At 41.4% G+C, this 227,758-nt stretch overlaps 8 protein-coding genes across 36 annotated transcripts; 6 read left to right on the top strand and 2 right to left on the bottom strand.

Moving 5' to 3' along the window:
- The first annotated feature begins 13,995 nt into the window (after window positions 1–13,995).
- On the top strand, window positions 13,996–119,705 carry nbeaa (neurobeachin a). Of its 16 annotated transcripts, XM_085420780.1 has the most exons (61): window positions 13,996–14,941; window positions 48,228–48,459; window positions 52,598–52,698; window positions 55,163–55,258; window positions 55,422–55,543; window positions 58,364–58,490; window positions 60,270–60,389; window positions 61,255–61,401; window positions 66,090–66,287; window positions 67,230–67,363; window positions 67,927–68,035; window positions 69,936–70,088; window positions 71,959–72,127; window positions 78,668–78,747; window positions 79,209–79,271; window positions 79,653–79,750; window positions 82,000–82,092; window positions 84,625–84,733; window positions 84,842–84,923; window positions 85,180–85,303; window positions 85,433–85,625; window positions 86,497–87,183; window positions 87,312–87,755; window positions 88,455–88,672; window positions 88,850–89,003; window positions 89,472–89,495; window positions 90,637–90,817; window positions 92,318–92,442; window positions 92,550–92,618; window positions 92,759–92,927; window positions 93,236–93,621; window positions 94,032–94,168; window positions 99,537–99,691; window positions 100,499–100,625; window positions 102,336–102,455; window positions 103,362–103,495; window positions 104,084–104,145; window positions 107,094–107,158; window positions 107,622–107,730; window positions 109,350–109,516; window positions 110,055–110,179; window positions 110,265–110,411; window positions 110,519–110,551; window positions 110,874–111,010; window positions 111,143–111,260; window positions 111,441–111,543; window positions 111,625–111,740; window positions 112,539–112,651; window positions 112,909–113,049; window positions 113,157–113,276; window positions 114,483–114,635; window positions 114,769–114,933; window positions 115,011–115,100; window positions 115,696–115,888; window positions 116,330–116,401; window positions 116,770–116,925; window positions 117,270–117,440; window positions 117,632–117,733; window positions 117,910–118,106; window positions 118,219–118,370; window positions 118,470–119,705. In XM_085420780.1, the coding sequence occupies exons 1-61, from the start codon at window positions 14,624–14,626 to the stop codon at window positions 118,558–118,560; spliced, it is 9,096 nt and encodes a 3,031-aa protein (XP_085276906.1). In that variant the 5' UTR covers window positions 13,996–14,623; the 3' UTR covers window positions 118,561–119,705. The 16 variants fall into 16 exon arrangements, with proteins under 16 accessions (XP_085276906.1, XP_085276898.1, XP_085276905.1 ...); XM_085420772.1 differs by lacking the exon at window positions 110,519–110,551 and having other exon boundaries at window positions 13,997–14,941; window positions 115,711–115,888; XM_085420770.1 differs by lacking the exon at window positions 110,519–110,551 and having other exon boundaries at window positions 13,998–14,941; window positions 92,553–92,618.
- A 1,095-nt stretch (window positions 119,706–120,800) lies between these two features.
- Window positions 120,801–132,672, bottom strand: sertm1 (serine rich and transmembrane domain containing 1). 2 transcript variants are annotated; one of them, XM_085420767.1, is made up of 2 exons: window positions 132,415–132,672; window positions 120,801–124,098 (listed from the first exon to the last, which is right to left on the bottom strand). In XM_085420767.1, the coding sequence occupies exon 2, from the start codon at window positions 124,091–124,093 to the stop codon at window positions 123,752–123,754; it is 342 nt and encodes a 113-aa protein (XP_085276893.1). In that variant the 5' UTR covers window positions 124,094–124,098; window positions 132,415–132,672; the 3' UTR covers window positions 120,801–123,751. The 2 variants fall into 2 exon arrangements, with proteins under 2 accessions (XP_085276893.1, XP_085276894.1); XM_085420768.1 differs by lacking the exon at window positions 132,415–132,672 and adding an exon at window positions 125,887–125,984.
- ccna1 (cyclin A1) lies at window positions 125,977–151,775 on the top strand. Of its 2 annotated transcripts, XM_085420766.1 has the most exons (10): window positions 125,977–126,329; window positions 128,333–128,414; window positions 146,743–146,889; window positions 149,430–149,649; window positions 149,739–149,833; window positions 149,980–150,206; window positions 150,333–150,537; window positions 150,647–150,760; window positions 150,860–150,993; window positions 151,129–151,775. In XM_085420766.1, exons 3-10 carry the CDS (start codon window positions 146,743–146,745, stop codon window positions 151,178–151,180), a joined length of 1,194 nt encoding a protein of 397 aa, XP_085276892.1. In that variant the 5' UTR covers window positions 125,977–126,329; window positions 128,333–128,414; the 3' UTR covers window positions 151,181–151,775. The 2 variants fall into 2 exon arrangements, with proteins under 2 accessions (XP_085276892.1, XP_085276890.1); XM_085420764.1 differs by lacking the exons at window positions 125,977–126,329; window positions 128,333–128,414 and adding an exon at window positions 142,244–142,693.
- A 923-nt stretch (window positions 151,776–152,698) lies between these two features.
- On the top strand, window positions 152,699–159,494 carry sparta (spartin a). Of its 4 annotated transcripts, none has more exons than XM_085420755.1 (8): window positions 152,699–152,931; window positions 153,136–153,961; window positions 155,607–155,801; window positions 156,510–156,666; window positions 156,931–157,125; window positions 157,228–157,389; window positions 158,148–158,238; window positions 159,251–159,494. In XM_085420755.1, exons 2-8 carry the CDS (start codon window positions 153,167–153,169, stop codon window positions 159,492–159,494), a joined length of 1,839 nt encoding a protein of 612 aa, XP_085276881.1. In that variant the 5' UTR covers window positions 152,699–152,931; window positions 153,136–153,166. The 4 variants fall into 4 exon arrangements, with proteins under 4 accessions (XP_085276881.1, XP_085276880.1, XP_085276883.1 ...); XM_085420754.1 differs by having other exon boundaries at window positions 152,699–153,031; XM_085420756.1 differs by having other exon boundaries at window positions 152,734–152,784.
- A 962-nt stretch (window positions 159,495–160,456) lies between these two features.
- ccdc169 (coiled-coil domain containing 169) lies at window positions 160,457–165,408 on the top strand. 6 transcript variants are annotated; one of them, XM_085420759.1, is made up of 8 exons: window positions 160,457–160,544; window positions 160,643–160,725; window positions 161,004–161,114; window positions 161,502–161,542; window positions 162,638–162,736; window positions 163,158–163,211; window positions 163,923–163,999; window positions 164,383–165,408. In XM_085420759.1, the coding sequence occupies exons 1-8, from the start codon at window positions 160,468–160,470 to the stop codon at window positions 164,579–164,581; spliced, it is 741 nt and encodes a 246-aa protein (XP_085276885.1). In that variant the 5' UTR covers window positions 160,457–160,467; the 3' UTR covers window positions 164,582–165,408. The 6 variants fall into 6 exon arrangements, with proteins under 6 accessions (XP_085276885.1, XP_085276884.1, XP_085276889.1 ...); XM_085420758.1 differs by having other exon boundaries at window positions 161,502–161,572; XM_085420761.1 differs by having other exon boundaries at window positions 160,462–160,544; window positions 160,630–160,725; window positions 161,502–161,572.
- Window positions 165,409–170,074: 4,666 nt separating this feature from the next.
- Window positions 170,075–217,733, top strand: dclk1a (doublecortin-like kinase 1a). Of its 4 annotated transcripts, XM_085420750.1 has the most exons (17): window positions 170,075–170,306; window positions 170,880–171,275; window positions 172,291–172,640; window positions 185,823–185,922; window positions 191,423–191,530; window positions 200,826–200,920; window positions 208,095–208,176; window positions 208,825–208,997; window positions 209,622–209,741; window positions 211,161–211,307; window positions 212,070–212,203; window positions 212,379–212,456; window positions 212,630–212,726; window positions 212,828–212,908; window positions 212,998–213,111; window positions 213,240–213,313; window positions 214,428–214,635. In XM_085420750.1, exons 2-17 carry the CDS (start codon window positions 170,915–170,917, stop codon window positions 214,483–214,485), a joined length of 2,172 nt encoding a protein of 723 aa, XP_085276876.1. In that variant the 5' UTR covers window positions 170,075–170,306; window positions 170,880–170,914; the 3' UTR covers window positions 214,486–214,635. The 4 variants fall into 4 exon arrangements, with proteins under 4 accessions (XP_085276876.1, XP_085276874.1, XP_085276878.1 ...); XM_085420748.1 differs by lacking the exon at window positions 213,240–213,313 and having other exon boundaries at window positions 214,428–217,733; XM_085420749.1 differs by lacking the exons at window positions 170,075–170,306; window positions 213,240–213,313 and adding an exon at window positions 170,662–170,782 and having other exon boundaries at window positions 214,428–217,733.
- On the top strand, window positions 217,692–220,351 carry rfxap (regulatory factor X-associated protein). The gene is made up of 3 exons (XM_085420753.1): window positions 217,692–218,117; window positions 218,237–218,347; window positions 219,804–220,351. The coding sequence occupies exons 1-3, from the start codon at window positions 217,692–217,694 to the stop codon at window positions 219,906–219,908; spliced, it is 642 nt and encodes a 213-aa protein (XP_085276879.1). The 3' UTR covers window positions 219,909–220,351.
- A 303-nt stretch (window positions 220,352–220,654) lies between these two features.
- On the bottom strand, window positions 220,655–227,229 carry smad9 (SMAD family member 9). The gene is made up of 8 exons (XM_085420747.1): window positions 227,119–227,229; window positions 224,832–225,381; window positions 224,011–224,226; window positions 223,585–223,845; window positions 223,376–223,486; window positions 222,574–222,795; window positions 221,633–221,889; window positions 220,655–221,259 (listed from the first exon to the last, which is right to left on the bottom strand). The coding sequence occupies exons 2-8, from the start codon at window positions 225,025–225,027 to the stop codon at window positions 221,116–221,118; spliced, it is 1,407 nt and encodes a 468-aa protein (XP_085276873.1). The 5' UTR covers window positions 225,028–225,381; window positions 227,119–227,229; the 3' UTR covers window positions 220,655–221,115.
- Between the last annotated feature and the right edge of the window lie 529 nt (window positions 227,230–227,758).

Raw genomic sequence — 227,758 nt, 5'->3', positions numbered from 1 at the left:
GTCTCCAGCAGCACTGTGAGGAATCTTGGAGCCATTTTTGACCAGGATATGATACAATATAAGCATATTTAATACATATGCAGGACTGCTTTCTTACAATATCTATAAAGAAGCATCCTGTCTCAGACGGATGCTGAAAAACTAATTGTTTATGCATTTGTTATTTCTAGGTTGGGTTATTTTAACTCATTATTATCATGTTCTTCTAAAAGTTCCCAGAAAAGCTGTCAGTTGATACAAAATGCTGCAGAGAGAGTACTGACAGGAGATTATTCCATATTAGGGGCTCCCTGTTATATCCATAATCAAATTTAACCTCCTAAGACCTGAACTCTTCCACGGCATGCATTTTTAATTTCAAACAAAGGATTACAAGATTTTTGTTTTTTACCTAATTTTTGTTTCTAAGAATGATGAGAGCCACATATGAGGATATTCATTTAAAATTTTGATAAAACAGTAGCAGTATAATGTCCTCGTAAGTGGATATCAGGCCCTTGTAGAGCAAAATTGAGTATTTTGGTCTAAATAACCCAAAATGTGATGTCCACATATGTGGACCCCAGGTCCCAGGAGGTTAAACCTCTTCCCCTGACATACAAGGTCTTGAATAATCAGGCCCCATTTTATTTTAAAGACCTCATAGTACCACATCACCTCAGTTTACTTCCCACCTTCCTGACCCTGGTTCTGCTGGAGGTTTCATCCTGTTGTAAGGGTGCTGGCTCATATGGAGCCATCTGATTGTTGGGATGTTCTCCAGAATCCGGGAGGATCTATACCTTCCATTATAAGGGGCCTTGAGCCTTGAGGCAACTGTTATTGTGATTTGGTGCTATATAAATAAACCTGAATTGAACTGAATCAAATCTCTGAAATGGTGTCATAAAATATTTTTCACACTGAAGAACTCAGTTTGCAGGGATGAACTTTTAGAACTTTGTTGCTGCTTATCTGCACCATGTTCACATTATGAAAAATGCAAGACAGACAGACAATGAAAACATATGCATGTCCTCTGAGACCGGCTAATCTAATGTCTCTTTCCAGACATCCACGATAAGGTCATTAATGAATAAATTATCCAACAAATGAATCATTGATGAGACCATGTTGGCAGTTCTGTGTAGTATCCTCAATTACATGTTCAAATTGTTCCATACAACTAAAGCTTCATTTAATGAAATGAAGTGTGCTGTAAGTAATACATACAAGGGAGGCATTGTGCCATAAGAGAAAGTGTTTTTTCTGCATTTCCAAATTAACTGTTCGTGTTGCTTACCTATACATCTAATGTACAAATGAAGTATCAGTGTTTTTGTGACTTACACAGAAAAGCAAAGCAGAGTAGATAACATATACATTTTAGCCAATGCTATGCAGCACACTTTTATCCAAGTTGCCTGAGTAAAATCTGAGTGAATGACCAAGCCGGCCACATTCAGAATGATCTGGCTGAATTGTAATGGCACCTGATCGAGCTCCATTTCATTGGAGTAATGGCTGACATTTCGAGTGGTTATAGGAGTGAAAGTGCAACTAATAGCTCAAATGATGGCTTCACTCCATTTACGCATTCAGAGAACCGTACGAGTCATCCAAGCAAGCGCAATTTCAGGAATCAGGTACAGGAACAGCTAATAGAAATCCAGTCATTAATAACATCTGTTTCTGGCAACTTAGTATGTTATTAAAATAAGTCTAATGGGTGTTACACTGTAAAAGTCAAACCCTCTCCGAGATTTAGTCCCACTGTGCATCTGTCTCAGGGGCAGCCATTACTTGTGAATAAAGTAAAGGTCGTTTGAGGGATTATGGTTTATGTGAAAGTGTCCAGAATCCTCAGTGAATATTCTCATACACACAAAAGCAAAAAAGGCTAGGCAAAACAAGTTTGACTTTCTTCTGCATCTGCACATAAATTTATGCACAGCCAAAAGCAAAGTTTTGGCATGACTGCTCTGTTATATGACCCTCCACAGATGATTAACTCTGTTTACATTCAAAAGCAGCATCTATACATACACTATTATAAATGATAAACACTTACAGTTAAACTTAAAAACACTGACATTTACAACGAACATATTTGAATTTAGAAAATGAGTCACATCTTCTGCAGAATGTAGTTAAATGTGTGTTACTGCATGGCAGGAGTCTGTGGGAAATGTTATCAGAGCAGTGCCAAGTGCACAGCACAGTCAGGTTTTGCTACACTTGCAGCTGCAATCCAGGCCTAGTTTTTGCTATATGCAGAGGCGTGCCTGCATGTCTTTAAAATGTTTTTATATTGCATTGGTAATTGTAGGCTGGACCTTCACTAAGCTGCCAGTAAAAGGTTGTTGGTGCAGCACAACCTGTGAACACAACTAACTCTCACACTTAACACTGATCAATAAGAATTTTGTCTCCGTTTGCACAAAATAATCGAAACTCTGATTTTCGTCTCGATGCATTCTCAATCATCCAGGTAAGTAAATCTCCAAAAGTTGATTCTGTTCATCTTGACGTAGCGTTTCTCCCACTGAAAACCCTACGTCCATATGAACAGAATCAACTTTTGGAAACTCTGATTTTCACTTCTGGAGTACATCCGGCTTTCTTAAATATTTCCATCTGCCTAATTTCCAGTACAGTCACTAAGAAAAGTGAACCCACTGTTCAACAAGTTAAGCTCTTAAGTACAATTCCCAATATCCCACTGCCTCTAAAGCTCACACCAGCGTGGAGTAAAAACTCAATATTCTTTTAGGTTAAGAGTTAATTATCCCACAGTAAATCCTGGTGTTCTGCTTCACCATTAATTCAGCCTGATTTTTATGGAAATCTTGAGATCTGGAGTTTTTTTTTTAAAGTTCTGAGGATGTGAGCCATGCAGAGCCTTCATTTTCATGTCCCTCTTCTGTGGAGCCAGCTCCCTGCTTGGATTTACTTTTAAGATTAGACTCAAAACTTTCCTTTCTGACAAAGCTTATAGTTAAGGCTGGATATGATGACTCCGAACCCTTGGTTACAATGCTGTAGGATCAAACTGCTGGGAAGGCTTCCAATGATGCACTGACTCTTTCTTCTTCACTCATCTTATTCCACTCCTCGCGTGTTTCCACCAATGACTGTATTTACTAATTTGCAACTATAAAACTATGGCTCTCTCTCTCCCATAGTTTGCCTTTCGTCCCATCTCACTTTGCTCTCTTCATTTCCCATCATTTCCTGTTTCTTCCTGTCAGAAGGGAGGTTTTCCTTCCCACTGTCACCAAGTGTTTGCTCATAGACAATGGCGTGTCCAGCGGGGTGGCCTGGGGGGGCACAGGCCACCCCCCCCAACCAGACTGGCCACCCCAGGTGCCACCCCAAAGGCAAAACAATAAAATTCAATCAAATATCAAATGTCCGATTATGTTTTCACGGTGACGCTCAGATATCCGAGTGTAAGTGAATGCAGCATCGGCTTCTGCGCTATGTGCATCACGTTAGCAAAGGTAGGAGAGCCAAGCACGAAAGACGTCACTGCAGGAAACAATTTTTCGGTGAAAGAAAATGAGGACAGAATAAATGTCCCGGTAAGTAATATTAAGTTTGTTGAGTTTAGTAAACTTCGGCGAAATTAGAATACCAAGGAAAAAATAACACTTAAAGAATTATTGCAGCCGTGGAATATTTCAGACAGTATGCTACTGAGGGGAGCTAACATAAGAGTTATGAGTTATAAGATGTAATCTAAGTCGTAACATTGCTGTATGGAGCTGCAGATTTGGTTGCAGGTTAACATAGCTGGACTGGCCATCGGGCTTATTTGACTTATTTTTTATTTTTTTTGTAACGGCATGAACAATGAGAGGTGGTGGATTGGCCAGATGCAGGTCGATGTGTAGAAATAACTCCGTTGTTTGGTGGTGGCTATGACGGGGCTTCCACAGAGGCAGCAGGTGGATGAGGGAAGGGGAGGCAGGAGGAGAGCCCCAAGGCAGCCGCCAGTCCGAGTGTCAGGTGAACTGAACTTCAGGTAAGAAGTTATGACCTGCAGTCTATCTGGGTCAGATATAAACTAAGTTTAGGTGGAGTTTATTTTCGTTGTGCTGACTTTTTACTGTCAGTTGCAATAACTCATACTGCGTTCTAGCCAGCTTGGAGTTTTTATACAGCTGTTCGGTTGCTATGATGTTACTGATAGTGAACTTTATTTTATTCATAAGGTTAGTTAGTAGAGTTGCCAACGGCTCCTTAAAAAAATGGAATGGTCCCTCAATCAGAGAAAATATTACACGTTTCGTATTGAGCTGAGAAGAGACGCAGTTTGTCCCGAACTTCAGCTAGAATGGAAAAAGACACAAAGCTGGATTTATTCTGTCTTTACGCTGCACAGCTGCCTCTTCTCTCATCCTGCCTCTCCTGTTGCTACTTCAATCATGAAACTGATCGATGATCAGCTGATCGGCTTTTCTCTCTTGTTTGTTTATCGCCCACTTTGCGCCAGAAAGACGAAACCAGCAGATGTTGCGCTAAACAACAGCAGCACGTTTAAGCTTGATCGGCTGTTGTTAGAATTTATTTAATATTAATTTCTAGTATCAGCTGATGTTTGCTGGAGCCACAGCTGTAAAGCTGCTGGTCATGATGTCGGTTTGGATATCTGGTGAGAGGGAAACGTGAAGACCACCCACCAGGATCCTTTTTTATGTAGCTGACAGCTGGTAACTGTGCAGGGGCGGGTCTAGCAAAGTTTTGCCAGGGGGCCAGGTAGGGCATTAACAGGGAAAGGGGGCACAAAGAAATACTTTTCTTTTTTATTCTCATTTAAAATATCTAGCTTTTATTAAATAATTATCTAAATCTTACAACCAAAGTTTTTATCTGACGTAAAATGTATAGAAATCATACATATACCAAAAAGACTGTACATCACTGTCACAACAGGGTTTGTTTTCATTCAAAGGCTTTATGGCTTTAATACCTGGTGGGCCGGTCTGTAGTCAAAATGCCCGATTTTCTGTCCCAGTCCAGCCCTGCAGGTTATACTGGCAGTGTCACCATGCCAGCTGAATGTATTTCATCATCAGCCAGTGTTGTTCTTTATCAATATTACCAAAGTTTACCATAAGGCAGCATAGAAAGTATTTACTTGCTTTCAGGTTTTATTCAAATATTAGTCTTTTCAGTTGTTTCTCCACTTTTTTCCTGTTTCAAAATCAAACACCAGTTTGTGAGAAGATTATCTTCTTTTTTTAACAGGCAGAGAAAGTTTTACATTGGAACTGGCTAATTTGTCAATTGTTTGCTACAAATGTTCGTATTTTAATATTCAAAAATGTTTTTGCCCAAAACATATGTGCAGTATATGTCAGTAAAAATACTATGCAAATATTGCTGTCCTTGAATGCTGAGTAAACACTGACAAAGCACTGATTGTATCTCTTGTACTTTATCAACGCAGTATCTAAAAACTTTGCACCGTAGTGGTTAAAATCTCATTCTAATAAGAGTTAAAAGTGCATTTGGTTATTAGGTTTATAGGATTATTGAATTATGGTTAAGGGTTGGTAGAATTTTTTTTTTAAACATTATCTGCCAATTAAATCTGCCACCCTTCTCCAAATCTGTGCCCCTACCTGGCCCCCCCAACAAAAATTTTCTAGACACGCCACTGCTCATAGAAGGTTGCTTGATTGTTGTATTTTTCTGATATTGTAGGATCTTTATCTTATAATATAAAGGGTCTTGAAACAACTATTGGCTGTAAATTGGCAGGAGATTAAAAAAAAGAAATTTTATTGAATTTAATCCTTTGACAAATTCTTGTTAAGACTATGATGAAGAGTTATGCAATATTGAATACATTTTTTATGTTTTTGATGATCTGTGTACCTAAGCTTTTCTATAAAAATTGAAGAGTTTTTTGTCTCAAGCAATAGCTGAGGAGCTCCATGTCCCAGTAACCCAGAGACTTTTCCAAAGAGCTACTTCCCGTTTGCAAACAAGAAAGTGAGTGGTTTCATAAATTATGGCCTGTCATCATACAGATCATGAAAATGACAAATAATGCCATAGCTGACAGTTAAAAATATATGATATTGGAATATTTTGTTACTCTCCATTAGGTATTCTTTGTATTTAAAATTTTCTTGAACTAAAACATTATCACACTGCACACGTATGAGTTCATCCAGGCAGCGCATGGAAGGGAATCATAAGAGCAAAGATGGTCTTATCTTCTTAAGCCACAGAGGAGCATGTAATCCTTAAAACAATACAATGACCAATAGTCTAGTTATTAGATTTTAACAGGCTGGCTTTTTCCTCTATGTGTGCTTTTTCCTTCAGCCCAATATAAAAGTGATTTTTAAAAAAAAAAAATGCTTAACCTATGATAAGCTACCCTGTGGTGTCTTTTGTGAATCACCTTCTCAATTCTGAAAGTATTTATCCTCAAGATTGCAGAGTATCCAAGTAAAGGAGCTGATCAGAAAATCTCATTTAATATCAGAATGTGTTTTAGCCTACAGACTTTATTTTATTGCACATAATTTGTTATGGCAGGAAAAGCACAGGTATTATTGATAACATCAAAAATAACTGCACACTAAGTGCTTTGTTAGTTTCAAGGTCCTCGCATTGAGGAGAAATGTCCTTCACCTAGATTTAATCTATTGATCTATTCCTTCATGTGCACAATAAGTTTTAGAAAAATAGGCATGACAAATGGACAGTAATTGCACTATGAGGGGACCAGTGTAAAGATGACTGTACTTTTGTAAGGAAATCTTTCACGATTATCATTGTAGTACTGCTTATTCAAGCATTTCTAAAAAAAATAAAATAAAACAACTTTTTTTTAAATCAGAAGAGGAAAGTTTGTAATGCTTGTGAACATTTTTCCTTCACGTGGGAGAAAAAGATAGTTGGCCGATTCACAGAAATCGAATTGAAAATCTCAGAGTTGCAGTGTTGTGCCACCTCTGCAATCAGTGTTTTTTTCCCCATTTCCCACCTCTGTCATGGTCTCCTTTACACACACGCACAGGCACACACATTTATGGACATGTACTAAAACGAAAATGTGCAAGGCTATCTTGATAGTGACTCATATCTGTCTATGTCTATGGAAACAGGAAGTTATTACCTGTAACTATGTCACTGTCTGAGGTCATTCCTGTGCACATCAGCAAGTCTGCTTTTCAATTCTCCTAATAGCAGAGACAGAGACAGAGAAGCAGAACAGACAAAAGTAACATCTAAGTAATTCAATCTTGAACACTGACTCAATCTTTAATATAGACTCAAAGATCTGAATAGAACAGGAAGATTGCATAATATAAAACATGAAAAGAGAACCAAATAAAAACACAAAAATCATTTATCTACAGAAAGATCACTGAACTGTCTGCACAGCCTGGATCGATAATGCATGTCACTAAATCTTATACTCACGTGAACTTAATTTACAGAAGCACTGATCCTATCTGATTAATCAATACATTAAATTTTTTAATGCGGCCTTATATGTACTGAATTCAGCAGCTACTGAACCATCTCAGCATCATTATAAGCTGCCTGAAGTTTCCATGTACTCAATTTCTTATAGTTTGTCCAGAAGTATGCAGCAGAGGTCTCAGCTTTATCTGTAAATACACTAAACTTGCAAAAGGGGGCGTTTGCCTGTGCATCTCTTTAGTATTGCATATAAATATCTTCATCATCTAACATTTGATATGTAATAAAATGTAATTAATATGACCCCTCGAAAAGTGATATAGTGACTCCATGGTGTAGTGGTAACCACGACTGCTTGGCAAGTGGAAGGTTTCTGGTTCGTATTCACCTGGAGACACAAATCCCTTTTAAGGTTGTGTCAGGAAGAACATCTGGTGTAAAACTCTGCTAAAGCAAACGTGGAGTTCCCTGTCTTATGCGACTCCTTCTGATACCCTACCATTGAAAGCAGTTTTATCAGAAAATACATTTTAAAAACATAACTACTGAAAAAAGAAAGAAGGACTGTTGTCGTCTCAAGTAAGCTAAAAGACAAAGTGGTGAAGGACGTTGGGAAACCTTATTAATTAATGGTATTTATATAGCGCTTTACTAGTCCCTAAGGACCCCATATCCAGTCATTCACCCATTCACACACATGTGATGGCAAGCTACATAGTAGCCACAGCCACCCTGGGGCGCACTGACAGAGGCGAGGCTGCCGGACACTGGCGCCACCGGGCCCTCTGACCACCACCAGCAGGCAAATGGGTGAAGTGTCTTGCCTAAGGACACAACGACCAATGTCCAACCGGCAACCTTCCGATTACAAGGCGAACTCCCAACTCTTGAGCCACAGTCGCCCCATAATGAGACTTGGTCTATCTGAATGTTACCTGACATGGATCGTATCTTGTGACTGGTGGTGCTGTGGCTTGAGTGGCTTCTCCTGACAAACAGGAAGTGGCATTTGGACGTTTGTGCCATCAGATTCTTGAACAGCTGACCTATTTTTGACAGTAATAATAATTGTTTTGCACATCAGGTCATCCTACATATTAAGCCAGCATATTAAGCTATAGCTCTTTTGCACACAACTCTGTTTCGAATCTCCATATTTTGTCTCTCTTTCTGTCTTCATTTATTTACTTGTACTATTTGTATTTATATGTTCTATTTCTATTGTATATATGGGGGTGGACAGCAAACAAAGAATTTCATTGCACAGAGAAATGCCTTTTCCCCTTGTGACACATGACAATAAACACTTTCATTTCATTTTCTAACTTATTTTTCATTTATATTTAATTAATTTTTCAATTTTTTTGTTTTAAAAATTTATAAAAAAATTTTTTATTTTTTTGCAAAGTTTTTTATTTACTCTATTTTATTTTTCTCTTTCATTTTTTGCCCAAGTGGACTTTAGAGTCCTTTACATATAGAACAGATAACAAGCAGTGGCTCATCCAGCCAGTAAAAACTGAAAATGTGGCATTACTTTCATGCAACTTTGTATAAATAATCACTTAGTTTTTGTTATCAACAATTTTTATTTATTTCATTTTAAACTTCAATAACAGAACTTAAGGATAACTACATAAATAAATAGTTTAAAAAAACAAACAAAAACAACAACAACAACAACAACAACAACAACAAAAACACAACAACAAAAAACCCCCCAAAAAAACAAAAAACAAAGGAAAGTTATCCTATTCTTTCTTCGCACACCAATCCCCACACCACCACTCTGTCATTACTCTTCTATTCTTCAAGTTACAGAAAGCCAGCTTGTAAAGGGGGACCAAATACAATCATATTGATGCAATTTATAATAATCACTTATTTTAAAGACAAACAGCTGATAGTAGTTTCCTGTCAAACCAAATCTAGCTGCAACTATTATCAATCTAAGAATCATCCCTAACATTCAAACTGTATTGTCTCCTGTATGTGCTGATCAAACCTTCCCTGACAGACATCACCTCTTCTGCACTCTCTCTGCCTGATCTTCACTGAGTCCCAGTCCCCTCTGAAGCTCGAGCTCTCTGATCATCAGCCCACACAGGACGCTGGCACTACCTCCACACATCTCTACGAAGGTACACTGGAACAGAGAGGATAATAACTGCCCGCCTGCAAGTACTGCAGCTCTGCTGGAGGTGAGGGAAGGAAAGGCATGAGGTGGAGGACAGATGAGGGGGAGAGAGACTGAGAGAAAGAACGAAAGAGGGGAACAATGTTAATGCTTTTACCCAATCGCCAGCCAGATCCCGGTTAAGACCTCTCTTTCTCCCAAAGAAGTCTTTTGTGGAATCATGACAAAGCTGAAAAAGCAAGCCTTTGTCTGAAAACAAAGAGAAGTGTGTGCGCGTGTGTGTGAGAGAGAAAGAAAGAGAGCTTGCTATTGTAGTTGTATATCTGTGTGTGTGTGTGTGTGTGTGTGTGTGTGTGTGTGTGTGTGTGTGTGTGTGTGTGTGTGTGTGTGTGTGTGTGTGTGTGTGTGTGTGTGAACCCAAGTGTGTTCACATCCAAGAGCAAAATCACATGTATTGGCTTGAGAAATTGCTTCTCTTGAGTGTGGGGAAGTGAGTAACAGATACAACTGTTGTACGCAGTGTGCGTTTGTTGGAGTGTGTGTGTGTGCGCTTGTCTCCTTTTTGCTGAAGATTGGGTCGGGGGAGGGGTGTGTATGATGGCCTCTGTTCATCTGTAACATTCTTTAATGATTTCACACAGTGTGAAATACACTTGCGTGCACACACACACCATTACAAAATGCCCCTCCCACATCACCCCCAGCTCCCACTCCTGTCAACGGTCAGCATCTCAAGATATGAAGCAAGACATCCAAGAGACATCGCGTCCTCTGTGAAAACACACTCAGACATGCTCCAGAAGAGTAATGAATCAGCCTCTATAGCTGCCTTGTTAATGGAAATCCAACCCGGCAGATGTGGCCTTCTGGAAGAACACGTGGAGTGTAAAACAGGCTTATGTGTGCACACACAGGTGCCAGTAGCCACGGTCTGTTCAGCCACCAGAGGATAGTGTAGGTGTGTGAGTTATGTGTTTGTGAGACGCTGTGGCTGGACCTGTGAGTCACTGCTCAAAGAGACTCAAATGAGTGCATGACCTAAAAAACCTAAAAGGAATAAAATCCAGACGCGGTTAAGCAGCCGAGACATCGACTGAATTGATGGAAATGGTAACAATTTGCAAGAAGGGTACATAAACTGACACTTGAATTCATGCATTAAAAGCCATCCAGTCATGTAAAACATCATGAATTGTCATGAATTTACTTGAGCTAATAGCATCTCCAGCTTGCACTGACATCAAGCCTCATTAGATTTTCTAAAAAACTGATGAATAAAAGCAGTGGATGGATATATATATTAAACAAGAAAATGTGAAATAACTCAAAACATGTTTTATATTTTAGATTCTTCAAAACAGCCACCCTTTGCTTTGATTACTGCTTTCCACATTCTTGGCATTCCCTCTGTGAGCTTCATGAGGTAGTTACCTGACACGGCTTTCCAACCGTGTCGAAGGAGTTCCCAGAAATTCTGAGCACTTGTCTCCCCTTTTGCCTTCACTCTGCGGTCCATCTCATCCCGAAACCACCTCGACTGGGTTTAGGTCAGGAGTGTGGAGGCCAGGCAATCTGGTGCAGCACTCCATCACTCTCCTTAGTCAAATGGCCCTTACATAGCCTGGAGGTGTGTTTGTGGTCATTGTGCTGTTGAAATATAAATGATGGTTCAACTAAACGCAAACCAGATGAGATGGCATGTTGCTGCAGGATGCTGTGGTAGTCATGCTGCTTCAGTGTACCTTCAATTTTGAATCAATCCCCAACAGTGTCACCAGCAAACCACCCCCCACACCATCACACCTCCTCCTTCATGCATGTCGAGACCATCCGGTCACCTTTCCTGCGTTGCACAAAGATACGGTGGGTGGAACCAGAAATCTCAAATTTGGACTCATTGGACCAAAGCACAGATTTCCACTGGTCTAATGTCCATTCCTTGTGTTTCTTGGCCTAAACAAATCTCTTTTGCTTGTTGCTTTTCCTTAGTAGTGGTTTCTTAGCAGCTATTTGATCATAAAAACCTGATGCTATTTCTAAATGTCACCTGGTGTTGTTGTAGCCCTCTGCTTCAAGCTTCTTCATGTTGTACATGCCTTGGTATAACAAGCATTTTCTTTTTGAGTTACTGTTACTGCTTTCCTATCAGCTCAAAGCAGTCTGACCATTCTCCTCAGACTTCTGGCATAAACCCAGAGAGTTGCTGCTCACTGGATAATTTCTCTTTTTCCGACCATTCTCAATAAATGTTTTGAGGAAAATTCCAGTAGACGAGCGCTTTCTGAAATGCTCAAACCAGTCCTTTTGACACCACCAACCATGCCACATTCAAAGTGACTGAAATCACCTTTCTATCATTTGAACTGCAGCAGGTTATCCTGACCATGTCTACATGCCCAAATGCATTGATTTGCTGCCATGTGACTGGCTGATTAGACCGAGCAGCTGAACAGCTGTACTTAATGAAGCGGCTGGTGAGTGTATGTGTTTAGTATTGCCAACCCATCCTATTAATCCTAAGTGCATTTTGGTTTCTGTACCATTAATCATTTGTTAATCATAAACACTAGCAAAGAATTGCCCTGCGGGAGGTTTTTCCAGGCCTGCGGCTGCTGTGTAGAACACAGACATGTATGTTAATTTATCATGTTCTTCTTTTTATCTTCATTATACGACTGTTTACGGTCAGGTAGCAAAAAAAAAGAGTTCATGGACACCAAAGAAATTAATAATAAATAGGCTAAATATATTTCTTCGTCTTTGGAAGCTGTGGTGCAGGCGCTATTCGCATCACTGCTTGTTTGATATGCGCAACATCATATTCCTGTGACACGTGTCACTGCATTTTGGCAAAATTTATTCGTAAACAGCAACTTACAACTAACATACACGTTCGTTTTGAGATCGGCTGCGATTTATAAGGATTTGGTGGTTTTAAAAATGTTTTCCAAAAGAACTATAGATGTTGATATCAGTATCAGATCGACACTAGAATGATAGGATCGATATTTTGTTCCTATCCTCTAAATACAATATGTAGCCCACCGAACTGTGTTAAAAACAATTTTTTCCAGAAATGTAAAAGTATGCATCTATAACCTTTTTTGTGTTGACTGTCATGTCTATTTTGGTTATAGGTCATTTAAACAACAACCCAAAGAGCTTCAGGGACAGGCACATTTACCTTTCAGCTTTTCATGTATTTTTATGTACGCTGAAAGGAGTGCTTTGTTGTGTTGACCAATTTTTATGGAATGTAAAAATCACAGTAACTTACTGGTCATTAAAATGTGTTCATAATTTGCATAAGTCACACCACACTGCTCTTCCCTACATAAGCTGGCTTTATAAATTAAAAGTGTTGGCATTCGCAATACCGGCTCTGTATTTACTCATTATACGACAGATATAAAAGAATGCAGTATTACACAGCACTACCTGGTACTCTAGGCAGCTTAAGTATTACGTTTCATCCAGACATGTTTAGGAGGAGTTACAGAAATACAGATATACACTATGATCATATAGGGTAAGATTCATAAAGGATCAAGTCATAACTATAGCTTATGAAGGAGCCATAAACACAATGAAGCCATGGAAGACATATAGCCTATAAAACATTTTGAATTTGACACAAAACACATTCACTTCTATTACTGCTCAGGTTTTTAGTTCCTCTCTCATAAACACACCTGAACCTGAGTAGATCACCAACACATGGGCCATGTGACAGCTGAGATATTGTATTATTGTATGCAATACCCGTCATATATGTTAATTTAATGCATAATTAAATGCCCCCCCATACACACACACTCACATACACACATTATGTTATATTATTTTAAGATAATCCACGTACAATTACGAAAAACAGTTTCCATGGCAACTGCTTGTAAACACATCTCCAGGCAAATATTTGCACATTCTGTTAGTTTCAGCCAGAAGGGATACAAAAACAGAGAAGTGAAAATAGAAGGTTTTTTACTTTATTTCCTGTCATACAAAGATATCAGAACAATTAGCCGTAGTATTATTATTATTATTATTATTATTATTATTATTATTATTATTAGTTAGGCAGTATAGTAAGGACCACGCTTTGCAAACCAGAAGGCAAAATAAGGATGGAGAGGTGATGAGGTAAGGAAAGTGTGAAAGTGAAAAGACAAAATTAATTTCTTGAAGGGGAAGACAGTTGATGACGACATAAAAAAAAACGGGGAAAATGAGAAAATCACACAAGAACAGATTAGTGTCAGGAGAACAATAGTGGGATGCTTAATGGATAAACAAAGGCACCAGAGCTGAACTGGGGGACAGAGGTAAGTGGGACAAATGGATGGCTTCTGAATATATAAACAGCCTCTGTCTGGAAACCAAGCGCCCTAAACTCCATCTGGATTTACCCCTGCACTACACCCAAAATACATCTGTGGAGGTTGACCCAGCCTATTTCTGCTACTTAAAGAAATGTAATGAAAGTTCCATCATTAATCCATGTTCGCACCCTCGCACTATTAAATATTTACAAGTAAAACAATATTTATATATTATATATATTTTTAAAACTCACAATAACACACAGTTGTTTCGACTGTGCTGTGTTCTGTGTGAACCCATGCATGGATGGCTCCATGTTATTCCGCTTCAGCACCCTCCCAGAAATCCCCACACTGCGCATGCGCGGCTTAAGCGCGCTACCGCAGACAGGGGGCGTTAACATGGCGCTGTCTCCTCCACGACCGCACTGACTGCAACCTGCCAATGAGAGAGAGAGCGAGAGAGGAGAGACAGAAAGAGGAGAGAAAGCGAGAGAAGCGTAGGTTTCCATTCCTGTCAAGCTTCCATCATTTTTTTCTCCTACACCTATGAGTCCCTACACATTTTCAGGTGGATAGGGTGAATTTCCAGAGTTTTTCAAACGCCGCTCCCCCTTGTTTCACCTGCGCAGTGGATGGTTTTTGTTCGGCGGCAGCAGCAGACGCCCGAGCTTGTAGAGCAGGTGTGAGGGACAGCGGCGACCGCTCCTCTCCTCCCTGTTTCCGAGGGGAAATGTCGAGCGAGAAGCCGGTTTCAGTACCACCGGGCTCTGCTTCTTCGCTCACGGACACGGACCGAGAGTCCCATCCTCCGGCGGGCTCCTCCACGCAGCAGCCGCCGCCACCGCAGCAGCAGGTCGCCGCGGGCTCTGGCTCCGGCACCACCGGGGAAAGGATGGTGTCTGCAGCCGGCTCTATGGTCCTCCCGGCTGGGGTGATCAACCCCGCTGTTCCGATAAGGAATATCCAGATGAAATTTGCCGTGCTGGTGGGCCTGATCCAGGTCGGGGAGGTTAGCAACAGGGACATCGTGGAGACGGTGCTGAACCTGGTGAGTGGGAGCAGGACCGAGCAGTCCTGGAAAACGCTGAAAGGAAGCCATAGAGCACAGCACAGTCGCTGCGCCCCAACCCGCTATGTTTTATTTACGATGCTTCGCTCTCTCCTGGTTGTGTGGCTTTCAGGGGATGATGTCATTTGTTTGTTCGAGAGGTGGTTGATATTTCTCTTTTATTTCCTTTAGATGAAACAAGGCCGCTGTAAGAAATAATAGTGTGTTATATTTAAGACCAGAGAAGTTGAATGAAGCATGTGACCCCACCGAGGCTCTGAGGGTAGTCTAATCACCGGCCATTGTTGACTAAATGACCCGTTTGCGGTAGCTACAACAACCGGAGACATTCGCAGTCAAACTGTGGGGGATACTGAAAAAGTCTATGCAGGCTATTCTCCTGACCCCGATATGTACCCTGAAGTGATGCATAGGCAGATTGTAACAAGCCGCGAGTGGTTTTAATGTTGCGCACAACATCAGGACCCCTACAACGTACTCCATTCGTGTCCCTAAACGGGCAAAATCATGCATGTGTGCACGTCCTGGCAGCACAAAAACAAACAGATCCAACGCGGACAAAGGCCGACTAGCATTATGCTACCATCGACATATGTGTGTGTGTATGAGAATGGGTCAAAATTATGCACAGGCCTATTGTTGGAGGCAGGGCCCTGCATCCCGAGCCCAAAGGAGTCACATATACGTTTGTGTATAGGTGGCTTTGGAGCTGTTAATGGTTTATATTACTCTGCTTCAAGCAGCCATTATTTCTGGAGCACATATACGTTTCCACCCCTCTTCCATCTTTACCCCTCCATCGGAGGCTTGTGTCGGCGATGCAGGGCCTAGATCAGAGGATTTAATCCAGCTGGGTTTTTTTTCTTCTTTTTTTTCCCATGACTGGTGTGTACTGTTACGAAACAGATGAGCAAAATGTACAGCCGATGTAGGTCTGGAAGACTAATGCTTTTGGGGAGAGGTATAGGACGTGTGCGCGTTGGCTGTGTCCCCCTCCTTCATCTATCAGGCGATGGCGTGTGCTGCATGATATTACATGCATCTAGCATGGAGAAGAGGAGGAGGGGGTCTGATCATTATTGATTTTCTTTTGAAGGTAGAATAATAATGACTTGATAATGAATTTTTTACCCGATTACAGTGCAGCGAGTCTGACGGCCTGTTAACTCACTGGATGCTTGGAGCAGGACAGCCTACAGTTGAGCCAAACCAGTTTGATCTCAGTCAGACTGTGGTGAGCCATTCTGATTCAGGTCGCCTCTCATCTCCCCAATCGATTATTGGTACTACGGGGAAGTGCAGAGGGGCTTTCGCTGGCTCACTCCAATCTTGTCTCCTTCTTTTACAACCCCCCGGGTTGCACAAGCTGATAACCATCCATCCTGTTCCACAGCCTCCTCCTTCACTCTGGAGGGACTGAGAGGAGTGATGCTGCCTGCATAGACTAGGTTGGCAGGGCAGCGCCATGCATTTAAAAGCAGGTGGAGAGGGGTTGAGGGAGGGTGGGGGAGGAGAAGAGAGAGTGGAGGAGGAGGAGGTGGTAGGATGCTGCAGTGGCTATGTGCTCAGAAAATCACCAGCTGATGCAGCGGAAGAGGACAGGACTGGTCCACATCAGATCAGTGAAAGCCCATCAGAGCATTCAGCTGAAATGCACTCTGCATCATTTTCTGTAAATAACCCGCTTTTAAGGCCTTAATGTTTATTTGCAAGTGTTGCATTAGGCCCGACACGCTGACAAATTAAAGCAGCGTGTGTTGGTCATACAAAGCTTTACTTGCTAAATCCTGAATTGAACAATCAGTTCTGGTTGCAAGGCTGCCAATAGCTAAGCCTGTTAGGGAATTCGGCTGCCCAGCTCCTTAATTAAAAGAGTTGAAACAAAGAGGTGTGGAGGCAGGAAACCTCAGTGGTCATGCTGCTGGTACAATGAGTCCACTGTGACCCAAAAGCTGATCCATTATTCCAATCAGTGTGGGAGACCACAGCAGCCACATTCTCCTCCACCGGGGCTTTATTGATCAGATCCCACTGCGGCTGGAGTGAACAGATGGGCCTGTCTGCTGTATCAGATATGCTCCTTGGTCTGTACGGCGACATGAAACTGTGTAGAAAGAAAGAGAAGAACAGTTGAGAAATCAACTTTGAGCCCGAACACTTCAGTGCTGCCCTTGTTTATTCTTAATCTTTTAATAAGTCCACACACATAGACTAATAGACCTTCACTAGGTGTGGGGGGGTGCTGACAGCAAGGTGCTCAGCAATTATCATCAACAAGGCATCACAGTTGTCAAGGCAACACCGGTCTTTGATTGCCTGCATCCAGACGCTCCACCACCTGGTGTTGCTCTGCACTTCCGGACTTCTCACACAGCACTCTTCCACAGCGTTTCTTTGCTCTCCCTCTCTCTCTAGCTGCCTTTGTCAGTCTCCTGTTTATGTGCTTAATATATCTTAAAGTACAGAACAGGCGATGAGTTACTTTTTTACTTATTGTATCTCCCATTGGGGTTAAGATTGACTTGAAATCTGGCAATTGTTAAGTCCATAGCATGTGATTTTCATACCTCGCTGAGCCCTATGTGGAGGCATCTATGATGGATGTGTTTGTGTTCTAATTTATTCAGTCTTTCTCTTAAATTTGTCACCTGTCTGTAGGTAAGTAGATGTACATCAAACCGCCTAATGTAGATTTTACAGATCAATGGTTCTCAGTCTAGGAGTTGAGGCCCTTTCCGAGGGATCATAAGATGATTAATAGGGGAGGGGAGCAGTAAGCAGATTTATTTTTTCAGACGTTCATTTAATCTTTTGCTTTTTTTTTCTATCCTTAAGAATTACTGAGTAGTTTTACATTTTTAGGTCCCAAGTAAAACTGGGAACCCAGATCTCTTCAGCTGACCTGGAAATATTCAGCTGGTGTTGCAGTAATTTAAAGTTTAGGCACCACTCTTATGGGCAGCCCTCTCCACGATGGGATACTTCAGTCTGTTTGATTGGGCCCATTTCACAGTTGAGTTTTCCCCTTCCAAGAACTTCCTGTCGTTTGCCTCACTGCACTGTTTGTTCTGTAGATTTTAACCCTAAAATCTTTCCAGTTAATGTTCAGCCACTTCTTCCACCCAGTCGCTGGTTATTTGTGTGACACGTTGTGATGCTGATGGAAGAAAGCCAGGTGAGAAGCAATTTTTGTTGACAGAGAGAAGAGTGTTGATGTGTGACTTATCTGTCTGAACCGTACTGTCATATCTATTCTTTGTTTGAAGAACTGAGACATATATTTCAAATGCATCTACAGGCAATACTGTCAGTCCCTCTGCCTCAGTACAGCACCAGCTGGGCTTATTTATAGGCGGCTTTATCTAGTTGTAATGCTTTTTTTGGGATCAAAACGGCGTGTTTATCTGGGATAGAAAATGATTGGTGACACACTCTGGCTCACTCTTAGTTTTTATGCCACCTTCTTTGCTTTTCCTTTCCTCCTTTGCCATCCTCCTCGGTCAGATGCAATATCTTCTGGCAGTGTCAATCCCCACCTGAGCCTCCTCAGTGGTCCCACTGACTCTCTGTTAGCAAACGTCTCATTATTCTTGTCCACACGTTCCACAATCACCAAGGTCACCTGATCCTGAGTCCTCAGCCGGCAGAGCGAGACTCGGCACAGCACACCAAGTCAGACACATCCTGATTATAAAAATACACCGAGGTGAATGCAGGCACACTTCAATCCATTCATCGAGGTTATAAATGGAGGAACAAATGCATCACAGAGACTCGCTCTGTGTCTTTGAATCTCTGTCTGGTGCGCTGCGACTGGCATGCTGATTTATGCTTCATGGATTTGTAAAGGAATAGGTCACCCATTTTCAAGATGCATTTTGTGCCATTGTACTTTGCCCTGAGGTGGTTTGAGACATCAGCACAAAACTCAGTTTAAATGAACCGTTTTTCAAGGGTGCCCTGTGGCTGCATACCTAGGGCATAGGTTAACTATTTCCCTGCAGCACTGTGATCTTCTTGCATGGCCTTGCGGTGGAATAACAATGCGTCATCTGGTGCTCGCACAACCGTGGAGATGAGCGTATTAACAAGCATCAGCTAACAGACTTGAACAGTCATTTAAATCATGTGCTCTCTTGCTAGCGTGGTTTAAATGGACTTTTGAGTATAGTGAGTAGTTTTAAAGACACAAAGACAAAGATCTGATTGAAAGTTGTTGTTTTTTTTAACCGTTCAGTACTGCTGGCCCATATTGGACTGTCATATAATATAAGTATTGGTATGTATATTGTCTGATATGCACACATATGTTTTAAATCTGCCAGCTCCACTTTGTTTTTTCAAAAACTGTTTTCCCATCTTCTGCAAGATGATATTGAGGTGGTTATTTTTGGGAAAGATTAGCTGCTGTAAAGCTGCAGAGAAGCTTACGGTTGCCAGTTTGTGCCTAGGGTCCACAGGCAGTAAGCAGCGTTAGCTAACGATGTAAACAGTGCTGGACAAAAACACTGCATGAACGCTCTCTTATTTTGTTTCCCTAAATGAGTATACTATATATATATATATATATATATATATACACACACACACACACACACACCCCTATGTAAGGAAGAGCTAGAGGACAGAAGGTGTGGCTTCTGCTGCAAGGTCATGGATGACTTTGCTATCTATCACACAGCTGGGTTGTCCTGACCTCTGCATGAGCCAAAGGAGAGACAGGGAGCATGAAAGCCAGGAAGAAAACGATGATGTGGAAGGATGCTCATCTTGTACTTTAAAAAAGAAAAGAACAAAATGCGGTTGAAGGAGAAAGATGGTGAACTAAAGGGTGAGAAATGATGAAAAGGATTCAGAGCGGTTCAGTTTGTGATTGTCCTTCAGGTGCTCTTTTATTCTTGAGTGTAACATAGGTCCAGCTGTATGATGTTCTGTGGGGGTCTGATGAGTTCCAGCCCCCCTGCGGAGCCTCATCATGCTGTGGGTATCACTGTTCTCCTCTTTCCTCTGCTCTTTTGGGTACAGCAGGGAAATGTAGTTGGGAGTCCCATAAACCAGGGAAAATGTGAGACTTCGCTCACATTTAAACTTGTCACAGCGTGGAATTAACTTGTACTACTTTGTTAGCATGGCTAGCGTTCTTCCAGAGCCGAGATCTGCACCTCTCAGATTCTCCCGCAGTCCGGACAAATCTACAAACTCTTTTCATAGTGTTGCAAATTTCTGGGGAAGGAAAATACCCAATTAGAAGTATAAATGCCAGGTTGTCCATTAAACTACAAACCTTGTTGCTCCCAAATCCTCTTATTACCAAGCTCCTCCAGAATGATCTGCTTCTGAACCAAAGAATCTCTTTTAAGGCATAATGCTGAGGCCCGCTTTCATTATCATTTCTTTTTCAGCCTTTTTAGCTTGAATTAAAACACGATTTGCGCTAAACTCAAACCAGACTGATTTGTATGCGTGTGTATTAGGCATCCGGGCTAAAAACGTTCACCTCTCTGTCTTAAGGCTCCTAAATTCTGCTTCGCTTCTCTAAATTCCTTCTCATCCTTTGTTAGCAGCTATTTCCAGATGTGGGGTTTTTCCAAGGATAAGCCGTGTAAGATTTGGGTGAGCGTGTCTTCTGAGAATGGGAAGAAAACAAGGGGCAGAGGTTTGGTGGGGAGGAGGGAGGAAGTGGCTTCTCTGTCACTTCCTCCATCCCTCTAGATTGTTCATCTCCTCTAAGCACATCCACTTCCCCTTACCCACTGGTGTAATCTTGTCTCGCTCTTTGGCTCCCTGGCTGGGTGAAGCGGCCGTTGGATGAATGTAGATGATCCCTTTTATGATTAGGTAATGGAGCTGTCTGCAGCGCCACCTCTCACTGGTTCTTATTCTCGGAATACTTTCTCCGTCTTCTCGTCTTTGAGCATTAGAAGGTCTGGAGGGAGACTTTGTGTTGTCCTGTCATCACCTCTTACCTACTGTTGCTAGGTTTTTGTAAATGCAACTGCAGATGGAAGAGAAGTGCAATAAGGAGATGACATAAGGCGCTCAGGCCTGGCTTTTACCTGCAATGCTATAAATTGTCATAGAGGGGATTTTATGTCTAGAGTTTGATTTCTTTAAAACACCATCGGCATAGGGGTCTTAATTAAGCAAGAGCAGGTTTTATGAATTATGAATGAATTGCATAAGGGAAGCACATGCTTGTTGGCAATTATCGAGCTGAAAATGTAATCGCTTTTGAACCGAACAGTCACCTTCTGTGTTTGCTGTATGCTTTAAGGCTCCATTATCAATCTTGATAATTTTTTGATTGAATTTGTTATAATTACCACTCATAAATAATTCAACTTTTATTGATTTTTTTTAATGCCTCAATATGCTAATATGAGATTTGTTAGGTTAAGGACTGAACACTGAGTACACTTCAGCAAATCTAAAATGTGATTCAACACATGATTCGCATCATTAGCAAAGTCATTAGCACAGAGGTTCAGTTACTTTTTCCAGTCTGCGCTGTGATTGACGACCCAAGGTTTTCAATAAAGACATTAAAAGGGCAGCTGTTTGTGTGTTATTAGTTTAGGCGTAAATGTGACCTGAAACCTGAAACACTCAGCCCTGTTAGTAATTCGCTGCATCAAAAGTATCCGTGAATAGAAGTAAGGTCCGCATATTAATACTGTGTAAAGTACTTAACCAAAGATAACCAACTCGTCCCTTTGCATTTGTAAAAGTGTAACCAGCTGGACTTTGAGATTTCTCTTAAATTCCTTAAGATATAAAATATTAATTGATTAATTTAATATCAGCTTTTTTTCTCTGGCCTAATGCATAATTCATTTTCACAGCTTCACATTAAGAGCTCCAGGAAGCATATGTTCTCGATTGTTCTGGTTGTCCTCTGCTGTGCTCCTTGCTTCAACACCATTGTGTCTGTGTGTCTGGCTGCTTCATGCTTTTGTGTCTGCCTCTATTGTGTTTTGGTTTTTTTTGTGTGTGTGTGTGTTTTTTTTTTTTTTCTCCCCCAAAAGTGTGCATTGTCTGCGTGTGATTGTAGTGAGATGGGAGGGGCCATAACAATATAATTCCTATGTCATCTTAATACAAAACATTTGGATCAAAAACACTGTTGAGAATCTTGTTTGTTTTGCATCGGTGTATGCGTGTGTGTGCGTGCATTTACATCTGGCACAATGACAATGCAGTAATCTCCAAAATTATAACAAGCTGCTTTGTTTGATTTACCTGGTTTTTGTGTGCCGGCGAGGGTGCGCCCCCAACATCCCAGAAAGAGGAGAAATGAGTGTTCCTACAGAACCCCTGCTTTAGTTTCCTACACCTTCATCTGCACATTTTCTCTGGCAACACACACACACACACACACACACACACACACACACACACTCTCTGCTCTCTTCCTTTTTGTAGCCCACATCATTCCCTGGCAGGGGTGATTTTATATTCATGCTGGCCTACTTCGCCTCACTCCCTTGGCTCTAAACACACACACACTTGCCTTACTGGAAGTATAGCTAACTGTGTACCTATTCATCATGCTGCATATTGCAGTGGCCGACGGTTGATTATAGCCAAGTTTGTAGTGTGTGTGTGTGTAATTTTAGTATTCTATATTAGATATCTAGGATCTCTGAGGTATGTTCGTGCATCCCCTACAGCCTGAAAACGGTGTCAGAAGTTGTCATTTAACACCACATTACACTGGTTAGTAGTTCTGCTCTGCATCACAGCAAATCATTGTCTGCTTTTTGCTTTCCACCCTGTTACACAGTGAGTGAAGAACATATCAGGACGACATGGCCACCACATGACATAGACTTGAAATAGTGTATATATATATTAGACTTAAAACTTGTTGTTTTTTTCCTAAGTAAGAATAAGAACACTAGTTACCCAGGCCACAGTGACACTGTATGCTTTTTTTTGTGTGTGTCTTCCTTTTTTGTGGAGGTGATGCCGTTAGCGTAGCAGCGCTGGTTTTGGCTCACAAAATGAAGTTAGGAGTGTGAGCCATGGTTCATATCATCAAGGGAAATAAGAACAGTATCATAATCTACTGTAGAGTCCTTATTTGGCAATAACATTGTGTAGGTGGGCTGGATATCAGTCAGTAGTGTTGACAACTGATAAGAAAGCATTTCGGGCCATGACAAATCTTACATGTGGGGTCTTTCCAGTGCAGGTGCTTGGAGTAGGTGCTACGTGGAGCGTATATTTACACGATCGACCCTCTTAATCAGCTGTTCTGTGTCCATTGAGGTGTAGGATCAACTGGACTTACGAGGAGAATCATTTTGCGGCAGCTTTGGCTGTGGTGTCAGTTGTAAATGTGCCAACACGACGACAAACACAAAGACGGTTGCTGCAGTGTTGTTTCCTGTGCAAGCCTATATGCCGGGTTTGAAGTCGTTTATAGTGAGAGGACTGCTACATCACCTGTAGCAGAGTTCAACTAGTCTGTATTAAGCCAGGGCCATTGAAGCCTGTTCTTCTGGGTGGGAATGTGTAAGAACTTACTTTGTTTTACATCTAGTAACCATCTGGTACAAAAGTTTATTGACTGATGTTTGGATCTAGCACCTTTCTAGTCATCTATGTTAGCGTGGGCAGCTAGAAATACTGTATTAGGTGGAAACGTGGAAAAGCCAATACCGGAAATTATAGTAGCCGACTAGTAACCTGTCGACCTGTTTTTTTGTTTTTGTTTTTTCCTTGTTTTGTATTTAGTTTTTTCGTTTGTAGCTCTAACAAAATAATTGCAATGACCCAAAAACCAGCTATACATATATTAGATTTCATTTTGACTGGTTGTTTTTAAATCAGTTTGGTTTCTGAATTTTTGCTTTTAATCCAGAGTTGATTTTCCTGTTGATTTCCTTATTTTAGATGAGGTTTTATTAGTCATCAGTGTCAGAGTCAAAATTTAGGTATTGCAATAAAAACACAGAATGTCTTGAAATCAGTGCCTCATCAGACAGGTTGTAACATTTTTACCAAACTAATAAAAACTAAAACTAAGGATTTTTTTTTTGTGTTTTTCCAAATTCAAAAAATCATTTCAGTTAGTTTTAGTTAACTATAATAACCTCAGCCTCAAAAACAGCAGTTACTGCAAAAATCAGCCTCACTCCATTTATTCTCTGGAACAGAGAAACTGTAAGCACATGCAAAACAAACCCTCTGAAGCATATCAGGGTGTATATGTGTGTTAGATCACAAATGCTGCTATAATCAATGCTCTTGCAGTATTTGCATTAAAAGCAGGATAAAATATAGTCAGTGGGTAAAGTTAAAAAAAAAAAATGTCATCGCTTCACTGAAAGTCTACTCCTCCAGTTTACATGTAAGTATAAATAATGGCTTTTCTTAGACTGCTCATTAGATAAAGAGCTTATTTTTGTTGTTATGCTGCTCATTTGAGGCAGTTATTCCATACAAGTACACAAGAATATTACAGATAATATATATAGCACACATCTAATTAAAAAGTTAAAACACAAAGACAGTGGCAGGCTCACTCTCGGTGCCCAGCAGCCAGTCAGAAAAGATGCAAAACCTAGTACATCTTTGAATTTAACAGACTTAATTGAACACCTTTGGAAACGCTTCATGACAGTGTGGCCTGTTTTGCCTGACCTCTGTATTTGCCCACCAACCAAAAGTTGAAAAGGTGCTGATGTTTTGGTATTTCTCCATAGGATGGAAGAAAAGAACTAATGATTGATGGAGAACAAGATGTTTGTAAAGCCCATCCTGCCCTTAGCTAGAAGCATCTGTGTGACATTCCTAAACCTATTTCATAGTAATTGAGGAAAAATAAACCATGTCACAAAAGGCTCAAAATCCACTGAAACTCTTAACAGCATGTGGAGTAGTGTTTGTGATGGTAAAGTGCTAAATTATCACATTTAAAAAAAGCTGTGCTGTCATAAGACCTTTTACAAAGCATATAAAAAGAAAAAAACTGTTTTGTGACTTAAATCAAATATGTGTAGAAAATGCATTAAAAAAATCACTCATTTGTTTTAACCTGAGAAAATAAAAGCCAGTTTTCAACTAAGCTGGGTGTGCCATTTTATTTATTTATTTTTCAGCAGAAATTTGGTTTCAGACAAACACTCACAGCCACACAACATGTAATTAGCATTGAAGCGCCTCGTAAAGTTTGCCAAAGTAAACCATGGGAGGACCACCGTCATGAAAATACTCCTAACAATAAACCCAGTCACTCAAATCACCTTCACACAACTATATATGAACACTTTAAAGAAGCTAGCAAAGGGAAAATGGTCAAAGCTAAAGCTAGAAGGAACACAGAACTAGCTAGCAGCCTCAGTATGAGCAAAGCATCAATGCAATTACAAGGAGAAAAGCACCAATGTCCCGTAAACATGCTGGGAAATGATTTAAAAACCTGACATTGTTATATAAATCTGTTGCAGTTGCTTTTGTTTGGGAAGGTAAAATATGTCACATAAAGGTGGCTGTAGAGCGGCTCATTTCCAGTGAATTATTTATAACTAACTGTTTACAATTAATTATTTATAGTTAAAGAGCACTTTATTTTCAATTGTTTCAGGGAGAGAAGATGATCCTGCAGCTTAATGCAATTTGGAGGAATTGTAAAGTTTACACATTTCTTTTATAATGAAATTAAGTTCAGGCACTGAAGAAACGTCATCATGTTGCCTAGCAACCATTTCCCAATAGGCTAAAGAGACCTGTTTGTAGCGTTTATGCACCTGTAACATCTTGTGTTGTATCATTTTAATTCCATAACAGTGTCATCTCATTAATTATCCCCAAAACTTAAATAATCCATGATATATTATGACATCAAGATGTTGCCTAGTAACCAGCCAACAACTAACATCATGAAGTAAACAATACTGAAGCACTGGCATGTACTGGTTGAATTAAATTAACTCTGACTAGTTGTACAAATAAATATTGGAGAGAAAAAAAACATTTATGTTATAATTGACATTTATAAGTTTTTGGTATTTATGAGTAAAATGACACAAACCAGTTATTCAAATAAGACGTAACCACATGTAGAAATGTTCGTTTCTGATACCAGCAGGACAACCATGATCCTGTAGCACTATGTCATGGTTTATCCTCACCCCTCCTTCAGGCACTTTCACACTCGGAAACCCTCGAGGAGAGAGGTACAAGAAGTCATTTTGAAGCCAATATCTGACAGTGTTGGTGACTCACTGTACTAACCTCCAAAAGCCCCTGTGCCTCACCAACCCACCCCTCTATATCCACTGACCCCTTACCCTGCACTCGCCACATTCAAGCTCTGAATGCGGTCAGCTCAGGGTAAGGGTTGGATTATTTTATCTGAGTGCAGAGATGGAGGCTCTTATAATCAAGTTAATGTATGGATTCAATAGATGGCTGAGTCTCACCCTGTGCATTGTACCGTGGGGGTCACGCATGGAAATTGTTTCATTCCCAGTTGCACAGTGACCTAAATGAAAAATCTGGCATTGCTGACAAGAATCATACAGACATCGGTGTGTGTGTGTGTGTGTGTGTGTGTGTGTGTGTGTGTGTGTGTGTGTGTGTGTGTGTGTGTGTGTGTGCATAGATAGTCAGATGGATGGATGGGTACCTAAAATGTGATTTTGTTGCTTGCCTAAGGAACTGGAATTGCACTGAAATGTTTATCTCCAAAGCTGCTACAAATGATTCATGAGATGTCTGTATTTGAATGTCACTGCTGACTCCTGCCAGGAGTTATTCCTCCCATGACATAATTTTAGTCACTGCAGTCTTTCTTTTTTTCTTTTCTAAAAATCCTAATCTTTCCGTGTGTTTACTCTCTTATTTCAAGTGTGAGGCCTTCTTGGCAAAGAGAGCGTGCATGCTGGCATGGCTCTGTGATATTTGAGAATGGATTTTGTGTTGATATGACCTTTTGATTGGAAATAGTTTGTGTGTGTGAGTGAATTTGACATTCATGAGATCATTATCTGGGTTTTTATATTTTTGTAACTTTATCATAACCGACACTTAAACATTTCGTGTACGTGCAGTTATAATTTTGAAAGCTTAATATTATTTCATTGTAGTTAGACTGGAATCGGGAGTTGGATATCGGCCACTAATACCTAACCTAATGGCAGCTACAGTGAGACATTTATTAATTACTTTCCTCGATTTGTTTACTAATAAACAAATCCATATGTGTAGTGGTGGATGACTTGTTATGTAAATATTACTAAATAGAGTAAAAAAATGACTTAAATAGTGGTTTTGTAATTGGTTTCCAAGGTAAAAATTGTTAAATTTTGAGTACATTTTGTGTGTAAGGAAGGCATTTCTGGTTAACTTAATACCACAAGTTTTTTTTCATAAACGTTGTTGCATATGTAGTTTTTAGATGTTTTTAAATGTAACTCCAGCTTATATTTTTGGGTTCTAGTTGCCCTTCTTTACGTCTCAAAGTTAAGTCTTTTGATTAGGTCTTTCTAGCTTGCTCACACATCCATTAGTTACAGTGGGGCAAAAAAGTATTTAGTCAGCCACCGATTGTGCAAGTTCCCCCACCTAAAATGATGACAGAGGTCAGTAATTTGCACCAGAGGTACACTTCAACTGTGAGAGACAGAATGTGAAAAAAAAATCCATGAATCCACATGGTAGGATTTGTAAAGAATGTATTCGTAAATCAGGGTGGAAAATAAGTATTTGGTCAATAACAAAAATACAACTCAATACTTTGTAACATAACCTTTCTTGGCAATAACAGCGGTCAAACGTTTACTATAGGTCTTTACCAGGTTTGCACACACAGTAGCTGGTATTTTGGCCCATTCCTCCATGCAGATCTTCTCGAGAGCAGTGATGTTTTGGGGCTGTCGCCGAGCAACACGGACTTTCAACTCCCGCCACAGATTTTCTATGGGGTTGAGGTCTGGAGACTGGCTAGGCCACTCCAGGACTTTCAAATGCTTCTTACGGAGCCACTCCTTTGTTGCCCGGGCGGTGTGTTTTGGATCATTGTCATGTTGGAAGACCCAGCCTCGTTTCATCTTCAAAGTTCTCACTGATGGAAGGAGGTTTTGGCTCAAAATCTCACGATACATGGCCCCATTCATTCTGTCCTTAACACGGATCAGTCGTCCTGTCCCCTTGGCAGAAAAACAGCCCCATAGCATGATGTTTCCACCCCCATGCTTCACAGTAGGTATGGTGTTCTTGGGATGCAACTCAGTATTCTTCTTCCTCCAAACATGACGAGTTGAGTTGATACCAAAAAGTTCTACTTTGGTTTCATCTGACCACATGACATTCTCCCAATCCTCTGCTGTATCATCCATGTGCTCTCTGGCAAACTTCAGACGGGCCTGGACATGCACTGGCTTCAGCAGCGGAACACGTCTGGCACTGCGGGATTTGATTCCCTGCCATTGTAGTGTGTTACTGATGGTGACCTTTGTTACTTTGGTCCCAGCTCTCTGCAGGTCATTCACCAGGTCCCCCCGTGTGGTTCTGGGATCTTTGCTCACCGTTCTCATGATCATTTTGACCCCACGGGATGAGATCTTGCGTGGAGCCCCAGATCGTGGGAGATTATCAGTGGTCTTGTATGTCTTCCATTTTCTGATGATTGCTCCCACAGTTGATTTTTTCACACCAAGCTGCTTGCCTATAGTAGATTCACTCTTCCCAGTCTGGTGCAGGTCTACAATACTTTTCCTGGTGTCCTTCGAAAGCTCTTTGGTCTTGGCCATGGCGGAGTTTGGAGTCTGACTGTTTGAGGCTGTGGACAGGTGTCTTTTATACAGATGATGAGTTCAAACAGGTGCCATTCATACAGGTAACGAGTGGGGGACAGAAAAGCTTCTTACAGAAGACGTTACCGGTCTGTGAGAGCCAGAGATTTTCCTTGTTTGAGGTGACCAAATACTTATTTTCCACCCTGATTTACGAATAAATTCTTTACAAATCCTACCATGTGGATTCATGGATTTTTTTTTTCACATTCTGTCTCTCACAGTTGAAGTGTACCTCTGGTGCAAATTACTGACCTCTGTCATCATTTTAAGTGGGGGAACTTGCACAATCGGTGGCTGACTAAATACTTTTTTGCCCCACTGTATCTAATAGCATCCAAGAAAATCTCCTCCAGGATGATGGCATGCACCAAAACAGAAGTCATCAGATAAATTGAAGCTATGAGAGATAAAGTATTAATGTATTAAATCCCCTAAAGGCATGCAAATAATGCAAAGGACAGAAGGAGATGACTTGAAAACATGGTTTATGTAAAAAAAAGAACTGGCCAAAACTGACTTGATTTGAATCTAAAATGATCAACACCAGCACAAACTTCAATTGGTTGTCTTTCAAGGTTTTATTTCCAAAGCACGAGCTTCTGACAACTGCTTCTCTCTTACCGCTGTTTTTGTTTTACTTCAAACGCCTCATGTTCACCACTGTCCAGCGTGGAGGACGAGTCTGAAGTAAAGCTGATGGACAGGCCTGTACTGGTACAGCACCACAACAGATGTGTAGTTGAGGCCTGAGCTCATTCTTTTGGCCGTCTTTTATTAAAAAGCACATTTTGGAATTGTTAGAGAATAATTATATAATGAAATACGTCAGAGCCGAGTTTGGCTTCAGCAAATTTGGCTTCTTTGTGTTCAGTTTTGTAATTGTCTGGCTTGACTTTTGATTGTCTTGGGTGTGTGGGTGTGTGTGCACACTGTGTGTGATCTTTTTTTTTTTTGTACAATAACGCAAAGTACATCATGGTCCGCTAACCCCTCAGCCGTATTTTGTGTGCGCGCGCATTTGAGTGTGTCATTCCTGACTGTGTCTTATGATGATGGATTACTGAGACCCACTGGAGCTGCTTGCTCCCGCTCTTATCCTCCATCAACTGCGGTTCAATGGAACAGTACTCTCCATTGTTTCAGCTGATGGCGAACATGCACGGAGGCATGCGTTTGTGTGTGAGTACTCACACACACACACTGTGCATGCACACATCCTATCTGATGTAGTGCATGCACGACAAACCAAACCAAGCAAACAGATTAGCGATCCTGAATTGCCACCAGCTTGATGCGAGGCAGGTCTGCTGGGTCTTATCTAGTGATCTTTGAACTTAACATCAGCTAGTCTACAGCGGCCTCATCTCACAGACACACAAAGACGCACACACTCAAACGCATTCCGTAAAAAGGCAATCATCACATAACTGAATATGGAGCCAAGAAGAAACACACTTGCACATATAAAACGCCAGACTACTTGCATACTGCAAACAAGTTGCTCTGATCAATCATTCCTTGCGGAGGCTGAGAAAGAACAAGGAGCACATAGTGACTTACACCCAGTGAGGTGTAAGCAACACGCTGGATGCCCTGTAGGACTTCACTTCCTCTCAGCTTTGAAATTATCACATTTTGAGTGAAATCAGGAGACAAGTTGCGAAAGGCCTTGTTAAAGTACAGAACGCAAGCCTCGAGTGCTTCCTTCTGAGGCTCCCATGACATAACGCACAAGCATGCCCTTGTTACTTCCTGTCTTGAGGAAAAACTGAAAAGAGAAATTAAGTTACATCAGTTCCTAGACAGAATCTGCTGTTTCCAAGTGGAAGAGGAGAAAAATGCTGAAAGAAGGGTCCTTAAAGTTCCACTTCAGCACCTCACGGTTTAACTAATGCCTTCACCCGGCTTCAGCAGCATCTCTCATTTGTTTGATGCAGTCCTTCCCACGGTGAGAACATGTCCTTGATTTCACTTCTCTCCTTGGCCCTTTCTATTTTTTCTCTCTTTGAGCCTTTCTACTTTAGATACTTTTTCGCTCTCCCACTCGTGACTTCCAGGCATTTTATTTTATTTTTTATTTTTTTGGCCTTAACACATAAATCATAAAAGTTGTGTTCTGGTAAAAGGCCCAGGCAGTGCTTCCTTACTGCAGCTCTTAGGTTGTCTCCAGAGTGTATGAAGAAGTTACACCCGTGTTCATTCATTCCTTTGGTTTCAGGTGTTAAATGAGCAAAGCTAAGTGCAGCACGTGGTGACTCTGGCATATTTATTTAACGATTTATCGATCTGTACTTTCCAGAAATGATGAAGCTAACGCTGTTGCCATTCTGTGAAAAAACATTTCTTTTACAAAAACAAGCAGCTCAAAAGGCAGCCGATTGCCTTAATTGCCATCATTAACTTGATTAGCTTAAAAGTCAGTTTACATTCTGGTGCTGCCTCTTGATTACAGTTCACTTAAAATACTTGATCTGATATTTTCTATGAACATGACAAGCTTTTCACCTCTCTCGTGGCATTAAGTGGAGAGCAGTCCTTATGGTGTCACAGTTTTGCAGCTTTATCACAAAAGTAAATAAAAACACAACCAGCGTAGAAGAAATCGGAACGACTACGAACCTCGAATTTCTCAGATGACGCCACTCTGGAGGCTACGCTTGAAAGACACACACTAAGTTATTAAAATTGTATAGTCAGTTCCTTCAGTACAGAATAAAGTGTCATTGGCTGCTCCATTGTCACATGGGGTTGCCACAGCAGGTGGTGATGCGTGTTTGATTTGGCAGAGCTTTTACTCCAGATGCCCTTTCTGACACAATCCCAAAAGGATTTGCGTCTATGGCTGGAATCGAACGAGCAACCTGCCACTTGCCAAGCAAATGGTTAGAGACGACTACACTATAGATTTAAAGTGCAGCTGTTTGACTTCATACACGTCTTTGTAGAAAGGATATGTTGCTGAGGGTGGCTGCCGCACCCAACAATAGCACGATATGACTATACCACTTTTTTATTTTTTCTTTGCGTCCTACTTATTTATTCCTGGGTCCAGGACCCAGTTAACACTAGATGAAAGGGATCAACCGAACAACAAGAGCAAACTGAACTGAAAAGGCCATCGACTGAATTGTGTTGTATAAAGAAAGATGTAAATTTATTCATGAGAAAGTGCATCGGCTTATTATTTTAGCTGAGAGGCACGGTTCTAGCAGTTCAGCGCTGTCAGTCTCAAGCACATGCTTTCAGATTTCTATGATAAATGGTTTTATGTAGGGGATGCACATGCATTTTAATTTTATATATCCAACTCCTTTTTTTAATTCCCTGGCTAAAATAAATAAATTAAAAAAGTAGCACCAGGCAGCAGGCTTTTATTGGAAGAAAATCCAAAAATCTCAAACTTTCATTGGCGCTCAGGCTTTCCTAATCTTCAAATTTATTACATAAACTTAAAAAAGCATTTTTTAAAGATCCCACTGATAAATAGCCAAACGAGCTGTGCCTAACTTTAATCAAAAGTCTGAGCTACTGTTACTGCTATACTTACTACTCAGTACTGCATCATTTCAGTGTGATGTTTTTATAGCTTTTTGAATCGGAAACGTGGTTTTTAATAATGTGTTTGTGAAAGAGTATCAGGGTGTGATCTATAACACGAAAGAGCAAAAAAAAGTTTTTTTTTGTTTTGTTTTTGTTTGTTACCCAATAGCATGTGACAAGGCTTATTGCAAGATCCGTTACTAAGCCTCTTTAGCCAATCAGGTGGCAGACATTTTAAACTGCAGTTGGATGAAGTCAGCTTTGCGATCACTTGGCTGCAATCCTCCAATCCCTGCAGTGTGTGTGTGCGTACGTGCACATCTTTCTGACCTGGATTTTTTTCCCCCTGAATATAATATCAGCCGTGCTGAGTATGGCTCTGCTCTGCTGCGGGGGCTCCTGCAAAGAGCGGGGCTTTCGCATCTTTGGTCGTATTTTGCCGCCACGCACTCTTAGACCTTGAAAAGATCCTGGTGGTATTAATACAGCAATTAGTGCAGTTGCAGCTTCAGCTGTTTGTCAATGACTTTTTCCGCCCAAATGAAGGATTTCCAATGCAGCTTCTCTTAGTCAGTGTATCTGTCAGCAGAGAGAGCAGGAGCTGTCCGCTGTGCTGAAAAGAGTCCGCTGTATCTGTCCGTCTTCTCTCTTTATCTGTCATTTCCCCCAAGCAAACATTCACACTGTTACTCTTTCTGCAGTTTTTCCTTTCTGCCCTGTTGGTGACATCTGACCTCACTTTATTTCCATCTCCCTTTCCACTCTTGATCTCTTCTTCTGTTAAAAGCTCTTTTTCCCTTCACTTCTGCTCCAGTAAACAGACTTCTGAAAAATCTTTTTTTTTCTTTTACAAGCTACTCAAATGCTAATGAAATGGTGGCTCATTATTATTGGATTATTTTGGGAAGACTCTCCGCATCCCTGCAGTTCTCTTCCAGTTATCTCCTCCCTTCTCTCTCTCTTTTCTCTTTTCTTTGTGTTTACTCATGCTGTCATTCATGTGAATTGCTGCTACTGCTGTGTGTTGGTGACGAATCAAGCGAGAGTGCGAATGACTAAGACCTACAAGACATTTTGCAATGAATTGTTTAAAGGCCTTTAGCCCTGTGAATGCTGAGTATGTGTGCTGGCTTTGGCCGACTTTAACAGCGGCGTCCGAGTGTTTGCGCTCACTTGTCTGCGTGTGTGCACAGTATGTTTTAAGCTAGCACTTGATAAGGTTTGAGTCAGGAAGCGGGAAAAGGCACACTGAACTGGTCTGCAGCGAACTGGAGACTTTGTAGTGGCTGTCATAAGAAACACATCTCAGCAGGTATTACTGTCTTATCTTGCCTTTTCTCACTCCTCTTTTATGCAGCTCTCCCTCTTTGGTTGCTGGCGGTGCTAATAGAAACAGACAAGCCGGTACATGGGAGTGCTCAATAGCTTTGCTTCTCTTTGATGCATGTACAGACGCACATTCATGCTTATTTTTGTGGAAAACGTGCCCAGGGTACAGCTCCTGGCACTGAGAACCAAAATGCAGTTGTTTTTTTTTTTTTTTAAATGCATTTCTTTTTTATGTAATGCAAATGTAGAGCTTTCACTTATTTGCTTAATTGGAGGCAGCACATGCTTGATTGGAATTCGTCACCTTACCCACACAGCACCCTTGACAGGATTACACTAACTGATGGGAAACAAGCCTTCTTTGCCCATGGGCCTAAATATTTATGCATACAGGGCTTTACCCAAATTAAGTCCTGAAATGGTACAAGGACTGAATACCTAATTTTTAATTTGGTGCATTATGGCTCAAAGTTATTGCATACATTAATGCAACACACACAAAAAAACACGCCTATAAATACATTCGTATTTGCCTTATTCAAACCAAATGTGGCCCGTGTTTACTACTACAAGTGGGAAACATGATAAGTGAGAAACGAGCAAATCGTTTGGGGAAACATGAAATCTTACAAGCCCTGGCCCAAGATAAGCGCGTCGGATAAGCACTCTCAATCAGACGTTAAGCCCAGTTTATTTTCTCCGGTTTTCTGTGTGTCAGACCTGTGATTGGATGGCTTATGTGTGAGAGGAAAAAAAGTGAGAGGGATGAGAACAGTGTTGATGTTGCTGCATGGAGCTGCTGTATGTGGCTGACGTATCAGCTTGTAATAAACGGCCATCTGCACTCTTCTTCGGGGAAAACGCAAAGTGCGTATTAAGAAAGTGCATTTTGTGTGGCAAGTTCTATGAGATGTTTAAAGCTCCCCGATGCTTTTTGTTGTTTTCTTATAGATGTATACTCACATGTATTGGTGGAAGATGAAAGATGGTGCTCTGTTGCCACATTAGCTTCAATGCAGTTTTTGAGTGGCTGGTTGAAAACATGTCATTTTGTGTCAGCTCCTAAAGAGATGCTGTAGTTTTTTTGTTTATTTATTTATTTATAAAATGAGAGTGTTGAGTCTATGTGAGGATATACTATACCATGCCTAGTAGCAGTACGTCCATAGTGATGTCTACCACACATTTTTATTTCTCTGTCCATCACCATTTTCAGGTTAGCATATTAACACGCACTGTTTACCTGCATGGATTACAGGACTACAAACAGAATGCAAAAGGAACCAGAAAGCTTCCCATACCTAAAATTTTGGTTATGCTTTATTTTCATTAGAACTTGACCAATAGATATATATTGGCCCAGCTGACATATCGGTCCATATTGGCTATTTGCCAATAAATGCTGATAAATAAAAATCTTAAAGTAAAAAGAGTTTGGGGTCTTAGAAATCCTGCATCCGTCATTCTCATTCATATGCAGACTAAATTTCCGTAAACTGTTCAAGAAAATAAAAAAAATCTGACTCTTAAAATCAGTTATAGACGATCAAAGTTATTTCCTCCTTAGAAAAATGGGAACGTTTATGAGTCAAGCTGTCTAGAAGCTTTTAAAGCATTACAGTCCAAAACCGAAAGTGCACCTGTCAGCCTGGACGGAGGGAGAGGAAGGGAATCATGTCAGTAGGATTCATTGTTTCAGGCCCATTAATGGCTGTGGCTTGGCAGTCCTTTAAGTAGTTATTTCAGTCACAACTGATGTGGTGAACTTTAAGTATATAAGTATAAATACTGCACATCCGCTTAGTGTACAGTACCAGTTTGTGTAGTTATGGCAGATTTTCATGCCGTCAACTTATCGTCTGGTTTTGGCGAATGCTGTCATCTTCATTTCTTTGCACAGGCTTTACTGCCACTCTTTTGTTTTTGTCCTGCATCTCCAACTCATCCCACATGCCTGCGTCTTTGATTTTTTTTTTTTCTTTTTATATTTGTGACCTTAAAAATAGCTACGCTGATCACAGGGTGACCTCACCAGTTTTTACTGGTCCAAACCACCCATATATCCACCCCCCTAGTGTGGATTTATGTAATTCTTGCAGTATCTGGTGTGTGCGTGTGTCTGACATTTCTGCAGTTATCTTCACTTCTCTCTCTTCATCGCACTCCAAAGCTTGAAGTGAAAGCCCTACACTTTATGCATGACAGCCTTTAGATATTCCACACACTCATGGCTGATCATGTTTATTTTGCTGACTCACTGGGTGTGTGTGCGTGTACGTGTGTGTGTGCTGACTGTGTGATTGTGTGATTGTTGTTTTGAATGAGGCTTCATGAGTTTCTCATCCCATCTGCCATCTGTGCAGACGCTGTTACGAAGGCCCATGGGAAATGCAGTCTTGGAGGCTATCCCCTCCTCCCTATGTGTCTAGAGGCTCCAGTCAGTCAACATGTCATTGTTAATCACAATCACAGAGGAAGAGGGAGAGACACATGCATTGCCCTTTTTATTTCAACATCTCATCCTCTTTTCTTTCTTCTTCTTCTACTTTTTATCATGCTGTTTTCTCTGGGGGGTGGGGGTGGGGGGGTGGAGGAGGCTGGATCCTGTTGCAGCTGAAACTGGATTAAAATGCCAACTATCATTTTTTTTGCCATTTATTTTGATTGTTTACACATTAATTATATTTTTGTTTATTCTATTTGACTGTATTGGTCCTGGTTAGCTATATATTTTTCAAAAAATAACCCCCTTTTTAAAAAAAATATTACATTTTATATCACACTGTTGGTTCACAGAGCTTCAAAATAATACATCGTATTCATCCTGCTGGGTTGTCTGATTACATATCCAAAACACTACCATTAGTAGTTAATCACTTATAGAATTAATCAAATCTCATTCTCTCTCATAGTGCAATCCATTAATCAACTTTTTTTTAGAATATGTTGTTGGAAATATGCCTGTCTCCTCCAACCACCGTTGGGCCCCTCATATATTTTCAACCTAAAGGTATAAAAAAACAAGATTAAGAAGAAGTTTATCCTGTGAATCTGCGCTAGTGATAAAATTAACTGAGGCTCTTATCAATGCAGTTTTCCAGAAAATGAGGTCATGCAGGATACAGAATGTGGATTATTGAGTGTTTAGTGGCCAGTTTCGCCCTAGTGTAATCCATATCTTTGCAGAGATTTGCTATGGTCATCACTGGAGCACTAAACCCTCAACTGCTCATTGTAAAGCTGCGGGCAATAAAATCGCTCTGCCGGCCTGATAAGAAAAGCACAATAGCATTCGGCCGCTGTCTCGCCCTCATTTTCTTTTTCGCTCCATCTCGCCCGTTCGCTCTCACAAACGCACTCTTTCTCATCACTGTTTCCCTTCAGTGCAAGCCGCTTCCTCTTGCCCCTTTGCAGTTCACACCATTCACTCTGTTGTTTGTTTTTCTCTCATCATCTCCCTCTCTGATTCCCCCTTTTTTTCCCCTTTTTTTCCTCGCTCTCCTTCAATTTTGCTCTCCTGCGCTCTGTTGAGCCCTCTTGGCGAAGCGTTAAGTGTATAATCTGTGATCTCATGTCTAGATGGGCCTCTCGTCTCCTCTCACTCTGCACACAAAGGGCTTGAATGGCCACGACTCACTCAGGGGACACAAATGAGTAATGACTCACACATGCGCGCACTCTCACACACGCCAAATAAACACACACGTACACATGGCCGCACCTCTCCAGCACACTCCCGGGGGCTTTGAAGTTGCATATTGATGATGCCATTTCCAAAGGCTCAATTGAATGTGCAGAAGCAGAAGAGGTGGCTATTGACCGTCCACTCACCTCCCTGACCTGTCATCTCTCTGACAGCCATAATGAGCAACAGGTGCCTCTTTTGCCAGGTTTGGCCTTGATAGTTATCCAATATTCAACAGTCAGTCGTAGTAATCAGCCAGCATAATCGCTTGTTTGATGTGCCATCACAGCACTACATAATGGGCTGCGGTGGGTCTGTGAGAGATTGTTTTCGATTAAATAATAATTACTGAGATGAATTTTCACATTCAGTTAATGCTCAGAATAGCTGTGTTTAAAGGCTTAAATTAAGGTGATAAAATAAGAATTTTAATTAAAAGGATTTGTAAACGAACTAGAAAGTAACAAAAAAATTAACGGTAAATAGGTGCTTATAAATGATGAAGCACAATCATTAACAAAAAAAATGGCATGTGGTAAGATAGCTATTGTCTTCATGTCACGTCAAGACCTTTTCATGTCAAGCTAAGAATAAGCAGAGGCAGAAGAAGTCAGATCACTAATGCCTGAATGGTGCTTTCGTTTAAGAGTGGCGAGAAATGTGTTTCCTGTGTCGTTGTTATGTCTTATCCTTAATTTATGCCGCGATTCGTGTGCAAGTTCTTGCCTACAGCGAGCCCACGGAAAGCGGTTTTCAACCAACACAGACGTGCTCCCATGCAGTCATCCAAAATCCCAACTGCACTTTGCTTGACGTGGATGACACTGTGGGTCAGTCGAATGTTGATTGGTTGACAGGTGGGCTTGAAAATGGATGTGACAGCAGGTTTCACAGAGAATGGCAGAGACAAAAAACCATCAAGGATAAAAAAAAAATGCAGTAAGAAAAGTGCAGACAGTGGCTACAGCAGATATTTATCATTGTTTTTAACACTTGGTCTCACTTCAGCTCTTTGTTATGATTGTTATTCATTATTCATTCTTCTTCATGGCTGGCTGACAGACTGATAAGACTAGCCCGGAAAGAGGTTGTACCACATATTTTCTATACTGCCCCCATCTGGCAGTAAATACTCTCTGTGTGGAGATGAGCAGTCAAAAGCTGCCGATGAATAATTTCCCCATTACAGGGACACTTGAATAGAACAGGGCATTTTATGAATTGCTTTCATTGCATTAGATTACTCATAAGTTTCATTTTCATTTACACAAAACCTTAAAAACTTTCATTTTTATTTTTGGCCTTCATCATATTGGACACTGCAGAGAGAGTTAACAGGCAAGGAGAGTAGGAAATTCAGGAAAATGGTCTGGGGCGGACTCAGACCCATGTGATTCACCGCTGATTTCACATGTCTCCGCCAAAATCTGGCACTACCAAGATGCCTCGAAATTCCTGGAAGCAATGACATCAGTGACTGCAGGAGTGGCATCTACAAGGAATACAGTTGATTCACAGACACAGCCACAAATTCTCTCTGTAATGATTTTCTCTCCATAAAAATGACCAAACTTATACAGCGTAACGTTTCATTTTTTACTATTATAAATAGGAAAGTGTGATTTGTTCTCAAAAGGCACCAAAGTTACACATTGGTCAAATGAGCTGCACCTCAGAATGACATTGAGCGACTGCTAGCAGGTAATATCGCTGATTAAGAGACTCGTTCCCGGTGGGTGATGGGCTCCGCCAGGGCTGCCCTTTGTCTCCGGTTCTGTTCATAATTTTTATGGACAGGATTTCTAGGCGCAGCCAAGTGGCGGAGGGCTTTCGCTTTGGTGGCCTCAGAATCTCATCTCTGATTTTTGCAGATGATGTGGTTCTATTGGCTTCATCGGGTGAGGGCCTCCAGCTCGCACTGGAACGGTTCGCAGCCGAGTGTGAAGCAGCGGGAATAAGGATCAGCACCTCCAAATCTGAGGCCATGGTTCTCAGCCGGAAAAGGGTGGAGTGCCCACTCCGGGTCGGGGATGAGTTCCTGCCCCAAGTGGAGGAGTTCAAGTATCTCGGGGTCTTGTTCGCGAGTGATGGGAGAAGGGAGCCGGAGATCGACAGACGGATTGGGGCTGCAGCTGCAGTAATGCGGACGCTGCACCGGTCCGTCGTGGTGAAGAGGGAGCTGAGTGTAAAAGCGAAGCTCTCAATTTACCGGTCGATCTACGTCCCTACCCTCACCTATGGCCACGAGCTGTGGGTAGTGGGGCGATCGTGGCTCAAGAGTTAGGAGTTCACCTTGTAATCGGAAGGTTGCCGGTTCGAGCCCCCGGCCCCGGCTTGGACAGTCTCGGTCGTTGTGTCCTTGGGCAAGACACTTCACCCGTTGCCTACTGGTGGTGGTCAGAGGGCCCGGTGGCGCCAGTGTCCGGCAGCCTCGCCTCTGTCAGTGCGCCCCAGGGTGGCTGTGGCTACAATGTAGCTTGCCATCACCAGTGTGTGAATGTGTGTGTGAATGGGTGGATGACTGGATATGTAAAGCGCTTTGGGGTCCTTAGGGACTAGTAAAGCGCTATATAAATACAGGCCATTTACCATTTACCATAGTGACCGAAAGAACGAGATCGCGGATACAAGCGGCAGAAATGAGCTTCCTCCGAAGGGTGGCTGGCCTCTCCCTTAGAGATAGGGTGAGAAGTTCGGCCATCCGGGAGGGGCTCAGAGTAGAGCAGCTGCTGCTCCACATCGAAAGGAGCCAGCTGAGGTGGTTCGGGCACCTGACAAGGATGCCCCCTGGGCGCCTCCTGGGTGAGGTGTTCCAGGCATGTCCCACCGGGAGGAGGCCCCGGGGCAGACCCAGGACACGCTGGAGAGATTATATCTCTCGGCTGGCCTGGGAACGCCTTGGTATTCCCCCGGATAAGCTGGAGGAGGTGGCTGGGGAGAGGGAGGTCTGGGCCTCTTTGCTTAGGCTGCTGCCCCCGCGACCCGGCCCCGGACAAAGCGGATGAAAATGGATGGATGGATGGATGGAAGAGACTCAAAAGCTTGTGTAGTCCAAGAAATGAGTAGATCGTAGCCAAAAACATCCAGATAATTGCCGTTAAGATAACAAAATGTTTATTTTTCACAATTTAAGTTGGTTACTCAATGATAACGACATTATTAATGGCTTCATACTGTTAAGTGTCCCTTTAAGGCCTGATTATGTTAAACTCATTTAATATGAACAATACTGGGCCCCCAGGGTGTCATTTATTTTATTACTTAAAGCTTTTGAAATTCTGACCTGTCTTAGCTTGAAAATGCCGATGACCCTTGGAGCTGCTCTGGATTATCTGTGAGCAGTGTTGCTGGCGAGAACCGCTCGGAGGGACAGAGGGACTGTTTGTTTTACCGAGCTCTTATGAGAGCTGGTTTTGGCTGGCCAAGGAGCCTGCCCGTATAAGCCCTTTGTGGTGTGACGGTCCTGGCACCCTCCACCCCCACCCCAGCCTTCTTGAAACTCCCACTTCCCTGACACAGTACGGATGATGCCAAGCTCCCAGTGCCAGCTCCCGTTGGGGTCTGAATGAGCAGTGCTGCAAGGCCAAACAGTACAGCAATAGAAATGGGAGAACGGGCGTGGTTTCGGGCGGTGGGGGGGTGAAACGGCAACACATAAGTGAACAATTATAGAGCTGGTACATTGCAGGAATAACTGACTTTTATAATCACCTCAGTCACAGAGTGAAAAAGTGAGAACGAGTGGTGTCTGGCAGACAAACACTTCTCAAGCCCATAAATACACCACAATATAAGGAGATTACTCATCAAACATGAGCCCTGTGGGAGATATTCTTACATTTCAGACTGCTGCTGAGTATGTTTCAAGGTTAAACAGCACATGCTCAGTGATCAGAAGAGTGTACTCTACAGTGTAGGCATATAACAAGTAGGCTTCTGTTCATATGCATTCCAGTGTTTACCTGTCAAATGTGAACTCTAGCTGGTTGCCTTGCTCTCTTTTTCTGTGTATGTGCGTGCGTGCATGTGAATGGAACATCCAGCCCTGGACGGCGTGCTCTGGGAGCAATCGTTGCCGTAATGGAGCCAACGCAAACGTCTTCTAGCAGTTGCCAGGAAGACGGTGAGGTCAGCGAGTGGGTGGCACTGCCATGCCTGTTTATCGTGATGCATGAGGAGCAATGTGGCTCCCTCCCTGGTTTGTGTCTTTTACCCACCAGGGTGGGTAGTAAAGGCCTCTTGTGCGTGCTCATTGATTTGTGAGGGCATTGTCGTTATGGGTGGGAACCGACACTGTAGACACGTGGACCGGGGGTGAAAAGAAAGATTGAAGGTTACGAGTCTTTATGCAAAAGAATCATGTTCCCTCATAAAACTAATTAGGAATCTTTTGTGGCTGTGCACGATGGAGGCGGTGATGGTGCTTGAGTGCGCTCGAGTGTGCTCAGGCTGTTTGTGATGAGCCTTATTGCTATTTAGGTGGCGTGTTTATTTATACATCAATTAAAAACCCCATTCCAGCAAATAATGGACTCAGGCATCTATCACTTTTATTGAAGTCTCATGAAATGGAGAACATTAATTTTGACTGGAACATTTTTATACTGAAGAAGTCTTTTTCAGTCTGACTTTCCTTCCTTTTTACGTTTTGAGGTTCAGGCGGTTTTTGGCGGTGTCATCCAGGTTGTTGTTTTTCTTTTCTTTCCCCCCAGATGTTGTTTCTGGTAGAGCAGACATAATAATAATTATTCAGACACTTCTATTTCTCCCACTGCGCTTTCTGCACTCGCGCTTTCCCCCCTCCTTATTGTTTGTCACGAGACTCAATTCGTTGCAGTCGTTTGCATCACCCCTCTCATCTTGGTGTGATCTTCCTCACACGGGTGGGAAGCAGTATGCACAGCGAGATTCTTGTGCTGTACACATGTAGGTTTGGCCCGGGGATGTATGCGTTTCTCTGTTCAAGTTGCTCTGTATCCGTGAGCAGGTTTCTGCAGAAAAAAATAATTACGCCGCCTCCCCCCCTTAAGCCTCTATTACATGTAATACTGAGCGTCTTCAGACGGACAGGCTGTATAGATGTAATACAACACAGTGGTCCCCAGTGAGCTCTGTAATTGGGAACCTCAGAGGAGAAGGGGAAATTCAATGTGGGATGAGTTAATTCTTCCTCTTTTTATTCCATACCTCATTCAGGGGTCCACTCTAATCTGTGCATTCACGGAGTGCAGCGGATCAATTCTTATCACTGAAAGGGGGGAGGAGAGACATAGGGAAGAATAAGAAAGAGGCAGGAATGAGAGGGAGGTAAGAGCAAGTAACATGCTGATTGTACACTTGGAAGTGTTGAAGAATTGAAAAAGGTGCAGGTCTGTAAAAGGAAGGGAAAAGAAGCATGATGGATATTATGGATAAGGACCAACCTTTAATCTTATAGTTCTGTGAGCCTGAGACTCACAGAAAGTCATTGGATGGGGCAGCACATGACAAATGTTGGTGTTGCTAATGATTGCCGCACCTTTTTTATGTCAATATTATATATGGCAGCGTCATTTTTCTTTATTTTTTTTATTTTTTATTTTTTTCTTAAATGACATCAGAAACAGCAGTATGCGACATTACGTGATGGCAGAGCTTCAGTTCATCCTTTGTCGTTTTTTTTTTTTTTTTTTTAATAAATAGGACAGGGGGAATGAATGAGAGAAAGAGGGGGAGAGAAAGAAAGAAAACCAAAGGGGAGAAGAGACGGTGAGAAGGGGGGGGGAAGAGAGAGAAAAAAAAAAAAAGAACTCCTGGGTCACCTGTATGGAGAAAAAAAACAAACAAACAAAAAAAACAAACAGAGGAGACAGCAAACAACAAAGAGTAACATAATAATAGAGAAAACAAAGCACCATCACAATAAACTAGCTAGCCATAGATATCAATATTTACTAAATAATAAACGATATTGTGCAGCACGCAAGATAGACAGCGCACAGTGTGCTTTGAGGCAGCAGCCAAGAAAGCTTTAGTCCGCGTCTGTGAATACCCATGTGTGCATACCTGTGTGGATCAGCATGCTTGCATTCCAAAGGTTTCTCCATGTAATGATCTGCTAGGGAGTGTGGGGGGGCCACAGCCCCGTCCTCCAGGGTGTGAAGCGGGTATGGAGGAGATCAAAACTCCAGACATCCAGAGGCCCCCAGAACACAAGAGACCATGGAAGACCAACAGAGGGGCAGCCGCGCCACTGTTCCAGTAAGAGCTGAGGAGAGTCCCAGATGAGGGCTCGCCCAGCAGCCGCGGAGCAGAAGTCAGGGGGAGTTGCAGTGACGCGCCCGTGAGCTCCGCCGGCCCCCAGCTGTGCCTGAGTGACCGAGCCCCAGGCCGAGAGGCCGGGGGCACCCCACCTCCAAAGGGGCCCGAGCGAGCCCCAGGCCCCGACAAGCGGCCGCCAAGGAGTGAGCCGGTGTGTACCCGGACGCCCACCCCCAGACACAAAGAACCACCAACACAGCGACACCTGAGGGAGTCCGCCACCGGCAGGGGAAGTGGTGGTGGGTGGAGATAGGCCTCCAAACCTTGGAGGGCCTGAGGTGTCCCCAGAGAGGTGGCGTCTGATACCCAACCTGACATATAGACACAGACATACAGGCACACACAGACACAAACATCCATTCCCACCCTCATGCTCTCATATGCACTCACTCCACACTCAACCAACGTGGAGACAGACATAAAGAGACGCTGTACACACAATCACACTCCCCAAGCGTACTCTACAAACCGGGTCTAGGTACCCTTGCCCCTGGAGGGGGGAATTGCACCCAGACCCAGGTGGTGTTACCCTTTTCCCTGCGGTGGGGAGAGGCAGACCACCCCGACTCCGCAGCAGCAGGGAGGCCCCACACCCCAGACCGCAGTCGGACGGCCAACTCCTCCTACTAGCCCTCCCGCTCCAGCAGGCCGCAGAGAATGGGGGTGGGAGAAGACTCCAAACCTCCCTCCACCCGCTCATTGTAGTGTTGATGCATATGTGTTCTAAGGTGCAATTAAAACCCAGGAGGGCATGGAGCTACCTGCCAAGGAGCAGCAGGTAAGCGCATAGTCCCTCCTGCTAGCCCTCAATGACTAAGTGTATTTAAAATTGAGAGGTGGGCAACGACGTCAGGGGTGAGGTGTACACCCTGATGGTGATTTGGACTCCGTGATTGTGCCCACCCCCAAGATCCTATATGTATGTGTAATGAGAGTGTGAATAATGTGAATGTCTAAGTTGTGGGATAAAATTGAGGCAGAGGCAGCCAGAAGGGGACAGGGGGGGGGGTAGCCTCCTCTGCACCCTGGTGACATACCCCCACTCCAAGGCCCTGCATGTGTGGGTGGTTGTGGAGGAGCGGGAAGAGGGAGGCAGCTGGAGATGGGGAGGGAAGGAAGGGAGGGGCAGGTAACCCCTCCCTGGGGCCAGCTCCCCCGCTGACCCCAGTAGGCACTCCCACCCTCCGCGATCCGCCAGGGAAGGGGGGCCCAGGCCCATCAGACCGGGGCCCAGTGCAGTAGCGCCCCCCGGCTCCACAGAGCCCTGGACAGTCCACCCAACCCCACCACAGAGAAAACTGCACCCACCCCACCATCCACACATCTTCCAGACTACATAAGACGGTAAACGCCCAGGCTGAGATCTTCCTCCACCTCTCCTGTATCTCCCCCTCCTGCAGAGAGTTCCTGAAGAGAAGAAAGCTCCTGCAAGATGTGACCATCCCCCCCACCAGTTGAAGAGCCCCCCAGGCGGCTCGACGCACCGGCGGCACCCTGCTCCAGGGCCGGGCCCCCATGCACCCACCCACCCGCGTCATTTTTCTTTAAAGTGAGATCAAAGCCAGGTTTGCAGGAGCTTCGGTGACAAATGGGTTACATCCGTGTTCATTGTTTGATGTTTGTTTGTTTGAAATGTATTCATAAGTCAGGTTTTCTAAATTTTGACTTTCAACTATTATTATTTTTTCTAATAACAGTCTTTTGCAGTGCTGTAACTACTGGCTGTTAAACTGAAGCGTACTTGCTCAGATTTTGTCAGTTTAGGTAGCAAAACATCTGTGCACTAATAAATGGTGACAGCAGCGTGTCCCTTGTTCCATTCCCCAGCAGCTGGTCTTTTACTACATGTCACTCCTCTGCTCTCTTCCCACACATTTCTCCTGTCTGTGTTAAAGTTTGCTGTAGTGGAGTGTTTATTGGTATTCCAGCATAGGGTGAGCTTACATTGCTGGGTATGACATTTATACAGGTAGGAAAGTAGGATGACATAATCAAAGACTATGCTTGTTTGCAAAGTTGCTTGTAATTATAAAAGCTCTGAAGTTTTCTTGGTGTGCCTAAATGAGACCCACTGATACTGATTTATTTTTCCCAATTCTTATTTGCTTTGTAACTACAACTGACAGCATAAGCAGACAAAAATAAACTTTTCTTCATGGTAAAATGTTATTTTCATTATAAAATCAATCATTAAGTGTAGGATCTTCTCTTGCTTACCCTACCGAAAAAAGGCAGTGGTAATAGATTTATATAACAAAATAAATGTCAGATACTTGCATTATTTTTCCAGTATTTTTATAAAGTCAGCAGATAATAGGATATCGACCCTTTGCACTTTTTCCCCTTGTTTCTATAATTTTCCTCTTGCTCAGCTTTTGCTCATACCGAGGCTCTGGATAGCTTTAGCGTTAGCCACTTTTCCTTTGTTGTTTTTTTTCTTTAAAATATCCAAGTTCGGTTTGGTCTGTTAAGAGTCTGATTGGGTTTTGGAAAGGTTTGTGTTTTTACTCACACTGAGATGCTTCCACCATGCTAACGACATGTTAGCATTAGGCTGTGTGTGTGTGTTTGTGTGTGTGTGTGTTTGGTTGTGCTGCTATGCACGCATGAAATAGACTGGCTTGTAATCGGGCACATGTGAGATTGGCCAGTCACAGATGAGGCCCGAGAATTATAGAAATTGGTTGATTCTGGTCCCTAGCTGATCGATTCATGCGTCTGTACGTGTAATATTCAAACCGACCAAACATTTTGATGATGAAAATGAAAGTTGAACCAACATTGTGGTGACTACAACAACTTCAGTTCCCCTTCTGTGTCCTTGGATTATTTGTTAGCCCTTCTACCAACAGAATTGTTTTCTTGTCTTTGATAATCAATTAATTATTTTTTTTAAAATTCTAGTAGGTTAATTAACTTATTGCTCAACCCTCATCATCCCTGCGGTTATGATGCTCATACCAGGGACAGAGATGTGCTATCTGTAACAGGCTGAAACATAAAGTTTCATATGCAGCAAATGAGGCAAAGATGAGCTGTTCATAAACAGCTTTAAGGTAAATGGACTGGTTCTTCCATAGTGCTTTTCTACTCTACATGAGCACTCAGAACGCTCTATACAACTTGTATGAGTCACCCATTCACACGCACATTTCTATCTAAGTGCTTTCGAGCTAAGATTCACACACATACACACTACGATGAACACATCGGCAGTAACTCCGGGAATGCTCCGGAATAACCAGACGCATTTAATTCCTTCATTTCAATAATCTGCTCTATCCTCTATAAGTTCTCTTGCTGAGAACATTTGGTTCATCTGCAACAGGAGGTGTATTATTTGTCAGTGAACACAAACGATTGCCTTTTGTTTTAGACAATTGCCAGGAAGACTCTTGGTGGAAAACAGTGCTGGACACAATGAAGTGAATCTAAATGTCTCACAAGGTGTATTGATTCATCCGGGATGTGTTTAGCTGCTGTCGAATACAGATTTGTTGATTTGTCAGATGAATATTATTGTGTATTGGTTCTTTAAAAGTTTCATTTTGAAGCTAAGTGTGTGAAACTTTTTTTTTTTTAACAGTGATCCAAAAACAACACAGTTTGTAAATTGCTATGTGATCATCTCTTAAAGATAGCAAGAGTGCGCAGAGTATAACTTTACATTCCCCGCTGAGCTTGTAATAGTTTTTGCTTAAGGGTCGTTTAACCACATGCAGAATGAATTATTGAAAATAAACCCTTTATTGAACAGCACCAGCATTATCTGCGTCTTCCCGCTCCTGACTGCAGACAGCACACCACAGCCCTGCTGCCCCTCCAGTTTAATCACATTGTGAAACAGACCGACTCTCCTTGATTTATCGATTAGTTTTATTCTCTCATGCCGTGTAAACACCACAATAGTCATAATGTTTATCCTGTTTGCTGTCTTGCTAGCTTCTGATAATCTATTGCATGTTTCTTTTCCATCTGATTTAATAACCCCTGTGGTGTTCTCATAGCTTGCTGGTTGCTATGGCTACCGTTTCCTGGATAGCGTAGCGTGCTGAGGGTGAACTGTGTGGGTATGGCTGTGTTCATGTGGCGTGTTAGTTAATGTGCTAGCGTGTTGTTGCTGTACTTACCCAAGTAATTATAGTTGCCAGCCATTAAGAGACGGAAAATCATTTGCATTTAGTTTTTAAAGTGCGGTCTCCTCACACTAATGCCATCAGAGAGGAGAGGGACTGACATGTGCGTTAACTTTGTATGTGTTCAATTGGTGTTGTGCATCTGAGGTGGTAGAGAGGAAGAGAGGAAGGAGAGGAAGGACGATCTGTGTGTGTGTGTGTGTGTGTGTGTGTGTGTGTGTGTGTGTGTGTGGACGTTTATTTGTTGCAGCATATGAGGCCCCGGGCAGAAGAGATGCTTTCCCAACCACAATCAGCATCCATCAGATGCCAGGCTTACCTCTCCTTCAGACATAAGGTTAAATGCTACACTAAATCATTCACTCTTCGTGTTCTCTCTCTCCACCCTCCCCCCCCCCCAATTCCTGCTCTACGTCTGTTCCCTTCCCAAACCCTCCCCCTTCTCCCCCTTCCCACTTCTTCTCCTAAAGCTGGTGGGCGGCGAGTTTGACCTGGAGATGAACTTCATCATCCAGGAGGCGGAGAGCATCGGCTGCATGGTGGAGCTGCTTTCCCACTGCGAGGTGACGTGCCAGGCGGAGATCTGGAGCATGTTCACAGCCATACTCCGCAAGAGTGTGCGCAACCTGCAGACCAGCACCGAGGTTGGCCTCATCCAGCAGGTGTTGCTGAAGATGAGCACTGTGGATGACATGATTGCAGGTGAGCAGTGGGTACACATGGATACATGCGCACATACTTTGTATTTTGATCAGTTTTTTTCAAGATTGGACAACCTATAAAATGAGAATATAGTGGGATATAATGATAACTTTACAGCTTAATTCCCCTGAATTAACTCCACCCTGTAATAGCAAAAACCACGCCTGACTGTTTTTAGATAATTCCCCGAATTACCACAATTTTAATATGACCTCAAATTTGTGGCTTTGAACCAGGTCCAAACAGCTTACAGAGGAAGCGTCTTCAGTGTCCGTGTCCAAACATATTAATGTCTTTTTTACTGGGCTTGGCACTGTGAATTCATCCCAGAGTCAAACTGTCAACGCAAAAATTTTGCCTTCTGTGGGGTCTGAGGACACAAACAACTGGATCGTGCCATTGTGCACCTGCTCTCAGCACACTGAAAATTCTGGTGTTTTTTTTAATATGAAACATGAACACAGTTGTCAGTAACTACAAAGGATACTCTCTAAATTACTCTTCTTCCAACCTCATGCTGTTTCGGGACAGTGTAGGGGATCCAGCACACATTGCAGATACACAAGTGCAATTAGTCTGGAACGGGACTTCCAGAGAGCTTTCAAAAAACACTGGCAGTGGCACAGAGGTGGACTATGACATCACTTTGAAGAGAAGATCAGCCATATTTAAATAAAGGCTTTTGCTCTTTATGGCTGAAGAACTTACTGGTCACACTTAGTTTATGATGATGGTAGTGCTTGAGGAGAGAAACATGCGGATGTATCGCTTATTGATTCTAACTTATTGGTATTTGAAACAAATGCTAACAAAATATTATGATATTATTATTATTATTATTATTTAAATGGTTAATAGGCCTTAAATCAAAGTTTGGGATTGAACACAGCTGCCTTGGTTACCATTAGCTTTTACTTTTAATAGCATGTGTTTTTTATTCAGTTGCAGTGACACACACACACACCCACCTTATAGCTATTAGGCCACCAGCGTTATCTGTATGCATGCCTTCACAATGACTGTTTGCATGTGAGGCGTTCAGGGGACATCTTCAAACTGTGACTACAGAAAGTCGAATGTGTCAAAACTTTGTTAAGTTCTGGAAGAAGACCCAAAACGTCACCCATGGAATTTTCAGGAACCACTTATTTTGAATTGCACGCTTGGTGTAAAACTTCTCTGATACTGAAAAATAGGTAAGACTCAGACTAGAAGAGCAGAGTCTGTGCTAAGGTCAGTGTCTAAATCTGCATTTATATGTAATGAGTTCCTTCTGTAAACTCCAGCTCTCCACTGTGCGTCCAAGTTTCATGCACTTTGTTCTGCACTTTTTGCATAACCTTGCTGACAGAGAGGAAAGAAGTCCTCTACCAAGGCCAGTGGCCTATCTCTCTACTTTAACGAAAGTGATGGGGATCCATACCAAAACCTAATGGGCTGTTCTTTAACAGATGCCCAACCTCTCAACCTTGTAATCGTGTTGACGAAGCAACAACCAGCTGAATCTGTAAACGTGCCTCCACCTTGATGGAAAAAACTCAGATGTTTTTCCCTTATATCAAAACCTATTCCACGTGTCCATGAGTGTTTGCCCTGCAGTGAAACATCCATAAAACCCTTCGGTGCAGCAAAAGCAAAATACTAACCTCGATGTGTTTCTGTGTGCTCACTGCCATTTGTTCACGGGGCTTGATTGCACATTCACCTCTTTACATGAACGTATTGACCTTGGCTTCCCTTTAATGATGCCTCGGAGTGCACATCTTTTGCTCCACCCCCCCAGTGTCCTCTCTGCCCTAGCTAGCGCCGCAGGATGATGTGTTTTATAACTTCTTTGACTTATTACTGCTCACTACAGCAGAGTATACGCCACTTAAATCAATTTAATGCCGATTCTTCCAGAGAGCTGTGATTATAACATTTTTCCAAACCTATGCAAAATGACCCACATGAATTGAACACAACAAAAACAGAGCTTAGGGGTTTTGAATCTAGGACATTGTGTATTGCATTTTCCTCTCATACCCAGCACCTCAGTGAGATATCCCTCTCCTTTATTCCCTGTCGCTAGGCTTTGGCTAATGAAATATTATGGGAAGACTCTATTCATATCTAGCAGGCCTAATGGGAAAGAAGAGCCTTTCTAAGCAGATTGGCTCCCTCTGAGAGAGCTGTGCTGTCTCTCTGCCATATCCACACTGATCTGTTGTGGTTGTGTAAAGTGAAAGTCAATGAAGCAGGAAGGTCATTTGGGCTAAACAAAAGCCTCAATGTGGTATTTAATTATATGCTTGAATATTGAGAGGGAATTGTATTTAAAGTCTTGTTTTTATCATTCCATTAAACAAAAGCTCTTTCGCAGCCTTAGAGAGGGAGGTTTGCCACTATTGTCTGTTAAAATGTGAACAAATTAAAGGAATAGATTATGATTTTGGTGAATATGAATATTTGTTTTTTGTTTCTTTGGGGTTTATTTGCTAAAAGGAGATTAATACTACTCTGCATGCTGTTTTTTGTACTATTAGCAGTTAAATGACATGTGTGGTCAGAAGTTTACAGACACTCATCATTGTACAGCATCTTTAATTACTTTAAAAAAAGGGAAGTGGGTGCACACGTTTGAATTTGGTTTGGATTTTATCTAATCGACACAGGATCAACATTTAAAAATGTAGGGCCTCTAATATTTTCCTATACTCAAATCTTTTAAGTTATGCTGTAGCTTCTTCGGTGCCTTTTAACCCTGTAAAGCCTGATACAAGTTAAAGATCATATCTGCAAATTAATATTGAATTCATCAATTATTTTTTTTTATTCTCACAATTATTTCACAGTTCAGGCTTAAAGGGTTAACCTGACAAGTCCAAGGTCTGTTAACTTCTTGTGAGTGATTATAATTGATTTTGCCAGGTTAAAAATTGGTATTGGACCAATGCTCAGAACAATAGGAAGGAACTCTGTGAAGATTTAAGAAGGAGGATTGTGTAGATTTACATAAATAAACAATTGTATGTAAATACAGGATATTCAGATGCGTCACCCTCAGATGAGAGGATATTTGGTTAGGTTAGGATGTTCAGACAACCCAACAAGCCTGCCATGAACTGGAAACTGTTGGAACACTGGCTTCACTGGCCATAGTGGAGTGAGCTTTTGCCATGGACTGAGGAGATCCAGAACAAACAAGAAGCTCCTGTTCCAAATTCGACACCTTCGAGCTAGACTGGAATTTGCAGCTGTCCACATGAATCAGCCAAATGGCTTTTGGAGAAACGTTTTGTGGTCAGAGGAGACAAAGATTGAGCTAACTGGCCACAATGACATGAGCTTTCAAACATAGGAACGTTGGGTCTGTACCAAGAAGCCAACCAGTTTAGATGAATCCCACCAGTCCATCCAAAATTATATCAGAAGCTTTTTGATGGCTGTCAAAACTGTCTGAGGTGCACCCTGCTAAGTGATGTTTACCCAAGTGGGAGTAGAGGTGATGTATGTGTATAGTCGAGCCCGTATGTACAATTGTGACCCTGTGTGGATTAGAGAAAATCAAAACTCACTTCGTGTTCTTAAAGTGATTAAAGATGTAAGCTGTACAGTCATTGCACTCTGGAAAAAGAACAGTTCAAAGAAATCATTAAAAGCCCCAAATCACCACAACATGTAAACGTTTGACCACAGCTATATTTGTGAATCATAATTAACGCTGTCACAGCTGACAATGTATTTAGCCCTTTCTCAGTTGTTTGGCCTTCTATTCCCTGATGTATTAAGATCATTATGTATTAATGGAGCTTTATCCGTTGTCATGTGTACTCTGACCGTATTTAGCAGTGCTGTGAAAAGCAACACTCGTTGAGGTTTGAGGTTGTGTGTGTTTTGTTTACATGGCAGTAGCTCTGAGTACTTGGATGAAGCGCCGCTGATTTTTACTTCTCTGAATAATAAATTGCTCAACTGACAGTAGAACAACCTGTCAGTGTCTTATGCCCTCACCATATTCTATCAGAAATGTCAGTAGAGAGACTTCCAAACGCTGACTCACACACAAACTCATAGGAGCATGCACATTCAGGATATCTCTGCTGTCTTACACTTACTTTCTGCCTTTTGTTTGTGTGTGTGTTTTCTTTGTTGTCAGACCTTCTGGTGGACATGCTGGGAGTCATGGCCAGCTACAGCATCACAGTCAAGGAGTTGAAGCTGCTCTTTAGTATGCTGAGGGGCGAAAACGGCATCTGGGTAAGTTTTGGTGGTGATTTAAGAAGCGATTAGAATTTTAGATTGTGGGTACGTCTCCGCAGGATCTGTCATTTCCACGACTTCCATTCATTGTCTGTGTAAGCAGGTGAGCAGTGTTGTGGTCTAGGCTCCTTCATGCAAATCAAGGGCATCCAGCGCAACTCAAAGCCTCTATAAACTGAAAACTAGCTGTTGTCAGTCGACAACGACAGCAACAGCAACTGCAGGTCTTAAATTCTTGCAGAAACACATTTTGTTACACTAAAGCTACTTTGGGCTGCTCTCTTATTCCCCAAGGGGGCCGCGTGTTTGATTTGGCACAGATTTCATGCTGGATACCCTTCCTAACACAAGCCTCCCATTTATCCTGGCTTGTGACCCCCACCCCCATGAGACTGAAATTGTGTCTCTACCTGGTCATGAAGCAGGGCTATTTCATGTGTTTACCTCTGCGCCAGTCTTAGAGAGCTTATTTGGAAACGAGCTGCCACTTTGGTCTCGGTTTAAAAAGATCTGGAACCAGACAGCCCACACGAGTTCATCCAGTAGGGTGCAGATTATGGTTTGCATGGTTGTAGCTGTAGAGAATAAAGTACGTCATCCAATCTAGCGAGTTCTCCTGCAGGCCAATGCCGGGAAGTGGCGTGACACGCACCATTAGCTACGGGCTAAGACTCATGCACTTAATGGTTCTTTACAGTTTAACAAATATCAACACTGCAAAAATTTTTTTGATGTATGTCATGTGTTTCATATTGGGAGCATTTCTGATGTGGTGTACCTCAGGGGACAATTCAACGACAGAAGGAGCTTCAGTCAGAAACCCTTTGTTTGCTCAGATGGCAGCAGACCAACAAATATATCAGAACATTATTGAAGATTCATGTCTGGTTTGAGAGGAGCTGGTATTCACGAAGCAATATTAATTTTCTCTGCCAACACTGATGATTATTGGGATGTTGTAACCTTGGATATGTTTGATCTTTTTAGGTTTTTTGTTTTTACAGATGTCACATTTGCTGCTGAATTAGACATTTCACTGTTTTTGATTTACTGGTATTCACTTGCTGTGGAAGCTTAAAAAATGCAAACTATATTAGCCATACAGCATGAGTTTGTCTGCGTGTCATTAGTCTGGATGTCACTTAGTGAGATGTTTGTGCTAATGCACTAGAATAATGCAGGATGGGTGTGTATACCTTTGACTCCATATTAGGATTCATTTTTGTATGTTTGTTAAGACACTTTAGCTTGTGTTCTTGTTTTTGTTTTTGCTTGTAATTGATTTTATTAGTGTAATTGAAGAGAAGCATGGTGAAAAAAAAAAAAGTGACAGTGAAAGTTTAATCAGGTGTGAAGGTGAAGGAGCCAGTAGAGTCCAGTAGAGTCACATTCAGGACACATATAATCATCTGAACCGCTCTATGAAGCTGAATGCTTTGTTCGGGGATTTCCATTTCTTCTTCTTTACTTCTCCTTACCTCAAACTTTCTTTACTCTTGCACAGTGAGCCAAATAAACGTCTGTTATCACAACCTGCCAATTTGTATTCTCAGTGAATTGCTTTGCAGGCAATTGGAAGAGAGTTTGATTAATACATTTCCTCCTTTATTGAAACGGCAACACGAACCACTCTTGCACTTTGGTTGCTTCAGGCTTTTATACTGAAACCCGTATGCTGTTTATTGTCGAATTTCTGCTTAAATTGGCTTCTGCTATTGCTGATTCATGCTTACTTTTAGAGCTACAAACGCCAGTACCTGAAAATGGGATTAATTCAGGAGCTTAGATTTGGGAGTGCTTAGTGCAATCTCAGCTTACATTGCTTCTTGTTGTAAGCTTAACAGCTCCCTGTAGTTTGCTCATTGGCCCACCTTCTAGTCGGACGGTTTAGCTGACTCAGAGCGGATGTTTTAAAACTGTACTGTGAAGATTAACGAGGGTTTTATGAGTCTAAACCGTCTCCTATGACATCCTTACTGACTGTAGTTTTAGCAAGGTTTGCAGAGTGTGCGATGATTCGGTGTTTGTTAACTCATCCTGTGAATCCTTGCCACTTCTTCGGCAATCCCCCCTTCTAGGCAGGCTCCAGGGCAACCTCCATCAGCAACCTCTGGTCACTGATCAGCAGTCCACTGCTCTCTGCTGTCCAATATCTATCACTAACCCATCCACCTACCGCTGTTTTCCCATCTTTTCCGATTCCTCCTCCCCTCAGCAGCCCTCTCCAGAGACAGATCGATTAAGGGTTGCCATGGTATTGATGAGGTGTTGTCGGGGGTAGGACGGAGGTGATTGAAGAGTTATTGATCCAGCTGGGTTGTGGTAGAGATGTGATGTCACACCATGTTGTTGTTTTTTTTTTTTTTTTTTTTTAACAGTCTTACTCTCTCCTGTGCCCCTGATAGGGAGCATCTGTCACTTAATAATGGCAGTCACTTTGGTCTTCCCTCCTCTCCTCCAGCCAAGACACGCTATCAAGCTGTTGTCAGTGTTGAACCAGATGCCACAGAGACACGGCCCGGACACCTTTTTCAACTTTCCAGGCCGGAGTGCAGCGGTGAGACCGACCAGCACGCACTAACCACTTATACACCACTTATCTATCAGAATAATTCTTTTTTATCCAGATTAATCTATGCTTGTTTGCAGTCAGTCAGCTCATATTAAAGGGCATTTTCTCGTGCGTATGAGTGTAGTGATAGCTGATTGTTCTGCTCCAGGCTATAGCTTTACCACCAATTGCCAAATGGCCATACCAGAACGGATTCACTATCAACACTTGGTTCAGGCAGGATCCACTCAACAACATCAATGTGGATAAAGACAAGCCGTACCTCTACTGGTAAGTTCATTCATCTGGACTGTTGAAAAAGTTAAACATCTTCAAACGTGTACGTTTTCTTGAATTTCAATGAAAAATCAGCTCGAGTACTGTTAAAGAGTTTCTGTTAGCTGTGAATCTTGCACTTATTTCCCTGACTTGTTGACCTAATGATGTCACCCTGATATTATTGTGTTAGAGAGGCGTTAAATCGAGGAAAAGGAATCCAAACGTCGCCAAGTTGGGTTTTTTTATCAGCCCTCCGGGATCACAAAAGCACAGGATTTCTTTGTAGACTCTTGGTATGCTTTAAAAAAAAAAAAAACTCTAGATAGGTTTGAGAAAAAGAAAATGACAAAAGAGGCTCAGACATGAGCAAATTTCTATAGTGGCAGCACTCGCTAGTGTTCTCAGTTTAAAGAAATTTTACTTGTGTACGAAGTGGTTTTAGTTCGTACAGACGTCCCTGTGCTTTCACTATTGATCCAAGCAGAGGAGCCGACATAGCTGCACAAAGCAAGTTCAGGCCTGTTCCTTCTGGATGTCAAAAAGCATTATAGTTACAGTTGAAAGAAAACTAACCTGAGGTGAACACGGATGACACAGTTTGAAAGTGTGCTGCACTTAATCACAGTATGCGAAAGCACTTAATATACTGCAGACTGCAATCTGTCGCAATCTGTATGAACGCCATACAGGATAGGTTCACAAATGTGCATGTAAGAAAGGTTTCAATCGGTGCTTTTGGAAAGGTTGAGTGGACAGATTTCCGTCAGGGTGCACGCACGTGATGGGTTTTAACGTCACGTCAGAAACTGAATGAATCAAAAGAATTCTGGGTTAAAGGAAGGGGAGGTCAAACTGCTTGTGTGAGACAGAGGATGAACTGAAGTTGTTGTTGTCTTTAGGCAACAAAAGCTACTTTTGGCTTGTTCAGAAGGGTTCACAACAGCAAGCACAGTTTCCCTTGTGGGATCAACAAAGTGTCTGTCTATCTATTCCTAAGAACTCTCACCGTGGGAACTTGTCGCGGAGTCATGGGGTCAAAGTGCAGCTGTTACAAGATTAAAAAAAAAAATAAAAAAATCTGAAAATCAGACAAGCATTTTTTTTCATGTTTTCAATCATCACAACAAGTTGCATTTGTAGGTTTTTAATAATTTTTTTTAATACAAGTAAATACTCAGACGGCTTTAGACAAGTAACAAACTGTTAGCACTCGCTGTTGACTATCGCAAACAAATTGTGATAGTTTGTTTTGATTTGCAACAGGCGTTAAGACATTGTTTTAATCATGTTTCTGTTTAGACGCGTAATCCATATTATATTTGTGAAAAGGGAAATAAAAATGAGGATTTTTGGTCTAAAATCAGATGTAGAAAAATGCTGAAGTTGTTTGAGTCCATTCTTATGGTGTTTTTCAGCAATTTCAGTACTGCGAGACTCGTAGGAAACAGATCAGCTCTTCTAACACCTCACTTCCATCTTTTTGTCATCTTAGGAGTGTTAAAGTGTTGTGTTGTCAGCTGGCCACAGACACAGCGATGATCACATAGCTCCCGAATCCTAAACAATCAGATCTATTCAAATCTTTTTCCAGCGTTACATTTGTTCAGCTTTTGAGTGTCTTCAGTGAAACATTTAATATAATGAGTTAACTAGTCAGACTGAATGACATGGTTAGGAAGTTAATAGATAAACAGATAATAAATTAGAACATAACTTTAAATGTCAACACACTCCATTATAAGTGACCTGTTGGGTGGATGCCTCCTCCTCGCTGTGCAGCTCTGGCCCTCGCTGGCCTCACCGTTAGTGTTGCAAGTGCAAGCCGTTAGCTGCTATGAAGCTTCATTAGCTTTGACCTTTTATTTAATTGAACTCCCTCACGCCACTGCTTGGCTTCTTCTCTCTACCTCTTCGCTCTTTGACACTAACTAGCGCCGTCCTGCCTTCACCTCTCCTCCCTCTGATTCATTACGGAGGGAAACGGTTGTGAAGTCGTCTACGGAAGCGCGATGTGCATCCATATATCCTCCAGATACTATCTCGGAGATGAGTGCTAATCAGGAAAAGTGCTCGGATGTAATCTTGTTTCCTTAGTAACAGTTTGGTTTGTCAGGTTGTCATGGTAAGCAGGGTGCGAGAGAGGGAGGGCAGCCTCCTCTTCTCTGGCCCCGGTCTTATCATCCTCCCCCAGATGCAGCTGCTACTCCAGCTGCCTGTCTGATATTGGCCTCAGCAGCTGCATGAAGGCCGTGATAACGCAGTACGTGTCCTACTAATGTGTACCAGGGATTCACTTGAGAGGGATTTATATCTCCTTCCTGCTGTATGCGCGATCCTTCTGGGTCTATTTTAAAAAGAAAATATGTCTGCTTGTTTCAGGAAGAAGCTTAGCTGTGAGACTAGGTTTTATGTGGAGGTTACAAGCGCGGGAAGAGAAAAATTATGCGGGTAAAATGGAGGGATTACTGGTGTTTCTCACAAACCTACAATCTGGGACCCTTGGCATCGCTGAAAAGAAAGCACCTTAAAATCCTGCTTTTTGTGACCCTAAAAGATGCGATATGTGGCTGTGAAAGGTGCCTTGTGCATGTATTTCAGTAGTAAGGGTATCTTGAGGTGCAGTTGTATTTGTGAAATAAAATCCAGCTCTTTTAGTCTAAGCAGCTTCATGGTTCACATGCCATTAAGAGGGACAGCTCATTCATAAAGTTAGCCTAAGCTAATTTGTTTTCATTTACAGCTAGCTGAAAACTTATCACAGCCATTTTCAGACTCGTATCTCGACTCTACACCAAAGTAAAATGAGTGTTTCTCTTTCTCATTCTTCTTCAGTTTTCGCACCAGTAAAGGAATCGGTTACTCCGCGCACTTTGTGGGAAACTGCCTCATTGTGACATCGTTGAAGTCGAAAGGAAAAGGCTTTCAGCACTGCGTGAAATATGATTTCCAGCCCCGCAAGGTAAGAAAAAGAAACACCCATTTTCTGGAGCTCCTGTGCCACTTGTTAAATGACACAGCATCAGGAGAGTGCTGCTGCTCTCCCCCATCTCTCTGCACACACGCCGAATGTTGATGAGTCCAGATAAGGTCTGTCAATTAAGACCTGCACGCTGCCCCTGTACCGCGCTGTCAGCATTTTGCCACTGTCCCACACACGCGCTCGCACACATCCTCGCACGCGCACATAAACAAACACACATTACTTGATGAGATGGCCTTCCAGAGGATTTGCTGACCCAGTAGAATCCCTGCACCGCCTAACGAAGTTCCCAGTGGTTCCATTTGATAAATTTCAAAGCCACCGTGTCTCACAGCGTTTTGCCTTGTCGTGCACATGCGTTAATGCGTGTGTGCATGCATGTACGAGAGACTGAACGCTGGCAACGCACACTTTGTGCTCCCTACTCCCCATGTATACATGCACCTGCAAAATTATAGCTTCCCCACCCTCCCCTTTGCACTCCTGTTCCCCATTGCAGTCTCTCTCCAGGGAACCTGTGTGTATTATCACCAGGGAAGATGTTTTCTAATGAAGGCACACAAGCATATTGCTGTAGCCATGCACTATAAAGGTGGGCAAAGTGAAAAAAGAGAGAGAACAACAAGCGTTCTGTTGAGTAAATGAGTTCAACACTGTTGTAATTCATGTTAGCTGACCTTCTTATAGTGAGCTAAAGTAGAGGGCAGTGAGAGTGAGTATTCTCTGTATTACAAAGATATGAATTTTCACTAAGCTAGGAAATAAAATAAAGTCTTGATGAAAACATACAGTAGTGGATACAGCAGGAGGCTTTTGTCAATATCTTTCAGTAGTTTGTGTTTATTAAATAACAAGTGCAAAGGTGCAAGTAACACATTTTGTTCACCACAGGCTTCAACTGGTTTGCTTTTACAGTAGCTTAGTAGTCTGTATGATGCATTCAGCCACCAACAGAGCCATTGTCCAAATCAACAACATCAGTGTACCAGATATTTTGGAGCAATCAAGGCTGACAGTGTTTTTCCTTCTATTACTTGCAACCCCGAGAGATCCCTTCACTCTCTCTGAGAAGCAAAAGGGGAAAAAAAAAAAAGAATAAAAAAAGCAAATTATTTGCCTAACTTGTGAGCCCTTTTTTGTGTTTTTTTTTTTTTTTGTCGTTGTGTGTTTCACTCTTGGTTTTCCTCTCTGCTGTCACAGCACAACACCCCAACAAACACATGACAACAGGCTATAACTCGCTCTGCATTTCAAAAGCAGATGAGGTATAAAAATAGGAAATCCCAAAAAGTGCAATTGCAGCACGGGACTCAGGTGTCATCGCTGTGGACCGCCCGACCCCCGTAGCAGTAAACATTATACGCCAAGGCCGTTGCCGTATTTCTCAGTTCTCAGTATGAATGCGTCACCTTTTCACTAAGTTTCAATTTAGTTTCAATTCAGCCCTGAGGGTTTGGATGTAATGCGTCTGATGGACAAACAACTGTCAGTAATAGCCAAGGTGAGAGTAGAGGCAGAGGAATAAAATTGATTAAAATACCGTTCTGGTTGTATATAAAAACGAAAAAAACCAAAACAAGAAAGGTCTCAGTCGTCACGAAACAGTTCTGAAGAACTCCCACAAATATAAAAGCCTCGGGTAAATCAAAGAACATTTAGTTCTTGTTTTGGTAATTTGGTGCAGTGATGCTTTTCTTGTTTTGATTAATCATCTTGTGTGTGTGTGTTTTATTTTAATGTGTTTTTTCAATTTTTCAGTGGTATATGATCAGCATCGTCCACATCTACAACCGCTGGAGGAACTCCGAGATCCGTTGCTATGTGAACGGTCAGCTGGTCTCCTATGGTGATATGGCCTGGCACGTCAACACCAACGATGTAAGGGCGCTGATGTTGTTTGCTGTGGATTTTACGTGGTAGCGTGCACAGTTGATTATGAACGCGGAGTTCATTATTCAGCTGCTTCTATTTGACGATTGCTTAAAAAAATAGATTTAGCTTCAAAATAAGGATTTCCGCAGCACTGTCAGAAATCCAGTACTGGCCTGGCTCTACTTCACACCTCTCTCCTGTTGTGATATTGGCAGACATCTGAGGTTTGCCCTCTGCATTTGTCAGCAGGAACAAAGTTGTCCTTGGGCCTCTTTCCAACATAGCTCACCCAAACTCCAACTTCCAACTTTTCCATTTAGCAGGTGACAGGTAGCTGCACGGCCTTTGTTCCCCTTCCATCCTGGCCAGCTTTTGACATTTCTGCTGGTATTGAAGGTTGACGTTGTTGTAAGAAACTGAGGGAGAGGGTTTTGCTGTTCATGCAGCTCATTCAGAGACTTGAAATCAAGGGTCTCGGAAAACGTCGACGGTATCGGGGTTTGTTTGGTCCTGAGGGCCGAAGATAAAACGTTTGTCCTCATTTTGAAAAAAGGCAGAGGAGTAAAGATTTCATTGTGATAAGGGCTATGAGAGCGAACGGGACAAATGTAATAGCAGGTGAGAGTAGAGTTGGGACCGAGCGATTAGGAACCAGCAGCTATCAAAGGTTTATCTGTTTTCCACCATCCACTGTTTATAGCTTCAGAGATCTTATGATTCAAAATGAACCATATCTGTCTTTCAGATCACTGTAAAGATCAGCAAACTTCAAAACATATTATTTTTCTCCAAACTGTCGATTACTCTGATTACATTTCTGTTTGATTATGTCTGAAAGGTAACATTATCTTGTGCTCTGTCTTTCCTTCAGAGTTACGACAAGTGTTTCCTGGGTTCATCAGAGACAGCAGATGCTAACAGGGTGTTCTGCGGTCAGCTGGGGGCCATTTACGTTTTCAGTGAAGCTCTCAACCCAGCTCAGATTTTTGCTATTCACCAGCTCGGCCCAGGATACAAGGTGAGATAGCGCCCGCATCCATGCTTATCACCACTATAGCACATGTTCTCCAAATGCTTTGCAGTGCTTCAGTGTCACAGTTAGAACATCCCGGCCTCCTGACTATTATTTAATGTTTCTATATGCTGTCGGTTTCCATTCATGTTGTTGTTTATAACCTGAGGATTTTACCTGTATCTTCAAAGTCTGCACTGTGCACTGGTACCTGCTGTGTGCTGATTTAAACACAAACAATAACGGTGTTTGATTAAATGTAATATCATAAATCAAGGCGATCTTGAAATATTGGGGCCTCACCACAGACCACAAATCTTAATTATTGCACTATTTTAAAGTTAAAGGCAGGGTTGAACTTTAAAAAAACTAAGAAGGCTACAAAACCAACACTGGATAGAAGCTTGGAAAAACATCTGGTTTTCAGGACCCTGTTGAAGACATTATGAAGTACTTCATCCCAGTACTAGAATATGAAGTGTGTTTAACGAGCTGATTAGAAGTAGTATTTTAAATAAGAACATTTTTTTAGGCACTTCAAACATTTATCTGTTTATAAGACTTTTCTCTGCTGCTACTGTTGACGTGTCCGTTGTCTTGGTTTAAGTTGAAGCTACTTCTTGCTTTTTAGCTCTAATGTGTGAAGCCGTAACTTGAAAGCAGGTAAAAAACATCTGTACACATTTTTAACAATAATACCAAGTTTATTCCAGTATAGAAAACGCACGTCTTAGAAAACTAAATGTAAAAATATACATCAAACGTTATTGTTCAAAGCCAGGCTTTCTCATAGAGGTCATCAGTAATGTAATCTAAAAGGTGCAGGAGTTTTTCCATTTGATTCATCGTGCTTCTGTCAGTTTCAGTGTCATCAACATCAGTTTGTGAAGACAGCAGCAGATGATGTTGTACAGCTTGAGTTCATCTACCTTCCTTCTCAGTGAGCTTTTTGAATGCCTAGATTTACTCATACACCTAGTTTTTTTTTTTTGGTTGCACTCATTTCCTTGAGGTTAAAAAGGCACAAAAGGCAAATACAGAACTATCCATACATGCCACATTTTAACTCAAGTGTTTTTTGGTTTTTTTTTTTAGGACTTTGTGTTCCTGTGGTTATTAAAGTTATTTAAATGAGGCTTCACAATGTTGGGTGTTGAGCTCTGATTGCTTTAGAAATCACAGTTTCTGCCTTTTGGTCTGGCTATCAGTGGCAGCTGAAATGCCTTGCCAGCTGTCTGCTTCTTGTTTTGGCACACTCGCACGCCTCAGGCCACTTACGACTTGTTTATGAAGGTGTCCAAAGATGTCAGAATTTTAAAAACCGCGAGTCGTCATGGGGATAAGGCAGCTGATGTGATTTCAGCTGCTTATTAGAAAGAAAATATCCTTAATCAGATTTTGTTCTTTTAAATAATGTTTTTCTTTGGCATGTTTGCATGTATTAGATGGCAGCTGTGTGTATACATGAGCGATCTGGGGGAAGGAGAACAGGTGAATGGGATGCAGTAAAGATCTGGCCGGCCTGAAAGTGAAACTACAGGCGCACCGGTGAAGGGATTTGAAATTGTCACTGTGACGCTGACGGGGAAAGATGCAGTATATAGAATGCAGGAGTTAGAGCTGTCTCTCATATACGAGCGCTGAATCATACATGTGGCCTTTACACCTTTCCTTTTTTCTTTTAATCATCGAGGCATTTGATGAACTAGACTTCTCTTGTGCTCCTCGAAATGATCGCATGCATGGGGTTTGCTGTTTCTCTGCCATGAATACTGATTCCTCTCTCTGTCACAGCCCACAGTTTCCTGAGGCTGATCAGTCAGATGATTGCCTCTCTGCATGGCTTAGAATGGGCTTCTCAGATGCCCAGAAGAGACCATTAAATGGCTCAGTTGTTTTAAAGCCACAGGCCTCGGCGCTGGCATTGTAATGACAAGTGCGTGGGCTTTTCGCTCAGCCAAAGGAGGGACGCCAGTGGGTCTGTTTGTGTCACGCAGCTTCCTGTCTTAACTCGAATGTAGGTCGGTCCTCGTTCCCGTGGCTTCACGCATATGTGGACGTATGTGTGTGTGTTATACGTTTCTTCTTGGGTTTTGCCTAGTCTGTGTTTAATCGAACTGTATCCACATATATACACACAGTATGTGTGCGCGCAGCCGTATGCGGCTTCTTAGTCCCGGCCACTGTCAGTGTTACTGTTCAGTAATGAGGAACAGGAAGCAGACAGACACTCTGCTTTAGCACAGTGAGGGTGCGCGTGGTGTTCCGGTTCGACGAGGCTTATGATGGCTGACACGCTGTTTGTGCTAAATGTCTGCGTGCGCAGTTCAGCACTTCCATGTTCTCCTAATGACAGAAGAAGACGGGACATAACGTCTTGTTTTTCTGTGCGGGCCACGGTTGAAAGGAAGCTCTGGTGTTATTTTTATCTTCCTCTGCGTGTGTATGTGTGTGTTCTGTATATGTCCTGCCACTCATGTGTTGAATATGTCATTGGTTACACTGTTTATAGGAGGTCCAGATGTCCTCGTTGCAGAGCTCTGCCAGCAATCTGGCCACAACTTAATTAATGAACCATGCGAGTATGTATCTGGACACCTGCATTGTGCGCTTGTGTGTGTTGTTGTGTGTATGTCTCATATGTTTCATTATAGTGACATTCACAATCTTTTTTTGTGGTGCGAGTTGTTAATGTTGAACCTTTAGATTTCTGTGCAGATTAACATGTGTGACTAACGCTGGCTACAAATGTCTTGGTAGATTTCTGATATTTTTGCTCTAATTCAGTTTTAGAAAGTGTTTAGAGTTGACATTTAGTTTTGAATATTTACAGATAGCCAGTCCTAGATTTAGATTTTTTTTTTTTTTATAAATAGCTTATAATAAGTCAGGAAACATTTCTGTCAGATGCTGGAATTCTCATCCTGAAGAGTTGGCCGTCATTCAGTAAACTGTCTGGAGTTGCAGGCAGGCGAAGGATGAGCTGAATGGTTTAAGCGTGCGTGCACGGGCTCGTGCGCCGTTATCACTGCAGGCCATGTCGCATCTGCATCTGTCAGGTGCGAAAAAGGCAAGAGTTGTCGCTTTCATTCCTTTCGGTGTGAGGGGACACATGTTTTTAAGTGCAGCCGCGTAAGGCTTTACATATGTAAAAACCCACGCTTTAATGCATGTTCCTCCTTCCACCTGACGGATATCCCCTTATGTCTTCGTACTTTGAAGAGTCAGCAAAGATCTTTCACGCTTTCAGCAGCCCGCCTTCCCCCTTTTTACTATGGCAACCTGAATGCAAGCTCACATTTAAAAGAGCTGCGTCTATACACACACACACACACCTTGTAAGTACAGCACAATAAACAGGCTGACGCTGCAATAAATCTGCATCCTAATAAGTGCATTAATTTCACATTCAGGCTATACAATACTTTTGTAGGGCCCGCTCCAAAATAAACTGAAGAGGCTTTTTATTAGTGATTGTGAAGAATTATTGCAGAATTTCAGACAATTTTTAACAGATAAGCTTATTGACACACGCTGCTTCACAGAGGAGCTGTTTAACACGGGGTCATCAGCTCCCGTATCTGACTAAAGTAATATCTTCTTAATTCAGAAAATAGAAGCATGCTGTAATTACCATTAATTACTCTTGCAAACAATGCTGTGCTGTGAAGACTGTGTGAAAAGTGGCTTTAGATGCAGATTAGTGGCCTCTCCCGGCTCCTCTTTGCATGTCCATGCAAGGAAGCGTTTTGTGTTTCTCGTAACTGAATCAGAGAAGGTTTAGTGTAAATTTGTATTCAGCCCTTGGATGGAAATAAGGATGTTACATTTAGTGGTGCATTTTTAATCTTTTTTTACGCTAGACCTCAGATGAAAGGTTTAGAAGAAGACGGGCCTGCAGGTCTGTCATCGGCCCGCGGCTTTCCTGTGCAGTCAGGCTGAGTGAGGTACCTGGGGACCCAGACGCTTGTAGGTGGAGAGCGGCCCCCGCCTAGAGCTGCTGCAGAGGGTGGCAGATCAGTCCGCTGGCCTTTCATCTGCTGGGCTTTATACTTTGTGTGTAGCAGCACTGCTGCAGGACACATGAACCCAGAGACCTGTGCAGATAGACGGATATAGATACAGATGAAGTGCAACCTACAGTTCCTACAATTTGTGCGTGGACTAAAGAAATGCGTCTATCTTTAGACCGCGTGTCCTGGTTTCAACATACTGCTGTGTTACATTCGTCCATAATGTCAGTGGAGGAACAGAAAAGTGAGAAAATGATCCAAAGTAAAGCTATTTTAGATTCCAGGCTGTGTGGGTTTTTTGTTGTTTTTTTTGTGGGATAAATGTAAATAATGTTTCCCTTCTCTTTTGTGTGTTTGGTGTTGGTGGACTACAAAGAGAGAGATAAATTTGGATCTCCGAGTGCTCCTCTCCCACACATCCGCTCCCCCATCCATCTCTTATTCTGGGCTAATTGAATTAGTGCCCGGGTTAGCGCTGTGTTCATTAAGCTAATGCTGTGTTGTTTACACACGGCTCATGCTGCAATTAAGCAGACTCCATTTTGGGTGTTGAACTTGTGCACACAGAGACGCGCTTCTGTCGTCTCGGGGAAAGTCATTTGTCTGTCTGATTCAATGGTTTCCTCACACAACCCTTGACATCTTCTTCTTCCTCCTCCTCCACCTCCACCGCCACTGCAGAGCACTTTCAAGTTCAAGTCCGAGAGCGACATCCACTTGGCTGAGCACCACAAGCAGGTGTTGTATGACGGAAAGCTGGCCAGCTCCATCTCTTTCACCTACAACGCCAAGGCAACGGATGCCCAGCTCTGCCTGGAGTCGTCGCCCAGGGAAAACCCTTCCATCTTTGTCCACTCACCGCACGCACTCATGCTACAGGTTAGTTTGGCTTGTTTCTTCTGAGAGAGCTCGCTCTAAATCACAGCCCACAGCTCTTGATGTGTTTAGTAATGCATATGTGAATGACTGAAGTGGAATGAAGTGATTGCTCAGTGTGATTATCAAGCTAGTTTTTCATAGGCTGACTCACGCTCGCCTCAATTGCATTTGTGAAAAATAAGTGGTATTTACCTTGCTTGGAGTACTGTAGATATAAGGGATTTCCTCAGTATAAGATATTATAGCTGATATGATATTTAAGAAAATATAGAAAACAGATTTGATTTTGACAGGACTCTTAGATCTTAGTTTAACCTTCTTTGAAGGATACTGCTTGTAGTTATGTTTAAGCATATATCTTTCAAGGTTGATGGAGGTCTGCTCAACCAGTGGTGCTTTTCTTTTCTTAAAAAAAAATCTCCTGATTTCTGAGAATTCCCTCAGTTGCACAGTGTGTGAAAAATGCACCAACCATCCAGGCAGCAAATTCTCTATTTTATAATTATGAGGGCACAAAGGGAGTCCTGTTTTCTTATCCAGTTAATTTAGTTAAGGAAGGTCTTGCAGTCGCCTTTTTCATGATTTTAGTTCAGTGGGTTAAAACAGCTTAAAGTGGTACACAGGTACCATTTATAGCCCTAAGGAAATGCTCCGTTTTGAGATAATTAAAATTATTTTGAAGTAAATTGTTTCAATTTGTCTCTGTGGGATCTAAAACTAGTCTTTAAAAAAACAAAACAATAGATGCACTAAATGTGTGTGTGAAAAGAAGCGAGTCTTAAATTACCATATGTGGAATAAAAAAATGTCTGCAACATTTTCTATTGTTAAGTCTGCATATGAGAGCTGTTTGCTCTTTAATAGTGGAAGTGAGCATGTGATTTCTACTGTGTGAACATGTCAAATAAAGTCAGCGCTAACAGTCTTTTTTCCAACCCCCAGGATGTGAAGGCTATTGTTACCCACTCCATCCACAGTGCCATTCACTCTATAGGAGGCATACAGGTCCTGTTCCCTCTCTTTGCACAGCTGGACTACAAGCAGCTCAATGACAGCAGCGTGGACACCACTGTCTGGTGAGTCATCTGCATAAATACAGAGAACCTGATGGCTGTCTGAAGAGCACTTATATCAACTGCACCATTTTTTCTTTTCCAGCAGAGGAAATCAGGCTGAAGCTTCAAAATATTACATGTTTTGTTTGCTATGCAGTGCTGCAGCTGATCCTAGTAGGGACCCCGAAACAAACTAGGGAAAATGAGAAGAAGTAAATATAGACAATGGTTGACATTAGAGAAAGGTAAATGTCGTATGTGGGAGAGTTGTCTTTCTTTTAAAAGAATAACCTCGGTTGTGCTGCAGGCTACAAAATAATCATCTCATCTCATCAGTATTAATCAAGTTACATCCAGTATCGAGCAGCTTTGCAGTCCGATTATTTAAAAAATATATCATCAAGGAAATGACAATAAGAAACAGCAAAGCACCTTGCTTATTAAAAATATATGCTGGGGTATGTGAATGTGGGTCTGAAGAGTGATGAAGCAAACACGGCATGGATCGTCTTGCCTGCAGTAGTAAACATGTTTGTCCAGTAGTGATTTCAATGCAGCATTGCTGGTGTGTGCTTATGTTGCAGTGCTACTCTGCTGGCATTCCTGGTGGAGCTGCTGAAAAGCTCAGTGGCCATGCAGGAGCAAATGCTGGGCGGTAAAGGCTTTCTGGTGATCGGATACCTGCTCGAGAAGGTCAGTACAAGAGCCTCCAGGAAAGAGTTTGCATTCTATTTGAGCTCCATTAAGTTCATCAGGGTTTTTTATCAAGCTTTACTTACATTTCCGCTGTATTCTCTGCTAGGTAGCTTATATGTATATAGCTATTTAAACCTGATGCGGCGTGATGCAACAATATTTTTGTCATTTGTTGTTTTGTTAAAATGTTTTGGGCTATACTGACAGGTGTTTCTTTTATTTTATTCAGTGCAATATTAAAGGTCAAATTTATTGCAGTGTTGATTGCATTTCATCAGTATTACAGAACTGTGCAAAAGTCTTGAGCCACCTGTCTTTCCTTTATGTTTCGCTTCTAATGAGCCAGAAATTCCTGATATACATGTTTGCATGTATGTTTTCAAGCTTTCCGAAGGTCTTTCAAAGTTTTATTTGGACATTGGTTGCTTTTCCACTCATTTTCAGTCCAGTCCTTGTATTTGACCATCTTCAGAGAAATGCTTTTGTTTGTTAGTGTACCTATGAATCACGAGATAAACCAGTGTTGTGTCTACACATGAACCGCAATTTAGCAAATTTAGCATTTAGTTACTAGCAGCCTGTCACAAAACACATAATTTGTTTCCCATTTCTGCTGTTGAATCTGTAAATTTCCAAGACAAATCTGACATAAAATAGTATTATTAGTTAGTTAGTTCGTTAGTTAGTTATTTCCAGAGAGCTATTAGCCAATAATGTGGCATATTTCCACATTATACTGCGTGTACAACTTGGTGAGAGGAAAATGGACTAGTGGAGGACAAAAGCAGAAGTGGCAGGCTGAAAAATCATACAGCAGATGAACAGTATGTGAGTCAGGTCCTTAAGAAATAGGACAAAATCCAGCAAAGACCTGCCACAGGACCTGAGAGATGTATCTGGATCTTAAGTTGATCCATTTACTGTTCACTGAAGCCTCATCAGAAATGGTCTGAGTGGAAGAGTGGCTGTCAAGAAGCCATACTTAAGGAAGAGAAATGGGTGGGGAAGGCTGAGATATGCTAAATTACATTAGAATAATTGGACATAAAATCAGTGACAACAAGTCTTATGGAGCGATGAATCCAAATTTAAATATGTGAAGTTAGGAGAGAGGTACAGCAGTGTCTACAGCCATCTGTAAAACACGCTGGAGACTTTTACCATGCAGTACCATCTGCAACATCTTTATCAGTGAAAACATTTCAGCATGATAATGATCCCAAACGCCAATCTAGTAAAAGCATACCTGGATAGAAAAACACACTGAAACACTGTCGGTCATGGATCGGCCTCCCCAGAGCTCACGCCACAATATTACTAAAGCAGCGTGGGATCATATTGACAAAGAACAGAACAAAAGGCAGCATAAAAGAGCTTTGAATGTCCTTTAAGAAGGCTGGAGAGCTATTCTGCTTAAAGACATTACAGGAAAGCTTACCTAAGAGAGTCCAGGCTGTGCTAATAAGGTGGTCATATCAAATATTGACTTACAAGCTTTTTAGAATATGATTTAGTTGTGTATATGTTTCCCATTCTTCTAGAAAAACGTAAAGAAAGGAGCGTTGTCTCAAGGCCTCGGTGCAGTGTAGGTATTAGAAGTTGTTGTGCGAAGATAGAAATGTGCAGAGGAAAGAGTCAGCGATATCATATGCACACTTCTTAACAAAACAGATGGTGTAAATTAATTACCTGAGACCTGTGTTGAACTCTAGCTTAGGTACCTAAAATTATGTATTGAAAAGCGTCATTCAGCAGGTGATTGGCTGTATCCGTGGTTACACTGGCTGTACTGTAGGATGACAGCAAATAAAACGTTAATAATAATAATTTAAAAGAGTGTTTATCAGCTTTTTTCTTTTATCAGCTTCAAACCTATAATTGCGTGCTCTTTTCCTAGTCTTCACGGGTCCACATCACCAGGGCAGTGCTTGAGCAGTTCCTGTCCTTTGCCAAGTATCTGGATGGTTTACCTCATGGAGCGCCACTCCTCAAACAGCTCTGTGACCATGTCCTCTTCAACGCTGCCATCTGGATACACACCCCCGCCAAGGTCTGTTTATTTTCAGGCATCTCCTAAAAATGTGTGCGAGTGTGTTTTACATGACCTTGCTGCAAAGAAAATAAAGGTCTGGAGGCCTGTAAAAAAATAACCAGCAGAGGGAAGAACATAAAACATAAAAAGAAAGCAAGAGATACTGTTTTTTTCTGATTATTGTGTGCTCTAGGTTTGGTCTGAATTCAGGAAAAAAGAGAGACATGTAAACATCATAAAAGAAAGATGAAGGAGGGGCTGATATCTCTCACTGGCTTTTGCCCTTTACAATAATATAATAAACAAGGATGGAAGAAGACATTGGGGGGAGGGGCTGGGGCATTACACAGGAGAAGGACAGAACACGCGAACGAGGGGAAACAATAAGAAAAAGTGACATTTGAAAAGACCTCGGGACAGAGAGCGATGTGTTGTTCCTCTTTTCCTCCTCACTCTGAACTCGATGTGGCATCGCTGAAGGGCCCCTCAGCTCTTGCCTCCATTTATTCTCAAATCTTCCTGGCTCCCTGTCTCCTTCCCTCTGACCCCGAGAGCTGATTGGCCTCTGGGTATAGCGGTGCAGCCGACGGCGTCCTGGAGTAAAAACAGAAGCTATGCAAGCTTCTCAGGAGATGGAGGAGTGTGCGAATGTCAGAATGCAACACTGTACAAATACAGCGTATTGATCTTGGCTTTTATCTCAGAGATTCAAAGTGACTGAAGTATGTGATTACATATTGTTTTTTTGTTTGTTTTTTTACCTGCAATTGAGTGCCACTGCAGGAAAGACGATAAGTTCTTATTACATGATAATAATTAAGGTCACAATAAGAACAGCATAATAAACATACTAAGCAGCCCCACACACACAAGAAATCTTAAAATCCTTTAATCTTACTTCCTTTGTACCGTTCTGCCTCCCGCTGAGTGTTATTATTTTCTGCCTCTCAGTGTATTATCATTACCTTTGTTATTGGCGAAAATAGCCTCGGTCATGTTCAGGACTTAATGAAACACTTGAAGAAATCACATGTGAATCACATCGCCCGTCTCTCATAATGTGTCCCCTGCTCAGTTTTAAAAGAGCCCGTTTCTCCTGGTAAACACAGTCCTTTCAGAGAGGGAGGAATATATATTCTTCTTGTTTTTGTTTTAATAAGCCATTGTTGGAGCAGCGGAGCCCGAAGTGTTGCAATACGATCAAGAATTTTCGTAAGTTCTGCTGAGATGGTTTTAAATTGCACCAGATAAACAGCTTAATGTGAGAAATGTAATATAATGAAGGCCATTTAAGTCATCTGAGTGCACTCTCCTTTTTAGATGAGCTGTGATGTGGTATGGTCAGGCAGTGGCACCCTGCTAATTTCATCCGTCTAAACAGAGCTAACTCGTTAAGGCTGGTCCTTAGCGTCACGGTCACTGTAATGAGCTCAGAGATTTCTGAGCGTACAGCACGCTCCAATCTATGAAAGTGCGATTGAGAGGATTTGTTAGTGGAATATCAATAGAAGGGGGGGACTTTTTACTTTTTACTTTTTTTTTTTTTCTTTTTAAACGGAACATAAAAGGAGGAAAGGAGCAAATTAGCGATTGGAGAACGCACGCCTCAAATGCCAGAGTCAGTAACTGCCTCCTCATATGAGGCTCGAAGAGCTTCAGGCACAGAAACATCAAAATAACACAAAGCAGGAAAACACTGGTGCTTTTACTGGAGGGAAGTTTCCGCTGTGGCCGTCCTTTCACTGTTAAACAGCTTTTTTCATGAATATCATAAACACAAAGTGATGATTTATTTCTCTCCCCAAACTACTTGTCCGTCAACATGCGCATATAAAGACAACGCACGTACCGTGCATGTGTTGTTTGAATGTATTTTGTGTATTTCCAGGTCCAGCTGTCCCTGTACACATACCTGTCATCGGAGTTCATCGGCACTGCCACCATCTACACCACCATTCGCCGCATCGGCACCGTCCTGCAGCTGATGCACACTCTGAAGTACTACTACTGGGCAATCAACCCCCTGGAGTGCAGTGGAATCACCCCCAAAGGTCTTGGTATGTTTACAGTGCACACAGTTTGCATGAACACAAAGGCATGCTCGCTGTAAGAAGAAAGACAAGAGTGAATAAGGAGCAATGACCGTCCCTTAGGCTCACAGCTCACATGCTCACAGTGTTTCCATCACTTCACCACTAGGGACTCAAAGACAGTGCATACGGTGCACTCTGCCACACACACACACACACACACACACACACACACACACACACACACACACACTAGTGATAAATTGTGCGCAGTTTTACGGTTCAGTATCAGGTCCAAGGACAGTTTGTTATGTGGACTGAGCCACAGCTGCTCTGGCTTTGCTTCTTTTATTTTTTTTGCTAATTTGTCAGATCCCATCCTCTGTGATTCAAATATTTAAAGAGGCTGCTGTCACACACATCACAGAACTGATACAGTTACAGCCAAACTAATGCGCAGTTTAGCTGGTCTATTACCTTAGTTTAACAGACTTAACTTTCTAGCATTAATACATGACCACATAAAGGCTTCCAGTCGTCTATCCAGGAAGTTTCTTTTACTGTGTTTTGCTCTAAATCTCCATTATTTCTAAATTAATACGATAATTGTTACCTTTACACGCCTATTAATGACTTCCTTCTTTCCTTGGTTGTGTTAAAACGCTTCATCTCCTGCCTCGTGGCGTTGTTGTTTTTGTTGTCTCGGTTAACAAATGAATTTCACACTTGTCATGAAAATAGAGAGTAAATAATTCAGAGCTCGGACAGAAGATATTTGCTAGAATATACAGTAAAATATTCTCTTCTTAAAAGCCTGACAGTCGCCCGTTTGAACCACATCAGTTTAACATTTAAACGACTCTTAAAATCATGATTATGTGAGATTTAAGGAATGTTTTCTTTCACAGTTATGAGCAGTAATTTTGAGCTTCTTGTTAATCATTTTCATTTGATTTTTATTGTGCTGTAATAGTGGTGCACTTGCTTTTTTTTCTTAAAAGATGGAGATGGGCCTTGCAAAAAAATAGTTTTAGAAATGCAGCTCAAGAGGTTTTTAAATTGTGAAAGGGAGTTTTTTGCTGACAGTTGACAACTAAAGGTCACCTCAATACCCAAATAAGTGATTAATAACTTCAAATTGCCGTACAAATTTGCAGTGACATCGTACTCAGTCATTTCAAATAGTTAAAGCTATGAATGTATATACAGTAAAGAAAATGATCATTTCTGCTATATATTACACAGTTGTCTTGATGTATGCTCAATCATCCAGGTAAGTAAATCCCCAAAAGTTGATTCTGTTCATCTGGACGTAGTTTTTCAGTGGGAGAAACGTTTCGTCACTCATCCAAGTGACCCTAAAAATAAACTGAACTTGACCCAACCTAAATCTTTGGACTAAAATATAAATTTTATTAAGATATCTACATTGTGGGCACTTTCTTTTGATCACCAATACTTTCTTTTGCAGTTCTCCACAGGGTGAAACAGATTTATGCCTCCACAATATGAGTAATACATGTATACACACACAGACACACACACATTCAGAGTTTTTCCCAACAACCACTGGTGTTTATGGGAATGGCTGAGCGGCTTCTTTTGTGTATTTAAGAGTGAATAAGACCATTTCAGAAGCAGACACTGCATGTTCTCTTTTCCAACTGCTGCATTTTATTTCTTAAGAACAGAACAGGTGATAGCTGTGACACCTGTGTAAATAAATCTTTTATATTTCCTTAAATGTACCCACACCTTGTGCTTCTTGTGAATGCAGTTTTTTTGGAAAAAGGTCTCAAAGATTTGTCCATGGTTTTTTTTTTTTATAAAGCCACTATAAAACATATCTATTTTAAAATAACACAGGGCTGACTCAGATATTCAATTTTCTTTGCCTTTGTAATAGAGCAGGGAACAGCTAGCAGTGCTAGCACCGCCGCTGTTGTCACGCTCTGTAGCAGCAAAAGGTCGGAGGAAGCCTCACACTTTAATCAACCTCTCCTTTTGCCCGGGACCCTCCGCTGACTATGAGTACGCATCCCATGTCTCCATGGTAACAGACATGTGATTGGCAGATCCAAGGGAGCTTTTGGAATTTCTAATCAAGTGGCTGTCTGGCTTCTTTTCTGTTTGGCGATATTACTGTTTGCCTGCTGGGATTTAGCCCCATAAAAAAAAAAGGCGCAGATAACAGTATAGCAGCAATTAGCCTCAGACACATTCGTACTGTAGTTCAAAGCTAAAAGCAGCTAGTTGTGGTTTGAAAGCCTGCAAATGTATGCACTTGACTATACTGTATGAATGTGATATGCACTCATTTGCATAGTAATGGACAGTTATGTTGCTCATACCACGAGCTTTGTGGATAAAAATGCATTCAACTAGCTGAAGAATGGGCTTGAATCCGAGTTGGAAGGACAATTTTGTATTTTTAGTATTTTCTTTTTTATCTTGCACCAGACTTGGACTGAGCTTAAAATACCAAATTTCTTTAACTGTGTATTTTACAAATGGCTAAATTAGGTGGTGGTTAGAAGTTCCAAGGAAAGAGTGTGTAGTCTTCACAATAAAACCTCTTGGGTCTTTTGCTCTTAAATTGCATTAACTATAATCAGATGTCCTCCACTGAATTAAAAAAAAAGAAAGGAAGGGGCTCTAAATGAATTACACTCAGCGGACACTTAACGTACGACTTGTTAGTACCAGGCTGGAGCTCATTTTCCCTCCAGAGCTGCCTTAATTCTTCATGTCAGAGATTCAATGAGGTCCTGGAAGTCCTCTGACATTTTCTTTCTGCATTGACGTGATAGCCTCAAAGAGTTGCTGCAGATTTGTTGTGATGAGTCTTCTGTTCCATCACATCCCAAATTTGCTCGCCTGGATCTGGTGAATGGTGAGACCATTTGATGACGGTGAACTCCTTGTCATGTTTCATAAAGCATTTTGATATGATTTGAGCTTTGAGACATGGTGTGGTATCCGTCAGAAGGTGGTACACTGTGGTCTTAAATTGAAGGACATGGTGTGCAACAATAGTCAGTCAAGTCATGGTGTTTAAACCATGCTCAGTTGGTACCAAGGGACCTGAAGTGTGCCACCATCAGTCTGAACCGAATATACAAGGCAGGATGGAGCCGTGCTTTCAGGTTCATGTTTCACACTAAATTTTGATTTTGTCATTAAAACGGAATTGATCAGGTGATTATCAATTTTGGCAAGTTTTTGTTTAATCTCAATTGTCCCTATTAACCCAGTGTGGTCTTCTGTTGCTTGTAGTCGATCTGCAGTCAGAGATGCTCTTCTGCAATAATACCTTGGTTGTGATGAGTGATTATTTGAGTTACTGTTGTCTTCCTGTCAGCTCAAAGTAAACTGGCCATTCTTCAGATTGTTATGAGCTGACAGGTATACCTAATAAAGTGGCCAGTGAGTGTCTTAGTCATGACAAATCTCTTTTTTTTTTTTCTGTCTATACACTTTTTTCTTTATGTATTAAGCCTCGTTCAGCCAACTTCCGTGACTTTTTCTATGTACTTTGTGTTAATTGTTGTAAAATGGGCAAATCTTGAGGAAATTCATTTTCTTTTTAGATCAAATCTGAAGCGTGTGTTTGTGTGTGTGTAATTGTGGCAAAGGGCCCAAAGTCAGAACAAAATCGCACCACTTTAAACCTCTTTATCTCTCGAAAGCTTGCCATTATCCAGTTAAAATAAAAACTACTCGTTTGTTATCGTAAATTAGACTAGATAAAACTGTGCAGCCAGACTAGGAGCACACAAAGACGAAAATTAATTTCAAAGAGTAAGTGATGGTAATTAAACCTGCCCAAGGAAAGCTGTTTAGAAGAATATAAGCTTTATTCAAGGCGTCTTATGACAAAAGAGCTTTAAATAAGGAGGTTCCACTCACACCGCTTTCACCTGGTCATTTAATGCAGAGTGGCTGGGTAAACATGATGGATGGTCAGTGTCACCGTTCAGGCTACACGCACCAGCTTGACAGATAAGGATGATGGATCGCAGTGGATTGCTTGGGTGTCATGTTTTGGCTCCGTGAAGAGCAGGAGAACAGACTGAAACACGTACACACTCGCGTGATTGAAGGGCAGCAGAGCGTGACAAAGAAATGGAGGGACAGGCTTCACATCGTCTTCCTTTCACACCCTCGGCCTTTTATGTTTCTCGTGAGCCTACTTCTGCTGGCTAAGCAACAGTGGGTCAAGTCTTGTTTCTGAGAGGACGTGGTGCATTTTATTCCGTTTACAATAAACACTGTTTGCGATTGTATTTCTCTTCCTTTGAGGAATACATAATAAGGGATAGTTTCAAACACCCTGACACAGCAACGTGTGAAATGACAAATACACACAAACTGGACATCATAAATGTTTACTGGTTCTAATAAACAGAACAATTCTGTCGGGAGTGATGAGGACACGTAGCATTTGAGGTTTATTGGGTTGCATTGTGGGTGCTTGGTTGCTAAAGGCATCAATACAAAAAATAGAGTAGTTGAGGAAAATGGAGAATAAGTAAAAAAAAAAAAAGTAGGAAAGGAAGAAGGGAACTTTATCTGACTGCAGTGGGATTCAGAGGATAAATGTCCTTGTTTTTGAAGGGTGGGTCTTATATCATTCTTGTTTTGATCTAAATCAATGCATTTTTAGGCTTCCTGGCACCGCTTTCCATTAGCTAGTTATTTGGCAGCTGTTTTGAGCCGATTCATCACAGCTATAAATTCAACTGTATCTGACGTGCACATTAAACACTTAAAAAAAAGAATGAAATACAGTTACATCAATTAAAATTTAATGCCATCATCTGAGTTGTCAGTTTTTTTGTCTTAATCATTTTAAAAGTGATAGAGTTGTGAAGCTTTGACGCAGAAGAAACAAACACTATTGCTCTTTTTGCATGTGTGTGTGTAAGTTGCCCAGTTCTAGATGTATCTGCTATAGAAAGCATGCACCTTTTCCTGAACCTTAACAGAACTTTAGTAATTCAATTTTAGTTATATTCCGCCAAGTCACCACAACAGTCTCCTCAGCCTGCTTTATATTTCAAGGTAAAGACAGCACAATAATACAGAGAAACCCAACAATCAGATGACCTCCCTATGAGCAAGAACTCTGTAACAGGGGGAAGGAAAAACTCCCTTTTAACAAGAAGAAACCTCCAGCAGAACCAGTGTCAGGGACAGGCGGCCAGCTGTCGTGACTGGTTGGGGATGAGTGGAGGGATGCGGGACAAGAGACACACTGTGCCGCTCTCAAAAATACATTTTAAATCATTTTTGCATCATTTGGTTTAAAAAACAAAAAAAATGGCACAGCATTAAATCAACAGGGCGCTGCTTTCATCTTTACATAGTTCTACATTAAGTTAATCTTCATAAATTAAACTATGCAGATAAATAATAGAAACTCTTTCACTTCATTCATCGTACCAGCGTGATGGATGTGACTAAAACTCGTAGCAGAGTAGTCGACAGCTCTTTTCCCTCCTGCATACAGTGCAGATTTTGCCACATTGGAAAAATAATTGCTCAAGGGGAGAACATGTCTTTTGACAAGTATGTTGACCATTTTCCTGAAGCCTTCATTACTCACTGTGTTTAATGGGTGCACATTTTTGGCCTAAACGAAGGGGAATGTGTTGGTTATTTAAGGGCTTCTTTGTGTGCTCGGTGGATTTGCAGATGCACTGTACAGGCTCGTTTTTACGGACGTTTGAGTTCGCGATGGACAGTTCACGTTACAAAGCACTGCACTGTTTTTCTTGGTCTTCATGCATTTATCACACTGCAGTTTGTGGTGTGTTTTCAGGTGGTGGAATTGTTAGTCCAATAATCACACAACTGGTATGTTAACTCCAACTTTAATGGTTGCCTTCTTTCGTTCCTCCACACAAGAAGAAACCGACCCTCCAAAAACTTCTACTTCCCCTTCCAGCCTCCGCGTAGCCATGCCCCCCTTCACTGGACACTTGCGCAGTGGGACAGATACATCTTAAAAGAATAATTCAATGTTTTGCTTTGCACATGACTTCTTCTTGGTTAACATCACTTGAGTTAAAACCAGAGTATTTCAAAGCATCGGATGAAGACCTTTTATAAGGGCATGCTCTTTGCCTTCTGTGAAAGTAAACTTACACGGAAAATACTGTTGTGTTTTTTTAGCTCGATTATTTGTGTGTAAACCACCACAGCAAACAACTCATCCAGTACCAAAGCTGTAAAGTATATACAGTGGATTACAGCGGTTGTTTGGTTTGGATCACATTTTTGTGAATTACTGCGTCTTTGCTGTAATACGTTAGATTAGTACAATCATAAAATATCCAAATTGCCACTAGAGTTAATGACAGTTATTTACAGTCATATAGCAGAGTGAGTGTGTGCGAGCGTGTTTGTGTTAACGTGTTTTTCTCTGCTCTCCAGGAAGCCTAATAAAATCCAATATCAGTAAACACCAAGGCTCAGTGGTGGGCTTATTTAGCCGATCATTATCGAGTGTAAAAATGTATTTTTAACAGGAAATTAATTTTGTGTTTGCGCGTCTTTGTCTAGATGGACCACGACCGTCCCAAAAGGAGATCATCTCACTCAGAGCCTTCATGCTCCTCTTCCTCAAACAACTCATACTCAAGGTAAAATGAGAGAAACCGATTTACCGTGATCTTCATCGCATAAGATCCAAGAAATCGCTTCTTTTTTAGCTTTCTTTTCCTATTATGTCCTCTGTTGTTTTTTTTCTCCTGGGGACTGTTTGCTTAATCTAAAATGTGTGTGTGGAGAATTGCATTATAGATTTGCAGCGTGAATAAAACACTGTAGCTTTTGTGTTTGTGCGCTCTGATATTGATTTGTTCCTGTATTTGCGCGTGTGTGTGTGTGTGTGTGTGTGTGTGTGTGTGTGTGTGTGTGTGTGTGTGTGTGTGTGTGTGTGTGTGTGTGTGTGTGTGTGTGTGTGTGTGTGTGTGTGTGTGTGTAAGGAGGTTGTTACTGCTTCATGGTAAAAATGCAGCCAGAAACAGAATTAATGAAGCGGTGTGTAGTTAATAAGAGGTAAAAAATCACGAATGTTTAACTGAATGTCTGGTTTTCACAGGACCGGGGCGTGAAGGAGGACGAGCTGCAGAGCATTCTCAACTATCTACTGACCATGCATGAGGTAAATGCTAAATTCTGTATTAAAATAGACACTGAGAGAGGGCAAAAGAGGGAAACGGAGAGACTGTGAGAGCGGTTGAGTGGAGCTGGTGGCAAAATGTGCATTATAATTTGTGGGCTGAAGTTATGGTCCACTTAAACGAGTGAGTGTGAGTCAGCTTCAGTGCTGTGACCGCATGAAAAATGGAGCAACAATGAACTGAACAGAATGTTCTCTTCTGTAACAATTATATCTATTCTTGCTCTGAAATACCACCTGCCATTCTGTAATCCACCCCCTCCGCGTCCACCCTTACAACTCTCTTTGTCCTCTTAACCCTGTGTCCGTCTGTCCCACAGGGCTTTCTCCATCTCACCTGCTTCATCTTTCCTTTCTTTGCAGGATGAGAATATTCACGACGTGCTCCAGCTGTTAGTGGCCCTTATGTCTGAACACCCGGCGTCCATGATCCCCGCATTTGACCAGAGAAACGGCATAAGGTGAATGCTGCTCACACATCTGCATACATATTAAAAAGGTTTTACACAACACCAGAACCTGAAAAAATAAGTTTATGGTTAGAGCTATGCTGTTTGTGTCAACATAGGCATCCATATGCATCTATGTCGATATCTATATTAGTATTATATATTATTTTGTTATAAGAAAACCCATGATTTATTATGAATAATTTAATTGAAGTAGATAGTGTTCATTCAGAAAAGTGTAATATCTTTCATAAATCCCCAAACTGCTGCGTCATAGGTGTTGTGTTTCTTATTATTATTACTATTTGCCTCCTTGGCAAACTTTTAAAAGAATAGGAATGGTAGATGTGGTTTATACATTAAAAATCATTTTAGTTTCTTTCTTGGCAATTTATTGTTTGAAATTAAAACGACAGGATGCTTTCATAAGGTTTTATAGGTGCATAAAGGTTGAAAATATGGCAGTTTAACAAATTGCTACTTGGTTGCCAGGCAGCATGATAGCGTCATAATTTCAACATGCATAATTTAACTTTTGTAGACGAGTTAAAGGTTAGTGTCATAAAATAAAAATTGTACAATGCTTTTAAAGGGTGATGTAGGTGTATAAACGCTAAAAGCTGACCATTTTAACCTGTTGGCAGGTGGCTAGAAGGCAACATGATGATGTTATATTATCTGATGTAGATAAGAACCTTCGGGGGTCTAAGATTTACCTATGTGCCAAGTTTGGTTGCTCAGCTCCTGGTGGTATAGGAGGAGTTTGGGGACAAAGAAACAAATAGAGATTTAGTATATTGTAGTAGGATATTTAACAAGTGTCTCCATAGTGTAGTGAATTACACATTTGCTTGGCAAACCAAAGATTGCTGGAGAAACAAGTCGTTTTTGGAGTTGTGTCAGGAAGGGCACCTGGTTTAAAAGTCAAACACGCTGGCCCACCCACTGTGGCGACCCCTTGTGACAAGGGAGCAGCCAGAAATAAATGTTTAAGAGCAGGTCGGTCAAATCAAGGCATACACCAACAAAAGTTCGAATGTGACCTGCTGAAGTGTGAAGATTGCAGGAAATTAGGCCATCGATGTTTGACTTTTCACTTCTGTACCAGTAAGAATTGCGTTGCAAATTGTTCAGAAAGAAAAGGACCTGTTGTCCGAAAGGTTAAATTCATCGAGCCAGAGGTCAGAATCATCATTGGGGCCTTCTTACTAACAAAGGCATTGCATTAAGGTGGTAGGTGGGCGGATGTGTTTCTTTGATTCATAAGAAGAGATCCTTTGTAACAGCAGACTAATTGAATGTGGGAAAACTGAGATGGGATGAGCCCGACTGATATAGGATTTTTAAGATCAATATTTGGTCATTTATATATCTGACATATTGGCCAGTTTTTTTTCCTAAAATTTGATATGTGTAGATATTCAAAAGCCAAATATTACTTATGCTCTGCCTGACTGCCTAGCTGGTTTTATTTGTGGTGTTGCAAACGCCTGTGCCCTCTGGTGGACAAACTGTGCAATGTCAGTATTCGTGGTTGAAGGGTGTTTCTCCCATCTCTTTACTTTTTAAAGTTTCATTTATTGGATGTTATAAATCCTGATACTGATATATCAGCACCACTCTAGTAATTACCCTTGTGTCAGTCTGTTCTGTTCATCATCCATAAAAATGTGAATGTTTTCACAGTGGGCTGCTTTACAGTAATAGAAAGGGGGTGTGGAGAATGTGTTGGTTTTTGGTATGAAGCCCCTTTCTAAAACCAGTGAAAGATTTAGACATAGATTTAAAATTTACTCAATAGTATTAGTTTAATTGTTTAATTCAGATAAAATTCCTGTAGTTTCACATTATGTTTCTCGAGTAGCTCGAACTACGCAGGCTTTTTCAAAGACGTACCCTTGCTGTGCTTGTAATTCCCCCAAAGCACGACGACACATGGATGTCTTTTTGGTTGCTATGGTAATTCTTCTGTTGCTAGAGAGCTAGTTGCAAACTGTGGCTTGTTCCTCTTTTTTTTTTTTTTTTTTTTTTTTGATGTACTGTGTGCACGCTTCTTTGAAGAAAATGTTTCAGTCAGCGCTCGTGTTGCAAACTGTGACTCTTAAGAATGTTTGCTGAGTTTCAGGCAGCAGGTGTTTACTACACAGTGAAGAACCCCTAATTTTGCTCTTGTTTTTTTGTTTGCTTGATGTTTGCTATTGTAGTAAAGAAAGATGTTATAACTGTCTCTCTGACCTGTGACTCTGTCTCACATGTTACAGGGTAATCTGCAAGCTCCTGGCCTCTAAGAGTGAGAGTATCCGGGTCCAGGCACTCAAAGTTCTGGGCTACTTCCTCAAGCACCTTGGTCACAAGTCAGTACTGCTTGCTGAGCTTTCCTGGTATATTTCCTTTGTGTGGTTTTCTGCAGCACTGAAGTGAGGGAGTACTTGATATTTTCCTATAATCCTTTTATCTTTTACTGCTAAACCCCCCCCCCAAAATGCTGCATCAGTGGAGGGAGATGGAGATGTGCCACGCATAGTGTAGGTTTGAGTGTGTGGAAAGACACTGCAGTAAAGCTGCAACAGTGCAGTCTCCACTGAACCTTAGAAAGACTGTTTGTTTGTGTGTACACCAAGATAATGCCCTCGTCATCATGTCCAGGCGGAATAATCCTTTTGACAGTGTGCACTGGCAGGGAGGTGGAACCTTGATGAGCAGCAGTGAATGCTGGGGGATTTATTCATCCCATGTGACAGCCGCGCCTCTCGCTACCTGACATGAGAGCAGGCTGCCATAATGCACCTGAGCCCTGCACCGTCAGCCCCCCACCTACTTAACATCTGCTTTAGCCAAACATCCCGTAGGGCTGCCCCTTTCAGTCTACATGTCATTTCACTGCATATGGAAATTTAATATCGATCCTAATCAGTACATCAGTCTTAAATTAAATAGTAAAGCCAATCATGCATACGTTACAGTAAAGTAAAAAGTGCTTTTCCTAATAATCTTCAAATATTCTTAAATATACTGAACATTGTCAGGTGGTATTAGATTTACTGATAATCTGATTTCTCATATTAAAAAAAGAAAGCACAATAAAAAAATCAGGGTTCTGCTATGATAACGTCTTAAAAGCCAGTGACATTTTGAATATAAATGTCTGATGTAGCCAGAGCAAAATCTTTAAAGTTCATGCGATGTCCACTGTAAGAGCGATCTAGGTAGCTGTCGACTTTATATTTAAATAAATACACGTCTGCTGCTGTGTTTCTTGGGAAGGTTTTTTCCAGCTGTCAGTCAACTCAAAGTGCAGCTACTCCTAAAAGGCAGATGGCCTACTTTAATCATGCGGCATAATGCAGAACTGTGCGCAGGTCTTGAGCCATCCCTCAAGTCCTTAAAGTGGTCTTGAGTTCTCCAGGCTTTTCAAGTTTACCAAGTTCTTTTGGACATTGGCTGCTTTTTCAGCCATTTTCAGTCCAGTCCTTGTACCTGACCATGTTCAGCTGAGCTATCTGCAGCAGTATCTGAAAGTCATGTCAAGGAATAGGAGAAAATCCAGCAATAAACTGACACAAGACTTGGTAGATCTAGCTCTAGCTAGTTGATCCATCTACTGTTCCCTGAAACCTCATCAGAAATGGTCTCTGTGGAAGGGTGGCTGTCAAGAAGCCATACTTGAGGAAACGGGGAAAAAAAGAGTGAATTGTGCCAAATTACATAAGAAATGGACTAAAAATCAGTGGCACAAATGCAGAAACGCGCCAGATTTTGATCCACCATGCAATGCCGCCTGGAAAGCAGCCTTAATTGCCAGAATGACAGTGGTCCCATACACTGTCAGTGCAGTGAAAGCATGTATGGATGGGAGACTGTTAGTCATGGATTGGTCTCCCCAGAGCGCGGACCTCAACATTACTGAAGTGTGGGATCATCGTGGGAGAGAACAGAATAAAAGGCAGCAAACATCCACAGAAGAGTTTCAAATGTGCTTCAAGAATTATTCTATTCCTGAAGACTACTTAAAGAAATTACAACAAATTTTGGCTCAGAATTGTACAAACAGTGTACTTCCATGTGTGTTTGCACGTTTCAGTAAATCGCTGGATCTTTTTTCCATTTTCCCTGCAAAATATAAAGAAATGAGGAGTAGCTCAAGACTTTTCAACAGCACGGTAGTTTAATACCTGTCGTAGTCGTCTTCACTGCCATCCTCTACAATAGCCTGCCAGACTCGGTAACAGCTTCTTGAGTACGGTTACACTGAATCTATAGACTTGCCTTATTATGACAGCCAGGTATATAGACGATGCTTTTATTTATAAGCCATTTTGCCTCGAGTTTATTCCATTTTTTTAAACAAAGTTGGAAGTTTGAGCTGATGTCAAAACCAATTTCTCTAAATGAGAGTATGTTTTTGGAAAATATCATTTAAAACGGCACAATAGTAGCTAAAGTGACTCATTATTTTGACTGTATATGCGCGTGTGATTAAATCCTCCAAAGGCTTTGGTCAGGAATATGAAGGCGCTTCAAGCATTATTCATTTAATTCAATTGTAAAATACTCAGAAGTTATTCATCCCTGATTCCTGAGCCTCTCAAGTTTAAACCCTCTTATAAGCACAATTTTTACCCACCGTCAAGGTAACTAATAAAAGTTAATCATTCACAGGCATATGAGCATTGCCCCGCTGCCTTCTATGGTGTCGTCGTATTGTTAATGCCTCTTGTTAATTTCTCTTGTTGGTATTCAATTCGTATCCTCTCTGGTCCCATCATCGCTGACAGGGCCACATGGTGCCACCTGCCAATATCAGACCGTCACCCGGTCAGTGACAATCAGTGTCAGTTTCAACTGTCATAAAGCCTTTACAAATGTGTGTGTTTGTTTCCCTGCAGGAGAAAGGTTGAGATCATGCACACACACAGCCTATTCACGCTGCTGGGAGAGAGGCTGATGATGCACACCAACACCGTCTCTATCACCACCTACAATACTCTGTACGAGGTAGGTGAATGTCAGTAAATATTACAATGGATCAAGCCATCGGATCTGAGTTGTTGGGATCTGTGTGTTTAGAATTTAATGACTACTGTCAATCTTCTAACCGTGCAGATTCTGACTGAGCAGGTCTGCACTCAGGTTGTTCACAAACCACACCCAGACCCCGACTCCACTGTCAAGATCCAGAATCCCAGTAAGTGCATAAGCACTTCACCTCGCATCTGTGTCTCTCTGCGGTCTTTGGTCTGCCAGTAATGGAGTGTTTTGTTTGTTTTGCCTTTTCTTAATGCGAGTAAACAAACAACAAAGCGTAAATTGAGAAGCTGACACTGCTGCCATCTTCCACTTCTTGATCTCATTCCAAATGCTTTAAAAGTATTTGCTTCTCCTTCTCTCTCATCTTGTTCTTCTCTTCCCTTTACTTGGTTTTCTTTTTACCTCACACCCAGTGATTCTGAAAGTGGTGGCCACCTTGCTGAAGAACTCCAGTCCCAGTGTGGAGCTGATGGAAGTCAGGAGACTTTTTCTTTCTGACATGATAAAACTCTTCAGTAACAGCCGCGAGAATCGCCGGTAAAAAGCACACAAATCACTGTACCTGCACTTATCCAGCCGTGTTCATTAGCTCCTCACTGTGGCTTTTATTTTGAAATCAAACTCATGCTACAGCTCATCTCACATGCTGCCTGTTTTGTGCACCAGCTGCTTGCTGCAGTGCTCCGTGTGGCAGGACTGGATGTTCTCCCTCGGATACATCAACCCCAAGAACCCAGAAGAGCAGAAAATAACCGAGATGGTGTACAACATATTTAGGATCCTTCTCTACCATGCCATCAAATACGAATGGGGAGGATGGAGGGTCTGGGTGGACACCCTTTCAATAGCACACTCCAAGGTAAGAGTGGGAAATGCACAATTCAATAACAGTTCCCAGTAGTCTTATTTCGTTTAGTACAAGTATAGCTTGTTATTTCGATTATGTTATTTCTGCTGTATTTTAGATTTGGTGGTATGTCTCTGTCCTGGGACTTCCAAAGCCTTCCATGTACATACATGAATGCCAAAGATGGCGAGATTGGCAATAAGACCGAGCAAGAGCAGTGAAGGTGTCAATAAAAGCAAACGTGACATTAGTAAAAATCAGAAATGGCAAATAAAAAGGAGGAGCTGTAGTAGAGGGGAGTGCAAAGTGGCTTGCAGATCGGTAACAACTGCAAGCGAGCTAATGGGAGATTGTCCAATAGGAGCCTTAGATAGGGCTTAAGCTCATGTGGGCTGCCACTGATGACAGCTGTTGTGCAGCACTGCCGGTTGAGCTTGACTTTCTTGTCTGCTGTTTGGCTACAAATGAGCAGATATTAATGGGGATTTTCCAGGTGCTGATATTCTGATTCAAGCTGCTTATAAGCTGTACAGAAACCTGGTGATTTGTGCAATTTGACCACTGTTATGTGTTGTTTCAACATCTTCCAGGGCCAGAATGACCCAGCATTGAGACACTTTCAGAAACTGATCACCTCTCTTTTCACTGTTCAGTGACAGAACTTTAACTCGCCCTTTTTTCTCATCTCGGGGTAAAAGTGAAGGGGCATTATGGGTAATGGTCTAATGGCCCCGGAAGGCTAGTGTCCCAGTTTTCTGCACTTTGGTGTAAATGATCTATGAGTCTCCTTTGGACTACCGTGTGGCTATTGATGTGAAGATTCACTTTTGTTAGTGCTTGTGTGCCGATAACATTACCAGTTATAATCTACCATCTGTCACAGGTGACCTATGAAGCCCATAAGGAGTATTTGGCGAAGATGTATGAGGAGTACCAGCGACAGGAGGAGGAAAACATGAAGAAGGGAAAGAAAGGCTCAGTTTCCACCATCTCCGGCCTCTCTGCCACACCTGCGCCTGTCGTCAATGGCAACTTGGAGATCGATGACAACTCCCAGACGCAGACACCTGAGAGTGAGGCGGAGTACAGCGAGGGGGCCGGCGCAGACTCACGCAACCTCCTCGCAGAAGGCGCGGTGAAGAGACCTAACGGAGAAGCACTTACACCTGGGGAGCAAAGTGCAGGTCCAGGCGTGAGAGTGGAGGTCCATGACCTTCTGGTAGACATTAAAGCAGAGAAAGTAGAAGCCACGGAAGTAAAGCTGGATGACCTGGACCTCTCTCCTGAAGGTCTTGGTGGAAGTGTAGGTGGAGGAGGTGGGGGAGGAATGGAAAATGGACCTCTGGTTGAGGTAGATTCTCTCTTGGACAGTGCTTATTGCAGTGTGGTTCAGAACCTAAATGGGAATCTGGCGCCTAAAGATGACACATCTGGTTCGGGGGTTGGAATGGGGACAAACCTCGGGCTTTCAGGAGTCAGCCTGGATGATGATGGGAACATGGGTCCCCTCATCACATTGGCGGATGAGAAAGACAGTGTCCCGAGCAACAACGGATTTCTCTTCAGTAAGGTAGGATTAGTATTACTGTGCTGCCTAATCCTTCTTAGTCCTTTTTACTCTCCCAAATAATGTTTCTAAGTTTTCCTCAAACCTGAAGCTGTACTGTTTTCCCATTTTTCCCCATTCATTCCTTCCAGGTTGATGAGAAGTTGCTTCCAGCTTTGGCAGCCACAGACCCCCTTGTACTGCCCAGTCCAGATCAGCCCACTCCATCCGGCCCAGCCCCAGCTCACTCCACCACCAGCGCTAGTGATGACCTCAGCCTGCTGGCCCACATGACCAGCTGCGGCTCTGATTTAACACAAACCCAAAGCCACACTACCGGGGAACTTCCAGAGGATGGGCCCTTCAAAATCCAAAGCCCTCTTGCTGACATCAGCTCAATTGCTGAGGCTGAGAGCCAGACCCAGGGAACCTCTAGACCAGATTTCCCAGAGGGAGAGGGCACAGACGGTGCAGACGGAGAGACTGCAGGGCTTAAGACTGGAGGAGATACAGCCAGCACCACCTCTGACACAGAGAGGTCAGATGATGGGAAAGACAAGGACACAAAGAAGATCCAAACTACTGCAACCACTCAGGTGTGTTTAAGTGTGTTCAGCTGGTTAAGAGAGAGCTCCTCACATGTTGTGTACACACTGGTCAGCAAATAAACTAAGTAACTCTGCCATGAGGTGTTATCCTGCACATATGAGTGATTTTTTTTATTTCCTTCGCTGCATTTATCAAAATGTTAAAAAAAAATTATAATGTGAATGCATTAAAATAAAAATAGAAAAAAGTGTGTAATCATCCTTATAAATCACATTAATACCTATTGTCTTTCATCTAATACCTCATGACTTTCAAGTGGCTGCAGTGCCTCATTATGTTACCCTTGCTTGTTGGAATTTTGGGTAATAAAATCACAGAAAGCTGGGGAAAGTGCTTTTTCACCTCCCCCACTGAGATTTATCCTCTCAGTTTAAGGACTGAACAAGTGAGCCACTGGTCACAAGCCTGCCTCTCTACCCTGTCCAATGTGATTTGTGTTGTGATTAAAATAAAAAGTTCAGCAGCAGTCCTGTTTTCCCGGCCAAAAAGCTGAGAAGCTGCCCACACACGAGCTAAGTTTCAGCAACCGATCAGTGAATGCACAATGAGAGTCTTCTGTGTTTTTTGGGGGGCTTTTTTCCTGTGGTTTTGACACCTTAAATGAAATTGAATTTCATCGATGCGTGTATGCCAAGTCTTATATTAGACCAAATGAGCTTCACTTGCTTATTCAACAACTGTTACAGGCCCTCCACGGTCGCACTGCAGCCCAGTTGGAGAGGGACCTACGCGTTGATTTGGGTTTCAGGGGTATGCCCATGACGGAGGAGCAGCGGCGTCAGTTCAGCCCAGGCCCGCGTACGACCATGTTCCGAATCCCAGAATTCAAATGGTCTCCAATGCACCAGAGGTTGCTCACTGACCTGCTGTTTGCCCTGGAGACAGATGTGCATGTGTGGAGGAGGTGAGTTCGATGCTGTGTTCGCCAGGTGTGTGTTAGTTGACCATTTTTAGTCATTTTACGCCTCGTTTTAAATAAACTGATTATGCTAAAGATCTGATTCATGTGACAGCTATATTGTGTTTTCCTGTTAGAAACTATGTCTTACTTTCAAACGGTTTGCATTTTATTCTCTTCCAGCCACTCCACGAAGTCGGTGATGGACTTTGTGAACAGCAATGAAAACATCATCTTCGTCCACAACACGATCCACCTCATTTCTCAGATGGTGGACAACATCATCATTGCCTGTGGAGGCATTCTGCCTCTCCTGTCTGCTGCCACCTCCCCTTCCGTAAGTGGCTCTTCTGCACCCCTCTGTGGTAGGAGGGAAAACTGCAGGTCGACAGCTCTTTCACAGGCCTGTTACTGGAGCGTTAAAGCCCACACAGACTTTTTTTTTTTTTTTTTTTTTGTATGTGTGTGTGGTTTTTTTAGTTCCCCTTGCAGCACAGATCTTGTGTGCCTTGATAGGGCTATTTCCCTGAATTAATCTAGAAAATCACAGTAGACAAAATAAAATAAAAAAAAGACTTGTAAACGAATTTAACTCCCAATTAAACCAGTATGTGCAACTGTCAACCTAACCCTTCTTAACAATATTTAGTTCTAATCCCTTCAATTAACCGTTTTCGTTAGCTTGATAGCCTATTGTTTTAAGCGTTTTTGCATTTTAACCTTTCTTTTCCTCTCTGTGTTACATGTGTTTTGTGTATTTTCTTGTCTTTTTTTCTCTCTGGTTTTGTCTGTTTTGCATGTGCAGAATTCTAAGAGTAGTGCCAACACTGTAAGTTTGCAGTTTCTTCCTCTTTTTCTATTCTACTAATACTTAGCTCTGGTTTATTAACCATTGTGACTGACACTAACCCTTGCTTGTCTGACATCCATAGTGTTTCTGCGTGTTGTGCTCCTCTGCTGCTTACCTTATATTGTCTAAATCTATTGATTTCTTAGTCTCTGTTCATAAAGATTAAGTATGTCAACCCAGTTAGAATACTATGTGAATATATAGGGGGTGAAAAAGCCTAAAAAGCCACAGCATGGATCAATAAGAAACAAAAGGGAGAAGATTATTTGGGGGGTATATAGTCTGCTTATATATTTTACGAGAGAGAGTATTTCCAAACGTCCTTGGGGGTTTCATCTGCTAAGCCTGTCCCATTTGTATCAACGCTAAAGAAGGCAGGAGGAGCCGGACCCCAGAGGGGGTCAAAGGGAGAGGAGGTGACCCCTGTTCCTGGGGGAGGAGGCGCAGGGGGAGAGGTGCGTAAAGAGCTTGAGACTCTCATCATCACCAGAAGAGCTAAGAGCACCAACCCAAGCCCTTCTGTCTTCACCTTGTGTGTCTGTTATCCCCCAAAATGTCTGTGCTCACTTGCTCTGATGAGCCACCAGATGCTTGCGCTGTCAGCTCTCCACAGCCCTGCACGTCCTGCTTACTGAAGCAGAGACACAGAAAACCAGAAAACCACAGTCGCACCACAGTTTGATAAATCAAGGGGCCCATAAGATATTCAAGGCTAGCCCAAGTGTGTCCACACTACTGCTGTTAATGCTAAAAACCCACACTGTCTTTGCCACAACCCCACTGTCACCATGATATGTGTGTCACCAGGCTGTACTTTGTGTTTTGTAGAACACCTCATGTTGCCAAACGTCATCATTATAAGTATGTTTTTCACTAAACCAGCATGACACTCAAGGTTGCCTTCCGTGTTTGTTGTGCAACAGCCAGCCGTGACCGTTTTGGTCCTGCTCATTGCAAGGCGCGACTGCATAGGTTTTTTCTGTTGTTTGTTAAAATAATAAGATAACTCAGGATTTCTTCATCCCTCCTAACTTCTGAGAGCATCCAGTGCGTTGTGTTTAAGTGCCAGTTTTTCACTGAATAACTGGCGAGCACGTGTTGTGTTTTCCCTCTTTCGCAGACGGAGTTGGAGAACATCGAGGCGACGCAGGGGATGTCTTCAGAGACGGCCGTCACTTTCCTCTCTCGTCTCATGGCCATGGTGGACGTGCTGGTGTTTGCCAGCTCCCTCAACTTCAGTGAGATTGAAGCGGAGAAGAACATGTCGTCAGGAGGACTGATGAGGCAGTGCCTCCGCCTCGGTGCGTCCGAGTTGAATCTCTTCAGTGTTTATAAAATGTTTAGATGAGCTGATTCTTAGTCGAGACCAGCAGTTCTCAACTACGAGGGCCGCAGGAAGAAGTGCAGGAGGAGCATGGGTGACCAGGTCAAGCTAAATTATAAGGCAGCTGTTGTGTTTTGGCAACTATCAGCTTCTGAAGGCTCGTGCAAAAAAACAAACTGCTTCATGGCCTTGTTGCATATGACTGGAACTGAAAGTTACTTATGTCAGCATTAAGATTACTGAACAGTTTTCAAATTAAATGTGTAGTTTTAAAGTTAAACATATGAAAATATGCCAGTTTTTATTTCCCTGAGGTTTAAAATGCTTTTTTGTTTATCGCTATTGGAATAAGTATTTTTAAATTATACAGATATACTGTAGATAAGTCCATCCATTTTTATCTGCTTAGCCAATTCAGGTTTTGGGGAATTGGAGGCACCTTGGGTGTGTGAATGTGTGTGTGAATGGGTGGATGACTGAATGTAGTGTAAAGCGCTTTGGGGTCCTATGGACTAGAAAAGCGCTATACAAATGCAGGCCATTTAGAGAGCTTAGAGAAAGAGAGGGACAACCACTGGAGATTTGAAAATAAAAAAACAAATTCATTTTTTGCTAATTGGCAAAATAACCGCAACAAGCTTTCATTCCAAAATAATTGTTGATTCCCTTTACACCATGTTGGAGGCAGTCCTGGCTAACTCTTGCTAATAATTGGCTGTCTCTGTTGTGGACCACCTTTTTATCATTTAGCAGCTTGTGACAAATCCCAGGTCTCAATCCCAGATGACCCCCATTTTTCACAAGCTGGCTCAAGCTGACTAACAAGGAATCCATGCAAGAGGTTTATGTAAATAAAACATTCATTAGAGAGAAAACAAACATGAACTTGAGTGGAAAACCCAGGTGAGCTGCTTTAGCCGGTGAAAGCAGGCCACGACCGCCTCAGTAGGAGGTTCATCACAGGGTGCTTCCAGTGGATCCAGATTACTTATATTTAATCTCTGAGTCTTTCTGTCGCTGTACCTTTCTAAGGAGGAAAGATGGAAGGCAGTTCCTCAGTTTGAGAGCTCCAGTGATTGGTTAATTAGCTGATTATTGACTTGTTCAGTGTTTTATAATCAAGTGGTTTTTCTCACAGAAATATTTGATTGCTGGCAGAGCACATCAGTTTACTTAATTTCTTAGATTATTGTAAGTGGAGTATTTCTAGGATGACCTTACATTTCTGCTACACCATATTGTAATGTCATTTCTGATGTAGGGCAGAGAAATGATCACATCACAAAATAAAAATCGTTCTTTGTTTGTAATGTATGGGTGCATGTATGTGTGCTTTAAATAAATGCTTATACACGCTGCAGTCATGACATGCATGACTTCAGGACATCCCCTGTTTGTTTTTTCTTGAAATGTAAAAGCCGACTCCATTACACTATACTTACCTGTTTTTTTTCCTCTACCTCTCTGTCTCGTTCAGTATGTTGTGTGGCGGTTAGGAACTGCCTGGAGTGCAGGCAGAGACAGAGAGATCGGAGTTGCAAGTCCTCCTTAACCAGCAGCAAGTCACAGGACAGCCTCCACAGTGCCTCCACCGCCAGCAAGGTAGCACACGCATGAATCGAGGACGCATTCAGCAACACCTAAAACTGTCACAGAAACATGCATATGTATGACACGCCACCTTTTGATATCCTGTCTTCCATATTTAGCAGGATCCAGACAGACTTCTCCAGGATGTAGACATTAATCGTCTCCGAGCTGTGGTTTTCAGAGATGTGGTAAGCGTGCGGGTGTATTTTTGGTATATACAGTATTCGTCTGGTTATAGATACAGGGAGCAAAAAAAAAAAAAAAAAAAGAAGATGCCTGAGTGTTTCTCTGCTGAATAACTTTGTGTGCGTGTGTTGTTTTGCTGCAGGATGACAGTAAGCAGGCTCAGTTTCTGGCGCTGGCAGTTGTTTACTTTATCTCAGTTCTCATGGTTTCGAAGTACCGGGACATTTTGGAACCCCAGCGAGAGATTGGCAGATCTACCAGCTTATCCGGGAGAAGCATCCGCCACGAGATTAACTCTCCAACCAGTACAGGTGACCTTTGTTTTTCTTTTGCTCCATCATCCTCCACATGCAAGCATGATTTTGGATGTTTGCATTGTTTGACCAAACAATGATACTGATAAGAAGAATCAATATGACACCAATAAAATAAAAAAAAGAGAAAATAAGGGTGTTACTTGAAAAAATGCTTTAAAGCATTAGTCTTTTTTTTCAGTTGAACATCAAAGGTCAGTATGTTGTGGAATTTCTTGATAATCCAATCTGCACTGAGAAAATATACTTCTTTAATTGTATCAGTGTTTATCCATAAAAAAAAAATTTATTCCAAATTTCTCCAGAACATCCATCCACAGCCTTCCCTGACCGCGACAAACAGACCCCCACCCCTGTGGATGACTCCCCTCGTGCCGGCCTTCCACACACAGACTCGGGCATTGGAGAAGAGGGCCATGTGAGCGGATCGCTAAACGGTTCGGAGATGGGTCTTGGACTCGGGCTGGGCCTGGTGGGGAGAGAGACGGATAAAGATAGAGACAGAGACATCGGAGGAGGAAGTGGGGGAGGAGGCACAGATCTGTTATGCAGTCTGTCATCTGATGTTAGAAGGTCACAGGAGAGCCTTTTGGATTCTCCCCATAACCCCGGCTCCACCCCCAACGCTAGTCAAGCCCCGCCTTCGTCCATCTCCAGCATCAGTCAAACAAACAAAGGCATCAATGTCAAGGTGGGCGTGTGATTCCAGCATCCACATGAGCCTAATTCTGAGAAAACAATAGTCAGCACATATCTTTAGATCTCTCAGTTGTAGTTTCTTTAAATATTTGAAAATCACTGTGTTTTATTTTAACTAATAGAAATCTGGTTTAATGCAGTCCAAATGTATGTATCCATTTATGTTTACCCTATACTGTAGAGGTCACGTGAATTTTCTATTACTTTTATCGCCTGTATTTGTAGCTGGTTGATTACCTGAGCTTAGATGCTCCTTTCAGTGAGCTTATGTGTGATTAGAACATACTCACTTTTCCATGTTAGATAAAAGAACAAAATAAAACCACCATTCAAAGCAAAATTTAGTGATACGCCTCATAAGTATCGTGTTCTGTCTCTCGTTCGCTGCTCTCGGGAATGCAGGAAATCCTGAAGAGCCTGGTGGCAGCTCCCGTTGATGGAGGGGACTTGGGACAGGAGTCTGGGCCAACTCCCTATCACCCAGACCCTGCCTTGAAGACGCACCCCATGCTGCCCATGCAGTTCCACTCCTTCGACAGGTCAGTCCCAGTTTTTGGACCTACGTGGGGCGTAAAACAAGCAGAGATATTAGCTTCGGTGCAGCCTGACACATCCATCAGTTAAACGATTTTGGGTACAGAGTAGAGCTGGGCGATAGAACGATAACGATATGTATCGCGATATAACTTTTACTCGATAGAGAAATTAAGCTATCGCGATAGACCTCGTCGCTCTTGTCCTCAAAAAAAAAAAAAAGTCAGCCAATCCAAATTAAGTAACGCAGAGCCGAACCAATCACAGCCGCAGCGTCACGTCGCGTGACTTGTTACGTACAGCACAAGTGCCAAGCCGCACGTGTGTTTGTTTGGGAAGCAGCCAGCGGGTAATGGAGCCAGCGCGTAATGGAGGAAATGAGTGTGCCGACTAGAAAAATCAACCGAGCGTGACCGAAGAGAAAACAGATGATGGTTCCAATGCCGGAGAGATTGTCGAACGGAAGAGCCATAGAAGTTCCGTAGTGTGAAGGTATTTCGGCTATTTCAAGTCTGACAAAAAACAGAGTAGCGTGCACTGTAAATTGTGCCGAAAGCAAGTCTGGAAATACAATAAACTGGTGCATGCGCTACGTCCACACGTACCCGGGTATTTTTGAAAACGCAGATTTTTCTATGCGTTTGCACCTTTCGTCCACACGTAAACGGCGTTTTTGGTCACTGAAAACGAAGATTTTTAAAAACTCAGTTTTTGCATTTACGTGTGGACTAGAAAAACGGAGAAAACGCAGCGTCAAAGGTGTGCACATTTTTTGACGTCACACTGTGCGCCACGTTATTGTTTCGGTGAAATGAATTTCTACAATACTGTTACTGTTAATTCTCTCTGCAGTGTTTAAATGCTTACATATACACACAGTTACTGTCCGTCCACACATACGACTCGGTTCTGCTTCTATGCCCCAGCTTTGTTTACTTTTTCCCACCGAGGCTTCTAGACTTCTGATTGGCCAACATTTCTGCACGGTTAGGAATCTAGCGCCACCTGCTGCTTTGGCATGTTCATAGCAGCGTTTTCCTTCATGTGTGGACGGGATTATTTTTTAAAACGAAAACGGAAAATCTCAGTTTTCAAAAATACCCGTGTACGTGTGGACGTAGCCTCAGTCTCTGACTGGAAGCGCTAATTCGTCATTCGGCTTTTGTCAGACTAAAGTAACTGTTAAAACTGTTTGAAAAGCTCAGCTATACAACAAGGAGAGATCGAGAATTTCCTTTTAGTTCTCAGTTTATTTGATATTGACAAAAGTTAGTCAGTTTTGTCTGTTCTTCTGTAAAACAAACTAAGATTTATTTTTAGAATTAATATTTTGTTTCTAAGTGGAATTGACAATTTAGTCTGTTTTGTTTGTTTGTTCTATTTTGAAACTTAAACGCTTTAGCGGCTGCCTTTTGTGTAGTTTGCAATATTTGCCTTTATTTATCTGAAAAAGTCTCATGTTCCTTAAGTACATCTACCCTGTTGAACTTATTATGGAAAATGAATATTTAAATAAAAACAAGCTGCTGATTATTTCACATTTTACTTGTGAGCAACGGCACATTTAAATCTTACAAATATAGTTATTTGGCTTATATCGTGATAGATATCGTTATCGCCTGAAATGAAAAAAACATATCGTGATATGAAAAAATCTCATATCGCCCAGCTCTAGTACAGAGACTACATTGTTTAGTGTAGTGCTGTTTGTCAAGTTGCTTTGTACCAGTTTTAGAAAAACAGTGGGTGCAGAAACCAATCGTTGCCTCATATGTGGATAATTCTCACTTTGAACAAAGTTCTTTTGATGGTAACATTTACAAATACACACATTGTGCTCCCCTGCCAGCAGTCTGTGATATGTTTTGTTTGATGGTGACTACAATGGCACAAAGACAAGAAAGGCAAATGCAGCTGAGTGGTTTGAGTAAAATGGATGCATTAGTTTGAAAATTCAGTTTTAAAAAAAACCCCAGTAATGTTAATTTTTGTTTATCAGCAGTGATAGCAGGATAGTTTGGATTTTAGATTTAGATACTTGGACACGATGGGGGATGATAAGTTTAAAAAAAGGTTTCCGTTTTTTTGCTGACGACATGCTGATATCTCCTGTACAGAAACAGGAAACAATCACATCTGTATTATTAGTAGCAGAGGTGGGACCAAGTCATTGTTTTGCAAGTCTCAAGTAAGTCTCAAGTCTTTATCCTCAAGTCTCAAGTCAAGTCTCAAGTAATGTCAGGCAAGTCAGAGTCGAGTCTCAAGTCACTGGTGTAAAAGTCCGAGTCAAGTCTCAAGTCTGAAACTTTGAATTTCAAGTCCTTTCGAGTCTTTAAAAAAAAAAAAAAAAAAAAGCATGTTGCAGTTATGCTAAATGTAAATATTAGACCATGTAATTTTAAAATCTGTGTTTTTCTCAACACATGACAAAATAGTGAACTTAGAAAATATACACAAATTGTAAAATTGCACCTCTTTAAAATGCAGCTCAATTAAACCTAGCTCCAAGAATAATTTTCACCGACGGTTCTGAGATAAGCTGCATGTTATTCTTGGATGCGGTTGTAGGACCAGCTTTAAAATCGCATGACAAAAATATCATACATATTAAAAAAAACTGCATCACCAACGTAGCCTGGACAACATTTGCTAGTTAGATGAAGTCAGCTATCTCATTGTAGCATATTTATATGCATATTTATAATCATACGGTTCTTGGAGTGAGTGCATACACTCATGAAGTTTAGTAACTTCAGGTCACTGCAACAAGCCCAGGTACAGTTTACCGACGGATGGGTGCAGGACCTTGAAACGCACCGTGTAGAACGAAAGACCATCGTACATATCATAAGTTTACCAGTCTCACAAATTGTCGTCATAAATACACATTCCTTAACCGTTTATTAATAGGACCTTTGAGCTCAACGGTAATTAATTAGTAGTGGAAATAATTTCTGGTAGCATCACAGAAATGTAGCAGTGACAATAATACTGTATGCTGTAATCGTACTGGACAATTAGTGATACAAAAAACCTGTTTTATCCTGTGAATAAAAGTATATGTTTTTGTCAATGTACCATAATAACAGAAGCGAAACGCAATATTGTGTCAGGACAATTCACTATTTATGCACAATAAATAAAGGAGCATAGCGCGACAATTTCTGTTCAGCGCCAGACTTGCTTGTAACCTATATCACCAATTATGTTAAGAAAAATGACGCATTAACTACAACAGCAGACTGACCTTTGTGTAAATGCTTGGAGCAGACTAACCTGTGAGCTGGAGTGTTCTGGGACGTTATATTTGGTCTTAGAATGGCTGCAATCCAGGACACCCGTCGCCTCTTTGTTACTTCGGAAACATGGCTCGAACAATTTCTCTTCAACGACGTAATCCGATAACAACCGATCTCTTTACCCGTCGGCTTCCCGTGGCTGTCATGCGACCGGCTATTGCAGTTAATAATACAACGGCTTCTTGACATTTTTGTGTTTCTTTTTATCGCTGTATAACTGATTTTAATTGAAAGCCTAGTACCGCTTGCCACGAGTTCCCAGAATCCTTTGCGGTTCTACCCGTGAATGACGTCACATTTTCAATCTCTATATAATATGCATGTTAAATTTTATATTTGGGGTAAAATATCAAGTCTTTTCAAGTAAACCGGTTCAAGTCCAATTCAAGTCCCAAGTCATTGGTGTAAAAGTCCAAGTCAAGTCACAAGTCTTAGAACATTTTTTCAAGTCAAGTCTAAAGTCATAAAATTAATGACTCGAGTCTGACTCGAGTCCAAGTCATGTGACTCGAGTCCACACCTCTGATTAGTAGTTTTGAAATGCGTGCTCGCCCTTTCAGTTTTGACTGCTATGTTGACATTTTTGGAAGATTAATCAGATCTCCCTCTGTATCTCTGCACAAAAGAAAGACCTGCACTTGTTTTAAAAAAAGAAAAAGCATGTTCGCAATAGTTTTACCTACTTTGACATTTAAAATAGTCTCTAATATTGCTGCTAAGCTCCCAGTAGTCTCTACATCTGAAAAATAAATGTCCTTGTTGCTCCCTGATTTTTGTCAGCTGTTATGAATAAAAAGCAGAAATTACTCTTTGAGAGGATGTCTCGATATCTTTGGGGACATTACTGGGCCCTGAAATTCACTGGTACTAAAAGGAATGTGAAAAAAATGTAACGATGATGATTCATAGGTAGAAAAATTGAGTTTGCTAAAAGAAAGTTTTCTGTTTCTTAGGTCAATTAATACATTAATTAAATTAAGAAACCGTAGTTTCTACATTGAAAGACCCCTCCCTGAGCCTGCTTATGCTGGAGGTTTCTTCCTGTTAAAAGGGAGTTTTTCCTTCCCACTGTCCCCAAAGTGCTTGCTAATAGGGATCATATGATTGTTGGGTTTTTTTCTCTGTATGTATTATTATAGGGCATGGATGAGCAACTCCAGGTCTCGAGGGCCGGTGTCCTGCAGGTTTTAGATCCTTGATCCAACACAGCACTCGAGGCCTGGAGTTGTCTACCCACGTTGTAGGGTCTGCCTTACGATATGAAAGCACCTTGAAGCGACTGTTGCTGTGATTTGGCGCTATATAAATACAACTGAATTGAATTGATGTTTGCACATCTGTCTGAAGAAGAACTTACCCCTTGAAAGCCTAATAGGAAGAAGTTAGTGAGGGTGGTCTACCCTTGGAAAAACTCAGAAACTATTCTAACTTTATTGATATATACTGAGGTGTCAAAACTCATCATTAGTGTTACAAAGGACGTTTTCAAATGTCATCTTCGTGGGGAAAAGAGTTTATTCTATTCTATTTTATTTATTTGGTGCTGTAGCATACAGTAAAACCCAGTGATTTGACAGTCTGACCATGCACTAGGCGACAGTGGGGAGGAAGAACTCCCGTTCAACAGCAAGAGACCTCCAACAGAACCGGGCTTAGTGAAGGACAGCCATCTGACATGACTGGTTGGGGTTTAGGACGGAGACAAAACAGAAAAGAGGATCATAGAGAAATGGCAAACAGCAAATGGGATGCACCACATCGCATGCAGTGGTCGTATATGCATATATGGAGAATTCAGAGGGTAGTGGACGTGAAACACTCAGAGCGTCATGGGATGTCCCTCAACAGTCTGAGCTTATACTGTAGAAGCTTAACTTAGGGATGATTCAGGGTCACCTGACCTACAGGGTTTATTAGAAAGCATAGTTTTAAGATAAGTCTTGAAAATGGAGAAGGTGAATGTCTCCTGAACTATCTCTCACTGTACTTTTACAATAAGCCTATTTCAAGGTCTAGACGTAACAAATACATGGATACATGTTTGCCTGATGCCTTTATGTCTCGTCTTTCACAGGAGTGTCGTGGTTCCAGTCAAAAAGCCTCCACCCGGCAGCCTGTCAGTCAACACTGTGGGCACGCCCACCACTAGCGGAGGAGCCTCAGCTGGCAGCACACCCAACATTTTTGCTGCTGCAACAGCAACACCCAAGAGCATGATCAACACTACAGGTGGGAGAGAACACACAGCTGTAGCGCACACTTAACCCACCCATGTCTTTTTGAACCTACTCGTGTAATTTCGACGTGCATATATTCGATATTTTACTCATAAAGACTTTTGCCCAGTTGGTAGTGTGTGTGCTAAAGGAGATAGAGCACATAGAGAACTGCAGCATGACAAAGGTGTTTGTGTAAAAGGCCTCAAGCAGCTCAGAAACCGCTCAATCAAGCAGGGTTGAATTTCTTCTTTTGTTACAAAAAGTCTTTGAAGCTTCATGCTTTTGTCCTTTAACAGGCAGAGCAAACTGAACCAGCAGATCCTTTCAGGGTTAGTTTTAGCTTGTATATGAGGGCAGATGAAGGAAGTTGCAGACTGCGCAGCAACTATAAGATACTTATCTTATGGTGGACGTTGCACATATGGCTCATACTTAATACTGAATGCAGAAAAAACAGAGAGATATTGTCTATTAGATGATCCTTGACCCAAATTTAGGATAACGACAACATCAGCAGACTTGCAGATCATCCTTTCTGAGTAGAATCATGCTCAGCAGATCCACTGCAGCAGAGTGGATTTCTATTTGAGGCTTTGTCAGCCTGTTAGACATATTGTACTTTATCATACATGCATAATGGATAAGGAAGGGATTTGTTCTCTGGAATGGATTCTGTATATTGATTGAAAAGCTTTTTTCTCAAACCGGGGCCATTACCAAAAGGACAAGCAGCAGCATGTCCAGTTCCTTTATTACTACCATTACTGTTAACTTCATACTAATCTTGGTTCTTGTTACTATTTTCCCTCCTGTCCAGGTGCCGCAGATTCGGCCTCCTCATCCTCATCTTCCTCTTCATCTTTTGTCAATGGTGCAACTAGTAAGAATCTGCCAGCGGTGCAGACAGTGGCACCAATGCCAGAAGACACCATGGAGAATATGAGGTCAGAACTCTCGCCATCATACAGCCTTTGGCCATTTCATTTCATAGGTTCAGTTCCATCCTACTTTATTTTGTCCCCCTGTCTCCGGCTTTTGTTTTTTATGTTAAATTGTCTTTTTTCCTGCCTCATTCCTGTCCCTTCATCCTCCCTAAAGATTTCTCACTTCACTTACACGTTCATTACAGGATTATAGGGTAAGATGAAGTTTTTTCTGGACTGATGTGGCTGTGGACATTTTTATTAGGCTCATGTAAGACACACCACATTTGACATGCTAAACTAATCAACCGCAAAAGACGGGTTCAGGTATCGTTCCATCAGCTAATATCAGCTAATATTAATCATCTTCTAGCCACACATATTATATGTTGTCATGCACACGCACCCCTGACACTTCTCACTTACCGTACAGTATGATGCTCATCACCTCTGATATGAAAACTTTGTATGAAAACGTCACCACTTACTAATTAAGACCGTTAATGTCTTAGGCTCAACAGTCTTTTTTTTGTATTTGTAAACATGTAAATGAACTTGTCATTAACAAAAATCTGTTTTGTCTTCAGACTTTATAGGTGTCACTAAAAAAATTATGATCATCTGCAACATGAGGTCTTTACTAATTACCAGTTAGCGTGATTAGCAGTGTTCCTTTACCATTGTAGGAGTTTGCACTGTAACATTTTTGTTGTACTCTACTTAGACATGTTAGCAGATACAGTCATGTGTAAAAGCAAGTTTTCGCAGGAATCTGTGCAGTCCTGTGAAAAAAACTAAGTACACCTTCACGGAATTAAGAAGGTAAGTCGCAGCCAGGTGCTGCTAATCGAATGCACCTGATTAATTGATCATCGCCACGTGTGAGCATCTCTATGAAAGCAGATGCTTTGGCAGTTTGCTGCTCTGGAGCATTCAGGTGTGTTTAAGCACAATGCCGCAATCTTCCCCAAGTTTACTCCAACGTCAGAATGTGCAATGCTTAGGGAAACTGCAGAAAACTCAAGAACTACATCTCAGACTCCACATAGTAACACTGCTTAGGTTTGCAAAGCTGCACAGCTGAACAAACCACAACGAGATCAAGTGGAGATGTTTAGCTGTAATGCACAGCACCATGCTTGTCAGCACGGTGGTGGAGGGGTGTAATGTTGCTTGTTTTTCAGCCAAAGAACCTGCTTTTTGGCTCCTTTTGTTATACCAAAGTATTTTAGAGTAAAACATGAGGCCATCTGTCTGTCAGATAAAGCGTGGCCCAAATTGGGTCATGCAGCAGGGCAATGATCCCGAGCACAGCAGCAAATCTACAACAGAATGGCTGAAAAAGAAAATGATCAAAGCTCAGACCTCAACCTGATTAAATGTGGTGGGCCCTCAAGAGAGCTGTGCATAAATGAATGCCTGAAATCTTCAGTGAAGTCAAGCAGTGCTGTAAAGAAGAGTGGGCCAAAATCGCCACACAGCGATGCAAGAGACTGATAAGGAAATCAGGAAATCATTACTTTGCTCTGTAAGGTGAATCGTGGGGTTTACTTTCACAGGTTTTTCACAGGACTCCATATAGTTGTGTAAAAAGTTTTTTTCACATGGCTGCACATGTTCTTCTAAAAGTGCACACACACAGGAGTGGGTGGGATGCGTGTGCATGTCTCCCTTAATCAGTGCGCATGTCTGCACGTGTGTTTTTATGTGTGTGTGTGGTTTGTATTGCAGTGCCTATTGTGAGGTGGCGCAGTGTGCGCTGCGCAGCGGTCAGACGCCCCCTGAGCTCAAGTCTTTTAGCTCTCTGGCTGGCTTCCAGGCAGCCCCCCGAGATGCAGGACAGTGTTTTAGGCAAGGAGATACTCGTCCTGTCCCCATGCCCCTCCCTCTGCCCCTCCTCCACCACACACCCTCTGCCACGCCCAACCACTACTAAATGTTCCCAGAATGCCATGCAAGAAAGGGCCGACTTCCTCAACAGCTTCAACAATTTTTCAGTAGCAGAGTCAACTCTGTCATTTCTGGCATGGTCATCTCCTCACACTAACCCCAAACTCCAGGCCAGACCTGAGTCGAGATGCTTGTTTTAACCTTCACCGCAGCTTTCGCAAATCATCTGGTTCTCCGAGCAGGTTAAAACAAAACCACAATTGGTAGATTAGCGACCCAGGTCTGTTTCAGAGATCGCATTACCTACAAAGCCAGGAATATAAACTTCACTGCCATCGCGGCTCCATAATTGAGTCTGCTGCTTTGTACTCTTCATGTCTCAATTTCTAAAGAATGGAAAAGCATTTAAAATGCAGCTGTACACACATAAAGACGCAGTATACCATTCAAGAGACAAGTCTGGCAGTTTTTCAGGTTCAGTTTTTATCACACTTTAACCTTCACTCATCCCACAGTGCTAAGCTGACCGGCTAACAATTATCCTTTCTAACTCATCTTTTTCCTAGTAATACTAATACAGACATACTGCTTCCATACCACACCATCGTTTTTTTCTACATTCTGTGTCCGACTTGCACTTTTTTCTGTTTCCTTCACCTGCTTTTTCTCTTCTCCTGTGTCCTGTGCCTCCCTTCCTTGTTCTCACGTGTCTCCACATATTTCTTTCATTCACATTTGTCCCTTCTCGCCTACTGTATATCCCCTGAGATTTTTCCTCAAACGCTCTTGTACCCTCATCTGTATGTTGCTCATGTTATCGGCCCGCCTATCGTTTTCATCCTTGTCTCTCGATTATCTCCGCCACAGTATCACCACAAAGCTGGAGCGCGCTTTGGAGAAGGTGGCCCCTTTGCTCAGGGAGATATTTGTGGACTTTGCTCCGTTCCTGTCCAGGACGCTGCTGGGTAGCCATGGGCAGGAGCTGCTCATAGAAGGTACAGGTGCTGTACACGGCTCCTTTTTCTCTAACTGGCGTCTCTCTGTGGAGTCTCCTCATTCACTGTCCCTCACAGTAATGTATGTGTGCGCGAGACAGAGTGAGATCGAAAAAGAGTGAGTGGAGGGTTGAGAACGAGGTGGGGTGTGTGTGTGTGTGTGTGTGTGTGTGTGTGTGTGTGTGTGTGTGTGTGTGTCTTTGAACTGGCTGCTTCACCCATTCGTCAAGCAGGTAGGATTTTGCACTGTTTCTATTCAGCTAGCTAGATGTGTCAATATTTTTAGATAAGATTATGCCAGTTTTAGCGTTACGGGTGTAAGAGATTGTACTAAATGCGTTGCAGTCCTGCCTCTGCTCACCTGCTTCCTGGTGTCCCTCATCTTTTTCTCCACCGTTTGTTCTTGTCTTTTCTGTGGCATGCTTTTTTTAAACGATGATTGTGCACAGCAGCAGAAACCGCTGACACTACAGTGTCTTCTTGATGATATTTTTGTATCTTGCAGTGGTGTGTGCGTGCGTGCGTGCGTGCGTGCGTGTGTCACAGAGAATAAAAGAGAGGCTCCTGACTGTGTTGTATGTGTCTGTGCCACAGGTCTGGTCTGTATGAAGTCTAGCACGTCTGTGGTGGAGCTCGTAATGCTGCTCTGTTCTCAGGTTGGTAACTTCTCACCTCTCCTCTCTGTGTCTTGATGAAATGTCCTCACGCTTTCAATCAGTTTTGTCAAAACCTGACGTGCCTAAGTGTTTTTGAAAGGCTTTTTTTTTCGGGTGGGGGGGTTAGAGCACACCGGAAGCTTCAGAGTTATTGATCTGCCCTGTGAGGCAGGGACGACTGTGTAATAAGCGCATTGCAGATGTAATCTAATATCACAGCATAGTTTTCCCTCAATAATAATAAAATCAGGGCTAGAATTGTGACATATGCAAGGTTTAAGTTTTACATAAAAACACATTATGTCACAGACGTTACATCTTAATTCGTTTTGTCTGGCTCATTTATCCGTCTGCTATCACAGTAAGCCAGTAAGCTCAGTTTACTTCAATAAAACTCCATAAAACTCAAAGCGAGAGTGACACTTACCTTCGCAGAGCCTTTCACAAGTGGAACCTGTCACCAGCTTTTCTTTTCTTTTAAGTTGTAAAGTTTCTCAAAGCGCTCTTGTTCTTTTAGGCGTTCATTTCCATCCTCTCGCTCTCCATTTTCTTCATCTTTACCTATGTCATCTTCTCTCTCGCCTTTTGTCCTCTTACATCTTCAGCCGTGGTCATTTTTAAATCGGTGTTTCAGGAGCAACTGCTTTCATCTCGTACCACTCTCCACACTGCCCTTCTCTTTACCACTCCCTTTTCTTTTCCTCTCTGTTCCACTTCTGGGTGGCTGCTCGTCAGCATGTATAGTATTACCATTGGCTCCGGCCTTGTCTGCCATTAGAGACCCGGGAGAGCAAACCCTAGCCCAGAAATCGATCCTCCGGATGGGGGGATGTAACAGGAGATAGTCCCACGTGTCCTTCACAGCCTTAAGAGCCAGTGGAGCTAATGGAGGTCTGATAGTTTGAGGCTTTCAGCAGCACTCTTACCCTTCTCTACTCTCCATTCTCTCACAGACAGGAGCATTTTTACTTGTTTCTTTCATCTTTCCTTTGATCAGTGTTGCACTACTGTGCACTTTTCACACAGTCAATGGTAAATGATGAAACCGTTTATGTCCTCTGAAATAAAGCTTTTTTTAAATGTCTTTTTTAAGCCTTTTACGTGTTGATCAGCTCGTCCAGTCAGGGTCTGATGATGTAACAGCATTTACTGTGGAAGAATGAACAAATGTTTGACCAATTAAAGGAAATCCCCGATATAACAAATGCAGATGCCTTCACACAGGTTCACTGCAGTACTGTGTATTAATAATCAAGGGTTTCTGGCATGTACTAAAAAGCCAAGAAGGCATAGTTGTTGTTGTTTTAATTAGCATCATTGAAGATAAGTGGCTTTGAAGGAGGAATCATAGTTTAAAAGGATGGCCTGGATGATTTTAGATTAGTGGAAAAAATACTTCAGTATTATTGGTTGAAAATATCAATTACCAACACATATTTTATCACTGTGATGCTGGTCATTAGGTTGATGTTTAATGAAAACAAGAAGGCCAAGAAAGCAGGACACTTGTGTTGTCATGGTTTGAGGAAATGCTGGCTGCAGATCAGTTTTGTCCTGTATTGAAACTTCTCTATCCTGATGAGAGAGATCCTTTCCAGTATATGACAGTGCCCCCATTGCATGTCACGAGAGCTCAGTGAAAGTTTGAGTATGAAGGTCACTAGATCACAACGATATTGAACGCCTATAGCAGATGAATTCTGGGAGACCAGTTTTCTCCACTTTCACTATCAAGACACCAAATGAGGGAATATCGTTTGGAATAATCATCCCTCCTGTAGAGTTCCACGCGATCAATATCGGATCAGTGAAGCTGCTCTGGCATCTGCTGTCACTGCGTTTCTGAGGTGCTTTCAGCAGGTTTCCCAGGCAGGAACTTCAACCTACTGCAGGCTAAAAGAAAAATTAAATTCAACACTCCATTAAAACATGTTTATGGGAACTGAACCGTCATGTGTTTTCTTTGTTTTTCATCAAATACAAAGATATTCAGATGTAACTCTGAATATGGTACAAATATATTATAAATTGTTAATCCTGTATATACTGATATGTAGTGTAAGCTGTAGTAGATACTACATGTGTATATACTTTGCATTGCATTGCATTTGCATGCCCGTGCTATAATATTGTTTGGCCTGTCGGTGCTGGTTCCAAACTGATTTACTTGATAAACTTGAGAAATGTTTAAAAATGGGGCGGTAGATGTGGTTGCTAGGCAATATAACAGCATCATAATATAGCATCCTTTCTGATCTAGCACAGGTGACTCAGAAGGGAGTACGCTAATTTAGATTCTGGCAATATAAAGAAAATGTGTTTGTGACAAAATTATATGATACATTTTATAAGATTTCACAGGTGCATAAATGGATTATTTTAGCTTGTTGCTAGGCAACATGATGACGCCATAGTGTCTGATATGGATAAGAACCATCGGGGCACCAAGATGTACCTGCATGCCAAGTTTGGCTGCTCAACTCCTGATGAGCTAAGAGGAGTTTGCAAACAAACAGACACCCAAACATAGATTTTGTGTATCGTAGTAAGATTACCTGTGAGTGTTCAAGGATTACAATTTAATTCTTTAAAACAAAGAAATGGAGAGCAGAAGTAGAAGGCAGCATAGCACAGAAACACTCAAGTAAAATACTTGTAAATCATATGTTTTATTTCATATTTTATTGAAGTATTTGGGTAATTGTATATTGCGCCACTAGTCATTCTGATGCTCTGATCCACTTTCATGAGCCATTGTAAAACCAACAGTAAATGAATTAACATTCTTTAGTCTCCAAAATAAACTGACTACATGTTTAGAACATGAATAAAACCAGTATAAAATGACCCGTAGAGGTGTGTGCATGGCATGACCTGTTCATCATTTACCCTTTTTTACTCCCAGCTGTGGTTCATCGTACTCTTTTTGGTGTCTCTTCTACACTTAGGAGTGGCAGAACTCAATTCAGAAGAATGCTGGACTCGCTTTCATTGAGCTTATCAATGAGGGAAGGTAATCCATCACACTTAATGATTATCGCAGCACATCACTCTGTAATTCACACATTAACACTAATTCTGTATCAGTGCTTAACAACTAATGGGTGTGATAGAGCCCTAATGAGAACCTTGCCAGGATAAGTGCACAGTGCCATGTGTGACCAGCAGGAAGTCGAATCATTATTGTGCAATTACATTTACAGCTGATTTGAGCCGGTCTAATTTCAGTGCTTGCAGTTTTGCTTTTCCTTTTTACTCCAAACTACCCGAGTATCAGTGCAAACCCAACAAAGAAAGCACAAAGTGGAAAACGACAGCATTGCATTGAAAATGAAGCAGATGTTAGCTGAAATCATTAGCCATTCTTATTGCTGCACATCCCATCTTGTTGAGAATTTATGTTTTCTCTAAATAGAGATGGTTCCTTCCATTTTATTTTATTCTTTTGCTCTTTTTCCACTTACTCCCACTGCCAGACTCCTGTGCCATGCCATGAAGGATCATATTGTGCGCGTTGCGAATGAAGCGGAGTTCATCCTGAACAGACAGAGGGCTGAGGATGTACACAAACATGCTGAATTTGAGGTATAAGCACAAAATACAACTTCTGTTTGTCACTTGCTGTATGTATGCGAGCAAGAAGCCACAGAAACTGGACGATATGTATTGTTTTCAACGTTTTTAAAAAAATCAGCAGTGCAGATAAGTGAAGTCCTTTTGTTTTGTGAGGGCTTCAGGTAAATATTGTTCAGGTTTATCTGGTCCATTTTCCAGAAAGCAGGTTCAACAAACTAACTTTGAACTCTGGGTTGGACAAATTTAAGTTTTCAGCTCCAGAAATAAGGTCAGTAAACTCTGCGTTAAGAGCATGCATAAGTAATGGAGCAAAAAGCCATCATTAATGGAGCTCTGATACCAAGAGTCACCATGGCAACAAGTAAATAATAAGCAGAGCTTATTTTTATCCATTGGAATATGAGTGTGAGTCGGTGTGGGCCATGACTTTTATCTTATGAGAAAAGAGTCAATTCAACCATCGTCTGGGTTTGGGTCAGCAGTCTCTGTGGATAAGCCACTACCCACAGCTTATGACCGCAGCTGAGTGTCGGACCGTACACTGATTTCTAAATCAAATTTTTACACCCAGTATCACCGATTTAGATGATTTTTAGTGGAAATGGCCCCAAAGTTTTCAAACTGTGAATTTTCAGACACTGAAACCTTTACAAATTATGCATCTAGTAACTGCATATCAATGTATAATCGATGCATATCGAGGCATATATTTGCAGCCTGTTTAACTTTACAAAGTTTCGTTCTGTTTTATTGTCATGCTCCCACTTTTTCTGTCACTGTGAGCGATTACAGCATCACAAATTATTGTGTTTAAATTTAATATTTAAACTTTAGTTTTAAAACATTTGCAAATATTTCTGTCACTGAAGTGAAGTGACTTGAAAAAACACTTTTTTTCTTTAGAAAAAACAGCTGCATTATTGTTCAAAGAATCACGGAGTTAGAAAGATGTAGCCTGTTATTTTAAACTGTTCATAAATCCATGATGTCCACTGATTGCTGTCTATGCGCTGACATCATTGACTGATTGATCATAAAAGCACTTGTGTGAAATATAACATGAAGCTAATACCGTATATAATTGGGATTTCATGTCTGCAAAGACGTAAAATTGTGCGATGAATTCACTCTGCTGTTCATTTTTCTATCAGCCTTACAAATGAGGAACTAAAACCAGACAGCAGACAGGTTCACAGAGTCTGTTACCGCAATAAATGCCTCAAAGTTTTATTCAACTCTTTTTGGAACAGAAAACTCAGTTTTTTCTCATCTCAGGGTTGACAAACAGCCTTGATCCTCCAAGAAAATGATAATCAACTAATTGTTGATATTTAAGAGTAAATGGACTATCAGTATATTTTTTTTATATAAACATTTTTTACAGGTTTTTTTTTACATTAGATTGCAATTGACAGTTTCGGAATAACTTCAGATAAATCTTGTTAGCATATGTGCAATATAAGATAAGCAGTTATCCACGCGTGTATCGGCCTGATGTGTAAATACTAAGGATCCTCATCTGATCACCTACTGACTCCTTGTTAGCACCATGTCCTCGTCACAGTAATGGTCCACGGTCTTACTGTTTCTGGTCCTTGTTTAACTTTCCACGTCCCCTTCTCCTCCAGTCTAACTGTGCGCAGTACGCTGCAGACCGAAGGGAGGAGGAGAAAATGTGTGATCACCTCATCAGCGCCGCTAAGCACAGAGATCATGTGACTGCTAACCAGCTGAAACAGAAGATCCTCAACATCCTGACCAATAAGCACGGAGCATGGGGAACAATGTCACAGAGGTAGACCATCACTGTGTAATCTCACGAGCGATCCCTGCAGGAGTATGAGTAAGGAGTCAGATTTTGATATAAATTAATGAAATGGGTAATAAAAATGTGCAGTATCTGACTCCTAATATATTTACTGCCTGGAAGCATCAAGAGACTGATGTCCTTATTTTGTTTTAATGCACTTCAGCATTTGCTCATCCAGACCTTCCTACAGGCTGGCGGCCACATGTGATGTAACATGTAACATCTAACCTTATCCATCCTTCATCCGTTATGCCACTATTAAAGAAACTGTTGGTTGTTTACAGTTCATAACTCAACAATATTTGTTCTTCCTCTTTATCTAAAAGCCCGTTATTGGTGTTTGTAGAGTTGGAAAAGCCCTCATGGTCAAATGATGCCCTTTATCCTAATAACGAGGAACCTTTTAGACTGTAGGAAATTAGTTTGGGTGGTTTTTAGCATAAACGTCACATATAACGTCATCTCTGTCTTTAGACAAGTGCCTCAACTGAAATTGCTCATCTTTTTTCCTCCCGACTTTCAGCCAATTACACGACTTCTGGCGTCTAGACTACTGGGAGGACGACCTCAGGAGGAGGCGGAGATTCGTGCGAAATGCCTTTGGATCTACTCACGCCGACATGCCGCTCAAAGCTCTCGATGAGTACAGTCAGTAATGTTTACTAACATACAAATATTGCTTTGTTTTGTTTTTTTCCTGCATATTCTAACATGCTCACTTAAACATAAACAGGTACAGAAGACGAGGAGAAGGGACTCAAAAAAAAGAATTTCCGGAGTCAGTCGGTGGTCACCCAAAACCCGGAGGCAGAGCTCATGCTGGAGGGAGACGATGACGCTGTTAGTCTGCTGCAGGAAAAAGAGATCGATAACCTCGCTGGTAAGAAACAAACAAACACACACACACACAGACACACACACACACACACACACACAGACTTTGTTACAGTCCAGCTGAACAATAAACTCTCTGACTCTTGTTTTTAGTACGTTTTCGTCCGAGACTTTTTATCTCCAAAGGCAAGTTTGACATTTGAAAGCTTTGCAGCTAATCTAACCGTCTGGCTGATTTATCTCACAGAAGATTAAATCACAATTCACTAAAAACTGATGCAAATCAGATCAAACACCTTGTTTAATCCAGTGATTCCTCCCTGGCTTTCATAACCGATCGGTTGTTTCCAACAGAGGGGAAAGAAGCCAATGATTGGTCAATCTTAACTAACATGAAATGACCCTAATGTGCTGTTTTATATTCTCCTGTGATCATGCTTATTGGCATGACCCGGATACTTGTATAACTACCGATAGTAATGCCTGACCCTTGAATTTGTCCCCACAGGTCCGGTGGTTCTGAGTACTCCAGCTCAGTTGGTAGCACCAGTGGTGGTGGCTCGAGGCACTCTGTCCATCACTACTACTGAGATCTACTTTGAGGTAGATGAAGAAGATACTGCGTTTAAGAAGATGGACCCTAAAGTAAGAACAAATCATTTTTCTTTATAAGTGATCAGTGCACAGAAAGAGAGAGGAGGAAAACCGGTAAATTACAGGGTTAACTTATAAGTCTTTCTTTGTGCTTTTTTTCCCAATAATGTGCATCTTCATTAGGTGCTTGCCTACTCGGAGGGTTTGCATGGCAAATGGATGTTCAGTGAGATCCGAGCTGTGTTCTCCAGACGATACCTGCTACAGAACACTGGACTAGAAGTCTTCATGGCCAACAGAAGTAAGTCTCCAGAGTTCTTACTGAAACGATCATACTCACAGGTGACACTGCAATTAACCCGCTTTAGTATAGAATGACTACACTACCTGATCTGTTTAAATGTACTCTTGGATATTAGCTCAGTGTTAAGTGAGTGGTTCATTTTAAATCAGCATTAACTGTATCTTGTTCTCCCTCTAGCATCTGTGATGTTTAACTTCCCCGACCAGGCCACCGTTAAACGGGTTGTCTACAGTCTCCCGCGGGTCGGTGTAGGAACGAGTTATGGTCTGCCACAGGCCAGGTATGCACAGCTCTGTCTTCGAAGGGCAATGCCAAGATTTGATAAATGGAGAATTACATTTCGTGTGTGTGTACATTTCAGGCGGATTTCCTTGGCCACTCCTCGCCAGCTGTTCAAGTCATCCAACATGACGCAGCGCTGGCAGCGGAGAGAGATCTCTAACTTTGAGTACCTCATGTTCCTCAACACTATTGCAGGTGAAGTCCACTTTAAATGAGCGCTGACTCTTCTACCTCTGGACCTGTCAATGATATACGTGTGAACAGAAGATCGGTCAAGCACACAAATCTGGCTGATATGTCCAAACATTTCTGCTGAGTCATACGGACATTTCTTATTCACTGTGAAGTTTTTTAGCAGTTTAAACTTATTTGGTTGCTTCGATTGCCAAGGATAGAAAACGCACACTTCCATTGTGTATTTCCTTCATTGGTGATTCTATAAACACTTTAATGAAGAGGGCAGACAAAGAAGGTGACAGATTTGTAATAAGATGAATGCTTTGTCTGCAGTTTGCCAAATTGTTCTTTATATACTAGAAAACAGATTTAGAAAAATGAATAAAACCACTTGTTTTAATACATATTGAGATACTGAGTAAGTGTCAGAAGCACACAAAGAAACTGAGTGAATATTTGTTTAACTCCTGACATCATTTATCAACAGTTTGTACTTTTATCTCTCTGCTTGACTTTCTTTTTTTTTAACTAAAAACATGCGTCTTTAGTTAATGTGTGTATAACATTTCATCTGGGCTCAGCGGTTCGTTAATATTTCAGCACGAGTCCGGCATAATGGATGTGTAAGATTTTAAAATATTTATAGCAACGTTTCTTTTCCCAGAGTAACATTTACACAGACATTTTATAGTTTGTTATAATCTAAGAGTAGTGTGTGTGTGTGTGTGTGTGTGTGTGTGTGTGTGTGTGTCCTTGCAGTTTATAACAAGACTAACGCCACACTGTTGTCGCTGATGGCTGTTGTGTCTTCTGCAGGGAGGACCTATAATGATTTGAACCAGTACCCTGTCTTTCCTTGGGTCTTGACCAACTATGATTCAGAGGAGCTCGATCTCACACTACCGGGCAACTTCAGAGACCTTTCCAAGGTTAGAGCTCCCACCCATAAAACTCTTTATGCACCTTTTCCAATTTCCTGCGTGTGTGCTACTTGGAGATGCTATCAACTCAAATGAATCAAAGTCACAAAATAGCATTTACGGTACATAATGTACCAAGGAATAGCACAAATCTCTCCTTATCACATCCCCACCAAGAGCGTATACACCCCGCTATGCAGAAGAACGCTAATGTGTGGTTTCTCTTCAAAGTATTCATCCAGTTATTTCTCTCTGATTTCTTCTAGCCAATCGGTGCCCTGAATCCCAAACGAGCAGCATTTTATGCTGAGCGCTACGAGACATGGGATGACGACAGCGCACCTCCTCACCACTACACAACCTTATACTCCACAGCTCATTCAACACTGATGTGGATGCTCAGAATAGTGAGTGCCTACTTAACACACTTATAAACTGGAAACGGCTAACTAAACACACGCCAGACACTCAGGGCTGCTTTTCACATGAACGTGTCTGTTTTCTGTTCCTGTAGGAGCCCTTTACCACATTTTTCCTCAGCGCTAATGATGGTAAGTTCGACCATCCAGAGAGAGCCTTTTCTGGCATCGGTCGCTCGTGGAGGAACTGCCAGAGGGACACGGCTGATGTGAAGGTAACGTGGAACAACCTACTGAAGTGACTGGTTTGAGGTTGTTGGACTAGATGTATTCAACATAAAATCCATCCGCACTGAGACCTAACACCAGGAGCATGAAATTATGATTTTCTTCTTTCATTTCCAATTTGAAAGTATTTAGAAGTGGCCTTATGGCCTCAAGTGGTTAACATATTTGTTTTGCATATGAGGAAAGGTCCTCAGCTTAATTCCAGGAGGAGGCACAACCCCAGTTTTAAGGGTTTGCAAGTCAGCGGTGGTCGCACTCCAGGATAAATGGGAGTTTTGCAGGGAAGGAAAAGGCATCTGGTGACAAATCTGTGCCAGATCAGACATGTGGAGCCGTTTGCTGTGGTGACCCCTTGGGAAATAAGGGAGCAGCTGAAAGTACCATATGTGAAATATTTGATAATAATTTGCTAAAGGAGCGTCAATAATTGATGTGGATTTTTCTTAGATCCAGTTAACTAAAGCAGCAGCATAGCCTGTTATTATACTGAGAGTGCAGAGGGTGGATTGTTAGATGTTCACCAGGCTAGGTATTTTGTGTGATTTTGGTTTGTTGGCTGTTTGTTTCTGATCTTGGGGTGTTCGTTTTATAATATAACAATTTCAATGTTTTTTTATATGAAAATGCATTGAAATTAAATTTAGCTTCCACTAAAACAACAAATAACGAGTTGGTTTTTTACATGTAACAAAGAAATAATTATACTGTAAGTAATTTTAAGTGCTGCATAATTATTTTCAAGTACTGCATAATTTTCTGGTAATTTGGCAGAAAACAAAATAATATTTTGCCATCTTACAGAGCAAGTAGGCTGTACCTGTGTGTGGGCTGTATTATAGAGTGGCTTAACCGAAATTGTTTCTGTTTTATTGGAAAGGAGATACAAATTATACTGTAAGTAATTTTAAGTACTGCTTAAGTAATTTTCGGTATTGTTTAATTACCTGGTAATTTTGCAGAAGAACAATATTTCCCCATCGTAAGTAGGCTGTACTCTTCAGGTCTTTATTTTTTCTATTTATTTAATTGTGCTTTTTTGTTTATGATGTACTCAAAATCAGTTACAATATCATTTGTGTCTCCTTTCCAGTAAGATATGCAGACATTAAGCAAGCTTAAGCCACCACATGGCACAGCATGCTCCTCAAAAAGAGGCAGTGACTGAACAATGTGTTTTTGCTCGTGTCCATAAGGAGCTGATCCCAGAGTTCTACTACTTGCCCGAGATGTTCGTCAACAGTAATGAATATGAGCTCGGGATGCGCGAAGATGCAGTTCCTGTAAGTGATGTGGAGCTTCCCGTCTGGGCCAAGAAACCCGAGGATTTTGTTCGCATTAACCGCATGGTGAGAAAAACAGAGACTTGTTTTTTTTAATACTAAACCTGGAAGTTTTGTTTCTTTTTTTTCTTTGCCTCACCTTCAAATCTGGAGATAAACTGCGAATATTCTCTCTCTCTGATTCTTTCCCTCTCTCCAGGCATTGGAGAGCGAGTTCGTGTCGTGCCAGCTTCACCAGTGGATTGATCTAATATTTGGCTACAAGCAGCGAGGGCCAGAAGCGGTGCGAGCTCTCAATGTGTTCAACTTCTTATCCTACGAGGGAGCAGTCAACCTAGACAATCTAGATGCTGTACAGCGTGAGGTTTGTTGACGATTATCATTAAAGTGCAGAAATCGAACTTGTGCGTGGTAAGCCCATCTCTTCCTCTCTGATTCCAGCTGATTGAGGCCCAGATTCAGCTTAGTGGTCAGGTGCCCTCCCAGCTGCTGATCGAGCCACACCCACCTCGGTCCTCCGCCATGCACCTGGTGAGATACCTCAACAGCCTTAGCACATCTTGGCACGCACTTACAGACAAACACCTGATGAAAACACCAAGTCAACTGTAGGAGCGCTGCAGAGCTACTGAGCTAGCAGTGCTTTGAATCTTCATTGTTTTCATTTATTTATCATATTTTTAAAACATTTCTACCCAGTGCATCAATTATTTTTAGTCCGCATTCTCCGAGAGGAATAGCTTCCATTAGCAAGATGTAAGCTATTTGAAGTTTTATTACATACAGTAGTATGTAATGGTGTTTGTAGCCTCTCTGTAGTCCCTGCTACTCTCAGCAGCATGAGGCCTCTGCTTCTCTACATCAGAGCCATCAATGTCAACCCAAACCCGTCAGACCCCGAGCCCTCAGCAACCGGTGCATCCGCCTCCTTTCCTAGACCTAGAGCCGCCCTCAGTGTGTGTACCTGCTCTGACCCTGTGCTCCCACTAATATACCGTTTCCCCTGCCGTCCCTCTGTCCCATCTGTTCTGTCTGTCCCTCTCCCTTCGTCTCCATCCCCCTTCCTCCAACCTACCCTCTTGCCCTTTCTCTCTCTCCCTTTCTCTTTCTCTGTCTGTCTCACCAGTGTTTCCTTCCCCAGAGCCCTCTGATGTTTAAGGATCAGATGCAGCAGGATGTCATCATGGTGCTCAAGTTTCCCTCCAACTCTCCCGTGACACACGTCGCGGCCAACACGCTCCCCCACCTCAGCATACCAGCAGCCGTGACGGTCACATGTAGCCGGCTGTTCGCCGTAAACCGCTGGCACAACACTGTCGGTGAGTGTACGTTGATGGAAGTCCGTGTAAAATTTAAATTATTAAAGAATTTTTGCGACTGATTTCCCAAAGCCGGTAATGCTTGTATACTTACAGCTGAGCCTGAAGCATTTGCTCTTGTTGTTTCATAATGCCCTTTAGTCCTGTTTTGTTCACACCCTCGATGTTGACATAGAAATATTTGTTAATTAAAGCTTCAATTAACCTTATTAATGACCTCATTAGCGCAACAGACTACGTGTAATTAATCATGGTAATGTGATTATACAGGATCACGGGCAGCTTAAGTGGCTTTTAGTACCGACTGCCACACGAGGCACTTAATTTTTAATGTACGCTTGCATCAGAGCTCCCATCAGAGAGCACTGGATCAGGCCTTCTTCACCACTTGAAGATGTGCGTATGTATGACTGTGTAATATTTGTGCCTCAAACCCTTCAGGCCTCCGTGGAGCTCCAGGATACTCCCTAGAACAAGCTCATCATCTGCCCATTGAGATGGACCCTCTCATTGGTCAGTTCTCACACATATTCACAGCATTTTATCCATTCAAAAAGTTATAGATGCAATTTATGTCGTATTTTATTGACCAGAGGTGGGATGTGGCCCAGATGCAGATCTGAATCAAGGAGTTTTTAATATTATAGGTTATTGCAGAATTTATCACAGATGCTTATATGCAGCTCTTGTTTTTATATAAGCAGTTGCAGACCATAGTTTTGATACACATGTTCTGTAAGTAGATAAAGGGAATTTCCAGATCACTGGGGGAGCTGTGGCCAAAAGCATCACGTGATGCATCGGGAATTTAGATATACGGTTAACCATTTTCCATTTTTCTGCCCTCATTAGCCTGATTACATCTTTTTCTTCCCATGTAGCAAACAACTCAGGCGTGAACAAGCGTCAGATCACTGACCTGGTGGACCAGAGCATCCAAATTAACACACACTGTTTTGTGGTTACTGCTGATAACCGTTACATCCTCGTCTGCGGCTTCTGGGACAAGAGCTTCCGTGTTTACTCCACAGAAACTGGTTGGTTTTTGTATTATTTATAAGTCATGTCAAGCACTAAGTACAGCAAGCATTTCCTCGAGGCTGTCAGCTTCCTTTTTGAAGCTTAAATTTATGATTCTGTCAGAGTCTTTGCTTTGCATGTTTATTAATTTATTACATAGAAGAGATGCAGGCTTTTTTGGAAATACATGCAGGCACATGGAGGTAGATGCTGTTTTTACTGATCCTCGGGTTTAAAAGGAGACACGGCTTGATTAAGTTATCATCACGAAGCATTTTTATCCCACCGTCGCCTTCCAGGAGTTTGATAAGGAGAGGCACACACACGTTGGCAAACTTGTCTACCTCCCTGCTCTCCACAGGAAAGCTGACCCAGATAGTTTTTGGCCACTGGGATGTGGTGACGTGTCTGGCTAGGTCAGAGTCTTACATTGGAGGAGACTGCTACATCGTGTCAGGATCCAGAGATGCCACTCTTCTTCTGTGGTACTGGAGTGGGCGGCACCATATTATAGGGGACAACCCTAACAACAGTGAGTGGTGAAATGGTGGATACAGAATGTGTGCAAGTTAACTAGTCGTTGTTTGGGACATGAGTGCATGAATGCGCTTCAAGGTCAAACATTAAGTTGAATAATTAGAGCATGTTTATTGTATATTTACAGCAATGGAAACATTTTTACTGCAAATGTAGTGGTTTGACTCTTAACTGTGTTTTCCTCAGGTGACTATCCTGCTCCCAGAGCAGTACTGACAGGACATGACCACGAGGTGGTGTGTGTGTCCGTCTGCGCGGAGCTGGGATTGGTTATTAGTGGAGCCAAAGGTTTGTACATCTTTATATGTCTTTGCCCAGAAGAGGTTTATTTGCAAATAAATATTTAATTTAATTATAAAAGATGCACATCAGAGAACAGTGGCGTGGACGCAGTGAACGTTAATCACAGTGAATGTTGCTTTTGCCAAAGCTTTACACTATCTTGCTTTGATCTTTTCCCTCAGAGGGCCCGTGCCTCGTCCACACTATCACAGGGGACCTGCTCAGAGCCCTGGAGGGTCCAGAGCTGTGCCAGCAGCCACGCCTCATCTCGGTGTCTAGCGAGGGACACTGCATCATCTACTATGAGAGAGGCCGCTTCTGCAACTTCAGCATAAATGGAAAACTGCTGGCACAAATGGAGGTCAACGATTCGACACGGGTAAAGCTGTCAGGGTTACTCGAATGCAAACATTTTCATACACTGGTGTTCGCAATATTCAGCCATAAACCAAGAGCTTCTTTTAACTTGGACTCTTTTTTTTCTTTTCCAGGCAATCCTGCTAAGTAGTGACGGGCAGAATTTGGTGACAGGAGGCGATAATGGAGTTGTTGAGGTGTGGCAGGCGTGTGACTTCAAACAGCTTTACATCTATCCGGGCTGTGATGCCGGAATCCGTGCCATGGACCTATCACACGACCAGAGGTAAAACAGGAAGAGGACAAAGACTGCGTCACCTTTGTGATGTGATTGCAAAAGTTTCGATGGTTCGCAGATGTGATTTACTGTGTTCTCTGCCCTCAGGACTTTGATCACTGGCATGGCGTCTGGCAGCATTGTGGCATTCAACATAGACTTCAACCGCTGGCACTACGAACACCAGAACAGGTACTGAGGACAGTGCGAGGAAGAGGACGATGGAGGGAGGCGAGGAGGTGATGCATTCTGCTGTGTATCTGCAGCACAGGGGAAACTACAGGTTCAGAGACGATGGAAAAACAAGTACCGGACCTTAGGCTGTATTCCCTTGTGAAGTTCACTTGATTTTAGGATGCGACAGCGCTGGTGGAAACTGCTTCCTCTGTGCATACGTGTATGTACGCGCACACACACGTGTGTAACCACAGACACTTAATACCCAGAAGATACACACCAAAACCTGCTAATAGAATAAGAAGACTGCAGAGTGGGGAGGGGGAGGCAAGGTGAGCAGATATTGTAGAGGTCTTTCATACCTGTACCACTCACAGGACTGGTACATTTGCTGTTCCTCAAAGAAATCCTAGGTTTTCTTTTCTTTTCTTTTGGCTATGTTTAACATTTTGTTCTTTACTTTTCATTTGAGGAGATGCCAGCACATCGCTTATTGGGTGGATAATTAATGAAATATGTATCTAAACTGATAAGAAATGGTCAGAAATGAACTAGCTCTACCCATTGTTCAAAAACAGGTGCTATTGGCTTGATCTTAAATTCACCCTTGAAAAATTGCTTAATCTTGTTTAATTTCACCTGTTTTATTCTTTTCTTTTCTTTTTTTGAATATTCATTTAGGTTTTTTTTGTTCTTTACCCTCAGCAGGCTTAAATCAGATTTTTATGTAAATAAGGCTCTGCTTCCTTCAGAGTCTACACTTCTACTTTCACTACACGAACTGCGCTTATCACCTTTAATTTATTAATGACTTGCTGTATGTAAAATACTGTGTAATAATTATTATAATGTTGACAAGGCTGATGGTAATAACGGTGGTAAATGTTTTGCCAGGGAAGGTAATGATAAAGAGGTCTTACCAGTGCCACCAAGGATGACGAACACAAGACTGACATGATTTCCTTTGTATATTTGGTGATCGTTCTGTCAAATATGTACATATAGTCTCGGTTCAGGCTTGGCGGGAGACTTGATCAGCTGAATAAGACTGGAAGCGCAAACTTTCACTTACCCACATTTGTTGATTATTTAAAAAAAAAAAAAAAAAGAGAGAGAGAGAATCAAATCAATGTAAAAGTTTTGTTTTGTATTTGCACTTTGCACCAATCACATATCATTATTTATTAGCTTGGTTCTTTCTGGTCGGCTGCCATTTCGTTTAGGTCCATTTTCCTACGGGATAATTTGTGCATTGATGTTTGTATTTAAAACGTTGAGCTCATCTGTGATTATAAGTTTTACAACCTCACAGTTGTAAGCAATATCATGATTCTGTAGCTGATAGAGGCGGGGCGGAGGGCGGAGAGAGAGGATGAAATGTGAGATGTACCGTATGTGTGAAGCCATCTTGATCAAATGCGCACATGCACATACTCTATCGACAGGTTCAACTTACGTATCCAAAAAAAGGTTAAATATTTTTGGATCTATGAAACCCTAAAAAAAAAACTATTGTATTCATGTTTTATTGCAAAGATGTAAAATATGACGTGTGAGTTGGAAAAAAAATCATGATAAGAAAATAAAATATGCAAAGAATTTGATGACTTGGCTTTTCATTGATCACAACCGTGTATCACGCGTACATTTATTGCCATTTTGAGTGAAATCTTACTTCCATAAATGCGATTTCTAGTTAAAACGCTGCATTTTGCACACACTTGTCATTCGTTGAACTACCTGCTGTTTTTTTTTCTTTCCTGTTTGTGAAAATAGCAACATCCTGCATCACAGACATCAATACCCTGTTAGTAGTACAAAATTACCACTTTCAGTTTTCAGCATTTCCTGCATTGTTCTTTTCTAAAGAACCCATTTAAACCTACTCCTGTGGAGCTTCTTCAAATAACACAGGAACAGAACAGCCGTCCTCACTGAAAGTTGTCACAGTGATTATACAACCTGAAATTTCACAGACGACATTAGAGGTTCAGTTTTATCTATTTTCTTTTATTTCACCAGTTTAAAATAGTCATTTGTTCTCATAGCTGAACATCTTTATGTGCAAAATTAAACTAAAAGCTAAAATTATACACTAGTTGTTGAATTTGTGAACTTTCGCTGTGAAACTATAAACAGATTATTATTTTACTGCTTTGCTGCAACTCTTAAAAAACACAATCTTGCTTGCTTGGCTGCTTATAAAAAATGGCCACACATTGCTCTCATCAAACATCATTTAATAATTTGATTCAATTCAGTTTTATTTATTCATTAAGCAGCCTGAACTGTTAATACAAGGCAGGATGGATCCATGCATCGTTTTTCCAATCTTCTGTTGTGAGCCCTTACCAACTGTAGCTTCAGTTTCAATTAAATTCCATTTTATTTACATAGTGCCAAAACACAACTTGCCTCAAAGCGCTTTATAATGTAAAGACTACAATAATAAAGAGAAAACCCCAACAATCAGATGACCCCCTGGGAGCAAGCACATGGCAGCAGTGGGAAGGAAAAACGCCCTTTTAACAGGAAGAAAGAAATTGTTTGTTTTCTAATAAAGTTTCTAAAACGCGCCTTTCATATTCACCCAGTGCATCAAATGTAAGTCACTGACCGGCCATTGGGAGTAACTTGGGGGTTCAATGTCTTGCCCATGGACACTTCAGTAAGCCACTTACTTACATAAGCCACTTACTCTGTGATACTAGGTCTGCAGATTTTAAACATGCCTCAGCTCTTTGTTCATAAATATATAGAATATATATCTCTTTATGTTTTAAGTGCTTCTAAATAAGAGAAACATTGGTTTTGATAAAATTTACATGCCAAACAGTTAAAATGACCAGGCAGTAGAAAATAACACTAGTTTAAGTATCAATTTATGCCACTAAAAGTGAATTTTATAGTCTAAAATTATAAATGAAATATTAAAATGATATGACTTAATTTTATACTGAAACATTTTGATTTCTATTTTTTTTTTTTTATTAGATTTAAAACTAATTACTTTAAAATGACCAGAACTTTACAATCTGATTGACTGACTGACCTGGGTGTTTATTAATCCGATTACAATAAGAAATATAGTAAAATAACAAGGCTATGGTCACTATTTTAATATTAAAATTAATACCACCTCATGTTTTAAAAGAATCTGTATTTGAATGTTCTATTTAATGCTATCAATGTTACCTGGAAATATTTGCGGTAGTTATTACTTTGTAATAACCTTAAATCAGGCCAATATGTTTACATATTATCATATTGTAAAACATTAACTGTACAATTACAAACTACACTTACTTTTATTTGCACATTATCAGCCCTAGTTATTAATCTCTTTATTTATACTTTATACTATACTACATCTACCATTGCTCACCTAAAAACTACGTTCAATACCGCACTCTATTTATGGTTATTATTGCTTTATTACTATATTGTGTACCCACTTTTGTTTCCACTGAGCTGTATAGCCACCGAAAATTCAATTATTAAGGTCTTGTATACCTAATTATGGCATCTTATTGATGTATCTAGCACAGTTTTTATAAAGATATTACCAGAATTGGCCAAATATTAATAATAAAAGATGAATGGATACATATTTTTGTATATATTTTTGGGTTGTATGTGGCATTTTTTCAATCATTTGAAAAAAAATTAAAATCCAGGGATTCGTGGATTGGGAAGAATGAGCTGAAGTGAAACTACAGCAAAGCTAATAATTACATCCAATTTGTTTACAGTATATTTGATGCTTTATCTTATGCTTAGTACTACAGCCATTTTCCTAATTTTGCAAGACAAACAAATCCATTAACACCTCAATTATAACTGGAATGATAAACGAAAGCATTGCCACTAATCTCTTTTTTAATTAGTGTGATGTTTCAGCATGTATAGAAGTTAAAGGGATTTTGTGATTAAAGTTTATACATGGGGGAGTGCTGAGTCTGTCAGACCGTACCACTTGAAATACACAGATTAATTGGAGAACAGTGAGGATTTGTCAAGGAGTCTGACAGCTCTGGCTGTTTTTATTGCTTGCGGCTGCCATCTGTGAGCCTTTGTGGTCTTTACAGTTTATTGACTTTTCTGACAAAGTGTGGCAAAGATGAATGAACCGTTTTCAAATAATTCTCTCTGTACGTGCCATACATTTTTGTCACAGTGTCAAAAAGACTTCAACTCACAATATTAAAAAAATAACAAACAAGTAAATGATGTATTTTCAGAGTAAACAACCATTTCTCTAACCGAAGCCTGGAATAAAAGCTGATGGCAGCACAGAGCTGCTGTAGTCTCTATGGAGACCGGGATCGGACGCCTTATAAATTGACAGGCAAGAGTGGTAATCTGTCGCGCTGGTAGACCTGTCTTTCAGGCTCGGAATTTCCTCTTGTAGTTGATGGCACTTTTGACCTGGCCTGTCTGGAGCTGGAGTCCGTGGGTGCCTGTCTGTCAAGTCTCCAAGCGTCATTTCTTTCTTACCTTCACATCCACATCACCGTTATCGGTCCTCTTCTTGTGCAACCTCCTTTCTTCATACTTTGAATGATTACAAGCCTGACGTGATCACAGTTTGGATGTATCTTGCCTTTTCATTTCCAAAACCTTACTGAACAGCTGAGACACATCTATGTACTTCATGTACAAAGTTAAAGAGCTTTAATAGGATTTTTATACCGAGTTTGCAATGTAGTCTACAGACATTATGAAGCATGCTGTACAAAGCTTCACTTCAAACAATAGTATTTCTTCTAAGTTGAACACGAGTGCAATACGAGAAATGACAAAAAGAAAAAAGAGGAGAAAAGATAATGAGTCCCTCATTATGCTGTTCCCCGCAAAGGGAAAGCAGAATCTCAGATTCATTTGTCTTAATTGTGAAAGTAAGACTCAGAAGGGTGCATTCACACTCACCCTTCAAGACCTCTTCATCACATTATGAGCAGATATTTCCCCTGTGCCTATGCAGATTGCATGGCCCCGCCAGAATTAGAATATGCATGCACGGACTGTAATGCCATTATGTCAGCTTCTTTGGGGCTGACAAAAGGTTTTTGTGTTTGTATGTCACAGTGAGGAGGTGCTGGACCTCTGTGTGCTTTATATGTGTGCGCATGCTTGCCTTTGTTTGCATGGGCATGCACCAATGAGAGCACATGTGCATATGTCTGTACTGTATGTGCTCCCTCCCACATCCCTCAGGTGGAGAGTGCAGAGATGGTGGACCTCTGAGATGAGATGCTACATATCTCCATGTTGGTGAAGGAGCTTCCTCCCTCGCTGCTGCAGTCGGGGACAGAGGAAGAAGAGGAGATGATGTTCTTGAGCCTGTGTAGGGAAATGACGAGCAGCGTCAGAAGGAACACCAGCAGGCCGAGAAAGAGCCATACATAAACATAAACATTCCCTGGACGCCCCGGAGATGAGGCGGCCGCAGATGTGGAGGCAGAGGTCGGGGAGAAACGGAGGAAAGTCCCATTGTCTACTGACGAGATTCCGGTCTCATTTTGGTCCATCAACGGAACGTCAATCCCAGACATCCTGACTGTTGTTTCGTCATGGAATAACAAGAGAGACAAAAGGAAGAGGAGGGAAATTTATTGAGGAGCAAAAAGACGTTTAGTTTAAAAATCCAGTATTTACAAAAAGCCTTTAAAAAGTGATTTCTCTTTGTCTGCTGAAGAATGGGAGATGCTTCCTGATGCCCACACCCTCACATAATCCCAAACAGCCTTGGTTGGAAATGATCAATTAAAAAAAGGATTTTTGTTCAGATTAAAAGTCAGGAAGCTTTTTGTTTTACTTTATTTATGCCGATGACACTGCCATGAACAGCAGGGGGAGTGCTTGTCTTATTGAATGCCTGTCAGGCTCGGTGCCCAAAGCTGTGCGTGCTCATAAATGAAGCCATCCTTATCTGATGAAATTAAACCCCTTATAATCAGCTTTCACAAAGACAGATGAAAACCAATCCTCCTCCACTGTATATTAATATTGTTAATAATATTCCATCACAAATTACTGCATGGCACGAAACTGGCGAGGAAATGCGAGCGACCGCTGGAGGAGCAGTCAGAGTCTTTGTGCTGGTGAGACACAGAGGGGAAGGGGGCTGTGCTGAATTTGGGTTAGACCAGCCTTGTGTCTTGACTTGATCTATGACAGCAGAGGAAAGACACTTCAAAGCGAGGAATAAATGACCATGACCGGTATGAAAGCTAGAGGTCAGCAGCACACTTTTCATCTCCCAGTGGTATGAGCTCAACTTCTTTCTTATCTTCTGTTCCTGGCCTCCTTTTCTCCCCATTTTTTATAGCCTACATTTCAGCATGCCCCATATGTGAGCCCGGCCACTCGTGCGATATTGAGGCTGGAGAAAATTATACTCCTGCCTTTTGATCTGCAGTAATAACCTCTGTTAATCAGATCAGTGCTGCTGAAAACTGCGGAAGTAGCTACAATGTAAAAACATGTTAGAAACTGGAAGGTTTCACTTTAAATGCTTTGCCATTTCATTTCATTATGATGTTTCATTCCGGAAATTGGGAATGTTGCTCTGACAATATTAATAAAAACATTATAAACTTGTCTCAGTGTCACAAAGTGTTCTCTCAATTTTGTAGTTTGCTGCTCAGACACCAAATCAGTTTGATGTGGACTAATAATCATTTATTTAACCTGACCAATGAACACTGTGTTTTAAATTTAATAATACTACAAAGGGACAGTTAGCTAGTAGATTTAACCTTCATAAGCTAATTAGTTAACTAAGCTTGAACTAGCTGCTTGTTATTCTGAATTGGCAGAGATTAAATGATGCAAGTTGAATAGCTAGTGAATGCAAGTTATAAGCATTTTCAATCTATTAAACGCTCATAATGCTACATTGTTACAGTCATTAGTATTTTTTATATATTATTATACACTGATGAATCCCAAGCAGCAAACCCCTGGGTCTGAAAAATGATAATACAGACGTACAAAACTGAAATTCTTCAAATGGACATTTGAGCAACTGAAGTCCATGCTAACCTTATGGAAGCTTCTTTTTGACACTATTTTGATTAATTAATTGCATTTTTCATCAGTAGGCCAAAAGTTTTGGTTAGTATCTCAAGACATTCACACTAAATTTTAAATAAGTCATCTCTAAATTTGGATTTACCCAGAAGTGACTACAAACTGCAAGCTACTCAGTGAAAACTTGAAATATTGAGAAATTTCTACTTCTGTTCGATCCTGTTTGTTATCTAACAAATAATTCCCTGTCATGCAGTTGATTAAGTAGCACACAGTAAACCGAAAGTTAAAATCTTATTAGCAAGTTGCTTACATCTAATTAGCCATTTGTGGATAGTCTTAGCAAACGAAGTTTGCTAAAACATTAGCTAACAACTGATGCTTATTAGCTTAGCACTCCATGCTTTCTTTCATCCATCCGCTTCCGCTTCTCCTTTTCAGGGTCGCGGGGGGCGCTGGAGCCTATCCCAGCTGTCATAGGGCGAGAGGCAGGGTACACCCTGGACAGGTCGCCAGTCTGTCGCAGGGCCAACACACAGGGACAGACAACCATTCACACTCACATTCATTCGCACATTCACACCTAGTGACAATTTGGATTATCCAATTAACCTATCCCCACAAGCTGCATGTCTTTGGACGGTGGGAGGAAGCCGGAGTACCCACGCAAACACGGGGAGAACATGCAAACTCCACACAGAAAGACCCCGGCAGTGCTAACCACTGTGCCACCGTGCTGCCTTTCTTTCAGATAAGGTAATAAATGGTGGGAGGTGTAAAAGATTAGGCTCCTTTTTGATAAAGTTTACAGTTAAGGCTGCCTGCCCACTTTTTTAAGAGCTTCATTTTATCCACTGACGCTTTGGAAAATCATTACTCAAAGAGTTATAAGACTTGAACCAAGCCAATAAGCTACTAAGTGAATATGACCATTAAAAGATTTGATTTGGATAATAAATAAATAAATAAATAAAAGAAAGTGAAAAGACTGTGCAACTTAAATACATTTGGCAGTGAATGAACTAATCATGCCAAAATGCACACCAAATACCAGCTTCCAAAGGGACTAACTTCAAGCCTTCACGAATGGAGTTGTTTTCATCTAAAATATTGTATACTACTACTACGTCTAATAATAATAATAGTTTTGTGTGTATATATATATATATATATATATATATATATATATATATATATATATATATTATGTGTGTTGTGTGTGTAGTTAAATATTGATATGGTGCTCCTAACTGCATCCACCGCTCTCACTTTCTAAGATTTTGCGCTCTCTGAAGTTTAAACATTTCCATGATAACAGTAACCTCCACCAATCAAAGAGATCTCTGTTTCAGCTGAGGATTGTGGGTAGAGTTCTTTTCCACAGCACTGCAAATTAAACACTTTTTTATTAATAACACAAAGTTGATAGGTTTCCACAGCAACACATAGCACCATGCCACAATGTTCCACTTAGTAACAGTGGATAGCTGAATGGTTACAATATAGTGACTCCAAATCAAAATCCCAGTGGGGAAAATGAGGGGGATTTTCACTTCTGGAAACTCACTTTTCTACTTTCTTCTTTACTTGACTATATTCTACATATTGCTGAATAGTTTATGTTTTGTCCTTGTCCTCCACTATGCTCTCCTGTCGTGGCCTTGAGGCTGGTTCTACTAGAGGTTTCTTTTTGTTAAAAAGGAGTTCTTCCTCCCCACTGTCACCAAGTGCTTATTAATATGGGATCATCGGATTGTTTGGGTTTTCTGTCTAATATCTGAGTTATGTACCTTACAATGTAAAGCGCTTTCAGGCAGTTGTTAATCTGAGATTGCTCTGTATAAACAAAACTGAACTGAATGTGCAAACCAGTGGGTGACAAACAGTGGCTATATCCATCTTTTATATACAATCTGTTTTGTTGCACAAAGTTTCAGATAATTTCATTTGGTACAAAACTTTCTGTGATGATTTTTGCTTATGAAGTTTGGCAATTTGGCACTCCATTCCCAGAATCTTTTCTTCCCTACGTATTCACTCCATTTTATTCTCTTACTGTCTCTCTCTGGATGGTACATTTGGCAATAACTCTAGCTCTCTTTAATTTAAAACCCAAACTACCTTCAGGGAGATGCACAGCATAATGAGGAGGAATGAGTTGGGCTGCAGCCTTTCTGTGATTGCGTGCTCTCTTGCCCTAACTCTGTATTCTTTATCAAACGCTCCCAATGGTTGTCCTGGCCCAGTGAAAAACTGTCTTGCCGCTTTTGTTAGCTTATAGTGCCTCTCTTTTTCCCCCAGACTCTTTTGGAAACTTGTATTGATATTCCCTGCACACGCTGCTCACATTGCCTTTCATTGCTTCTGCTGTCTTTTTGCAATGCATCGTTCTCTGTACTGTTTTCTCTCCCAACCTGACATCTTTCATTTAGTGCATAAAATGTTTTGGTCACATTAGATTTCCAATATATTGAGGTAAAAAAAATGTCAGTAATTAGTTGTGTATACATCTGAAACATCCCCAAAAACTTGCCAGTGAACTCCTGCCTACTTATCTATCTTCAAATCTCTCTTCTTCTCCTTCTTCTCAGCCACATTTCCTCATCTTACCTGTTGGCCTCATCTTTCCATACCACTCTTTCCTCCTCTGTATAGGTTGTTGATTTTAATGATATGTTGTTTTGAAATTTGCACTGAAGCTTGTTCATTGTGAGCTGAAGTGGCTGATAATTGTGCTTAATGATGCTTTTTGTATCCAGGCAACGATGCACGCTCAGTTCTTTTTTTCAAGCTAATCTACTTTAAGAGGGCAGGCCATGCAGTCCTTCTGACTCTGGAGAGGTGAGCCATACACATGCACACACACACACATGCACACACCCGCCTACATATAATAAATACCAGTAGCTATTTTCCTTAGGAATTGCTGCAAATGTAGTACAGAGAACACAGAGGACTAATTGGGAAAATGAGCTATCTTTATACAGGAAAATTATATGAATTTTAAAAGTGGCTTGGCTTTCACGTGTTGGAACATGAGTTGTTTATTCCTGCCTCCAGTGAGTCAGCAATCTCACATCACATGCTTCTGTTAACAAATTTATGGTTTTTCTTCCTTCTGAAGGTTACACTAAATTCACATTTTAGTGTCAGGTAGAAACCCAAGTCATTGACTTTATGTATCAAGTCTGTTGCAAAAGTTTTCTTTGTTGATCCTTAACTGCATCCAGAGTGATGTAGTGCACAAGTGTACGAGATCCCAGAAGGCTGTCAGCAAAAATATTTACACTGTGTTAAGTTAAAATTTTAAGTGGCCTTCGTCTTATCTCTTGTTTTTCTCTGGTTGTGCTGGATCTGGGTTTTGTATAATGTATAATGTTTTGCTGCAATCAGGCCTTGCTCACTATTCATTCTGCTGACTTTGGACAGATCGTTGGTTATTTGCCCTTGAGCCTACACCTCCTTTCTCTGACAGGGGGTTAAAGATAAAACGCTGGCTGCTGAAGATGGACTTAATTTCTTTTGCCTGTTTTAATGTGTGCGCTTTATTCCCATCTTTTTATGTGTCTCCCACAGAGTTGTCGTCTCAAAAAATGATGTATCTGCTCAGTAATTCATGATTTTTATTAAGATTGCTCATAAACATGGATATCAGATATTCAAGCCCATTTTGGGGGCAAGAGGCATGCTTAATACCTCATGAAAATCCTTACATCATTACAAATAAACAGGATTTATTTTCTAGGTATAAGGTCAGCAACATAATTAAAAGCTTTGTGATCTTAAATTGTTGCTCAGAGAGACACTTTTTTTAATAGACACAATATAAAATTTTTTTCTATCCATGCTGTCAATGTCTTCCTATTCTTGCCACATCTCAGATTCACTGAAGTGTGATCTGGACTGCTCTCACACCTCCCTCTGAGCAGAAGCTGCTTTTTTAAAGCCAGAATGGCCCCTCTGTCCTCTGTTGGACAGCCTCTCCAACAGAGAATGAACACCACTGCTGGTAGCTGCTCCTCTGAGAGGAAATAGGATGAGTGAGGGCCGTACCTTGAGGCTGGACATCAGCAAACTTTACTTGACATGACTTACATCTCTGTCCTTTAATACTTTTCTCCCAGTTTTATTCCCAGTCAGGGTTGCACAGAGTTCAGCACTGTGAGACTGTTCTGCCTTTTAGTCCTCTTATTCTCATGTTTCCTCTTGAGTCTAGCAGCCTGGAGCTCATCAGTGGGTTCTTGCTGAAGTGCTCTCTTTTTTTTGCTCTCTGATATGACTTGTGTCTGATTAAGTATTTCAGCTTTTTATTCCTATAGCAGCATTGGTTTCTGGGCTTTGTCATGAACTTGAAATATGTTCTGTATAGACACGGCTGTCTGCTGCACACTTCAGCAAATTTCTCTGCGTATCTTCACTGTTGCTTTCTTAGACTTTATATTTTTGCCACTGGTCTATCTCTATAGACAGTGAGCCTCGATTCCCAAGGCTCTCTCTTTTTCCTGATCAAACTCCTTCTCTTTGATCTGCACAATTTCTCGAGGTATCTCCTCAAACAACCTCATCCTCTGCTACTGGAGTATGTTCAGCCAAACTCCTTCTGAGACACGGTGCCGCGTAGCTTCCCGTGCTCCACTTTCTCAATCTGTTCTTCACCCAACACCCTCCTAATTTTCTCATCATCTCTGTGTAATCTTCTTCACGGTCACCATTCAGCTTATGCCTCTGCCCATTCGTCCCCATCAGCCCTCTTGTCCTATTTTGCATGTTTTCATTTCTTAGTGCGTATCGTCTTTTTTTTTCTTCTATGCTTGTTGATATTGCTGGACAGTGCACGTCTTTGCAGTTTTATACCCGATGTGTCGATAAAATCATAGAACAAAGCAAATCTTACTGTGCTTTCTTGTAAGCCTTGTATGAGTCTAATATTAATTACTTGATTAATAAATGTTCAGTCTTTACGCAAGTCTTTTTTTTTTTCACATTCAGCACCATTCATGCTCATTCAGGGCCAAACAGAGACAGCCTTGGAGCCTCTCTGCAACTTTTTATTAAACCTTGTGGTGTCCGAGAAAGAAAATAGGCCCGGCCATTGCTGGAATTTTAACAATCCATGCATGCGGCTTATGCAAATATTTACTAAAACTGAAAGTTCCCACTGAGATGGATTCTCGTGTTTGTTTAGTTCTGGTACTAGCCCTTCACTTCATGAATAATGGACAACATCCATGTGTTTCAAAATGTCATGGCATTTGGACCATATTCTTTTGTGGAAGTGTGTGCATGTGTGTCGATGCGCACATACTTTTTCATGCACGAAAAAGCACACAAGAGGAGCCAAAAAAAAACAGAAATCCTGGGGATATACATTGTATTGGAGGCATGCAACACTTGCACATGCGTATGTATACTTCTATAGTCCAAATAGCAGATTACCAGGAGATAAAAGTAACCTGGATTTCAGCCATGCTACGTATCTTACATTCAAAGCCAGATCAGCTGAAAGCAGACCTAAGCCTCACCACATGAATTCCAATTTGCTTCTGCAGTTGCAAATACCACAGATAACGCACAAAGGGTCAGAGATATGCAGGAATGATGAAAGTATGAAGAAACAGATGTTACAATATTCACCAGAAGCTGTAAACCGTTTCTCCGCTCTTCTTGTTTAGCATGACAACAAACATCATCTCCAGTTTTTTGTGCACTTAAGCAAAGCATTAAAAAAATGTGCACAAATATAAACATAACTGAAGAGGCTCCAGATTTAGAAAAAGGAGGAGTTGAACTGACTGCAAAACTACTAAAGAGCAAACTGCAGCTTCTATTCTGAGCTTTTTACATTTCAATAGCAAAATCTCGAAGCGCACCTGACTGCACTCAAAGCTTTACTGGGGGTCGTGCCCCGGTGTTCAAGCTGCTATCTGATTCTCTCAGATATTCAGGGCATGAAAGTGCTGCTTTCAAAAGGCCAAATTGGAGTGAGATCTCAAAGGTGCTGCGAAGGGTTTAATCTAACTGACAATAAGGTAGCATGAGTTAACCCACGAGCAGACAGGAACAGTGATCATCATGAATAGGAAGCACTGGACGATTTTTTTGGTCAGTGGCCAGTGTGGATAATGAGCTCCTTGCTTTGATGTTTCACTGTGTGTATGTGTGTGTGTCTGTTAGTTCATCCCTGTGGTAAAGTGTATTTTTACACCTCATTCTCATATCTGTTAATTACTCCTGATATTTCTGAGCGCCGTGGCATAAAACCCGATGCTGAGTTACTCTGCCTGTGCAGCTCATTTACTCTCTGATTATTATGATGAGCTGAGTGAGTCATACATCAGTTCAAATGCAAACAAACCCCGCTCTTGTCAGGATTGCTCTGAAAGGACGCTTTCCTCACCCTCTTGGGGGGAACAATTGCCCCACTCATCGCTTGTCACGCTTTTCCTCCTTTTCCCAACTGTCACACCGGAATCCCGCTCACCTTCCAAGTTGGTGACTAAAATGAATTCTTCCCGCCATGCATGCGTACATCTCGCACACTTTTCCTTTTAAATCTCTCTGACTTTGACAGAAAGGCTGCCGGTGACAGCAGCTTCACCGCAGCTCTGCGGGTGTTGATAAACCATAAATAAAGTTGTCTGTGAATGAAGAGATGAGTTCAAGCTGAATAATCTCTCTGTGTTTAGCAGGATCCTTCCTTATAGATCTCATCAACAGATTCCCTGCTCTGTCTGGTTCATTATAATAATTTGGAAAAATGTTGTAAAATAAAACAAAGTAGCCTGAAGCATCAGCAGCATGCATGCAGTTGCTGAGAAAAGAAAGAGGAATAGATACAGACCTTTATTTTTCTTATGTGAAGCAGCTGCTCCTCTCTCACGTTGTGCAAAAATCCATCTCTTGTTTGGTCTTTCAGCCGAGCAAACCAGATCTGTTGCCCCTCAGAGCTTCCCTGTGAGCCTCCCCTCTCCCTCTCTCTCTCTTGCTCTCTCTCTCTCTCTCTTGCTCTCTCTCTCTCTCTCTCTCTCTCTGTCATTCAGTGTGAAACACGGCCGCACAGGCTCGTCAGCCAGAGACGAAGCAGTCACATATGGGTCCCTTCTAGAAATGGAGTGACACATATAAAAGGCCTACAACAAAAACTGTGGCTGCTTAAATGTACTGACACTTCCTTTCCTTGAGAAGCAGCAAAGATGGGCAGAAGAGAGGAAATTTTAATTCCATCCTCACCTCTCTCCCCTTTCCACTTCTCCGTCTCCACCCTCCCACTTTTCTCTTTGCTTGCTCATCAGCTTCAATAACGATCACACCAACGATCAGACACATTCACAGAGCAGTTAATAAGCTGTTCGCGAAGCCTGTTAACGCCACACCACAAGTTGTCCGACAGACACGCAAGTAAATGAAATGACAGTTTTAGCCATTTTAATACATTTCTGTCATTGTGTGCTCAAACACACAATTGAGCCGCCTTTGCTTTGGCTCTTCCGTTTGTGTGAGGGACACACGGCCCAGCTCTGTGCTCTCAGCTAAACTGTGTCAGTAGACAGCATCCAGTGGTGAGTAATAACCGGCTGCTGTTGTGGAGAGGCAGACCGAGCTGTTTTTTTTTTTTTTTTTTTTTTTAAATGACATCAGAAACAGCAGTATGCGACATTACGTGATGGCAGAGCTTCAGTTCATCCTTTGTCATTTTTTTTTTTTTTTTTTTTTTAATAAATAGGACAGGGGGAATGAATGAGAGAGAGAGGGGGAGAGAAAGAAAGAAAACCAAAGGGGAGAAGAGACGGTGAGAAGGGGGGGGAAGAGAGAGAAAAAAAAAACAAACTCCTGGGTCACCTGTATGGAGAAAAAAAACAAAAAAAAAAACAAACAAACAAAAACAAACAGAGGAGACAGCAAACAACAAAGAGCAACATAATAATAGAGAAAACAAAGCACCATCACAATAAACTAGCTAGTCATAGATATCAGTATTTACTAAGTAATAAACGATATTGTGCAGCACGCAAGATAGACAGCGCACAGTGTGCTTTGAGGCAGCAGCCAAGAAAGCTTTAGTCCGCGTCTGTGAATACCCATGTGTGCATACCTGTGTGGATCAGCATGCTTGCATTCCAAAGGTTTCTCCATGTAATGATCTGCTAGGGAGTGTGGGGGGGGCCACAGCCCCGTCCTCCAGGGTGTGAAGCGGGTATGGAGGAGATCAAAACTCCAGACATCCAGAGGCCCCCAGAACACAAGAGACCATGGAAGACCAACAGAGGGGCAGCCGCGCCACTGTTCCAGTAAGAGCTGAGGAGAGTCCCAGATGAGGGCTCGCCCAGCAGCCGCGGAGCAGAAGTCAGGGGGAGTTGCAGTGACGCGCCCGTGAGCTCCGCCGGCCCCCAGCTGCGCCTGAGTGACCGAGCCCTAGGCCGAGAGGCCGGGGGCACCCCACCTCCAAAGGGGCCCGAGCGAGCCCCAGGCCCCAGGCCCCGACAAGCGGCCGCCAAGGAGTGAGCCGGTGTGCACCCGGACGCCCACCCCCAGACACAAAGAACCACCAACACACCGACACCTGAGGGAGTCCGCCACCGGCAGGGGAAGTGGTGGTGGGTGGAGATAGGCCTCCAAACCTTGGAGGGCCTGAGGTGTCCCCAGAGAGGTGGCGTCTGATACCCAACCTGACATATAGACACAGACATACAGGCACACACAGACACAAACATCCATTCCCACCCTCATGCTCTCATATGCACTCACTCCACACTCAACCAACGTGGAGACAGACATAAAGAGACGCTGTACACACAATCACACTCCCCAAGCGTACTCTACAAACCGGGTCTAGGTACCCTTGCCCCTGGAGGGGGGAATTGCACCCAGACCCAGGTGGTGTTACCCTTTTCCCTGCGGTGGGGAGAGGCAGACCACCCCGACTCCGCAGCAGCAGGGAGGCCCCACACCCCAGACCGCAGTCGGACGGCCAACTCCTCCTACTAGCCCTCCCGCTCCAGCAGGCCGCAGAGAATGGGGGTGGGAGAAGACTCCAAACCTCCCTCCACCCGCTCATTGTAGTGTTGATGCATATGTGTTCTAAGGTGCAATTAAAACCCAGGAGGGCATGGAGCTACCGAGCTGTTTAAATGAGACCCCAGACCTGTGGATGAATGAACAACAACAAAAAAAAAAAAACGTGTGTTGGGGGGGGGGGGGGGGGAGCCCAAGTGGAAAGTCGTAGCATTCAACATCTCTTTCTCACCTCCCTTCATCTTAAAGCTCTTATCTCGTGTTTTCACTCCCGTCTCTCTTCTCTCTTTTTTCTCCTTCACCTCCTCAAACCAGTTAGCAGCGGCTAAGCGCATCTGTTCTGGTGAAAAGTCTTTTTATGTGAACTGAGTATGGACACATGCCGCAAATTACACATGAAACGAGGCGCCTTTTTAAAAAAGGCTTCCCATAACTTATCACTTGCTGTATTTCATCGAGTGATGAAACAGAGAGGATCGTATTCTCGACAAACTATGTCGATTTATAAGCAGGAGAAACACTCTGCCAGTGGTGTCAACCACTCTGGATTTATTGGGACAGGCTTTGAAATATGTGTCTGCAGCTTGACAGCAGAGATTTAAAGCAGACTGGTGGCTGTTACAATTTCCGTCTCTGTCCCTGCTCTAGGCCACTCTCGCTCTCTTAATAGGTCCCTGCATTCCATTAGAACTTTGTAGATTTGCCCTGCCAGCCACGATCACACGACTGCACACCTACCAACATCCCAACTATCTTTCTGCTACTAACAACAGACCAGCTTCTTTTACGCCTGGCTGCCTGTCATTTTTTAAACCTGCTTGTTCCTCACAGTAGCCTCTGCCTATCTGCTTGCCCGGAAGCCTCAGCCGTTTTTCATCGCCTGCTCTCCATCTGTGGCCTCCAACCTGTGCTGCACATGGTTTTTGAGACTAAGGCACAGCTGTGATTTGACTAGATTGATATGCTAATTTCAGCATGCTAAAACCTTTTAAGAAAATGATGCCAGTGTGTTAATTTTAACTAGATAAAATTCTTATTGTGTGCACCATGCCTGTTTAGCATGTTAGCATGCTATTGATCATTTACTTCATTAAAATTGAGCTTGATCGTGTCATTAAATGAAGGGTCCAGTAACCTCAGGTGCTGCTGGAACTGAAATATTTCACTAAAAAGGGAAAGGCTCAAAGCCTCTAGAGGAAAAGCTACTGAATTCATTCTTTACATGTCTCTATCAAAGATTTCAACCCATTAATTATAATTATTTAATGTGTTTATAATTATTTAAAATTCTTACCACACTTTGAAATGCCCCGCCCCCTACTTTACCTGACTTTTCAAAAATGATTTATTTTATCTGGATGAACTGACGTTTAAATTGCTTTGTTTGGCACTAGATATGTCTTCTTTTGGTGTAAAGCACTCCAAATAAAATCCAGTCTCATCTGACTTAGCATAAATTATGCTTGTTAGCACCTTAATGGTATTCATGAGGTGTTAATTGTGTGGCAGATGTCACCTGTCTCTGCTCTGTGAAGGGAAAAAGGCACCTCCTCCTCCTCCACAGATGCCTCTATCTCCTGCCATCTGCCCGCTGACATGCGCACCAGAGAGGAATAGCAGCAAAGAAGAACGCAGGGCAGAGATGAGATGACTTTATTTAACATCCAAATCCAGCATCGGCAAACATCACCGCTGGTATTCAGGTGTACGTACTCTGACAGCTATGCTAGAAAAAGGGCTTTGATTTATTGGATCTGCACAAATATATATATGACTATATTTTGATTGGCAACCCAATAAGAAGCTGGTTTTGCATTTCATTTAACTACTCTAATAATTATTTGGCCTGATCTCACACCATAGAAGACTATTTCTAAACCTATCAAAGGGAATCACTGCAGACAACTTTTTTTCTAAATAGGGAATATGCTAGGCAAAGCTAATTAAGGCAATGGGAGTACATGCACCCTCACTCTGTGCAAACTCAAATGTTCTTGTGTGCGTTTTTTAAGGCAATGGGAGTACATGCACCCTCACTCTGTGCAAACTCAAATGTTCTTGTGTGCGTTTTTGTTTCATGTGTGTGTGTGTGTGTGTGTAAGAGCAAGAAAGAGGACTGAAGGATAGAGATAAGCGCTTCGGCCTCAGCTGGCTTTTGTCACTAATCCCAGAAGGCGAAGAAGTAGCTGCCGATTCCATGTCATTCCCTGATTTCCCAGCCTGTTCTCAGTCCATGCCATCCTAGAGCTGCCCTTGTAAGGACACCAGTCTCTGCACTGCATGTTAATGAGAAGAAACATGCAGCAGTCAGGGTACAGCTGCAAAGGAAATCTCTGTTTGCTAAAACCCGTGTGAACACAACTATGAACTCTGAGATAAACGGCAGGAAAGTGTCACAATATTAGTTACGGATTATGTTCCAAGATGCGTACATTTTAGATGTGCCGCAAGATATGATTTACATCCCTCTGGTAATTTGAACCAATTTGCCGAGCATCCCGCTGAGAGGGAGGCTCATAAAAAACAAAATTTCCCTCTGTGATGAGCACAGGAAAACTGCTTCATATCCTCTCCTGACTGCAGGAGAAAGTATTGCTGCGTCTTTAATCACGGGGAGGCAGCGTGCCTTTGTCTCCAAGATGTACGAAATTATTAGTGACATTTGAAAGATTCTGAAACCAATAAATATGCAGCACACTGCCGCTTTTCGTCTCATGGCGGTGGCGTGCCAATCAGAGTGATCTTCAGAGATCTGAGAGCGTGGAGCAGAACGAACATACTGAGGCGTATCAGTGACACACCCACATGTCCACGCACACACACACAGAGGACAGAAGCCTGATAGGCGAGCACTTGTCCAGAATAACAATGAGAGATAGCAATGTGATACTGGGGCTGTCTCAAACCACCCCCTAGCAGTGCGGGCAGCTCGACCACAAGAGCACAAGCGTAAGCTCAAAAGTCCGACAGCCGACCGAGGCACCATCCTACTCCAAACTTCACCATTAATAGCACTTTGCAATTTTTTGGCGCTCTCCTTCTGCAGGGTACACTCTAAATTCATGAAAGAGGAGAAGAAAGAAAAACATCCTCAAAGTCAGATTCATTTGAATATATGAATAATTTACTGCACCAAAAGATTTGAGGCCCTTAAATTGCAAAAAAAAAAAAAAAAAAATAGAAGCCCTTAGTCTCTTACTCAGACATTCATAATTCATATGTCCCACAGCTCTGACTGGGAGATATTTGATGTACGAGCAGTCCGCAGAAGGTACTGGGGATACAAGGACAAAACGCGGCACTTTGTCTTTCAGCGTGATTACTGAATCGTTTTGTCTTTGCTGTGAATATCAAGTGGTTGACTTTGTTTTCTGTTCTGCTCTCTCCTCCTTTATGTTTTCCTCTCATTTTTTTAATTAATGAAAAGGAAAAAAGAAGAAGAAAAAAGCAGTAAACAAAGTTTTTGTCAAAGGTTTGTTATTGTGGCACGCCGTGATATAAAGTGTAGCCCTGGGGTTATAAACTGAACAGCCTGTGTGTGTGTGTGTGTGTGTTATACGGCATCCTGATTTAAGCAACATAATTATCCTGCCATTATAAGAAACAGACAATAGCACACCCCTGCTCTCTGTGCTAATTTTCCTTTCATGCCTCTGGTTTACTGCAGTGATGGACCTCTTAATGAATCAGACTGGCACCAAGCTTCCGCATCATATCCCTGATTAAAAAGTCCTTAAATCTACATGACAGCTTATAAGTAAACAATAAATAGAGTGGGTGGACGGTGGGAAACAATATGACCTTTAGTTAAGAGACAAGGGAGGAAGATTGTAGTCATCATATTTAATGTAGGTTGTTGGCATCTCCTGCGAGCACTTAGACTCCGTCCTGCAGTTTTCTTCAGTTTGGCACAGATGATTTGTCCTCTTTGGAGTTCTCTGATTTGAAAATGTGCTTATTAAAGCACTGATTGCCTTCTTTAAGAGCCAGTCACTGCTGCTGATCAGTTTTCAACCCCACACGAGGCCTGTGTTGGCAGCAACTAACAAAGCAATGCTAGAGTTAAAGACCTCTTCTGTGTGGTGTTTGCGTGTGCAGATAGGCTGCAGAGACAACGCCATACAATGGGCTTGTGGGAATAGGGATTGGGATAAGCTTAATCAGGCTGAGCTGCCAGTGTAGGTTAGCTACATAATATTTCCTCTTCTTTGAGCAGCTGTAGCATGAAAATGACAAAAGGTAAAAGGCAACTGTAAGAAGATATATCTGACTACATTCCAGTTTGCCATCCTCTAAATGTGCCATCACTGGGATGATTCACTGGACTCTGATGATACATTCATGACCAATTAAATCTTTTTTCTTCTTGCAAAAACCAGTGAATTTGAAAATATCTGTCCAGCAAGAATAATCCTCAGCAGATTGGGGATGCCTTTTCATCTCCTTATCCTTCAAGTTAGTGGCAACTTTCATCATCCTTGCTTCTATTTTTGAACTTTTCTGTGCTCAGGATGGGAGACAGTCTCAGCTCTGGTCCCTCTCAGCACTGTAACACCTCTGGACCAAAGGCCTCCTAGAGATATGAAACTCGTCCTCAGCTTGGTGTCTCCTGGACTGTCCTGCTCAAACCCCCAGCACATCTGATGCATCCAAGCCTTTCACTGGCAATGCATCCCACTAATGAAATGGTACCAGCCCTATGCTATCTGTCACGGGCAATCTGCATCTGCTTAGGGAATGAACGGAAATGAGAATGAGAGATTAGGAAAACAGAGGAAGACGGACAGACTTTGTGTCCCATGAGCTGGTGCCTGTGCAGATATTGATTTTATTTTAACAGAAGAAAATAACCACATCAGGAAACCTTATCCCCCATGCCTACTGTATAAAATAGGCAAGGATATATTATCAGGTCTTTGGTAGAACAAAGTTCCAAAAGCATTTTTCCTGTTAGAAAGAAAATTACTGCTCTCCCTCGACGTAACATCCTCCTGTTTGTGTTTGTTTCTCCCACACACTGATTCAACAGATGACGGATGATTCAAATTTTAACGTATCAATTTACATTACATTACTTTGGAGGAAAAGAATACACAGCTGAGTTTAAAAATGACCAATAACAGTGGAAGAAAGATGCTCCTTCCTCTGCTGTGGCATGAAAACACTGTTTAAATCCAAATCATCAAACATGAATTTTAAATACATGAATATATTGTTATATGTGTGAGGAAAACATGTCTAAAAAGGGTCGTTTTGAGACACTGTGGACTCTGTTTAAAGGTGGAAGGTTTGGTAATGTGCCCGTAAAAAGGCACAGTCGGCTACAAGCGAAGGACCCTTACATCAAATACTAGTGTCAGAACATATTAAGAGCAATGATTGACTCGAGGCTAAAGAAGCATCCTTGTGACCGAAAGGCTAAAAGTGGGAATTTCTAAACTCAGCAGCAGCATGACTGCTTCCTAAATACCTCTATACCTGTAGTTCCTGCTGTGACTAAATAACACTAATAAAAACAACAACTCAAGATTATTCCACAAGGTCTGTTGCCAAAGAAAGACATAGACTTTGAGACACTTTGGAATTTTAATTAGCTGAACATTTCCTCAATTTGCATCACCTCCTTTCCCGAGTGGGCAAAAGTTCAGGGCTTTTTTGCTAAATTAAATTTAACAGGGTCACAGTGTCATATGCTTAGAATTTTATTCAAATCTTATTATTATTATTTCCTTGCACCATGACTGAAGAGAAAGCCTGCCACCTGATGGACTACACAAAATGTGCACTCATTTTTCTCAGGCAAAACACACACAGGCTTCAATAAAGATCATTCATTCTCTGTGAATCCACTGACTACACATTTTTGTGTTTATACTTATGTACATGGAAACTCCCTGTTCAGGGGCACATTACATAAAGGTATTTTTTAGCTTCTAGCAATTTATAGTTTCTTGGAATACATTTTAATGTTTGGATATGAATGTTTCCGCTTTGTTTTCTGCTTGTTTGTTTTTGTTTTTTTGGTGTAGTTATCTAATAATGGATCAGTTGTGACTCCGACAATGTGTCATCTTAAAAATGTAAAAGATATTATTTGCATTGCTGCTTGTCTTTGATCAGTGGCTGTTGATCAATGGTCATGACAATTTGCATATTAATGATCAAAGAACTGACCTCACAGCCCATTGTTCACCAGAGGTGCTAGTTTCAGTCATTGTGCAGAGGTACTGTTTATAGGTTTGGGGAAGCCTTCAGGAAACCTGAGTAAGGAAACATTTCTCCCACTGAAAACGCTACATCAAGATGAACAAAATCAACTTTCTGTGACTTCCTTACCTGCATGATTGAGCCTGCATCAAGACGTGGTGCTGAAGGTTCTACAAAAGTCTTTTAACATGATAACTTGTCTTCTACTTATGGATCTTTATTGACTACAGCTTAAAAGATGGCTCAGTGCCAGAAAATCAACCCATTTAAATGAACTCAGTCAATTCTGCCATGAAAGTTCAAATTTCACATTTCAAATTTTATTTGTCACATTCACAATCATACACAGTACGACATGCAGTGAAATGCTTGTTGCTCTGCAATGCCCGACCATAAAACTACAGGAAACATTTACAGGAAAACGGATATAAGAGTTGCATAATAGATAAAACAAAACAAAACATTGAAGTAAGCTTGTAAAGAATAATATGTAAAGAATAAATTAAGAATTTAACCTAAGAAGTAAAGTTTGAACTAAGAATGAAAGTTACATTTTAAAATAAAATGTGCAATAAACAAATTGAAGAAATTATAAAAAACTGTGCAAATAAACAGTGTGCAAAGTAACAGTTTACAGTGGAGTAAACAGGTTACTGAGGTATAGTAATGAGGTACATCATGTTATTATTATTAGAGTGCATGTGCATTGATGTGATGTATGAGAGAATCCAGTCCTACAGTCCTACATCTCCTTATGATGGCTTCTAAAAGCATCTGATTGAGAAATTGAAAGAAATCATCAAAATCCCACAAATTGCTATGACATCCATGTCCATGATGACTGAAAGTAAACTTCTGACCACACATGGTTGTGTAATCAGGCCTGTACAGCTTCAGGTGTTTCACCAAATGCTGCTTGATGGAGTCAGCAGATTTAAACAGTGACCCAGATAAATGTCATCTTTACTTTCTGCTGTCACATTGTTCCTCCATCCATTACCAGGTTTCCCATGTTTTAGCACGTGAGTGAGAGAAGACACAACGTTAATATTATTTATAATATAATATAATATTTATATTTATAGTTGTGAAAATAAAAGTAGGTAAATAGATTTTGTACTCAAAACTTTACAAAAGTTAGGGTTAATCAGTGTGTATATTTTTGTAACACCCACAACTTTATAGATGACGAATATGGTAAGAAAGTGAATTTAAAAATAATATTTAACATTATTCATAAAGCAGAAGAGGGAAAAAGGCCAAGTGAGATTCTCTGTCAAGCAGTTTTTTCAGCATGTTATAAAATGATAAAGTCCTCTACGATTCACAGAAATAATCTTTTCTTTTTCTTCTTTTCCCTTTTTTGGCAAAGACTATTTATATGTGGAGTATGGCGAAGAGTATTAATAACTTATACATGCAGGCAGCCTTCCTGTTCAATAATTCTCCTACAGCCCCTGCAGCACCTGTAGATTTAATAAAACACACTGACCGAACACAACTCATTTTTCTCGCCTCAGGGCATCAGTTAAGATTGATCTATAATATGTAGAGTCGAAGTTGTGAAGAGTTCAAATAAAACTAATCAATCACGGGAAAATATTGAGCGGATAAATCCAGTAACCCATGTGACGTTGACCGTCGGCGGTTGCGTTCTGCCACGTGATTGGACAGAGACTCAGGAGGAAATAGCTGATTTTCGAGGCAAACATCGCCGAAAGAAAGTAAAAAAAAACCCTGCTACACCCAGAAACCTGCTTCAAGTCACGCGAAGAGATCCAGAGGGCGCTGTTGGTACAGATTATTAACAACCAAGTCAGGGGCAGCTGTCGATTGTCCGACTTGGTCGGTGGTGGTGACGCTGAAACGCTAAACTGCTAACTGCACTGATCCTGATAATGGTGAGTTTACAGTTAGGAACAAATACACTAAAAAGTACATGTAACCATGAGCTGGCAGTGGTCTGTGATACATCGGGGTGATGCACTGTGTTTTCACAGTGCAACATCCTGTTTTCCTTGATTTTTTTCTGACTGATTCCTTCTGCTAATTTTTAGTAACCATGGCAATGTGAGACCATAATTGCACCGGGAATATTCATAGTGCCGTGCAGGTCCTGAGTCACCCCTGATTCCTGGATATTTTTCCTCCAATGATCCAGACTGTCTTGTATTTTTTAAGTGGTCTTGAGCAGTAGCTCTCCAGGCTTTCTAAAGAGCTTTCACAGTGTTTTTTTTTCCACCCATTTTCTGTCCGGTCCGAGTAATATTTTTGTTTTCTTCGGGTTTCTTTTATTTATTTGTTTGTTTGATAAGGCACTTAACACTGACACGAATGATTAAAGCTTAAAAATAATATATCAATGTTGCATCTACAACAACTTAGCAAATAAACAATTTTTAATATCATACTTAAAAAGGCCGACACAAAAACATCATAATTTATTCTAACTGCTTTTTTTGGCGAAGAATTTTCAGTCGAAAATTTTGAAATGTATCCTGTATTTGCATGTATGTTTGCACATTTCAATAAATCTGTCCTCCAAAAAACCTTCTTTTTTTAAATTTTTCTAAAATATAAAGAAAGGAAGGGTGGCTCAAGACTTTTCACACCACTGTAAATGATTCTTTATTTCATTTTTAGAAAATATGAAAACAATGCATACTAATCTTTCCTTACTGAAAGATTAAAAACATGCCTTTTTAAAAAATAGAATTACTGAAAAGACACTGTGTTCACACGCTTAGTGAATGGGAACTTTTATACTTTTTAACATCCTAATAGTGGATTATGCTTCTGAAGTCACAGAAAGTTGATTCTGTTCATCTGGGCATCGCATTTTCAGTGGGAGAAACGTTTCACCACTCATCCCAATGACTTCTTCAGTCTTAGCTGACTCCAGGTTTTCCCACCCTTCTAAACAGCGCATGCACTGACTAACGATGGGCTGTGAGTTCAGTTTTATGACTGTATACAGTTGTCATGACCACTAATCAATGACCATGAGTTAATGTAATTAGCGAACTGTGTCCTGATATATTTATATGGCTCAGTGGTATTTCAGAACAGGATAATAGACCCCTTCTTTCACTTCCTCCATATGCAAAGTAGACATTCTAGGTGAAACTGGGGAACTTATGGCACGCCCATGTTTATGCCATATTTGTCTACATAGTGTGTTGATGTTTGTGACACACAACTTCTGATTATTAGATCAAAAGTAGATCAAATTTCCTTTACTGCCTGATCTCATACTTTAAATTCAGATACATTTTGAAGAGTTTACTTATCTCAAAGTCTTTATTGGATCTGCTTTTCCTCTGATTTTTAGTACATTAATGGTAAAAACAAAACAAAACTGTCTCACCTGTTTGTTTAGCAGGTGACTCTATGATTTGTGAAGCTTGGAGACCCTTAACAGAGGATTTCATTTATAGATTTAGACTCGTAATTTTTCTGCAATCCGCGACTGAATCTCGGTTCCTGTGATCCGCCATCTTACTCACGCACTAGCTTTAGGCAGTCCTTGCCAAAGTGAGTAAAAATGACATCAAGATGTCATTTGTAAGAGTTACAAACCCATTCTCTCTCACTGTAGTATTGAAAAAGGACATGCTCAGGAATACACGGTGTAACACTTTTGCAAACAGTTTTTTTGTTGCTATGACCTCAGTTGGTGTAGATTTAAGATGACCTATGACTTTTCTCTCTTTTACCATTTTTTTTTTGTGTATTTTTAATTGCAGAGATGAAAGATTCACTTTTCAACTTTTAGTTGTTTAACTCATTTAATACCAGCAGTTTTTAGTAATAGTAAACTGATCAATCCATGCATTTTTTTTTTTTCACGTAGCTTCACCGGTCCCTGCCTCTTGTATTTGATAGCTACAGTTGTGGTTAGAAGTTTACATTTACTTATCAATGACATGAATGCCCTGCTAATTTTGGGTTTTGCCATCTTCAACCAAACAGTTTCAGTAAAAGCAGTTTTAATTATAGTATACGCAGCACAACACTGAGCATCATCCCTGCCATACATGCTCCACCTCCTGTTTTTAGAAAAACAGGAGGTGGAGAGTGATTGGAGTCAAAATGAGCCGGAAATCTGTGACAAACTAGAATCAGTAGAGCTTTAAAAAGGGAACAGTACAAATTTTATATAGAAATTCCACCCATGATGCCAGCAGGGACACAAACAGTAACTATATTCTACATTGGAGAAACTAAAAGGACATTCAGCTGTGGTCAGAAGTTTGAATTGACTTTTCTCTAATCCACACAGGGTCACAATTATACATACGGGCTCAAATACATGCATTCACTTAAATCTTTTTATAAGTGGTCAAAAAGTTGTACAAAGTCTTGAAAAGGCCAAGGAGTGTTAACTCATTATTAGTGATTATGGTCGACTACAACTGTTATTTTCATTTGCCAGGACAAAAAAGATTTGTTTGACAGCACTCATTGGATTGACCAATGCACAGAACAATAGGGACGTCTAAGAAACTCAGTGAAGATCTAAGACGGAGAATTGTAGAGTTACAGAAGTTGGGAACGTCGCTAAACAATTTCTAGAAACCTGCAGATTCCAAGATCATCAATTCAAACTAGACTATATAAGTACAAGTTATTCAGATGTGCCTGAAGTCTGGAAGAAGACACAAACTTTCACCTTCGTGCTCATCTGAAATTTGCAAGTGCATACATGGATGACCCAAATTCCTGTTGGAGAAATGTTTTATGGCCAGAGGGGTTTAGGAACAACCCTTACATTGGGAGGGGGTCTGATAAATTTGTTAAGCAATATAGGAATAAAAGCTTTAATCGTTACACTCCAGAGGCACGTCATCTCATCAGAAAAAGACTTGGCTATGTTGATCATGACTCAAAGAGGGAAGGACACTCTTGGCAGGGTTTACATTCTGGGCCAGAGAAGACAGACGGTTTGAGAAAGCAGTAAAGGAAACCAAAGCCCCCATCTGTGAACGACCATCGTTCAAAACGGGTGTTGGCTAACGACTCGAGCTTATCCACATAATCATAGACAAAGATTAAGCTATTTGGCCTCAATGACAAGTAAATGTAGTAAGGAATAATGATATGTAATTCATCAACTTCACATCAAAACAACAGTTAGATGGCTGAAGCTTGGACACAGTCGGGTGTGAACTGTGATCCCAAACACAAAACTGGTTTTGTAATGGATAAAGCAGGCTAAAATTAAGCTTCTGGAATGGCCTTCCCAAAGCCCTGACCTCAACACGACTGATAATCTGTGACACATGTCCACCCTAGTTTAAATATGAACCCTGCCAATTCTGTCAAGAAGAGATCTACCCAGAATTATGCCAGAAACTCGTTGATGGCTACCAAAAGCATGTGGTTGAGCCACAACATGCTAAGAGACATTTAACCAAAGAGAAACTTATACCATAGGGTTAGTGGGGTGTGTATGTATATTTTAAAGCCTGTGTGTGTACTTTTGAGCCTGTGAGAATTATAGAAAGCTATTAAAGATGCTGTACAAATATTGCACCCTGTTAAAAGAGCAGTTGAAAGTGATAATTAAAAGCCCAAAGTGACCATGACTTTGATGCACATGATGAATGCGTATAAACTTCTGACTAAAACTGTAGTTGATCTCCCTTATATGATATTTTCTATGTGATAGTTTTATTATAAAAAACAAACAACTTCATCCACTTTAGCGCTGCGAAACCTGTAATGTGTTTTCCAACATTTCTCTAACTTAAAATCAGTCACTTGCAATCCTGTTTGGCTGCTATACTGCTTTAAAGCATTTTTACTCTGAAAGTAAAGTCTTCATACTTGCTTGCTGTGTTTGCCAATGTATACAGGAAATTGACAGAGACCTGATAATCATTATAATCTTTCTGGATAAAAAAAAGCATATTTTTTACTTGTTCTTTTCCAATGTCTTTGTTTAAAGATGAACTTTAGCAAAAGTCAACGCAGTCGAGCCAGCAAAGAAAATATGGCACCCTCAGCCAGAGTAGATACACTGCAGAGGTCCAAACAGCGGACGGTGCTCGGAGTCTTGTCAGAAAATGAACTGCGAGGTCGATCCCTCAGCCAGGTAGGTGACAGAGAAAAAACACTCCCCACCGCTGTTAACGTGACAATCATGTTAGCTTGTCTATGTTGGTTCTCAGTCATCTAGGACAAAGTAAATGTTTCAGCTTTCATTTAAGAGGCTTCTTCATTTGATATTCAACCTCTAATGGAGATTGTGCCATTGGATGTCATCCCGAAGGTCACTGAGCTACTATTGTCACATGAGCCAGGTACAGCAAATTTATTACACCATAAAAACAAGAAAAATTAAATATTTTAGAAATACCTCAAAACCTTTTTAAAACTAGCAATTACTGTATTTACCAACATACTGGTCTTGTCTGAGAAGCCAGAAATTAATCAAGCATAAGATTTAACATCTAAAATGGATTTTTCTGTTCAGGAATGCAAGTAAATAATTTTAGTTTGGCTTCGTAATCACATCATTTTCCTGCTTTTTTGTAAAACAGTAAAATTGAAAATGAACTGTTCACCAAAATAACAGTAATAATTATATTTTATACTTAAAATTGTCATTCTGATTAAAGAGCTTATGCGTAATGGTAGATTAATATTACAGAAACCAAGGTTGTTAAATCTAAACTGAAAATTAAAACTAGACACAAAAAACTAAAAAGCAGACCTTTGAAAAAAAGTTAAATTACTTTGTGAACTTGGAAAACTAAATAAAATAAATAATAATAAATAGTGTTTTTTTTTTTTTTATCAGAAATTGCCTCATGAGGCTTTGATAGTTGTGTTTATTGAGACTGTGGATGACTGTGTCAACTGCTTTCAAAAGGTAATGGGTCGTTATTGTAATGTATTTACTGATGTCCTTAAATCTTGTCTCTGGTATGTGCCCACCATAATAAAGTGAATTACTAACAACTAACAACTAAAACTAAGACTGAAACATTTGACTTGAAGCAAAAGGTTAAAATGAAATAAAAATAAAAATTAAGACTAGAAATGAATTAGAAAAGTGTTTTTGGTTATTATCAATACTGCTGATTTAGGGTGGATGAGTAATAAACCTTACACTAGGAGTTGGTCGGATAAATTTGTTAAGCACTGCATGAATAAAAGCTTTGATCAGTGCCAGTGCAACACAAGACTCCACTAGATTGATCAAAGGAGAAAGGAAACTCTCGCTAATGTTCACAATGTCTGGACTGAGAAAACAGACGGTTTGAGAAAGGTGTAAAGGAGGCCTTAGTCTTTGGCGCCAAAGAAAAACGATTACAGGTCACCAGAGAACTTCAATCTATACATCTAAAAACCACAAACCAGGCGAGAAATTTGGGTGTAGTGATGGATGCAGACCTAAACTTAGAAAAACACATTAAGACAATAACAAAGTCAGCTTACTATCACCTCAAGAATATATCAAGGATAAAAGATCTGATGTCTCAACAGGACCTGGAAAAACTAGTCCATGCATTCATCTTTAGTAGGCTTGATTACTGTAACAGCATCTTTACAGGTCTACCTAAAAAATCAGTCAGACAACTACAGCTCATTCAGAACTCTGCTGCTCGAGTCCTCACTAAGACCAAAAAAGTGGACCACATCAGTCCAGCTCTGAGGTCCTTACACTGGCTGCCTGTCCGTCAGAGGATAGACTTTAAAGTTCTGATGCTGGCCTATAAAGCTCTGAATGGTTTAGGACCAAAATACATCAATGACCTCCTAACCCAGTATGAACCTTCCAGATCCCTCAGGTCATCTGGATCCGGTCTTTTATCAGTTCCCAGAGTCAGAACCAGACACGGAGAAGCTGCATTCAGCTTTTATGCTCCTTATATCTGGAACAAACTCCCAGAAAGCCTCAGATCAGCTGAAACACTCAGTTTATTTAAATCCAGGTTGAAGACTCACCTGTTCTCAGCTGCATTTGAATAAAGCACCAAATCCACACTTTAAGCTTAAATTTCAAAACTTACATTTAACTACTGATTTTATCTACTGTTCTGATTTTATCTGTTTTGATTTTATATACTGTTTTGTTTGTTTGTTTGTTTGTTTGTTTGTTAATTAGTTAGTTAGTTTATTTGCTTGTTTTAATCAATTTTAAATCATGCTTTTTATTTGTTCTTGTTTCTAATGTCTCTGTAAAGCACTTTGAATCACCTTGTTGTTGAATTGTGCTATACAAATAAACTTGCCTTGCCTTGCCTTGCCTTTGTCCACTGTGAACGACCATCGTTGAAAACGGGTGGTGGTTGACGACTTGGGAAGCTTTCTCAGGAGTTTCAGCTGCCAATCAAGTTGCCTCAGATAATTTTAACAAATCAAACGATGATGAATGGGACAATGGTAGATAGAGGCTTCACCCTTTGTCCCCATTCTCAGTAATGATCAACGCCCCTTTTTCATACCTTCACTCAGCGACTCTCAGGACCAAGTCCCACTGGGGGTTTATATATCTGGAAGTTCTCTCCTCTGTTATTTCAAAACTGAACAAGACTCGTGGAGGAGAAGGGAAACATCACGCAAGAAATCCAGCTCTCTTCTTTTTAAGGAACCAAGGCCATCATGTTGGGTTATTATCATTTTCAGGGTGGCCAGTTTTCCAGACACAGCTCAACCTCAGAAAGCTCTCAACTCAACTGTCTGGGCTGCCCTTCCAGCTCCAGCTTTGATGTGTACGTGGAAGAGGCTTGCGAAGTTGTCCTTGCGGCTTCTGGCGAAGAAGTTGTCGGACACCGTAATTACCAAGATGAGGAAACCAATGCCCTGCACAATGAAGATATGGTAATCATGCTGGAGCTGAGTTCAAGTGAGTATGACAGATTAAAAAAGAATCTACCAAGAAAACTTGTTGTTTTTTCCTCTTTCCTTAATGCTCATTACTTTTTACTTTTATAGGTCCATGCCAGGATGCTTCTACGCCTTCTGAATCTGAGGAGGTTTTTTGTGTGGAGTATGCCAGAGATATTCACCAGCACTTGAGGAATAATGAGGTTTGAATTTTTTTGTTTGTATGTTTGGTTATTTTTATTTATTTATTTGCCCAGTGACCTCCATAATTTCTTTCAACCTTATTGCAATGTAATTGTGACTTGTTGTTCTTTAGTTCACTATATAATGTTTTGGCTTCTGATTGCAGATTGCATTCAGGCCAAGGCCAAAGTATTTAGAAAGACACCCAGAGATCACGGATGATATGCGCGTCGTTCTGGTGGACTGGATGGCTGAGGTGGCGCAGGAATTCCAACTTCAAGCTGAAACTCTTCATCTTGCTATCAATTACTTGGACCGATTTCTCTCCCTCATCGGAAATGTGAAACGAGGCAAGCTGCAGCTGGTTGGCACGGCTGCCTTGGTGATTGCTGCGTAAGTCACTGTTTGTTTCTAATGATCAATGCTTTTTTTCCCCTTTTCTTTTTTGCTAATAGTCTGTGCTAATAGTCAACCTTACATATAACATGCCATCTGATCTGCTACTTTTTTTTTTTTTAGAAAATATGAGGAGAAGTCACCTCCTAAACTCGACCAATTTGTGACCATCACAGACAACACCTACACTAAGAAACAGCTGCTTCGGATGGAGCAAGCATTTCTAAGTGTGCTGGGCTTCAACTTGGCGGCACCCACCATAAACTCGTTCCTTCACCTTTTCATGGCCATCCAGTCTGTCTGTGCCAACACCAAAAACCTGGCCCTGGTGAGTAAATTGAACCATTTAACAATAGTCAGGCCAAATGCCTTTAAGGAATATGGATATGATTTTCTATTTTTATTTATTGTATTTTTTTTTTATTTCTGCTTTCTAGTATGTGGCGGAGTTAAGCCTGCTGGAAATGGATCCATTTCTACAGTACAGCCCATCTATGGTTGCTGCTGCAGCCTACTGCCTAGCTTCCTACACCATAAATACGTCTTTATGGGTAAGTTTAATATTTTATTTGGTTAATCTAATTTTATTGAAATTTCTTAAGAAATTAGGAAAAAAAATGTGACTTTTAACCTGTGTTTTTCTGCTTTAGCCCGATTCTTTAGTGGCTTTTAGCGGATACACGATGGCTGACATTTCTCCCTGCCTGACTCACCTGTACAAGCTATACGCCAGCGCAGAGAGTCGCCCACTACAGGGCATCAGAGAAAAGTACAAAAATTCAAAGTAAGGAATGGTTTATGTATTTTAAAATTCAAACCACTTTAAAAACAACTATGATAAGATGAAAGCCTGTCATGTGCAGTTTTGCATGTCTTATTTTCTGTCTTTCCTTATGATGTTTTCTGTCTCCGTTTACAGGTACTGTGGCGTTTCATGGATCACTCCCCCTGCTTTTTTGTTTTTCCCGTGACTCACTGCTACACCCATCTGACACAATGAAATGAAGAACAAAACAAACAAAAAAAAACCAAGCAAGCAAAGTGGCATTTGCTGCCAAGACTATTCATATAAGCCGATCTGGACTTTTTTTTTTTTTAAATTTATGCAGATGAAAATAACCTGTCCAGATGATCCAGATATCTGCAATAATAAGCCATGTCTGATATTTTTCGAGTTGTTTTGCATGAAAATGTCTGTTTTCTGGTAAGATGCCGTAGAAGTGGTTACCTCAGAAGGTTTCCTGCATCACACACTATTGTCTTTTCATGCAGAATATTTGCTTTTTACATTTGTATATATTTGCAGTGTGTGCTTTTTAAACTTTTATTAACTTTTTTTTTCTACAGCACTTGTACATGTGCAATACATACTTGCAAACACAAACCGCAAGATTTATGTTAACACAGAAAATGATTTGCATTAAAACAAACCGCCTTTTAAGCCTGAACTAAGGCACCATTCTGCGCAGTTAATGTAAAAGTGAACTAAAAGCCACTTTTTATATGTACATGGTGGCAATGGAAAAAGTTTTGGAAGGTAGTATTTAGTGGTAGTTTACTAGAATTATGTATTATGACTGATTGAAAAATGTTTTTAGATAGTATGAACTTTTCAATAAAAGTTCATAGTTTCACAAGAGTTTTTGTCACTGTGTTTTATTTCTTCTTCTGAATGAAATTCTTAATGCATTTAAATTGCAATGTTTAAATATTGTTGTAGCATCCAGTCGAACTGAGAAGGCCAGAACTGATGGTTGTTGAATGACCTTTATTATTCCTTGCCGTGTATCAGACAACGAACCAACGTAAGAGCTAGACAAACGAATAAAACAATTAACATATTATTCATGTAACAGCATCTTAACCGCTCATTACGCTGGTCTAACCGTTTTCTATTAAACTATATAATACATATTATGCATTTCAGATTGCTCAAATTAAATCATATACATTACAAACCTTGTTCCCCTGTCGACTGTAGCTAGAACCATTCGTTTTTGTACAATTTAACTATATTCTTCTCTCCCTTTTCTCCGTTAGCATTAGTTTTCCGTTTTCTTCCGTCTCTTTTGCACATCAAGTTGTTTACCGTTACATCATTCACTTCCGGTCACATGGAAAGTTACCAAAATAAAAGCACAAATGTCATATTACGTGAATATGAGATAGCTTTACATATTCGCCGTTACAATTGTGCATTAAATTGTAAATTAAATATCACACCGGGATTTTCGGCGTTTTTAATTTGTCATCTTTAAAATGACATCTTTAATTTTTAAAGGTATAATTAAAGGATGTATAAAAGTCCGTGATTTGGGGGTCTAAACGGCTTTATCGTCATCATCATTCAGACGGGACTGACATATGTTTCGTAGATTTTAGACTGGCAAGGCATCTACAACAGTTAAAAGACGGACAATCGGTTTGGAGTTTACTTTGAAAGGACTGGCCGGAAGGGGGTTTTTTTTTCTCGCGCCTATCCCGGTTACTTTGATGCGCGAGGCTGGTGGAGCGCGAGAAGACGCCGCAGAGTTAAGAGAAAACTGATATGAGGAGGGGATTTTCAAACCTAAATGTCAGTAGAACACTTGAAGATTCAAATAACGACTCTTTGAAGCATTTTCTTTTTTTTTTGGCAGTAATTGAAGTTCAGTTTCCTAGTAGTCTCCCAGTGATGTGTGGGAAAGCTTTAGAAAGCTCGCACGCAGGTCTTGTTGTTCAGGTAAAACCTGCCGTTTAACCTCTCTGCTGGCAACAGCTGCCAATAACAGTTACATTGCTGAGATTTTTCTCACGTAACTCATAAACGCTGCTGTCACAGAGTACGTAAGATCTGAATTAGTGCCACTGACTACATTTTCTTTCTAGAACAGGTACTATACACACACAGAAGAGAGCTAACAAGCTTTCATTATCTCCTCTCTAGTTTTCTTGCGCCCTTTCCTCAGTGGTAGGCAATGGGTGAACCTGCTGAATTACTGCTCATCAGGGACCAGTATGAGCTGGCGTTTCATTCTTTGAGTCGTGGACTGGCTGCTGAAGAGGCAGAGAAAAGAGCCGAGGCCCTCGAGTATTACAGGAAGGGTCGGCTGCACCTCACTCAGGGACTGGAGGTTCCCACTGGAGGGCAGCAGGGAGCGAACTGGGACACAGCCCGGCGGCTTCAACAGAAGATGAGGGATACTTTAAAGACAATTGAGAACCACCTTTCTGACCTGGAAACATCTCAGCTTACTATAACAGCAAACCAGAGAGACCAGCTGTTGAAGGATCTTTCTGTTCCCCAACTTTATCCAGACCTGGCACCTAACGGCCAGCCTCCCCAAAACTCTGTCCACCATCTCTACCCCACCATACCTGCTACCACCCACAACATTGTCCCAACCCCCAACACAGTCCCTGTCAGTCCTGCGACCCCTCCTGCTCCAGACACACTCCCTGCAGTGGTTTCAAAAACTATAGCCATGGCCAGTCCAGCAGAGCAGCCTCCAGCATACACACCACAGCCCACAGATGGGCACCGTATCCTGGCTTATGCTCCTGTTGAAGGTGGCTTTTGTCCAGGAAGACAGACTGCAGCAGTAGCAGGAGAAAATGGAACTGAACTGCTGTGCATCCCTTCCGGGGTGCAGCTGTTTTTTGTGGCACCAAACGGGCAAGTCAGCTCACTCTCCTCTCCAGGCTACCTTCGCATCATTGTGGTGAACAGTCAGCAGGATTCCCCTGCTGAAAAACCTGCAGTGTTTTTACATGTAAGTATATTTATTGTTAAGTGTATGTTAACCTGTGAGAGTGTGTATTTTAGAAAAGCATTTTTATTTTGGGCGTGTGTCCTGAAGAGCAAGCAGGTGTGACCTCAGGGGAATTGTTTCTTCTGTTTGAGAAGCCTTTCATAACTCTGAGTCAAAGAAATGTTCCTCTTACAAATGATGACGTGTTTTTGACACATTCCTTAACCACTTAAAACACAAGAGAAGTTCCCTACAATAATAAATACACCTTTTAAATGTATTTTTTTATGTACAAGTCGAACAAGACAGTGTGGGACTCATGTTTCATATTATAATTTATGCTATATGCAAGGTTTACGTAATTTATACTTACTTTTTATAGTAATGTAGTGTGAGAAAATTAAAAGGTGCCACTTTTATTAGTAAATTATGGTATTATAAAGTCTTAAGTTTTTTTGTAGACTGCAATTTATGGATATGTTTAGTTCAACAATAAGTATGTGTGTCTACAAAATGTTGGAACTGAATGCTAAAAAGGCAGTGTTGTTAACTGATTTCTTACACCTTTTTTTTTTAGCAACAAATGGTGGATTAGACGTATTTCTTTTCTGAAAAAAGGCCTTTAACATTTTTTAAAAAAAATATTAAAATAGTTACATATTAAGTTTTAATCATGCCACCAATTGATAGATTGCCCAAATGCTTCACCCTCAGCTTGCAATCCCATCATTGTTGTTACACTGAAACAGCAATGTTGCAGATGAAATTGGTTGCTGAAGTACAAATGCTTATTATTTATTAGACTCTTAAATGAATAACAGTCTAGTTTTCATTTAACAGAAAACTAGACTGTTTCATTTGAGACTTATTATAGCTTGTTCATCTATAGAGCAGATATTCGTTGCTTAATCTTTCCTGTGCAACAGTGTGATTTTATCTACTTTATATCCATTCATATCCTTTTTACTTTGTGCTTTCTGGCAACCTTCTGTGTGATGGCTTTTGTATTGAGTTTATATAAAATACCAATCTATTCTGGCACCTTTACAAAGCCTGTATTATGCTGTGCTGTAAACTGCACTGCAACCCATGACTCTTGTTTCCCACCCGACCAGGCTGGTAGGCTGCTCCTGTATTCTGTCCTTGCTTTGTTTTGGGCCAAGACAATGGTCCCATTAACAGATGACTCTGCGCTTCTGTTGTATTGCTGTTCAGTGTCCTGTGCCCTCACAGGGGTCATGTTATCAGCCGGCATACCAGTGGTACGATGCAGCAAGTGTCTGTATTTTGCCTCAGTTGAGAAGTGACATTAATCCTGAATCCTTAAATCCTACAACGTGTCTATAAACAGACTAGAGGAAATTGTAAATACTTGGAAATGAGAGTACAGTTTTATGCTCAAAAGAGAAAAAGAAAGCACAAATCCTTGGGAAACCCTTCAAACCAAATCTTATAATATCTTCCAGTGAAGTTATTTGATGAAATAAATTGCATATGGGACATATTCCCCCTCATGGAAACAAACACTCAGCAGATGTTGTCATTTCTCACTCTCTGTGTCATATTAAAGATTTCAGGTTTCTGTTATAAACAGCAGATGTGGATCTAATTTCAAGGACTCTTAACATTCATCACCTACATATTTTAATGTCATTGTGTTTTCCAGGTATGCGATTGGATGTACCCACTGACAAAAGACACCCCAGTGCTGCTGGCTAACTCCGGGATCTTTATGTTCCCTGACTCCTTGGCAGAAATGCCAGGGTGCTATGCGGGTATAGTGTTGTCTTCTGAACTGCCTCCTGCAGACCTGCAGACTTTTCAGGACCTCCTGTCACAGCTTGCTGAATTCAGGATCCAGGTCAGCTTTTACTTCCTTTAGGAAACAAATGCAAGGGTGTGTATGTGTTGGAGCGGAGCTTTGGTGCAATTTTTATAGGATGTTTCTCCTGGTTTGGAAACAGAAAGACCTTGTAGGTAGTAGCTCCTGATGGCGCCTTGGAAATTTTATACATACATATACTGTCAATTTGCTAACTAGTACAGGGAAGATGAAGCTTTTTGAGGTCTGCTATTTATTTGTGCCCAAAAATGATCATTGGGTATGTGAGGGTGTAATGATTTTATCTCTCCATTTTTACCTGTCTTATTGTCTCTATCACAAAGGTTAGCTGTAAAACTACCCAAAACTGTCAAACTGAATTAAAAGCCTTGTGAAACTCTACATTCAAAGCAGTTTGTTATATTGTGTCCATGCATTTAAACAAGCCCTGATTTAATAACTGGAAACGATGCAAAACAAACTCAGTGTCTTAGTGAGTTGTCTTAGTAAAAGCATTAATTGAACCTTTTTGTGGAAACTGAAAACTCATGTTGTGGCTGGTTTAAGTTGTTACACTAGATATACTAGAAACACATTTTTCTTTGACACTTCTTTGACACAGGAGGAATGAAGTGGTTATGTCATGTTGTAGGTAAAAAAAATATGCCAACTCTGTTTGGGCGTACTTTTTTTTTTTTTTTTTTTTTAAAGCAACCCACCCACTGTTTTTGTCCCTTGACTTAACAGGGTCCAGAGGGCACAGAGTCAGAGGTAGTCAACTTGAGTACGAAAGTCCCCCTTAATCCCACAAAAGAGCAAGTAGAACCGACTACATCAGCAGGAGAGCAGGAAAAACTACCACTTCCTGGATGGAGTGAGAAGATGGGTCAAGGAATCTTGACAGGTGAGTTTATAAGCAAGAGTCCTAATGAAGGGGAAAAAAATAACTTGTATATATCCCTTCAAAGTGTTGTATTGAATTCTTATACATTAGACATCCCTCTGTATAAAAAAATGCCCACTAGTGGGTGTTGTTTATCTTTGTAATGCCCTTCAGTGCTTCAAAGAAAATGTTGTTGAAATAGCTTTCATATAGTTTTATTAGAAATTTTTTAAATGACAGTTTCTTTGCTGTTGTACATTCACTATCTCAAATATATCTCCATAGGAGCGCTTCGGTTGAGTGATTCACTGATAAAAGGAGCAGAAGCTACTGGTAGGGCCATTCACAAAGGAGCAGCCAAGATTCGAGACCAACTCACACCTGAAGAGACTCCTTCAGAGGTCAGCCCCAGTACCACCAAACGTCTGGAGATGGCCAGAAAGGCCACTGGGGGTGCTGTTCGAGTCAGCCAGTTCTTGGGTGAGCACTACTTTGAAATAATCCAAGACATCATGTTTTTAAGTCATGGAATCTCTGAACTCTACTTCCAAAATAATAATGATTACCTTTCTGTATCTTTAGTGAATGGTGTAGGCACAGTGGCAGAAAAACTGGCAGAAAAGATGGCACCTCATGTGAAGAAACATGGTGCAAAACTGGTTCCAGAAGCTTTGAAGAAGAAAGAAGACGGCCAAGCTTCCAAAATGGATGGAGCCAAGTTTGTAGCGGTCAGCACTGTGCATGGTATGTACAAGACTTCAGGATGTTCACAACAAGGTTACAGTGCAGTAAAAAAAAAGTACTGAAATGAGTGGACTTGTTTCACATTTACCAAAAAAAAAAACATCCTGATGATTCTCAAGACTTTTGGAAAAATATTCTGTGAATTGATGAGACAATTTTTTGGAGGGTTTGAATCCTCTTGTCTGCCATACAGCTAACATAGCATTAGTAAAAAGAAGATCATACTATTAGTCAAACATGGTGGTGGTAGTGTGATGGTCTGGAGACTGGTTTGATGCTTCAGGACCTGGAGAACTTGATGGAAATCAATTATGCTCTGTATTAGAAAATCTTGAAGGAGAATATCAGGCCATCAGTTCACATCCTGAAGCAGAACTGTGTTTGAGTTATGCAGCAGGACAGTGACCTGAAACTCACCAGCAAGTCCACGTCTGAATGATTAAAACCCCCCAAATAAATGTCTTGAAGTGCCATAGTGAAAGTCTGAACTTAAAGCTAACAGAACCAGTTATTAGGTTTAGAGGGCATTTACTTATCTTTGTCCAATATTAAAATTTGATTGATGATCTGAAACAACACCTGCGTGACAAATATGCAAAAACTCAAGGAGAGGGCAGATGTTTTTTCAAGACACTAAATGTTAATCAGTTAAAAAATTGTGCATAGACTGATACAATTCTCATATCATCACTAGCACTAACTATCACATTAAAGTTCTAACGTATAAGGTTTCTAAAATCGGTGATATTTTGAACTAGGTTTGGCTACCATTTGGTCCAGTCTGGAGACTGGAGCAAAACTTGTTGGGAAAAGTGTGGCAGCAGAGACGGTCTCAACTGTCACTTACAAGTAAGTTCATATATTTTAATTAATTCATGCTTTAGTATCATGAGTGGATTAATGTTATCTTTTGTTTCCATCTTGTTTCTGAACCTGTTTGGTCATTTTAAACATCAGTACCAAGCTGGATCAGAAACCAGTCTGATTCTTACCTACTTTGCCTCTTTCTTCTTGGGATGGTGGTGCTCTGACCTGCTTTTCACACCTATTTCTTTTCAGATTTAGGGGCTTAGAGAATCTTTTAAACTTGTCCAGAAACATATGACTGCACAGCGGACTAAAGGAAAAGGCTTGTAAACTAACACGTGTACCTGCTCAACCCTTTCATGCACACAGCAGTAAACTGTCAACAAGATAAATACAACAACATAACGCGGAACTAACTTAATCAAAATGGCATTTCTTAGTCATACATGTCAGACACAGAAAGTATGTGTTTTGGTTTCTGTTTTGACTCTTTGTAATTTAAAACCTTGCCTAAACAGGATACGTAACAGATTGGGTGTTTCCTTTGCTCTAGCCCCATAAATGCAACACTGCTTTTATGCTTCGTGTCTAATTCCCTCTGTGTGTTATTCAAAGAACAGTAATGGCTTTGAAAACATAGGTGACCTACACTCAGTGATATGTCTGAACACCTTCTGTGTAGACAAATACATCCCTGGAGTTGGTGCTACTGGGCTAATGTTCTGTTTGAGCTGTGGCTTCTGTGTAGACACAATATAAATATCAGGTGTCTTTCTGGGTCTGTCCATGTTACTGTTACATGTCAGCTTGTGCTGGGTGGTGATGCTTATGCTCTTCATACTATTTATCTGTAGATATTTTCCATAGTTTGTTGTTAATAAACAGCTATAAATAATGATATGACTGTGTTTTCCTAATTCTTTTGTCTTTTTTATGTGAATGACTGTAGTAAACAAACTTGCCCCAGATTTCAATTCACATGCTCATTAAATTTTCTTCCATCACACAACTCTACCACCATTTCTGTAACCTCACCACATTAATTGTGGTGAAGGTACGGCAACAATGCAGGCGAAGCCACAGACACTGGTCTCCAGTCGGTGATCAACATTGGCGTGACTGCAAACAACATCGATAATGTAGGCATCAAAGCCTTTTTCAAGAAGGCCGGCAAATGCACGGCCAAGGAATTGGCCGCAAAATCAAATGAAGAGAAAAAGTTGCAGAAGGAAGTACAAGAGGATGAGGCTGAGGCAAAAGATGTACAGAAGAACAAGGAAGAAGAGAAGAAAAAATAGATTTCCAGTGCATCTTAATGCCTTCCTGCATGTTTTATCTTTGATAGGGATCTTATGAAAAATAGACCTTTCAGTTCTTTGCTATATTTTGTCATGTCCATGTGAACATACTAGAATTAATTTAACACTGAATGGAGTTTTGCTTCTAATTTTAAGTTATTTAAGTCTGTGTTTCATTTATATACAGATATTAAGCTATTCATGTTATATGTACAGATAGTCTTCAGCCTTGAATGTATGTATTCTTTTACTAATGTGATTAAACGTTTTTAGGCGCATTTAAGCAAGAGATGAATTTATAAAATGTCTGTCAGGAAAACAGAAAAGCAACAAACCAAAAACTCCTGCGCCCTTGTCGACGTTTCCTGATAAGCTGTGCCAAAAAAAAAAGGTCGTCTGCCAAAAACTGCACGTATTTAAACTATGAATAACTTGTTGGTCTATAATATGTGAAACATATGTCACATGTATCCCTCGTGGAGGATATCAAGTCATCTTGAGCCACAAACAACATTCGTGTAACAAGGTAGAAGCGTCTGTTTTTGGCAGTGACTTCTATATATCCTTAATTTTTCCAGTTATAAAAATCTGGTTGATATTAAAAACGTGTTTTTAAGAGTAATCTGGCCAAGAGGATAGCAGATATTGCAACAAATATAACAATAGTTCTGTAAACATACTTTAAGTGGACAAAATGGACCGGGTTGGTTATAATGTAAGTACAATAGAGGGAGTTATAAAGATACTTAAAAAAAACATCTAATTTTATGATTTGATATATAACCCCTTTGTAAACCCTGTTCACGGAGGTCTCTCTACCAAGATACGTAAAGATATTCCACATAAAAAACACAAATAAAAAACACAAAAAACACTGGATATCATTTTTTGGCACGCGATCACTTTTTGGCACAACACCGGAAACGGCGGTTTCCGTAGAAACCCAAACAAAGCTTGGATTTTTTTCAGAAACATGGCTAAAGCTAGCGAGGACTGTAAATACGCGTTGGCACGGCTGCAGGTAGAACTGGAAAAGGAGAGGGGGATGAAGTAAGTCTGAAATAACAACAGAAAGACCTTTTTTGTTTGTTTAAATAAATGTTAACTTACACACTGCAAGAATAGTATAATTTAGTTCTTGGTCGTAGAGAAATGCTTGAAGAGTCAGTGTCTGATCTGCGGAGTACCACGAGTGAACTCCAAGAAAGACTGCACAGTGTTGATGGGGAAGGTAAGCAAAATTAAAGTGACTGGTAGAATTGGTTGGTCAATTGGTTGACTAAATATCCGTGCTAAAGAGCGCTTGAACAGGTGTAATAAACTGTCTAGTGAGTGTATGTGTTTAAATGTATGTTAGCTTGAGTACTGTTTACCACATGATATTACATTAGGACCTCCAGAAAAAAAAAAAAAAGGTCAGACATGGTTCTCTTTTTGTTGTCGGTAATGTCTTCAGTCCTCAAAAGGACTATATTATGATGGTTTTCTATGTTTCTGCTGATGTATCAGGAAATGAGTGGAGGACAAGGTATGAGACACAGGTAGAGCTAAATGGGCAGCTGGAACGGCAGATCTCACTCATCCGTGAGAGACTGGAAGACATAAGAGGAAACCCTGTGGGTAAGTTCTCAGGCTTTCAAAAAACTTTACTGTGAAAGCGCATTCATTATGTTGCAGTTTTTTCACAAGTGTTTGTAAGTAACAACACTATACCTCTGTGTATAGTGTGGTTATCTTTCTCCAGATCAAGAGTAGTGTCATCTGCAAAAACTCTTTTAAATATATGAGCTCAACATTTCCAATACATGAAGCATTTGTGATGATGATGTTGCTCGTGTAAAATAGGCAACTTGGGAGGAAAATATTTATTTTTCAAATAAACTCTCTTTTTCCATTTAGTGCAATAAATAAGACAAGATGGAATACTTCCACCCATCTCGAGAAGTTTTTTTTTTCAGTATTATGCATACACACATAATACTCAAATGCTCTTGCTTTTTTTTGCAGACCGACTGGCTTCTATTCGGTCGTATGAGGACATGCCAGTGGTGAGCGCAAATGTTCATTTTCCACTGAGGGTTTGTCTTTATCAGTTTTGTTAAATTTGATATTTTTTTTTCCAAGGACAGTTTGACAAAGCGAGAGGGAGCTGCAAGTGTAAGACAGAAGCACGCGCCACAAGATAGAGCCAGAGATGCAGAATCGGTTAAAGAGAGTGGACAGCACAGGCAGAACTGTTTGGCCAGCTGCTCTCTATTCTCCTGCTGATGCAGGATGAATAAGCCAGAGTTTAATCACAGCGCTGTAATCACAGGATTACAAACCATGGGAGAGTAATACACACTAATTACAATACTTTAAGGCACACCAAAGGTTGCACAATACAGTCTAAATATGTGTGTATTTCTTAGAGCAGTGCTAACAGATGCTTATTAGTGTAACCAAGGAAACAATATTGCATACTGGAAGTCTTTAGACAAACTGAGCATGACAGTATGAGAGAGTGAGCATGTGAGAGGAATGTTATCACGATACTGTTAATATGGAGGTAAATGAAAGTGTTCTGGTAAAGTAAGCAATACAAGAGCATGCTACTATGTCTAAAGCTCTAAAGAATGAGGCTAAGAATATTTCTGATTAGTGATCTCAGTGCCTCAAATGCATCCTCTTAGTGGCATACAACTCTAACACAATTAATGATTAGGAAGAAAAAAAATGTGATCTAACCAAGCAGAAAAGAACACTTGGCTGATCCGAAGACATCAGACTGATATTCAGAGAGTGGTACTCATAGATTTCAAGTATTGCAACCTTAAAACACTCTCCTCTCAGGTGCACAATGAAAAGAAGCAGACTGTTCCAAACCTAGAAAATTGCAAAGGTCTTACTGGTCTTTTCTGGGCTATAAATCTTACCATTTCACAGGGCTAATGTGTTTATATGGTTATTAAAATACGTATGAGCTCAGTCCATTTTTGTACTCGTGTTTTCTGCATTAACGATGCTGCTATTGTTTGATCCCGTCAGGCAGCACAGTGCAATTCAAGAACAAATTGATTGGTAATTCAGCAGCGTGACACCCTCGTACTCTGTGGCCTCTTTGTCGTGATTTGTTTCTAATTAACGGGAACGCTTTGGCACAGGAAACACTGAGACAACGTCTGAAGCTCCTGACCGGGGAGAAATCTGACCTCCAGAGTCAGCTAATGGATTGTCATCTTCAAATTGAACAAGAAGGAAAGGTGTGACTCCTAGCTGTCCCTTTTGACATAGAACAGTGAGAGGGATTGTTTGAGGTCACAACGTCTGCTGTTCTACTTATGTTTTGTTTTTTTTAATTTCTTAGACAAGCAGCTTTAGTTTTTTCCAGGTAATAAATAGTTTACTTGTGAGTAGCCACCATTAGCAGTGGATTGAGAAAGATTTAGTTTTGTTTATTGTTCTGCTCAACAAAGAGAGAGATATTCGCTGAATGCTGGTTTAGCAAACGACACGTGCAGTCAGTAATCCCTGTTGCTAATTAACATTGAAGACTTGAGAAGTGCACACACAAACATACACACATTGTACCCACGAGCAGATAGATTATTGCCTGATAGAACAAGCGTGGCTCATGAATACAAATTTGTGACGGTATAGCTTGCTGTTTTTTCCAAATTTCAGGCTTTTCATAAAACCAATGATGAGAGGCGGGCATACCTGTCAGAAATTGCTAAGGTAAGCAGTCACAATCTTAAGCAAATACCCGTTAACGACTAATCCTTGACTGCTAAACACATGCTCTGGTAAGTGTTACAGTAAGTGTTATACTTCTAATGACATACTCTGCATACTGTGTTTCTGCTTTTTTCATGCAGCTCTCATTTATTCTCCTGTTATATAACAGGTCAGTCTGCTCAGGCAAAAAAGGAAGTCAAGGACTTTCCTCTGTATGTTGCAACAAAACAGGTTTCTGCAGAGCGCAAGCTGAAGTGAAACTGTGTTTTAGAGACCATAGGTCACAGTTACTGCAGCTTTACATCATGTGTCTACAGCAGGGATGTCAAACTCATTTTACATCATGGGCCACATATAGCACACTCTGATCTTAAGTGGGCCAGACCAGAAAAGTACATTTAACTGAAGATTTAATCACTGAGATGTCTTTAATGTACAAAAATGTCAGTTTAATGGTGCATTTACGTTTTTCTTCATAATAATGTGTAAAATTACAGAAAAAGGTTCTGGTAGCTCATTGCTTGCCCAGCTGTAAAACTGATGAAAATAAAGTTAAAAGTTCAAAATCTATGCACTTCTTCACATTTTTCAAAGCCTTCCAGTGAGCCAGATTTGAGTCTTTACTGGGCCAATTCCTGCCCACGGACCTTTTGTTTGACACTCCTGGTCTAGAGTGGACTTGAATTACTAATCGGTTCTCTTCTCCTACAGCTGTCATCTACCCATGAAGCTCAAAGAAGACAGTACTTTGCACAGCCACAGAGGGCACCAGAGAGCAAACAAATGAGGTCTGTGAAGCACAAGGCCCACAGATTATGGACAAAATAACATAAACTGCAGCGCAATAACATGCTTTATAGAATGAATGCAGAATGAGCTTCACTCAAAGGTTTTTATTTTTATGGTGTTTGGCTTAATTCTGATTTCACTTATTAATTTGGGAGGAAGCAATACATGTGTCACTGAAATCAGTTTTCCCTCAACTCCTTAACTGTGTATTCATGCTTGACAAACAATTCATGCTGTAAATAAATAAATAGATTCTGACATTTTCTAAGGCTATTATTGACATAATGACTGTTAGATAAAGCCACTGACATTGTTGTTTTAATCAAAGCAATTTTGGTAGATATAAATTGTACTTTTCTCCCTTTCATCTCCTGTTGCTTAGAGGGAAGCAGACTGGCAGGAAGGCAGAGGCTAATTCTAAGAAAGGAAAAGAGGGAGGAGAAGAAGATGGTGGCGAGGCCTTTGTGAAAGAAAGAGGAGGAGGTGATGGTGGAAGAATAGCAGAGAGAAAAGGAGAGAAGAAATTACAAAGGAAAAGCAGGTTACCCACGCTTAAGCACAACCCGAAGCACGATCCGTAACCCAAACTTAGTCATGTTGCTTTTGGTTATGCTTTAGTTCACATTGCGACTGATTATGTTGAAATACTGCAGTTTCTACACTAACCAGCCACTTAATTAGGTACACTTTGTACTGTCCAGTACTCAGCTGGACCTCCTTTTTCTTTAAGAGCTGCCACAATTCTTTATGGTATTGATTCAACAACCTGCTAGAATAATTCCTCACAGATTTTGGTCCTTTTTGCATCATGCAGTGGCTGTACATTTGTTGGCTGCACATCCATGATCTAAATATCCCATTTCACCACAACTCAAAGTTGCTGTACTGGATTGAGATCTGGTGATTGTTGAAGACATTTGAGTAAAATTTGAGGTGATTTGAGCTTTGTGACATGATGCAGTGTCCTGCTGCAAGCAGCCATCAGAAGATGGGTACACAGTGGTCATAAACAGATTATTAGCAACAACACTCAGGCAGGCTGTGGTGTTTAAACAATACAGCGCTGATACTAATTGACCCAACGTGTGCCAAGAAAATATCTCTCACACCATTACACCACCTCCAGCAGCCTGAACTGCTGACAAAAGGTATGATGGATCCATGCTTTCAAATTGTTTATACCAAATTCTGATGCTGCCAGCTAAATGTTTCAGTGGCAAGACTCATCTTGCCAGACGACATTTTTCCTATCTTCTGTCGTCCAATTTTTGTGAGCCCTTTTTCGATTCAGTTAAATTTTATTTATATAGTTCTCAGTCATCACAAGGCACTTTATATTGTAAGGTTGAGAGCCCACAGTAATACAGAGAAAACCCAAACAATCAGAAGGAACCCCCATCAGAACCAATTTTGAGGGAGGGGCAACCACCTGCAGCAGCTGGTTGGGGGTGAGGGGAGGGAGACAGGACAAAAGACACGGTGTGGAGAAGAGCCAGAGATTAATAATGACTAATGATTAAAAGTAAAGTGGTGGATAAACACATAATGAGCAAGAACAGGTGAATGAATGAGAATTGCTCAGTGAATCATGGGAATCCCCCAGCAACCTAAGCCTATTGCAGTGCTGCAGTGGGAGGATTCAGGGTCACCAGGCCTGATCCTAAAATCAGAGAGGGTGTCTGTCACCAAAACAAAATCAGAACCGCAAGTAAGATAGCAGTCTGAGTGCTCTATGTGGTACTATGAGGTCTTTGATATGAGATGGACCTTTAGATTTGATTCGGGATTTAACATGGAGCCAATTAAGAGGACCTAAAATGGGAGAAATACTGTCTTTCTCTTGTCAGGACTCTTGATGCAGCATTTTAGATCAGCCAAAGGCTTTTTAGGGAGTTTTTAGGACATCCTGATAATAATGAATTACAGTAGTCCAGCCTAGAATTTGTTTTTCCAGCATTACTCTGACACAGGATGTTTCTAATTTTAGAGATGTTGTGCAAATGCAAGGAAGCAGTCCTACATATTTGTTTAATATGCGTATTGAAGGACACATCCTGGCCAAAAATAGCAAGTAATACCATACTGAGGTGCGGTATTCTACTTCAGTAGCTCGTTTGCTTCAAGGTTCAACGTGTTGCGTGTTCAGAGATGCTCTTCTGGTTATTTGAGTTACTGTTGCCTTCAATTTGAAGAAGTCCATTCTCCTCGGACCTTTGACATCAACAAGACATTTTCAACCTGAGAACTGCTACTCATTGGATATTTTCTCTTTTTCTGACCATTCTCTGTAAACTCTCAAGATGGTTGTGTGGGAAGATCCCAGTAGATCGGCAGTTTCTGAAATACTCTCTGGCACAAACAACCAGGCCACATTCAAAGTCACTGAAACCACCTTTATTCCCCATTCTGATGCTCAATTTGAACTTTGGCAGATCAATTTGATCATGTCCATATGCCTAAATGCTTTGAATTGCTGTCGTGTGATTGGCTGATTAAATATTTGTGTTAACAAGCAGTTCAGCTGGCATACTTAATAACATGAATGTGAATGTATTTCGTTTTTTCTGTCCATTTGCTGCAGTTGGTATTGTGTTTTTATTTTTGTATTTTTTTTTTCATTTGATAAGGTAACCACAGTATTAACCTGATGTCAAGCTATAAAAGGCTACATTCACAACAAAGTGTGGGCTTAGTGTTTTCTTACGTGTTTCTTTGAACAAGGAGATGAATTATTTAAAAAGAGAAATGTTTCAAATATGGGTTTTTAAACTTTTGTGGCTAAGGCCTTTATTTCAGGACAGGAAACAAGCTGAAGGCTTTGAGTCTAGTGTGCTACAAGCCTGCCAAGTTGAACATTTCTTGTGTCACTGCAGTTTTTTTTAACACCTCCTACGATTCACATTACGTATGCAGCACCACATCACCGCTCTCGCTGTTTGTAGTTTCTCCACAGAGCAAACAGTCACCCATGTCCCACCTACTGACCACCTTTTCAAATGTGGGTGTCAGAAAACTCTATCGATATGAGATGAAGTAGTGAATAGGAAAAAAACAACAAAAAAAACAAACACCAGGAGTACTGCTTCAGTTGTATTTGTGAAACGTGTAGGATGGTTTCAGTTCTTCTCAGCCTTGCTGAATTACATTGAATTAAAACAAAATCACAAAGCGGACAACATGGTGCCATAGGCATAAATTGTATAATTTAATTTTTTTGTCCTGTCCCTGTAAATCCTCTGAAAAGTATCGCCTGATCAGCTCGAGTCCTAATGCTTCAATTTCCACGGGAGGAATTTGTTTATTGAGCTGGTATTTACTTTTTGATATGGCTGACTTGGTGTACGCTTCTAAGTGTGATCCACAACAGCTTGTTTATCTTAGATTCATGACTTCATTTAGACATAGCCAGTTCACATCGCCTCATGAAACACTGAGCACATTTGCAGTGTACCACTCTCTCCTTCTAACTAGTCTCTAGTCTTCTGCCATCTCAATTTCACGTATAAGCTTTTTTAATTTATTACAACTCAATGCGTCTTGCCGATGAATCACACAGCCACAGAGGAACTACCCAAATATCTTCTCCTGACAGGTGAAAGAGAATGACAAATCACAACAGCGACTCTCAAAACACAATGATTCACAATACTGCTGCATTACTATGCTAATTCATTTGGCTCGCGCACTTTTGTGGTAGCACACGTGTTCACACACCCTTCTGTGTAGTGTGAAAGCATTGCATCAAAATACATTAATCACAGGTTGTAAATTGAAAGCAGGTTTTAATTACTCCAGATGAGACTTCAATATCAGTTATCAGTCCATAAATCCATCCAATTGAGCTTCAGCTTCTTTATCATAACCTCACAGAAGTGTATTTGCAGAAGTGTTCTACATCGTGCCTTTTTGTGTTTTTCTAACATTTGAATGAAAACGTGGCCGTTATGCACATTGCTGAGAAAAGGAGCTTGGCATAAAAATATGTTTTTATGATTGTAAAACTGTCCACTTACATACATAATATACAAATAAAATCATACATGCCCACATGGAGGCTTAAAAGTCTTAACCACACACACTTCTCTTTATATCTGCTACGAGTCATGCTGTGCTACGCTTCAAGAGTTGGCCTCTATGAAGAATTGAAGAAATGAAGAACTTACCTAATTAGTATGGATGCAGTATTTCCAAGCTTATTTCATTCTGATTTTGTTCCACCCGGTCTGTAATTAGTCAGTGGCACTGGTGACACAAATGTAGATGGAAGCAATATATGTTTGAAATGCTTGATTACTATGAAATGCTGCTTGCTAACTGCAAGATACTGTATGATCCTAAGACAAACAGAGCTGCTTTCACAGTGTACCTCACATTTTGTCAGTTCTAATATCAGATATGTTTGTTTTAAGTCTACCACAACACCAAAATCCATTTCTCTGCGCTCTCATCTGTTATTTGAACAAAATGTGGAAATTTATAAATCTGACATATCTGACTCTCTTTTGAAAATCACATTATGTCTGAGAGTGTCATCTCCTCTCTGTTTGTGACGCACACCAAGTCCCCAAAATAGAAAAAAAATTGTGGGTGTGTTTTTTTAAATTATTTTATTTTAAATGTATTTATTTGTCTTTCACTCTCACACAGTAAAGAATTCATGGGCACTCACAGGCCACTTTATCAGGTACAAGTACTGGGTTGGACCCACATTTACACACATTGCTCTCAACAATGCTTATTTTGTTGTGGCGCAAATTCAGCAAGGTGCTGGACACGTTCCTCTGAGAGTTTGTACCATATTGACAGGATAGTGTCACACAGTTGCTGCAGATTTATTGGTTGCACATCCATCATAACCTCCTTAAACTACATCCCAAAGGAACTTTAGTGGACTGAAATCTGGTGACTGTTGAGGACATTTGAGTGCACTGAACTCATTGTCATGTTCAAGACACCAGTTTGTGTTGATCTGAGCTTTGGGACACGGTATGTTATCCTGCTGGAAGGACCCATCTTCTGATGGAAGCAGCCATGAGAATATGGGAGCACTGTGGTCATAAAGGGATGATCATGGCTAGCATGGTAGGCTGTGGTGTTTCATTATCACACACAAAGACACAGAGAAAGACTCTGTATTATTACTGATGAAAGTGACATCATCAAAACATAACGCTGTAAATAAAATAAACGAATGGCAAAGATGTGAGAAATTGACGGCACCTTCTTGTTCTTCTTTTTTTTTATCATCATCACTGGCACATATAAATGTTAGATAATACGCACATGCATGTGTGTGGTTCATTAGTGAGTGGTGGAGTGGGATTTTTGTAGTCTCTGGAGTCTATGATGTAGGTCAGTGGTCTTTATCTCTTCCTGCACTGTGAGACTGGTTCCTGTCTTAACCTCAAATTTCAAAGCTCATAGGAAGAAACGAGACAGAAGCATCATTTACATCTCTCAGTTCTCTGCGTTGATGAATTCAGTGTAACTGAACCTCTTTTGAGCTCATCCATACATTTAATTCCCAAGAAAAAAAAGTCTTCATACAGCAACAACAGTAAGTCATTGTAGAAGAAATACAGCATGTGGGTTTGTGTATAGAGTTAAAGTATTACATAACAACCCACGTGCAAATGTGGGTTAAACACAATGCTGCATTTACGATCAGTTAAGCTATAAATAATGATTTATGTGAAATATGAGGAGGGAATTAAACTGGAAAATAATCACAGAAAAATATCTGTTTTCTCTCTTTACTGAGCACCACAGTGATGATTTAAAATGCCACAAAGCAGGGTTGACACCACCATCCACCCACCTCAGTTGACGCGTGCTTTTGAGGGGCTGGGTGGGGGTGCAGGACCAACATCCTCCCCAGCACGGGTGGGAAGCGTGTGGTTGCATCCTAATGAGGGGTGGGGGCGCCGAATGAAAATCACGACAGAGTGACGTGGAGGAGGAGAGAGAAAGGGTGGGTGTAAAAAAAAAAAACAGAAAAGAGAATGGGAGGGGAAGCAGCTGCTACCAAGTCCATTTCCAGTCCAGCCTCTGCTGCTTGCTTTCTCACAACGCGCACACAAGCACACACACGCACGTATTCACTGGTTTGGTGTGGTGGGGCACATCAACCGGACAACAAAGAGACGCACAGGGGGGGCTCACACACTGCAGCCAGGACAGCATCACATATCACCGGCGTCCAGTGTCAGGGACGAGCGCACTGAACTCCTTTCTCACATCTGCTGGGAATTAAAGCGTCAGTCAGACTGGAGGTGACCGTCACAGAAGCGTTAATTGCTCGCGTAGGTAAGCCTGAGCAGTTGCTTTTTAAAATTATTATTATCATCTCATACCAGCGTGATTAACTGTTTTATTTGTGGTTTGCTGCAAAGTCTTGAAACACACTTTTATATGTTTTTAACGAGTCTTTTTGGGACTGCAGAATATAACCTGGCATATTTTAATGATGGGCATCTATAACGGGACCGCGATGTTGTGTTTTAACTCCGGCCCAGGAGGGATGTTGGTCCAGCTGCGGCTCTTCTGAATATTTATAGGGCCAAATTAATAGGTTATTATCGATTCGTGACCGAGGCTCTCCAGCCATCTGCGCGTCACAGTAGCTCGGGCGCACTGTCACACACAGCGTGGGTCGTCAAGAAGCGCACTGTCCACTGCTCGGCTTAAGAGCACTTAATCTGTCATTAGTGGGGTATTTTGAGACAGTGCGCCAGCGACGGATACCGGCTGGCGGTTATATCAGCCTTCCGAACCTCTCTTGGGTCGGATATTCATTTTCGGCACCTCCTTTTCATTTGTTATTCGGTAGTTCAAACTTTATCTTCTCCCTCCCCTCCCCTCCTCTTTGTTGTTTCCCAGACAGTACTGCCGTACTTGTGAGCCTCGGTAGCGAAATGGAGATGGAGCATTTTGACGAGCGGGACAAAGGTCAGAGGCACAGCCGCTCTAGTGCGAAGATGAACGGTGTGCTGAGTCCCACACACAGCGCCCACTGCAGTCTGTACCGGACCCGGACCCTGAAGACACTGAGTGCGGAGAAGAGAGCCAAGAAAGTCCGCTTCTACCGCAATGGAGACCGGTACTTCAATGGGATTGTGTACGCCATTTCTGCTGACAGGTTCCGGACCTTTGACGCCCTGCTGGCGGACCTGACCCGTTCCCTATCCGACAATGTCAACCTGCCTCAGGGCGTTCGGACCATATACACCCTGGATGGGTCAAAGAAAATCACCAATATTGAACAGCTAGTAGAAGGTCAGTATAAATACATATGTATATCTGCGACAATTCAAAGCACTGAGACACACTTCCTCTCATCTATGACCTTATCAACATGTTTGTGGTTATCTAACATAATAGGATGCCTCTCTTCTACTCTCTAAAAGAGTAAACACTCCCTGACCTGTGAGCTGAGGTGTTATGTGATCTTCCCTTGCTCCCCCTCCTGCTGCATAGAGTAAGGTCACTAACAAGACTGTAAATGTAAAGTAAGAAGCCCCAATGATAGATAATATGAAACAGCCTGTACATGATACTTTTAGGGGGCATTTGTTCACACAAAAAAGCCTAACCCAGTGAGCACACTGTAGATGACTGCTTTAAGATTATGCAACTCATTTGATGGCCAGATGGCGGTCCAGATATCCGGTGTGTCAGCTCAGGTTATCTTGGTCTGTTTTACTCTCTAAAAGTTACAAGCCAATATCATTAGGTCAGGAGGGGTGAAAGAGGAAGAGCTCTAAGCTGTTGGCAGCAGGTTTAGATGATATGGACTGTTGATTATGTGCAAACAGTAAAGAAAAAAAAACAAACCTTTGACCTCAACATTGATAGGGTCCACTGACTCTGGCATAATTATCGCCTGAGATGGAAAGGTCGCTTCAGATCAATACAAAGCTGATCTGAGTAATCGCATTCGTCCAGTGATGAAACATCTCTATTGTGACGGGAGTGGCCTCCTCCAGGATTTAAAGGGCACCAGGGGTCACTGAATGGTTTGAGGGATCTGAAACCAATGTTAATCATATCCTTTATATGCACGTCGCTCTGAATATAGCAGAACAAATAAGAGTGTATATTTTTTTAAAGAATGGTGTTCACCCCTTCAGTAGAGTTTACCTTTAGATTCTCACCCAAATATATAGTTTTTACTCTTTATAATCTATTTCTTTTGCCAAAAGAAGCCTAAAGATTATCTCTTTTGTTTGGCTGTTTTCTAAATAATCCATCTTTGATACCCTCTCTTTTTTCCAACCCCCCATCCCAACAGGTGAAAGCTATGTTTGCAGTTCGACCGAAGCCTACAAAAAGTTGGATTACGCAAAGAACGTGAACCCCAACTGGTCAGTGAACGTCAAGGCTGCGGCAGCATCGTCCCGCGGGCTTCCGTCTCTGGGCAGCACCAAGACCACCGCCTCAGAGGGTCGCGAAAGCAAGGACTTCATCCGTCCGAAGCTTGTGACGGTGGTGCGGAGCGGAGTGAAGCCCCGGAAAGCAGTGAGGATTCTTCTGAACAAGAAAACAGCCCATTCCTATGAACAGGTCCTTACCGACATCACAGACGCCATAAAGCTCGACTCTGGAGTGGTGAAGAAGATCTACACGGTGGATGGCAAACGGGTGAGAATTCCTTACACGGTTCACTGATTTGTAGTTGTATGGAGTAAATAGAATTGCGCTTGCAGAAGATAAGCAGCCTGTTAGTGTTTGCATGGTATCAAAGAACATTAGACGTGGCTTTGAATTGGTTTTATTGTGGATGACATTGGCTGTTAGCCTGTATTAAATTCGAACTAAATCTCACAATGGAGCCAGTGGGAGATGTGTCACACATGATGAGTGTCTCCACTGAGAGACACACTCAGAAAAAGAGGGAGATATTATATGGCTGTTTTAGACTGGATTGGAGAAGGGAACTGAAGATCTATGGTCTGGTAAAGGAATCAAAAAAAGGGTGTAAATATTTAATGAACACGATCCTGAGCCTTTTATGAATGACGAACATTTTTGTCCCCGTTCACAGCCGGAGCTGTGTAGGGAAAGAGCGGCACAGAGACTGAAAGAGGTCAAATGAAGGGAAAAAAAAGAAATCTATGAATGGAGTCTGAGTTCTCACCCACGCTGCAGCGATGTGTGCCAGAAATCATAGTCATACCCCCCCTTGATAGTCCACCCACCTAACCCGCTTCCTCTCTCAGTGGGTGGGAGGCAGACACTATAAAAAGAACAGGGTTTAAACCAGTTGTGTACGCAGACGTAGTGTGTGTACGCGGATCACACATATTCCTCTCTTTATGTCTGAGTGGAAACAGCACTGGACTTGACCTGCGTGGCAGCCGTGTGAGATCAAGTGCTCTTTCTCACACCTGTGTGTCAACAAGAGGACGGTGCAGAGAGAAAGAGGCCGTCTCTGCCAGCGTGTCAGGTTTTAGCTTATACTTCTGACATGCTTTAACTCCCCAGTCTCTTCCTGTTTGCTTTCATGTCCCCAACTCCATCCCTCACGCCAGCCCACATCATCATCATCATCATCATCGTTTCTGTCTGTGCATCTGTCCGTGCTCCCCCCGTCTCTCTCTCTGCCTCTCTCTAGGTCATGTCGTAAGTTATTGAATGCACCGCCAGCAGGAGCATCAGTTAAACAGATTGTACTGGATGTAAAGGGTGTCTGGCTACTTGGTGTCATACAGCTATCTCCTAATAGGGCGCTGTTTGACTCGTCTTAACAAATATTCTCTTTGCCTTGTGGTATTTTCATGCTTAATAGGCATTTTGATACACTGCGCTAGCATCTATCCCAACTCTAATCATTGATCTGCATGTGTTCGCACTGGTTTATGATCCCATTTCTGAAGCCACACTGTCTATTTAATGATCCACCGCTAACCCAGCAGGAAGTGACCTGCTGTTTGAACGCAGGCCCAGCCAATAACATCCTGGAATCGCCTTAAGAAACCTCCTGTCGGGGATTAAACTCACACTTTTGCCCAGTGCCCACTTCCTCTGCCACTGGTTACACTTATGTTGGAAATTACAGAATAAATTCTGCTCCTGCCACGTTCAGCCTTCTGCAATTTGAAGTAAGCGTATTACGGCTATGCTATTTTTAGTTAAAGTATTGATCGGGCCTGTAGGCATGGTAACACGCACACTGCCAAATTAGCTGGGCTGGGCTGAGTGCAGATCCAGCTCCTTCGCATTTTTATGTCTGATTTTGTACGTAGGTGTCGATTAATGCCTGTGGGAGAGTTTGCGATTATGTTATTAAGAGAGGAGAAAAAGGGGAGAATGTGGGATTCAACTTGTAAGGTGGGAATTACTGGTGAATAAGCAGCGAGCAAAAGGGTTCAGAACATTTTTGCGTGGCTACAAAAAGGGGAACTCATTAAAGAAATTTAACCTCAGCATGTTTTTTTTTAAGTACCAATGAATGAACTATTATGTCTGAATAAGCATAGGAGTAACATTTTGGATAAATAATGGCAGGGGTTACCTAATGTACCTTTTGACATATCAGAAGTGTGCCAAAGGTAATTTCCTAAGGATAAAGGGACTTTAAGGTTTAAGTAGAGTGTGCGCGCAGGTGCATGCTCGCGTCCTTGCATGGTTTTGCCTGTGTGGCCTGCTGCCGTCAGCTGAGCTGCGTCAGTCATTGAGCCTACGGCAGAAGTAGGTTTCTGGGCCTTGCTGGCAGTAGCGTCGAGTCCCAACAGAGCTGCAGAGCCTAGAGAGAGAGAGAGAGAGAGAGAGAGAGCTTGTGAAAACCAGAGCTTGGGCTTCTTTCCTTCATTAACCCCTGTAATGAGGACAGAGTCAGTGCGGAAGGGTTTACGTGTACGTGAAAAACGATCTTCAGAAGTTCAGTTCAAGGAAAAACATGCATATAGATGCTGCTGAGGGAATGTGTTTAGCTGTCAGTCATTTGGTTACACCTGTTCATTTCTATATGCAGGTTCAGGTGCATGTATGAATCTGTACCTGACTGTGTGCAGTGTTTCAGGTCTTTTGGTTGAAATGAAAGCAATCGTCTTTGGGAAACGCTGGGATATTTCTGCAGTGCTTGTTATGTTACTATGTTATGTAATCTCAAACAGTCTTATAATAACATGCCCCGATTAAGAAATACATACTACATATAATACATATATAAATTAGATCTGATTCTTAGTTTGAACAGGCATTAAGTAACACATTTCTGCACTTAGTGCCGCCAGTACATTTTAGTCAGTAATAATAAAGTATTAGGATGTTCTAAATCCTGCATACCTACGTGTTTATCTACAGTAATGCATGTATGCAATAATGCATGCGATGGAGATTGGACAAGTTGTGAACTCTCTCCGTGAGCTCATTCCACCGTGTCCATTTGGATATCATATTTCCGACTGTAATGCAAGAATCTAGATCAAGTTCCGACCCCCACTATACTGCTACATTGATGCTAACATGCTGGTCTCTTAGTATCTGATAGCTGTTATTTTTAGCTCCATCCTTTCGCCTTTGGGGTTACCACAAATCTCCTATTTCTCGGCAAACTCTTAACCCTGCCAGTTTCTATGAAGATTTGATCTAGTTGCTTAGGAACCAGCAAACCTGATGTGATATCATAGCATGGTGGGATTGTGTAGCTTGGTCGGTCTTAGGAGAACAGAGACGAGCCATAAGTGGCTTAGGACACAGACACGGCTGGCCTATTAATACTTTTGAGCTGTGTTCACACACACACACACACACACACACACACACACACACACACACACACACACACACACACACACACACACACACACACACATTATGTAGGACCCCAGCTGCCAGCCTTGAGCCTGCTGAGGCCACTTAGCATGGATAGTGACACACACCCTTTTTTGAATGGATTCATCTAGATTTCTGCTCATGCATCGCTGGCCATTAACTGCAGGCACTTGATGCTGATTACTCATTTCTAAGGTCGGTTGCATTCTATTATTCAGAGTCTCATTACTCAGACCTTGTAGTTTGTACCTCAGGGGGTTGAGCACAGGGAAATAGTAGCATTCTCACATTAAGCGCTAATGCTAATGCTAAAGCTAAAACACGCATAAAAAAGGGGACACTTACCCAAAGTGGTATAAATGCTTACAGAAAAGGTTTTAAAATGGAAAAAATATGCAAAACAAAGAGAAAAAACTGCTAAAGAAGAGGAGCTGGCAAACAGTCAATTAACTTCCATAAAGTTAGAAGACAAAAAAAACCATGAAATATTTGAAATCATTGGTAAATTAAGCAGCATAGGCTGATATGCTATTTTTGTTCTCTAAACTGAACAAGGTGGAACATTACTTGAGTCCACACTTCTCCTAAAGCATCATATCATATCATTAAGTTTAATGCCATGGTGGCCATGTTGCTTTAGGGTTAATGGCATCAGCCTGTCTACTTGTTCGTCCCTTCAATGATGAAATTATGCTAAATTATAGAAAAAAACCACAACACTGTTACATGTAAGTTGCTGTTTGCTGCCAATTAATTTGATTTAATTTAAAGAGGTTATGCACTGTTCATCTCCTTTTCCATTATATTCTTATGTCAACCCTCTTTTACATTTGGTATTAAAAAACAACATAATAACGTCTCTTAAGGTGAGGTAGAGGTTACTTGTAGGAGTGATGAACTACTTGTTCACTATCTGCAGTGCAGCTCTCGCTTCTTTAACTGCATTGTTGGCTTGTCCTTCTGCTTGTTGGCAAGACAAAAGAATCTCTTATATCCTTTTATCGTCATCTTCTGTTTCCTCTGCAACCTCCTTTTTCTCCACCACGCCCCCTTTTAAAATTTTCTCTCCACCCATGACTGCATCTGTTCTATTTGCATCTTCATATATTATTCATCCTCATCACCCAGTTTTCAATCCCCACATCTTTACGTCCTCTGGTCTTATATGTCCTCTCTCCTAACTTTTCTCAGTATGTCTGTCACTTTGCTGGCAGCCTTCCGCTGTTTTCTTTTTTTCATGGCTGTCTAGTCTTCATTTAATTAGCACACTCGACATGCATCCCCAAATCCAAGAGGCTGCAACATATGGCATTGCTCTTTCTGCCCCCCCACCCTCCCTACCCACCCTCCTTTTTTTTTTTTTTGCACATTACTCCATATTTGCTTTGTTTTTCATTGTTTTAATTGTGCCTGTCTCCTTTCTCCCTCTGAGTCTGAATCCAGCTCTGCAGTGACTATAGACAAGGTGCTACATTAGTGATACTTACAGAACGCAAGGACAGCAATTATGTTATGCTCATATGCAAAGCATTAGATCTTGTTATTCGCTGCGGGATGTATTTAATGTTGATGATGTCACCTTTTCTGTATATGAGGATCGTGGGAAGCAGAGCCCCCATCTGCTCCTGCTGTTCTGCTGAGTCACAGTTACTCAGCACAGTGTGGATATGTGTATTTGTTGCTAGTACATAGTCAATTTGTTACTGTGGAGTGTAGTTTTGCATTCCCAAGCAGAAATGCTAAGACTATACTGCTGTTTTTGTGTGTAAACAGGCAATATAGAAGGCTTTTTTGTCAGGCTGTCTGTCTGTCCGTCTGTTTCCTTCTGGTTTGGTAAACCAGTCTGTGTGTGTGTGTGTCTTGGTCCACCAGTGAAGAGTGACTGTAGCAGATTGGAGAGCCTATTGTAGTCAGAGGATCTGCTGCCAAATTAGGATCGATGGCAGACGTTTCCAGCCCTGGCAGACTGTTCAGGACTTAGTCACACCACAACTTTATCACACGCACACACGCACACGCACATGCATATACATATACATATACAGTCTGACTCATTCACTTCCTGAGTCACTCATTCTCTAATCTGCCTCAAATGAATCTGCATTTGAAAGATTGGATTCCAGCTTCATGCTTTTGGCTGCTTAAAGAGTCGGACTGACACATATCATCTGTCAGATTAGATTTTGTCTAATGTGACAGAAGATATATCTTATTTGAACAAAGCTTATCCAGGCCAGCTGGAAGGCAAAAATGCCGTGCTTTGTTAATAAACACCTCAGAAGTTTTAAAATCGCAAAAGATAAATGTTAATGTGTGGCTAACAGAACCAAACCTTCAGAAGCAAAATCTTTGCATCCTTTATGACCAAGAGTTGTATTTAATGCAGTAGTGGGTAGTCAGCACAACTCACTACACTTATTATTATGCATTTTTTTAATGGTGTCATGAATGTTTTTTAAACCATCATCAGAGCCTGCACTATTGCTCATTGTTCTTTATTTCTGTCTATCAGCATCAACTTCAAAAGGTCAGAGTTTAATCTGCATGTTATGCATTATAGAGTAGTGCATGTTTGTCTTTCCTCTATTATTGCAGTTAAAAAAGGCTGAAGTTACATTTTAATTGGAAGCCATATTGGAAGATTTGTTTAGCCGTGGTTGAGTCAGTCAGACTTGGACTGACGACTTATTTGTTCTTGATTTATTGGTAAATGTTTGTTTATGTTTATTGCAAGTAGCATATTGGGACCGCATCCTTATCCAGCCTCGTTTTGTATAATAATTAACCTGATTTTGAATCCTTGCCACAGGTTTTATTTTCTTCTGTTAGTTGAGCAAAATAAGACATTTCAAAGCATTTGTCAGAAAAAAGTATGATGGAATTGACATTTTATGGATTAATTGAGAGCGTGATCAGCAGGTGAATCAACCATGAAAGAGTATTCCATCTCAGCCCTCAAGTTTGTTCTGCTTAGCAGTTAGTTAGACTGCTTCCTCGCTGCTCACTTAATTGATCCCATGGCACCCGCTTACTTAGGCTCTAAAAACCTGTTTTAGCTCATTAATTCAGCATACATTCGTATTTTATGCATCACACACATGTGCTCCTGCACGCGCACCGGTTTCCCACTATTGGCTGAAACCAGTAGCTTGAAAGAGAAAGAAGGAGGAAAAACATCTTTACACAAATGAATGACAGGAAGATGTTGTCAAATTTAGAAAGACGTGCATCAAACAGCTTCACAAGAAAGTTTGCTTTCCCCCTGTGGAGGCCAGAAACAGTTACACAAGCTGTTATGCAACAAAGCATCCAGCCAGGCAGGCAGGCAGCCTGCTGCTCTGGTTTGAGGTGAACGCAGTAACACCAGCGCCAACTCAGCCTGCTGCACAGTTACTTGGCCCCACATCAATGCTGCTTTTTGTTTCTTCTGTTTGCTTTCCCCCCGGTTCTTCCTGCCATCCCTTGTTCCCCGCTCCTCTCTGTCAGTTCACATTCAGTTTCTGGTGAAACTGGGCTCTTTGCGTTGTGCTGATTAAATCAGCGGGAGGTCACGTGTAAATTCACCGTCAGGGTACGGACAGTGTCCTGATCTCTGTTAGATCACTGTCTCTCTGTCCTTTAGTCAGGTGGCTCTGCACTTCTCTGCGTCTCCTCTGGGTCTACGAGGACATTAAGAGGTGATTAGAAGAATAAGGAAATTAGCTTTAGTTGTTTCATGTGAGAATGTTTTTGGTGATGCTTTATTGCTGCTTAAATATTAAAGCTTTGTCAGTCAGTGTCATGGTTTTTTTTCTTCACATCAGAGGCTCTGAATGATAGAAACAAACACTTTACCCTTTGTTGTTTCTGTATATCCATATTTGTGTCAGAGCATCTGTCAGTTAATCCGTCAGTCTGTGTGTCTGTCAGTTCCATCTGTCTACCCTCCCATCTTCGGTATCCTTACAAGGAAAGTTTTTTTTCAGAGCAGCGTGAAAGGCCCTGTTGGCTCGCTACGGTCGATTCAGCACCACAGACAGCTCCTCCTCAGTCTGAGACGTGGCATTTCCGTGGGCTGGATTATGTTGACCTCACCATCTATTGTGGTGCAAAAGATTAGTGGTTGAATCTTCTTTTCTTCTCCTTCTGCTCTTGTTTCTTTTTTTTAAAATTCTGGAATTGTAGCCATATGTTTGACTAAGTTTGTTAACAGAGAAAGAAAAAACATTTTAAAAAGTACCCAAAAATGAGGTGCAGGAAGGGTACAGACTCATTTGTATTTTTGTTTTCTTTTTTAATTAATTGGGATTATTTCTGGTTCATAAAAGTCATTGAATGATCAAAATCACAAACTCCCACCTATGCTGATTTGTTCAAAAGCCAACAATATCAACTGAGTGACTAGTGATGTGAAATCAAGAGTACGAACTAAGTGAAATTTAAGCAGAATTCAACCTCCTGTTACCTAGTAGTAAATACAATTGCATGCAGCCTCACGTAGTTACACATTATCGTCTCTATCTATGATTGGCTGTCAGAAATTCCCACTAAAATGTGACAGGAGCTGACAGGTGTGTCTTCCACCTGTCAGCTCCTGAAATCAGACAGAGGGACATAAATAGGCGATCCAAATGAGTAGAGCGAGAAGTGTTGTCACTGATCATTTGCTACCAGCATATGATTCACGAGAGCGGATGGAAAGTGAGAGCCAGGCAGATGCTTTGATTTAAATGTGTGTGTGTGCATTTTTCCTTGCCAAATAAGCATTAACACTGTATATGCCATATGTTATGTGCGATCTTATAAAAAACAGGATAGATGCTATGACTCACAGTAGATTAATCTGCATACTTAAACTGTTTTCATGTGTTTTTTAAAGTTCTTTTGAGTCCCAGATGTTCCTACTTAAGCTTTACGTAGGCGAATTTAGGTGAATACATTTGCATATGTTTAATTTCAATTGTAGGTTGTTCTTTTGTCATTACATTTATGTGCTTCAGTTCTCTTGATTCAAGGTAAATTGAGTCAATTTCTTTTTTCATTTGTGGGATTTTGTACTGGCTGTGTCCTCTTCCTGTGATTATTAACCAGCGCCACCGTGTGGTGGCAGTTATTTCCCTGCGTCAGTTTCTCATCCACCTTTGCTGTGATGTTCTGGACATTGCATTAGCTGTGACACCGTGTAAGACCAAAACCTGCAGGTTTCCCCAGATATGATTTGTATTTGTGCTGAAAGACAAAATGAAAAGCAAATAGAAGAAAGAGCGAGGAACAGACACGTCATGGAGTTAGGTGATTCTACACTAGATGGCGCAGTGGCGACATAAAACAGCTTCATAATGGCCTGTTGGTTGTTTTATGCACGATGATCGGGAGCTGGAGGCTTATTCTGCAAGGATTTCTCTAACTGTTTTTTTTTTCCATTGTGGAAAATAAACAAAACTTGCCCCCATTGTTATATAAAACACAGTGATACCTATTAAACTGGCCTGTTAAGCGTGATAGCAGTGGACAGTAAAGGAAGAAGTTCAGGGTCAGGCCCATAAGGCCCAGCAAAGAATAAGCTGACATTTTTTTCCTTACTGGTGCTGAGCTGATGGGAAGATTATGAAATCTCCACACTCCTCTGCTCTCCTCTCACTGTTTTAGACTAGATTAGATTTAGATGAGTCTTTTCCTCCGGTGCTCCGTTTCTCTCACCCCGGCCTTGTTTATAGCAGCAGTAGATGTTGTGTAACTGTGCTGGTTCTCTGGGAGAAGGGAGCATCAGAAACATCAAAGTGGCTTGTTTTGTCATTGGGCTCGGATAAGGGCTCGGAGCAGCAGTCAGGAATAAATCTTCTCCGCTGCCCCCCCCCCCTCTGTTTGCTTCCTCTCTAACTCAGGGGATTTGATGATTTGGTTTAATCTCTCTCTGATTTTCTTTTTGATTGTGTTCGTTTCCTTTTGTTCTCTTCACCTTTACCAGCTCACTCATCTCTTCATCATCAGTTGATCCATCTTCCTGAGTGTTTCAGAAAAGCGCTTCTTCCTCTCGCAACATCTTTTTTTCACCATTAACCAGGTCATTTGCCACAAGGGCGTGTTTCTGCATTTGTGTGAATGAAGCAGATCATATCATACTATGAGCAAATCATACTCATAGTAGGTAAAATATTAATAATGGAGCTCTCTTATCACCATGTACGCATTGTTGCAGTCAGTGGCATGCATCAACCATGCAACAGTGCCTTAAGGGCATCATCACCATGGCAGCTATACTTTTACTCACCAGTCTCAGTAGACAGTTTGTGTTTGTGTGTTGCTCATTAGCTGCCCCAGATGAAACTCGTCCTTATCTTCCCGTCCTTATCATCCCTGAATCCTCATTCTTTCGCTTATTTATCTTATTACACTCTGCTTTTTCCCCTCCGTGTTTGCCCAGTATTTTTGTTGTTCTCAGGTTGATATGCTTCAAATATCCTAATTTCAAACAAGGGTCTTTGTTAAATAGCAGCAGTCCTGGCTTAAGGACTCAATCTAACTGCTTCAGAGCAGCAGATGTATACAGATATATAGAGCTCTCTGCTCCAGTCCTGCACAAATTGATTGGAACAACAGGATGTGCGTCATGCCAATAAAGATCACAGATTTCAAAAGAGCCCAAGTTTTAAATCGATGAGGCTCAAACGAAGAGTCTTAGACGTCAAAAGAAAAATCTTTCCATTAGAGATGAAACAACTAGTGGATCAATATTTGCACTCAACATTTTGCAGTTGTAGCTCCTCAAATCAGAGAGCATTGTTGGCTCATTTTCTTTTATATAGTGTATACAACATAAACATTGTTAGAATAGCTCTAATAAAGAAACTTTTTTAGAGATCATAGATTTGTGCATAAAAATGCATATATAAGAGTCATTTCTACAGTCTCTGGTATGGATGAACACACAAAAATATACTGGTTCATATTGATTAATAAACAGTTGTGCAAATGCAAGGCTGTATTAAACTAAAACCATCAAAAGAAATATTTGTTTAAAGTAATTTTTCTGTGTTTAAAAAAAAGTGCAAAGGTGCTGAGACTTAGCATGATAATTACTATAATTGCATGCAGTACAAGAGGGCAAAAGGTAGAGGGCGAGGACAGTTTGGCAGTTTTTGCAAAAAGGAGAGAGCCACATGTGTTGGTTTATGTTATGCTGTCTGTTATACACCTGGAGACAAAATCTGTGTGGTTGCACTTTTTTCTTGTTTTTAGGGACGTAAATGAGAAATACACAATATAGCATATGGTGAGCCCATAGGATGGCAAGTCCATGTCGTGCTTTTGGGCTGTGCCTGGCTGGCCTCTTGGAGTTAGATGAGGTGCTTTGGGCATCTGGCTAGGGGACCTCCTTTTCACCTCCTAGATGAGATGTTTCAGGCATGTTCTGCTGGGAGGGGGATGCAGAGCAGACCCAGGATACTCTGGAGAGGTTATTTCTCTCAGCTGTATTGGGTTTCCTGTGGTTTCCTGCAGACATCAGTGGTCAGAGTGCTTGCTGCGACCACACATGCTGCAAGAAGTTAACCACTGAGCCCATACAGCTGATAGGGGACACTGCCACAGCAGCTGAGAGCGGCTCAAGATGGCTATGATTAATGAGAGCTTGCAGGTAAACCCTAACCTTGTCTTCACCACTCAGGTAACCTTGACACACCTACTGAAGGGTTCCCAGGAAAGTGAGCACTCTCACCACCTCGCCTGTCCTTGATTATGACAAGAAAGCCATTACATCCAGTTGCTTCAGCTTATAGCAAAGCATCTTTGACATTTGTTTCACCCTGTCAGATCAGTAGTTCAAATTGCAAAGATATCATCAGGACTCAGAAGCTCAACATCTCTCATCTCTCTCTCAAAAACAAGGTCACAATTGTGTTTGATTATCTAAACAATTGGCAATTCATTTTCTTTCAGTCAGCTCATTAATTAATTGACCAAGCAGCATGCGTCATTAGAGAGTGACTGATGTAACGTAGGCTGTGTAAAGACAAAGAGAGATGCGTTCATTGGAGCATCACAGGTGACAGATTCAGCTTGCTGCAACTAAACACGAGTGTATGTGAGACCAAAGTTTGCCTGAGCCTGAAGCAGCCAATAACATTATCAGTGACAAACTTTTCAGTAATCGCTGTGCTTTCAAAGTAGAAGTTGTGTTCAGTGTACTGTAAGCACAAAATCTGATATCACTTCGAAAAAAATGTGAAAAATACTCGAATTAAAAAACTTTACCTTTAGAGAAGTGGCCAAGTCGTCAGCACTGACGCACTTGGGAAATGTTTCCGGCATCTGTATCACGCCATCTTGTTAGGAAGTTAATCACCAGCGCTATCAGGGGACATCAGGGAACAAAGCAATATGCACTCTGTTATGAAACTGGAGTAATATCATTTCCACACGCAGACACACACACACACACACACACACACACACACACACACACGCACACACATATGCAGACACACACACACGCACACATATGCAGACACACACACACACACACGCACACATATGCAGACACACACACACACACACGCACACATATGCAGACACACACAAGCATTAATTTAAAAAGTTAAATGAAAGTGATCCATACTCCACAGAGAGCCTGTGCCTGAGATTAAACTTGTTTTCTATCTCCCCGCTGGCTCATCTGTGGGTCTACGGGGGGTAAAGCAGGACAACTCCCTTCTTGACACACACAGACGCACACACAGAATGGCCTCTTTGCTGTTTATTTGGCATTTTGCTGATAATGCTGTTACATCATTTGTGACTTTCTTTTGGGGCACTGATTGGTGGCTAATGGGAATCTAAATGGATTCTTAGATGCTAATTGCCATGAAAATGCAATAACTGAAGCTTTGTGTTTGTGTGCTAACTTCAGGCGGTGTTACACTTGCATGCAGCCTAAACTATAATAGCTCCTAATAGGTTTTTGGTAGGAGATTTGTCATACTAGATGAATGAACTATTGTCTTCCAGTAAATCCCTTTCTGACTGTACCGTTTCCAGTGGAGAAATATCATTTGGAATATTGATGTCTTGGAATTGAAGTGTGATGGTTGGCCTTTGGGGTGTAATTAAAGTTATTTGAGCAATTCACGCAGCGTTTAGATCAGATATGGAATTAGCTGTTGACTAAATCAAATAGGAAAAAAATGAACGGTGGTGTGCTTTTCATCCTGTTTGTCATCATAAACAGCCCATTGCTGAGGTTTCTTCCTGGTAGAGAACCAGTGATCTTACAAATTAAAAAGGCACATAACACCTGTCTTGTGCTGCAGCTGAAGATTTGTGAACAATGTGTTTATTAGGCGTGTCTTAATGAAATGGTGTCCATCTGTAGACAGCCTTAAAAAATAATCCAACACTAACTGTGGTGTTAACCAAATCTGTGGCTTTGGTTTTAACTGCACATTAGGGAGCTCATCAAATAATGACAGCGACGCCTTCAGAGTCCTTTTATCCGTAGGTCCGTCTACCTCATCCATCCTTCTCTTTGTTATTCACCACCATTTATAAGATACTGGCCTTCATTTAACCCCACTTGCTTCTCTGGATGTCCGGTGCATGAGCTACGGTGCATCAACAAATTAGTGAGTCAGCAAGGTCCCATTATAGTTACTGATAGACTGATTAGGTGCAGAAGCAGCACAGCGCTGCTGCTTGGGGACTTGTCGGGAACATGGACTGTCTATAAAGAGGTTTGGCGAGCACACAAAATGAACCAAACAAAACCAGCACGCACACACCTCTGGTGTTCTTCACAGTCCTCGGGCTCAGTGAATGTGCCCCTTCACCCGAGCACAGGCAGAGGAAGCCAGTGTTGTGAGCATGCACAATGCAGAGTATGTGAGTGGCTCTCGCAGTTTGCAATGTATACATACAAACACTATCAGCAGCTTACAAGTGACTAAAGTAGACTATGTGACTAAATTTGCCAACATGTTAGCAAATTGCTGTTGTCAGAAAATCTCATTTTCCTGAATAAAACGTTGAGCATTTATCCAACCTTACAAAAACTGAACTCTTCCATCTTTTCAGGTGTCATGCCTGCAGGACTTCTTTGGTGACGAGGACATCTTCGTGGCTTGTGGACCAGAGAAGTTCCGCTATCAAGATGACTTGATGCTGGATGAAAGTGGTGAGAAATACCTTCTCTTACATTTCTATCCTCACGTTTCCTATTTTATTCTTCCCTCCCTTCCTTACTTTCTATTTTCTATCAAATTAACCAAATCTTTTTTTTTAAACCATTAGTCATTTTATAAGCACTCTTTAAATGACCCCAACTTTGTTATTGTTACGGTTTGACGGGGAGAACTCAAGTGCAGGACTCCAGAATCAGCTGTACACAATAATTTATTTACAGAATCCACCTTGTGTATTTACAGGAAGTGCAGGGCAGTGCTATATACAATTAAGTGAGCGACGGGGCTCTGGGGAAATCCAAGGGGGTAGTCACGCGTTCTCCAACTCTCCACACTCACGGCCACAGGTTCACTCATCCACACTCGACACAAAGAATCACACGGGGAGGGAATCCAGGAGGAGAGACGGGGAGACGAGGAATAGTTACACAGTTCACTTCTAAACATTTGACTTAGCTTTGCTGTAGACTTGACTTTCACTAACGCGTGGCAGACAACGATCCAGCGAAGAACAGCAGTCACCTCCTGGCTTAAATGCTGACCGCCCTGATTAGGCTCAGTTGTTTCCTCCCACCGAGGGCGTGAACCCACAATGACAAGAGGAGAGAGAGAGAGTGGAAGTTGGAGAGAAAGATAGAAAAAACCTCAGATCAGCTGGACACTGATCCTGCTGGGTGTGACAGTTACTATTTGTGCTAGAGACAAAAGGAAAATACTTTTGGAAAGAATAGAAGATATTTGGTGTATCATGGCAGCACAGAGCTGTCATAAGGTACTGCTTTCTGAACACAGCTCTTCCTTCATTAGCATAACTTCTCAACCACTTTAGGCTAGAGAGAAAATTCAAAGGATTCCTGAACGATAACAATTATTTTGACATTTTACAGCCAAAATTACAAAATAAGTCCAGGGTCCTGCATGATACTTGGGTGATAAAGGGCTAAGTACATGCACGTCATCATAAAACATTTCAGTGAATAAAATAAAAAAAACATTACCGGTAATCTTCCTGGTTCAACCCTCTGCTTGATGTCCAACACATTTTACATTTTGGGCCACAAACAGCCCACTTTGACCAGTGAAAGTCCCATTTCTGTCAGTGTAAAAGAAATTTAAGTACACATTTCACCCTGGAGATATCTTCATATAAAAACTGTCTGTTTCTCTTCATGATGAAGCAATGCTGCTGACACTTTGGGCTAAAGTTGCAAGAAATAAATGTATAAAATTGCAATAAAAAAAGGTTTGGTAGCTTGTTGCCCTGACTGTGTTGGAATTGTAACACAGAAGAGTTTTGCTAATTCACAGCACGATTTGTCTCACTAAAATAAAACAAGATCTTTTCTGTCATTTAATTGTTTTTTCTATTACTTTTTAACTGGTGTTGTACAAATGTAGCAAAGGCTGTAAAACTAAAAAGCAGTTCAATAACCGAAATTTATGTCCTCATACATTTTTTCCGAAGCCATTGCATGGGCCAAACTGGAGTTTTTGAAAGGCCCATTCTGGCCACCGGGCCTCATGTTCGACACCCCAGCTGTAGGCTGTCTACTTCATCCTCTCCTCTCGGTCCACTGCACTTAAACCACCGTCTAACCTATTTTACCATTGTTCCTCTCCCTCTTTTCTGCCTGTCTCCCCACCGCTATCCACTGAGGATGTGTTCTGTCCTCACTTTACCCATCTGTGTGTGCTGCTGCCTGTCTCTCTCCCCCTTCCCTTCACTCCTGCCATTTAGTGCTCATCTGTATTCTTACCCTCTCATCTCTCTTCCTGTCTCCTACATGAATGAGTGTGCACTGGGTTTTGTTGAAAGGTTTATTCAATTTATTTGTTTCCCAGGTATCCATCCCGCCATGGTTGCAAACCTCCGCCCCCTACCCTCTTTTGTCTCCCTTTTCCCCTCACTCCTCCTCCTCACTGTTCTTTCATTTGGAGCACATTGTGCCTTCCTGCTTTCATTAGCTATGTCTTCCTTTGGTAACCTTCCTCTGTCTTGAGAATGATAACAACAAAACTTTTTCCTTCATGCAGCAAGGTTTATAAGCCTGTGATTCGACTATGTTTAATTAATTACTGACGATTGTCTCCATAAGCATTTTAAACCAATCACTTATAGCTAAGAAGCACCTCTTATCCGTGTGATGAAAATTTAATTATCTGCCCACGCTTGCTACAACTGTGTGTGAACAAAAAACACACTAACAGCACAGCAAGCATGCCCACTGTCGTCCTTGCTCTTAGAGTTCGTAGAGTACATTAGTACATTTTCTAGTACATCAGGATTTGCTGTATTTTCTTGCTGGAAGAATACAATAGGGTCATTTCCGCCTCAAAGCTTCCTCCAAATTCGTTTTTTGAGCTGCTGTTGTGAAAAGAGCTCCAGTCCTCTTTGAAACACTGTAAATCTGTGGAGTTCAGCTGCCTGTTTTCGGTTTCTTTTCATGTATTCCCAGTTTGTCTCAATGATGTTGAAATAAGGGCTCTGTGGGGACCACAGAAGTGGTTGCAGGGCTGCTTGTTCTTGTGTCTCTGCCTGTATCGTAGGCTGCTGTCATGCTACTGAGTGAAGACTAGTCAGACAGCTCCCTGATGAAAACACGTGTTTGAAGAATCCAGATATGTCAAACTCAAGCCTGTACATCTCTAACTTTCACCTAAAACTGCGTTTAAACTTCAAGCGTTGATTTCTGACCTTGTGTTGACTATTTAATGTGTGAAGGACATAAAGGCCTGGTAATGTAATCGTAATTCAGTTAATTATACTATAGTGATCTAAAGGAAAGTTTTCAGGCGCCCATGTTTATATTTTGCTAGAAAAGTGTGAAATAGGTCCAAAGATGCATTTGTGCAAATACATAATAACAGGCAAAAACTGAGGTTGTATAAATCTAATGAGCCTGAAAGTCAATGTTTGGTATTCCCATCTTTATTCTTGCACACAGCCTGAATGCTCTTAGGCAAGCCATCTTTTAAGTAGTCTTCAGGAATAGTTCTCCAGGCTTCTTGAAGGATGTTCAAAGCTTCCTTTTTTTTCTGTTTTCTGTCAAGATGATCTCACGCTGCTTCAGTAATATTAAGGTTCAGGCTCTGGAGAGGCCAATCCATGACTGATATAGAGTTTGTGTGTTTTTCTATTCAGGTGTGCTTTACGGCAGCGGGAGTGTGTTTGGGATCTTTCGCATAAGACCTGTTGTCACTAATTTTCCGTTCAGTTCTTGTGTAATTTGGCATCCATAAGTCTTTGTTCTCTATTTATCTTCCTTGAGAATGGCTTCTTAACAGGTACACTTCCATTAAGACCATTTCTGATGAGACTTCAGTGAGCATTAGATTTATTAACTGAAGGGACAGATGTTGTTGGTACAAAAATACTATTTTAAGTCTGTCAAACTGTGTTATCTGTATTATTTTTCATAGACTCATCTAAAGAAATTGGAACAAATAATGTGTTTTGTTCAGGCTCCTAGTAACAAAGTGGCTAAAGATACTATTTAAAATGGATTCTGTGTTATCCGTTACGTGTGGACACAACACTGGTCATTCCTTGTGTTATGTGCGTTTTTTAAGCCTGAATGATTCATGGGTCAGTGTTAAGTGGCTTAATAATTAATGAATAAAAACATTCCTGTGAGAATGGTCCGGTACAAAAATGAGCAGTGATAAAGCAGCCAATGTCCAAAGAAAAACTTTGAAAGACCTTCAGAAAGCCTGGAAAACTAAACCAAATTAGTAATGGCTCAATACATGGTACCATATATCAACTGTCCCCCGATCACTCCCAGTATTTCCCAAGAATGTGTGCCAAATGCATTTAAATGTAACACTTCTAGTTGCAAATAGCCAGATGTAACATTATCTGATTGTTGTGATAATTGTTGTAATCAGACTACTCCTTGCTCCATCCCCAACCATATCCAATATTTATTAAACTTCAGTTTCATTTAACTTTTATTAAAACGAAAAAGGCTGCAATCTCTTACATTTATAGGGAACATCTTCTTCATATCCAAAATGTTTCCACTAGTCTCGTATGAAAGGTCCTCATGTAAATATTGTGAATAACAGATTACCATAAGAAAATGTACCCCAAAGATACCAAATGTCTGCTATGAAATGCTGCAACATGACCATAAAGGAATGAAAATGATCTTTTTAAAAATCTTACTGAGAATGGAGAGTATACATTCAGCTTTTACCCACGTAGGATCCTTTGTTTAATTTCTCAATTAAATGATCTCATGTGACCATTGAGGGGCAGTATGGGAATGTTCTCTAAACATCCCAAATGTCCTTTATGAAAGTTTGGGCACAATCAACACCGTTAAAAACGTTACACAGACTCTTCTACATAGGTCGATTTTCGTCAGGAGAATTCGTCTGAACCACATTTCCCCCCCAAAAACAGTGATTATAACACAGCCATATCTAATGTTTTATAGACACAGAGCATGATTTGACACCTCATCATGCGCTGGCAGACAGAGAGCAAGAGGCAGAAATAGACAGACAGGAACGGAGAGCGACAAACGAAACAGACAGCGTAACAGAGAGACATCTGGAGTCAGAGCTGCAGACAACTTCGCCTCCTCTCAGCATCGCTATAATTATCGCCTCTGCCTCAGCTCTGGCACACTGTCATCATGTTAACACTCGGTATTGTACATTAATCACTGGGCCACAAACGTCTGCCACACAAGCAAATGCAAATACAGACAGACACACAGCCAGGCTCTCATATGCACGCACGCATGCACACACACACACACGCACGCACACAGACATGTGCGGGGCAAGCTGTACAATTTGTCTTTCCCACTGGTCTATAATGGCAATGAGCTATAATGGGGCTGGGTTAATGAACAGTGGAGGAGTAAAGTTTTGGGGATGGAGCCGACACGGAGCGTGTGTTTTAATACCATCACATGGCTCATTTACTAGCGCTGTGTGTGTGTGTGTGTCTGTAAGACCTCCGTGAGTCATAGCTGTCACTTCTGAAGCACCACAATAATTGCGTTTGGAAAACGAGCCCACTGAAGGTCAGGGCTCGTTTTTGCAGGGGGACCTGAAGGTAAAACCAATTACAAGTGTGGCGATACATTAGTGGTTTGCTGTTTTCTTGCATGGCTAAAGGTTAGACTCACTCAAAAACAATATTAAAACAGTAGCTGGCTTAAAATCCATAAACTTTTCATTTCAGACTAACAGAGCTGTCGTGTTGTTCGAGTGCTCTGATGGTGTAATATTAAGGCTGTTTCTGTGCCACAAACCAGTGTCATGTTACAGTGTCGCACACCTAATGTCAGTTTATTTGAGCATGAAATCCCGAGTGCTGCAAGAAGGTAAAAAAGCTGCTACCTCCTTAGGATTTGAATTTCTACAGCTTACACATTTTGGATTTCAGCGCACTGGATGAATACATAAAGGTGAGTGGATTAATATTTGCTAAACAGTCCCTGAACACCTCTATCTGTCCTCTCTTTGTGCTTGCAGAGTGTCGTATGATGAAATCATTGATCTATGGGAGGATGTCAGGCTCTTTGAACCGAGGCTCCCCCAGAACTGTTGTCCAATCGCTGCGCAGCAAGTCGCCTGCATCTGGTAAGACAGCAAAAGTTTCTGTCTTCTTCTAGTCCTCTCTTTAAGTAGTTTAACACACCCTGTAACTCATCCCCTGCCTTTTTTTTGAGCTTGTGCATGTCTGCAGCACCTCAGATGCGTTCGCCGTGGTCGGGAGTTGTTTGTGTAATAATAGCTCATCGTCTGATTGCTTGGTGTTTTCTAGATCGTCACTTAATCGGCATCTCAGCGCAGTATGAATGAACACGATGAAATCTGAGCTCTGTGGAGTGTCTCGCGGCGTACATATGTGAGCTGCGCCTTGTTGCTTGAATGTGAATTCAAATGAGAATGTTTTCACAAGGGAGGAGAGAAAAAGGCAAACAGGGATGAGAGAGGTAAAAAGCAACAAAAAAAAGAGAGAGAGAGGGAGGGTGGAAGGAGTGAAGATGAGAGGGAAAGATGAACGGGGCTGGTGACTCAATCCTGCAGCTCCCCAACAAGCCGTGCTTCACCTGACATACTAATGAAATGTAATAAGCTTGCACTGGTGCCTGCTCTTATTGTTTGTGCCTGAGAGTCTGTCTAGAAGTCCTTTTGAGATAACAACAGACCAAACGTGTGTGAAAACAATCATTCTGATAGATGAATGCAGCTTTCATTAATGCACCACAACTGTTTGTGTGTGTGTGTGTGTGTGTGTGTGTGTGTGTGTGTGTGTGTGTGTGTGTGTGTGTGTGTGTGTGTGTGTGTGTGTGTGTGTGTGTGTGTGTGTGTGTGTGTGTGTGTGTTTAAGAGGCCAAACATTCATTCGGTCTGTCTCAGAGCTGGCGAGAACTTGATGATTAGTTTAGAGCTTTGAACAAAATCAGGCATTGTCTGATTGCACAGCTTGAGCTTTGGTTGTGTGTAATATGCCTGGTTATGCAACAGTGCACTTAACTTTTCCTCCACACTGTAATCATTTTATGATTTGTACGCGTATAAAGACCTATTGGGGTTTTTTTTGGTAGGGGGGTTATTGAGTGGGTGATGCAACACACAGAAACTACAAAAGAAGAATTTGTTCCACCTGCTGCTGAAGTCCAGAGGCACCATTTATTTCTTTATTATTATTATTATTATTTTAACCTTAAATCGTAACCGTAACGTGACCACGCAGAACGAACGCGAACATTTGCTGCTGGATTTTTTGTTGACCTGAATAGGAAGAAGGATGTAAACAGCTGGGGTAAGGAGAGAAACTTCTGGATGCTGAAGGCTTGAAAACTTTGGGGAAAGGTTATGAGAGTGAGTCATACACCACCATCTGATCTCGCTGGCTGCAGCAAAGTCTGGAATAAAGGTGTATCCTGGTGTGTGTGTGTGTGTGTGTGTGTGTGTGTGTGTCTGTGTGTGTGAGAGAGAGAGAGAAAGAGAAAACAAGAGACTGGCGGAGGGAGGGACTGATTCGTCTTGGTTGCCATGGGAACATAGCACAGTAGGAGCATGTAGCTACAGACACAATGGCCTGTGACAACCATATATGGCAGGGACTTCCTGTGAAATGGCCTGCAGAGGGGAGAGGAGCTGACTGACGTTCGGCCCTCGCCCTGACTCAGAACGTCCCTGCGTTTTTTTCACGTCGCCAAAATGTTCACCTTCTGGTGTTGCTTCCGCTGCTTAACATCATCAAATATTCCCTGACTGGTGTTGACTGTTTTCTGTTTGTATTTACTCCCTCAGACATTGTTGGTCAGGAACAAAACAGCAGTGGAAATCTGTCTGACCCTGACTAACCTTCTGCTGCTCTTTTATTCAAATGTTAAAAGCACATCGTGTTCCCTCCCCTTGAGGACAACATGTTCTGTTATAGTAGTGAACAACAGCTGATACTGCTGAACCAGGAGCACATTCACTTATCAATCTGTATGTACAGTTAGGTTCATATTTTCTTTGGACAAAGACACAATTATTGTAGTTTTCTGTGGATTTTAAATCAAACAATCACTGTGTGACTGAACCATAGACTTCCAGCTTTAATTCAAGGGGCTCAGCAAATGTATTCCATTAACTCTTTAGGAATCACTTTTTTTTATACACAGTCCCCAATTTTTAGAGGCTCTAAAGTAATTGGACATTCGTCTAACAAGCAGTTTAATGGCCATGTGAGGCCTGTTCTGCTGTTATTCCTTGAGCTCATTCCAAGTGTTAAAATTTGAATTTGGAAGCTGTTCACTGGACCTCTCAATATGAGGTTTAAAGATCCATTCTTAAAAAGAAGGAATGAACTGGCCAGCTCAGCAACACCGAAAGACCAGAAAGATCACAGAGGAGAACTAAAGTGGATGATCAGAGAATATGTTCCCAAAGAAAAACAACTTCATAACATCAAGCCAAGTCAAGACCAACACTCTTGGGGAGATAGCAGTATCATTGTCAAGGTCAACAATCAAAAGACACCTTCAAAAATATAAACAGACACTTGTGCAAACTACTGGTTTGGCTCAAGAGCAAGACATCCATCCACGTTAGGCTTTGCCAGAAAACATCCAAAACAGCCTGCACACTTCTGAAGCAAATTCTTTGGACAGATGAAACCAAAATGAACTTTGGGGAGGAGAAAAGTAAGAGAAGGAGAACAATAGCTCATGATCTGATCCACAGTATCTGCCAAACATGGTGGAGTCAGTGTTATGGCATGAGCATGGATGTCTGCCAGTGAAACCAGTTTACTAGTGTGTGTCGATGATGTGACTGCTGGTAGAAATGATAGCAGATGGACTGTGATAAGGCGTACAGGGCTGTACTCTGCTCAGACTTGAGAGCATGCTTTTCAGTTACTGAAGAAAAACTGAAGACAGAGAGACCCACAAAAACACATCTGAAGATGATGTAAAGGTCTAAAGAAAACACAGCATTTGGTGATATCTGTGGTTTCTAGACTTCAGGCACTCACGATTTTCATCTAAGCACTGAAAACAGTCTTTATATTTAAAATCATGTTATTTTGTTCAATTACTTTTGAGCGTCTGAAAATGGGGGACTGTGTCAATGTCCAATGACATTTGATAGGCGTTACTGTGATCAGGTCTCATCACTGGTAATGAAAATAAAGACAATGTATTTATTTACAAACTTTATTTACATCTAAAGTGTTGCGTTAAAGGCAAGTTCAGTGGTGCAGTTTCCCAGTGTGTGCCGTCTCCTCTTGCTATGTGCAATTTGCAGGTTTAAGTATTACTACTGCTGAAATATTTGATCACAAGTGTTTCTTTACTCTGTTTTATATCATTCTGATCGGACACGTTATGGTTATTGGACTGCTATTTACAGATGTCAACTTGGGATTTTTGGAAATTTTGAGTATTTTGGGTAATTATAGACTACAAGCATTTAATCAGTAAATCAAGAGAGAAATTAACAGATTAATTAGCCGTGAAGCTTATTCTTAGTCCTAAATTAGAATAAATATAACAAAAACTGAGATCTGGGGAGCATGTGATCTTACATCATCAACACATTTTCTCAAAATAGAGACATTTTGAGCAGTAACCTGCTATTCCTGAGCTTTGAGTTCACAGCCTCCTGATATCAGGACACAAATTAGAGTTAGGTCTTTCAAATAAACATCATAAAAGACATCACATTTTGGACAGTTACATTCACTTGAAAGCCAAGGCTAATTTTCTCCATTGTAGTCCTGTGTGCGGCAACGTATTAGTTAAAGTTGAATAAATCCTCAGAGTTAAAATGCAACAAATTACTCAAAAATCACTGTGTGATCATATTGCTGTTAGTTATGGATGGACATCTTCACAGTGGAAATAAGACTTCGACATCAGAAAGACTCTTGGCAGACAGTAGAAGTGTTATTTTTCATCCATGATGTCAGTGCATGATGACGATCTCCTATAGTTTTTAACCTTGCTCCGGGTCTTTGGGTGTGCTGAAAAAGCAGCCTTGAATTCCCACATTAATTTTCCCTTCAGCCAACACAGACATAAAATTCTTGATCACATATAATAAGCTGGACCTGAGGAGCTGCACAGAGCAGATGTGAGGCGAGAATTATCTGCAAGGTAGTGAAAGCCAGATAGTGAGTGCACGTAACACAACACGTGTGCTGCTAAGCACCACCTGGTGTTCTTTGTGTGTGTCTGGCTGCTCCTCATTCTGCACGTTTGCAGGGTAGACCTGGACACCACTAAAGAGGCACAGAAAAGCAAAACAAGCGAGCTATAGACAACCGCACACTCATACGGAGACAAAGAATGCGATCGGGAGAATCAAACTGAAATCAGAGCTTTTAAAATGTATCCACATAAGGCACAGGTGTGGTGTTTAGTTTTCTGACTTTGTGCGGTTCGCTTGTGCAGGTGTGTCGACGCAGTGATCGCAAGACTTTTGGAGGAGTTGGTCTCGTTGCGTTTCTAAATGAACTCCAGAGTGGTTGGTTTTTGGTGTGAACCTCATCCAATCAGGATCCCAACCAGCTACCAGGTGTATGTTGTAAGTTATAGCTAAAAAAAAAAACTATAACCCCGTGTGCTTTGCATTCTGAGACGCGGCAAGATACTATAGATGTGCAAAAGTCTACACCAGCTAACAGCTAACTGTGAAACAAATGCAAATGTTCAGTGTACTCCAATAGTCCAGGACACAGCACCTTTTTCCTGTATTTGCTTTTGTTCCTTGCATCCCAGACACATCTGGGCATTAAGGAGACTGTATAAAAAAACCCCAACCAAACAAAAAAAAAAACACGGGGAAAAGCTCCAAGCTCTTCCATGCTGAAAGAAGGTGGTTAGGATGCCTCCTGGGCAATTCCCATTAGAGGTTTTCCAGGCACCCCTCACTGGGAGGACACCCAAAACTCACTGGAGAGATTATGTACCACATCTGGTTTGTCTTGTCATCTTATCAACTTTAGATAATCAGAAGGTAATGGATGGATGGAGAAGTTATGTGACTTGTGTGGTGGGAATAGGCAGCAAACGATTAGGTAGAGCTACTCTACAGACCTGCTGTGCAGTATGTGGAGCAGGTCATCTACTGATAAGAATCCCTGGCTGCTCCAGTCTGCATGCCAAATATGCAAGATACTAACCCCAAGTTGCTATGAGTATGAATGTGTGTGAATGTTAGAAAGAAAGAACTTAAGCATAGAAGAAAGTGTTTATGTGAATGAGGCATGTTGTATAAAATACTTTAAGTGCTCCGGTAGAGTAGAGAAGCTCTATATAAGAATCGGTCTATTTACCACGAGTCTGGTTCACTCTGAAAAAACGCTTTCTTGACTAATCCCTAACTTTTTAACAATTTTACTGTGTTTTCAGAAGAAAGCAGCTATTCAAAAAAATCATTCTATTTTTAATAAGCATTAGATCTAAAAGGTTCACACTAAGGATTTGTGATAAACAGCGCTTGTATAGTGATCAACAAAGCAGTCACAGTTGTGTATTGCTCACAGTGAGATTATACTCCATATAAACTGCAACACACAAAAGTGAATGGAATATATGTAAAAGCATCTCTGTCGAGTATCGGATTTATGTTGGATATGTGATGGAGCAAAAAAAGGATGGTGCAGCCTTTGCGTTCCTTTATCAGACTAGAAAAACACGTTGTCTTTGGTCTCTTTCATGAACAGAAAGCCTTCTGAGAAATATGCTGAATCAATGCAGAACAAACAACTTCTCGTCCCGCTTCCCAGCACAGATGAAGTTTAACTCTCCGTCCTTGTACGTACCGAAGAACATCAAAGCTCAGAGACTTGTGTGCTGAATGTTTGTTAGGTGAATCATGCTCTGTCTCGCCGATGAATCATAATTGCACAGAAATAGAATAATTTGAAATTAACGAGAAGGCATCAAAGTGAAGGAAAATTAAATGTTATGTTACAAATTCCATTTAAAATTATTCAACCTTGCAATTTTAATGCGTCGCTTGGATGCTGCCTCGTTCCCCTTTCGTATTGACGGTGGTCGTATTTAGCATTAGTCTTTTGGTTGTGTGTCGGCAGATTGTTGCTTCTCAGGCTGACATTGTCACTCGAGCGTCGCTCTGAGATGATGTCACAAGCACACAAACCCAAAATAAAGTGAGAAAACATTTTGCACTCATACATAGTTTCTCCTTCCCCTCCCCTCCATTTTACCATCTGTCCCCCGGCTCTCCTCGAATGCCTCATGTCAGCTAAAATTAACTGAGAAGTGCAGATGTAGTCAGGAAGAATCGCTCTCTCGCTGCCTCGGCGTCTCACCTCGTGCTTTCCGTCATAAGCGGCTCCTCGTGAATGGAGAGACTTCACGCTGAAGTGTTTGGGGCAGCTGACCCAAAAATAAATGCAGGGTGTCTCGAGAGGATTCCCTGCTGGCAGCGGCAGCTTCTGAACTGTGAACACATGATGTCTGCAGCCTTCAACACATCTCTTGCTCGGAAAAATCCAATCATGAAAGGCCCGAATGTACTTTGAGCAGAGGGGATGCAACAAATACAAAACAACAGCACTAAATGCATAAGGACACATCCTTTCAGGCAGCTTTGGTGTTATGAAACAGAGCTGCTCTGGTGCTTTTATTGACTTCTGTTATGTCATTTGAGAATTGAGAATTGAGTCATATGAGAATTTGTAATGTTTCACTGTGTTGTCCCAAAACCTGCCTTCATGCATGATTTTATCTATAGAATTTGCTCAAATATGCTGAAAATATTCAATTTTTAGAACAGAGTGTGCATATTTGGATCTAAGAATAAAGGCTGGATACACACAAGCTTCCAAATTCCTCATATGGAGGAGGATGTGAGCCGATGACAATGTAGAAAATCAAGATCACACATTTTTCTCTTATACTGACATTATTAAATAACAGTTTTAAACCACTGTGCTTGTTTACCCATACAGCTTGTAATAGCTGAATGTGTTGCTGCTGGGTACCATAATTGAGCAGGCATTATTTTATGCTTGTGTGGATTAAATTGAATTTTTAGACGCATTAATGTCTCGACTTGAGGAAAGGCAGTGTTGGTCTATACTTGGTCCGCTCTGTCACAGAAATTTACAGTTCCCAGATGAAGAACGGTGCTGTCTTGTTTTCTACTTAGGAACCGAAAACACTTTAATTAACTCGCAGGCTTTACGTCGGCTCCGTGTAATGGGTTATTTAAACAATGAACATTGTACTGTCACACTGCTCGTCAATAGCAGTGACAGATCTCCTGGATATACTTCACATTCACTCTGAGGCTGTGTTTTTATTTCTTTTTTCAAGAGTCTTACATAATATGCAGCCAGTGCATCAATCAGGGCATCACTCAGCAGGAGACAGGAGCACACGAGGTGCTTTTCAATCTTCGATACTAGCCCAGCTCACTTGTCATTAATATTATTATTATTGTTGTTGTTTTTTTCTAAGCATAACACTTGCTGCATTTAACACAGTAGGTGTGAAAGAAGCTGAAAAACAGCGTCTTTTTGTGGCTGCATTGTGGCCAAATTGGTATCCTTACTCCAACAGTGGATCTCCTCATGTGTGAATGTTGAGTCACGCTGGAAAAATGAACCTAGAAAGAAAACAAGTTACACTGAATTCATTTGGAACCGTTCGCTTTACAACCTGGCGACACATACTGGGAGAAAAAACCTGCCTGTGTATCACAACCACAAACTTCTCCATTAACTGGTCTTACCAGAAAGTCTTCCAGAGCTTTTGTGGTGGAGTTGTTTCAACATTTAGCCTAAGGTGGGCCCATTTTACAAGCACTTTTTAAATGACCATAATCCTGTTATTGTTGAGACAAAACTCAAACGGTTTCTGAAAGTAGATAAGACGAGCTTTACGGAGATATTTAATGTATCATAGTAGCACAAGGCATTCATAAGGCACTGCTAGCTGAACACTGATAGAAAGAGATTTCATCATCTGTGTGTCACCTTGCTGTAACTCCTCAACCAGTCTGGGCTAGAGAGAAAATTCAAATGCTTCCTGAAGGATGAGATTTTATTTTTTTCATTTACAGCCAAAATTAGAAAATAGCTCCAGTAGGTCTGGGTGAATCTTGTTTGCAGTATCCTCTAGTTTGGCCATGTAACTTGAGGAATGATAAAACCTAAAGACATGCAGAGGACGCTGGTGCAATGGCTGCTGCTTTGGGTGAGACTTCTAATAAATAGAAGAATTATTGTTCTTGATTTTTCCTGAGGATGTTTCCACGAGGAAGTGTAAAGCTCTTAAAGTAGGACAGGCTGCTCCTGAGCATTACAGCCTCCTTGGTTGGATCTATATCTACTGCATTAGTTATATTATCAGTTCTAATCCGCCCCTTTCTCAGCTTGTCTCATACAAGCAAGGAGGCCAGTGGATAGATATTTAAAATATAGATGTTATTTTTTTGTACTACACCCCCCTCCTCTCTCTCTCTCTCTCTCTCTCTCTCTCTCTCTCTCTCTCTCTCTCTGTCTCTGCTCACTGGTGCGCGTCAGAGTTTGCGCAAGCAGCCTCTCCGCCTCTCTGTGTAGTACACTACAGCCCTGCTCCGTCTCTCCCATTCACCACAGTTTATTATCACACTCGGACGGAGCGAGTACAAAGGTGCTGTTCTTCCTCCTCCTCTCTTTATCCCATTTTGGATTATCACTGTGCTTTTCATCATGCTGGAAGTGGAAGGTAGGAAACCATCCCATCCAGAAAATAAACCCCTGTAATGCATGCAGCTTTTATAATACCATTTCCCCGGGTAACGTAAAACTTTAATTGTCCCTGGATCGGATCATTTTTGGACACCTCTGATTGTGTCCGCCGTGTCACCGCAACACATGCCAAGCTGCTGACTTTGTAAAGTGTCGTGTAGGGATTTTTCTGGTAAGAGGTCAGTGAGAGCTGCCGTTAAAATGTTAATGCTTTTGTTGTGTAACCAGGAGGAGTGTCTGCCTGTGTGCGTAACGCCGTGATGTTGAATTTCATCAATGAAGAGCTTTAGGAGAAGGGTTTCTTTATTTTTTTATGTTTTAATGATGATAATGATGATGATGATGGCGATGATTGTTTTGTTAGACTGAAAAAAGAAAAAAAAACTAGTGTGGACTTCGGTGCTCTTCTTTATCTTTCTCCCTCACTCTCTCCCTTGCTCTCCTCTTCCTCTGCCTCATTCATGTTAATGGAGAGATGCTGAGGGCGGAAGTGTAGGCTGTTGCTAGACACTAATATAGCTGTTCTAAAAAAATAGGCATTTTCATTTAAGGAGTCATCTATTACAATATTTATGTGTTTTTTTTTGTTTGTTTGTTTTTTAAAGTGGTCGCTCCACTCTCATCCATCCTGCTCCGTTTTTTCTCTCCTTTCTTTTCTCCCTCCAGTGAACGGGACGCCGGCCAGTCAGCTGTCAACTCCTCATTCGGGAAAATCTCCCAGCCCCTCCCCAACCAGTCCAGGCAGCCTTAGCCGACGCAGGGTAAGAATGGGAATACACGAGCACGCTCGCAAAGCACGCACTAAGAGTCAGCCCGTAGCATTTAGTGACTCCAAATCACAAAACTTATAACACAATTATTCTATTTTCTCAGGAAATGGACAAAGCCGGGACTGAGCATAGGCCGACTACATCTTAGAATCACTAGATTATGAAGAAAGTACAACTTCCCAGCATCTTTAGTATTTCAGACCTCACCCAGTGCTGCTCTGGGCTTCCAGCAAGGCAAATGTTCATTTCATTTGGATATTATAGCACATATTCTGTCCCTCATAAAGAACTCTGTCTGCCTTTGGTGGCTCAGCACTGAATAACGTTAACACCGACCTGTTGAGATCACCTGATCTGCTAGTCGGTAAATTGTGCAGTATCTGATATAAAGATGAGACTGGCTGATTGGCAGTCTGCCCCAGTCTGCAGTGTGTTTTTAATTTCCAGAAATTGGATTGCATCCTTCTTCACCTGCTGGGCATTGCATTGCATTTGACCATCTTTCAGCAAAAAGATGCAATCAGTACACACTTCTGATATAGAATTTCTTTTGTTTTTTTAATCAAGTCACATTATTTTGTACATGTCGAGTTGTGTAAATGATGTAGAAATACATTTTATACTAGTCTATTTGATTATTTAAGCCCTTTTTTGTCATGTATGCCTGTTAAAGTACCTTAATAGCAGTCTGTTTTCTGTAGCTAACAAATAAAATTACTGCTGTGCAGAGCAGGAGCATGCAACTCAAAGGGAAAACTTCGAATTAAATATCTCGACTTCGTGTACACTGTGCGCGCGCGTGTGTGTAGATGCTTATATCAAAGTATTTGTTAATCCAGTCTTTGACAGTGATGTGGGTGAGCTTTTAAGAACAGCTCCAATCCCAATCACTCAGCTTTCTGACAGCATCTCTTAAATTTGCGCTTAAGCCGACTGCTGTTTTAGTGTCTTCTCCCTCCTAAACAAACACTCGCTAGCTCAGTTCACCTCAGCCTCTAGAATACCGAAATACAGATACATGTGTATCCACATAGGCTTCTACTCGCAGGTTTCGTGTGTTTCTAATGCACACTGATTGAAACTCACTGCACGTTCTGCCTGACTGCAGGGATGCAGCTATGATGTATGTTGCAACTATTTATTTACACAGGCGGATTTTATGGGAGGAAAGCAGAGGGGGTCATTACCTTTTATATAAGTATGTGTGTGCGTGTGTGTGCGTGTGTGTGTTCATGCATGACCGTATCCTCAGTCAGCGTAGGTTAAAGAGTCCATTCCTTGGGTTTTCCTGTGCTATTTTCCGTGAATCGGGAAACATAGATGAATGGCAGAGAGTCTGAATCCATCAGTGAGAAGTTATATTGACGCAATCTGAAGGTAACCCAGGATAACAGATCAGCTATGAGCTGTAGCTATAACAGGGCTTCCACATTCATCTGAATTATGGAACTGGGTCATTATAGTTTACAGTGTTGAGAGGAAATGTTCTGGCTCGTGCGCACATTTATAAGCTCTACCTCCCTTTCTATGTTCTTTGCTCTGGTTAAATAAATGTGGGGCAGTCATTGTAGAAAATGACCCCGCCCACTTTCTGCCTCTTCCACAATATGAAAATCCAGTGCTATAAACGCAAACACACCACCTATCCTTTGGTTTTCGTAACCTCCTTAAACCTTCTTTTCTAGCCCATTTCAGAGCTCACTGTTGCAGCAGTTACATTCCAGTTGAGTGTCTGTTTCTCAAAGAGGGATTATTCCAGCCTCTGCAGCAAGCCCGCGATGGCTTGACTGCTGTAAGGAGGGGAAGAAGCCTCACAGGCCATTATCTCTTCCTTCCACTCTGCAGCTCCACGCTCTTCAGCCATGTTACGATGTAATTCTCCTCTCCACTTCTTACTTCTTCTATCTACCCTGTTACAGATTTCCTCCCTGTCCCTGTCCCTTCCCTCCCCGACACCTTCTAATTTCTCTTTTACAGTCGTTTCCCAGTCATTCTCACACCCACCCCCTCCCTCTCGCCTCCCCATATCAAAGGGTATTAACCTCATGGGGAGAAATTATATTCCATCATCTCTCTTATAGATGTTATTTAATCTTCTTTGAGAAGGAGGCAATAAGTCCAAGACCCTAATTTGCACATTTCCTCCTCTCCTTCTTTGTGATTTGCGTGTAAACCCGCACGAATAATTACAACTCTGCACCCCTTTAAAACTAGCAAGTAACATTACCAACCCTGAAGAGCAATCTGAGGCTTAGAGTGGCTAAAATAACACAGATATGAGGTTTAGGTGGTAAAATGCAAGTTAAATATAACAAATAAAAGAATGAAAAATCTATTTCCTAAGCAGCCACAGGGGCTCAGTGACCTACTGCGAGTGCTGTATTTAACAGTTCACCTCGCTGGACCATGCATTTAAACACTTAGAGGCACTTTGCTGCTTGAAGTAGGTTGCTAGCACATCTAGGACCATCACAACCTATTTCCCCAAGCAGAGACTACAAACATAGCATTGCACCATTGCATGCACACGTCTTCAGAAGAAGGTGCATGCACAGTAACTTTCATGTTCGTGCACACTTCAGTGGAACACTTTTGTACAGAAAATTTGTGCACAGCAGCTTCATGCACACTCACACATTTTGCAAATTTGATGCTCTCTGTGACCCATTTTTACTAATTGTCAAGCGACGCATGAAAGTCATTCACAAAATCGTCCCCCTGCCCGCCGTCCCCCCGCCCTTCCACTTTGCACTTCTTATGAGCTTTTCAAGGCCGCTTGCCTCAGTGAAAGCACTGAGAGCATCCTAAATTTCCGTATTAGTTTTATTTTCATATAAGATCTATAGACACATTATTCCACACAGGCACGCACCCACAACAGTGTTTTCTGTCAATATCAGCTCTGAGGCATAATTCAATGTGCCACCGAGGTCAGCGCTCTTCGCAGTCTGTCCGCTCCATTTGGTGTGAAAACAAATAAACATACAAAAAAAGACAATGCATTAAGAGGAGAGAGTGACAGATCGAAGGCGACACTAACAGGTCTGTGTCGCAGCAGCTGTGATGCATTTAGGAGAGTCTAAGAGAAACAGAGTGCTAATTGTTATCTGTAGTATCACCTTCATCCTCCTCTCACCGTTCATCCATTCACATCCGTAATCTGTTGAATTGCATGCTCCGTCTCTCATTCTCAGCGTTCATGTTATGTGTCGGGTGATTCATTTTGAAATTATTTGTGTGCGAGTATGTGTGAAAGGAAGAGTGCCGACTGAAGCAGAAAGTGCGCATCGTGAACTTCTTATAAATGTCTCATCTCATTCCCACGAGTGTATTGTTGCTGAAGATTGTATTTGTTATTTTTGGTTGTAATATATTTCTTATTATGTGTTGTGTTTGATGTCATTAGTTGGCTTGTTTCTGTGACTGTCAAAGAGACCGGCCGCATCACACGGTGGACTGACCCGGAAGAGTGTTTTTTGCCTTTTTTTCAAGAATCATTTTTTGTCTTTTGTTTGTTTGTCACACGCACAAAAACAACAACCACAGAAAAACATCAGTTATCCAAATTACTCACTAATGATTCAAATAGCACTCGCATCTAAAAAGGCTTGATGATAATTTTGGCTCTTTCCATTAATGCGGATTTTTGTAAACATGTCAATTATCGACATGTTGTCGTGGTTCCATCGTGCGATGCTGCTCTCTCTTTTTGGCTCATTTTTGTTTTTGTTTGCTAAATGTGTTCATTTTCATTTGTTGACGTCCTCATTAAATTCATTGTCATTTCATTTTCATTTCGTGGTCTTTATTCTCTTAACTCGACACCGTCACTCATGTTCCTCATGTTCCATCAGTACAGCCGTGGGGATGGCGATTTTCTTCTGTAGCACATTTATCAGTGCTTCTCCTTTGTTAAACCTGCCTGCTGTGGGCATTCATCAGAGCAGAACAGCTATTACAACACAAACAGTCTCAGAGGAGCAGTTATCTTTCATTGCTCACTGCTTTTACTCTCAATTTCATAAATATATGGGCGGGGCAGCCTAAATCTCCCCTTCTTCCCTTCTTTAATTTTCCCTGAAGTATTTAATCACGTTTCTGTGATTTCCTGGGATTGGAGTCCATATGGATTGTGATTAGGAACCTTCACTGTGTCCAACTGGCAGAGCAGAAAGACAGAATCCCCCAAATGGTTTTGATCTTTTCATGAAAGTCAAGTAGATTATGTTTTCTGTCCGTCTCCCGTACCCTGTGTTCTTGAGGAACAACAAGAAGGAAAAAAGTCCCATTAGCATCAAATCTTATTAGATTTTTACCACCAAAGTAAACACTAATAAATCTTGCTTCTGCTGGATATTGCCTGACAGGGAAAGCAAAAATAAGAGGTCTGGCTCTGGCAGCCTGAGGGGCAGAGACCAAGAAAGCCTCGCTATGTGTGCTGTAATCAGATTCAAACAGAGGCATGAAGGACAAAGCTGGCATTACGCTTAAGTTGGTTATGTAAATGTGTGGTGCATTTTTAATGCTCGGCTCTACAGTTGACAGATTTCCTTTCCAGCCACGGAATGAATGATTCTTTCTTTCTGCTGCAAACCTACTTCTGAGATGATGCTCCACATTTAAGGTCAACTGTGGACATCCTGTTTAATTCCTATTTATGAGCTGATCAGTATGCAGTTGCTGAGTGTTGCCCTCGCAGGTCTGAAGAGCAGTGGCTCCAGTCATGATGTAAAAGGTTTGTCAGTGTCGTTGTGAGTCATAGTTACAGAAAAGGTGTAGAGATGTAGAGCTAGGAATAGTGTATTGTGCAACAGGGAGAAAGCTGGAGTGTCTAACAATAACAAGACAGTTCCTGCCAAATCTCATGATCAATATCAGCCAGACCAGACTCCATACATTTCTCTGCTGCTTCATCACTCCACCTCTCTCCCTCTCTCCCTCTCTCTGTCTTTCTCTGTGTTTCCCACTCTGTCTGTCACCCCATCTGTCTCATCGTTTTCCACACAGAAACGAGAGACTCAAATTTCATAGAAGGCTGAACCTATCTCTCAGCCCGCAGACAGGAAGTGCCCATATATAGGCTACCGTCTCTACACTGGAAGCTGCTGTTCTCCTGTCTGTGAGCAGTTTCCATAGCAACAGTATTTTGTTTCCCTCAGTGGCAGGAAGCGAGAGAGAGAGAGAGAGAGAGAGAAAGGAGTTCAAAATGAGAAAGCGAGCTGAGGACAGCACTGGATGTGCGATAAGAGCACAAGAGAGGTAAATATCCGAGTTGGGATGAGAAAATAAAAGAACAGAATAAGGATGTTTTTTGAGATAAAGCACAGGAGGGTCATTGGCTTTATGGGTATTAAGTGGGTTTTCTTGTTCCGGGATGAGTGCCCAGCCAACAACAACATTACATAAACCAAACTGAGCCTGACTCACAGCTACATTTACCTACGTGGTTTTCAGGTCACAGCAGCTGAGATGAGTAAAAGAGCAGACAGCTACTATGGCAGAGATACAGGGCAGATCAGCTCTGCAAATAGTTTTCAGATCCAAGTCATTACAGGCATGGCTTTTATCCCAGTCTGCCAGGACAGCAAGCTCCCCGGGATTTACAAATGCTTAGGACATTTCTCTTTCACTTAAAAAAAAGACATTCAAGATCACACACAAATGTTCTTTTCTGAGCTTTTAATCACAGACTGTATGTAAAAGATGGAATTAAACGCCGTGACATCACCCACAGAGTTTAAACATATCTTTAAGACTCAGTTTTGATTTTAAGGATATTGTCATGTTGTCAATTTTTGGAGCCAGAAGTCACTGTGTTTGAACAATAGGGTCCAAGTCCAATATTAATTATCAAACAAAATCACAGACAGCAGATCCAGCTCAGTGACTTGAAAGAGCAAATGTGAAGCTTAGCAGGCAGCAGTCTATCACGGTGAAAGGGATTATTGATGAGCGATTGTTATACAACGGAAAGCAGCAAAATACATCTGGCTACACATGTAATGGGAAAAATGTGTCATGTCCTGGAGAGGTCGTCCATAATTATGTAGTTGAGTCATGCATGACGCTCACAGACACAGACCATCTACAGAGCAAACTGCACTTGTTAATAATGCACAGTGGCAACGTTGCTCCACTTATATTTTAGAGGAACTGCAATGGTGCGTGTTGCCATCACTGGCCAGCCTGCGTCTTCCAGCTGCAGCTAGTGGATTTATTCAAGCATTGGAAACGCCCCAACCCCGAAGACTGACTGTAAGCCACGAGAACGGATTTGAGCAGAGGAGAGATTAGTAAAGAGTAAAGAAGGTGGTAAAATCCACCGAACACGTGAAAAACGCCACCTTCCAAACGAAACAGGATGAAAGTCTTCTAGTGCAGTAAAAGACTGAAGCAAAACAACAGAGTTTGGCAGCGAGGAGAAGAGAAAGGTGCACAGGAGTGGAACAGACACAGAAATACAAGAGGGGTAGATTCCCATTTACAGTCCCGACTAGATACTCTCCATCCTTGTTGCTTCCATGACAACCAGACAGAAGGTTACAAGGTGGAGGGCATAATGAGTTTTTGTCTTTAGATAGATAGATGCAGACGCCTCTTCTCATCCTCTCTCTTTCAATTTAATGACCCCCCACTTACTATCCAGATGAAAGGCATCTGCCTTTATTTAGTGTCACCGGAGCCCATGTTTTTATGATTTATTAAAGGTAATCGTAAGGAGTGAGAAAACAGGGAAGAATTACTTCCAGTTGTGAGGTGAATGGAAAGGAGCTTATTTGGATGCAATCATCTCTATGATATAGACACACATAGGGGGGTTGCTGGCTTATATGCAGATCAAGTAAGTCTGTTCGGACTCGTTTTCAGATTTTTTTTTTCATGAGCACAGTATAGACACAGCACAGGGCATTACATCAGAAAGATGCGCAAACACAGCCACAGCAGTAGGGCTGTTGTGAGGATAAGGCGGGTTACACAGTGTTCCTTTGTCTATTTTTGAACATACATATTTGTTTAGGCTAGGACTGTAGCAGAAGGGACTGTGATTGTGTTTGTCTGGGTTTTTTTTATCGTGATTATGGATTGCAAACTATTTTGGGTAATGCCGCAGATTAGTAATAAACCCCTTTCCATCCTGCTCTCTACCCTGTTCCTTTCTCTGCAGGGGTCCCAGGGTTCTTCCACCTCTCTGTCTTCCACTAAAGGTTCGAGCCCAGTGGAAGATGGTGATGGACTTGTTCCTGAAGGTGAGGAAAAAAAGCTTGCTTTGTGCTTGCAAATATCATGCATGTCTGAATCATGCGCGTGACCTTTGACGCGTCCCTTGCCTGCATAGCATGATTAGTACACGATGCTTACGGCAACTTTCCGCTCTTATGCTGTCTTACTCACCTCTCTGTGACACTGCTTTGAAAGGCTGGAGGATTTTTGGTCTCATATGTGACATTTTCATCTTTGATTTTATTTTATTTTTTTAAAAAGTATCCAGAGGACCTTTTTTCCCCCCTTATAGATCTTTCAAACAGATTCATGAGACTCATTAACACTTAGCTGAGCATTGATAAATCATGCCTATTTGCATCTTGATTTATAAACAAAAAAGTCTTCTGTGTGATGTAATTGCAGACCTCACTAGCTGTAAAAATATGAATCTTTTAGATTTAAAAGGTTTCTGCTATTTGCTTATTTTTACATTTCAAGTCTGCAATCATATTACAGTTTGTTTAATTGTGAAGGTTTTTAAATCTACCTTTATGTCTTGAAGAGACTGGTTAGACAACAGTTGATAATCAGACATCATAGCTTCCTCAGCATATATCTGTGTATATTCTATGGTGCTAAACTGTGTAAACCAGTTTATGTTCCCTCTAAAAACCAGTGCTTCTTCTCTGCAGCTGAAGTTCTAGTCAATGAGGTTCCAGCTGTGCCGTCCTACATATCAGACCGTTACAAGGTGGGGCGAATGTTAGGAGATGGGAATTTTGCAGTCGTCCGGGAATGCACGGAGCACTCCACAGGACGAGAGTACGCTCTGAAGATCATCAACAAGGGCAAATGCAGAGGCAAGGTAAACAAACATCCACCGAATACGACCCAAAAAAGGCAAAAATTGTACTGACACGTCAAGAAGGCTAAAGCTCCACATAATCCTAACTTCAGAGGATAAATTCTTCCTCCTTTCACCCCATCCGGGTGAGGCAGATGGCCGCCCCTTCTTGAGCCTGGAACTTTCTTCCTGTTAAAAGGGAGTTTTTCCTTCCCACTGTCACCAACACGTTTGCTCAAAGGAGGTCATGTGATTGTTGGCGTTTTCTCTATTTTCTTTGGACTGTTGTGGAGTCTTTACCTTACAGTTAAAAGGGCCTTTAACTATTGTTGTGATTTGGCATCATTTGAAAAAACTGAATTGAATTGAAATTCAGTTTTGATAGCTCATTTTTTTTTCACCCAGAAAAGAATATTTTGCATTTTTAGAGTAATATCCCTATTTTGCTTAAAGACCCGCTGATATCTTCGGGTTAATGTGCAACCTTTATTGGAAGGTTGTAGAAATGTACTCCAAGGTGCTACTGAGTTGCTGTAGAGAGGCTGGTGTGACATACATAAAATAAAAATCTTCTAAATGTCTTCTAAATGATTCCTTTACTGAATGTCTTCCACTTGGCTGAACACCTGAACTTCTTTTTACCAGGAGCACATGATCCAGAATGAGGTGGCCATACTTCGCCGGGTCAAACATCCAAATATCGTCTTACTCATCGAGGAGTTTGACACTTACAACGAGCTCTACCTGGTCATGGAGTTGGTCAAGGTGTGTGGCCATGTTTGTACACTGTTACTTTATGAGTTTGTGCACCATCTGCTCCAGTTAGGAACGAGCAGGGACATTTTGCCAAGCTGAGATAACGGATGGGTGTATTCTCTTACAATACAAGGGTGATCATCATTATCTCAAATCTACGACTTAGAGGAGCAGGGAGGCAGTAATAGTGACAGAGACAGAGGAGCGGCATTCAGCCTGTGAAGCAACTGATGAATTTTTCCAACCAGTCACACAATTCGGGACTAGAGTGAATCCGCCAGTGGCCCCGAGTGCTCGTGCGCTCGCGTTCTTCATTCTCTCTCACTCTCTGAGTCAAGAAATGTTTGTGCATAATTCAGGAGCCAGGAATGTGATCCATCTGTTCGTGCTGTGATGTGGAGTACTACAGAATATAGATGAGAGGCAATTTGTGGAAGAAGTGTGTGTACTTGTGAGCATGTCCAAAGTAGGAGGATCAAGAGGATGAATGGGGTGAAAAGAGTCGCTGCTAAAATAACAGGGACCGAGAGAAAGAGAGAGATAGATGAATTGAAAGTAGAGGATAGGCGCAGAGAACGAAAGAGAGAGAAAATGAGTGTTCTTTTGCTTGGTCCTGCTCAGTTCAAGTCCTTTAGTTTAAACTGTGGAAAAGCAATAATGAGGCAATAATGTGATCAGACAAAATTGTGTTGCAATTCCAGGGAAGGCTCATTCCTGTTTTTACAAGCGGAAATGATACCCATAAAAAAGAGTGAGGAGAGGATTTACAAAGGACTGATGTAAATCCCATCTTTTGGCTTAATTTCTCATTGACTAACTTCAGCAGCCACGTCCCAAAACTTTGCAGAATGCCCCCAAATTTACAGCAGTATATTCATGTTCGTGTACTTTTGGGCCTCCGATAGCGGAGGCAGAGAAAAATAAGTGAAATGTATTAGCTAAAGCCTGAGCTGGCATTTGACAACTCTCATATTGAAACAGCTGCCAACGAGCAGGTCAAAGCCTTACAGTGTGCTGTGCTGTTCGAGGATAGAGGGAGATTCAGCACTATTTTAAGCCTCTGTTCCACTTAGTCCACTCAATGAGAGAAACGCAGAGGGAATGAGAGGGAGATTCGGACAGGATGAAAAATCAGAGAAAAGAGACTGAGAAAAGCCTAAAAAATGACAAAAATGAAAAGAAATATTAACGCGGGGGGGTCGTCTTTCAAGCAAGGTGAAGAATTAGGATTTACCCCCACCTCCTTGCTGCTGCTGAGCAGACAAAAAAGTCTTGTGGTTAAATGAAGTTTTTAGCCTCTTTTCAGAAAAAAAAAGGCAAGCAGCTGTGAAAATTTGCAAGTGAATCTGTTCTGCTGGTGCAAAAAACACCAACCAAACTCTTGTGACATCTCCTAATACTGACCCGTCCATCATGTCTTGTCCACAGGGGGGAGATCTGTTCGATGCCATCACCTCTGCCAATAGATACACAGAGAGAGACGCCAGCGGCATGCTCCACAATCTGGCCAGCGCCATCAAATACCTTCACAGCCTCAACATTGTCCACAGAGACATCAAACCAGAAAACCTGCTGGTGAGTGGACGTCACGCAGATTGCATACATGTAACTTGGTGCGGCACTGGTGCACCTCCTCTCCTTTCCCGCCGCCTTTCTGAATGATCAGTGAAGTAATATCACTCACTACGGGGCCCTCCCAGAGCAGAGAGATGACTCATCCCTGCTGCCCTCACACCTTCTGCACGCTCCTTCTCCAGCCTCCCTCGTTTGTTCTTTCCTTCCCTCCTTCTCCCTTCTGTCAAACTCCCCATCGTCCTTGCTTAACTTCAAATACCGCTCTTTGCCCCCCTACTTGAGATTGTCTGGGCAGGAGTCAGACTTCAGAATTCAGCTTTTTAGTGGCCACATTTAAACCTAGTCAGCCGATTTCCTGTTTTGCTTTTTCTCTCCAACGAAATAAGAAAGCCTTGAATGGTTAAAAAAAAACCAGTGGCCTTCTATTCATGTAACTTTTTGAAGGTAATGACATGCAGATTACCCCATCCATGTAGCAGACACCCAGCAACACTAACATTAGTTTTATTTTTGGCCACATAAATGCTTTGCTGCGTTAAAAAGCTGGTCGCTCGCTTCGTCTGTGTCTGTAGGCGTAGGGCAGATAGAGTAGCTACAGCTGTGAGCTGTTAAACAACACACTGAGTGGTGAAATTATTAATAGCAACCCCCATCACATAATGTGTTTTAAGTTTGTTTGTTGTTTGTTGCCCTCATAATAATGCTGTACATTATGATCCTGCTTCTTTTTTTAAAAACATTTTTGCATTCCTGTGTGTTTAGGTGTACGAACATGCAGATGGCAGCAAGAGCCTCAAACTGGGAGACTTTGGTTTGGCGACCGTGGTGGACGGACCCCTCTACACTGTCTGCGGGACCCCAACATATGTAGCACCTGAAATCATTGCAGAAACAGGGTGAGAGCTGCAGCTGCATTTAGCAGGCACCTTTAAGATCAAAGTATGATCACTATGACGGCCAACATATCTGTCGTGTCTTAATCCATTTACAGTAGTAGATATTTGCCTTAAAGGTCATGCTCTGCACGTTTTCTCTATGTTTGCTTTGATTTAACCTCTCTTTTTTTTTCAGGTATGGTCTTAAGGTTGACATCTGGGCAGCTGGAGTCATCACCTATATCCTCCTGTGTGGTTTCCCACCCTTTCGGGGGTAAGTTAACAGCAAGCCCTACCCTACATTTCTCCCTCTGCTTTAGCGCCTTTCTTGAAAGTGTGTTATGCAGGACCCTCTACTGGTCAGCAGTAGTATTGCACCTTTATTTGTTGACTCGCTAATTAATATTTGGTTGATGCACCCATTCATGTGAACTTTTTTTTTTGCAGGAGCAGTGACGATCAAGAAGTGCTTTTTGATCAGATACTAATGGGTCAGCTAGAATTTCCTCTGCCCTACTGGGACAATGTGTCAGAGACCGCTATGGTAAATATCTGCTGTATGTCTGATTGGTGTGGATGGATCTACATGTTATAGAAAATCCAGAGTAAAAAACTAACTGCTTTTTACTTTTGGGGGGGGTGTAGGAGCTGATTCGATCCATGCTGGAGGTGGAGGTCGATAAGAGATACACTGCCCTCCAGGTGCTGGAGCACCCCTGGGTCACTGTAAGTACAGTGTCAGTAAATCTGTTCATTTCCTTTGTTTTCACCAAAACACTGAATTTACTTCCTTTCTCCTCATTTGTCTAATCCAGGACGAAGGTCTGTGCGAGAATGAACACCAGCTGTCGGTAGCAGGAAAGATAAAGAAGCACTTCAACACCAGCCCAAAAGGCACTGACACCACTGCTGGAGTGTCAGTCATTTCTGTAAGTAACCATTAGCAACCATCTAAAGATGTAGCTGTTACACTGAGTTGCATCAGTTTGTAGAGAAATCAGCAAGTTTTTCACGTGGCGTTTAGATTGATTGTGCCGATTTCTCTTTTGTTGTTCAGTTGGATGACAGCTTTTCTATGCAGAGATCTGGGTCGTTGGATTTCTACCAGCACCCGGCCATGTACTGGATAAGGTACGCCAGGTTTCCATAGAGACACGACTGGGTCACAAATCAGCGAGAAATCAAAACAGACCAAAACAGTGTCTCTAAAATTGATGTCTCCCCCTCCTTTGCGTGCTGCCCCGCTGACTGGCTGCTGCTGTGCTGCTTTGACAGCCTCATGTTGTACTTTCTGTGCTCGGCTTTTTGCTTCTCTCCTTTCATCCCTCGCTGTAAACACAGATTTCATTCCTGCATTACCTGCATCGTTATTGTGCGTCACCGGTTAAAGCCTTGTCCTCTGTGTTGTGTCACCTTTTTATCGGTGTCCCCTGCTTTTCTTTAGTGTGTGTGAGTAACGACGTGCCCAATTAGAATCACCCTTGCTGATGATTCTCCTGCACATCTCGTTTGCACAGTTCATTTGTGAATGAACCCTTTCTAAAGAAATAACCCTGCGGTGTTGCTTGTCTGAGTGATTTGCTGTGATGTTTTTGTCTGATGTGATGCTCCCTCACCTGGTTACCTCCTCAAACACCAGGGCTCGTTACTGAGCTCACATTACCTGACTCCTCTTGTGTGACTGTGTCCCCTGATTTAGGAGGACCACAAAGTGCATTGTTATAAAGGTCACAGAACTTAAAGTAATATGGAAACTGACTAGAGGAATTAAAAATAGGCTGGAAAAAATTAACAGTGACTTAATTTATGAATTATTTGGGTTGAGATTCCCAGTTTTCCAGCACGACAGAGTTTAGTTTGACTGATTAGAAGTCCTGAACATGATGGACCCGAACTTGTGCAGATGTTTCTGATTTGTGTTGTGATTAAAAAGTGATATCCAGAATCTCCTCTTTATAATATTTACTGTGCCTGAAAAATTAAACAAGAATGTTGAACCTGCCTTTATCCGAGAGATTTATTGTGGAAAATTAGATAGACTGTTCCTCAGATAAACATAACATTTCAGAAAAGAAGAAACAATTGTCAGTGTCCATGGTTTTTCACTTCCTTGTTACTGTCCAATTAAATATTCATTAGTAACTTAATGAACATGTGCAAAGTTCTTCTGCTCCTCCTTCCTGGATAATCGACTGTGCAGCAGACAGATCTGATCCTTACCTTTTCCTCCTTCTCTCTTTTTCAGGCCACCCCTCTTGATAAGGAGAGGCAGGTTCTCGGACGAGGATGCCACCCGGATGTGAAACCGCTGCCGCTGCAGATGATGCCAACTGTGAATTCAGTAACAACAACAACAAAAACACTACGGGCGGAGCCCCCCAGTTGCCTCCCTGGCCTGCCCACGGCCCCTCCCTCTCTGACCCCTGACACTTGCTCTGACCCCTCCCCAGACCCCAGACTCCCATCCGACTCTGATGACATCTCCATCAGCTCAGCCAGCACCGCCTGCTCCCCCAGCTCGCCCTTCTAGAGAGCAGGCGAAGGGGAGTAGGGGGAGGAAGAGGAGGAAGGTGTGCAAAGGAGGAGGCGGCGAGGGAAAATCCTCATCCAGCTCCTCCCTCTGCATGTGGAGGAGGAGGAGGACGAGGTGTCAACCCCTTTCTCCCAGTATCTCTGAAAAAAAGAAATAAAAATATCAACAGAGAACTTCACACTTCCCTGAATCCAACTTTCCGAACCTGGAGGAAAGATGGACCAAGGGGTGGATAAGAAGACGTTAGAGAGGTTGGGAGAAAGATTCAAGAGGCAACAAGAAACAGGGATCGAGAGGAAGAGGGAAAAGCCAGAGTGAGGTGAAAGGCTTTTGTTGATTTCTTTTTAACATTTTCTCATCTGAGCACATGTTGTAGAGCTCAAGGAGCAAGAAAGGGCTTTACCCTTCAGTGATGATCCGGGCTCGACATGGAAACTTCCTCAAGGCGGAACAGCTCTACAAGGCAATATGAGAATATGGACCAATGTTCATGTTTTATTGAACCTTATTTATTCATACTTTAATTCACAGCATTTTTTGATATGTATTTCTCTTTTTCATAGAAAAAAAAACAATGTTTTTATTGACTTCTCCTTAGAGCTTGGTGGATTTAAAATAATGGCAAAGTGCTTAGAAGTAGAGTGCAGAAACGTTTAAGTAGGTGACAGCAGACGTGATGAAAACACAATGTTGGAAAGCGAGCTAAAACACGTTGGGGAAGGATTTTATGGTTTTTTTCAGTTGCAAAATGTGTTTTAAAAATGGCTTTGATGAAAAAAAAAAAAGATGAAATTGTGCTGTGACGCTGTGCTCAACACAGTTTCGGCGCTGCCTTCCCCCGTAACGTTGGATCGCAGTCATACAGTTTACATTTTACACAGACTGCTATTCTAAGACGACAATGGTGCATTTGACTGCTCCTTCTGGTTTTGTTACTTGCTCGGTTCACGACATCTTGATACACAAAACTCAGCAGCATCCTGGTGCTTGTGTAGCAAACTCGACATCTGAACCCATTTGTCCTCAAGCCACACATTTTCACAGTGATCATCACGCTAATTCTTTTTATATTTTATGAACACTAGACACATGTTTCATCAACATGTTCAAGCTATGGTTGGTGCAGCTCAAATATATGGTTACACAGACACGTTTTCAGATGGAGAAGGCGCACAGTTAACAGTTCACAAGAGGTGCCTATTTGCACATTTGCACTGCAGTCTAGGTGCAGTGAGACATGATCGAGAGAATGACAGTATGGATGCCAGAGAACCAGCAGTACAGCGAAAAAGGGTGGAGGAGAATTTATTTCAGCTCTGTACAACCTCATTCATGGCTTCATTTCTTCAGATGAAAGCATGACAGACATACAGTAGCCTATTCTTATAAAAGAAACAGTTTAGTGATGAAGTATTGTTTATATGTTGTGTAAATAACAATTTTATTTATTTTGATAGTTCACAATACAGTATATTTCTTTACTAGTAGTCAGTCTATGAGAATTGTACAATAATAATACAAAAAAATACAACAAAATCAGTCATACATGCGTATCAGTCAGTCAGCGAAGAAAAAAATAATAAACTAGAGGAGATCATCAGGTTGATGTGAAGCGTTAAGCATGGGTGAGTTGGATGGATCGGTAGTGGATATGAAGAAGAGATCATCAACTTTGCCTCCTACTGGGAATGATGTCACTTCTTTTCTTCAGAAAAGCAGCCAGTAATATAGTTTCCCTTAAACTGATGTGAGATAAGAGATGAGAAGACAGATGAGTGAGAGAAATACACAGAAATGTTAGGTTTTTTTGTTTGTTTGTTTTTTGCAGATGATCTCCTTGCAGTCGTCACACCAGTCAGACTCTCTGTATTTATTCTCATCATTGCACATATGCGGTAATGTGCTGCCACATTGACCAGATCAGTATGAACTTGTGCTCTCCAGCGCACGGACACGTGGTTTACCAAAGTGCTCTCACAGCTGACCCACTGTATTACAGTCCATTGCAATACCAATACCTGTACCTCTGTTCAACAATGGTCTATGACTATAGTAATAATTAAAATATGTTTAAAATCAAATTGTTTGAGTCTTTTGTTTTGTGTTTAGCTCCTGTTTATAGGACTTTTGTTTCATTACCGGTCTGTACCAAATACACAACTCAGTCCTTGGCTTAACTTTTTATCCATACAGACGTCAGTTTTGTTTTCTATGAAATAATTGCACTTATTCCACACAGGCCCTCTGCTTATTATTAACTTTTGAATGCTTGGTGGTACTTGGCTCTGTTATGGATCCTGTCTGGATTTGAGTAGAAAGTGTGCAGAGAGGTTATTTGAAAACCTTCTGCGAACATAAATTGTAAATTAAAGATGAATGTATTGAAAGTATGAATTTAAATTCATACTGGCTGCGGGAGCAAGGCCAGAACATCCAAGTAATATGCTTCCTAGCATACCCCTCTTCCATCAAGCCTTTTCAAGAAAGGTGTCTATTTTAGTCTATTTTTACACATAGTAGAACTCTAATGTGTCCATGTGACAGGAATATTGTGAACATAAGCATCCACTATGATTAGGAAAGGGTAAATATATAAGTAGGATTGTAGGGGCATTGCCCTTTCAGCAGGCAACAGTGTTATAGTAAACATCTCACAAGTTGGTCGTAGTTGCCCGTAACTGGCGTGCATATGTTATTTTGACCACTAGGTGTCGCTTTAACACATAAACCTAAAGCAGAGAAGAAGAAGAAGATTTTCATGTTTCCTGACCGGTGACAGGCTAAACCAATAGAAGTAAAAACTATGACATTTGCTTCTGAAATACTGGAATATTTATGACCTTTTATTTAGAAATTAATTTAACGTCTAATACTGGAAAAATGGACCAGTAAATGTAAGCGAGTAGCTGTTTTAGCTAACCAACGTGGGGCTACTAGCTAGGTCGCTGTAGCGTCGTTTGTTTGTTTGCTGCTATCATGAGCGAAGAAGACGCTTCCTTATCATCAAGTAAGGACAAAGACTCCACTCTTCTGCTTACTAAAGACGGACATAGGTACTATGTAAATAAAAGCGGAGTTGTGGACAGTAGAAATGTGATAACGCCGCACGAACCGGAGAACAACGCCTCCTACGACATGGACGATCCGGACGAAGAGAGCGACGTTCTGGACGCCTCAGATCCCAGAGACGGCGCAGCTAGCCCGGAGGAGCTCAACGACGAAGAGACCTCCGAGGGCGACAACGCCCCCAAACAGTGTACCTACGATGGGTGCACGGAGACAACGACGCAGGTGGCCAAGCAGAGAAAGCCATGGATGTGCAAAAAACACCGCAACAAAATGTACAAAGACAAGTACAAGAAGAAGAAGAATGATAAGGCCATGTCCAGTGGGAAACTTGATGTAAGTTAAATACTCTCAGTGCTAGAAGCATTTACCATGATGTGGAGGTCTGATTTCCACACTTTAGAGCCAAGCCACAAACAAAACCTGCACATTTAATTGCGTTTTTCTGTCTGTAGGAAAACTCTGAAGAACGTCCTGTGTCTGTGAACAAACAGCGTCTAGGTGCCATGGGGGACCGTCCAGCCAGACCTTCTCTGATAGAGCAGGTCCTCAACCAGAAAAGACTGGTAAGACTGGTTGATTGTTCCATGACGAACATGCAGACAAATGACAAGCATATTATTCTGTGGCACCCGGCTTTAAGGGTTAAATGGACATGAAATGTGATATATTTGCATGAAATCGCATATTTGCTGCAGATTTATTGGCTGCACATCCACAATATGACTCTCCTGTGCCACCACATCCCTAAGGTGTTTACTGGATTGAGATCTGGTGACTGTGGAGGTCATTTGAGTGCAGGGAACTCACTTTCATGTTTGGGAAACCAGTTTGAAATAATTTGAGCTTTGTGACATAGCTTTTTGTCCTGCTGAAAGCAGTGATGAGAAGATGGGTACACTGTGGTCATACAGGAATGGACGTAGTCAGCAGTAATACTCAGGTATGCTGTGGCATTTAAACAATGTTCATTTGGTACTAAGGGAAACAAAGTGTGACAAGAATATATCGTCCTCATCATTATAGCATCGCCAACAGCCTGAAACATTGATAGAAAATTTGATGAATCTATGCTTTCCTGTTGTTTACCTAGATTCTGAACCAACCACTCGAATGTCCAATTTTGATGAGCCATACTGACTGTAGTCTTAGTTTCCTTTTCTTTGCTAACAGCAGCAGCATTGGTGTGGTCTTCTGTTGCTGTTGCCCAGCTGCTTCAAGGTTTGACATGTTGTGTTTTCAGAATAGTTTGGTTCTAGCAAATGGTTGTTTATTTCAGCTCAACACAGTCCAGCCATTATACTCTGACTTCTGGCATCAACAAGGCATCTTCACCCAGAGAACTGTTGCTCACGGGGTATTTTGTCTGTTTTTGGACCATTCACTGTAAACCTTGGAGGTGGTTGTGTGGGAAAATCCCAGTAGAGCAACAGAATCTGAAATGGAGCAGCCAGACTGGCACCAACAACTACTCTAATGCTTAGCCTGAATTTCAGAAGGTTTTCACCATGTCTGCCTTAATGCTCGAGTTGAGCTGCCGTTTGCTTTTTAATGCAGTTGAACAGGGCCACCTAATGATGTGGCCAGTGAGTGTAAGTGTCCTTATTCTTAGTTTCACATATTTTGTTTTCTCAAAGGAGAACCTTTAACGTCTCCTTTTTTTTTTTACTTTACAGTTTTTTGGTTTTGGGTTACACTGATGTATTTTCTTCCAATGATCCCAGAATTAGGAAAGTTTCTTTCAGCTGGACTAAAAAAACAAAAAAGAAAACTTACATAAAAAACAGGCATACACGCAAACCCAAATACTGTAATATTTTAAAAGCCAACAATGTTCCAAGTTCATAGAACTCGAAGATTCCCGGGAATCATGGGAAAACACCTATTGGTAACATTAAAGCATCCAGTTCATAGAACAGTTATGACACATATTTTATTAGTGAAAGCAGAGTAATGTTGATTGTCTTGTACTGCAGCTTTGTAGTGAAATATCTTATGTTTTCCAATGTATTTGTCTTGCAGTCGCTTCTCAGGAGTCCAGAGGTGATCAGCTTCCTGCAGCAACAGCAGCAGCTTCTAGCTACACAGAGCCGTAGCCAGTCACAACAGCAGTTCCAGAGCTGCTGACGGTGGGTGGCGGGCGTTAGTTTTTGTGATGCATAAAGCGCACTAAAGAAATACACTGGCATCTGATGCGTAAATGAATCGTAAGCGTACACTGAAAGCATGGATTTCTTCCGTCATGCTGTGAGAGAATAAAAGGACATTTTGAAGTTGTGCTGAGAATGGAAGACTAAACTGATTCAACTCCCAGAGAGTGAAGATTTCTTCAAATCACATACTGACCATGTATTTAAACCAGGACTGGTGCTGTTTTTGGTACATTTTGTCCTAAATTTAAGCCAATATTCGTTTTCACTTTTTGTTCATTTTAAAAACATTGTCCTGTTTTGTTTTGTTTAGTTGTTGAAACTCCAGTTCAGACTGTTTTCTCTGGAAGAATTGCGCCTTATAGGAAATGTTGTGATTTGGTGCAGTATTAATAAAATAAAATGAGTTATAAATCCTTAGTGTGTGTGTGAGATTTAACTTGAAATGCTATTGTTGTGACAATCATTTGTGTGGTGCATGTCGTTTCCTGCAGGTTGACGACTTGGTTTTGACAAGACTTTGTCTATTCTCCCTGAACTGTTGCACAAACCTTAAGTGATAACTGAATACAGAGAAGGAGGGATATACTTTACAAATGAAACTCTGTTACTGCATTATCCCTCTGTGTTTAAGTTGTAGTGTTTGTCCCTGATGAGTATATGACAATAAAAAAAGATGCAATATGAGTTTTGTTTTTTTTTTTAATGAGAAAAACAAAAACAAAAAACAAACAAAAAAAAAACACCAGAAATTCAAACCTTGGAAAACTGGAATCACAGAAAAAACTTAATGTAAAAAGTAAAAAGCAACCAGAACATGAAGTCAAACATTGGTTGACACAAATACAGTACATACCACGCCAATAACACTTTGGACGTATAACAGTTTAAGTACCTACAAATATATCCCACTTTTCCTGTGCAGTTAAAGCATCCCAGAGGAAACGGAAGAGGCTAACTGCGTTATACTGAAATTAGGAACGCTTAGTGTAAATTCAGCTAAATAAAATTCATCTTCACGTCTGCTTTAGCCGTGTGACAAAGGTGTAACGCATCTTTGTAACTTTGCATGAGATGTCAAATGTAGGACAGAAAAATGTACAGAATCTGTGACTACCTGTCAGGAATGAGAGCGCGCGTGCGCGCACACACACACACACGCAAGGTGTGTGTCTGTGTTCATGTTACGACACTGAAGAAATTGGGTTGTGTGGGGAACCCATCTGTGTAAGGACTTTATCCAGCCACTGCAGCGGCCCATGCAGATGCACTTCAATCCAGCAGGGGGTGCTGGTCACATCTTGACGGTGGTATTCAGCTCCCCAGCCCTAAAGGAAAAGATGCAACAACTGGTCAGCTGGTAATATTGGCTCTTCAGTTAACTATAAAATATTTAATGCAAAGAAAACAAGTAATCCCACCTTGTGTATGGGAGGATCTGACATGACTGGCAGCACTAAGCATGGGAATTTTAAGTTACCCTGAGAAACTGAGCGTATATCCAACCCTTCTCATTTGATTTTGACTGAGCATGAATAAAAGCATTCGTATGCACTACAGAAGTTAATTTCACGGTTTCCAACCTGTACCGACCTCCGTTTCTATGCATCTAAACAAACAAAACTGAGAATTGCCATAATGGGCGCAAAAATTGCTATCAAATAATCAGCATCCTCTTTCATAAGAAAGCTCAGTCAGTACCTTTACGAAGCTCATGCGGATGGTGCACATCTTGGTGAGCTCATAGACGACCTCGAAGCCGTGGTTAACGGACTGGGTGAGAAGCTGAGCAAACAGCTGGTTGTTAAAGATCTTGAGGCTGCAGCCACTGGGAATCTTGCACACGGTGGTGGTGTGGAAGCCGTGCTGGAAATTACAGTTGCGACTCTGGACAAAGATGCTGCTGTCACTCAGACACTCTGCATACACTTCGCCGCCCACGTAGTACAGGTGCAAACCTGGAATTAAAGGGAGATGATTAAAAAAACAACAACAACAACAACTAAATACTAAAGTTGCTGAATGTTTGGTGCTTTAAATGTGGTGGAAATGCAATATTTACAATTTAGCATAGCAGATCTAAAGAGTATAAAAAAAAGCTACAAGAAAGACATAATTAATGAGCTAACCACAATATTTCATTACTTCACTGAAAATTAACTGATATTGATGGATTTTTCTCATATTCCCTTGAAAGAAAAACCACAGAGGCTTTTATGTCCGCAAACAAGGAAACGCTGAGTGGTGTTGGTACTGTTTGTGAACTGGGGACCAACTATCCTCAAGCCTTTGTCCCATCTCTGTCATTTAAAACCACACACATCCTCACACTGCACAGTTTATTGGAAGCCACTAAAATGCTTGATGTCGATCCAACAAAGGCAGGCTTTGTAAACACTGAGCATGAGGGGAAAAAAAAAAAATCAAACATTATTTGGCCCAAAGGATTTATTGCAAAATGACAAGCCGAGTTTAAAGCATGACAATGTTTTACAAAGACTAGCACATGCACACCAAAGGCAGTGATGAAACCAATAGTGAGCAGATTAACTTTTTAAACAACCTTCCTTTAAAAGCTCTTGCTCTCACCAAATGCAAAAAACCCCAAAAAACCCCCCACCCCCAAAAGCCATCCAGCCTACCTTTGCCTATGTGCCTGCGCGTGTGCTCGATGGTTGAGTTGCGGTTGACATTGGAAAGTAGGCCGAGGCAGAAGCGGTTCTTGTTGTTGGACGGGTCTGTGAAGCCGTCCACCAGGACGCTGCGTGATGAGGCATGGAAAGTCTCCCCCACCCGGTTGTTGAGCTCATAGTAAGCTATGGAGCACCAGTACTCTGGTTCCTCGTAGCAAACGGGCCTTAAATCTGAACAGGAACAACAAATGCTCGAGAGGTGGGTGTTAGGGATAAAACATTTTATCCTATTTATCCATTTTAAATTTTAAACCCAATGCAAATTCATATGAATCCAACCTGATAAAACTAAAGCAAGTTTTGCATCGATTTTATGTATTCTAACACAGACTGTATATAAAAGATGGATGCAGCTTCCAGCTCTGAAAAGTAAAGCAAAGTCTATTAAACTTATATTCTTTCTGATGGCTGGTATTCCTCAGCTTATTTAGACTGTGAGCTCAGTAAACTCTCCTGATGAGTTCATGGTCTCCATCACTGGTTTTAAGTCTTGAGGAATACAGCACGATTGTCATTTTGTAATTGATGTTCCTCGTTATAGTCACAAGGAGACCAGCGCATTGCGATTGACAAGTTGCTACCATACTATTTGAACTTCACTTTCTCAGTCAGTCATCACATCCACTTTCAAATCATGCACCTTGAGGTTTTACAGCAGGACAGGTGGGTGATGTCACAGTGGCTAACACCATCTTCCACATAGAGTCTGCTGTTCCTAACACCTGTATATCTTTGTGTTGTGAAAGGATACCTCTGTGCGGAGCAGAAAATGTGAGTTTAGGGGTCTCCATGGAGTTGCTTGGCTTCACGTCCTCTTGGGGATTTGTCTCCATCATGCTGTATGGAGGTGGTGGAGTCTCAGCTGGAAAACCGTGTTTTGAATGACAGAAGAGAATAAATTATGTACTGTTGTGTGAAGATTCAAAGTGAAGGTATTAGCTTGCATACTGTGATTCTTACCTGTGATATGATATGGACTACCAGGTTCTGCAGAGCTGTTGGGGGAGTTGGGGTAACTCTGCGAGCTGGGAGACTGGGCGAGGGACAATGGAGGGGAGGAGGAGGAGAAGGAGGAGCAGGGAAGGGCAGGGAAGGAGTCTGGGTAGATGGCGTTCTGGGGCATCAGCGGCTCGTTGTGAAGGGAGGCGTTCCTAAACTTTGCCAGTAAACTATGTTGAGGGTTGAACTCGCTGTGGCGTGGAACAAGGACTGGTGGCAGCACTTGGGGGAGGGGGGCAAAAAAGGGTGGGGGTGAGAGCCAGATGGAGCTTTAAAAGATCATATTACGGCAAGTGCTTTAGGCTTGGGAACACTATTTGATCAGGCGCCCTTTCTCTAAGGCTAAAATTCAATAAGGGCCATATTTTTACAGCAAATTTAAAGTACCTGGCGTCTCCACCCGTCTGTAGTGGTAGGGGTTCACGCAGATGTCCTTCTGCTTGGAGCCGAAGGCGAACTCGCAGCACTCGAGGGCTTTCAGCTCATGGTGGGACTGCAAGTCAGGCCAGCGCCACACCCTGCAGTAGATAACATGGGGCAGACCCTTCCTGTGGGACACCTGCAACCTCCCGTCCAGCGACCGAGGAATGGTCACACACTTACCTGGAGGATTCACATGAAATAGCTCTTTTTAAAAACAGAACTCTACCAAATTAAATGTGCTGTGTGCACATTAACATTAAATGTTTTTGTACCACTGACCGTTTTACTGAAATACTAAAGCATTATGAGAAACTCTGTTTTCATTTTATTTATTGTATATTTAATTTACATTTTTAAATTCTTCTGGATATTTTTAACCATGTTAAAAAAAGAAAGAACCAACATTGCATGTATGTGTGCATGTTGCAACTAATGTGGCTTTTATTTGAACTGTGAAGCACTTTGTAAATCTACTTTTTGAAAAGTGCTATACACATGTAAAATAATTGGAAATAATTTATTATATAATATATATTATGTATGAACTCTGATTTATAGTTGATAAAATTTATACCTTGTGATCTCATCAATGAAGTGCTGCCCAAGTAAAACCCTTAGTCATTTCCTTTGATTCCCCACACAGGTAAAAGCACCCCCCCCCCCCGCTTGTGTTGTCTTTCCCATCTTGTAAACGTCATCCTGTCTAAATAATCTTCATGTTTATTTTGACCTCTACAATTAGAACCGCTAGACTAAACTTCTATATTGGACACTGTGATACTCACTAGGCTGCCCGGGGCAGCTGAGCGCTCTCTCCAGCTCTTCCATTGCCCCCTTTTTCTTTTTCAGTTTCTTCACTAGAGAGTCTACAGCCTTTTCCGCCCACTTCTCCTCCTCGTCCCCTTGTTTCCAGCCGAGCAGGCGCTTCACTGCCGGGCTGGTGAAGGAGAATAAGGATGTAATGGAGGTAGAGGAGTTCATTATGAGATGGATAAATGGGTGGCAAGATGAGCTGATGGGTCCTGTTAAAGGGATAAAAGTTCCCTTGTGGATAACAGTGAAGATGCAAATAATGAGCAGCCAGAAGAGGAAACAGAAGAGGTGAGGATGAAAGACGTGGCGTGATGAGTCTGTGTAAACAGGCGCCGTTTTTTCTTTTCTGTATTCCACTGTTACTTCCGAGCAGCTCTAGTAGAGGTGCTGGACTCCTGCCAGTGCAGCGCAAACCCCCTAAATCCCCTCTCTGTGTTGGGATCCGGCAGCTCTGGAGTCGAAGCCTCCAGCGGGGAAGGTTATTCTTTACACAGCCAGAAATCCAGGTCAAGTTTCAATCATCTGGCAGGAGAAGCAAGAGATTGTATTAACAGATAATTCAGCCAAAAAACAAAAAGAAAAGAAAAAAAGTTTGGAGGTTAGGAAGAAAAAAAAAGAAAAGAGACCTCGGGTTTTATTGGAAAAGCAGAATTAAGACAGAGTCACTAAGGTGATAAGCTGGTGATGAGATGAGAACAGCCAGAGAAAACACCTCATAACCAAAAACTACTCATATTTAATGAAGTGGGCATCGAAGGTGGATTTCCATGATAAGGACGGCCGTATCAGCAGGGCGCTGTTACAGAAAGCACGCCCGCATGAAAGTGATCTCCCCACATGCTGAACAGCAGTGTTATTATTCTCTATGGAGAAAATGAAACACTTCACAAAACTGCTGCAGAAAGCGCAGGCCAAGATGGCCAAGCTCATTTCTAGATTCACCAACAATGAGGAATGTCCTTTCTGGCCTCTGTTTCTATGATCATGCCACTGACGCCCAGGAGCCATACTGTCTGGCCAGAACACATCACAGGGCAGGAGGGGGAGAGGGAGGGCGACAGACAGAGAGCTCTCTCCCTCTGTTAGCCTCTCTGTCCATCTAAATCTACTGAACAGTATATATTATTATATGAATGCCAAGAATAAGGTGCAGACAAAAAAAGTATCAGATTAAAGTTCTATTATTTAGGTAGGGTTCGTGGGTTCGGCAGCATCTTTCTACTCAAAGAAATTCCTAGATATTCATAAAAATAAACACGTAATTTTATTAGTCTCCTGTTTGTGAGTCTTTCTGCAGCATCATGCCCAACCTTTTGGGTAAAACGCATAGTTTTACATCTTGTACTATCAGCTCTTTGCACATCGTCCTTGCATGTCAGAACACTTTTCCACATGTTTGTGCGCATCTGATGCCGAAAGGGGAAAAAATATGAATCTATTGGCAGACAGTTTATAAAAGTGAACTGGAAGCTCAGCTTTCCCCCTTTCCTGTAAAAGAAACAGAACCACTTTAGACTTTCTTCCGAATTTCTGTTCTTTTTTTTGTCAAACTAAACACAGGTGATGAGTTATGCGGATCTGTATGTTCACTCTTTTTGCCCTCATGTGCTCATGGCCAGCGCCGGTTTCCCGCAGACAGACACACAGACAGCTGGGGTTTACAATGACAGCAAAAAGCGCACAGGGCTCAATGCGGCATCAGTCCACCGCTGCTGCTGCTTTTATGAAGCCTGGCGTCACTCAGTCTGCAGGCTCAGATAGGCTAATTACCTAATGCTTTATCACCAGGACACCCCTTCCCAAAAAAGTAAACACGCCAGCTTCCTTTTTACTACAACTCAACTGCGAGTCATTCTGCAGCTACAAAATCCAGGCTCGGACCTAACCTCCACACCTTCACTGCAAATATGCGATTAGGAGCAATGACATTGAAGTCGCTCGGCTCATTCTTGTGTGATGAAGGCATGCTACTACAGAGAAAACACGTGTAGGAGCAAAGAAAACTGCAGTTATTATTTTTAAATACATCTTGAATACTTAATTCAGCTCAGCTTTGCAACTTTATACTGAACTCAGCATGTAGATGACAACTCTGAACAAATGAAACCCCCCTTAAAGTTTACCGACAGTGCAAGAGGGTAACATTTAATTTTGATACTATTTCTCTCTTAACAGGAATTCAAATTCGCGTGACATAAAAAACAAATATACATTTAAAATATTTAAAGGAAAAACGAGCCAGTTAGTTTAATTTCTCACCTCTGTAACAAGTGCAGTGCAGACAGCCGTGTGAGTGTGCGAGGCTTTCCTGTTTGTAGTAAGTCAGGCCAGCACACTGAGGCTGCGAAGGTGTGTGCGATTGAGTCTGTGAGCATGTGTAGAAGGGTCAACTTAGCCTCAATAACACTTTGCGCCCTGCTGGTGATTTCTAAATAAAAGCATCGCCAACTCAATTTGTAGATGCCAGTTTATAAACGAATATAGCCAAAGGCTCCATTTGACAAAAGCCAGATTTAAAAAAATGAGAGAAAAAGTTTCTATATGTTTATACATTTTTGTCTATCTTCAATCAATATTTGAAAATTCTACTTTTAAAAGTGAAGTACAAAACTACTTTTGTCCGCTGTGGAAGAGAGACAGACATAATTAATAACTAATGATTAAATGCAGAGTGGTGCGGTAAGCACCAAGAAAGTGGAAAAGGTGAGTGAAAAAAACACAAACACTTGGCATTACAAGTCATTAACTTTAATAAAATAACATCATTATTTTTTATTTAAATCTTCTAAGTGAAATTATTATCAGTAATTTCTACAGGTAAGTGTTAGAAAGGAGGTTGTAAAGTAAGTCTACATGAAAATAAATAAATAAAAAACATTAAAAAAAATGTTTTGTTTGC

This window comes from Rhamphochromis longiceps, linkage group LG10 (genome assembly GCF_057381845.1).
Source record: "Rhamphochromis longiceps isolate RC_006_pf linkage group LG10, R_longiceps_female_GT1.1, whole genome shotgun sequence".
Classification (NCBI taxonomy): Eukaryota; Metazoa; Chordata; class Actinopteri; order Cichliformes; family Cichlidae; genus Rhamphochromis; species Rhamphochromis longiceps.
This window is presented reverse-complemented; position numbering and strand designations above follow the sequence as displayed.

Coding starts and splice junctions, on each gene's coding strand:
- nbeaa (XM_085420780.1), top strand. CDS start 14,624: ATGTCGAGCGAGAAGCCGGTTTCAGTACCACCGGGCTCTGCTTCTTCG. Junction 84,734..84,841: donor CCTACAATACTCTGTACGAG/GTAGGTGAATGT, acceptor CTAACCGTGCAG/ATTCTGACTGAGCAGGTCTG. Junction 116,926..117,269: donor TGTTTACTCCACAGAAACTG/GTTGGTTTTTGT, acceptor TGCTCTCCACAG/GAAAGCTGACCCAGATAGTT.
- sertm1 (XM_085420767.1), bottom strand. CDS start 124,093: ATGTCTGGGATTGACGTTCCGTTGATGGACCAAAATGAGACCGGAATC.
- ccna1 (XM_085420764.1), top strand. Junction 149,834..149,979: donor AGCACTTGAGGAATAATGAG/GTTTGAATTTTT, acceptor TTCTGATTGCAG/ATTGCATTCAGGCCAAGGCC. Junction 150,761..150,859: donor CCATAAATACGTCTTTATGG/GTAAGTTTAATA, acceptor TTTCTGCTTTAG/CCCGATTCTTTAGTGGCTTT.
- sparta (XM_085420755.1), top strand. CDS start 153,167: ATGGGTGAACCTGCTGAATTACTGCTCATCAGGGACCAGTATGAGCTG. Junction 153,962..155,606: donor AACCTGCAGTGTTTTTACAT/GTAAGTATATTT, acceptor TGTGTTTTCCAG/GTATGCGATTGGATGTACCC. Junction 157,390..158,147: donor AGCGGTCAGCACTGTGCATG/GTATGTACAAGA, acceptor ATTTTGAACTAG/GTTTGGCTACCATTTGGTCC.
- ccdc169 (XM_085420758.1), top strand. CDS start 160,468: ATGGCTAAAGCTAGCGAGGACTGTAAATACGCGTTGGCACGGCTGCAG. Junction 160,726..161,003: donor GCACAGTGTTGATGGGGAAG/GTAAGCAAAATT, acceptor CTGATGTATCAG/GAAATGAGTGGAGGACAAGG. Junction 162,737..163,157: donor AAATTGAACAAGAAGGAAAG/GTGTGACTCCTA, acceptor TCCAAATTTCAG/GCTTTTCATAAAACCAATGA.
- dclk1a (XM_085420748.1), top strand. CDS start 170,915: ATGGAGATGGAGCATTTTGACGAGCGGGACAAAGGTCAGAGGCACAGC. Junction 171,276..172,290: donor TATTGAACAGCTAGTAGAAG/GTCAGTATAAAT, acceptor CCATCCCAACAG/GTGAAAGCTATGTTTGCAGT. Junction 191,531..200,825: donor CAGCAAGTCGCCTGCATCTG/GTAAGACAGCAA, acceptor TTCTCCCTCCAG/TGAACGGGACGCCGGCCAGT.
- rfxap (XM_085420753.1), top strand. CDS start 217,692: ATGAGCGAAGAAGACGCTTCCTTATCATCAAGTAAGGACAAAGACTCC. Junction 218,118..218,236: donor TGTCCAGTGGGAAACTTGAT/GTAAGTTAAATA, acceptor TTCTGTCTGTAG/GAAAACTCTGAAGAACGTCC. Junction 218,348..219,803: donor TCCTCAACCAGAAAAGACTG/GTAAGACTGGTT, acceptor TTTGTCTTGCAG/TCGCTTCTCAGGAGTCCAGA.
- smad9 (XM_085420747.1), bottom strand. CDS start 225,027: ATGAACTCCTCTACCTCCATTACATCCTTATTCTCCTTCACCAGCCCG. Junction 223,846..224,010: donor CAGACGGGTGGAGACGCCAG/GTACTTTAAATT, acceptor CCCTCCCCCAAG/TGCTGCCACCAGTCCTTGTT. Junction 221,260..221,632: donor TCCGCATGAGCTTCGTAAAG/GTACTGACTGAG, acceptor CTTTTCCTTTAG/GGCTGGGGAGCTGAATACCA.